At 36.9% G+C, this 228847-nt stretch overlaps 6 protein-coding genes and 1 long non-coding RNA gene across 14 annotated transcripts; 2 read left to right on the plus strand and 5 right to left on the minus strand.

The window, feature by feature from the left end:
* Nucleotides 1–10063: 10063 nt before the first annotated feature.
* LOC109046355 lies at nt 10064–12988 on the minus strand. The gene is made up of 4 exons (XR_006160689.1): nt 12932–12988; nt 12580–12664; nt 12358–12472; nt 10064–10520 (listed from the first exon to the last, which is right to left on the minus strand). It is a non-coding gene; the product is annotated as an uncharacterized LOC109046355 (long non-coding RNA).
* A 12675-nt stretch (nt 12989–25663) lies between these two features.
* LOC109046356 (beta-microseminoprotein-like) lies at nt 25664–27454 on the minus strand. Its single transcript, XM_019064120.2, has 4 exons — nt 27363–27454; nt 27171–27252; nt 26864–26981; nt 25664–25927 (listed from the first exon to the last, which is right to left on the minus strand). Exons 1-4 carry the CDS (start codon nt 27408–27410, stop codon nt 25801–25803), a joined length of 375 nt encoding a protein of 124 aa, XP_018919665.1. The 5' UTR covers nt 27411–27454; the 3' UTR covers nt 25664–25800.
* A 423-nt stretch (nt 27455–27877) lies between these two features.
* Nucleotides 27878–78383, plus strand: LOC109045860 (anthrax toxin receptor 1-like). Its single transcript, XM_019063674.2, has 18 exons — nt 27878–28402; nt 34878–34949; nt 35268–35339; nt 36199–36280; nt 36571–36604; nt 37160–37239; nt 38276–38344; nt 38501–38581; nt 40946–41006; nt 41144–41242; nt 45630–45699; nt 45831–45909; nt 47871–47966; nt 55853–55894; nt 59054–59149; nt 60207–60374; nt 63977–64057; nt 77003–78383. The coding sequence occupies exons 1-18, from the start codon at nt 28260–28262 to the stop codon at nt 77417–77419; spliced, it is 1842 nt and encodes a 613-aa protein (XP_018919219.2). The 5' UTR covers nt 27878–28259; the 3' UTR covers nt 77420–78383.
* A 7714-nt stretch (nt 78384–86097) lies between these two features.
* On the minus strand, nt 86098–117749 carry LOC109070649 (glutamine--fructose-6-phosphate aminotransferase [isomerizing] 1-like). Of its 3 annotated transcripts, none has more exons than XM_042762804.1 (19): nt 117620–117749; nt 114368–114583; nt 114013–114138; nt 113850–113908; nt 113641–113775; nt 113497–113558; nt 111758–111837; nt 111180–111288; nt 110862–111025; nt 109232–109327; nt 105063–105160; nt 104092–104212; nt 103833–103990; nt 91440–91554; nt 89212–89339; nt 88293–88460; nt 87363–87524; nt 86183–86244; nt 86098–86134 (listed from the first exon to the last, which is right to left on the minus strand). In XM_042762804.1, exons 1-18 carry the CDS (start codon nt 117624–117626, stop codon nt 86200–86202), a joined length of 2049 nt encoding a protein of 682 aa, XP_042618738.1. In that variant the 5' UTR covers nt 117627–117749; the 3' UTR covers nt 86098–86134; nt 86183–86199. The 3 variants fall into 3 exon arrangements, with proteins under 3 accessions (XP_042618738.1, XP_042618737.1, XP_042618736.1); XM_042762803.1 differs by having other exon boundaries at nt 86098–86131; nt 86182–86244; XM_042762802.1 differs by having other exon boundaries at nt 86098–86244.
* Nucleotides 117750–121537: 3788 nt separating this feature from the next.
* LOC109057348 (N-alpha-acetyltransferase 35, NatC auxiliary subunit-like) lies at nt 121538–141232 on the minus strand. Its single transcript, XM_042762810.1, has 23 exons — nt 141142–141232; nt 140473–140604; nt 139844–139877; nt 139649–139763; nt 139433–139507; nt 134728–134895; nt 134463–134529; nt 133889–133932; nt 133759–133809; nt 133572–133655; nt 133363–133477; nt 132546–132724; nt 132413–132472; nt 132076–132182; nt 131487–131553; nt 131300–131398; nt 128828–129006; nt 126324–126460; nt 126169–126236; nt 125256–125396; nt 125040–125162; nt 122398–122478; nt 121538–122150 (listed from the first exon to the last, which is right to left on the minus strand). Exons 2-23 carry the CDS (start codon nt 140594–140596, stop codon nt 122091–122093), a joined length of 2178 nt encoding a protein of 725 aa, XP_042618744.1. The 5' UTR covers nt 140597–140604; nt 141142–141232; the 3' UTR covers nt 121538–122090.
* LOC109057341 (cytosolic carboxypeptidase 1-like) lies at nt 140614–171106 on the plus strand. 5 transcript variants are annotated; one of them, XM_042762806.1, is made up of 27 exons: nt 140614–140861; nt 142571–142643; nt 144265–144328; nt 144495–144616; nt 149821–149888; nt 149973–150036; nt 152095–152241; nt 152368–152526; nt 152633–152726; nt 152909–152946; nt 154018–154226; nt 154314–154491; nt 154802–154902; nt 155093–155212; nt 155374–155864; nt 157048–157131; nt 157828–157914; nt 158045–158193; nt 158496–158583; nt 158716–158860; nt 159252–159402; nt 160593–160773; nt 161026–161155; nt 161237–161368; nt 163227–163403; nt 167203–167372; nt 169158–171106. In XM_042762806.1, exons 3-27 carry the CDS (start codon nt 144297–144299, stop codon nt 169351–169353), a joined length of 3513 nt encoding a protein of 1170 aa, XP_042618740.1. In that variant the 5' UTR covers nt 140614–140861; nt 142571–142643; nt 144265–144296; the 3' UTR covers nt 169354–171106. The 5 variants fall into 5 exon arrangements, with proteins under 5 accessions (XP_042618740.1, XP_042618739.1, XP_042618741.1 ...); XM_042762805.1 differs by lacking the exon at nt 140614–140861 and having other exon boundaries at nt 142640–142776; XM_042762807.1 differs by lacking the exon at nt 140614–140861 and having other exon boundaries at nt 142640–142776; nt 152395–152526.
* Nucleotides 171107–180404: 9298 nt separating this feature from the next.
* Nucleotides 180405–227387, minus strand: LOC109105133 (BDNF/NT-3 growth factors receptor-like). Of its 2 annotated transcripts, XM_042762811.1 has the most exons (18): nt 226616–227386; nt 226041–226115; nt 225884–225955; nt 225555–225623; nt 224963–225105; nt 220791–220927; nt 218386–218524; nt 216547–216846; nt 216406–216432; nt 216081–216092; nt 215957–215994; nt 214675–214774; nt 194498–194686; nt 189776–189906; nt 189513–189685; nt 188955–189195; nt 186038–186196; nt 180405–183598 (listed from the first exon to the last, which is right to left on the minus strand). In XM_042762811.1, the coding sequence occupies exons 1-18, from the start codon at nt 227185–227187 to the stop codon at nt 183413–183415; spliced, it is 2763 nt and encodes a 920-aa protein (XP_042618745.1). In that variant the 5' UTR covers nt 227188–227386; the 3' UTR covers nt 180405–183412. The 2 variants fall into 2 exon arrangements, with proteins under 2 accessions (XP_042618745.1, XP_042618747.1); XM_042762813.1 differs by lacking the exon at nt 216081–216092 and having other exon boundaries at nt 226616–227387.
* Between the last annotated feature and the right edge of the window lie 1460 nt (nt 227388–228847).

The following is a 228847-nucleotide window of genomic DNA, read 5'->3' on the forward strand; positions in this document are numbered from 1 at the left end:
GAGATGCCGTTTACATCTTTATTATTTCTGCTTTAACGTTTATTTCATACATTATATTAAAATATGTTATGTAGGCAATAACTCAGTTTAATATTTTACTAATTTAATAAAGTGGCATTGTTGTTAACTTACAAAAATGATGATAATTTGGTGGATCATTTAAAAATGTTCGTAGCGTGTTCATTCTGATGTCAAATAAAGGTCGCCTAAGGGCGCTCTACAACCATCTTATCTGAGCTCAAAACGCTGCTTGAGCAAGTGTGAAGATACTAAAAATAATAAATACATAAAATTATGAATGTGTTAATGTGTGTTTATTTTGTTCTCAGTATTTTAATAGCACAAAGCTGACGCGGAGGTATGTATAATTGCAATATAAAGTCATTTTGAGTATTATTGCTATTAATATTATTTTCTAAAATAAGGTACATGTAATATAAAACTACATATGGCAATGTTTTTGCAACAGCTCAAGAAATAGTGAACTCAACTGGCATACACTATGCAGGGATTAGTGAATGAGTGAACGAGTGAGCGATTTCGGATACAGCATAGGCCTATCTCGCTTTACCTGTTGCCACTTTTGTCTGTCCTCTTGAAAATAAGTTTGTAAGCCAGTCAATGATACTGGGAGGACTATATGATATACTCGCCAGGCGAGAGCTCCGACGGACAGAAGCATTGCTTTCGTCTTGAATGGCTTCTGCTTCTTGACTTATTTGTTGCTGGGACTCTTCGATGGATTCAATTTGCCATTGGTCTTCATCATTTGCGGCGGTGGTAGACATGGTCAGCAGTTGGGTGAGTACAGCAAAATATAAGGGTAATCTCATCTTATCTTATCTTATGCAAAAAGCTGCGCTCTTGCAAGCAATGCAGTGGAAGCAGCCAAGCAGCAGACTGAGAATGCATTTAAATAGGGCACCTTGTTTGAAAGGGACCAATTGAGTGCTTAGCAATCAGATCAGCTGTTAGGTCTGGGTATTAGCTGATAGCGGAGCTTGACTACGCGGCCTGCCTGAACTGATGCTGAACGCTATATTTCTTGTCATATTTTATTACCATCTTCTAAACTATAGAGAAAAAACTGTAATAATGTGAAATGTTGAAGGTGTCTGAATAAATTTAGTTTTGACTTGGTTTGGATCTATTTAATAAATGAAGTCAACCAGCTAACATTATGCATACTCTTTTGGTTTCTGTACCCAATATTCTTGGTTTGGATCTATTTAATAAATGAAGTCAACCAGCGGTACTAAATGAAGTCAACCAGCTAACATTATGCATACTCTTTTGGTTTCTGTACCCAATATGTACGTATCGGTTGTTTAGTTATCTTTATTCATAAACAAATGTATTATACATAATAGTCAAAGAACATTCGATGCAAAAAAGTTGCATCTATCTTATAATCTCTTGAATATGTAAACACAACAAATCCATTTCTCTTAAAGTGGTGGAACATAACAGAACAAAGTGTAGCCATTAAGTTGCCCCAATAGGGTACTGTGTATCAAAAAGATTAATGAAAATAAATAAATTAAAATAAATGAACTTCAACAGATTTCCCCTGCTCAGGGAGTAGCAATGAAAACTGTGCTCACTTCTAATGAGCTGATTATCTGAATTAGGTGTGTTAACAAAGAGAGACATGCAAAATATGCAGAGCTGGGGGGCGCAAGGACTGGAATTGAGAACTCCTGGTGTAGAGTAGTGCTTGTTGTTTGTGGTTTCTCCGATCACAAATGCAGACATGGTTTTATGTTTATGCGGCACATAAAAACACAGTATAAGTCATTATAATCTGTAATTATGTCCCCATTAGATGCAACAAATGGCTCGTTTGTAATGGGTTTTATTGTTTTTGTCTTGTCTCGCCGGTGTTCTGACCAGGACACACCTCACAGTATGACAAGAGGCGTAACATTTCTGTCACACGCTTGAGGCATTCGGCCTCAGCTTTGTAAAAAATGATGCGTTTCTGAAAGGCGGGGCACAGAGGAGAAACAATAATGTACAGTATGTGGAAAATAATGTGTTTTTTAACCTTAAACTGCATAAACACATTTCATTACACCAAATACACCAAATAATGTTCTTTTTAGCAACATATGACCCCTTTAAAATACACTGAACAAAAATATAAACGCAACACTTGTTACACGTGGTCTGCAGTTGTGAGGCCGGTTGGATGTACTGCCAAATTCTCTGAAACAGCTTTGGAGAAAGCTTATGGTAGAGAAATGGACATTCAATTCACGGGCAACAGCTCTGGTGGACATTCCTGCAGTCAGCATGCCACTTGCACGCTCCCTCAAAACTTGCGACATCTGTGACATTGTGGTTTGTGATAAAACTGCACATTTTAGAGCGGCTTTTTATTGTGGCCAGCCTAAGGCACACCTGTGCAATAATCATACTGTCTAATCAGCATCTTGATATGCTACACCTGTGAGGTGGATAGATTATCTCGGCAAAGGAGAAGTGCTCACTAACACAGATTTAGACAGATTGTTAACAATATTTGAGAGAAATAGGCCTTTTGTGTACATAGAAAAATCTATATAATAAAAGTTCAGCTCATAAAATGGGGACAAAAAGAAAAAATTGCGTTGCATTTGTTAGTGTATATGATTTCATAAATAATTGTACATGTGTAACACCCATGATTATTTGTTTCTGAATTTCAACTTATAATGAAAGATGTGGGTATTTTCGTAATAAGAAAGAATTAGGGTATAAATGAATAAATGAAAATGATGAATTAGAAAGCGCTACATTATATGATAAAAGATTGTGTACATGAAAGAAAAATTTTACATTTTTTGTGGGTGGTTTCATATAATAATGTAAACCTAAAATCATTATTGTTCTGAATTCCACCTGGGTGATGGAACGGCAGCCACTAGTAATAAACGGCACCAGTGTTCTCACCATGACACCAGATGCAGGTGATTAGAGGCTTTATTGTGTATTGTACACCCAGAGCACTTTACAATCATGTGTATTGTGTATTGTACACCCAGAGCACTTTGATGACAAGGCCGGGGGCCATTTGGACACGACACCGGGGTTACTCACCACTCTTTACCAGACAGGTGAAGAGGAGATTTTCATATGAGCTAAGAGAGTCAGGACCTTCGGATTTTGGAACATCTCAAATAGGTCATGACTGACAAAGGCCAGGGGGCAAAAGACAGTGCTTTTTGACAGTATAGTGTCCCCATCACTACACTGGGTCCTTGACCAATTAGAATGAAACACATCCAAACTGGATAAAGGGGTCTCAATATTTGCCCTTTACAAGATATAATGCCATAAAGGGGGGTGGGGGGTAAATTGCTGTATATAATAATATACAGTAATTAATCCTATGTGTTAGATCTTTATCTTTCCATTCGTCCTTTTGTGTAACTGACTTAAGTTTGTAAATTGCTGCTGTCACTTGAAAACTGGAAATTCCCATCCCCCATGGCAAAACCAGACACAGAAGTGGGGCAGTAGAGCTGTGGAAAGGTTGCTCTCTCATCTCCTCCTTTTGACAGATTTACTCCCTATCAAATTAAGGTCTACTATGCAGTAAAGATGTCAATTAAAGGGTTAAGTTATGTTTTAGGTGGGATATTATGAAAGCAAAAAGCACTAAACAAGACAAATAACCTTGAGTTATTAACCTATTAACACAGTATACCCCATTTCCCCATGATATGTATTTACAAGTCATTTTACTTTTTATTAAGTATAAATATAGATATAGTTTTAGTTTTGTTTTTTTTTTGTTTGTTATATATGTTTATTTTAATTAATTATTACTTATTAGTAACAGGAAAATTTAATTTCTTTGGAAGTGTTTGCCTTTGCCATGCTTCCTGGAAGTATGGATAGGTACTTGACAACCTCATGTGACAGGAAAGAAATCCTTGAAATTCTTGAAATCCTTTATTTGGTTGTTTGCTTGCTTGTCATTGAGAAATAAAACATGGATAACATCTAGAAAAATACTTACAAAAATAAAATGACAACAATAAACTGCGGCAACTATAGCTGCTGATGGGCTTAAATGGGTTAATCCCATATACTGTAGGCTGCCTACACTGGCCCAAGGTAATACCCACATAAGCAACTTCTATATGGGTTCTGAATGGGGAAACACAAAAGAGGCCCTCTTGGCCAAACCATACTGGCTTGACATTGGCAAACACAACCAGTCTCATATAGGCTGCCTACACTGGCCCAAGGTAGTACCCACATGGGGTAGTGAAGGGTCATTTATGAATGATCTGTTCATTGCGTCTGTCACCTGAAAATGAATGAAAGACTCTGAAGGTAAAGTAATTATTTATGTTCCTATAAAGTATCTTTGGCTACATTATTAAGATTTCCTAATTAAAAATATTATCAGGATAGCGTAGGTGGATGTGTTCGGAGAATTTGGCTGGTAAAAGTATAACATTTAATTCCACTTAAATGATTGAAATAAACCTTGAAAAACTGAATAAAGATTTGTCAATTCTGATGAACGAGATCAAAGGAGAGAGTCAGTAAAATGATCCGAACTTCTCATCACTAATATGGGGCCCTCTTGGGTAAGACATAAGCATTCTGGGTAAGACATGAGCAAACATTATCTGTCTGTCTAAGTAATTTAGCTGGTAAATTGGTTTTATGTATTGTACAGTTAATGAAAGTTATCGTGAATAATGTAATGTTTATAGCAAATGTCTTAACAAATGTCAGTAGACCAGGAAGATTTTAAAATGAGCGTTTCATTTATATATCTGTCAGATCACAGAAGACAGCAGAAGCAGCACTAAAAAAGGGTGGGCTACATAAGGTGAATAGGCCACTGGTTCTCAACTCCAGTCCTGGAGAGCCGGTGTAGGCCTAAAGCAGACTTTAATTTCAAGACTAATTAAACACACCTGTCTCTTATTCACAAATAATTGTGAACGCTGTGATTAGCTTGTTTGGTGTGTTTGGTTTGAGATAGAACACTACTCAACAGTACATTTAGGACTGTTATATAATTTAGGACTGTTATATAATATTTATTTTCACTCTTCCCCCACTCACCATCATGAACAGCACTGTGGCTTCAGTATTCATTTAGGTTCCTGGGCACCACCATCTTTCAGGACCTGAAGTGGGACAGTCACATTGAGTCCATTGTTAAAAAGGCCCAGCAGAGGTTGTACTTCCTTCACCAGCTGAGGAAGTTCAACCTGCCACAGGAGCTGCTGAAAAAGTTTTACTCCGCCATCATCAAATCTTTCCTCTGCACTTCTATAACTGTCTAGTTCAGCTCAGCTATTAAATCTGACCTCAGAAGACTACGTCAGATAGTCCGGACTAATGAGCGAATCACTGGTACAACCCTCCCTTCTCTCCAAGAGCTGTACTCATCCAGAGTGAGCAAAAGGGCTAGCAAAATCACTCTGGACCCCTCACATCCAGCACACTTCCTCTTTGAACTGTTGCTGTCTGGTCGATGCTACAGAGCACTGAGCACCAGAATGACCAGACACAGGAACAGTTTCTTCGCTCAGGCAATCCATCTCATGAACACTTAGAAATAATCTTATAAACACTAATAAACACTATATACATTATCTATTTAACACACATTCTTATTTACATTTCAAGTTTGCACATATCACTGTACATACATAATTGTCTATTATATTTTATTATCTGTGTCCTGTCTTGGCTGTGTCCTGTATATAGTGTTGTGTGTACAGGAATTGTAGATGGGGGGAGTGAATGTACAGTGCTCTCTCCACCCTGAATACCACGACTGAGGTGCCCTTGAGCAAGGCACCGAACCCCCAACTGCTCCCCGGGCACCTCGGCATAAATGGCTGCCCACTGCTCCCACTGCTGTGTTCACTGCTGTGTATTTGCACTTTGGATGGGTTAAATGGAGAGCACAAATTCTGAGTATGGGTCACCAAACTTGGCTGTATGTCACTTTCACTTTTTCACTTTCACTTTTGTAACTGTCATTCGGTTGCACTATGGAGCTTCTGTCACTAAAACAAATTCCTTGAATGTATAAATATACCTGGCAATATTAGTGCTTTCTTAAAATACACTACAGTGATCACTTTTTATAGTTTAGAAATGATTTCAGTGCTTTTTCTTTTTCCTGGAAAGCCTGACATATAAAACAATAGTCCTCTAATAGTCCAATGATATCATTTTTGGAAATTGAATAGTTTACAGTATGGAGTCGAGGAAAAAATACCTCAGTTTTATTCAGAGGCCCAAACTGAGCAAAAAAGATTTATATTTATAAGATAACATTTTGATAGCTTGAAATGCAAATCAATTAGATGTTATTTATAACAGACTATTTACATACAATGATATAAATATCAGCTGTCGCTCTGTATCACCCAATAATAGGTCTTAGTAATATGATATTTAAATGCTTAGTTTTATGAGCCCTTGGGTTTCAAAACATATAATGCAATGCATTGTATTATATAATAATGATTGAGAGATAAACAAATAAACGTTCTACCAAAGCCTGATGATCATATTTGATACTCCCATTTTAACATGATTAATAATGATAATAATGATTGTTTTTATATATTATTATTATTGTTGATAATTATTATTATTATTATTATAATTTTATTATTATAATTATATTAAATAAGTATGAACTATATATCAGAAGACAGAAGACATGTAGATCTTTTGTAGATAATACTGATAATTTAGAGTCCCTAGAGATTTAGAGAATCAGAATCAGAAAGAGCTATGCTTGCAAAGAGCTTGCGCATACAAGGACTTTGTTTTAGTGACATAAGCTTCCAGTACACAGAGACAACACACAGACACACATAGGTAAAATATAAATAGACAAATATTGAAAAACAAATCGAAAAAATAAATAAATTGTATGTACAGTTGTGCCATAGATGAAAGAATGGAATAGAATAGAATGAAATGCAGGTATGTACTAGATGGAGGTGGTAACAAATAAATATAAGGTTATTGCACATTTTATTGCATAAAGTGGGGAACATTTAACTGTTCATGAGGTAGATTGCCTGGGGGAAGAAACTGTTCTTGTGCCTGGCTGTCCTAGTATTTTTGCGGCTCTGAAGCGCTGGCCAGATGGCAAAAGTTCAAACAGGGGATAACTTGAATATGAGGGAGTCAGAGTGATTTTCTGAGCCCTTTTGCTCACTCTGGATGTATACAGTTCTTGAAGGGTGGGCAGAGTAGTACCAATAAACCTTTCATCAGTCCGAACCGTTCTCTGAAGTCTTCTGATGTCTGATTTTGTAGCCAAACCAAACCAGACGGTTATTGAAGTGCACAGGACAGACTCAATGATGGCTGATTAGAACTGTTTCAGCAGCTCCTGTGGCAGGTTAAACTTCCTCAGCTGGCGAAGGAAGTACAACTTTTGTTGGGCCTTTTTAACAATGGAGTCAATGTTATTGTCCCACTTCAGGTCCTAAGAGATGGTGGTTCCCAAGAATCTGAATAACTCCAGCCACAGTGCTGTCTATGATGGTGGGTGGGTGGAGTGCAGGGCGGGTTCTCCTGAAGTCCAATTTCATCTCCACTGTTTTGAGCGTGTTCAGTTCCAGGTTGTTAAGACTGCACCAGACAGCCAGCTGCTCAACCTCTGGTCTGTAAGCAGACTCCTCACTGTCCTTGATGAGACCAATGAGTATAGTGTCATCTGTGAACTTCAGGAGCTTGACAGAGGGGTCTTTAGAGGTGCAGTCGTTGGTGTACAGCGAGAAGAGCAGTGGGGAGAGAACACATCCCTGCGGTGCACCAGTGAACATGAATTTCCCCAGTCTCACTAGCTGTTGCCTATCTGTCAAAAAGCTGGTGATCCATTAACAGATAGAGATAAGGACAGAAAGCTGGGTTAGTTTGATCTGGAGGGCTGTTGGAATGATGGTGTTGAAGGCCGAACTAAATTCCACAAACATGATCCTCACAATAGTCCTTGTTTTGTCTAGAAGTTGCAGGATGAAGTGCAGTCCCATGTTGACCGCATCATCCACGGAACTGTTTGCTTTGTGAGCAAACTGCAGGGGGTCTAGTAAGGGTCTAGTGATCTCCTTCAGATAAACCAGAACCAGTTTTTCGAACAACTTCATGATGACAGACGTTAGAGCCACAGGTCTGTAGTTGTTTTTATACATCACTGTTTTAATACATTAAACATCCGGCAACACTAAAAGAGCATATTTTCTGAGCAAATTTCCAGTGTGCGTTGCCACAATTGTCGCACAGCGAGTGTGGCTCATGCAGGGAACCCTTGCACAAGGCAGATGGGCAGTGCCCACACAGAGGCTGGGTTCACTGAATGCTCATGTTCTCACTGCGATGTCATGAGTCTTTCCTGTCTCCGCTCGTCTCGCCGGTGTGTTTTACACAGGATGACCAATGCCCCTCCTTGGCTGCGAGTGGCTTGGTTTCCTTCGGCGCATCCGGGGAAGAGATTGCCTTCGTCAACTCGAAGTCTTTGACGACATCGAACACAGAGGAATGAGTTTTTTTCAGCGAAGAGCCCGAAGCCCTTCCTCGCTCACAATCATCATGGCCGAAACTGGACAGGGAGCTGACACTTTCTTTCCAAGGCTGTGGAGGACCTCGTCTTAGAGTGGCCGCTCCTGATGAGCCCGTCCATGGCCTCTTGGATGACTGGTTCCTTGCCAGTCACCAATGGCCCACCCTGTTCTTGCCTGCAGTTCATGAACAGCTCACTAAGATGTGACAAGCCCCTACTCGGCCCGGATTAGTTCCTCTACTTCAGAGGCTCTCACCACCGTTGACGGCACTGAAGAGAAAGGCTATAGCAAGTTCCCCCCTTTGGGGGAGGCAGTCGCTGCTCTCTTGTGTCTGACGTCTGCCCTGGGGTTGAAGGCCCATGCAGCGCATCTGTCGAAACCCTGCAGGACCACCTCGGCCTTGGCCAACAGGGCTTATGCACCGGCCAGCCAGGCTGGATCAGCCCTGAATATAATGTAGGCTACATTAATAAGGTAAACTGGAACTGGAAACACTTCCCATAATACCCAATGTATTTGTTACATCATAAGACGAATGACATCTACGCTAATATTAGTCTTTTTCATTCTTATTCCGAGGTCACTGCAGCCACACAGATTCAGTTTGTATCCAGATCAGATAGTCACTGCAGTCACCCAGATCTGTCCAGATGGTGGATCAGCACCTAGAGATGACCTCTACAGCCCTGGATGTCAGCGGAGACCATGTCAACTAGAAGAGAACCAGATCCCCTGCGAAGACCTCATCAACTAGATGGCCATCGGGACAAGAACACAAGAACCAGATGAGTCCTCTGCTCAGTCTGACTTGTGTTGCAGCCTGGATTCAAACCACGCCATGCTGGGACTGAGCCTGGTTTCTCCCAAGGTTTTTTTTTCTCCATTTCTGTCACAGGTGGAGTTTTGGTTCCTTGCCACTGTTGCCTATGGCTTGCTTAGTTGGGGACACTTAATTTCTGGCAGTATTGTTGACATGTTATGCACAGACACTATTTGAACTGAACTGAGCTGGAAGATGACATCACTGAATCAATAATGAACTAACTTTAACTGAAAAACTGAGTGTTTACTTTTTTCCTCTTGCATTATTGACACTATTTTCCTGGTTAATACTGTAAAACTGCTTTAACACAATCTGTACTGTATAAAGCACTACATAAATTAAGGTGACTTGATTTGACTTTACTTGACATACTGTACATTGACAGGCAGTAGGACAGCCTATGGTAGCCTTTGGACCGAGAGATATGATTGGACAAATATTTTATGGTGCTACATCTTTCACAGACAATATGAATACAAATAAATACATTTAGACCACTTTACTTAATGATTGCAGGATGAGAAGAAACTTTCAGCCAGCATTACAAAAAAATGTTTTTGAACCAAATCACCTACCCTGCCTTTCAGACATGACAGACATGCATCTGGAGTTAAAGAAGTGTCAAGATAGGGTCTGTGCTGATGAAAAGAAAAAAAAAGCCAACAAACTGTATTAATTCTGTTTTAATTATATAAACACAACTGTACAATTTAAATTAAATAAAACTTTTAATTAGAATTTACATCAGTTTATATTATTCAATTTATATGATTTATGATTTAAATCTATGTATCTGTAAATTAAATTACAGGGGGAACATATCCCCTGCAATGTCTATGGTGGTTACAGCCCTAAAATGCAATTAACAACATTGCCCAAATGCCTGTCCAATTCACACTGACCAACATTTTGTGTTCATTTTGACATGATCCCATGTATATTGTTATTCAAATTAAACACAGGTTACTATACTTTACATCAGCAGATAATACAAAGAAGATGGCTTTATTTTCTTTATTCATGGCTGTCATTTACCAAGAACACTGCCAGTGTAAGAACAGGGAACTTTCTCAAACACCTCAAATGTGCATGTAGTGTAATCATACTCCACTTGGCACTTGTCAGGATAATTAATAGGCATCTGCATTCTACATGAATAAAACAAAACAAAAGGAATTATTATGTGTTTTATCAGTCCGATATTCTGTCACAAAATATACAAAAAGCTCTGGAAAAATATAATGCCATGTCCACACGTACACGGGTATTTTATAAACAGAGTTTTTCCATCTTCCGTTTTAAAAAAAAAAATCTCCATCCACATGAAAACGCAAAAGCATGCTATGAAGCACTGTCAAGAGCATGCCAAGCCAGTGGGTGGTGATATAATCTCAACCATAAAGCCATGTTGGCCAATCAGAAACCTGAAAAAAGTTCCAGTAGGCTGAGATCACAGTGCATGCTCCGATCACAAGCCAAAATCTCCGGTTTTGCTGCCTACAAGATAACACTGCAACCGAAAATCTTCACCATGGCAGGAGTTTTCAAATTTGTTTGGTTTCAGTGACCTCCCAGACAGCAGCATAGTGTCGGCCCAGATTCAGCCCACATCTGGCCCATGTGAAATCCATGCGGGCCGGATGTGGGCCGGATCTGGGCAGACAATGCATGCTGTCTGGGTGGCGCTGCGTTTGCATGTGGACGAACGGCCAAACCTCATAGAAAAAGTTGCGGTTTTGAAAATACCCACATTCTTGTGGACAGGGCCACAAGAGACCACATTTCAGATTTTCCTGTAATCAGCATCTTTATGTGTACAGTATGGCAGCCATTCCATTGCTGGTCGGTTGAATTCCAACACAGGCATACCTCATTCTGCTTAATAAAGTACTGATTAGGGGATCACCTGAACCAAATCTTATTTAATGAGGACAAGTATAAAAACTAGTGCTGTTGTCAATATAGGACCAGCGATAGGACCAGCTGGATGGCAAAAACAGTGCTAGCAGTACTTCCAAGGTAATATGGAATCAAATAATAACCAATGACCATGCCAAAAGAGTTGAAAAGAAAAGTTTTGAGTGAGAAAAAGAATAACAAGAATGGCAAACGGCAGCTGGGGTGAAGTGCATGGTGACGACGGTTCGAAACAGGCTCCCAGGGCAGGGCAAAGCAAGAAAAAAAGCCCTTCATTAATGAGAAGCAAAGAAGAGCCAGGCTGAGATGAGATTTGAAAAAGACTATATCTTTTTGTTTTTTTGACCAGCTGACATATTCTGCAAATAAATGTCCTGAATGGCAATGTTTATTTTGAATTTTGGGAGAAATGTCATCAGCAGTTTATAGAATAAAACAAAAATTTTAATAACATACACATACCTATAAATAGTAAAACTAGAAAAACTGATAATTTTACAGTGGTCTAATTTTTTTTCCAGAGCTGTACATTAATTAAAACTAAACTTAAAAAGTTAACTTACATCCGTTGGCCTTTGATCTTAAAGCATTTTCGATTAAAGGTTTAGTTCACCCAAAAATGGGTTCTACTAGGTGTATATGACTTTCTTCTTTCAGATGAATGCAGTCAGAGTTATATTAAAAATTGTCTTTGATCTTTGATTCTTACAAATTTCACTTCTATTGGACTGATGGACTGCAACACCCACTGAGTGCCATTAAAGCGCTTGAAAGATCAAAGACAATTTTTAATATAACTCCGACTGGATTCGTCTAAAAGGAGAAAATCATATACACCTAGGATGACTTGAGGGTGAGTAATTTATGCGGTAATTTTCATTTTGGTGTGAACTAAACCTTTAAGTGCTTATTAATTTATTTATTTTTTTTAATATAAATTATGAACTTCACATTTCTTTTAAATGCTCCAAAAATTATTCCCACTTATTTCCATTGTAACACATTTGAGTTGTTTTGAATGTGGAAATCAATGGTGATGTCACTACAAAGTAAAAATGATGTACTTACGCATCACAGCAACTCATGGACTCAGAAGAACAATTACAGTCTAAACATTTACTGTTCCTCCAAACAGATCCAGTAGGATGCCATGTCTTATCTGTCGTGTCCTGGCAAAACTTATCTATTAAATATTAGAGAAATAATTCAGGAAAACAAAAAAAAAAAAAAAAACCTTGATAATGTGACATACTTTTTAGTAATGCAATAAAAGTTAAGGACAGTTCATACCTGTTGTTTTGCGTCCCACAGTGAAGCACGCAGCATTGATCATAGGAAGGACAGCACACAGAAACAAACCAAGTACAACTGACCTCTTCACAGTCAACAAACACATTGATCCAGTGTTAATAATCTATACATGTGCTAAGTGCTGCAGTTAATGTATTGTTTATTAATTAATATTAATTTATTTATTGTTTGTATGGCAAAATGTAGTTATCATTGAAGCTTAAAAAGTATAAAATATCACAAGCAAGTGACACACATTTAATTAATCCTGCAAGTAACTTTGAAAACGACCTATTAACGGTCCTAAAATCTAATACAATTAAACTAAACATAAACAATAAGAGAAGCTTACCATGTTTACGCTGACAGTGATTTGATTATATTAAACCAAAATCATGAAGCCTGTATTTAAATGAACGGAAGAGGGTGGAGCAAAATGTTAATGATCATTTGTAAAATGATTTTGAAAAACTTTATTATTATTAGTAGTACTTAACTAGTACTATAATTAGTACTTAACTAATTTCTTTTTGTGCTTTGGTAATGATTATTGCAACATTTTTAACTGGAGAATAAGATAAAAACAAGGTCACAAACATACCTCTCTTATTATAGTGCACTTAAATTAAAGGAACTTTAATAACATATAGCATATAGCTAAGTGTAGTGTTTTACTGAACAGATATGCTGCTCATTATTCATGCTCATGCTAAGTAGAAATGTACAACATCTTAGCAATGTGCTAAGTAAAGTGCTGTTTGGACTTTGATGTCGAAGCAAACAACAGCTCAGCAACATTCCAGTGCACCCAATGCACACTACCGTTCAAAAAATGTGTGGTCAGTATGTTTTTTGTTTTTTTAAGAAATTAAGACTTCTACTCTGCTAGGACATTTTAAATATACCAAAAGTGACGGTAAAGACATTTATGATGTTGCATTAAGATTTCTTTTGTAAGTGTTTCAGGATATGTGGGAAAGAAGTCATAAAAATACATCAAATAACCGCTGGGTTACCTCAGGGTTCAGTACCTGGCCGTCTTCTGTTTTCAGTGTACAAAGCATCACTGAGACATACATTAAGACACATTACATAAAGATTCGTTTTTTTTGTTTGTTTGTTTGTTTGTTTTTTTGTACGACTGCTATGTCAATGGCATGCAACTCTTGGCTTAACATTATCTACAGTATGGACACCTGTAATGCTCTTTAAATTGACTTTGGAGTTTTAATTGTGAATTAAGATTTAGTTCACAGAGATAAGGATTTTTTTTTTTTTTTTTTATAACTATTTAATATAACATTTAGAGTTGCAACATGTAAAGGATTTATTTATTTTTTGCATAATTGTAAGATGCTTTTGACTGGACTTTAGTATGGAAACAAACAACAGCTCTACACAAAGGCATGATGGGAATTTACCATGTTTGAGAAGACACCAATCTGATTATATCAAACCAATCAAATAAATCTTTTAAAGGGGTCATATGATGCGATTTAAATTTTTCCTTTCTCTTTGGAGTGTTACAAGATCTTGGTGCATAAAGAAGATCTGTAAAGTTGCAAAGACTAAAGCCTCAAATCCAAAGAGATATTCTTTATAAAAGCTAATACTTGTCCACACCCCACTAAAGTGGCTCGTTCTAACACGACCCCACATGTCTACGTCAGTATGTGGGAAGATTTGCATAACACTGCCCAGATGTTTATGCAAAGAAAGAAGGCATACCTTTTATTCTCATTGTAGTATTGTTGTTGCAGCCGCCGCAATGTTGTATAGACGCTGTCTGTGTTTCACTGTGTAAGCGAAACTTCTTTGTTTGGCCTTCCAAAAGAGGACGATATCCACTTTGTCATGCCTGGAGCTGATCCGTGCTGGTCGCTGAGGAAATACATCAACGTTGCACTGTGGATCACCAGATTGGCTTTCCAGCCCAGGGTCGTCACATGTGGTTGCCGCAAGCTCCTTTGTCGAATCCACCGGCTGGGCCGTTCTCAAGTCTGCCCCGCCTCTGCTTAATCAAGGCCTCCTGCCTCCGCTTACTCTAGGCCGCGGTGTGTGATGCTGTTTCATTGAGAAAGCGAAACTACTTTGTTTTTGCCTTCCAAAAGAGGACATGACTAGAAATCATGTTTTTATCACGTTTATAATGGTTTTTATGTTTATGTCTTGTCGATCCGGCCGAACAGGGCATCACAATATGATAAGGGGCGTAACATTTCTGTCACACGCTTGATGCATTCGGTCAATCACAATGCACTGGATAGCTGGCCAATCAGAGCACACCTCGCTTTTCAGAACAATGAGCTTTGTAAAAAATCGACACGTTTCAGAAGTTGGGGCATAGAGGAGACACAATAATGTACACAATAATGTTTTTTACCTTAAACTGCATAAACACATTTCATTACACCAAATACACAAAATAATGTCCTTTTTAAGCATCATATGACCCCTTTAACAAAGTTACATTTAGAAACAAATTTCATATATTTTCTTAATTAGATATTAGAGATTTCATTCTATTTAGTGTGATTGGACTCATTAGGTGGTAATGGTAAAGACGAAACCACCAGAACAACTGGGACCTTAATACCACATCCGCAAATAAATATACTTTTTTTTTTTCCTCCAATAAACCCAATACATGTTGACAGGTTTGAAGTCCCTTTGACCAGGCCTGAATTTGAAGGCTTAGGTAAATATTTTGTTTTTGCCAATATCAGCATATCACTATTTTAGATGTTAATGTTTTACATGAACTAACACAGCCTCGTGTTTTCTGTTGGTTAAGCATGTGCCTAAATAAAATAAAATAAAATAAAATAAAAAAATAAAAAAAAAATCACTCCAATTTACAGAGGGGAAAAAGGATTTGCATTTAGATTTTAGAAAGAAACTTTTGGTGCTCTACATTTTCAAAAAATCCTATTTTTAAGTTATTTTGAGTATTCCAGTTGATTTTGTACCTATAATTTTAAAATGTTCTTCAAACCTACCCTATTTTACCAAGGCTATTCTGTTGATATACATTAACAGTTTTTCAAAATGAATGCGTTTGTGCATTAAGTCAGTTGGTCTTAATGGTTTTTGTATGTGTTTAAAGTTTCAACTTCCAACTTGAGTATGTCACTTACATTTTCATTAATTACACATATTAGGGCTGTTAATCGATTAAATATTTAATTGTGATTAATTGCATGATTGTCATAAGTTAACTTAATTTTTATTTGTTCTAAATGTATCTTAAATTAATACTTTTCAAGTTTTTAATACTCTAATCAACATTGGCATGAACAAATATGGATGCTTTATGCAAATGTATTTTTATTATTGGTGAAACCATATTCAACATAGAGCATAAAGACTAGACATGTTTCAAAGGTCATATATGTTTTTCAGAGAACTTGTTCATGTCTATTAGACACATGAAAAAAGAACATAAAAATACCAGGTTCCCATTAATTATTTTTATTTGCACTGAGCAATTTAGTTACACAAGCCTGTTTACATTTTCGCATGGCAGGGTAGCTAACTTCTTCTGAACATGCAAAATGTACATTTATTATTACATTTGTTTGCTTCTCTGTGCCCACATACTGTATTTTGATGCAGCTAAATTCTCAATAAAACTGTTTTCATTGATATATTTTACTTTTTCTGCTGTCAGACAACAGAATGAAAATGAAATAGTGACTGAAACGCGACCCATTAAGACTTCATAAGCAGCTTTCCCTTCCAAGACGTTAATCTGCATAGAAATCCTGATAATCAAGCTGTCGTCTTATAAAATCAAATACACATAAGATAAAGACAATAGCTGTGCTGTGATTTCTTCTGGCTATACTTGCATGTAAAATTAGAGAAGCAACATGTTTTAGACAGAGAGAGAGAGAGACGTGTGCACGCGCTGGGAAAGCAAGACTATGGGAAGCCAAATACACCGAAAGTGGGACGAAACAACGCGGTATTGAAGTGTTCGCGCCGCGCTGACCTGTCATCGGTGCGGCTCAATGAATCGAGCTGCGCAACCGACTCGATAGCACAGAGAGGACGTGTTTACCAGTGCCACCGAACTGACAGCGCCGCGCAAACTAATCTCACCAGTGCAGCACTGATAAGTTACAACAGCACAGCGTAAACACCTACAGAAGTTCCTGTTTTTTTCCTGCACATAACATAATGAAGAACAGTATTATATTATTACATTTCTTTTGCTTATTATCTTTCATAGTACTACATGTTAATAGTAGTGTTGGCTACTTTGAAGCACTTATATATTTAGTAGTCAAGTTCACAGCAGAAACTTCCATTTTAGAATTAAAATGTTTTATGGTTTCATTCATAAAGACATTTTAAGTAAATTTGACATTTAAGGATATTTGTGTAACTGTAGCATATGATTATACTTGGAAAAAAAGAGTGAAATGTACTGGTACTTTTCTGTCAGGAAATTAATTTTCTCTTACATTAACAATGGTTTTACTAGTAAAAGTGCAGTAACCATGGATTGATTGTCATTTTTTTAAACCCACAGTTTAACTACAAATATATGGTTAAAAGGTTAGTGTAATAAAATCATGGTTAATTTTCATGTGTTTTCCGATAAACCTAAAACACAATGCAGTGCAAAATTAAGAATACATCATAATTGAATTTACATACTCTGCCCCCGATTTTTAAAGAGTTTTTTTAATTAATTAAATTGTATTTATTTATTTAATTTGGAGTGTAGAGAAAAGCCTAACAAAACATTGCTGATTTGTATGCCGAACTATCATCACATCATCTTCATCATCAGGAGTATCAGTAATGACCTCACAAGTAAGGGTAACAATAGGCGAATGAGCATTTAACTCATTTAAACCCACAGCGTTTTGTGATGACTCTCTAGCGCAATACACCTTTAGCATATTGACATAACATACACAAGACTTTTTTCTGCAATCAGGTGTTCGAATTACGTAGTCTGTATCACTCAATTTCTTCATCACTTTGTACGGACCTGAAAATCGTGCAGACAAAGTTGAACTAACAACAGGCAAAAAAATAAAAATAAAAATAAAAAAAGTAGCGCTTGGTCTCCTTCTTTAAAGTGACATAACACAGAATTATGATCAAAGTGATCTTTCACAGTTGCCTGCGCTTTTGATAATGATTCTTTCGCCATTGCACAAGCATGATGCAAACGTTCATGAAATTTGCTCACGTACTCCAGCACAGGCGTTTTAGCAGTAATCTCAGGAGATAACATGTCTTCTTTAAGCATCTTTAATGGACCCCTGACAGTATGTACAAACACTAGGTCAGCAGGACTAAACCCCAGGCCATCCTGTACTGCTACCCTAACAGCAAACAAAACTAAGGGTGTGCCCTCATCCCAATCCTTGCTAGTCTCCATACAGTATTTACGAAGCATATATTTCAGCGTCTGGTGAAATTGTTCTAATGCCCGTTGACTTTCTGGATGGTACACACTTGCGACTCTGAGAAATTTTCAAAGTCTTTAACACTTAAGCAAAAAGTTGACAGAAAATTTGTACCCCGATCAGTTTGTACAATTCTTGGTAACCCAAACACTGAAAAGAATTTCACGAGCGCACGAGTAATTACAGCAACCATTATTTTCCGCAGCGGGATCGCCTCCGGAAAACATGACGCCACACACATTATCGTTAACAAGTACTGGTTCCCAGCTCTGGTCTTAGGCAAAGGACCAACACCATCGACAATGACGTGCTCGAAAGGTTCCCCCATCACAGGTATAGGAGCAAATGGTGCATGCGGAATTATTTGGTTCGGCTTCCCTGAAAATTGGCACGTACAACAAGTTCTGCAATATTTCTTTACATCAGACTTTAATCTAAACGAAGTGCTTCAAAATTCGGTTATACGTTTTCTTAATGCCCAGGTGTCCAGACAAAGCATGATCATGGGCCAAAGAACTTGTCTGTAACACACCAGAACAACAATTTGATTAACAGTAGACCACTCAAAATCATCCAAGACATTTGTGCACCATCTACCCATTAGCAATCTGTTATACACATAGTAAGCAGCTTTTCTCTCACGTTCTGACTCCGAAGGTACAACAGAAGAGAAACATTTATGCAGGGTAACATTGGCTCCTTGAGCTGCAACAATATTATCACGAGTTACTGGTAACTTCACATCATTCAAAATGGAATCATTTTTTCCATCTGCCTCACCTTCATCAGCCATCAGAATACCATGCTCAAAAGTAGATGCCATAAAGGTTGTAGCCAAATCATCTGCATCAGCAAGTCACTGCTCGTGTCACTGCACAAACAGGAAAGACTTCATGGAATCTTTCAGACATTTCATCAAGACAATCAGACATATCAGGTTTGTCACAAACTTCTAAGAAAGGTGTAACCCTCCCACCAGCCACATCATTTCCAAGGATACATTTTATCCCACACACAGGCAAATTTTCACACACCCCGACCTTACACATTCCTGTATACAACTCGGATCGCAAATTAATCTGATGTAAAGGAACTCTGACAGTCTCCATTCCAATACTTCGTACTAAAACATAGCTACCACAAAAAGTTTAATCAGAAAAAAGAAACGCATCTTTAGCCACGATCGTCTGCATCGCACCTGTATCATGCAACATTGGCTATGTTAAACTTGCACACTTTTTGGTTTAATTGGCTGTGCTGTGCTGCTCATATTTATCACGCAAAAAAAAAGCCCCTCCCCGCGCCCAAAACAGGTTGCCTGTGGATGAGTATCCAAAACAAGGTTGTCCTACTTCACTTCACAGTTGCCAAGTGAAAGGAGAGTTTTATAATGACAGGACATGCATTCATACAACAATTTATTCAAAAGGAAGAGCCTCCCGTCTGCACGTCATATGTCATTACGTTATTTCTGTGTCATTGCACATGCGCACTTCTTTCAGTTTCGTGGTTCAATCTGATTGAGTGTTTACATGTACTGTCAATCGTATTAGAAGAGGAATAAACCATCCTCTTCAATCTGATCGAAATTTCATTCCAGTCGAGCTCAATCGGATCAATTAATGTGTTGATATGTACGTTTTTCAATCCGATTGAGCCGTTAATCTGATTACAAACTGATTATTTGGGTGGATGTAAACATAGCCATTGTCACCTAAACCTGATTTGTAGACTGAGTATCAGCAGAAACTAATCCTTCCATCAAAAAAGGTTAATAGCCCACATCTATTTTCTCATGATTTTCAATTTCATTCACGTCAATAGTCATTACAACGGCAACACTTTTAGGAGGATTATTTTGCTTCTTGCGTTTTAAAGCAAGGCAATAAGCAATCACATGGCCAGTTTTGTAACAATAAAAACACTCTCTCTTCCCTAACTTTTGTACTGGTAGACTTAAAACGTGACTGGTCCTTCAAAACAGGAGAAATAGAAGGAACTTTTTCAGTATGGGCAATACAAATAATTTTGTGAGTCAGTGCGAACTCATCAGCAACACGAACCAAATCATCCTTTCTACACTTATTCAGTTGCTTGATCGTCGGACTACTAACAAACCTATTCAGATCAAAATCAGCCATTCTAATTGCTTCATTAAACAATAAGCAAGCTCAAAGTCAACCGCCATTCAACCCCCCCCCCCAATAATCACCTGCTCCACGATCACAGGTTACTCCAGCAACAGTGTATCTAACCATTTTCATCCCCTAAAGTTATTAACTAATAAATGTTACGTGCTTGATAAACCATGCATGGAAAAGATCAGGAAACAGGCAATGACATTCAATATGAAATCAATTTATTTTGAGAGGTGCAGATTAGCAGTCACTAAAGAAAATGACTTAAGAAATTATGGGGAAGAAGGAGAAAACGGAGTGATGCCAAAACAAAGAAATAATCAAAAGCAAAAACAACCCCAATAACTTAACCCCAACCCAACTAAACTAACTATCAAACAGAAAATGTAGAAATAAAATGGCAAACTTCAGCGTATCTGACGCCCAACATAAACTACCCTAATTAATAACAAAAGTACATAGGTGGCAGTCACTCCCTAGCTAGAACTAACAAAAAAAGAACTAAATTTAAATAGAAAAACTTATCTACCTCCTTTTCCCGAAATTATTCTAACAGGACTCACATGACAAAAGCCACATTGGTTTATGTTAACTGATCTCTGGGGTAGTGTCAAACCAGCAGTTAAAGCTCCAATCATTCAGCAACAGGTTTTTCCAAGTTCTAACGATCAATGAGCCAGGTTTAGTAAACCTACCCACAGGACTAGAAAGTCTCAATAAACTAACAAATAAGTCAGTCAACTAAACAATTCAAAAATAACTAATAAACACAATACACAACTCAAACATCAAACAATCAGAGAAAAAATGAACATGGCTGGCAAAAATGGACAGTCACCCGCTGGCTGGAAAGCAGGATGGCTGACAGCATCATGGGAAGCCCGTCCCCCTTTTAAACCGGTAGGTCCATCCTGATTGGTCAACTGATGAACCGAACAGCCAGTCAACAAAACCTAAGAATTTAGAGCAGAAAAACAAAAGAGAGGAAAAAGCTGGGTGTGCTCCTCAAGAGGACTATGGTATTGTAAATAAATTAAAGTCTTATATATTTTATATGTGCAGTTCTTTAAAGTAGTAAAAACTGTTTACATGTAGTAGAAAGGTAAGCAAAAGAACTTAATACTGATCTTCATTATGTTATGTGCTGAAAAAAAAACACGAACTTCTGCGGAGAGTAGGCCTAATGTTCGCCCTGCACTGTTGCAACTGATCAGCGCCGGTGGTGCTGGTAAACACGTCCTCTCTGCGCTGTTAAGTCGATCGCGCAGCTCGGTCCGTTGAGCCATGCTGATGACAGGTCAGCGCGGCGCAAACACTTTAATACCGCACTGTTTCGTCCCACTTTTGGGTTGTTTGGCTTCCCATACAAGACCTTGTGCTCGCGCGACAGTACCAGCAAGTCTCAGAAACTAAATAGGACTAAGGTTTGGGCAAACCCAAAGATTTGTCGCTAGGCGCTTTTTTGAAGAATAAAAGAATATATATATATATATTGTACTGTTGTCAAATGTACAGTCATGGTCAGAATTATTGCCTCCCCTTGGTAAATATGAGCAACGTCTGTGAAAATATACATTCTTTATCCTTTTGATCTTTCTTTCCAAAACAACAACAACAACAACAACAAAAACAAAAACACAAAAATCTAATCTTGCATTGAAATACTGAAAATGGAAAATGGGAGGGAAAATAAATATGTAATAAATACTGTAATTAAATAAATGCTTTTATGAAATAAATGTTTTTTGTTTGTTTGTTTTTTTCCAATAGGCAGTGCCCACAATTATTGGCTCTATTTATTTAATACTTTTTGCAGTTAAGTTAACAGTTAAGAGTCTTTCCTGTAGTGCCTGATGTGGTTGGAGATCAGAGACCATTCTTCCATATAAAATCACTCCAGACCATTCTGATTCCCAGCTTCATTTTGATGCCTCACCTCTTCAGTTCACCCCACTCGTTTTCTATAGGGTTCAAGTCAGGGAACTGGAATGGCCATGGCAGAAACTTTGTTTTGTGCTCAGTGACCCATTTTTGTGTTGATTCTGATGTTTGTTTTGGATTATTGTTGTAAGGGAAACAGGTCAATTTAGCTCAAATGGAATCATTTAAGATTTAAAGGGAATTTGAACAGAATCACTGTTTCACGGCTGATCACTGAGACGGCCAGCGATTCGTTGAACGAGCCGTATAACATCAAATCTGCACTGGATATTAATATCCAAAGTATAGTGAAAACACTATTAACTAGCACAGTAACAAGATCGGCAGTTTAAGACATTAACTTGTAAGCACAAAACACAAGATACTTCTCTTTTCAATATGAATGAGCCTTTATTAGATAAATCTAAGACATATAAACTAATCTAACACATAAGCACACGCACTCACACATTCACACAAGTTGCAGGAGGATAGAGAGTTAGGAAAGAATGAGTTTAAGAGAATGAAAATGTGAAATCCCATGTTTAAAGTTGTAGGTGGATAGAGAGTTACATGAACAACCATCATTCACTTAATTAACCCTCGCATTTAGTTTCTTAATGAGGTTAAAATTATATTAGATAAACCAGTACAGATCAGAGTCTGGAGGTAAAGTTACTTGCATTGCCTGTGTAACGGGGTTTCCTTTGTTGTCGCTGAAAAGGGGATTTCCCGAGGTTGCTGATTGGCTGGAAGTTCAGTAGTCGTTGAAGTGACGTCTTGGGAAGCCCGTGGTTGGGCGTTGGTTGACGATGTGGAGTTGTGGGGTGGTTGAAGTTTCAGACGGGCACGCGAGGTCAGACTCGGAGACACGGCGTTACAAAACTTAACTCAGAACACGAAACTCTCAACGGAAAAGAAAAGAAACTAAAGTAAAAAAACAGAAGTAAAGTTTGAAGAAACTAGGTGGTTTTTCTTCTCATCGTGGCTAAGCAGCAGGTGTGCAGGCCGAAAGTTGTCTCAGAACACGAGAACGCTAAAAGTGGACACGGCGCTCGCAAAAGCTAAAACGCAAAAAAAAAGTGATGACAAAGCATGGACTAAAAGCAAAAGCAATTAGATATTGTCTTTGCTCAGGGTGTTGCCATTCATCATAAATCATATGTTATCTTATCACTCACGTGGTTCCGAATTTTTTCCCGCTCTTTCAGGGTATAATTTTGGACATGATTCCTATGATAAGAATATGATACATTTGACAAATAACTGATGGTCAGAAACGTTTCAAGCAAGAAGATTCAAACACAAACATTCTAAACATGAATATGAATACTTAAGCTATTCAATAGTTATTAAAAAGACATACACAATAAGTGATTAGAAACATTATAGTCAAATGTGTGGGTTACATGTATGATATGGAGTTAAGCAATGGACTGATATCCATTTAGAAGTCTTTTTTGAGTTCATTTTGGTGCATATATGCATTGGAAGGCATTCTCTGTGCCATTCTGTGGAGTAAGGATATGTCCTGTGAAGACCAGAGAGGTTAACAGGTCTCCTTAGGAATTTCAGTCTGGTTTCCTTCTAGGTGGGGGAAGTCAATCCAAAGAGCTTGTGATCATGATTACTATCAGGGGTTTACATTTGATGGTCATGCTGTGCATCTCTTTGACCATCAATCTGGATTACTTGCCCCAAATTTGACAATCTCTTCTCCGAATTGAAATTGTCAATAATTGTTCTAATGGTGTTAATGTTGAAAGCTGTTCTGTGAAAGAGTTGGTTGGTTATCTTGCTTCAGGCTCTGGTGCTAGGAGTTGATTTACAACATCCTGTTGCCTTTCTGAGGAATTCGGCTCCTCTTGTTTCAACCATGCTCCCGATCGAATCTTTAATTTGTCTGGTTCAGGCCTGATACGCTACATTGTATTGAAGGAAGATCCAACCACTGCCCATTATAAGATTTCTAGAAGGGACAGTCTGGTTTTGATTTCTTTTCATGATTTTTTCTCGAAACACTCTCACACAACATGTGGTGATGCAGGTGCTGTTTGATATTTTTTTTAGCCTTTCTGACCCCAAGACTCAGCTGTTTTCTGCATTTCTCTAGCTGTGATCCATGCTTATATCTTCGTAGAATAGAAATAAAACCGCAAACTTCAGCGTATCCGACGCCCGACGATCCATGGAGAGTCTGTTGCCACTCAAACTATCCTCCTCACCTTGCTTTAAGACAATATAGAGACACGTCCTCTTACAGGCAGATTCATAACATTTTAAGTTTATTTCATGTTCCTAGTCACCCTGGTAAGATAAAATGAAAGTAAACATGAATGGGAATATACTTCATATTTTATCCATAAGAACTTCTGGGGTGCTAATAATTGTGGGCAAGATTCATGTTTTAAAAAAATAAAGGATAAGGTAATTATAATGTAATTCATATGTAATGTAATAATTTTTCTATTAAAAGCATATACGTTCTTTGTAATTTTACAGACAAATATCTTCCAGCACATATTGTCCTCTGTACATGGACAAGTGCAAGCTATTTTTACAAATATAAGATGAAAAATTAAATATAAAAAAAGAAAGAAACAAAAATTCCTTTTAGCTTTACTATTTAAGGCTATTGTTGACAAAAAAACAGTTACACATTTTATTTATTTGTTAGAACTCTTATGTCATTTTGCTCGCTCTTTGATCTTACTTATATGATGCCATTACGTCATCATGATTTCGAGTAACAATATATCTGCCCTTTCCAGTGAACATGTCAACACGGAGTAATCTCAGACAACTCATTCCAGACATTTTAATTAAATATGCTAACTTGTTTGAAGATCCAAATTAGCTTCACTTATCAGGATTAAAAGATCTGGCATTTGTCAAATCATCTCAGATGTATTAAGCAAGGTACGTAAAACAGACCTCCTGGTTGGACATTTTAAGTTTTAAAGTTTACTGTGTAAAAACGCTATTGATTGCTATTCATTTTTATTTGCTGATGAAATGTTTTTAATGTAATTGAATTTGATAATTTAACACTGTTCAAAACACAATATACAGTGTTTTAAGTACTACAGGTATTATTCTAAATGAGTTAGGTATGTTGTAGGATTAAGGGATCTAAAATATGGTCATGCAGAATAATGCATTAATATGTGCTTTATACAGTAAGTACAAATAAACAGTCTATATGCTTGTAATATTCATGCTAATAAGCAACTAGTTATTAGTGAGAACTGGTCCCTAAACTAAAGTTTTAAAATAGTATTAATGATACTCTATATTTTGCTATGTTGGGCTGTTGTAACATTGTAAAGTGAATAAATGTTTTGTTCTGAGATGCCTGTTTACTGTTTCATTACACTATTGTAGAAAAAAATACAGATTGAATACATTTTGAAAATTAAAAAAATATGTAGCTTATAAGAAGAAACTGATAAAAATAACTTTTTAAGTTTGATAAATTTAAAACAATAGTTGGTAAATTGAAAAAAACTGAGTTACCATTGATTAAGAGTGCAAGTTTAAAACATGTAAAGTCTAATAGAACAAACAAAAATAAAATGAGTTCAAAATACTCAAAAAGCTGATGCAAGGAGTTGCCTTAATTTTATTGAGTAAAACGGGCACAATATGTTTTTTACAGTGTAGTCCAAGTTGGATCCAAAAACAGTTGATATTCATTTTAATCCAAAAAGGACACATTACTCAATAATTGGAAATTATTTTCCAACAGCGCCATAAGAACACTTAATGTTGGGGTTTGTTGGATTAAACACGTCAAATGTGCATTTGTTGTAATCATACTTCACAATGCAGTCTGGAGACAGGTTAGTCACTCGGCCCATCCTGTAACAAAAAACACATAATTTCAGATTGAAATATAAAACCCACAACATGCTGTTCATAATCACAGAAATAAAGTTCAACTCATCCTTCAGCTTGTAAACATGAATGTTTATGAAAAAGGTGTTAAAATACAGCACACGAACAGGCCAGCATGGGGTTTAAAAAAGATTTGTGAAGCTGTTTTCAAAGTTAATGAAGTTAACAATGAACAACCTTTGTGAAAAAGAAGTACGCTTTAGCATACATTTAAAAAGAGTACTTATTTGAGAAATAATATACTTTAAAATAATATACTTAAGTGTGAACCTAATGTAATGTTCTCAGATGAATTAAACATTATTTTCAATTAAATGAAAGTGTATTATAGTTTTACTTTATATTTAATGCAATCAGCTGAACTTAAGTGTGCTTTTTTCACCCACTTAAAGAGGACTTAAGTACATTTCATATGTAATTTAATTGCTTGCATTGTCTTTGAATTATGCTTATAGTGTGCTACATGTACTGGCAAGCATTTATTGTAAACTAAAACATACTTTCATTTCATTGCTATTGAAACTTAATATATTTGTAATTACACATTTGTAATGATGAAGTTGCAATTTAGTACATTTAAAATATATTAACTTCAAATGTAATATTGAATAACACATCATTTAAAGTTATAATAAAGTACATGCTTTAGTATGTTACTTGTGTGTGTTAAGAAACATAGTCATGAAAGTGTTCTTTTAAGCGCACTTTTATTTCAGTAATATTGTATTATCTGCAATATTGTATTATCTGCAATATTGTATTATGTGTATTAACTCAAATTGTTTTTGTTTATTTTGTTTTGAAAAACTGAAGGACAATATTAAATTAATAAAACAATTAAAGAACAATGTATTTGGTTTTCTAAAGTTTCAGCAGTAGTTAGGATGTTAAGTGTCTTACGCGTCACAGCACTCCATTTTCCCGGGGGAGCAGTTACATCTCATACAATCGCCATTTGTCCAAGTACTTCCCATTGGATGCCTGGAATTATCATAGCGATCGACACAATGTTTTGCCCCTATTTAAATTCAATGAAATTAATGTATTTATTAATTTTGATGTTTAAACCAAAAAAGTGATGATCAACTCATCATGCTCTGATGAAATGTGCACTATAAATTAAAAAAAGAGAGTGAATTTTGACTTTGTGTTAAATTTTAAAGAAAGAATTAAAAATATGGTTTTATGTGTTTGTGTTTTTATTTACCTGGCTTTAGAAGTGACATGGAGCAGGCAGAATCGCTTAAAGAGACAAAGGCACAAAATACCAAAACCAGAGCCAAAGATGTCTGTAAAGATAAAACTAGGAACTTATTACAGAAAAAAAAAAAAAAACAGTGCACAACAGTAAATGTTTACATATTAATTCTATATTGATCAGTAGCATTATGAAACTTACCATTGTTGCAAGTTTAGCACAGATGCTGGTCTGATGAAATGCAGTCATTGGCACTTTAGGTCCTTATAAAGAAAACAGAAGAGGGCATCTTTCTGGCCAAACATTTCAACACACATCTGCACTGATCATCAGCTTGTTTGATCACCAACTTTAACTACTCACTTGCACATTTAAGCCGAAAAATAATTTTGGGCTCTTAACAAATGGGCTCTTAACCCAGCTGTTTAATCTTAAGACGTATAAAAATATTATGATCAAAAAAAAAAAAAACACTTTTACTTTGTTATTATGTGATGCTGTCAGTGAACAAACAGTTTCACTAACATTTCTTACCACTAGATGGCAAAATAACAACCTTAATCACTCTTTGGGTTTATTTATTGCTTTAAAAAAAGAGGATGGAAAGTTGTTTTGGAGTCAAGGGGCTGAGAGAGACAATGACTGGCAAAGACACACACACACACACACACACACACACACACACACACACACACACACACACACACACATAAACACACACAACCACACTCCCTCCCACACTCCATCAATCTAGCAGCAACTGGGGCAGCGAGCAGAAGTGTGTCAGACTTTGGGGTGCATGTGCACATTTACATGTGTGCATTTGCCTTCTAGAAACTTCTTTATAACCAAGAATCTTTCTTCTAACCAAGACATTTTCATTTCTTTTCTTCTGTAAAGCATTCACTCTGCTGCCACAAGATAATAGAAGCAAAGACAAATCTAGTCTTTTGGAGAATGGTTTCTCCAAATTAACTCCACAGAACAGCTGCACGGATTACGGACTGTCAAGGACCCCGTGGAACCTTACTTTTCTCTCATGGTCGCTTTTGAATTTTTCCTGTAGTCCTGACTTTTACTTAAACAGTGCTTTACAACATGTGCAGACTTTGGAGGATAGCATTTTTGCTCTGTGTCAAATTGGTGGACACTGCAAATGGAAATACAGGACTCATGCCTGAAAGAGGGACAGCAGCTTCCTCCTGCTATGGGGGCTTTGACCTCTACTTTGTACTAGACAAGTAAGTTATCCTGTGATTTACCACTTTTTCTTATCAATACATGGTTACATGTATGATAATAATGCAATTGCTGTGTTGGCATCTGTAGACCATTCAAGACTCAGTATGACAGAGGTCTTTGGGGCAATGTTTTGTCAGATTGAAGAAGGCTAAGTTAAGTGATGCTTTTCATGTATTAATGCTTTATCCCATTTTTTGATGGAAACTGGCCTGAAGAGTTACATTTTGATACTCTGAAGGTCATTTTAAAATGAATTCCTGTGCCATTACATTAGATGCAAATTATCAAAGTGGCATCTGTAGCAAACTTTTCTGATAACTACAGTAATTACATTTTTCTTCATCTTTTTTTGCTAAATGACTTTTAATCCAAGTCAGTTCTCCACAAGGTAACAGGTTTTCTGTCAGGGTAACTACAGGTGTAGATCATCACATTAACTACATGATCCACTAACATTTAAAAACCACAAAATACCCAAATACATTTTTTTTCTACGTTATATATATTGTTCTGCACTGTTTTTAAATATTGTTTTACTTTAAGTATTTTGCTTGAGAAGAGTGCATATGCTATCTTTCTTTAAAATTAATTCCATTTAGGTTGATTGCAAGAGAGAGAAAGGGAGCAAATAACAATAAGGTTCCTCTGTAACATGTCTCATCTAACAACAATAATGCATGAGGTGGGAAAATTGCATGCTAGGGGTCAATGCGGACAAACTGGCTGGATGCAAGTACTGCCCCTTGAGGACAGTTTACAAACATGCAGCACTGAGTCAAAAAGGCTGCAAGATAATGATAGATTAAACAGCTGGGTTAAGAGCCCATTTGCCATAATAGTTCCACATAGGCAGTTTAATAGAAAAGTAATGTACACTGAGAAAAAAAAAGTGTTGGATTTACTTGGAAACCAGTTTTCACTCTGAAATTGCTAATTCAGAAATAATATAATATAAGATATTATATGTGAAAATTTGAAGTCGGGGAAAGACTGATGTATAGTATTAGTGCTTTCTTAAAATATACTCCAGTGATCACTTTTTATAGTTTAGAAATGATTTCAGTGCATTTTGACTACAAATTGAGGTTGTTTAAGTCTTGTTTGATAGTTTGCTTGGCAACTCACAAGCTACCTTGACCTAATTTTTGTATGCAGTGTTGCGAAAGCCTTATAAAAGCACACAGGAAATCAATTACACGGTTCTAAACTCAATCATCATACTGTGATGTTTACCGGTGCGCTGCTAGCTTTATTCATACAATACACACACTACTTGGCAACTTTTCCCCAGAGTGTTATGCCCATGTTCAACGAATGTGTTTTAAGTATGACAAACACAGCTGTGTTTCCTAATACATGTAAATCATTCCTCACAGGCAGCCTGTCAGTTCAGCTGTGAATGTGATGTTATTGTTGGACAGATTCATACTGTTATACAGTGACATACAGCTATATGTCAATTCGTTTCCCCGTTACTCCACTGCCTTGGATATTACAAATCAAAGTCTGTCAGATCAGGTTCATTTCTGTTTCATTCATTTTTTTGTTTTTGTTTTTTTCAGTAAGAACATTTCCTGAATATGGCAATGTTGATTGTTATTGTATATTAGTGCAAAGAACATTTATAATGTATATATATATGTGTGTATGTGCTTTCAGAGGAACCCCTTTCATCAGCTTTCATCATCTACAAGAGTTGTGAAGTAAAATATTATGGTTCTATTTGATACACAAAATTAATTCTAGAAATGCTGTGGGAGAATAAAGTTAATGAAAGCCCTGATGGCAGAACGTGGCAACAGAGCAAATAGCTGTAGTCCAAATGTCTGGGAATGATAGTGAAAGGTTCCTATTTTGCATTTGTACAATTTAATAGAAAAAATTCAATATTAAATTAAATTATTATTGTTATAAAAATCAATAATTAATTCTAAATTAACCAGCATAATAATTTGAGAAAAAGGCTAAAAAGTTAATATAAGTATTTCTTAGTATTTGGTAGCCTACTTTCATTTTCATATCACACACACACACACACACACACACACACACACACACACACACACACACACACACACATATATATGTATATATGTTTCAATGGGAATCAAGCTCATAATTGCTCATAATTAATTTAACATTGTAGCCTTTCTTATTTATTTACAATATATAATAAAAACTCCCCTTTTTATAGTATAAAACTTTGAATCCCTTTGTAGTACAGTCAAATCTGTCATTGGCAATCATCAAGTCAAGTCACCTTTATTTATATAGAGCTTTATACAATACAGATTTCAAAACCTGTTTATAGTTATAAACAAGAAACTAATGATTCAGTGATGCAAACAGAAATCAATTTTGCTGAAAAGCTGCTTTAGAAAGACAATAGTAAACAATCATTATAAAGTTGAATTTAATTCATTGTTGATTCAGTTCAGTTCAATAACTGTGTAAAGTCAATCAATTTAATTTTGTCTATAAAGCAGCTCTGGAGAAAACAGTGATGTCATCATCCAGCTCACCACTTCACTTCTCATCCAATAATGTCAGTGCATTTAAGTTATTAATATTGCCAATTAGTAAGTTTCCCTAACTAAGAAAGCCAAAAGGCAACAGTGGCAAGGAACCCAAACTCCATCGTGACAGAAATGGAGAAAAAACCTTGGGAGAAACCAGGCTCAGTCGGGGAGGCCAGTTTTCCTCTGGCCAGTAGTTGTCAGATTCATGTATTTTAAATGCTATAGCAGATACAAACACAACTGGTCATAATCTGTCATGCAGTGTAACAGTCTATTAAAAACCTTCAACTGACAAGAGATGTTATGGAATTAATTTAGCATCTAAAACATGAGCTTTCTAGCAATCATGGCACAATGCCCACCATTAAGTTCTGGTTGTGTTTAACATAGATTTGTTTATTAACACAAATCAATCAGCAATCACTTGGATGTGAGTTATGGGAAAGTCAGTGTTTGGTTGCTCTACTTATGGGCCATTTCTGTGGCTCCACTTTATTGCTGTGGGCTTGATAGTTTGGCTCCTGTACTCAGGAGGGTCTGTGAAGGCCATTTACTGTTCTCCTCCATTCATTCAGCTCAAGCGCTTTTGCAGACAGAGCAACAAGAGAACAGTTGAGAAACAGCGGTGGGAATGAAGACACATGTGTTATGAAACGAATAATATCACTCAACTCTAAAGACCAGGAGGGCCTGTTGTTGTCTCTGGAATAGTTCTGGAATACTTCATCTTCTGGTTGGTCAATCACATTCTGTGATCAGGAATAGTTCTGGAATACTTAAATTTTCAACATTCAACGTGTCAATTCTCTATTGTAACCAAAACGTTTTTATTGCCATTTCCATTATGTGTGACACCTCTAGAGACATTATCTTGTAAGTGTATCAAGTAAATGATCATTACTACGGTCATGAACTTATTCTACTAGTAGCAGTTTCTCTAGTAATGATATTATACTTTGACTTTCTCCTAAAAATTGCATTTTATAAAATTTCAACATACTTTATGTGTATGATGTCAGTATTGCTAAATTATTAGTTTATGACTGTATGAATACACAGACTCCAGCACTCAGCCAGGATGCTACTGTAAAAATAGGTTGTGCTATTATTAATAAAAAAAAAAAAAAATAATATAATAAATATATATATATGTATATGTGTGTGTGTGTGTGTGTGTGTGTGTGTGTGTGTGTGTGTGTGTGTATATATGTGTGTGTGTAACATAACATTTTAAAACATTAGAACATTTTAAGGTCAAATTAGCTTATGACAGTTATACTTTATACAACACTGTTATGCTTTTTGTGACTGGCTGACAATACATTATACATTGCTTAACTGTACAGTGAGGTCTTTAATACTCCTATTACAGTTTAGGACAAAGCATTCCTAATTTTATTATGGTTTTATTAGTCATCTGGCTCTGAACACCAAACTATTCCTGAGCAAAGGTTGAATATAACGTGATACATAACTTACCTAATGGCTGCTGGGCCAACTGCTATTGTTTTGAGACCAACCTTAAGTGAAATGCCCTCGTTGAACTGCTCTTGTTCTGAAATAAAAGCTGAGAGATGTGGTTGGGGGTGGGTTTTGTGCTCTCATCCATTCCCAAGGATTATCTAAGCCTTTGGGTCAGGGAGGAACTGAATAATTTGACAATCAAGTCCAATTTCAGTAACAATGAATTGGCAATCTTGGGCAGCTTTAGAAGGCTAGTTCATTTATAGTTATAGCTATATAAGTAAATCCTTTGCTTTTACACACTCGCACACACATACCAGTTGCCTCTTGTTAAACCATTACACCATCAGCTCCAGATGTTCCAAACCCTGCCCCTTTTGGCTGCTTTAGAGCCCTGGATCTCATAACAATGGAAAAACAGTGAGTGAGGGAGAAAGACAGGCATATGATGAGAGGAGGACTGAGGCAGTGCCTAAACAATTCAGATACTTTTACCACATTATCTCACATCATTTCATTGCAATTAAAAATTCTGAACATATAATGAGGTGGAACAGAACCTTTTATTGTTTCAGATAGTGGCCCCAAAGGGTATTTGGACACTCTTGTGTTTCTTCAACTACAGGAATTTTTATGTCCCAGTGGGAGGCTTTTATTCAAACTAACAGATCTTTATTTTATTTTGTTGTTGTTATAGAAAAGTGGCTTATGAAACTTTTTATTGACTGGCCCATCATCACTTATTTTTGTTACTTTTCAAATGCCTTTTTTAATATTATTATTATATTACCCTTATCTCAAAGCCATATTTTCTGATTTCAGTGACAAGTTGCTTATCAACGTGCAAATTACTAGCATATACTGGTTGTTTATTAGTACTTATAAAGCACATATTAATGCCTTATTCTGCATGCCCATATTTTAGATCCCTTAATCCAAACCTATACCTAAACTTAACAACTGCCTTACTAACTATATATAAGTTTATTGAGGCAGAAGTTGTAGATAACAGTTAGTTAATAGTGAGAATTGGTCCCCAAACTAAAGTGTGACTGGATTTTTCTATTGGCTTTTGGATTACTGCAGTGAAGTACGCACTGAATGTTTGAGTTGAATAGTTTGCAAGAGTGTGATTACAAACACAATGAGCTGTGAAAGCAAACTAGTCAGTATGAGTTTACTTGTTCAGTGTGATGAGGTTTAGGAAGACCTTATTTCAGGCATTTAACCAAAAACCCATTGATTAAAATGTGAACTTTGAGATAGGTTTGATGGCATTAAAAGGGCCTCGATTTTTAAACAGCAATACCATGCAAAAATTTGATCATCGGGATGCAATTTTTTTCCTGGGCATAGTTACATTATAACAAAAAGCATATAATTTTGAATGAATTAATGGTCGTAGCTCTGCACTAGACATGGCATCGTAGAAATAACATCTGGCACACTGACAATCGCACTAGAATGCCTTTATACAGTAATTACCCATACTTTATTGACAGCTATACAGCTGGGTATTGACTTTTATGAATCAATTTGATTTTAATTCAAATGTTCTTGATTTGATTACAAATATATATATAAAAGGTGCAGTAAAAAAAAAAAAAATCCACATTTGTTGAGTCCAAATTCAAATGCTGTTTATTTTTTATATAATCATAATGAACAATGGTTGTCCATTTTAGTTCTAATTACTGAAGTTCTATCATTAAACAATGCCTGATTGATTTTTTTTGTTTGTTTTTTTTTGTTTTGTTTTTTTGTTAAGTGTAATTGTTGCTTTCAAATAATATTAAATATGAATGTATCTACAAAATTGTTGCTGTGCCATTTTGTGAAGAAAAGCTTATGTGATTTGAAATGTGCCAAATCATACAAATATAATACAGCATACCTCGAGTACCTTATTGCTTTTATAAATGGGATACTACACAATACAAATATTCTCTCTTATATGTAGTATTGGAAAGTGCACAAGTTCATTCACAGGCAGATTTCACAGATATGACTTGCATGATTTTCTGTGACAGAAATAAATTCAATTTCTCCTGCACAGAATGCTGCATTAAGGTCAACCTTGTATAATGTGAATTGAAATATAGATAGATGGCGACAACTAATGAGAAATTATGCTTTTTCAAAGATACATTTTTAAGTCAGATTCCACTGTTTTCCATGCATTACTGTAATATAACATTACCAAAATTGTTGATTTTTAGCTTTAATAAAAAATAACTGGAATATTAACAGCTGGCATCACATTCATTCAGACAGACAGCTGTTCTGGAAGGATGCTGGATTCTCAAATGATTTCCCTCTAAAGACAATAAAACTGTGTCAATGTATTTTTTGAACAGCTGCTTTAAAAAAAAAAAAAAAAATTCACACAGCTGTAAATCTCAAACTTCAGCTATTCCTCTCAGCTTGTGAATCTTTATCATCCCCTTGATGCTCAGCTATAAGTGTCCAATATGTCTGTTTCTCCCTGCAGATCAGGAAGTGTGCAGCATCACTGGAATGAAATATATAACTTTGTGGAACATCTGGCCCATAAGTTCATAAGGTAGGCAAAGACAGAGTCTCACAAAACTCTGTGAGTGTGCATACATTTTTCTACTTTATGCGTATGAAAAATAATGACAAAATCCTATAAAATATGTTCAACTAAAATATTGCATCACTAGTTGCATCTCTAATTTTTATTTGGCTTAATTAAAGTTCTGTTATTTATTTATTTATTTATTTATTTTTATGAAGTAGGAATATGAATTTGTGGGATCACACTGAAAGACTTTTGTACAATAAAAAGATTCTTTTAAAATTATAATATGCCCTTTCAGTTTCAAAATAGTCTAATATACATGTTTGTTATTACATCTAGCCCTCAGTTGCGGATGTCCTTCATTGTATTCTCCGATCAGGGCAATATTTTGATGTGGCTTACAGAAGACAGGTGAGTGAATTAAAATTATCTTTATTATTTTCTGATTTAACTCAAGCAATTAGCACAAACACATTGTATCCACTTTTGCTGGGTTTTCACTATAGTATTGGCCCAAAAAATTATATCTTCTGTTACCAAAAAAAAAAAAAAAAAAAAAAAATGAAGGCCAAATTTTGAGAATCGGTTACATGACAGTTAATGACCCATAAAGAACAGCACATCTTCTGTAAGCATTCCCAGGTCTTGACGATTATCTCCAATCCTTTAAGGGATAGTTCACCTAAAAATGAAAACACTGTCATCATTTACTCCCTCTCTCAAGTTGTTCCAAACCTGTATGAGTTTCTTTCTTCCATTAAACATAAAAGAAGACATTTTGCAGAATGTTGGTAACCAAACAGTTGCCGGTAGCCATAGTAGGGGGAAAAAATACCATGGAAGTCAATGGCTACCATCAACTGTTTAGCTACCAACAAAAGGTACATGCCGTACATTATGACAGTTTTCATTTTTGGGTGAACCGTCCCTTTAAAACACCACTTCCATTACTTTTTTCTACACAATTGGCTCACAATTTCTACAGAAATGTCTTTTTTTATGCCAAATTCATTGTGACTAAGGTTTTTCAATGTTTACAGAGAAGTGTTAGTTGTCAGTGTCAGAGAATATTATTCATGGTGTAATTTGTCGGTTGTTGTTGAAAATTTACTCCATCCAGAATAAACTCACACTCCAGGTCTCCTGAATCCTTGTGTGAGTGTTACCAGTGTTACAGTTTGGTGGTTACAGTAAAACATTGCACAGAGGCAGCAAGGATCTATGTATTTTTGTGACCTTTTCTCTCTCTTTCATTGTGTGCATTTGTCAGGGACCAAATTCGGAAAGGTTTGGAGGAACTCCATAAAGTGCTGCCAGGTGGAGACACTTTTATGCATGAAGGTATTCAGCGGGTGAGTGAGCCAATAGGAACCATCTTGGCATCAGAACCGCCCACCCAGCAATGACAAATGATGCGAAATATCCTTCACGAAGGTTATGTTTGGCCACTACTTTAACTAATGGACCTACAGTTAAAAACATAAAACTGTTGAGTTTTTAAATAATCTTTCACAGATAGGTAAATTTATTCCTCATCTGTCAGTGAAATAACCAGTCATTGTGAATGTTGTTTGATCTGCATGAGATTACAATATTTCCTAAGGTTTTTTTTTTTTTTTTTTTTTTTTTTTTGTACTACTAGGCCAGCGAACAGATTTACCACGGTAACTCTGAGGGTATGTCCACTTCAAACACTATCTTGCTGAAAGAAGAAACAGTTTAGACTAGTTTAAGTAATCTTCAAGGTGGTCTTGAACGGCTTTAGATTATTGGCATGAAATGGATAAATTTGTTATATTTGCAGGTAGACCAGATTAAAGGGAAAGTTCACCCAGAAATTAAAATTGCCATCATTTACTCACCCTCACGTTGTTTCAAATCCATATGAATTTCTTTCTTCTGTTAAACGCAAAAGAAAATATTTTGAAAAATGTTGGTACTAAAGGGGTTGTTTGTAGAATAATGATTATTCTGTATTTTAAATGATTTTTAATAATAATACAATGCGAAAAGATGATCTTAACTGGTTGGTGACCACCTGAACCAGTTTAGCTGGTTTAAGCTGTTTCCAATCAGCATATTTACTGTTTATTTTCCTTATATTGTCTATTAAGAAATCTAAATTACTTTGTACCACTAGCTAGTTTCAACATGTTTCAACAGTTAAAAATGTGTAGCTTAAAATCTGGAATTAAGTTGCAAAGATGATAAAGCTTTGATTTTCTGTGAAGGATATCGCACAGCCAGTGTGATCATCGCCCTCACAGATGGAGAACTGCATGAAGATCTCTTCTATTATGCTGAGAGAGAGGTGAGAATGATGAAAGACAGAAGAAAAGAAAGAAAAAGAATGGAGGGCTTGACAGTCCCATGTGAAAAAAAGAAGCATGCTTTATCTTAATTTAAAAAAAAGAGTTTATTGTGGAAATAATACTTTTAAAGAATATACTTAAATACAAACTGAATGTAATGTTTTTTGACACTTGATTGCTTGTTGGTATAATTTTATAAATAAAAATATTATTGTACATTAAATTTGTATCAGTTGCAATAAGCTGAAACTATGCCCTATAATCAAGTACTTTACATGTGTATTAATCAAGTACTAAAACATAAATTGTACACTTTTAATTTGACATTATTACAAAGTGCAATTTTTAAAAGCGTACTTAAGTGTGTTATAAAAGTCATGAAAGTGCACGCTTTAAGTGCACTTAAGTGGCATTTTATTCCATTAATGTTATATTATCTGCAAGCTATTTTTAGGATTTGAAGTACACTATATTTGCACATTCAGTACAGTTGAGTGTATTTCCTTTTCACAAGGGGTGTTGTCACTGAAAGCAACAGTGCTCACTGTTTGGTGTTTTGCTTTGATGTTCACGAGTTGAAGACGGGGTCATCTGTGGCCCGTATTAATTAATTTGCATGCTGGGAATTAGATCACACATTTCTCTTTTCTTCTTCATATTAACACAGATGGTAACAATATTACAACAGTATCAACCAATAAGAATCATATCTTTGGTAAACAAATAAATAATAATGAACAGCAAATTTTATGAGCTATAATAAATAGTATAAATCATGAACATGTATTTTTTTATGTTATGACAGCCACTGTCACTGAAATAATACGTGTACTTATTCCCATGTTTTGACCCACTTTTGCTTTCAGCTTCAACCAACAAAGTCATTATTCAGCATGTAATGATCAGAATTACCCAGCATCCTCTTCATAGATGTTTAGCTTCGCCACCCACTGCCAAAAGCATGATCTGTGGATGAAGCAGTCCATGGCTAATAGTTTACAGGTGTCTGAAGTGTTTCTGCTCTGTGTCCCTCAGGCCGATCGCTCTCGTAGCCTGGGTGCCTCTGTGTACTGTGTAGGAGTAAAGGATTTCAATGAGACTCAGGTGTGTGTGCATGTTGTGTTTTTAAAACTAGATCTTGGCACTTATGCCAAAGTGTTACAAGGTTTCTAGAAATTATGCTTGGAGTGGTTGGAGAGGGGGGTGGTGGTATGTGTAATTTGCACTTGTAATACTTTTTTTGTTTTTCACTTCTCCTAGTTGGCCAAGATTGCTGACAGCAAAGATCACGTCTTTCCAGTAAATGACGGTTTTGAAGCTCTTCAAGGTGTCATTGGTTCGGTGAGTGTTTTTGTTGATGATTTAGTACAGTAATTTGCATTCTATATGAAAAATTTTGTTGTGAGAAAAATCACACTTTAATTATTATATTGTAACGATCAGCCTAACAGGCTGGGCTATAAAGTTTAAAATGGGGTCAGATTTTACTGTGTGAGAGGTTTGTATATGTTAAAAGAAAGACATAAAACAGAAACATGTTTTAGAAGAACGGTGTATTTACAAAGTACGCAGGACTTTAAAACAACACAATAAAACCAGGAAAACTCAGTCTGTTAAAAGCATACAGTTCTCTGCACCGTATCCTAAAAACAGTCCAAGAATCCTAGAGTGCTGAAAAAGTCCCAAAATGAGTCCACCAGTGTATATACAATCCAAAATGAGTGATAGTGCCAGTAAATCTGGAAATGTAAGTCCACAGAAAGGAAACTCCACAATCCAGGTGTGTTTGTTAGCTGTTAGTGGCCACTTTGTTTGGCATACTGCTCTCTTTATACAGTTCCTGCATCCAACCATACAATTTTTAAAGACATATACACACTAAAATGTTAAGAATAAAATGGACTTAAGAAAACATGCAAACTAGTTAAAACTCTATTGTACATAAAATCATTGCAATAAATAGAGTGGTAAAACATGTCTCTTATGTGACAGTGTCACAATATAAAACAATTATCATTATGATTGTTTCTATTAATTTAACTCAATTTTATTTTTATTTATTTTTTTTTATTTTTATTTTCAGCATAAATTCAATAGGAATGTAGTTGAAAAATTACAATGCATCACTGCGTGTATGTTGTAACATACATATATATATTGTTCCCTGTTCACAAGGATTTACCAGATTAGTGCACTCCTGGTTTATTTCAAAATAAATCAAATTAATAAAAAAAAATATTACTGGTTTATTTTTTCATATAATTCGTTTTCAAATGATTTATTTCTAATTCAGTAAATATTATGTAAAATAAATATACATTTAATTTCAGCAATTGTTATGCAATTGTTTTTACTATCTTTAAATTAAAGAGAGTGATATCATATATATCAGCTTTATATTGGCCATTGACCACCCTGCTGTCAGTAACCATCAACCAATAATTTGCATGGCCATCAGTGGAGAAAGATGCTTTCCAGACAGTATCTACCAGCAGGGGCAAACACAGACACGCCAGCAGGACAAAGCTTGACCTCCTGGGTAGAAATTACCCTAAGAAACAGCCTTTTAATGAAAAAACAACAAAAGATTTTAAGAAAAACACAGAAGTGAAGAACAACAAACAAGAATATTCATTCAGTCCCGTCTGAAGATGCTGGATTGTCTCCAGTATCAGAGAGACCTGCCATGCCCTGCCTGGTCCGCTTTGATCCCACGGTCCGCTGGAGTCTGTCTAAACACCATCAAAGCCTGTTCAACGTGTCCTTTCTTTTTGCAATGAAAGCTAATAATTTATATTTTTAAGCTCCGAAGCTGAGGTGGAAGAAGAGAGGAGATATTTGGGTAAAGACTTGTCTCGCCCATGCAGAGGTTGACTGTTTCATGAGCTGAGACTGGGGTCAGTCCAGCTGGCCTCCATCTGCTTTCAATTAGCGGCATGCTGAAAGCTCTTGGCCGAAGCTCAGGAGAAGAGTGTCATAAATCAGCAGGGACCTTGGGTTCTGAAAGCATACTTCCATAGATGACAGAGCAAGGCGGTAGACATGTAGATCAAAACAAGCTCGCCACACATAGATGCTGGTATGGCCAATGACGGCTGTTTCCAGGACGAGAGGAAAGACATGGAGAAAACAGATGTGCTGTTCAAAACAAAAACGCCACATGAGGATTGTCCTGTTGAGGCACATGCAGGAGAGGTGTTGCTATTATTGGCCGATTCTTAACTTGTTCTGCAAAAAATGTCAATGTAATGTCTTCTCCATTTGCCATTTCAATTTGTTTGAAGAATTTAAAGGGGTCGCTCACACCAAAATAACAATTCTGCCATGTTTTACTCACCTTAGAGTTGTTCCAAACATGTATGTTCTTCTACTGAACATAAAGAAAGATATTTTGAAGAATGTTGATAAGCAAACTCTTTCTGGTCCCCATTGGCTTCCACTGTATTTTTATTTTTATTATTTCCATATGGAAGTCAATGTCTGCCAGCAACTGTTTGCATTCTTCAAAATATCTTCTTTTGTGTTCAGCAGAAGAAAGAAACTCATACAGGTTTGGAATAATTTGAAGGTGAGTAAATGATGATAGAAGTGTAATTTTTGGGTGAAATGTCCCTTTAAGGATGTGGAATTAAGTGGTCATTTAGCTTTACTAGGTCAGCTGACCCAGTTGTTCACCTGCTGAATTTTACTCTTTGTACCCATCAGATCTTGAAGAAATCATGCATAGAAATCCTTGCTGCAGAACCTTCCAGTATCTGTGCTGGAGGTGAGTACAATTCTCACTAGATCAACCGATGTAAGATGTTTAGTTTTATTTATGGCTCTGATTTGTTTTAATGTAACTGTCTTTCAAAATTCGGTACACGATTTAACATTGTGATATGTAAACTTTCTGTTTTAAAGAGGCGTTCCAAGTCGTCGTGAGAGGAAATGGATTCCTTCATGCTAGAAATGTGGACAAGGTTCTTTGCAGCTTCAGAATAAATGACACCCTTACCAGAAGTAAGTACAATAAAAGAGATAGGGTACTTGGGCTTCACACAGACTGTTTTTGGACTGGACATTTTGGACTGGAATTTTTTTCTGATTACAGATGAATCCACATCATGTGTAATGTGAAAGATAAAAAAGGAACAACATAAAATTAAGATAAAAAGACATTAATAAATGTCTCCCTCTCAGACTCAATTGGAATCAACTCGACAAGGTGAACTTGGACCTACACTAAAACTAGTTCACCTAAATATGACAATTCTGGTATTATTTACTCACCCGTTTCAAACCTACAGTATATGTGGTTGTTTATTCCATGGAACATACAATTTATTTTTTAACAGTCATCATTTTCATACAAGTGCACCATGGACTGTCAAGCTACAAAAAGGCACTGAAGAAGCGTTACGAACATAGTTTACAGAATGAGACTTGTGCACTTAAATCCAAGTCTACGGCTGTGTCATGAACAGACCTGAAAGAGTCTCAGAGATTCTCAAATAAAATGTGGACATCAGGTTGCATTACAGTAATATCAAATGTCACTGAGGGTCTCATAACTTGTACCATATTTGATTTGAGAGCTGTCGGTGAAGGTTAATAGTGAATGATGATTTAAATTTCACTGTGTTCCTTACTCAATCCATTGTATAGCTTCAGAAGACTTCAAATATAGTGCTCAACTGATATGGACTATTTTTATGACATGTCTATGGTATTTATTTGTAATTTTGTCCTTTTAAGAGACCTTTATTAAATTTGAAAATATATTTTGAATTTCACAGAAAAATAGACAGTTATTGCAGGTATGGAATGACATGAGAGTTTTTATTTTTTGGGTGAGCTATGCCTTTAAACCAACCATTACATTGCATTACCAAGAACATGTATGTTGAACACATCACTGGTTCAATGAAGACTATTAAACAGGGTTAAATGTTATATGTGGGATGACATCAGTCTTATATAAGACATTTCTGTGACTTTCTTGCGTAATTACCATATGGTTGGAAGGATTCGAGGCAGAATCTATAAACCCTTCTGATAAGCTGATCATTTTTCCACCGAACGTCCCATAAGACTAGTTTTCATAGAAACCCTGGAACGGCAACCATGCCGTGTCAGTCCCATTTGTGTTTTGGCTAATATTAGTTTTTAAAGGCAACATTAGGAGTTTTATATGATAGATTCCTGCCAAATGAAGGAGATATAAGAAAGAAACGTTGCCACACAAAAGGCTGACAGCATTCACAAAGCCTGTCAGGCAAATGTCAGCTCTACCACTTGCAGTTTTTACACTCTCAGAAAAAAAGTTACAAAAGTTATCAAAGTGTACCTTTTGAAAAGGTACCGCCCCAGTGACAGCTTTTGTACCTTTTTTTCTGAGAGTGTACTGTAGGTCTCATGTTTAAACAGGATCTGTTTTAAAATAGCCACAAATGGCCATGAAATTGTGTTGGTGCCAACAGATTTGCAACGCATTTTAATGTCACCACTCAAAAACAAAGAGCTGTTTTCTGCTTCAGCGGCTAGCGACTAGCAAAACAGAGTGCCATGGTTCACATATGTCCCATGATGGCTCAAATTAATTACTAATTTTGGAAAAGATGTGCAAGCATTGAATATTTAACAAAATCTGCTGCTAATTTTTTGCCGACTTTCCTTTTGAAGTAAAGCTATTAAAATGCAAGTGATTCTATGCTGACATTTCATATGCATTGATACTGTAATTGTATTAAAGCTTCAGGGAGGGTCTCATTCTCTCCAAGCAATCATTAGTTCATTAAAAATGGTGCTGGTTGTAAGATCAAAGCCCATTCATCTGACTCCAATCCTATTTTACAGTATAGGTAATGGGTACCAGATTTGGTGCTTCGCATCTCCTACCATGTCTTTGCTCTGATTAAAGCCGAATATTTCAAACATGGCACCATGCTAATTGTTTGTGTCCGATAAAAACCAGAACATCCTGTTGATGAGTGTAACTGTGTCATGGAAGCAATTTGAAAAAAAAAAGTCTGTCCACCCATCAGCACACAGGTCCCACTTTCCCATCCTTAAGGCATATTCCCAGACCTAAACCAAATTTACTCCGACTTTGAGGGGGCCTGCTGTTTATTTGCTCTTGACCACTATAAACACTAGAGAGGATATCCTGGAAATGAATGATAATGTCCATCATGCACAAACCTGCTCCCCTTTCTTGGAACCCAAGGAAAAGAGCCATGTGTGTTTACTGCTCGTTAATCTTCTGACTTGCTTCTGATTACTCTGAAGATGTAGCTGTCGAAATTTGCACACTGTTTGTCTTAATAAGAACAGAAGATTGTATTAGTGCAACAAAATATTATAATATACAGGGGTTGAACAAAACAATGTGAATACACATTATTATAGGGGTTATAATCATTTGTGTAGGCTACAGTAAAAAACATGTTGTAATTATATTTTATTAATCTTTTCGTTGTCTGAATTCTCTAGTTTGTATATTAGTGTAGTGCAAGCTGTGTTTAGCAGTGTTTAGTACAAGCTGTGGGTGAAATGAGTGGCTTGTCAGACTTCCAAACAGGACAAATCATGGGAGCACATTTGGGAAAAGTGTCTGTAACCTTAACAGCCCAGTTGTCTGGTGTTTTAAGAACATCAGGCTTTATGATTATTACTGTGTACGCAAAACATAGCAAGACTTCAGAAGAATAGTGGCTAAAAAACTGAAAGTGAATTAGAAGGACTGTTAAACACTAAGAAGAATTGTGTCCAAACAACACAGAACTAGTGACACCAAACCTCAATATTCACCTTGAAGACCCTGTTTCCTCAAAAACCAACCACAGAAAACTTCACAAAGCAAAAACCCATGTAAGAGCTTAAACTAAAAGACACAAATAATAAAATGGGAAAAAAGATGGAGTCAAGATCATAAAATGTGGACAAAATAATGCGAACACCTTGGGAAATAGGCAGTATTTCTTTACTGATGTATTTTTCCAATGTTTGCCTTTAAGCTTCCAACCTTCTTACAATCGATCCTTACTTCTTTTGAATAGTCTCCAGTTAAATACTGTCTATCACTTCTCTCCTGCATCTCCAGTCGGAGCATAAAAATAAACTTCAACATCTTCGCTGGCCAGGATATTATCAAACCACTGTAGATAGTTTTGGAGAGAAGTGTGAGAAGCATACGGTTGGAAGCTGTATTAAAGGCAAACAGTGGAAAAATACCTCGCTAAAGAAATACTGCCTGTACTGTACTGTGTGTACACAATAAGGAGTTACAGGTCAGATGACTAAGCAGTCACTTGCCATTTCAAGTCAGTGCTGCTCATTCATCTTATACATCCATTTTTATGTATAGTATACATCTCTGAAAATCTTCCAGACATTGACCTTGCGAGCTTTGGCAAACCCAACAACTGCTTCTTCCTCAAAACACTCATAATTTGGGTAGTTTTTAGTGGTGTGCCGTATGCATCAGAAGGTCAGTGAATGGACTGGGTGCAGTTTGCGGATGTCTAGACTAGCTGTCTTTGACTTGCATTTCCTTTCTTTAACCTCAAGTAAATCCTTAAGAAATCAGATTGCGTAACAAACACACGAGCTGTTTTATTCATCCTTCAGGCTTCAGTCCAGTCAGGGCATTTCTCTCTCGAAAGGCTCAGAAGTAATTTGGTATCAGCAGTAATTCTTATTGATTTATCACGCAAGTCGAAACCATGTGCACATGTCTTTACTTAGTAGTAAAACATGAACTTCCCTCATGTGCTATGGGTAAACAGCCCAATAAAGCATGATGACAACTGGACCTTCTGCCAGAATTCTGATTCTTTGGGATTTCAGCCGACCTTCTACACCAACAATCAGAAAAAACAGTGAAGTGTTATATTTGTAAATTTTCTGCTGCGTTCTTGCTTTGGCTGCGTGAAGCACCGAGCGCCCTCCTGTCCATTTGATTTTTTGGAGTGTAGTAATTCAGAGTCGCAGTAAAATTGCAAATATGCAATTACAAGCGAAGCCTTACATCTGCAGTTTGTTGTTTTTGGGTGGTTTTAGGCCTCCACTGGCTTCTCAGTAAGGAGGCCCTTGACAAGTTTCAGAGCAATGGCCCCATTACTCCATTCTGAAATTCGTGGCCCACTTCTCTTTCCTTTTGGATACTTGAGGGCTACCAGGGGTTAAGTGCCTTGCATAAGAGTTGATTCTTATGCAACGAGATCAAATGTAGTTGAAATGTTTTGCAACAATGAAAAATTTTATGAAGTCTGTCCTCAACAACTGCATAAAATCATGAACTATTCTTATATGCAACAAGGAGCAGACAACAATATACATATATTTTATGCACTGTTTTCCAGATTTTAAGTTTGAAATGTGATTCTTCATTTATTGTTTTTATTAGTGGTGAAGCCATTGGTAGTGGAGGACACATATCTGCTCTGTCCAGCTCCTGTTCTTCGAGAGGAGGGAACGTAAGTGTTCCAGAGAAATATTTTTACTTTCTTTCTAGTGGCAGAAATGTTAACTGTGCCTCATTAAGGAATGCAATTTAGTGTTTTTAAAGGATTTAAGTTTTTTTTTCCTATCATTATGTTTATTGCAGGGCAGCCTCCCTTTACGTTAGCATGAACGAAGGCTTGAGCTTTATCTCTAGTTCTGTAACTATCACCACTGTAAGCTGTGTAAGTATTATTCTAAATCATATTTGTGCTTTATTACTTGTGTTTTGTGTTTTACAACCAGTATTGGTGAAGCTACTGTACAATACTGTTTAACAGTTTGGTGTCAGTAAGATTTTTTTTATTATTATTATTATTTTTACGTTTTTGAAGGAAGAGTCTTTGAACCAAGTTTGCATCAAAACCAGTAATATTGTGAAGTAATATTACAAATTAAAACTAGATGAGTAAAGTTTGTTGAGGTTGGCTAGAGAAAGCCTAACCTTAAGGTCTGAAGCAGTTGTGAATAGCATGACATGCTAGCATGATTGAGCACATTAGAATGTTGTTAGCATGTTATTTTATCATGATTAGCATGTTGTTAGCCTTTTCTAGCATGATTACCGTGATCATAGCATGTTGCTAGCATGAATATCATATTGCTAGCATGTTGCTAACATGATTAGTATATTGTTAGCATGTTTCTAGCATGATTACCGTGTGGTTGACATGTTTCTAACATGATTAACATGTTGTTAGCATGTTTAACATGTTGCTAATGTGTTTCTAGCATGATTACCATGTTACTAGCATATTGCTAACATGTTTTAGCATCCTGCTAGCAGGATATTGCACATTACTATCATGTTTTAACATGTAGCTAGCATGATTAGCATGTTAGCATGTTGTTTTAGGATAGTCATTAAGCTTTGCTGGTGATACACAGCTTAAACACTCGATTAATCTTATTGTAAAAAAGTTTTGACCCCCCTCAATGAAAGAAAAGAAAAGATAAAGCAACCTGAGTCAGACCAGTCTAAAGGCCTGACCTGAGTTTGGTGGTTGTAGCTTCACAACTCTAGGAGGAGATACAGACCAAATTTAGTCTCAGAAGAAGAAGAAGGTTTTAGATTTTAATATATTTTAAAAAGTAGTTTATTCCTGTAATCAAAGCTGAATTTCCAGCATCATTACTGCAGTCTTCAGTGTCACATGATCCTTCAGAAATCATTCTAATATGATGATTTGCTGCTCAAGAAACATTTTCCATAAATTATCAATGCTGTAAACAGTTGTGCTGCTTAATTGTGGAAAGTGTGAGTTTTTTTTTTTTTTTTTTAGGATTATTTAATGAGTGAATGTGTGAAGAACAGCATTTATTTGAAATAGACATTTTATGTACCATTCTAAAAATGGTCAGTGTCACTTTAGAATTTTTTTTTTTTTTTTTTTTTTTTTTTTTTGAACATGCTCTTGCTGATTAAAAGTTTTAGTATTTATTATTAGTTTTAGTATTTATTATAATATTTTTTATAGTTATGTAGCTGCACTATTTTAATTATAGTTTGATTACTTTCATGCTACTTAAAAAATATAATTACGTTACTCCCCAACACTGGTAATCACAAGGCTTGAAGCAGCAATATTACTTAAAATTATTCTCTGGATAACAGCCATTGCTGTAGTGTTTAAGCTTTTGAAAATGCAGCCAAATTACTGTGGAAAAAAAAAAAAAATGTGTTAAAGGAAAGTAAACAAAAGATTCTACAGGTTGGGAACTTTTGTGCAAACAAAGGAAAATAAAATTATGGTAAAAAATTTTCAATCTCCAGGATTGCTGGAGTGTCTGATGCCTGTAAAGTGGTGCCAGAAAAAGCTCTTTAGAAGAGCACAATACGTTTCCCACCAGACAAATCCAAAACCTTCCCACAAGCCAATGGGTTATGAGATCTCCCAGTGAGATCACTTGTAACTTAGTCCATCCCCTCATTTAATAACCATCCCTTTCAGCATGCATCATCTTTTATTTTTATGGCTAGCACCCTTTCATGGAAACATTGTTTGAACTGGAGACTGAACGACTGACATCATCTTATTGTTCCATTACATTTTACAAATGTTTTTCTGCATGTCATTTGGATCTGCTGTCATAACAAAAAAACAGTCCCACTCAGAGAAGTGTTAATATCTGTTTCTCCCTGCAGTCTGACGGTACGATCCTGGCCATAGCGCTACTGATAGTGATGCTACTGCTGATTCTGGCTCTCCTCTGGTGGTTTTGGCCTCTCTGCTGCACAGTGGTGAGTCCTGCATGGAAAATCTTGAGTTTACATAAATAGAATTCCTGCTACATATTAGGACTTATGCACACAAAATCTGCATCTGCAAAATTACACAGAAAACTCAATGTATCTCCTATCCTGGGGTGTGTTTCAAAAAAGCACCAACTATCGTCACAAGTTCCATCGTTACCAACACAGTTCAAAGAAACGGTGTTTCCTCAAACCATAGTTTCAACAAACATTCATGAAAACTTGTGTGGTCGGAACTACAGCTCTCATTGGAAGAATGGTTTTTGTTAGTATGACATTTGGACTTGATGAGTACGCATGCGCTCAAGTCTGCAGGGGAAACTTGAAGGACTATGACATAAGAGAGAACCCACGATGGAATCAAACATCTGGAAATAAAGCAAAACTATCGAGAAACCAAAATGACAAAGTAGTCCTCAGATGCCATGTTAATTAAATACAGGAATAATCAAAATTATTATTACTTCACCCAGAGCTGGGTGGATTACTAACAAACTGTAATCCATTACTGATTCCAAATACTGTAACATGACAAAAATTGTAGAAGTAATCCATTACATTACACATTTCAGGATATATAAACAAATAATGTGAATTTGTACTTTTTTAAATGTGTTTGAAAGACAAAAGCCTTCCAGTGACATTGTAATAGCTACCGAGTGATGATTTAAATAAACGTTGTGTAGTTGATGCAATGTTGAAACACTTCTTAAACCGGAAATGATTTTTGTAAATTCAGTGGTCAAATGCTGTGTAGCCACCCTGACTAGTGACTGGACTTGTGTGAATGTCCAAAAAACTGAAAGACTTTCTAAGTGTATATAAGTGGTAGGCTATTTTAAAATTGAATATTTAAAAGATGAAAAAGAGGAATTATGTATCATTTGTTGCTGTTGTGTGAATAATATGTAATCATGTAATCCATAATAAATAACTGTAATCTGATTATGAGCATTTTAACATATAATATACTCTAATTACAAGTACTTGATTTTTCAAATCTGATTTCATAATCCAGATTACATGTAATCAGTTACTACCAAGCACTAAACGTAGGTACGTTTAAGGGTTAGATTTAGGAAAAAATAATCTATTTACGTGTGTTTGTTTTTTGGTTAGTTTTTTAAAATTTTTATTAAAAAAAAAAAAAAAAAGTTGACTTTTTTACAGTATGTTTTTAATGTTTAATGTTTAAAAAAAAAACTTGTTTTCCCATTAGGTTGCAATTTCTGATAAATTCCAACTTATTATTAAACAATTCTAACCTATAAATTATTCACATTTATCACCCTTTATATGGCAATTTACTAAATATTTTGTCTAATTTGTTAATAATTAATAATAATCAGCTACCAGTAGGGAACCATTTACACAGAACGCATTTTTGTGATAAAAAAAAAATGTGAGATTGAATAAAAAAAATAAAAAAAGCAAGGTCTAAAAACCAAAGTAATTTTAACTCACTTTTTAGAATCTGCTTGTAGCTAGAAAAGACGGGATATGTGAGATCCATGGTCAAACACATTTCACACACAGAAAAACAATGGGAAAGCAGTGCAGTGGAATGTAAAAAATATGTGTAGGACTCTCAGCTGCACATTTTACCACGCTTATAACCATTTCTTTTATTCTATCAGTTTTCCCCCCACAATTACCGTGGTGGAAATGTGCAGATTCTGTGTGGTCTTATTTAATGGTTAGTAAACAATTCAAAAGATTTAAAATCTCATTATTTTGTACATAATTACACAGAATGGCCTGTAGCCATGATGTCATGGGGTTTCAGTGACTGAGAATGGACCAATAACAAATGAAGAGGATTTATTTGAAGATTTGGTCATTTCATTAAATGTGGGGAGGACTACTCCTCTTTCAGAAACATGAGCATATTTGAAGTTTTTACCAGTAAGATATATTATTTTTTTACTGCCTGTCTCCTAAACTGTATTTCTAAATGAATATCTATTAGGACGATGCATTACACATCAAGTTTTCCAGCCATACAAAATACTAAATGCTTGGAACATCTAACCACTACATGTGAGAATTACAGTTGGCAGATGATTTGTTTACTCTGGGCTAAAACTGCACTCCCCTGAAGCCTAGTATATAAGATTAGTGTGTTTAATTAGGATTCATATCTGACAAACCTGTTGGATTTCTATTTTACCAGTAATTATATAAATGCACAAGGACGACTTGAACCAAAATCCATTACCTACAGATACATTTTAGATGTGACATCCTATGCCTAGGGACACACTGACAAAAATATGTTTCCTTTAAAGGGTAGCTGTACCTTTGCACCTTTATTGTGGATGACCTTTTGTAGTTGAACTTTCTTCCAGGTTTGTTTGTTTTGGCCATGTAATGAGCCCTTCTGGTGCTACGCTAAATCCCAGTGGTGTCCAGGCAGTCTTTACAGGTTGTGTTGGGTTAGCTTTCAAGTCCTGTTTGTCCTGTAATTACTTGTTAAGCCCCGACTGAGTATATTAGACTCACACAGAGTCAAGGCCACCTGGGATTTGTGTACAAATTGGTTTAACACCTCTTTGATTTGACATCACCTTTGAACTGTCAAGGTCAAAAGTCAGAAGTGAGTTTCCTCATTGCTTTTCCAGGAGAGGTGCAGATGTGGAACCTTCTTTAACACAAAGAAAGTTTATGTATAAGAACTTAGAGATGATGGGGGGGTGTCATTGTTTGACAAAGGGATTGGTCAAGATCAGGGGTAGACAAGTTCGGTCCTAGAGAGCTGCTGTCCTGCAGAGTTCAGTTCCAGCTCTGAAAAAAACCTCACCTGCCTATAGCCTTAGTAATCCTGAAGAAATTGATTAGTTTGTTCAGGTGTGTTTGAATAGGGTTGCAACTAAACTGTGCAGGACAGCGGATCTCCAAGACTGAACTTGCCTACCCCTGGTCAAGATGGTTGATTATGTGGCTAGACATTCTACAAATGATTAGTAAGGTTGACTAGAATTATATATATTTTATTATTATTATTATTTATTCAGACCAGTCCAAGACATGTAGACCTCAACATATACACTTACTGGTGATTAGTATGTGTTATCATGAGAGTTCACTCTTGTAGGTCCTATTGAATTACAGTGTTGTAGCACTCAAGAAAGGACTCAATCTCAAGATGAAGAAAATCTAGTCTCGGACTTGGACTGATCATGGACATGGGAGCATATGGACTTGATATTGACTTGGACTTGATGCTCTTCTGGTCTCAGTCTTGATTCAAACAAACTCTAACCTCATCTGCTCTTTGTCTTGGCTGACTCAAATGAGCTGGTCCCGACTACAACACTGGTCAATGCTGCTTTTTTACTTGTGTAAATGGTCCTGCTGCACCACTATAAGTGGGATTCAAAGCAGCATCAACCAGCATGGGAGTTAGGTGCAGTCAGTAACTAGCACACCTCTTAAGGACAGGTGAGTGAAATTTACCTGCATAGCTCTTACCAGCTGGCCTTCATTACACCTAAAATAAACTCAAGCTCAATTCAGCGTTAAGTAGCTCTTCTGAAGACAGCAGTTTCATTATTCATCTTGAGTCAGTTCAATGTTGATTCAGTTCAATTCAATAACAGTGTCAGTGCTCCAAATGATGCATAAATTTGATTCAACTCTAAAGCAGAAGGCAATGGTGTCATTATTCAGCTCAATTTAGTTCATTTCAAGTTTTGTACTTGTTTTCACTTTCCCATTTGAAAATGCAGTAACCAATCTGCACCCAGACCTGGTTCTCTGGTCCAACTCCAGCCATCATAATAATCGAACAGACTTCCCCTTGGGAAGAGGCCATTAATGAGGCCTTTGAAAGGAAGAAGCTGCAATATGCCAACTTGGCAGCTGAGGCAGAGGAGCGGGGCTGGACAGTGAAAGTATTCCCGGTGGAAGTGGGCTGCAGGGGCTTTGTGGCTAGTTCCAGAGGGCTAGGCCAGTCTACAAGGCTGCTGAAGAAGTTGGGCATCAGAGGACAGGTCAAGCCACTGGCTGTTGCTGAAGCAGATGGACACAGTCTGGGCTGCCAAATGACCATGTAACAAAGTGACACACAGTGGGTCTGATCAGACCTTGGCTGAGGGTGTCTTGTGACAAAGGGCCGAAACAACCCAATGAGGCTGGGGTAAACAACTGATGATGTTTTGCATTGGTGGAAACACCATACAAGGTCATTGACAACATCACCTCAACAGAAGGCATCTTTCACCCAGGCTAAAGTTCTCACAGAAACTGGGATCTGTTGGACATCAGATAAAGTGTCTCACTGGCAACATCCATGAAAGATAAGTACACATAATGTACAGCATAACATTGTTCCCCAGTCACGCATAAAGCAATTGTAAATTCACGACTGAAGTTTGTGCACATTTCGCGACTGTAAAATGTGCAGCTGAGAGTCCTACACATATTTTTTACATTCCACTGCACTGCTTTCCCATTGTTTTCCTGTGTGTGAAATGTGTTTGACCATGGATCTCATGTATACCGTCTTTTCTAGCTACAAGCACATTCTAAAAAGTGAGTTAAAATTACTTTGATTATTGGGTATGGAGGCAAGGACAATGGACATGGGATTAGGCTATTACATTCTAATAAGTAAAATTGAGTTAGTATTATTTTTTTTTTTGGGTTTGTTGGCAATGGAAATTGGGAGTTTAGAACTCATCTGATAATATCAGTGCCAAATTGATGGTATTATTGAATATTTAGTGACTTTCAAAACCCAACTAAGCAAGCCAAAGGCAACAGTGGCAAGGAACCCAAACTCCATCTTCTCAAGGGCTCATCTCCTCAAGGTCTCCACTAACCGTGAAGGGGCTTATTTTGGAGGCAAGCAGACTAACAAAGGTGCTAAACAGCTTTACTTTTTGGTCTCTGTTACACACTAGTAAACGCACAAGCTGGTTAGGTGGTCATTGTTCCGGGTAGATTATCTTAACCAATGTAACCATGATGGTGACCAGCCACAACCCTAAAACCAGCATGAAAGTTCCCAAAACATAGCTCATACTGGTCAATAAGATGGTTTTGATAGATAATTTAATATAATTAACATCAGAACCTGTTATGGCCTTGGCCTGATGTGTCAAATCCTGCTCCTAGAGGGCCACCTTTATTTAGCTCCAACCCCAAATAAACACACCTGAGCCACAAAATCAAGCTCTTGGGATCACTATAAACTTCCAGACAAGTTCGCATTGGACATCCCCGGTCTTTCCTAGCAGTGAATTCTATAGATCAAGGTTGTCCAATCCTACTCCTTGAGTTTAGCTGCGACCCTAATTCGGCTCCAGTCAGCTAATCAAGGCCTCCAGAATTACCTGAAAAATAATTCTGGCAGGTGAAAGGCAGGTACATTGGAGCAGTGTCATGTTTAAACTCTGCAGTGCTGAGTTTGAAACCAGAGTAACTCAGGACTGAGTTTGTTTACCAGAGTAAGCATTTACCGCAGGGCATTGTGTCGGCTTACACTGCTTCAGACCCAAGCCTGGCCTTTCTCTTGATTTCTGAAGGACATATAATAATTCAAACTGTCAGTGAAGTTCAGCTGAGAAATATCAGAAGAAATAGATTTGTCTGGAAATTGTCTGGAAAGGCACAACAGGAAAAGAGAAGAAATGAGTCATTGCCATGTTAGAGGAGTGTTGAGCTGAAGTTCATGGAAGGTTGAACCAGCTAAACTGGCTAAAATCCCGCTCAGCCATGATCATTTCCATAGAGAACAGCTGGTGGCCAACATGGACTGAATTAGCATTGGCTTATTGCTATGTTCACATAGCTTGGCTTTATTTATTAACACAGGGTCGTTTAGACTTTAAATACCATGTGTGTTGGTCTAGTTCAAACCAGCTAGGCAAAAAAAATGTCTTTTTTCAAAACAGAACAAGACTTGTCTGTTTATGCAAGGTTATTCTGTCTGCCACTTGAAATCTCTCCGGGAACTTCAAGGGGGCACGTCTCTGTTTGGGAAAGTTATGCTGTGTTACCATGGAAAATGAAATTGTGATTTGACGTTTGAAATAACAAGGAAGAATTGTGGCTATTCTCAACTTTATTAAAAATTATTGATAGCCAAGTAGCGTAATGCTAACATTTCACTGAAGGTACAGAACCATATTTGCAGCACTGTGACATGACAAAACTGGAACGCTCCCCCTATAATGAATGAAGCTGTTTTCACTGTAGGATAGCCAGTATATGAAGCACTAGCTATATGCTAATTTTGTGTTCAAGACCTTTCTGGCAGTTTCTGCCTATAAATTTGGAAATCTTAATTACAACATGATGTGTAGTATAGTGATTTTGCATGGAATAAATTAGATGTGTTGGCCAATTTAGCCTGTTTTTTTTTTGTTTTTTTTTCATTTCTCAACCATAACAGGAAGATTTTAGCAGATTTTAGCACTGACGATCATGGGCAGTTTTATTGCATGAGTCTTAAACCAGCTAAATGAGCATTTTTTGAATCAGCTCTGTTGCTGATCTTCATCAACAGAACACCACATTTGTACAAACTAAATGGTACCATGAACATTCACAACTGCACGTTCAATAACAATTGGCTTCATCCATTAATTCTATAGTTGACAACTCGGAAAGCGAGAGCATAAAATGTTACTCACTGGTAATTGTGACTTTATGGTGTTGTTGAGATGATTTCACTAAATACAATCATTCCATCTTGACTAGAACACAGCAAGAGACCACAGAACTGTTTATGAAAACACTCAATTAATCAAATAATTTCCCCTTCAGTTCAAACGGAAAGCCAAAAAAACTTACAATGTTTTTCACATGATTCCCAGAATTCCAGATGAGATTCAAAACAATAACAATACGTGCTCTTTCACAATTGTTTTGCATGTGGATGAATAGTGGATTTCCTTTTTAATACTTTAGCAGTTTGAACAGTGACAAAAAGTTTTACTGCCTTCATCAAATTGTTTTTCTAAATGTCCTTTAAATTATATATTACGTCACATCATATAACCAGAGCTCTAAATGGTTTCAGTTTTCCAATTAGCTGTTAGCTTAGCAAACCTCCTGCTAGCCTTTCATACTACACAGAGTTTAGCAAAAGGATGAAAAGAAAAGTCATAATGTAACCAGTTATTTGATCATAATTTACAAACAGCTGCTCCTTGAGGTCTAAGGATAGAATTTGTGAAAAATTATGTTAGAATTTGTGAGATTATATGATGTATTAGTGAATAAATCAGTATAGCAGTACATGTTGAATTGAAAGAATATATTCAGTTATTATTTTTGTTTATTATTATCATTATTATAAAAATATGTATCATTATAAATTATAATGATCAGTGACGGAACATTGATTTGAGCTACAAAACAGCCATTTTCCCCCCACATGGTAAAGGTCAAGTGAATCTTGCATAATTATCGCTTCATCTATTCCTGTTGTCCTGTGCTATTTTGCTAATAACTGTAATCTACTGCATTGCTTAAATGGTATAGTATACAAGTGACTTCTGGACAAGTAAATAATCAGATTTACTTCTCTGAAAGACACATACCTGGAAAAGCTTAACGTTGAGCCCTGCATTTTGGGTTTTAGATCTGGCCCCCAGATATTTAGGTCATTTTAACTTGCTTGTAAACACACTGAAAATGGGGAAGGGAGGGATGCAATTCCTTAGCCATGTGTTTTTGTGTAACCTGATTTTCTGGCACATACTGGAAACATTACTTGGGTCCTTTGACAAGTCAGTGGAAGAAAAAAACTGTTTTTAGGGATGCAATTCCTTAGCCATGTGTTTTTGTGTAACTTCGGAGAGCATGTGTTTGTTTTTCTCTCTCTCTCTCTCTCTCTCTCTCTCTCTCTCTCTCTTTCTCTGCAGATTATCCATGAACCTCCACCACCAGTAATGGAAGATAGTTCGGTAAGAACTATTTTTTTTTAATGATCTGTACAATGTCTAATTAAGTGGTACTGCACTTGCATTTGTGTTGTTATCCCATAGGAAAAATTATTGCTCAGTGGTTGCTTTTCCTAAGCTCAGGAGACTTAGATGAGATTCTCATATATTTCTCATTTTAGTATCAACAGCATTTCAGATATTTCTCCTAAAATTCCTTAGGAGAAGTGGAAGTAGACACAAATGAGACACGAGAAATATTTGAGGAAAAAAAGAGTCAAAACAGAGAATGTGTTGGAAGATGTTGTTGAGATCTCTACTAAACTCTTGAGAAGACAAATGTGAGAGATCCAGAGTCTCTAGACTAGAAGAAAAATCTTTTCTATGGGATACTGTGATCTGGCCCTAGGAACAATACATTTCAGACAAAAACTGGCCAGTGGGTTCTTTTGTTTCTTACTCACCAGCGGAAATATTGTCAAAAGAAGCTGAAGCATCAAGCTTTGCCTGTCACGAAGCAGCACACAGACTGAAAGCTGGTCTGGAACAGCATATCAGTGGAGTGGAGCGCAGGATATTTCCCATTTCCGTTCAAAGCTTTCCATAATCACTCCGCTGCTCACATATTCTGGTCTGAAAAGCAATGAGCACGGACAAGCGGAGTGATGCGAACTGTGAAATCCTAGTGCTGTTATACTACACTTTATCGTGGCTTTCTGGAAAACTGGAGTCTGATTGGTCAACTGCAAAATTGAGCAGTCAAGTATTTTTGTAAAATGACTTCTAAACTGAATATTTCACTGTTGCTCATTGTAACATGCAACTTAGAATAGATAATTGGCATAATTAGCAACTAAAAATGGTTATTACAACTACCATGTCGTATGGCTTTGTTTTTTTTATATACTTTTTTAACTTTAATATACTATTTATGGAGAGCATAAATCTTGTAGATGGCTAGAAGATCAGAAGGTCCCAGTTAAAGCAAAAAATTATAATTTCGCACTGATGAACAAGAGTCCAGTAAGATGCTCTTACATTCTACTTGGACGTTTACATCCTCCGACTCAGAATGATCCATTTCTATGACAACACTATAAAGGCAAAATAAATCTGTGTAATATGAGTAATCAATAGATTAAAAAAAAAGTAACAGTCATTATGCAAATGTCTTATTAATGAACATTTTTAAGTTCACTTGGCTTATTAAGCTTGACTTCAGGCAGTAGTTTTCCAACTCTGTGCTAGGCATATTAAACTGTATTGAATGTGTTGTAACATGTTTTATTATTGTAAGAGTAATTTTACATTTTACTGCTGAAGCCGATTGCAGTTTGAGTGTTTCCGTAGGACGCAGTGGTCAGGCAGTAGAAGTTTACAAGATCAGTTACAAGTTCTGCAAAGACATGAAAGCTTTTTATTACCCCAAAATCTCAAAATTACGGTAATTCTGACATGGTGTGAATGCACCCAGAGACACAAAGAGAACTTATTGGAAGACAAGTAACTTGGACTGCAGATTACTAATAATACATAAATTATTACTGAGAAAATGTGCCAGTGTTCGTCTGGTTTCTATAGGAAGTTATCTACATTAAAATGGACTGATTTTATTGGCGAAAGATTTAAGGTAATCTGTAAGTAAGATAATAATATAAGATAAAATATCCTGGTAAGTAGTTGTGTAATATGTGGGATAGTGTATAGTTAGCTGGTCATTATCGCTTAAATAAACCCAGACATGACTGTGATGTTATGCAGAGGGGTTTTGTATCACCCTAAAGGGGTTTATTTAGGGATTATAAGCATATGACTGCACAGTATATCTGAAAACGTGTTGGTATTATACTCCAAGAGTTCACCAGATTACCCTGCAGCATTTATGGTGATTTTCTTCTTTAACTCTTGTTTATCTTGGATAAGACTTAATCCTTGTTTATTGAAACAATCATTGTCCAAACATGAATACAATTTAAAAAAAAAGTTTATTAAGATTTGGATGTTATTTTTTAATGATGTTATTCTGATTTGAAACTCTTTCTCAAGGTCAGAATGTTTCAACTATTTAACAGGAACTTTGGGACAGTCTTTGGATTCCATTAAACTCTCCAGATCTTTGTAGGCTGTTGTTTAACCACTCTGGCTCTGCTATGCTAAAATGAATTAGTTCAGTCTGGCCTTATTAAAGAGCTGTAATATGATAGCATATTTTTAGAAATCTTTCATCAGTGATGTCACTTTTGTAAATCCATAGGAATGTCATATGTGGAATGGCCATTGGTTTAGGAAATTTCCCTAAACGTTTCTTTGAGTTATGCTAAAGTTTCAGGATGTAAAGCATGCGATGGGAAATCAAGTGGGTGGTCAAATTGAAATATGAAGCATGGGGATGGCTGTTTTTAATTAAATATGGATGCATTGATAAAAGATGTCTTTTTAAATCTCGAGGAGTGATTGTTAAACAGAGTATAATTTCCTCAGAGTTGGAAAAATAAAGTCATAACTTGAGTGAGCCAATTTGGACTTATTTTATTGGATCAGGAAAAGCTAGGGAGGGCGTAAGCATGGCTCGTGCCTTTTTGAGAGGCAATAAATGAAAAAGTCATGTTTTAAAGGAGTGAGTCACACCTCATTTAGGAAAATGCTCCACCATTTGAATAAGACCCCAAAAAATATGTTCTTGGAACAAACAAAAAATCTTTAAAATAAGTGTTATTGTTTCATTCAAGAAGATGTGTATATCAGTTCACAACATAGAGACACAGATTTTACATTGGACATTTGGCAAGCCAACATAGTGCAAAATCCATAGCTTCTGCTTAATATGATCTGGGTCGCATTTTGTTTTAGCTTCACACTTCAAATTAAAGGCTCCATAAGGGGGTTTTCAGAGTGACGCCATAGACGAACCATATCCCTTTCAGTGATCAATTCTTAAAAGAACCATTTTTCTTAGTGTGAAGAACATTTGAAAAATCTAAGAACCTTTCTCCACTATAAAGAACCTTTTGTGGAATGGATGTTAGGTTCTTCATGGAACCATCAATGACGATAAAGAAACGTTATTTTTAAGAATGTTGTGTAGTTTTGTTCATGAACCAGAACAGATTTTTGGTCCAACAGTTAAGAACCATTGGGCTCTATTTCAGTCACAATTTCATTGTCTCTTTGTTTGCTGTATAAGATGAAGAAGAGGATGGAACTCCGAAGAAAAAGTGGCCCACAGTGGACGCGTCCTACTATGGAGGAAGAGGAGTTGGCGGCATTAAAAGAATGGAGGTAAACAACAGTTTTATCACTCGCTGGAGGGCACCAGCCACTAAATTAGCACACGCTCGGTCTCTTAACAGATGTTTTTCATCCAGAGGAAGAGGGCTGTATCTCTGGAGGAACACGGGGTTAAGTGTCTTTCTTAAGGGTGATGGACTCTGTAAGTAAATATCCAGTTGACAGTTTGCCCCTACTTGGAATGAAACCACTGTTGTTTACATTGCATGTCAAGAGACTTCAGCACATCATAATTGAAGTCAGCAATGTTGCCGAAAGCGACTAAAAATGGCACAATTGTGAAGAAAACAGGAAATACAGAAGGAAATGTAAAATGTTTGTCAAATGCATTGATTCGCAAAAGTATGCTTGAAATAAACAGTCTGCTATGCAAACACAAGACCTCATAAAAAAATGCCATGACAAAAACAAGGAAAGAAATGGTTTAAGCCAGCCTAAGGTCTTAGATGGTCTAGTTTGCTGGTTTTAAAATGGTTTTGGACACTGGAGCTCGCTGACTCCAGGCCAGCTTGACTAGGCCGGGGGAGACAACCTTTAGCAAACAACCTCTGGCATCATCAAACGGCTGCCAGTAAAGCACCAGAGTTTACAATCACAGCAAGACAGTGTTTACAATAGAGGAAAACAAGTGTGCGTACATTATACAGCTCATCTGCTGTTTGGAATCCTTCCTTCTGTCAAACATTCTGCCTCGATTACCAGCAGTGCAGTTCGCAATTTGATTTTCTCAGAAAATACCTGTCCATAAATATCTCTGTTTGAGAAAGCAACATAAAATACACATCTTTTTTGCCATTATTCACAGTTTTTATACTACTGAGTTCACTTTGAAAATCTTTTGATTTTGTTTTCCATTTGTAAATGGAAAGGATTCTGAAATGCTTATATGGTGAAAGGTTATGATGTACAAATGAAGAAATATTTTGGAGTAAAATTCATGTGCACTCTTTTATACAAAAGGTCAAATGCTCTTGCCTCCATTGAAGCTCTTTGGATCATTGTCAAGTCATGCTGGATAACATGATCATCACCATCTCTTTCATTTCAGGTTCGCTGGGGTGAGAAAGGTTCGACCGAGGAGGGTGCTAAACTGGAAAAGGCGAAGAACGCGAGGGTAAAGATGCCTGAGCAAGAGTTTGAAGATCCTCCTGCTCGCATCCTAAATAATGGCATGCGGAAACTTCCAGGCCCTCGTAAATGGTACTCGCCCATTAAGGTGAGAAGAACAATAGTGAACTCTCAGGGTACACACGCTAACTAAAACTCAAAAGGCTAACACTTTAATTTAGAGACCAGTTCTTACTTTCAACTAGTTGTTTATTAGCATGCATATTACTAGCATATTGGCTGTTTATTAGTACTTATAAAGCACATATTAATGCCTTATTCTATATGACCACATTTTAGAGCCATTAATCTTACCACATACCTAAACTTAACAACTAACTTAATATATATTAATAAGCAGCAAATTAGGAGTTTATTGAGGCAAAGTTGTAGTTAATAGTTAGTGAGAATTGGTCTCCAAACTAAAAAAAAAAAAAAAAAATTTTTTTGTAAACATTCACATGAATTTTAACCTTAAATGTTGTTGTTTATATATATATAAAAAAGAGTCAGTAGTCATGTTGTCTATGTGTGAAGGAGCTTTGTTATGATTGGCTGCTCTTTGTGTCCACCTGTAGCTCACACTGTTGTTAATTAGGAAGGGCCAAGTTTCTGGGCACAAAATAAGATATACAGTCGTGGCCAAAAGTTTTGAGAATTACATAAATATTAGTTTTCAAAAAGTTTGCTGCTAAACTGCTTTTAGATCTTTGTTTCAGTTGTTTCTGTGATGTACTGAAATATAATTACAAGCACTTCATACTTTTCAAAGGCTTTTATCGACAATTACATGACATTTATGCAAAGAGTCAGTATTTGCAGTGTTAGCCCTTCTTTTTCAGGACCTCTGCAATTCGACTGGGCATGCTCTCAATCAACTTCTGGGCCAAATCCTGACTGATAGCAACCCATTCTTTCATAATAACTTCTTGGAGTTTGTCGGAATTAGAGGGTTTTTGTTTGTCCACCCGCCTCTTGAGGATTGACCACAAGTTCTCAATGGGATTAAGATCAGGGGAGTTTCCGGGCCATGGACCCAAAATTTCAACATTCTGGTCCCCGAGCCACTTAGTTATCACTTTTGCCTTATGGCACGGTGCTCCATCGTGCTGGAAAATGCATTGTTCTTCACCAAACTGTTGTTGGATTGTTGGAAGAAGTTGCTGTTGGAGGGTGTTTTGGTACCATTCTTTATTCATGGCTGTGTTTTTGGGCAGAATTGTGAGTGAGCCCACTCCCTTGGATGAGAAGCAACCCCACACATGAATGGTGTCAGGATGCTTTACTGTTGGCATGACACAGGACTGATGGTAGCGCTCACCTTTTCTTCTCTGGACAAGCCTTTTTCCAGATGCCCCAAACAATCGGAAAGGGGCTTCATCTGAGAATATGACTTTGCCCCAGTCCTCAGCAGTCCATTCACTATAATTTCTGCAGAAGATCAATCTGTCCCTGATGTTTTTTTTGGAGAGAAGTGGCTTCTTTGCTGCCCTTCTTGACACCAGGCCATCTTTCAAAAGTCTTCGCCTCACTGTGCGTGCAGATGCGCTCACACCTGCCTGCTGCCATTCCTGAGCAAGCTCTGCACTGGTGGCACTCCGATCCCGCAGCTGAATCCTCTTTAGGAGACGATCCTGGCGCTTGCTGGACTTTCTTGGACGCCCTGAAGCCTTCTTTACAAGAATTGAACCTCTTTCCTTGAAGTTCTTGATGAACCTATAAATTGTTGATTTGGGTGCAATCTTAGTAGCCACAATATCCTTGCCTGTGAAGCCATTTTTATGCAACGCAATGATGGCTGCACGCGTTTCTTTGCAGGTCACCATGGTTAACAATGGAAGAACAATGATTTCAAGCATCACCCTCCTTTTAACATGTCAAGTCTGCCATTCTAAGCCAATCAGCCTGACATAATGATCTCCAGCCTTGTGCTCGTCAACATTCTCACCTGAGTTAACAAGATGATTACTGAAATGATCTCAGCAGGTCCTTTAATGACAGCAATGAAATGCAGTGGAAAGGTTTTTTTGGGATTAAGTTAATTTTCATGGCAAAGAAGGACTATGCAATTCATCTGATCACTCTTCATAACATTCTGAAGTATATGCAAATTGCTATTATAAAAACTTAAGCAGCAACTTTTCCAATTTCCAATATTTATGTAATTCTCAAAACTTTTGGCCATGACTGTACATAAATGTGTACTGCAGATACAGTACATCTACTGTAGCTATACATGTTTGAATTTTGCATGCATTCTGTGTTAAAATGCAATTCATGCCGTTCTGCCATTGACAAGTTGCAGTAATGTTTGTAGTGGATTTTTTTTTTTTTTTTTATGATATTTGACACATAGCCTTTCTAAATATGGTCACACTGATCCATTTATGTATAATAATTGTTTTGTTAGATATTCAAATAAGCTGAAACCCAATACTTAGATTTAAAAGTGTAACCAGCATGCCCTCTCAAAAAATAAAACAGAATAAAAGTGAAGGAGCCTTCACACTGGGCCAGCCTTAGTCATGCTGCTGTAATGCATTGAGTCTTGGAATTGTACCTTTGAAGGATGCAGCCTCTGAACTGTGAGACAGCTAAGACTAAAGAAGAGACTAATTCTGTTGACAGTTATACATGAGCAGCCCCCCACCATGCAGTCCTCCTGCTGAATTAATGCGTAAAAACATGGCTTAAGATGTCAGTGCTTATAATCAAGCATCTATGAATCAGCTTAGGGATTCGTAATATAGACCAGAAACTGTGGTGACCTGCAAGAAACAGTGACTGTGGAGTCAGCACTTTAATACACTCAAAACCAGGTTTCCCTCATTTTACCTCTCTCCACTCACTCACTCTCATAGATCTCACTGTCCAAGAGCTCAGAGCATTGCCAAAACTTTTTTCCCCGTTGTTCATTCTTTTAGTCTGTGTATCTTTACTGAGAATTTTTTATTCCCTCCTTTATTTGTTCATCTCTGTATGTAATGTGTCTCCCTGTTTTTGCTTATTATTATTATTATTTGGAGAGTGTGACATACGTGACCAAGTATGTGCCACTTTTTGTAACCCAACTTTACATTTAAATCTTCCGAGATGCCCTTCTGTTCTTTCTTTCACCTGTTCATGTTCTCTTCTTGACAAAGACAGCAGCTCTTGTGCAGTGAGGGTCAGCTGTCTTTATTAGGAAGTTGGGTCGAGGTTGAAGGACATCAGAATGCTGTTGTATATTCATAACCATGGAGAAGATAGCAAAGCATTGATTCATTCTAAACTGTGGCTTTGAGATTTATTCGTCTCATTTGATAGTGAGCCAGAGAGGCCACATATGGGGTGTTGAGTTCAGGAAATGTCTTTGTTAATATAACCCATTTGAGTTTAGTGACTGAAAAATGTGAAGAACAAGTCCAGTCACAAAACCCTCATGGACAGTGAAGACCCATGAAGACTTGAATCATACAGAAAACAGACAGTTTATACCAGGGGTGTCCAATCCCACTCATCAAGGGCCAACGTCCTGCAGACTTGAACTTTCTTGTGAGTCTGAAGAGCTTGATTAGCTGATTCAGGTGTGTTTAATTAGGGTTGGAGCTAAACTCTGCAGGACAGTAGACCTCCAGGAACAGATTTTATTTATAGACAAACACATATGCTTGCTTTGTTTTGTTCATCTTAATTTTTGTGTTTTTGGTGTTTGTTTGTGCGGATGCGCAGGGAAAACTGGATGCATTGTGGGTACTTCTGAAGAAAGGGTATGACAGAGTGTCCATCATGCGACCACAACCTGGAGACAAGGTAAGACGCTTTAGTCTTGATGTATAAAAAATGCATTATTTATATGTATAACTAAATTATTAAAAATAATAATAATAATAACATTGTATTGTTGATGATAATTATGATAAATGAGTTGTGTTTGTTAAATCAGAAAAAAAGTCAGATTTGTTTCCACCACAGAAATAAAAAGTAAAAATAGCAATTGTGAAAATAAGCTTCGATAAGGTTCCTCACAGGCCCAGTTTGATGGTTAAAATCAGTGGACTTGCAGATGAAATTCATTCTATTCATTGACAGTAGAGTCATTTTTGTCTACACAAATTAGTTTTTTAGTGTGGAAACATGTGAATAGATATGCATAGAATGATGTAAGGTTTAAGCACTATGAAGGAAAAACAGCTGTGATATGAAGATTTGGATAGATGGACATACAGTATTCTATACACTATATGAGTTGTTGGTAATATAAGCGAGTAGGATGAGGTTGTTGGGAATACGAGTGAAAAGTGGATGGGATTTGAGAGGTTCAGAGCTGAAGGGGGTTTCGGTTATGTGAAAATAGCTTGCAGGGGTTTTCATTTCCACTTTTAAAGATGACCATGTCTTTGATATGTTCACCAGCACAATGACTCTAAAGTTTATAAAAGATCTTAACTTACTCTTCTTGATCCATTTTCACAGCCCAACAGAGCAATCTGCTAAATCACTATTATAACTGTCAGTTAATTCAATATGACTTGGCTTTACTGAAGAGATGAAAAGCAGAAATGAAAAAACGAATACAGCACTATTCCACAGCTTGATAGGAAATGAAAACCAGCCTCACACTGATGGAGCTTTACACAGAATAGATAGACAACCAAGGCCTTTTGTTCAGTTCAGGTTTAAAGAGTTTTTTTTCTGAAGCTTGTTCTCACCATCCACTGTTGTTGTATGAGGAAAAAATTATTTTGTGTTCCACATAGAAATAATATCATATGGTCTGTAACAGCATTAGGGTTCAATAAATGATGATAATGTTTGAGTCAACTATAATTGTGCATGTTTAGTAATGTTTACTCAAAAAAAAAAAAAAAAAAAAAAAAAAAATCAACATTGCCAAAAAAAACTATCACGAACATTAATGACAAATGTTGCAGTTATACTTGGCCTCCTCTCTATAGCATGTATTGGCTTTCACTCGCTGCTTCTTTTAAACACTCTTTTATCCTTGCCTGAATGGAGAACAACAACAGACCAAGTGTAAAAGCCCATTTGTTGCATGCTGGGTCTCCTGGACTAAGCAAATAAACTGAGGAAATTCATATCAAATATCCCAAATGGCAATGAGATTTGCATGAAATGAAATACAAAGTTCTTTAGGGTGAACTCGCATGTTATTTCTTACTTATGCAAAGGATCATTTGACTATAAAGTTGATGGCAGGTCACATCCACTGAGAGAAAGGGCTCGTCTAAGGACAGAACGCAGTACTGAATGCTTTTCATGGTCTATTTGTCAGGGTTGGTTGCAGGATCAGCAAGGAAGAGTTGAGGCGAGGATCTCATAGTAGCAAATGTAATTCATTTACAAGACCAAATAATATACAAGAGACAAGAAAACTAGAAACACACAAACCTACATAATACTTGCCAAGAAAAGATTACGAATTAAACCAAACGGGGTATAAATACACAAAAACAAGTTACAAGACACAGGTGATATTCATAATTCATAGCTATGGAAACCAAATGAGGACATACAGAAGGTAAATTTACAAAACAACAACAACATTGTTCTAAAAAAGGGGAAAGTATTTTTTCTTTGCTTTTTTGAAAGGTTTAACGTACAGACGACAAATGAATAACTCAAAGTGATCCCCGTTTATATGGATCCGCAAAAACAACTAAAAACGCTGCATTATGTATGCCAGGCCAGTAGTTGGCGATGTCACTTTGTAAAGAAGTGTGCCTGCACACATTCCTATAGACTGAATACATAGTACGCATATGCATCACCGTTTTCACAAATTTGCATTTTTGTATTTCAAAATCTTGCACTATAAAACACGTTTTCAAAAGTTTGCGTTTTCAGGCCCCCAAAATGCTGTTGTTTTGTAAACAAACAGCCAAAACACATAAAAAGATTTCAGTTGTTAGTTGAAAACTGTCATGTAAACACAGGGCCGGTGCCACTACTATCAGACTATACGGTCAGACTATCCCGCCCCCTCACCCAAGACGAGTGTGAAAAAAGATTTTAATTATGAAATATATTGGTTTATTTAAAAATATATTTGCCAAATGAATAGGCTTTCTAGCATTAATATGATGCTACTATGGCAACAGTTTAGGACAGTCCGTTTCACAAAGTCACATTTTAATTGTTACTCTGACACAAATTCCCACACAAGCGGTGCAACTAAGAAAGCAGCACTACTGAGTAAGCTATGATAAAATATTTCTTCATGTTTAATAGAGGGCTAGATGATCGTAGTTTGTTAATTATTTTGCTGTATTGTTATTGTTTGTTGCTGTTCAAGTTGTTCTAACTTAAAATGATGCATCTGTTTAATTGGTTGCAATGAATGTATTATGTCAGGGAATCGGTCGTAATGAGCTTGTGTTTCATTGTAAAGCAGACACAATTAAGTATTTCTGGTGGTTGTGGTGGTATCACTTGTCTATATTTGTGGTAAAACTGCTGCTTGAAACTGCTCACATTTTTATTTCCTGGATGTCAAATTTTTTTATATGGTGGCTATGCAATTTTGTTTTATTCAATACGCTGCTTCTCAAATCTCAAAAATACTCAAATCTGTTTTTGCTAAGTAGCTTTTAATAGGTAAATTCACTCAGAACGCATTTTTCATTCCATTGCTGTACTTTTTTCATTGTATTTCAATGTAAACTTCCACTGACTTGCCTCGCGACCAAATCTCTATCTGTGTGAACCCTGTATTCTAATAATTGTAGTAAAATAGGTCTGACAAATACGTGAATGGGCCACAAAAGGTTTTTTTTTGTTTGTTTGTTGTTTTTTACTTTTACTCTGTGCTACTGTATGTCATTGCCCCCTATTGTCACCTCAGCCGCCCCCTCATCACTGCGGCGCTGGCTCCGGCTCTGTGTAAACACCCCCTGAGAAACTATGAAATCTAATGACATGAGGTCAAAACACAGGAATAGAACTAAAACACAGAAAATAGTACACTGGTACACTGGTAACTGATAGAATAATTTATGAAGGATCATGGATCACTGGAGTAATGATGCCGAAAATTCAGCTTTACATCACAATAATAAATTACATTTTAAGAAATATTCAAATAGAAAAGAGTTATTTGAAATTGTAATAATATTTCAGAATATTATTGTTTGCTGTAATTTTGATTAAAGAGCAGGTCATATGTGTTATCAAAAAATATATTTTTTGCAGTTACGTGTCTGCAAAGTTGTTAAAGGGGTCAAATGATGCGATTTAAATTTTTTCTTTTTCTTTGGTGTGTTACAAGCTTTTGGTGCATAAAGAAGATCTGTGAAGTTGCAAAGACTAAAGTCTCAAATAAAATTTAAGTCAACCACGCCCCCCTGAAACGCCTCATTCTAACACGCCCCCACATCTCTACGTCACTATGTGGAAATATTTGCATAACGATGCCCAAATGTTCACGCAAAGAAAGAAGGCGTACCTTTTATTCTCATTGTGGTATTGTTGTTGCCGTCGCCATGTCGTATAGACGCTGTGTGTTTCACTGTGAAAGCGAAACTACTTTGAATATCCACTTCGTCATGCCTGGAGCTGACCCGTGCTGGTTGCTGAGGAAATACATCAACTTTGCGCTGTGGATCACTGGATAGGCTTTCACCGTGGATGAAGCGGAGTCCAGCCCGGGGTCGTCACAAGTGGTTGCCGCGAGCCTGCCGGATGCTTCTTCGTAGAATCCGCCGGCCAAGCTGTTCTCAAGCCCGCCCGCCTCTGCTCACTCAAGCCGGCCGCGGCTCACTCTAGGCCTCTGGCCTTCTCTCACTCAAGGCCGCGGTGTGTGATGCTGTTTTGTTGAGAAAGCAAGTAAATAATAATAATGACTAGGGATGCACCAATGTATCGGCTTTGTTTCGCCTTCCAAAAGAGGACACGACTAGAAATCATGTTTATATCCCGTTTATAATGGGTTTTATTGTTTATATCTCGTCGCTCTGGCAAGACAGGGCATCACAATATGTTAAGGGGCGTAACATTTCCGTCACACACTTGAGGTATTCGGCCAATCACAACGCACTGGATAGCTGACCAATCACAGCACACCTCGCTTTTCAGGCCAATGAGTCTTGTAAAAATCGCTGCAATTCAGAACATTGTTGTTCTGAACATATTGAACATATTGAACATATTGTTCGTACTCATGTTCACACTGTACAATAATGTACAGTATGTGGAAAATAATGTGTTTTTTAACTTAATCCACATAAACACATTTCATTACACCAATTACAAAAATAATGTTCTTTTTAGCAGCATCATATGACCCCTTTAATCAAAAAAGTGCATGATAAATAAAGATATTGTCTCTCAATAGAAAGAGTTGACTCTACACACGTCTATGTCACAAGGTAACACATTTACATAATCCCCACCTGCCCATGAAATATGAACACTTTGATGTTTTCAGCCTCATTCTAACACAGTTCCCACATGTGCACATCAAGTAAATAATAATAATGACTAGAGATGCACCGATGTATCGACCGCCGATATTTATTGGCTGATTTTTCTTCAATTTGGTTTATTAATTAACTGCGTGAAGGCACTGAGCTGTATTATGTCTGTTGCATAATCCTAGCATAATCCAAATAACAAAAGACAAAAGATCGCACACTATTCTTGACTAAATAACTTTTGTAATTTTGTGAAAGTGTAGCAGACAAAACTTTACCGATGTTTTATTAAGTTTATTGCATCCTTTTTCACTCCTAAATAAAAATCACCATAACAGCTAAACAAAACATCACGAGAAGTGCACATTAAACTCTCTCTCTCAGTTGCATTATCATTAACATACAGCGAATTACACAAAACACTTATTACAAAAACAGTAAACAAATATATACAGATATCAACAAACTTTAGATCCGAAGAACTGCGTGATCAAGTCCTGATCAAGTTGAGCTTGCAATGGAGTTTCCGGTTAAACGACTGCATTTGTATCATGCTTGGACTCTGGCTCGTATTGTCAAGGTAATATCAATGCCATTTTTGTAACCTTATAGCATCTTTGTTTACAAGTAACCCTCCAGAGTAAAAAATAAAATAAAATTATTATGGTAATGGCCGTTTCATTTCCAACACGCATTGTATACGGAAAGATGAATCACAACAGACATGGTCAGCTGACCAATCAGAGCAGATTAGTCTTATGGAAGGGAGGGGTTTACAGACCTTAAGCTCAGAACTGCTTTGAACGAATTGTTTCGAAATCATTGAAAAATTATTCTAATATTAAATGTATATTCTGAGAAAATTACACTGTTTTCTGAACTTTGATGCATTTAAACCTGTTGTAGGGGACTCCAAGACAATAACAGGACACTTTAAAATATCATATGACCTCCTCTTTAAATAAATGCCGCATTGGCAGACAAACTTTTTAAATAAACATTAAAAAAAAAAAAAAATCTTATTTACCTTAGTGCTTAAAAACACTCAGAACACCAGAATACCACATAGCAACAGTCTACCATCAACATTTGCAAATGCAAGCATCACTTACATTTTCTTCAGAAAGTTAGAAACTCTAATTGCATCAAATCTAGATTGTACAATGTGATTCATCTTGTTCTTACAGTGCACTGCCAATAAGTTGATTTCTCCTGCTTGTTCTAAGAGCAGCTAAGATAGGTGGTCATTTTTTTTTCCACTTCGAAATGTGCAGCTTTATTTTACCAAAATAAATAGATAATGTCCAATGTCAACAGATCCATTTGGACGTAACACCATGTGCAGAGGGTGGTGTCATTTATAACTGAAGCACACAGCAAAACTCAACACCCACACCCTCATTTTCTCTAAGGAGCTTGCTTAGTAGCGCTAAATGTCAAATCCCGCTGTACATTTGGAGGGTCAAACTGTGAGTCACATTTGGGTTCAACTTTGGACTTACTCCTCTTAAAGAGAGGCTTTACAGATTGCACATCACCACCTTGCAGTATCCTGCAGCCCCATGTATCTGCAGGTAAGATGGAGTTGATCAGATATTTGCTGGGTGATGTCAAAAAAATAGCACTTGTATCATAGAATGGCATGCACATTTATACTTAACACAACTGACAAGCAAACAGACTCGGGAAAGAAGCTTAAAGGAAACCTGGGCCTAAAAGATCCAAAGAAAGCAGACCAATGGGCAGAAACAGTCTAGACTTGCCTGTCAGGAAGATGATACAATTACTTTACAAGGGAACAACCAAACATAGTATAGTAATTAACAGCATCGGGGAGGTGACACTCTCAGCGATTAGAGAGTCGATGACATCACACTATGAGGTTATTACCATTTCACCGCAACACATGAAGCCACTTGGAACCATGCCAAAACTTAAAACACATCCAGATGCTCCAAGATAAATAATGAAAGACATTCAGTGACCTGGATGACTGTGTGGTCAAAGCCCTTATGAACAAATAAAGTGGCAGTCAAGTCAAGCCAAATCAAGTCACCTTTATTTCTATACACAAGAGTTTGTTTCAAAGCAGCTTCACAGTAGATATGAAAATAACACAATCAGTGATGCAAACTTCATCAAATATGAGACAAATCCAAATTCTGCTGTAAAGGCTAAGCATGTTAAAAAAGGACAACACTGTCATTATTATTGTCACAAACTGCATGGTGACACAAAGGTAGAGGATCCAAATGCAGTAGTTTATTGAAGGGGTAATCCAAAAACATAATCCAAAGGCAGGCCGAGGTCATCCACAATAAACAAATGAGAGCAAAAAGAAGTTTGAAATGGCAAAGCGGGGTTGTAAACATGTCTCATGCCACCCGCGTGTACACCCTAAACACAACAACGATGGTGGCTGTGAGAAAAGAACAGTTTTGGTAAACATCTGGCAGTAGCATTGATCTATGAAAAAGGAAAACAAGAACGTAGATGGTATGTGCATCCATTTAACAAAAACAGAAAGAATTATGGTGAGTTTGCACTTTCTATTCAGCAAATGCAGAGCACAGTCGAGGAACTATAAATAGGGAGGAAAGCACACAAGGAACAGGTGAGCACAATTAGACCAACAAGGATAGACAAGGGCTAACAAGAGGGTGTGGTAGAGGGGAAACAAGGAGGAGGGACTAGAAGGACACATGCCTAACAAAAACAAATCCATGTGCTGAAACACAAGACATAGACACGAAAAACAAAAAGACAAGACAAGGGCAGAACTCTGACAGAATCATGTCCAAAAACTATATATCATGTAGCTCAAATCTCTAAAAAAGACAAAACGTTCCAAAATGTTGTTAGAGTTCCTTTGCAAATGATATTTTCTAGGTTTGTGCTTTTTGGTGCAGTTGGTGGTAATTAACGTGATGATAAAAGTGCATATGCAGCACATTAAACTGGACAAACAGCTGTGAGCCGTAAAGCAAACACAGACAGCTGCCGGATAGGGATGTTGTTGTCTGGCAAACCCATCAGAAGATTCCAGTAACTGATGCCAGCTTTAAAATATTTTGCTTATATAATGTGGCACAGGATGTAGAGGGAGTCTGAGTTAACCGTTCAAAGGGTTTTGCAAACATTTTGTTGAATGCTATTGTAATTTTTCATGTAGGAAGTATTCAATTCTCTCACCTTACCAAAACACTCCCATGTGTGGACTGACTGCTCTGAAAACTGTATGCATATCCAATGTTACATTAACAAAATTACTGACAAAAATGTTTGTTTACAAACATTAAGGAAGCCAAACCAAACAATATGCATCATGAAGCAAAGAGCAAAATAACGTAGAATTTCACTTAATTGATAGTGACGTTTATTGCATGCACTGTTTGCATTGTTTAGCAAACAATTATTAACATGCAAATCAGGGTGACACAAACGCACACAACAAAATCTGTACCGAACACAATTTGTGTGGCGTAATTTCCCATCTTGCAATGCTAGGTTATGAATGACTACTGCAATCTGACATAATTTACTGGCACTTTGTAGCATTCCTCTTTCACTGAGAAGCATGATTCGATTATGTCGAAATAGTAAAGATATTTATGCATAAATATGTACAACATGCTGTATGCAAAAGTTTGCACAACAGTTTAGTGATTTTTCCCCCATGTAAAAACACTGGCTATACCATAAAATGATGCTGCAATTAGTTAAAACAACTTAAAATTTGAAATAACCTAAATATCTTACCTAACTAGGTTAACTAAATGTATAATTTTAAGTCAAGCATAAACACCTTTTTTTTAAGTTGAAACACATTACTTATTCTAATGTTGAAATTTAAGTTGTATTAACTAATTGCATCAATCTTTTTTACTTTAACCCATTTTGAACAGTAAATGTTACAGTAAGTCACATTACTTAACATTAGCTAATGCATTAACTAACAATGAGAAATACATTTATTACGGTATTTTTAATCTTCGTTGACATTAGTAAAAATACAGCTCTTCATGTTAACTCAGGTCCATTAAATATTATTATTTTGTACTGGTAACTATCAATAAAAGTTGAAATAAACATTAAATAAGATTACTAAATGTTTTAGAAGTATTTTTAATTGTTAGTTAACAACTAAAGTTTAAGTGTTACCCAGTAAATTTAGTCCCTTACCAAAAACTGCACAGTCTGCACTCTGGTGAATGTGTGTCAGTCGATTGGAATTTCTATCATTGGTGGGTCTGACCCAGTTTCTTAGTGTGACGTGAGTTCGGTGGTTGTGTCTTCTGGTTTACATAGCAACTGTGTAAATGTCTGTCGAGCTTTGAGTGGTTCAAGACATCTTTTCTTCAAGACAAATCTTCATTTTCAAAAAAGAAAACAAAAATTAACTAGCTTTAGTGCAAGTTGCTGCCAAATGCTTCTGTCCAACTAGTCAGTGTGGTCAAGCTGATGCTACATATATACAAAAATCATGGATCTGTTGCTAATTACAAGCAGATGATATTTTACTGAGCTGTACAGTGATGCATGATAACTTCCAGACTTAAACTGGCCATTTGCATTGTAGACCAGTATGTCCATGTCAGGGTAATCATCTTTTTTTTTCTTATTTAATTAATTTATTTATTTATCTTCAATATTAGTTTAAATTGTGTTGGTTAATAGTTCATTTGTGACACCTTTGCACTGCAAAGATGCATTATTACAGTGGCTACAGTGTGCATAAATCATATCTAGTTGTGTAGTTGTGTGTCTAACATGTGCACTGATAAAATAACATCAATACTTCCTTTTCAACAGGAAGGTATAATTAGGTTTTTGATTTGTCATTTTTCTGCGAACTCTGAAGTTGAGTAAGTGGTGACAATAAGACAGTTTGAGTTGAGCAGAAGACAAAAGTCTGGGAATGAAGACCAGACATTTAACAGAGGAAGAGGACTTTTGATTTAAGCAGTTACAGAAGGCGGTATGAGTTGGAGGCATGTTCTTATTAAAACTGTGGGGTCTGGTGACTAAAATTAAAAAGAAACTAGAGTTGGCTGCTGTCCCGACTACTTCTGAGAGAGACAGTGTGGAGACAGAGAGAAGTTTGTTTGCATGCGTCTGCTAGATTAGATGAACCTTCTGAAATCAAGGCACAACCAAAGCAACAGTATTCAGAAAAATACGACAAAATGAAACTATGACTAAATTTGTACACCATACTTTGCAGTGTTTCCCATGATAAGACTGCTGTGACTCGAACTATAATGAAAACTAATGAAAAATATTTGTTGATGACCTTCTTTTCCATGACTAAGATGAGATGAAGATGAGACAACACCGGCTAAGTGCTTTTTTTTTTACTGAGGCTTTTTTTTGTGTGTGTGCTTATAGGTGAAGACAGACTAAATTAAATAAAAAAAAAAAAAAACAGACATACTGTAAAGCTAATTCAGATGAAGGAAGAGATGGAGTAGGCTGGTTCTCAGTTGGTTTTGCTTCAGGCCATAGATTTCATAGTGCACCCTACATACAATTGTTTATCAAACAAATGTAATCAATAATGTCCCTAAAATGAAACACTACAATTTATTAAAACCATAATAAACTGAAAAAGGAAAAAATGTATATGTAAAATTAGCAGCATAATAAAAACAATATCTTAAATTTCAATTGTCTGTCTCTCTGCAGACAATAATTCAACACACAAAACAATTTTAACAAATAAAATGTCTCAGCAGAACCTGTATTTAAAATATTTGAAGCATTTTCTAATTTTTTTTTTAAAGTTGACAGTTTGCCTTTTTTTTATAATTATGCACAATTATATTGTGTTAATAAGTGTACTTAAAGAAGTTTTTTTTTAAGTCCTAAGTCCCTTTGAAGTTGGCATAAGATGAAAATTCACCTCATCTACTGAAACACTGACATCTCTGTAACTTTATGTCAAGAGTATGTATTAATATGTCAAATTACAAATCAAATATGGCATCAAAGAAGGTTATTTAGCCTAAATAACTGCATATTCCTGACAGGACTAACTATCATTCATGCACATTCCAAGGCAACCAAACATGTGATTGGCTCTTTTAACTAAAACTAAACTATAAAGCTGGTCTTCTGTTTCTCCACATTTGCGGTTGTGATTTCTTCCATTTGTTTTTCTATGAGTAGTTGGTCTCTGTAACCTTATTTTTGTCTTATAGAGCTATACATACCAAATCCTTTCAGCCTTTGATGTTCTTAATTACAGTACATATTGTAAGCTCTTAACTGCATGAACTCTTACAGTGTGTGTGTGTGTGTGTGTGTGTGTGTGTGTGTGTGTGTGTGTGTGTGTGTGTGTGTGTGTGTGTCTTTCCTGGGGCCAGTGAGGGAGTTCTTCATTAGCTGACAGGAAATCGGGACAGAGAGTTCTCTAATTTTCCATAAGTGTTTCTAGTAAACAACCAACAACTAGCCTTTCCTCTGTGTATCATTAAAACTTGTCTGGCATTTATAGCTTCCTTCAACTACAGCAGAGAGAAAGACCAGCATGCCTCTCAGCACTGCAGTCTGCCTCTGAGTGTATGTTTGTCATGTTATTTATTGACGGTAAAATCCATCATGGTTGCTGCCCATTTCCCAAGCACATGCATTTGGAAATTTAAGACTAATATTCTGGGCTTATTCACTTCATCATAACTGGAGTCAATTACACACATTTATCATCTGCCACGTTGTCCTACACGATGGCAACAAAACAAGCAAACTCTCTCCAGTATTGTGAATTTGGTCTGTAGTACCCATTTCAACCACTAACAGTCAATATTATATACTGCACCTTTAAATATAAATGACTTGATTTACTAATTTCCAACTATTTTTATTTTTATTAATTTTTTATTTATTTTTATTTTTTTATTTTTGAGAAGTTTGATTCACTTTTCTTGTTTACATCAGTGGTTTTACATACATAATCAATCTGAAATCCAAGTAATTTTCTATTTTTCTTATATTATTTATTTTAATAATTAATTAATTTATTTATTTATTTATTGGACAGAATCTCTTTGGCATTGTGCTGATGCTTACATTGTTGCTATAGCAACCAGTGCATCTCATCTTGACAACACTGTTCTAATTTCACCACTTTAAAAATAACAGTGCAGACAGTCAGTCTTTAAAAATGAATCTATAATTGAATTTGTGTGCAGTGTGAACAAAGACATAAAGACTCAGAACCTCATAGCAACCCCTGACAACCACCCAGAGCCCCCTAGATACTACATGGCAAAATGCTAAACATAACTCAGAACATGTTATGAACTACATAGCAATGCCTTAGAACAGAACACCTTAGCAACTGCAACATGTTAGCCAGTGTATACTGTATATAGCAGCACTCTGAGAACAAGCCATAACACCTTAAGCAAATGCATAGCAACCTGCAAAAACTCATAAAGAACACAATAACACTGCCTAGCAACACCCTGGCAACCACCCATAACACTGTAGCAAAGGCATTGCTAAACGATGTTAGAACATGTTAGTCACTGCATACTAACACATTGACAACTACCAGAACACCCTAACAGCTTAATGGCAACATGCTAGAACACTCAGAACATGTTAATCAATGTATAGAAACACTTTGGCTGGCGCCGATAGTCTGTGGGCAGCGCGCCAACATATAGGGCCATTGCGCTTCAGGCGCCCCAGGTTCGACCCCTGGCTCACAGACCTTTCCCGATCACATTCCCCTCTCTCTCCCAATAAGGACAAAAATGACAAAAGATAAATCTAAAATAAAAAAAGAATGAAACACCCTGGCAACCACCCACAGCAGCCTAACAACTGCATGGCAACATGCTAAAAACCATTAAGAAAATGTTCTGCATAGCAACACCATGGCAACCACCCTAGCAACTGTATGCCAACATGCTAGAAACAATTCTGAAAAATGTTATCCACCGTATAGCAACATCATGACAGCCCCCCATATCAAACCAACTTTATGGTAACACGTTAAAAAAAAAAAAAAAAAAAAAAGTTAGCCACAACATAGCAACACCTTGGCAACCACCCAACCTGCTAAAAACCCCATAACATGTTGGTCACTGTATAGCAACACCCTGACAACCACCCACAGCAGCTTAACAACAGCTACAACATAGCAACAACTTGCCAAAAATGCCAAAATGCCCTAGCAAATTCATGACAACAGGATAAAAAAACCTCAAAACTTGTCAGTTGCCACATGGCAACACCTTGACAACAGGTAATCACCACACCACATTTTCTTTGAAAAAAAATGTGAAATAATTTGTTTTGTCTTCTCTTTCTCTCTCAGGGTCGCTGTATGAACTTCACACGCATTAAGTCTAGTCCCCCTCCACGCTATCCGTCCTACAACCACCATTCTTCACCCATCTACACCCCTCCATGCAACCTTAGCCCACCCCCTCCTCAGGGCCAGCTGCCCCCTCCTCCGCATAGTCCACCCACCTCCCTGTCCTCCGGCTTTCCTTCGGCACCATCTACGCCCCCACCTCACGCCATCAACCTGTCTCCACCCATCACTCCTCCTCCATCCTATTCTCCACCCCCTATCTGGTCTTCATCTCCTAACACTCTCTACTTTACTCCGCCCACATCTCTGCCCTCTCTTCCACCATCTCCTCCTGCCTCCCTGCCCCCGCCCCCTCAATCCCCGCCTCCAGGAAGAGCTCCTCCTCCAGATCGCCCACCTCCACGGCCTTGTGTGTAATGTGACACATTTGAGTGGACTACTACAAGGACTGGAAGTAAACAGGAAATATAAATTTTCCATATCCTCCTCAAGATTCCGTTGCTGTGTGGCCTAATGCAATAAAACTTAATACAAAGATCACCTGTGGCATCAAGGGCATTCGCTCCTGTGAAAGAGCAATGAAATGGAATACAAGCCACCATCAAACTCTATAGGGAGCAACAATCAGAATCACACACCAGGCATTGCAAAGAAATGGAAAATTCACCTACAAGTTTCTCAGCAGATGTTTAACCAAGCTTTGAGAATGGAAGTGGCTGGTTCCATTAATGGATTCATGGATGTTTCACAGTTGCATGCACATGGGACCATTTCATGAAAGAGATTTCCACAATAGAGGAAAGATAAAACATTTGGGGGGCTTTCTCATTCAGAGCAATTGAGAAAATATATGCACATTTTTGGCTTCACCATATACAGGTCTTCTTCATTAAATGGCAGAACTAAACATTGTGTCTCATTTACAAAAAAAAATCCATGGGTTACACTTATATGCACAGGAAACAATTCTGCCAGATTAAAAACTATGCACATAAATTGGTTTTTAACTTTCTTATGTTGAAAGACTGCATACCCTTATTTACTAATTTGCATAAACACACCCGTCTCTACATAAGGGTTTTATGTACAATATAACGCAACAAACAATCCCTATGGGAAAAAATACTTCCGGAACCAGAGCTGCTGAAAAAGTGGGCGGGCACAAATGCACTCTATAGAAGCGTACATGTGGTTTCAGTTGGTTCTAAATTTTACAGTAAATTTTGAATTTTTTATGAGAACATGCTGATGAATCACGATTTCTGCATGAAAATGTTTGAACACTAATTTTACGCACAAATAGGCAGTACTTGCAGTTAGTAAATGAGACCCAATTGTGTTTGAATCATTCTTGATGAAAAGGTTTTATTTCAAAAATAATTGTATTGTTATTGTTTGAAAGGTTTTTTTTCGAAAATAATTGTATTTGGGGGGCATAGGTAGCATTGACAGGGGGTCTTGCCATAGGAAAGCATACGGCTTGTGCAATAGTGATTTTAGTGGCTTTGATCGGGATGGGGGGCATGTTGCTTTTTGGTCTTTAAATTTATTCACAAAGTACCAGACCATAATGAATTAAAGGAGTAGTTCATGCAAAAACAGAAATTGTGTTATTATTCTATGATGATGAACTTATAGTGTTTCATTTTTGGGCTGTTTCTTAAGGATGATGTATGTTGAAGAGACTAAGGTGTTTATGTGCACGGACTTGAAACATCAGAGAAAAATCTGAAATGTTTGTAAACTAAGCAACATCACCTTACTTTGCACATGTCACAGTTTTAATGGTGTATGGGTGCATTATTAAAAGATTTAGTACAAATTATCATGCATTACACATGCTGTATGTATAAATCTATGTATCCCAGTGTTTTTTTTATATAAGGTTTTCCTTTTTGTGTGGGTGTTTTTTATATTGTTGATTGAGATTTTGAATAATGCAGCAAGAATTCTACTTCTGCTTTTTATAAATAACCACAGCAGAAGATTACAAATAGCCTTTCGCATTGGAAATGATTTTTGCCAAAGAAGCTATTTACAATCCAGAATCCAACACATTTGATATATGAGTTTGTTTTTGTTCATAATTACATGTTGTATATAACGTTGTCATAATACATCACAGTGTCAATTTCAACAATCCTTTGCTTCTAAAGAACTCTTGTCGTTTTCTGTCGAGTCTAAGCTATTGCAGTGCCAATGCAATGCCTATGATGCCAATGTTGTGATGCCAAAACCCTGTTTTGATGAAGGTTTTATGGGTAATTTACAGCAGAGAAATCATATATGTCCACGTGAAATCATATGCTTTTCAAAGGAATCATGTAAATGAATCATTCTCTTAATGACTTGGATCATGACTACATTGTTTTTTTTACTTTAACTATGTTCTTTTGTTTTGAAATAAAATGTTGTAATAAAAGTCATACTGGATCTCCTTATTTGTTACCACATGGTTCAAACAGAAGTAATATTCTCTAACAGTCTTTATTACTTTCTAAATAAAATGTCGAGTTCAACTTCATTTACAGGTAGTAACTGATTGCATGTGATCTGGATTACAATTTGTTATATTATGTTTCAGTCTGTTTTGTACAAAATAGTTTTGAGTTTGTACAGTCAAAGGTAGACACTGATTTTTTTTTTTTATAACCTAAAATATGTAAAATAGATTTTGTCATTGACTACATTTTTCATGATGTAATCTGTAATCGGTAACAGACTACAATTAATAAGTAATCTACCCAGCTCTGGACATTTATTAGACAATCTTGTGCTGATTTTCAACTCTGTAACATTCAACCCCAAAACGTTTCAATGTACAATCACAGGGGTGGCAACATTTTGATCCTTTTTGGAAAGAGAAATGTCATAGGTTATTTGGATTTCTGCGTAATTTGGTTATACATTTTTTTATCTAAACTTCATCTGATCTTAAGTCTGCTCAAAGAAATAAAAAATAGATGATTTCTTCCTTGGCCTGTGTTGTTCTTGACAGACATCTCTGGCAGCTCAGCCATCTCTCCTTAACTGATCCCCTTTAGACCAGGTGTAATTTAGTCCAGACAGCCGCTCTGTCAACATGTGTACAGAAAGCTGAGACGGAGACTATAAACCACTCTCGCCATCATAGATGTGTCCAATTTCAAAAGAAGTTTTCAAAAGGCAAGTTTTCAAGGTTTGGCATGAAATGTTTCAAGCACAGCCAAAGATAAGCAAATTAAACTCTGCTGGAAATCTAAATTGGGATTAGTATGCATTTTCTCCAGCGGAGCCCACGAGACCTACGAAACCTGAATGTGATGTTTTGTAAAGCTGGTAAAGTTAGTTCAACTCTCTCTCTCACTCTTTGACCCTGATAGTGATTGTGAAATGAAAATGATGAATGTACACCTAGATTAAACTGATACTACACACATTCCTATAAAGAAAGTACTTTTTAATGGTCGCAAATTAAGTATTTATTCAAACAAGCAAACCTAGTCAGAGATTATGTGATTTTAAATGCAACTATAGACTACATACTGTACACAGACAGCTACACATGTCAGGGAAGGGAGAAACGTAAGACCTGGAGAGGCATTGGAGTGGAGTGATCACTGAATGACGGTCCCTGCTCCACTCCATTTGAATCCAATGATGCAAACCTGCCTTCAGTCGATGTGCTGCTTAATGCTGCTTAAATGATGCTTTGTCTTGTTTTGGAACTTTTGGCAGAGAAAATGCAAACTAACTGGCTGAATATGGTCTGAAATGCAAGTTATTAACGTCTTGTTTGTAGAACTGTTGTATAAAGTATCACAATGGAAATCACGTTATGAACATCAGCACAACGGCAGTCTGTCTTGTGATAATACACAGCCTTGTTGTTACCACAGAAACATGACTGAACACAATTTCTGAAACATTTCGATAGGTCAAACTTTTTCTCACAGGAAAACTTTTCCATTATTATCTTCTCACTGCTGATTTTAATGAATTATAACTATTACTACTATTATTATGTTGGCATCCAGGCCAATATAATAGTTAAATTTATGTTCCTGGCAGACATTGTGGCTGAAGAAAGAGTGGATTTACCCACCCAAGGGAGTTAAAGTGAGCTCAGAGACCACATATGAAGCGGATGGCATGCCAGTGATGAGTTGCTGTGAGTGACAGGCCATTGTTAGTTAGCTTTCTTTCTTTAAACATTCGGTGGAGTGTGTTAAGCATCATACTCCCTGACCCACTTTCCACTCTAGCCAATAAAGCAATCCAGTCATCAACAACCATGACGCAGGCAGCTCCACTCCATCCACACGGCCAAGATCAGAGCTTAAATGTTTTCCTGCTCAGGAAGAACAACATTTTAGAAAGACATACAGCTCAAATCATCAAAACTGTGGTTACTATTTGGCATCAACAGAGGGGAAAATCATGTTAGTCTATGGCTTCAGTGGAGTGGGAGATCTCCATGTTTGTGTGAATGGCATAATGAGAACACCAGTGGGATTGCAATGCACAAAAGCTACTTTATTGTGGAAAAAAAAAATACAAAATAAATCTTTAAGACACTGGCCCATCAGTGGGCCCACTTGTTTTTACGTATATAACAGTAAGTTATCTTGACAAGCTATGTACAGTGGCCTCCACTAATATCATTACCCTTGGTAAAAATGAGAAAAGGTGGCTGTGGAAAAATGTCTTAATTGTTTAACCCATTGATCTTATATTATATATGTATATATATATATATATATATAACTTCTGTCATTGAAAACAATCAATTGTAATCACAGGAGTTTAAAAAAAAAATGTCTTTGTTAAATATATGTGTGCCACAATTATTGGCACCCTTTTAGTCAATACTTTGTGCTGCCGCCCTTTGCCAAGATAACAGCACTTAGTTTTCTCCCAAAATGGCTGATGAGGTAAACCATTTTTGCGTTGATTTTGATGTATGTTTTGATCATCATCCTGCTGGAAGATCCAGCCACGGCCCGTTTTAAGGTGTCTGACAAAGGCAATCAGGTTTTCATTTAATATCTGTTGATATTTGGTAGACTCCACGATGCCCTCTGGCAGAAAAACAGTCCCAAAACATTAAAGACCTACCACAATATTTAACTGTGGGCATGAGGTACTTTTCCATTTCACCTCTGGTGTTTATTGCTTTCATATGACCATAGAACCGGATCCCTTTCGAAGCTCCAGTAGTCTGGCAAACTGAAGACACTTGAGTTTGTTTTTGGATGCGAATAGAGGCTTTTTTCTTTGAACCCTTTGAAACAATTTATGGTAACATAGGTGATGTCGGTTTGTAGTTTTGGAGACTTTCTGATCCCAAGACCCAACTAACTTTAGCAATTCTCCAGCTGTGATTCTTGGAGATTTTTTGGCCACTAGCTCGAACTATCCTCCCTAACACTGCCAGCTGACTGGAATTTCTTAATTATTGCCCTGATGGTGGAAACCAGTGTTTCAGTGTTTTTGCTATTTTCTTATAGTCACTACCAATTCTGTGAAGCTCAACAACTTCTTGCCGCACATCACAGCAATGTTCTTTGGTCTTCCCTGTTTTGATGAATAACAATGGCTGCATTCCACTCCACTTTTAGACACGCACTCGCACAGATCGCATTTAATTTATCCCCAGCCCAAGCAACTCTGTATTATATCAATTATTATTATTATTTTTTTTAACATTTATACATCTGTAAGGGGAAAAATATAAACAATAAACCAACTCCATAGCGGATTCTAAGTAATCAAGGGCTTAGGAAGTTTCAGTTCAGCCCAGTGCAAGGCTTCTGCCAGTAGTGGGCACTCATGCAATGTAATCAATAACTTACATCTGAGTAAACGAGACGGAGGGAAGTTACCGAGTGAAAGGCCAAAGCCACTAGAAGACAAGCCTGCAACCTTTAGCCAAAAAAGCGTAACGGCTAACGCTAACACTTCCGGTTTGGAAGTACGTGGAAAAGGAGACCAGAGGCTGTTTTTTTTATTTATTTTTTTATATATATGTCAATAGAGGAGAGGCAGCACTAGACTGAATAAAAAGCTTCTTAGAGGCTCGACAGCCCATCGGCTAATTTTCAACATGTTTTACACCAAACAATACTTTTGGATTGAACTATTTTTAGAGTTTACACAGAAAAGTCACTGACTTTTTGCGTTAGGTGGGATACAGCTTACGGCCCTTCTCTTTTAGTCATATGGTATTCGTAATCGGCGATTGAGTATTGAGGGTCACTCTTTTTTTAAACCCTTTGTTAAACAATCCACTAAATACTCACTTCCTCATTACAGAGAAAAACATTTGAATAAATATATCAGCTATGAAATTAAACTAGCTTACTGTATAATTTGGCAGCAAAAACAAAATCGTGAAAAAAAAATATTATTCTGTTAACTATTTGTATTCTTACAAAATACATTCATTAAAATAAGATAGAAATCATGAGAAAAACAAAAGCTTCTAATAATCTTTCTGTGTGCAAACCTTTAATAATGTGAAATGCTTAAAACAGAGCAGCACAAAGCTCTTACGCACATCCAGAATGCAGAATGGAGCACTTGAAGCAACATGGAGTTGCAGCACTTACGCACATCTAGGGTGCAGAATGATGTGCTTGAAGCAACAAAAGTCACAGCGCGCTGCTCTCCACATGGTACAAACAAAGAGAAGAGAAATGAGAGAGCAATCAACTCCAGCAAGATGTTATTTTATGCAAATCCCCAGACCTTTATCTACACATCAAGTATTATAATGGGAATATATCATCTTGGAGAGAGAGTTTTACCGTGCTGACTGTCATAACTTGAACGTGACATGCTGTTTGAATGCTGAGCGGAAAATAACTGACAGCTGCAACAGAAGGAAGATCAATTTCTGTAAACTTAAATTTAACAATGTAAATATAATTCTGTCCCTCACATTGATGATATAGGCTATACTGTGCATGGAAACCAAACTGGTGCTCTTCTGTTTCCTTTGGTGTATGACTCCCCCTTGTGCTGTATAAAAAGCACAATAATCACGGTTGTCTGAAACAACTGCGCTTAGATCAAATAATCGCGATTAGACGGTTATTTAATTATTGCGACAGGCCCACCTTCAGAGCTATTGCCTTATATGACAATTCTTCAACCTTTGGTTACATGCCATTGATTGTAGATATTTTTGGTTCATGCCCATCTGGTGCTTTGAACAAAAGATTCAGTTGATATAAATCTTTATTCGTCTTGATTTTATGCACAACAAAATGTAATGAAGAAATAAAAAATAAAAAAAAAAAATCACAATATTTGGATCAAATGAAGTACAAAAGTACTTTAAATGCAAATAAAGTAGTACATAAAATATAACCCTTCTATACCCAATAAAAACAAAACATAAGAGAAAGACAAAATGGTCCCGTGGAAACAATCATAACTGATGGTGGCGTTGTATGGGGCGCGCGCTATGTAACAGCACACTTCATGTTCAGGGTTTTTCCTCTGCATCCGTTGGCAGTACTCATGTAAACCAGAGACACTCACGGCCTCCTCTGTAACAAGGCCTCTGAATATTCCACAAGAAAGGAATCAAAGAATGGAGGCCAAAAAGTTCATACATATATTTCAAGTACACAATAAAAGTGTACCTTCAGATTAATCTCAGTAACTGATTATTATAAATATGATACTTATACAGTAACTACAGGTACACTACTCACTACTATCACTACTTTAGGTTCAATGGGTTCAAAACATCTATGTGAACTGACTTTCTGTGAGAAGCAAATATTCAAACTTCCCGTTCTCTTTATCAAACCATGTAAGCATTTAATTTCATTTCAACATGGTTTTTAACATATCAGTAGATATTCATCAACCCATTCATGACTATTTCTATGACCCAGTTTGGCAAAAGCACATAGAAAGTTCACTAAATTTGCTAAAATTACTATATTTGACCTTTCATGTAGACAACAGGGTATCGTAGTCATTTAATCTAACTGTAACTTGAATATTTTACCTTGTTTTCTGACAGGTTTTTATTCATTTCATTGCAACAAGAATGAAAGAATCCTCTAAAGATAATAAACAATATGTACTTTAGGGTAACCTTTTGCATAAAGTATTTTTAATCATTAGTTATTGCATTTATTAATGCATTTATGAATCTAGGTTAATTTTAATTAAATTTAAATTTAAAAAATTCAATTTAATTTTAATTTATAAATATATTACTGTCCATTGTTTATTCATGTTGGTTTATTCATCTTGAAATGTTAAAAATGTATTAGTATATGTAGAAATTAACCAAGATTAACAAATGCTAATAAAAGTACTGAGTCATATTGTAAAGTATTAGCCAACCAACTTCATAAACCATAAAAGTTATGTTTTAAAGTCTCAAAGCAATGGATCGAGAAGACAGGATCTCTAGACCAAACTCTAGGGACATCTGTATCGGTTCAATGAATACCAATTCAGAAAAATAAAAGCGTAATTGTATCAAACCTCCTACAGGCCACTGTGTGCTCTGAGAACAGAAGGTTAACTATGGAAATCCCCACAGATATGAAATTCCAGATGATGAGAGGTCAACCCGGGAAAAATATGCTCATCAGTAACATCCCCTTAAATAGCAGCAACCTGAATAAACAAAATATTGTGCAAACTACCACGAAACACTGATTCACAGTTTTGTTTTAACTCCACATCTCACTAGAATTGTAATGAGGCTCTTGTGTTACTTATCTTTGCTTCACAAATGCTTATGTGTATTTGATGAGGAGCATTTTGAAGTGTTTCTGGGTCAAACTAATTTTATGAATAGAGCAAATGAACAATAAAAAGTCATAAGAGAAATGTGTTATAGGCCACACCAAGTGCCACTGAGTTACGAGTGCAGCTCTTATATCGCACCCCATACCACGCCACCCCAAAAAAAAAAAAAAAAATCACATTCCAGTCAGCAATGATATGAAGATTATATGATAATTCTTTGATAATGGTTTTATGTGTGATGAGGTTATATGCAGGTTCTTTAGGTTCATTATATGAACCTGGCATGTATTAAACCCTCTCTTCAATTGTATTCATGTCTTTGATAGTCTGTACTTGTGTGTGTGTGTGTGTGTGTGTGTGTGTGTGTGTGTGTGTGTGTGTGTGTGTGTGTGTGTGTGTGTGTGTGTGTGTGTGTGGCATCGAACAGGAAGCATTTACTCAACAGTCACAGACTTGGCCAGGTTCCTTGGGCAATCAACCTGTGTAGAGCAAGAAAAGAAGAATTAATAAAAACTAGGTAAGTAAAGTTTGTGAACAAACTTTGAAGTTGGCTTGAGAAAGCTTAGTCTGAAAGTTTGAAGCAGATGTAAAAGCTTCAAGTTTAAAAGTTTAGATAGATTAGATAGATGTTATCCATATAGTCATTAAGTAGCTTTGCTGGTGATACACAGCTTAAACACTCTATAAGTCTTGCTGTACAAATGTTTTGACCCCCTCAATGAAAGTCTGTGGGACTTTTGCATAGTTTTGACCATCCGTTTAACGAAAATCGTAAGTCTTATCAATTAGAAAGGATATAGCAACGTGAGTCAGGACAGCCTGAAGCTCTGACCCCGAGATTGGTGACTGAAGCTTAAAAAAAAAAAAACTCTAAGACAGGTGACCAAACTCGGTCCTGGAGGTCCAGTGTCCTGCAGAGTTCAACTCCAACCCTAATTAAACTCCTGAACCAGCTAATTAAGGTCTTCCTAGGCATTCTAGAAACTTCCAAGCAGGTGTGTTGAGGCAAGCTGGAGCTAAACTCAGCAGGACCAAGTCCAAGTGGTGATACAGTGGAAGATACAGTCCAAATTTTGTCTCAGTCGAACAAGAAGAAGAGGAAGAAGAAGAAATAGCATTTCAGTAAGTTGGCTTTCTCAAGCCAACTTAACACACACTATGGCCTGGTTTCACAGACAGGGCTTAGGTTAAGCCAGGATTAGGCCATGGTTCAATTAGGACATTTAAGTAGCTTTTATGTCCCTTAGATAAAAACACTATTGATGTGCGGGGGGTAAGAGTAATATGTAATATGATATAATATGTACTGAACATGAACCAATATTTTGCATTTTCTTTTGATCACTTAATTGTTCAGTTAAAAATGTGTTATTTAAGCCATAAAGTTGTCAAATCTTTAGCGGTGGGCCAACTGTTTTAGATTGCGGTTTAGGTTGTCTACTGCAAACGCAAATCTTTTGGGTGGATCTTGCTTTATGTAAACAGTATTTTACAGGGCTCAACAATAAGTATTTTTTGGTTTGAGCCAGTATTACAGATACAAAATACACATCAGGGAGGTCAGGAAGTGATGGAAGCGAGCGTGTAAGAGACTCACGTCGAATCCGCGGAGCACAGCGAGGTGGAAGGAGAGCAGCTGTAGAGGGATGACACTGAGGATTCCCTGAAGACAGTCCACACAGTGAGGCACTTTGATGGTGCGGCTGGAGTTGTTGATGGTCTCATTGTCCTCCTTATCACAGATCACAATCGGACGGCCCTACAACAGCAACATAATCACATCTACTTAAACAGAGGAAACACTGCAGAGACAGCTAGGGCTGTACAACATAGCAAGCTTTTAATTTAATCTATTCTTATGTGTTTTGTATACTGAATTGTGATTGATCTGCAACTTGATTTACAGCATATTTAATCATTTTACCATTAAAGGTAGGTTAGGCGGTTTCGGAGATTTTAGAGATGGTAGGATTAGTATGCTAAGTATGAGATCCCAGACTCCCTGCAAATCACTCTCCAAAGCCCCGCCTCCTCCAAAACACATGACCAGAGGCTAACCAAGCGACACGATGAGAGACGGTGTTAGTGGAGGATTGAATGCAGCGCTGTCAGATTATGTCTCATTCACCAGCGAGAAAACATTACAGTACAAACTGCATAATATTACAATAATAACGCCTTCCATTCTCGCTCAGTCTGCAATAGTGTAATGGAACTCTCTGATGATAACGGATCATGTGTGAAAGAGGTTTGCAAATACATGTTGACAGGCAGGTAAGACAGCCTATTGGACCTATGGTTCTACACCTTCTACAGACAACATACATTTATTTAGAAATGCATTTAGACCACTTAACTTAGTGATTGCTCTCAGGTGCGAAGAGACTTTCAACAAGAAATATTTTTGAACCAAATCACCTACCCTGCCTTTAAATTTGAAACTATTTTATATCTTGCAAGCAGTGGCATTACCTTCAGGACATGCAAATCTAGTAATGGTAAATGTGGACATTTGAATGACTCTTACCTGTCTAGCCACAACCTGCTGCAGTGCGTTCTGGCACTTGGTGTATGTGTGGTCTCTCGTGATGATCATTATGACAGGCATGAGTTTGTCCACTAGAGCCAGGGGCCCGTGCTTCAGCTCCCCAGCCAAAATCCCCTCTGAATGCATGTATGTGATCTCCTTGATTTTCTAAATGACACCCAAACACAAGCTTTAACATGCTACCTGGGAAGACTGAGTAGATGGGAACAAAATACAAAACAAAGCAAAAAGAAAACAGGCAAAATAAAGGGGGTTTACAAAGCAAGGCAAGGCAAACAAAGCAAAACAAAAAGTAAAAGCAAAAAAAAAAAAAAAAAAAAATGAAGCAAATACAAAAGAACAACTGTTGCATAACCTCAATTAGAGGGAAAAAAATATCTCAAGAACATCTCAAGTACATAGGTACATATGCACATTTTTGTGGTCAGAGCTGGCTAATTCCTCAATGACAGTTTCACCATCCTCTCTTCCAGTGAATGCAGGGTTTTTTCTTAGCTAACACAGTCAAACTGCTTCCTCTGTTTATCTGTGGTTAGACTAAATGAGGCCAGACTTCTGGAAAATTCTGAAGTCTATCAGTTAAGATTCTTATTTTCTTCCTTGTTCTTCCCTTTTTCTGTAGGACTTGGATGTACAGGTCTTAAATGTGAAACAGACATTTCAATCAGTGTAAATTAACCAAAAATCAGAACTAGAGGGCTGCCTGGGAGACTTAATTAAAAAGGAAAGCTCATCCAAAAATGAAAAATGTCTTTTAATCATCACCATATCATCGCAGACCTGTATGACTTACTTTATTTTGCTTAACAAAATAGATATTTTGAAGAATGTTGGTAAACTGTTTTGGTCACCACTGACTATTGTATGAAGGAAAAGGGAAGAGGGCATGTAATCTAACCAAAGCACCCTCCAGGCAGGTGGCGTAGTGGTAGCCTCGGCCCATGATGAGAACACTCTTCTGCTGATACAGCTCAGCTGCCAACTTCTGAATCTCCTCGTCCAGGCTCAACACCTCCTTGATGAGATCTAGAGGAAGACACGGCTAAAGGTCAACATTGTGGAATTTGTACATGTACAAAATTATTCAACCCTCAAAAAACAAATTTGGTGCAGAATCTTTTATTCTTAAGCTCCAATAAATGCTGCTGATAAGTGCTTAGAAACTTCTACTGCAATCTTGGCCCATTCCTCACATAAAAAAGCTTCCAGATCACTGATAATGTTTGGTTTTCACATTGCCACTGCTTTAGTCAAATTCAACCAAATATTTTCAATGAGGTTTAAATCTGAAGACTGACCCCTGAACCAAGCATAAGTAGATTTGGATGAATACTTTGGGACAGCTGTCCTGCTGGAAAGTCCAGGGATCATCAAGCTTCAGTCTATGCACTGAAGCATCACAATCTTTGCCAAAATGGCCTGATACTTCAATTAATCCATGATGTTTTTCATACAGTCAAGATTTCCACTCCAGCAACAGCAAAGCAGGACTGCTCTACCTCCGTTTTGGACCATGAGATGGTGTTCTTCTGCTTATAAGCAATGCCGTTTTACACCAGACATACAGCAGATCCAGTGGGTCCAAAAAGTTCAAGATTGGTCACTTCACTCCATAAAATATTCTTCCAGAACTCCACAGGTCTATCTAAATGAATTTTAGAATCTTCAAGTCAGCATTTTATGTTCTTTTTGGTGAAGAGTGGCATTCGGCAAGATACTCCATCATGAAGGCCATACTTGTCTAGTGTTTTCTTATACTCTGTATTTTTCCTCCTTTCATCGGTTCATCATGCAACATTTCATGATACTGTGAAAGCTAAGGAATGAGGCTGCCAGCTGTGTCTCTAGGAACTTTTAGTGACTTGGAAAGACTTTCTAATGTAATAAAACTATTTCTTCTCTAGAGCTTTTGAGAGAGCTCTGTTGACTTTACCAGATTTGATGCTCACGTCAGCACATGCATGGGCTAAATTTATGTGCGTGTAACAGCACAAGCTAATCCTGCTTTCTAATAGAGCTGCTAAAGGCTTAATTGTGTTTTAAGACAACATTGTTCCCTACTATAAAAATAAGTGACTTAAAAACAGCAATGCTGAATAGGGGTTGAATAATCATGAAATAGCTGTGTTATAAAAAAGAAAAAAACTATAACTCAAAAATATTTAATTATATATGGACATTATCACTTTTAATATGCCAGTAAACTGTTATAGATTCATTTTTTTAATATAAAATTCTAGATCTTCAAAAAAGCTTGCATTTGTAAAGTGCTCAAGTATTTGTTTGTGTTTGTATAATATTGCATTTGTAAAGTGCTCAAGTCTCTGATTGCGGCTGTATACTAATTTATTTAACTTATTTTATTTTTCTAATTTATTTTAATTTCATGTATTTTTTAAAGACCCACTCAATTGAAACCTTTAACAGACCAAAAGGGGGCGAATTACCTTGTGTGTATGTGTGTAGTATAAAACTAGATGCTAAAACATATCAAACTTGCTCAGCAAGAATCTTTCTAAATTGCTGCTCCATCATGACAGTAGTTGAACTTTAAAGAAACAACAGAGGCCTGCTGTAGCACCCCTTGTGGTAAGACCGAGAATGACACAATGACATTTAATCTATTGCATACATACGTTTTGAACCAAAGACTGCAAATACAGTATACAAAACATGCTAGCATTAATGACAGAATCAGCAGTTCTCCAAAATGAATAGTGTGCTGGAGTGCAGGGGGAACTTCATTAACCGGCTGCCAATACATTCCTGACCTTATTGGCTTGGAAGCAGAATGAAAACTCCACAGAGGGGGAAAGCAAGAAGCGGAGAAAGATGGGGGAAGGGGGGCACCCCAGCAGACACTTGCGGTCCAATAAAGGCTTCCAACAATGGCGGAGAGAGCTGGCTAAAGCCATCTGCTCCTCTCTGCACACCAACCCCTGAGCGCATGCACTTACACGCACATGGAGCTCTATGACGTCAGCGTCTCACCATCATAAATGTACACAAAAAGCACATGTGCACAAAAACAGAAGTTTTGAATGCATTTATTAAATTTACTATTGTGACTGATGACTGGGATCAATTCTAAAACTTTCACACACACAGAGCTGTATTCGTGTTTACCTGGCAACACTTTGAGGCCTTGTATGATTTCTCGTCTGCGTGGCTGCACTGAGATTCTGTCATCGCACATCAGCAGGGCAAACATGATGAGAGCCACAAATTGACTTGTGTATGCCTGCAATAAACAAAAACACACAGCACAAAACAGTTCACATGAGCTCAAAATGCAATTTGTATTAATTGTTACAAATGTGGGTTAATCCTACAGTGTAATCTAGCCCACAGTGGCCCCACAAAGTAATTATACATTGAAGCTAGGTTAAAATAAGTATTATTATCATGGTGTTATTTGATTGATTATTATAAAAAGAGGGGTATATTATACTTTTGTTTTTTTTTTTATGGGAGTTTTAGAATACACTAAAAATCACTGCCACATCAATTCAAATCATTGCAAAAATGTCTTCAAAAAGTTAGTACATATATGTCACTTGCTTTAATATTTTGCATTCAAGGCAGAGACATTCAGACATTTTTAAAACTGGCTGAAGTATCCAGACACATATTGGGGCCACCAAGATGTCTGACAGATGTTCTCTGTGCACCAATTTAATAAAAAACAGCAATTCCCAAGATGCATATTTGATCTGCAGAGTCTCATTCTATTAGGAAAAAAGCACATTCTACACCAGGTCAAATGACAAAGCGGGAGAACTTGGGTTGCCAAAAACACTGTATTGTATTTCAGTCAGGTGTTATAAAAAAAAAAAAAAAAAAGAAAACTAAAAATGTTTTGGTTGAATGATTTGCCATATAAAACCAGGGAAACGAGTAAAAAAAAGGTGCTTCCTATTTTTCTCTCCATGTCCATCTCTCACAAGCGCCTTTGATGCCAAAGCCTCTGTGGCTTGTAAATCGATTTAACGGCATTCCTCAACACATACGTTGTAACATTACATGTCTGAATGTAATCTGGTGCTATGCCATTATCTTTCAGACCATATTAAAGCCACTCTAAGTAAAATATGAAGCACATTTAGGAAGCATTCAGGACGTCTGACAACATGCTCTGGCTTACTTGCAGATCTTTGAATTCATGCAAGAGGAGTAGAGGTAGAGGAGCCCTGGACCAGACACCCACCCTCGCAAATCACTACCACATGAGCACTGATCCATGGATGCTTTTCATCTGTGACAGTTCACTACCTGCAGGGATAGAGTTCTTGTACCATCTGAGGTTAAGTAGTTTGGTCAAAGTTGTGTTGGCGACTGGGAATGACAGATTATGATCTTGGTGATCCATTAGATTCCATTAAACAGCATACGTTTTAACCAATTTACCAGAGTTCCAATGAACAGTAATCCAAAACTTCTGCATGGTTTTAAAAGACAACAAGTTTCTCAAATTTTAACAGAAACCCAAACCTTGTGCAAACCTGAAGTTATACAAAAATAGACAAATAAATAATAATAATAATAATAATAATAAATAAATAGATGCAAACTCAACTCTAAACCAGTAATAAATAAATAGATGCAAACTCAACTCTAAACCAGTCAATTTGTTTTGTTCCATTGGACTCAGGTCAAGTTTCAGACCTCTGCTTCGCAGTGTCATGCAAGGTCCTGAAATGCTTTGTTTTCTGCAAGGCTTTAATATTATTCTAGAATTCATTGATGAATTCATGGGTTGATGGAAATGATTTTAGACATTATTTTAATAGATTGAGTGTTTGTTTAATATTTTGTTTTCTCTAGTGCTGGCTATTATTTTAAAGTAGTCCAGAATGAAATGATACAAAAGGTTTACATGCATGCAAGTCAAGAAATGCTTTGTTTTCTATAAAATATGCATCTTTAAGATCACCTAGAATTTTCCATCTCTAATAGCCGAGGCTCGATTTGATTAAAAAGCAGTTCTAAGATTCATGTCCTCTCTAAAACCCGCCTTCCCATGAGCACTACTCTGCTCTGATTGGTCAGATGGCTTGTCACCATTTTGTCTGTTGTGATTGATTTACCTACACTGCCTCTTAAGATGTCCTCAGATGGCCCAGTCTGTTGTGATTGGTTTACCGTGTCGGAAATGATACGCCCATTGCCATAGTTCTGTATTGTGAATGCTCAATATAAAATATAATATCTATTATTTATCATACTTACAGGTTGTGACTCAGTAGAGCCAGCTGGTCTGAATAAACTGGGTACTGAGCCGTCTTTCAAGAGCAAGCATTCTGTGAATCCCACATTGAACTTCCCGAGATTAGAGAAGCAGTCGTCAGTAAAATAGCGGAAACACTAAAAAAGATGGGTTGTACTGCTGTGGTACAGTGGAAAAAAATTATTTTAACCGCTGATTCTTTGCAGCCTCATCTTTCAGAAATGAAAATAAAACAAATTTACTTTCACAGCGTAGGACACAGCGGCTTCTCAAAATGATGTTTACCACACAAACAAAATACAGTGTTTGAGGGCGGGTCAAGTTGTCTGTAGAACATGCGGCCGTCACATGTCACCTGTGATGGCTGTGTGGGAATTCAAATTACTGACAACTCATTTAGGCCGTTGCATATCTGTTCCCCTTTTTTCATTTCAGTAGGAGCTGAACAGGAGATGGATCCAGCGAGGGTCAAGCAGAGCCACAAAAGACTTGAGTGACTTATAGCCACTGGAAAGAAAAAAAAAAAATCCGTCCACTACAGAGGTGTCAATGGGCAGCATGACATAATTAAGACTTTGAAAACAGTGATGAATAAAGAACCCCTAGGGAAGCACTGAAAGTTTTAAGCATGGAATCATGAAGGAATCAAAGCTTGCCACAGCAGGAATATTCTAAAAGACCAGTGGCCTCATGGGAGAGGGAGGACTGCAATCACAGCAGAATCAGGCAAACCAAGCAATGTGTCACATCTACATCAAATACAGCAGCTCACAAGATGGGCTGGGCATAAGCGAACTGACTGCAAGCTGTGCTGCAACTGGTGTAATTTGGCAAAGTGGAAGGAACAGTTGGAGGGTGTCTGTTGCCTGGAAAATTGCTGACTGCAAAGATGTTTGATTGGCAGCAGTCTCGCACAGCCAGACCTTCAGACTGATGGCTAAGTTCCATCCAAAAGGCCATATGACTGACAGGTAAAGCAACCAATCATGTTTAGTTTTGTGCCGCATCATATTTAGGGGCGTGGAAATCCCACGATAACAGACCTGTGTGTAAAACTCTTGGACTTATTTAAAAGAGTCCAAGCTGCGAACTTTACATATGTCACATACTTTTGAAAATCCAGCATTTAGCTGATCCTGATAAGCACTCATTGTCACAGTTGTAAATACGACAGCTTTCTTCTTCCATGAGGGGGTTTGGCGTCATGACATCTGTTTCCAGGTGGAACATTAAAATGACACACACGTCTCCTGGGAATTCTATAGATGCAGTGATCGTCGTCAGATGACGACTTTGAAACTCCTGAAGTGTTTCCAAATTTGTGTGCCATATGCATCAGACGTTCAGCCAATGGTCCATGGGCGTGACGTCTGAGACTGAGACTAGATTGGCAGATATTTGGATTTGGTTTGAATGTTTGACCTTACCATCTAGTGGCCACAATGCTAAAATGTGATTGCCACCACAAATCCAGCTAATAAATTTATCAGTCTAATGTATCCAAGCCTCGGGCCCATGTACATCCCTTAAACATAGGATGTTTTGAAAACATGTGGTTGAAAGAGTGAAAAAAAATTAACTGGCGTCTGCATGACGCTCTCATTTCTCAGTCAGCAGAGAGTTCCAGTTTTGCAGTTGCAATCCAAATTATTACAGCTGCAATCTGGAAACCCAGGAGCGCAAAACACTCCAAGTAGTTGTGGGTGTGGGTTTAGAGGTTCCCCCGAGGGACTGCTCTGGTGCTGTGCAGACATGGGTGGATAAAGAGCAACAGCCTGCATCTGTGGAGCAATCCAGCGATTCTCAAAAATTCTGATATTTTAAAAATGTGGTTTAAGGGAATTTATACAGCAGGCAAGAAGACAAGATAACCTTAAATTGAGGGTGCATGATCTTACCTGTTTATTCATTCTAAAAACACCCAAAAAACAAAGTGCTGTGAGGACACTTATTGCCCGATCTGGAAAAACAAGAGTTGGGAACTAAAAAGTGGGAGGATAAAAGAAGAAAGGATTGATGATTTTCTGCTTTTATTGATGGATAGATGAGAAAGTCAGAGTGTCATTCTCTTTGTGATGAGAGTTCCAGTTGGAGAAACAGCTTTCAGAATGACCATCCCTCCAAAGGGTATTCATCTGACACTCTTGAGAAATCATTATGATCACAATGCACCACAGGAAACAGGCCACCATTTTATAGTGCCAAATTCATGTTCATGAATTTTGAAAAACAAGTTAATAGAGTAATGCAACAATCTTAATTCATCGCCACACAACCAGGGCCACTGGAATCAATGGCATCATAAAAAACAGTGAGAACCTGGGTGCCTTACTCAAGGACACAAAGGCGAAGGCTCATGGCTCACTTTGGGAGGTCCTGAATCATCAACCTTCTGATTACTAGGTTTTAACCATAACAGTGCTTGAATTTCGGCACGGGATTGCGCATAATTCTGCTGATTCCCACAGTTTCCATGCTTGTAACGTGGGAAATTTCCACAAATATTTCAACAAAAAAGATGCTGGCGACAAATGATGGAATGTATAATTTGCACGTTCTTTTGAGTCTTACAATTTTAAACATTCAAGTGCTCTGTGACTGTGAGATCCTTTCTGTGAGCCATCTCACACCCAAAGCGCGCGCACATAGAGACGCATCTGAGAGAGTGTCAAAGTGACCGTCTTGATGAGTATTCATGTAAACAGTTGACACTACAACATTGTCAGTATACAAGTTAATGTAAACAGTTGACAAACTAAACTTATGTGTAACACTTAGATCTGTGCATGAGGTCTTAAAGAGACAGCAACTTAGGGGTGTGCCGGTACGAGTATCGGTACCAAACGGTTCACGGGGCAAATTCCAAATGGAAGTGAGCATTCCTATCCCCTTGGAGCGGGGACTTTTGAGTAAGCAGGGCACCTGCGTGCCATAATGCAGTCATTTGGAATGCACTGGGCAAAAGAAGCAACTAATTTTCTCATTATCTTCAGCTGCCATGTTCCCGTGACAACGCAGCAAGGTGTTCATCAGCAGATTCACTGATGGACAACGGCATAAGAAATATATATATTTTAAAAAGTTTTATATATATATATTAGTTTTTATATATTATATAGCATATTTTAAAAACTTTTACGACTTTTCACTATTCTTTGGACTCGAGTCCGACTCGAGACTCCATTCTCTGGACTCGTGACTTGACTTGGACTCGCGGACTGATGACTCGTACTTGGACTCGGACTCGAGGATATATAAAATCGGACTTGAGCATTCATCACATTGTTTTTGACTAAATATGTTATACAAAAAATGATATAAGGTGTTACACTTTTCCTGTTTCGTGCCCAAGACCGGCCGGGATCTATTTTTTCCCCTCACAGACACTGCTACCGCTCGCTCTCTTTGCTTGACAACACACTCACTGACGTCACTCACTTTACGCTCGTGCATGTCAGATCAGATTACATGATCTTTTTTGCCTGTTGCGATAGTCACTGTGTCAGATGGATGACGCAATTTTGACTCCTAAAATCCTGTGGTGTCGTGAACAAGAAACATGTCAGACTAACGTTACACGTTGCTTTCTGACCAGTCGCGTGCCGTCACACACACACACACACACACACACACACATTCACTTGAACACATACAAATGCACTCACGCTAAATCACTTGGTCACTCACACACAAACGCTCTCTCTCTCTCACACTCTCTCTCTCTCTCTCTTGGCATATCGTATTGATTTTTACGTTTTAAGTATCTTTAAAATACAGTGTCCTATAAAATGCACGTTTCTTTTTTTCGCTGAGTGTATTTCTGTAATACAGTGTTAAAGGATTAGTTCACACAAAAATGAAAATTTCCTAATCATTTACTCATCCCAATGCCATCCAGGATATCCATGGCTTTTTTTCTTCAGTGGAAAATAAATTATGTTTTTTAAGGAAAACATTTCAGGATGTTTTCTTCATATAATGGACTTCAATGCCTACCAACTCAATACATTTTATCAGTTCTTTGAAGGTCCCAGAGTGGAGACATGTAGGCACTGGGAGCTCGAGACTCGACTCGGACTCGAACACTGGTAATGGTGACTCGACTTGGACTCGACTCGGACTCTTCTTTGGTGACTCGGACTTGGACTCGGACTCGAACACTGGGACTCGAGACTCGACTCGGACTCGACAGTTGGTGACTCGACTACAACACTGCTAACAACAATAAAAAGACATTTATGACAGTAAAACAGCGATATCTGCTGATGGACACTGTGCTGCGTTATCACAGGATCATGCCAGCTAAAGATAATTCCACCCCATTCTCCAAAACTAAATTCAGGCACTGCCGTAATCAGGTGACTGTATGTTTGTCACATCAACAGGAATTCAAACTGTAATATGATGTACATTTTGTGACTAGGGATGCAACGATTCACTCAACTCGCAATGTGATATGATTCACCAAATTGAGATCACTATAAAATTTTCTCATGATTTTTTTAACAAAATGAGAACTGGAATGATCCTTTTATTATTTATCAGACAAAATGCTGCAGATTTCTTTGCGAAATTTAAATTTATCACAAAATTAAATAAAGGAAATCTCTTCATATTAACAAACGAAGGTCCTCTTTCCATTCAAAATTAGAGGAAACCACTGCATTTTTATCATGATCCAAACAAAGATGCTGCATAAATGTAGCATGAACAGTTTTGATTTAAATTAGAATTACAAACTAAACAAAATCAGCAAACGGGCTGCATGAGAAAGCAAATCCCCTCTCTGACAGCAGGTGGCGCTCATGGAACAGCAGCGATACAGCATTTCCTTGGTTACCGCTGTAAACAAATCAACTCTGCACTTATAATCACTACTTTAATGCATTATACAGAGGCAATATATAAAGAAAATACAAATCAAAAGTTTTCTGAAGACAGTCAGTTCCCTTCAGAGATACATTCCTATAAACCCCCACCCCAATTGTATCATGATTCATTTTAACATCTCAACCAACTTGAATCGTCACACAATTTTTACATTTTCAATTGGCTGTGCATTGTTACATCCTTATATGTGTCACATTGGGAACTGCTTAGACTGATCATTCATCCAGGGTTTTCACTGCCTTGGCCTGAGATGCTGGGATCGGCTCCAGCATTCACCTACACCCATATAGGAGAAGCGGTTTTGAGGATGGAAAATAATGGATGGACAGAATTGTTTGGATCTTCAAAAGTGGGCAATCATGCCAGAATGGAGCCAGACCTGAATGAGATTTTGCAGTTGACTGTGGAGGATGACGAAATACTACCATTTTCTTTCAGGGTTTTTCCTACATTGAAAATTTTTTGGCGGCCGCCAAAACGATTTTTTGTGTCCCGCCAAAGCCTTATTTGATGTGTAATTGTGTTTTGTGAGTGAAGCAGTCTACAGACGGAGTGACGGAGAGAACGAGCACAGCGCTCCTCCCCCGCGCGCGCAGTGTACGTCTTCAGTTCTGTCTTTACTCTCTCACTCGCGTCAAAATCAACTGATCCTAAAGGTCGGAAGACCGAATCCATGTTTCACGTGGTGCATTCGGAGAATATTTTTGCTGAATTACCGCTGGGTGTGAATTGCAGTCAAAAAAAAAGTTGCTTTATCTTCTCTTACAACTTGTGACAAGCATTCCGCACATGCAGCTGACATAACTTTAAATAAACGCAAAAAAGTGTTTTGTGTGTGTGTGTGTGTGTGTGTGTGTGTGTTTGTTGACAAATCTTTCGCGATGTCCTAACAGCCAGGATTCCCACACAACACGTCCGCTAAAGTCCGATTCGCGACCTAATGACTCCTTTGAGCGATTCATTATAATGAATGGTTAAAGCAGTTGGTCTGCCCGTCAGTGTCTGAATCGATGTATAACAAATCATTACTTCTTAGAAGAACATACACATCTGAAATGAGAAAGTAAGTGTGCTTACCCCATTTAGCAAGAGTGTTTAGTAAAATTTAGCTTTAATAATCCACAGTATGTATAGGCCTATGACAATGTGTAGTAAATTACCTATAAAATCATTTAAAGTTAGACTGGAGTGAGATGAAACTAGATCAAAGCACAAAGCAAGCTGTTGCTAGCAAGCTGCTAATTGTATTAAGTTTTATATGGTAAAAAATTACACTATTACACCTTTTAACGCTACGTTTTTAATGCTACTTTTAATTAATATGATTATACTAAAATAATTATCAGGTCTATCAAAAAAGGATTTTATCTTTCAAAACTATGAAAGCCAGTCTTGGAAAAATCACAGCTTTTTTTGCAAAGATGGCAAGAAAGGATGACAGTGAGAGTGACAGGTAATATCTGTGTCTGATAATTGCATAATTGTAAATAGATAAATTGTGATATCTTTGACATTTAAAATATACTTTGGTATTGATGATGTTTACATGTAAAATAAGTTGGAATCGCTTTCTTTTACTATCTTGCCTGACAGTGATAATTTTTTCATGAATAAATAGGATAAGAAAAGAATCACTAACTGTTTCTTTGTATTTATTTTAAATGTAACATTTATTGTCAGTATTGGGCTTGCGGATCATGTGGGTACTAGGGTACTCTTTGCTGTGTGTGGATGACCATGTCGGTCAGCCACCACCGAAGACCAATTTTGACCCAGGAAAAACCCTTTCTTTGGAGTAATATCAAAAGTATAAAGGGTCAATTTTGTTTTCATATAGACTTGAACATGACCTAAATAACAATCCGCTATATCATCTCAGCATAAATTCACTACTTTGTGACTTTAAATACAATATTTTATGGCCCTAACCTTTGCAGTACTAACTATGGTAGAGGGTTTCATTTACAATTATGAACATGGCCATTAACAACCTTTGGGAGTTTATTCAATCACAACTGCGTCATAATTATTCTTGAATACAGGACCAAATAAACCACCGATCTAATGAGTGTCTGATTCTCAACTGTAGAGTCCGGCATCTCATCTGAAACCTGGAAGACATCCGAGGGAGACTGTCATTTATCATTTAAACTCACTGAAAATGGCCTGCCCAATTGCTTCAAGAGCTAAAGAAATTGGGACTAAAATACCAGTGCAGAATTTTGGCAGATATCCTGGCACCTCACTGTAATCTGATATTTATGTCGGCAATTACATCACCTCAGTCAGCCTGCAGGAATCCATGTTTCTATCGTAATAAAGCCCTGTCAGAAATCAACTGGAGCTCTCATGTCTTTTTTGCATGACACGTTAACAGTGAGAAATGCCATTTTTCCACTTAAGACGGGTGAAAAAGTAGGGCTTAGAGAAAGGCTGGACCAGCAAGAGTATGAAAAGTGCAATCTACTTTGTGGTAATTTTTCTTCTCTCAGCATTAACATCTTTCATCCAGCCAAATCCAGCTGCTCCTTAAACTCACGATTCCAAGAACTGTTTTTTCTTTGCACATTTTTGTTATGACTTCATTAAACTTGTATGTGGTGTTCAAATCTGGAACAGTGGTTGAAACCCATGCTCCAGACCTTCTGAGCTGTGGTGCTCATGTGGGAGATACAAGTTTGAATCTGGCACATGGCTTGCCATGGAACAGTGTAGAGCCCTGCATGGGACTGTTTTCCTAATCCCGCTCCCGCTGAATTTCTGATCATTACCGTGCCGCTCACGCAACGTGTGTGTTCTGCTCCTGCCAGCTCCAGCATAATCTTGTCAGTTATCTCTCCTTACTCTCGACACACAGTCTGACTCCAACAGCTCATGTTGGATGCAGGCTTACAAGTCAGCCTTTTTTCCATAGAATTGGGCCACATTTATAATGTTACCGTGGCTTGATTTACCCCATGGGTTAAAGGTTTGAAATACTGCATAAGTTACATTTGACTAAAATGCTTGTACTGAAATATAAAAACTGTGCTAAATGTTAAGTTTGGTGAAGGAGGTCCACAGGTAGGACACCTTAGCTGTGTTTATGATCAATGTGCATAACAGTGGCTGTGAAATATGTGTTTTAGGTTATTTTGTTTATTTTGATATTTGGAATATGGTCATTGCTGGGCTTTGGGCTGTTTTTGAGTGGCCATTGGGCTAGTTTTATCATGCAGACACTGCAACACTGGCTGCATGGAACAGAGCAGAAGCTTTCAGTTTAGAATTGTAGACCAAACACTGTGTAACACCGACTACCGTAGCAAGCCTAGTGTTTATGCATCTCCATCATTCTTGTTATGTGCCAAATTGCGGTATGGCGGGACCTGTGCTATATTTTTTTGACCACCCACTCCCGCCCACAGTAAAGGTAAAACCGCCTGCTCCCCCAAAATTTGCGTTGGGTTCTGTGGGACCCCAATCCCAATACAGCCCTCTAGAACAGTGGTTCAAGATGGTATGGGACACGTCTCAATCAGGCCTGTTGCAATAATCAATATAACAACTTGTCGCACAATATATGTACATGACCTCAATCATATTTTGGTGGTGCAATATATTGCCCATTATATTTAAATAAAAATTAATGTCACCATGTTTTTTGCATTCCACTAGGCCCTGTGTCTTTTGCAGCTTCTCGTACATAACGTGGTGTAATTGGTGCTAGTTCAAAAAATGCTTCTACAAAAAAAGCTTCATCTGCAGATATGGCCTTGTTTAGGGATCTGTGCCTTTGTCATGTGAGTGTACACCACTCAGAGGACACATCACCAAACTGTTTTAATATGTAAAGCATTTTAACTAATGAAAGAAAAAAAAAATTTTTTTTGATCATTTATTCACTTAGTAGTATAATGGACAACCAAGCTCCCATGTCTGGTTGCTCTAGTACAACTTTAGCATATTGAACATGTTTTTAAGTGGGTAGATTAATGATGGATATCTCTTGAAAAGGGCCCCTGGCTCTGGGATTGCTGTGGGTTATAGGCCAATTCAAAGCACATAATAAGGGCTACCAAGTGGGCCATTCACTTGGAAATACACAGTAAATGGTGAAAAGAATCTTTTGTACTGAGCATTGGTGGAAATGAGTTGAAGAATGGTGCGAATTACAAGGGGGTTTGCAGGGGGGTCTGACACCTAATTAAGGCTTGAACTTCCCAATGTCAAGCGTCTTAAATTGTACGTTAACAGTTTTAACTGTGTAACCAAAAAAAAGGTAGATTACAAGTAAGTCCGAGAGTGTAATTATTTTAGAACAGACTAGTCATTCGCCTTCAGTAGTAACCATAGCAACTGTGGGCTGCTTGAGCATTAGTATCAATATCAGACCAAAACTAGAACTGTCATTATTTATAACTATAATTTAAATTTACTAATGCTGCGTTCACACCAAACGCGAATAGAGCATCAAATTCGCGTCTACCGCGTCTAGTTTGCCGCTTGAACACTTTGAATGCATTCGCGCGTAGAAAGCAAGAGTTTGAAGTGAAATTGACGCGCGTCCTAGGCGAAATCCACTTCTTGTGGGGGGGTAAGTGCTAGGCGGTTGTCTGTTTGCAAGATGGCTGATGTTGATCGAGCATTCGAGGCTTTTCCACTTTTTCCTGCACACGTCCTCTGAATAAACACATTATCTTGTTTGCGAAAAGTAGCTATATTAGGGGGAAAATAGTTGTAAAAAACGGCGGGAAGGCCGCGGGTCGATAAACATGTACGTAACTCAAAAGTTAAATGTGTATTTACAACACACTCTTCCAAGCGAGGTCCTTTTTATTCCTGTCTCTATAGAAATATGAACTTGTGTCATATAGCTCCGGGTGACTGCTCACTGACTATATCAATCGTTCCTCCATGTTGAATGAGTGACTCCTGAGCAGGCTCCTGATTGGTTAACGCGGCGCGAATTGATGCCAAAGTTCAAAATTTTCAACTCGTGCGTCAGACGCAAATTCGCGTCAAACGCATAAATGCACAAAAAGCACATTCGTGCGTAATGTGCGTATCGCGCCAGACGCTGAATTCGCGTCATTTGCGCGAACTAGACGTCTACCGCGCCGTGAGACCTCCAGACGCACGTAAACGCGTCTTTACATTGACTTAACATTGAAATCATTCGCGCCAGACGCTCTATTCGCGTCTGGTGTTAACAGCATAAGGCTGTAAAATTGGTTAAAATCAGATCAATATGCATAATATGCAGATTTTTTTTGTTTTTAATTACACTAAATGAACAATTTGACCGTTTTTATACTTAAAATGTTTTAAGACGGTTGCTGTTTTTGGCCCCCTTTTTTGCCTCAGCTGATGGCAATAAAATAATTTGATAAATTAAGAAACAAACAAAAAACCAAACCCACCTTGGTGCTAGCCACACCAATCTCTGGGCCGGCATTGATGTGAACGCCACAGTCTGTTTCTCTGGAGATGGAGCTGCCCACAGTGTTGGTGATGCCCACCGTTAGGGCACCTCTCTCCTTACAGTAGCGCAGAGCCAACAGGCTGTCTGCTGTCTCTCCTGAACACACACACACACACACACACACACACACGAGTTCAGACAACTGTCCTCTCTCAAAAAACATATTATATAACACACACACAGGCACACAAGCCAACCTGACTGGCTGATGAAAAAGCACACGTCATCTCGGAAGACAGGAGTGTTTCGATCCAGGAAATCACTCGCCAGCTCCACCATGACAGGAAGTTCAGTCAGTTCTTCCAGTACTTGACGAGTCTAAGCGAGTCACAGAACCAGCATGAATAAGACAAGATGCAATAACATATGATAAAGTGATAAAGACATTATTACTGTTGTAATTTTTTTTTTAAGTTTTAAGCTCTGAAATTTACAGTACGTTTTCACAACACAGTAAACTCCAGTATCAAAAGATCGAGGAAAAAAACAGATTTTCCTTACATGACCCCTTAAATGCTGAATTTAAACTTGTACACGTCTGTGGCCCCCTTCACACCTGACATTAACATGCTTTCATATCCAGACAATCTTCAGCTGTATTGCATTTACACCTTGGATTCCAAGTCTCCAATGTACTCATTTTCAAAATGCTGTCTGTCATATGACAGATAATAAATAAGATATCTAGTCTATTGCATTTCCCTACTCGGAAATTGCCTTATGTGAGACATGAGTGAAGATTCAACACAAGACTGACTGCATCGCACAGAAAATACTTGTTTTTGTGGGGCTTGTGGAATTAAATATTTATCAGATATTTCCACTTTGCCTGTCTATTACTAGTAACAGAAAGGTAAACACTATCAATATGTTTTCATTAACTGTTTACTTTTAATTTAACGCTGCATTTTTACTTTGACAAATTATTTATTAGCCAAAAATGTTAAACAGAAATCTACTGAGAACGGAGAATGGGAGCTCCGATGCATCTGTGGAAAAACTCTGATACTTAAGAAATAAATAATAATATATTGATATATCGGCCTTGGTTATATATTGGCCAACCACTAATTACTTTGAGAACTAAATTTTCAAATCTAATACTATATGCCATACTAATGCCAGGTGTGAGGTGGGCCTATGTGGGTTTGTTTAATGATGTACATACTGCAACCCCAGCATGGTAACTGGTCCCACAGGCAATCAAGATGAGCCTCCGACATCTCTGGATCTCTTTAATGTGGTCTTTCAATCCTCCCAAGATCACTGCAAACACACACGTGTTAAGAAAGTTAAGAATATCCAGTATACAAGTAGAAGATCAGATATTCCCAGTAAGTTCTGTTTCACAATTCACTATAAAATTGTAAAGGGAGCAGATTATCCAGGAACTTGCTACAGGGATCGACAATAAGGACTGCCCGATGGCTGCTGCATCGCCATGAATGTTTATCATTTGCATGTGTTTTTTTTAAGGGTCATGAAACCCCAGACTACTTTTTCTGAGATTTTAGCAGAGGTGTTTGTGTTGCACATCATAGAAGACAATGTTAGCATTCAATAGTTCTAACTGTTGGAGAAAACTGGTTAATTTTAAGCTTTTTTGCACTATTTTCATCTTCCGGGTTTAAAATCTACATCGTGTTGATGTCACAATTTGTGACGTGGCAATGGACTATAGTACATCAATGACTCGTCGGTGACTATATAATTATTCATGAGACTGTGTGTTCTTATCCAATGAGAAGATGCTTCGTTTAATTATTCACAACAGCATGTGTTGATTTGTTATGACAGACGCTTCAGACTGCGAGGCCGCGTACATTAACTGAGAGAAACGTTCATGGATGAAAGGAGAGAGTTTGTTTTTGTTTTGTAATAAGAGTTCCGCACAAACGTTTCAATCACTTGGTGAGTGTTACCGTTTTTACAGCTCTGTGACACAACCCGCCAAAAGGCTGCAGAATAAGCCTAAAGTTATCAGAGGTGTAACAGCGCGTTCATATATATATGTCTTTGATGCAGAGTGCAAATGGCTGTGAATTTAGGCCATGTCCACACTAATACGTTAATCTTTTTCTCTCCGTTTTGGTTCCGTTCAGTCTGAGCTGAGGCGTTTTTTTTTTAGGAAAAGTTGGAAAACTGAGTTTTGAAAATGCTCTCCAAAGTGGCTAAATTTTAAACGCCGTTTTCGCGTTGTAGTGTGGACTGTGAAAACGGAGGCTTTTGATAACGATGATGCAAGTTTAGTCATGTGACGCATATTATACCAATAGATATCCGTGTTTATACTGGTATTGTGCACGTTATGTGCTATGCACTTTCACACTATTGCTATAGATGTGTTACTTTGTACACTCTCTTTATATCACAGTCCTGCAAAGATGAAAGCAAATTTACTCGCGATCACAAGTTGTGTTATAGAATCATGAGTGTGCGCGACCTGGACGTGTCAATGAATGTTGATTTATTTTCGTAAATAAAATATATAAAATTTCCTGTCAGAAATACTGCATGAAAACGTTTCATGTCTGTTCCATGTGTATAATCTGCAGTGAACTTTTTTGAGCATGTGCAGAAAGCGAATTTAACTTTTTGTGATGTTTCTGTGTGGATAAGACACTTTTGGAAAACGCTTGAGAACGCTAGTGTGGACGGAGAGTGTTTTAAAACGAAAACGCCATTTTCAAATGTATCCGGATTAATGTAGATGTAGTCTTATTTGCGTTTTTAACTCGATGGTAGCGAAATGAAACCATCTGAACGCAAAGCTGTCTGTGTTGTCTTACCCCCCTCTTCCCCCTCTGCTCCCCTGTGCACCACGCCTATTTTTTAAATCTGTGGTGAGAGCTAACCAGTGCTGAAACAGGGGGTTTCGTGACTCTTTAAGCCAGGGGTCGGCAACCTTTTCGGTATGACGTGCCATTTTTTATTTTCAAAAGTTTCTTGAATAACAGATATACAGTGTGACCGTACTGAACACCACTGTAACCGTTCAGTTTAATCACCATTCTATATTAATGTTCTACTTTAATTGATGTGCGTGCACACACACACACACACAGACACACACACACACACACACACACACACACACACACACACACACACTAGCAATTAGAGATCTGAAATTGTGCTTTGCAAAAAGTTACATTCAGAAGCTCATAAACTTGCTGTCAGCGCTGCCACATGACTTATTAATCGATACTGAATCGCTACATATTTCTCAGCTACGAGGGGTGTAAATTCACTGTTTTTTTTGAGTAACTAAACTCAGCTTCATTGTTTGTAGAGAGAGACACAGACAGACAATTTACACCTCTCTCTCTCTCTCTCTCTCTCTCTCTCTTTCTCAAAATGGCCATACAGTAGTTTGCATCACTGGACATGGCTGTCAGTTATTTAATGTTAAACTGACGCTTCGCGCTCTGCTTCTGTCAACAGTAAGCCACGCCCACTTTGATTTGATTGGCCATCTGAGTCATTTTGACATTGACGAGAGCTGTTAGACCGCTGAGGCTTTGATCTGAAGTGCCTAGTATGTGCAGCGGTCACGCGCGCATCCGTAGACTAGCACAACTTAGTTATCACTATTGGATTCACACTATAGGTAATTATAGGCTGTGTGACTATGAGAAGTTATTACCTCAAAACGTACGTCAGTATGCAGTTTTCCCTATTGCCCGTGTGCTAGCGATTATCCTTCTGCGTGCCACTGTTGGCACGCATGCCGTAGGTTGCTGACCCCTGCTTTAAGCCTTGCTAATTAAAAAAATTCAAGCAATTTTAAATATTTCAAGCAAGACGTGAAAGACAACTCCATTCAGTACTCATGCGCACTCACTCCTGTGCTTGTGAACAGACAAATATGTCAAAATACTCATCTTGGTGAGTAACTGTAGCTTTAACAATTATTAATCAATAATTCATTTATACTAATTAATCTATACTATATTAATCGATATTTAATTGTGTGTCATTTTTTGTTTTATTTCATCTGATCTCCATTCCGGGCTTGCACACAAACTGCATTGCAATCATTTTCCAAAATGTCATTTGTGTGGAAATATAACAAAGTCTGTAAACGGCCGTTAGCAGAGGCCAGAAAGACTGATGACGAAAACAAAGAGGAGAAAATACTGCAGCAGGCAGAGCAAACTCACTGTTCACGATGTGTGAAATATAAGAAGGAAATCCTATTGAATTGGTGGCAGGGGTTTATAGGAATGCATTTCTGAGGGGAACTGGCTGTCTTCAGGAAAGTTTACAAAGCACTTTCTTTTCATCTTGCATCTGTAATGCATATTGAAGTAGCATTTAGAAGCACAGCACTACTGTGTTTTCAGCGGTAACCAAGGAAACGCTGTATCGCTGCTGTTCCAGAAGCGCCACCTGCTGTCAGAGAGTGAATCTGCATCTCATTCAGTCCATCTGATGTTTCCATTTCATTCAGATGTTTTATATTGAATCATTTCACAAAGCTAAAGTCAGACCATTCTGTTTTTGCTTCAGAGTTTCAAATTATACAAATTAATTTGAATCAAAAACAGTACGTTACATGTGTATAGCATCCGTGCCTAAAATACAGTGGTTGCCTGTAATTTCAAAAGGCTACAGATATTTTAATTCTTTATTGTTTCTAGTTAAAAGTAAATAAATAAATAAATACATATATATAAAAAAAAAAACAATCAGGCAATTTGCTTTACAAAAAAAAAAAAAAAGCAATCGAATCAGCCATAAAAAAAATCAAGTTCGGTGCATCACAGAGTGAAGAACATTCAGTGTTATTTTACATGTGATTATGCAGTTTCTGTACCCGAACACCTACAAACACGGTTTAATTTGTATCTTTGTTCTATATATTTATTTGTATCATTGTTTGTAATTGCTTCATTTGTTCTTATTTACTGACTATTCACTTGTCTTTATGTTTAAACTTTATATTTGTTAGGCTGGTAGTTTTTGCTGTGGTATCAAAATTGGAATCTAGAATTGTAAAATTTAATTGCTATCTAAAATATTGGTGTCATTTAAGCTTATTTATAAGAATAAAAGACATTGCAAGCATTGCTAAGGATTCTCCTGAAATCTGATACATAGCTAATGAGTACAGTTTTACGGACAATGATGCAGTTGATGGACCATTCAGTTCTACCGAAGTCAACACTTACAGTAAGTGTAAGGATCAGTTAGTACATGTTTGCAAAGACACATACTGTTCCCATTAATCCCATTAAACCAGTGTAACAACATGTCTAAATTCACAAGAATGTTGAATTCCCCAGAAGCTTTACTTGTGTCTGATCTGGAAATGACTCACAGATCTGGCCTCACCTGTGTTGTTCTCAAAGTTCACTCTTCCTCGCATGGTGTTGACCACAGACTCAGGCTGCTCAAAGATCTCCTTCTGCATGAAGGAGCTGAAGTTTCCTGATTTTAAAGAAGAACAAGAGTGAAGTCAGTAAATGCTAAAATACATTAGAAATTTGTGGTGAAGCACGAAAGGGAGCTTTTAGGTGATAAGCATCACAAAAGCACTGCATTCTGTTGAGTTGAGCAAATTATAATGTCATATTTTTGAGGAAATGTCATCTGGAAGTGCTCTTGTCTTAAAGGGCATCTGGGAGGTGTCATAAGCTATGACTGAAAAAATATTATCATAAATAGCTGATTACAGACGGTCTGATGGGATTAAGAGATTTCAGCCACTGAGATACACAGCAGGAATGTGAGGATAACTGAGGGAATGCTAAACCCCGAAATTGGGTCATGAGAACTGTATTTTATTTATTTTTTTTCACAATAGGTCAGATGAAATGTAGGGGGCGAGGAGAGATGAGAAAAGGAGTGGATGAAGAGATGGAGGAGGAGCAAAAAAGGAGGAGAAATATAAAGCGGTGTACATCTGAAGCGATGTACTGCTCTCTGGTGGCCAGAAAGCCAGCACACATTTGCCCTCTGACAAAAGTCAGCTCCTCAAGTTCAACAGTACTAGTGACTGCTGGTAGTCTCAGCCATTCACAAAGTGTGTGATTCACACACAGACCCGGAAAGCTCCAATCAGAATGCTTGACTGGAATGCAAGAGATGAAGGTCTCTTCGAACATGCAATATCTCCTTTAAAAAGGACACAGAACAAAAAGCTCCTCCTACAGTTCCTCTACCACTGAAAAGTTACCATCCTGGAAAGGGAGATAAAACAGACCCTCAAAATGGCAGAGAGTAACTAAAATTCCTGATCACACATCAGTTTCACTATTAACTAACTATAAACTATGACTTTTGCCTGAATAAACTCCTTAATAGTTAGGAATGTAGTTGTTGAGTTTAGGTGTGGGGTTGGATTAAGGCATCTAAAATATAGTCTTGCAGAATAAGGCATTAATACCTGCTTTATAAGCACTAATAAACAGCCAATATGCTACTAATATGCATGCTAATAAGCAACTAGTTAGTAGTGAGAACTGATCCCTAAAATAAAGCGTTACCAAATACCTTATGCATAAAAAACGACAAAATGAAATGAGGATTAGTTCATAAATTTTGAAATGTTCATATATTATATATATATTAATGAATTATTAAATGCATGCATTTAATTCGTTGTTAAAAACAACAAATGCACACTGGATATTTGTAGTCCAGCATGTGTATGTTGTATTAATCCCAATTAAATGATTAAATCATTAAAACTATCACCTTTTTTCCGGAGAAGTGATATGAACCTTGCAAACAATGTTTAATCTAAGGACTAACACTAGTCCTTAGATTAAACATTGTTTGCAAGGTTCATATCACTTCTCATAGCAGAGGTTCATCCTCTGAAAGTTCCTCCCTTGAAACTTTGTGTCCAGCCCACTGATAAAAACCAGTATAAACTGCACAGAAGCCAGTCAGTCAGATTGGAACTGGTGATTTCAATCAGCTCTTGCTATTTTTGTGTATGATGTGCATCTGTCCTTACCCTTCATGATCTGCTGCAGCTCCATCTGAAGGGTCTGGATGGCGCGGGCCGGGTGGTCTCCCGCGGTGCGCTTGATCCGGTGGATGGAGAGACACCCGTCACGCACTGCCGCGATATCATCATCCTCGAGGAAGATGACCCGATTGGTGTGCTCGATGACAGCACTGCAGTGACATCAAATAAAGCCATTTATGCACCCATTCTGTTTAAATCCACTCCATTCTTTTTGGGCTTTGCAGCTAACAAATCTGCTGCACGATTTAAAGATAAAACCAACAAAGAAAGCGAATGGATGAGGCGAAACACAAAGGAATAGACCTGGCATCAGATGCAAAGTAGTACTCCACGGCTTTCTGGTCCACAGGAAATAGACACGTGTCCTCGTCCATTCTGGGCAGAGTATTGCAGCTCTTTTTATCTTTACCAGCTATATAAAAGCACAAATAACATTATTAATCATTACAGACCAAATCAGGGTAAATTAACAAAAACTTGCAGTACTTCTTGGTAACTCTAAAGAGAATATATACAAGAATGATATTTATGATGTTAGTAAAAGCCAAAAGGATCATTTGCTATCAGAAGGAGGATGCTGCAAGTAAACTACTTGTATGCATGACAACATTTTTGCCACTACATGAATGCTTATTAATTAACTGGCTATCAATTTTTACTATATTTATGGACTTCTACCTACTTATTTATCAGATTAATTTGAAAGTAGATTAGCTCTACTGTACAGAGATGGGCCAGTGGAGTCTGAGCATGTTGCAGGACAGACTTGAACATGTTTGAGCATTACACTCAATGACTTCACAGCATATTTACAAACATAAACTGCGCTTCATGCAGTGAGAGGTCAGTGTGTGTTATGAAGGAAGTGTGTGTGAACTCACAGGAGCGATACAGGATGGGGATGTGATCTGTGGAAAGCTTGTGGTCACTTCTAACTCCAATCAGTAATGGACCTCCTCTCCTGGATGGATGCAAAGAAATACCCATTTGAGATGTTCACATAAGGCTGATTTGGCGAATCCTTTCAGTTGTACTGTAATACAAATAGTTCAATACAGTGCATTTCAAGGTAATTATTGTCTTAGTTAACACACATTCAGTTCATATGTATATAAAAGATACAGCTGGCTTATGAGAGCTACAGAGAATAAGCACCTGTAATCTAAGTTAAATGTGTTTAAAAGTGATTCAATGACAGCACACTTGGCATTGCCAGAGGATCTTGCTGCATGTTCTCTCAGGCCAGAGGGCAACAAGTGTGTTGTATGTTTGCTGAGGGTGAAGAAAGGCTGTGCAGAAATGCTTAAATGGAAATGGTTTGGGCGTTTTTTCATCCAAAATATCTTAAATTGTGTTCCGAAGACGAAAGGAGCTTTACGGGTTTGGAACGACATGGGGGTAAGTGAATAATGACAACATTTTCATTTTGAGGTGGAGTATCCCTTTAAGAAAGAATTTGTGTGCTTATACATGTATGTTTCATTTAAAAAAAATAATAAATTGAACAATGATGCAATTATTAGTAAATCAGACTTCATTTGCACAAAAAAAAACAAACAAAAAAAAAACAGATCCTATATTTCTCCAACTGCAACAAAACACAGGGAGGAAAACTATTAACCCTCAAGAGGTGTTTACATCACATTTTCCGTGAAATATTCCCATGCATTTTACTTGCTGTGCTTTGAGAATTACATTTTGGTAACATTTACAATTTCAGTTAACATTAGTAAATGTGTAGTAACTAACAATGAGCAATTCATTTGTCACAGTATTTACTTATTAATCTTTCTTAAGATTAGTAGTTCATTATAAGCTCATGTCAGCTCAGGTCCTTTAAATAACAAACAGGCTCTGGCTTCTTTTAAACAGTGGACTAGAGATATGTTCTGGAAAATATAAAACCAAATATAAGATGTTTCAGCTCTAAGTTTGATGTTATGTGGTAACCTTTCATCAGCCTTTAAAGTTATCTTTAAAAAATATAATATTGGTAACACTTTACAATAAGGTTCCTTTAGTTAATGTTAATGTATGAACTAACATGAACAAACAGTGAACAATACATTTATTACAGTATTTATTAATCTTTGTTAAGGAAAATACAGTTATTCATTGTTAGTTCATGTTAATTCACAACTAATCTTAACAAGCACAACTTTTGATTTTAATAATGCATTAGTAAATGTTGAAATTAACATTAAGATTCATAAATGCTGTAGAAGTATTGTTTATTTTTGGTTCATTCATGTTATCTAAAGTAGTTAACTAATGTTAACTAATGAACCTTACTGTAAAGTGTTACCCTAAAGTTTATAAATGGAACAAGCGTCACCTAAATTTTCAAAAATCATAGTATGACTGCAAATGACTTGCTTTTGTTAAACAACCCATCTGGTTTCGTTTATAACGGTCCATAGAGAGCGACTTTAACCTTTTCCGTTCTCCTGGTATCAGGACCTCCTCTAGGGACTTGTGTTTGTGTGTATGACTGCTCGGAAGGTGATGATCGGTTTTCAGAAATCACACCAAACAGAATGAAACTGCTGAACTAAATGAATGCATTAACGCATTTAATTGAGCACATATGTTAACGCTAACGACATAAAGTAGAAGTTACCTGCTGCCCACTGCCTCTCCTGGATAGTGCAAACTTTTGAAGACCAAGACAAAAGCTCCTTCCTAAAGTAGAGAACACGTTTATTGCCACATCATTCGTGACCTTTAGAGTGCCCATCGTCAAGGTGACAGAAAAAGTGTTTACTAGTTGCTGGGTGACTTGTTCCACTAGGGTGGTGAAGGTGATGTCATCGCTCTCCCGGTTATCATACATGTACTTCGCTAGCTTAGCGATGGTCTCCGTGTCTGTCTCAGACTCAAACTCATAGCCTTTACTCTCCTGTGCACATGCAAACAGAAACGGTCAACATATAGACACACGTCTGCTGGATGGATGGGTGATGTTTTACTTGCCAGAAATTTCTTCAGGTCTTTGTAGTTGGTGATGATTCCATTATGGATGACAATAAACTCTGCAAACAAATAAATTGGAATACTTCTATCCAAAATATTCTTTTACGGACAAGAAAATTTGTGCAACTAAATGCGAGTTATGAAAAGCAGGCTGCTAACAGACCGTTGTTCTTGTCAGATCTCTGCGGGTGGCTGTTGACAGGACTGGGGGCGCCATGAGTGGCCCATCGAGTGTGAGCGATCCCCAGATGCACATCAAACTCCACATCAAGATCAACATCCTGCTGCCCTGTGGAACAGATGTTTAAACTGCTAATACCATCACACTTAGAAATACAAATGGAAATACACTTTACACAAGTGCACAAATGCATTTAGCCAAACTATTTCAAGTGTGTGATGTGTCAACTAGTTGCGTTTTGAAGCACATTACTGTGAAGTGAAGTCTAGATTTTATTGCAAGAAGTGTTCTCATACTGGCTTATAGTGTGACCTGTGAAATCACCACCATTACTTACTATGGATTTCCTCATCCAGGGCTTTGACTTTTCCTGTTTGTTTGATCAGCTGGATGCTCTTGGAGTTGGTTTCCCATTCCTTACTGTTCCCTCCATCAATGCCCACACCAGCGGAGTCATAGCCACGGTACTCCAGGCGGTGCAGACCTTTGATAAGGACCTCAAGGATCTCACGCCGAGTGCGGGGCACGTGATAATTCAGATATGCAAAGATTCCTTCCGAGAGAAAAAGAAAGTGTGTTTGTTATTATGGACAGTGCCGTGAAAACTGGTTTATTTGCAAATTCAGCAATTAATTCAAAGACTATGGCTGAATTCCAATTCACACACTATCAGTGCTGTACAAAATACGACATCAGATATAAAATGCCTCAAGGACCTTAAGGTGAGGAACTAATCTAGATAGTGCAAGTAAAGTGGTTTTTGTATCCAAATGCAGTCATGTACAGGTTGAGTAATATGAGTTTTTAAATGGCTGAATGGCTGATACGATAAGACCTATTAAAAAAAAAAAAAAAGGTGACTGATGAACGATGACTCACAGTAGATGTGTCATTTGAAAAAAAAAAAATTGGTAAAAAAAACAAATTATAAATTATCCTAATATTAACCTATGAAACCCAAAAAAGACTGACTTTACTTAAACTACATGCATTTAGGAACTATTTTCTAAATGCATGTTTGTTATCTTATTGCAAATGATTTAACGCATATTCGATTTTTTGACCTTGTAATCTTCATTTGAAATAGAACTCAAAACAACAGATTTCTCTCTTATGATCCACTACAAAATTGCATTCAGATCAACAATTTGGAAAAAAAGTTAGACTTGGATGTATGTCACAATATGTAAGAAAAGATCTGATGCTGCTTCCATTTCTCTAAACGTTCTGAGACTTTGGACAACGAACAAACTCAAGTCAGAGAAACTGGAGCTGAAATTGACATAAAATGTGTTTTACATCAGTATTATTAAAAATATCCAAGTCTAAGTCTCCATCAAGGTTTGATACAAATACAAAACATCAGCATGTACACCTATTCCTTGGAAAACTGCAGCATCTGTAAAAACAGCACAGCAAACAAACGAAAGCTTCACCCTGACGAAGTAGCAGCCAACAAAAGCAAAGAGTGATGTCAGTTCTGATAAGCAAGCGGTCTGCTAAGGCAGACACAACCGGTTTGACATCCTTAAGCAACCACCGAGGTAGGATACGCACTAGAAAGATGCCACTCTACACACACGTTGCAAGAAAGTGGTACTATGGATGCCATTAATAAAATTAAAAAGCCTAATGGAAAGAAACATCCATCTGTGTGGATATACACACAGAGCAGTCAGAACAAAACCAATGAAAGGGAGGAAATCAACTCAGCAAAAACTGTGTGAACAGTGAGATAAGGAAAGTCTAAATAAAGAAAGACTGGTTTAGATGTCTGTATCTTCACAAGAGATAAATGAACTCCAAGTACAGCACTATGGAAGGATAGAAACGTCACAGAGCCGCCATTCAGTGTTCTGGCTGTGGGCACATAGTCGTGTGTGTGTGTGTGTGTGTGTGTGTGTGTGTGTGTGTGTGTGTGTGTGTGTGTGTGTGTTTGTGTGTGTGTGTGTTAGGTAGTCAAACAAGGCTCTGCTTTATTAGGCAGATGACTCTTTAAAATGAAGGAAAGACGGATTCCATCAAAAAAAGACGTCCTTGTACACTACCGTTCAGCAGTTTGGGAGTGGTTTTATTTATTCATGACAGAATTAAGTCTTATGCTCACCAAGACTGAATCTGACAGTAGTGAAAACAGCAATATTAAATAGCTGTTTTCTGGTTTTGATGCATTTTAAAATGTCATTAATTGCTGTGATCAAAGCTGTATTTTCAGCATCATTACTCCAGTCTTCAGTGTCACGCGATCTTCAGAAATCAGTCTGATATGATGATTCGATGCTTAAGAAACATTTCTCATTCTGTTGCAGGTTAACATCTTTCTAGAAACTGTGATTTTGTTTAATAATCTTTGAGGAATAGAAAGGACAAAAGAATATTTATTTGAACTAGAATTTTGTCACATTATAAATTACGGTCACTTTTTTTATAAAGTGACGTGTGGCCAAGTACGGTGACCCATACTCAGAATTTTAACCCGTCCAAGCGCACACATAGTCTTTCCTCTTTTTCTCAGACTCACATAATTAAATAGGATTTTTTCGCTGTACCTTTATTACTTCCACATTCAAAGCATCCACCAAGTATGCAAATCATATATGCATGACCTTTAGCATATGATATGAACTTTTCTTTCCCCAAAAAGAGCAAGGAAACTCAGTTTTCTATTTCTGACCCTGTTAGATCAAATCTAATCCAAAACTCTAGTCTACAGGCCGAAAAGAACAAGCCCTGCCTTTCGTCAAGGTTGTCTGCAAACTCCTGGATGTCTTTTTTATCTTAAGAAGAGGTCATGCAGATTTAGCTTATCAGAAGAAAAGAAGAAAAAATACTTTGGGAAAAGAGCTTCCAGCTGGTCACTCTCTCTCTCTCTCTCTCTCTCTCTCTCTCTCTCTACCACTCACTCTCTCTCACCTCTACCAGTGACAATGGACATCTGAGCCCTTCTCCAGAGTTTTTAAAAGCACAAAGTATCAATCTGAAACTTAAACTGTTGTGTGTTTCTCTTTGACATTTACCACCAAACCAAACCTGAATTCGAGGTGTGGTCATTTGTTAATAAACTTCTGTGACCTGTTCCACTGGAAAAAGTGGTCTGATAATTTTCAGATAATGCAGTGTTTGAGGTTTAATAATTAAACAATGTGGTGACCAATATTTATCTTGTCTGACAAGACGACTCAGTGCGCTTTAATTAAGAAGCATCAAGATTTCGAGCGATGCGTAATCTGTATGGTCTGAATAAAGAATAAAACTAACAAGAACCGCAACGTTAGACCTTTAACTATATATATATAAAAAAGGTCATAACTATCTAGAAGACGTTTTTAGCATCTCAACCGCGGTCGCTGATTCAACTTGACGCCCAGATATCTGTTTATGTTACCCAGAGGCAGGAGACGCACTCCTCTGGTTTAGGACAGTCTCTGTCAGATGCTAAATGCTAGTGGATTTTCTCTCCAACGGCTTTTCTGTCTTAACGTTTCAGTCCGCGTGCCTTTATTCTATGCCGCGTGTAATTTAAACAGACGACACGTATATTATCAGTGTAAATATGAAATAAAATCGTAGTTTTGATGGCCATACTCACCACACATGTCTCCGGTAGTGCTGCCAACAGCGGTTTAGTTCCCCGTTCTGAATCGCTGTCATTTGAAACCCGCCCACAACGCGTGTTATTGGGCGAGACAACAGCCCGCGCCTTGCTCTAGACCACGCTGATTGGCTGAGACGGCTGTCAGTCATTTCGTTACCTGCCAACGGAGTCCGCTCAGACCAGGGGGCAAGGAAGTCGACCGGAAGTTGAAGTCGGCCGCGTGCCGCCATCTTGTAGCAGAACTTCACCTGCTGTTAGCATTCCATTGACTCCCATTCATTTTTGCGTCACTTTGCGAATAACTTTAACATCTGAGGCGTTTAAAGACTCCATTTGTCCATTATTTATTTCTAAAGATACACGACAATGTATAAAGGGCTCCATTACCTTCTATGTTACATTATGGCCCCGTAGAAACAGTTTTTGTAAAAATAGGCTAACGATTGCGTCATAACCACTCGAAACAGTAGAGAATTACCTACAGACTCGCAGGCAATCGGGAGGAGACGTCAAGAGTTTTTTACATTTTAAAATAAATCTACAAATAATTAAAACAGAATACTTACCTCCTGCTCACTTACGCCAAAGAACTCCCCGCTCAAGCTCGCGTCTCTGCAAGATTAACGATGGCAGTTTGCACGCACAGCTACTAGAAGATTTACATCTGTCAGACAGGTTGCTGACGTCAATCAAGCTTAGTTTTTTGAGTCTGCGCGTCAGAAACGGAAGTTCTAAAAATCGCTAAAAACGGCTTTCACTTGTCTCAATTGAGTTCCAATGGGGTCGCTGTGTCCATTTCTTTTACTGTCTATGGCTCAGACGTGGCAGCAGGATGCGAGTCCCCGTGTCGCGGCCGAGTGATGTCAATTGCGTTTTTGTTTATTTATTTATTTTTTGGTGATTTGCTTTTAACAAAACTTAATGAAACATTTCCTGCTCGGGCACTAATGTTTTTACGTTGTGTAAATATATACATTTATTTACTCGCGGAGCTCTGAAGGACAATATTAACGTGAAGGACAGTTCCTGGTTACCGATTTTTATTATTAATGAGATTTTTATTATAATTTTCATATTTGATATGTTAAGTAATTTCATGGTCATATATTTTATGAAAATGATCTCAATATTTTATTGTAATTCACCCTTTTTTTAGCAAGCTTCTAAAAACGCCCCCTGCACGTGTCTTTTGGCTTTTTTTTTTTTTTTTTTTTTTTTTTTTTTTTTAAATAAAGTATGCTAAACATAATAATAACTTTTATGTTGTTGGTAGTATTTTAAAATGAACACTTGCTGGACTGAAGCAACTTGATTATCCATACATAATTTTCTTTCTTTCTTTCTCTTTCTTTCTTTCTTTTAGAAAATTATGCATCAAATATAAAGTGCAAGAAAGGGTATCTACAACAAATTATATTTTCAAACAAATATGCTTTGATATGCTTTGTTCAGCTCTCATTTGACCATGGTTTCTAACTTGTTTTAAAATCTAAATATTAGTGTGGTTGGTTAAATATATATTTGTTGATATGCAGCAAATTAAAAAAGAAATGGTAAAAAATACAATTATAAAAAAAATTGTTATATATATATATATATATATATATATATATATATAAAGGCTGTTAACCAAACATTTCCCTTTATTCATTTACACTGTTATCAAAATGAGGAACCAAGCTGATACTGCGTATGATAACACATATTCTGCAAGATGTCTATGAAAGATCACTTTATCTGAAAAGCATCTGCTGTGTACAAAAATCTGATAGACATCTTTAAGATGTCGGATTTACATGCATTTTAAATCATAAACATCGTAAAGACATCTTCTAAACGTCTATTTGACATCTGATAGACGCATTGCAGATGAGCAAACACTAATAATATGTCTTGCAGATGTAAATGCTTTCAAATGTGTACGTGTGCTATATCAGGGTATTTGTTTCTGAGAGCTCGTTCTGTATCTGCACATGTCCAACAAGCATTCGATTCAAATGAAAAGAGTCGCAGCTTTATTATGATGCAACAGAACAACTGCTGCAAAACATCGAAGGAAACTGCATAGTCAAACTAACTAGCAGTTAATCAAGTGATTATCAGTCTTATTTTTCAGTTCCCAGTTTTTCTGTAACTGACTTTAAAGTTATGGCCAGTCTTGCAGAAAAAAATAAAATAAAATAAAAATAGAGTTTAAGTCTGATTCTGAGTTTGATCTGCAGGCTGTGATCCAGGAGAAAGACGCAATCAGAGGTTAGGAAAAGCTTTAAAGCTTTTACATACTTAACAACCATCCATCTTTCCTAGTGTACATTAAAGTTTTAGTTGGCACAATATAAATTGTATTATTATCTCTTCACATGTAGAGAGCAGAGCTCCACTTCCAGCACTGAGGAAACCTCCTCATCCACAGTTTTTACATTGGTGAACAGATGTCAAATATGTGGAAAGACGGAGACATGCAAAACATTAAGATTATAGGCTGCTTCTGTCTTTGTTTTCCCACTTTCAGTCCATACTCAAACCCAAATGCAGGACATAATACTCTAGTATTTCAGGCAGGGTAGACTGAGTACAGTTGAAACACCTTAAATAACTTGTGAGCACAGGAACCCTGAGGCGTGATTTTTGCTTCACATATTATGTGTGAAATTTGAAAAGTGTGCATCTTTCCACTCTGAAAATATTGGCAATTTTTATTTTTTTTCAATGTAAGATTTTCATTTCACAATGAATAGCTTATTATCCTTTTATGATTGTTAACCTTAACGTATATCATTGAAAACGTCTGTGCTCTGCAGATAGACATATTTTATGACAATGTGCCATGCAAGGTGTCTGCATAATCTAGAGAAGCATGCGAGAATGTCACGCAGTGTATCATCTGTACCCGGATTGGTGTCCTATTACTTCACATGCTGTTTAGTTGTTCGGTGTTATAATAACACGTTAAAAGGCACATTTACACACATGCTACACAAATTATGTTTAAAAAATGAGTGTGTGTGTACTGGTATTAACTACATTATGGGGACCAAATGTCCCCACAAGTATAGGCTAAACCAGTAAAGTCTAACCTTATGGGAACATTTTTTAGGTCTTCATGAGGAAACAAGCTTATAAATCATACAGAATGACGGAAATGTAAAAATACCTAAAGTTTCAAGTGATGGGTAGGTTTAGGGGTATAGGGTTAGAGAATAAACTGGTATGTAGGGGGATTAAATGTAGGGGGAGTGTGTGTGTGTGTGTGCACGCACTGGTTTGGGTGGTTTATGAGGACACAAATTAGTATAATTACTATGAGGTTACTATGATGTTTCTTATGAACAAAGGATGTTCTTTAGATAATAGGGCTGCTGGACCGGTATGAGACACCAGATGATTTTTTTTTTTTTTTTTTTTTTTTTTTGAGGAAGTGTTTCTGTTGACACTTTGTTCCTTGTCAGACTGGTCACTGTATTAAATAAATACATTGTTGTTATTTTCTATGCGTGTGCTGAAATATGCAGATCTCGCAGCTTTCAGGGCCCATCTGTAGCTACAAGCACTATCCTTCCATGCCCCATGAAACACCTCTAAATTTGTACTCTTCCACCTGCGCTCTTTTTCTTCAAATGAGGGGTGCAACACTATTTAGAGTGTTAGAGAAGACTGTATTAATATTTTCTATCCTAACATGAAATACTTACAGAGCACACAGAACATTTGTGATTGCTTTAATATTTTTAGCTATCTGTAGCGGTTGAAAGAATAGTTTGGCAACGTTGTGCAGGCTGGGTTTGTTGTTCCCGAGTAGCCTTTTTCTCTGGGTTCCAGCACACATAGGAGTACAGGGGAATATAGAAGCTGATGAGAAGGAATTAGATCTGGAAGTACTGTATATGCAGCAAGTAACAGCAAAGTCAGAGGCAGGGAAACAAAGGCGGGGTTTATTTTTCATCACAGCTGATGACAGAAGTCATCATCACTTCCTCTCCTGATTTCACGCCCTCATCTGTGAACCCCTCAGGCTGACAGAAGACTGTAGTTTTGGGATCAGACAAAGCACTGATTTTGGATATCAGACAAAACTCCACTGACAGTTTTCGAATATCTCGGGATCTGATAAGGGACTGGATCCAGTATTCCTGGTGTGGAGATTCAATGTAACACTTTTGCACAGCATGATCAAACACCCTGAGTACACTTTGTATGCATCTTGTCAAGCCTGAACCTGGTGAGTGAAGTGAGGGTTCATTTTGAAGCCACTGGAAACAAAATATACCAGAAAGGGCTTTTTTCATTTAATACAATATTATCAAGAAAACAGAAGAACATGATTTATGAACTGTTCAAACTGAAACACTGTGAGTGTGTCTGTGTGTTCAACTGTACAATTACACTTATGGCTGTTAACTTATTTGGCAACTGTGATGACAGTTCGTGTCATTGTGATGAGTTCATCCTGGAAACATGGTCCGTCTCAAATGATCTTGACGATGGGGAAGTATTTGTGCGCAGAGAAATCAAATTCAGGAAGGGCCTACAAAGAAAATAGGCAAGGATTCAATGAATTTCATAATATCTCACTTCATCAATATTAATGTCTATGGGGCAAAACATTTACATTTATGCATTTAGCAGACGCTTTCTAGTTTCTAGTGAATTACTGTAAACACAATATTATATTTTTTACACACTGAAAGTTTAAAATGTTTTCTATGGTAACAGAGACAGGCCATAATGTACTGTTGTACTGAACCCAGAAAATCCATTTAAACATATCGTACCTTGGTCTCCTTCTTGTGTCCTCCAGCCAGCAGCTTCATTACAACAATATTGGGTTTGGCCACTTTTAGGATGCGATTCACCTACAACAACAATCAGCATATCAGTCACTTCCTTTCACAATATATAATTAAAGGGTTACTGATTCACCTACAACAATACCCCCATGTCGTTCCAAACCCGTAAAAGCTTTTTGTCTTTGGAACACAATTTAAGATATTTTGAATGAAAACCGGGAGGCTTGTGACTGTCCCATAGACTGCCAAATAAATAACAGTGTCAAGGTCCAGAAAAGTATGAAAATCTTCGTCAGAAATAGTCCATCTGCCATCAGTGATTCAAACCGTAACGTTATGAAACGAGAATACTTTTTTGTACAGGAAGAAAACAAAAATAACGACTTTAAATTCCTCTCCGGGAGGTCGTGGCCTAACCTTTAGAGAGTCGGACTCCCAATCGAAGGGTTGGGAGTTCGAGTCTCGGGCCGGCAATAATTGTAGGTGGGGGGAGTGCATGTACAGTTCTCTCTCCACCTTCAAAAATACATGACTTAAGTGCCCTTGAAGCAAGGCATCGAACCCAGAATACTCCCCGAGGGCGCCGCAGCATAAAATCCAGGCTGCCCACTGCAACCGGGTGTGTGTTCACAGTGTGTGAAGTGTGTTCACTGCTCTGTGTTGTGCACTTCGGATGGGTTAAATGCAGAGCACGAAATTTCTGAGTATGGGTCACTTTTTACTTGGCTGAATGTCACGTCACTTTCCCTCTCCTCTGTGTCTCTCCACATCAGCGTAGCGCCATTTTGGCAGCCTCCTGGTTTTCATCCAAAATATCTTAAATTGTGTTCCGAAGACGAATGAAGCTTTTATGGGTTTGGAACGACATGGGGGTAAGCGATTAATGACAAAATTTTCCTTTCGCGGTGGAGTAACCCTTTAACAATGTGAGCACTTAACAATCATTAGTTAAGAATAATCTGATATATTTGTTGACATGCAGCAAATTCAAAAAAAAAAAAAAAAAATTGTAAAAAAAAATTGTAAATATATATATACAGTACAGGTCAAAAGTTTGGAAACATTACTATTTTTAATGTTTTTGGAAGAAGTTTCTTCTGCTCATCAAGCCTGCATTTATTTGATCAAAAATACATAAAAAACAGTAATATTGTGAAATATTATTACAACTTAAAATAATAGTTTTCTATTTGAATATACTTCAAAAAAAATAATTTATTCCTGTGATGCAAAGCTGAATTTTCAGCATCATTACTCCAGCCTTCAGTGTCACATGTAACATCCAGTCTATCACATGATCATTTAGAAATCATTCTAATATTCTGATTTATTATGAGTGTTGGAAACAGTTCTGCTGTCTAATATATTTGATGAATAAAAGGTTAAAAAAGAACTGCATTTATTCAAAATAAAAAATAAAAATTCTAATAATATATGTTCTAATAATATATTTTCTTTACTATCACTTTTTATCAATTTAACACACCCTTGCTGATTAAAAGTATTGATTTTTTTAAAAAAAAAAGAAAGAAAAAAAAATACTGACTCCAAATTACTGACCAGTAGTGTATATTGTTATTACAAAATATTAAAAAAAGAAAAACATAGCTTCTTTTTTTTTTTTTTTTTTTTACTTTTTATTCATCAAAGTATCCTAAAAAAGTATCACATGTTCTGAAAAAATATTAAGCAGCAGAACTGTTTCCAAGTTTGATAATGAATCATCATATTAGAATGATTTCTAAAGGATCATGTGATAATGATCCTAAAAATTCAGCTTTGCATCACAGAAATAAATGATAATTTAAAGTTTAATAAATTTAAAAACAATTATTTTAAATTGTAATAATATATCACAATATTACATTTTTTCTGTATTTTTGATCAAATAAATGCAGGCTTGATGAGCAGAAGAAACTTCTTTCAAAAACATATAAAATAGTAATGTTTTCCAAACTTTTGACCTGTATATATATATATATAGATATATATATATAATATATATATATATATATATATATATATATCATATATACTTGAATTGCGAATTAAAAAAAAAAAAAAGTCAATTAAATCTTGTTAAAAATAGGCTATACCACTATATAAGTTTGTTATATTCAAAACATTTTAAGGCTAAATTTGCTCCTCAACAATATGATATATACATTGTGATACAGATACAGAACTACCATTCAAAAATTTGGGGTCAGCTAATTTTTGTGTTTTTCAACAAATTAATAATTTTATTCAGCAAAGATTACTTTAACTGATTAAAAATGTCAGTAGACATTTATAATGTTACAAAAGTTTGCTATAATTTTTTTTTTTCACAGTTTCCACAAAAATATGAAGCAGCACAACTGTTTTCAACTCTGATAATAATCAGAAATGTTTCTTGAACAGCAAATCCGCATATTAGAATGATTTCTGAAGGATCATGTGACACTGAAGACTGGAGGAATGATGCTGAAAATACAGCTTTACACCACAGGAATAAATGACAGTTTATAATATATTATCATAGAATAATATTTCATGTATATTACTATTTTTACTCTATTTTACTATTTTAATTAGATTGTTAAATTAGTATACATAGATATTAGCAGTGTAAAGACAGTTTGTACCTCTGCATCGGGGCTGGTGATGTTTTCAAGTATGAGTTTGGCCTGCTGGAAATGTTTACTGGCTGCCATATAGAGATCAGCTGAGCGAGGAGGAGGATTGTACTTCTTCAGATCTGACATCTCCTACATCCACACATACAAACACACTCCGTTCACTGTGATCTTTCCACAGAATAGTTGCGGTAAACAGTAAACGTCATCTCAAAGCAGTAGTACCTTAAACTGGATGTAGTGCACTGGCGGCGGTGTGACGACGCTGTTGAAAGGGGCGAAACGATGCTCGTAGCGAACCTGCTCGCTGTCCAGCTCAAACTGAGGTTTGCGCACCTTTCTGTCCATATCCAATGCTATCATAGTCTGCAGAAAGAAAGACAGAAGAGTCAGCACCACAGTCAAAAGGCATGACACTCATTTTTTTTCATCTATTTGTTGATTCAAACATACTTCTATGATGAGTATGCTTTTGATTCTGGCAGTAAAATTCATTTTTATTTGGAGCATAAAGTCAAAATTACAATACAACGGCAAGAAAAAAAAAAAAAGAAACAAGACTGCTTAACTGCCTATTAATTTGAAGAAACCAAGAAACAAAACATAAAATATAAATTATATCATACAGAGAAGAGCCTTACAAATCTGTGCCTCTTTAAATAATGATAATATTTAATATTTTTCATTACAAGACAAGCTTAATTCAGGTTGTAAAATGTCCTGTGGTGCGACTCCCCAAAAACTTTATGATATTTATGATTGAATGCTTAAAAATACCTGTAAAAATATTTAAAAATCATTCTTAAAAAAAAGAAAAGAAAAATCATACATGCAGTTGTCTTTAAGGTTTAAGTAAAAAAAAAATAAAAAAATAAAAAATAATAATAATAAAATTGTTTTTGCTTGACGGTTACACAACATTTTTAAAATCATCTTTTGGCATGTTTTAAACTAGATTTTTCCTCTAACCACTGTCCCACCAGTCAAATCCTGATGATCATGATTTATTTACAATATTTCCATCTGAATAATCTCTGTCATTCCAAAACATGTCACATTACAAAACAATATACTGGTATGTAGGGGGATTAAATGTAGGGTGTGTGTGTGTGTGTGTGTGTGTGTCAGGAGGTGTTACCTTGTACATGCCGGCACACATGTTCTGGTAAGCTTGGCTCATGGTGATCTCTTTACTCAGAGGACGAGCTGACGAGACAATGGAAACACAATGAGTCAGACTGAAACATCACAATCCTACAGAGAGAACGGAGATTCTTGAATGACTGTGAAAACCTTTCTTCTTCTTCTTGCTCTTCTTGCTGCTTCGTACTTTCAGCTGCTCCTCCAGGATTCTCTCCTCTGCCATCTGAGAGCTGTCGGCTCGACTCAGCGTGGACATGAGCCACGCATACAGGAACTCCGACAGATACCTGTACACACACGGAGAGAAAGACATGTCAACCAGACTCGATTAATTAAACATTTCTGCTACTGTCCCTTGAAGACTAGATGCAAATGACCTCTAACTAATTCATATGTGTAATGCTAATTCCCACATTAATGTGCACTTTGGACTTCATTTAGGGCACCTTTCAGAGATGCACCAATACTGAAACTGTGGCCGATACCAATAAGCTGATAATTATAGAAAATATATAAAATATATAATTATAACATTAACATATTATATTCAAATATATTTTTACTAATTACTAAATATTTTATTATGTTATAATAACACCACTTCTATGACGAGCACATTTTTTTCGGCATTAAAATTAATTTTCATTTGGAGATTAAAAAGTCAAAAAGATTGTGAGAAAGAATTATAATTTATAATGTTATTAAATCTTTGACACAATTTGTTGCTATCCCCTTAAATTATTATTTAGCTATGATCTATGATGATAATTAAGCTATGATCTAAATCCTAAAATAGGTGGAAATAATTAAATATCAAATATCATCCAATAGATATCCAACAATGGTCCAATAAATTGAAAATGATATCATCAATATACTGCGCATCGCTAATATGTTTTATTTTTGTTCCTGTGCAATCTGGTTTGCTTAGCTGTGGCATAATTGGTTATCTCTTTAAACTAGTTGTAGATGATGATCTAAACCTTAAAACAGGTGAAATACCAGTTGATTCTGATAAATTAGGGCTACATGATTATGACAAAAATCATAATTGTCGATTATTCCCTTGAAATTGTAATGGCGATTATTAATTATGATTATCACAGTATACATTGAATGATCACTGTTTGAAGCAAATGCATTCTATATTTGTATATGAATATAAACAAGCTGAAAACCTTTTATTGCTTTTCTATAGTATTAAGCCTCAAAGGTCAACTATACATTGGATTGGTTTCTTCTTTAAATAAAATAAAAGTACAAATATGGATGGTATTATAATGTTATACTAAAACTAAAAAAAAAATTCTGCAGAAAGAAAAAAACACATTTTAAGGACGCAAAATAACATACAGTACAGGTCAAAAGTTTGGAAACATTACTATTTTTTATGTTTTTGAAAGAAGTTTCTTCTGCTCATCAAGCCTGCATTTATTTGATCAAAAATACAGAAAAAAATTTAATATTGTGATATATTATTACAATTTAAAATAATTGTTTTGAAATTTATTATACTTTAAATTATCATTTATTTCTGTGATGCTAAGCTGAATTTTTAGGATCATTATCACATGATCCTTTAGAAATTCTAATATGATGATTCATTATCAAAGTTGGAAACAGTTCTGCTGCTTAATATTTTTTCAGAACATGTGATACTTTTTTAGGATACTTGATGAATAAAACGTAAAAAAAAAAATGAAGCTATGTTTTTAAAATATAAATATTTTGTAATAACAATATGCACTACTGGTCAGTAATTTGGGGTCAGTAATATTTTTTTTCTTTCTTTTTTTTAAATAAAATCAATACTTTTATTCAGCAAGGATGTGTTAAATTGATAAACAGTGATAGTAAAGAAAATATATTATTAGAATATATATTATTAGAATTTTATTTTTATTTTTTTTGAAAAAATGCAGTTCTTTTTAACCTTTTATTCATCAAATATATTAGACAGCAGAACTGTTTCCAACACTCATAATAAATCAGAATATTAGAATGATTTCTAAATGATCATGTGATAGACTGGATGTTACATGTGACACTGAAGGCTGGAGTAATGATGCTGAAAATTCAGCTTTGCATCACAGGAATAAATTATTTTTTTTAAAGTATATTCAAATAGAAAACTATTATTTTAAGTTGCCATGATATTTCACAATATTACTGTTTTTTCTGTATTTTTGATCAAATAAATGCAGGCTTGATGAGCAGAAGAGACTTCTTTCAAAAACATTAAAAATAGTAATGTTTCCAAACTTTTGACCTGTACTGTAAGTGGACTTTGAATGATTAATTGCTAGTTTGAACGATTACGTAACTGCGGCATCCGTAATTATAATCGCTATCAGAAATTTGATTAATTGTGCAGCCCTATGATAAATAAAAAAAAAAAAAAAAACTAATATCTAATATACTGCAGATGTGTTGTGCTGATCTGATCTGTATATAGCATTAAAACTGTGTTTGTTTAGCTTTGGTGTAATTGGTCACTATCCCTTTAAATTTGTGTTAGATTATGATCTAAATTTTAAGATAGGTGGAAACAATTAAATCAAATGCTGAGCAATAAATATATGATGTGTGTTATTTTGTGCCTATGCATTCTGCTCTGTCTACAGCAGTAAACCACGAGTGTTTAGTTGTCGTACCAGTAGATGTAATAATACTCGTGCATGCTGTAGAGCTCCAGCTCAAAGCCGCTGAGCAGGTACTGGATCATGATGCGCAGGTTGTGATAGAGGATCCAGGTGCCCAGACAGGCTAAATGCTGCCTCTGAGGCTCCAGCTTCATCAGCAGACCGTGAAGAGCAGCGTCCACCTTCTCAGCCTAAACAACAACCCACATGCTCAACGATGCTTTATTACTGACGTCACAACAACAGATTGATCATTTACATGCCCAAAGTTTAAAGGAATAGATCACCCACTCAAGTAGTTTAAACCAGTGTATTTTAAAGTACGGTGGCCCAGTAGTGCACAACACAACAAAATCGCAGCAACACAACAGAAATTGGCACAACACAAAGGAAATGCTCCTGCTCCATTTCTTGGCCACTACAGAAGATGCGTAAGCATTGTTAACCTGGTCGGGAGAAAGAGCATTATGAAATGAATTCAACAGTAGGCTAATAATATGTGCAAGTTCAAGAGCCCATAAAAACATGGTATGATATTTGTATAGTAAATTGTTCAAAACAACCAGACATTTGTGACCATATTTAGTGTAAAAAGCCTATATGTCAAAAAGGCTGGTTATTTGCTCCATCCCAAAATGAAAATTGTGTCATTAATCACTTACCCCCATGTCGTTCCAAACCCGTAAAAGCTTCGTTTGTCTTCGGAACACAATTTAAGATATTTTGGATAAAAACCGGGAGGCTTGTGACTGTCCCATAGACTGCCAAATAAATAACAGTGTCAAGATCCAGAAAAGTATGAAAACATAGTCAGAATACTCCATCTGCCATCAGTGATTCAACTGTAACATTATGAAGCGACGAGAATACTTTTTGTACATGAAGAAAACTAAAATAATGACTTTATTCAACAATTCCTCTCCTCTGTGTCTCTCCAAATCAGCGTAGCGCCATTTTGACAAATCTGACTAGTACGCATGCGGCATACACTCTTCTGTATCAGCCGCGCCACAAGGATACATTTTTTACGTGTATTTATGCTTTGGTTTGAAAGCAAACAGCGCCTCGGCGCACCGCTGCTGACACAGAAGAGCGTACGTCATCTGCGTACTAGTCAGATTTGTCAAAATGGCGCCATGCTGATTTAGAGAGACACTGAGAAGAGGAATTGTTGAATAAAGTCGTTATTTTTGTTTTCTTCACGTACAGAAAGTATTGTCGTCGCTTCATAACCATTACGGTTGAATCACTGATGGCAGATGGACTATACTGACAATGCTTTTCATACTTTTCTGGACCTTGACACTGTTATTTATTTGGCAGTCTATGGGACAGTCACAAGCCTCCCGGTTTTCATCCAAAATATCTTAAATTGTGTTCCGAAGACGAACAGAGCTTTTACAGGTTTCGAACGACATGGGGGTAAGTGATTAATGACAAAATTATCATCTTGCGGTGGAGTTCATTCCTTAAATGGCACTGTGATATGGGGTGATATATAATGTACTGTCCCATAGAAACTTTAAGGGTTTGTGAAAATATATTGGATATCAAAATTTGGATTTCGTTAGATCATTAGACCCTGCATTAAACTTATTTAACAGCACTTAAAAATAAGATGATGTATTTATTAAAGAGGAGCTCACGCGTTCAAAAGTAGCAAATATATGTTTGTGTGTATAGGACCATTTGAGTTGTGTTGCTGCTTTTTTCCGTTGTGTTTTGTTAATTTCATTGTGTTGCTGCGATTTTGTTGTGTTGTGGAGCTTTCACTATGTTGCGCACTACTGGGCCACCATACTAAAGTGATTACATTCTATGATGTACAGACATTTCTTAAAAACGTGGCATTCATCCCAGACACTGCAAAAAATCCGAGACGCGAGTGCAATGGTCATACACGTCTGTCTAACGCGTTTACATAGAAAAACAATATGTTAACGCCCCTAACAGTTAGCTTGTGTCAGAGTGGCTGGTACACCTACATTGTAGCATTTATTGTTGGTGGGACTTTAATTCATCTTGCTGACTTACATCTTTTGAAGATTAAATATTAGTTTACTGATTTGTTTAGTGACAGGTTACATTGTTACGGCAGTAGATGCAGCAAACATTGTGTCTTATAAGGGAGTCGTTGAATCATTCACCCAACCCAGTCCTTTCATTTGTGTACGGACACACTGAAAATTATCTGGTTGTAAATGAGACTGACTTACATGCTGAACTAGTTCATTCAGTTTGTTCATGAGTCTTGTTCATACTCAAAACACTAACTAGCTCAGTGAAGACGGCACATTTGTTCTGTAAGTCCAACCAACGAAACCCTTATCCTGTCTATTGCAAACATATCACATATGTCATGTCAGTTTTTTTTTTCTACTTGCATTTCAGATATATTTACTAAGATTCTACCTGCTAAACTATAGTGAGGACATACATCAGTGTACGGGTTGTAAGACGGAAAAATAAAAGCTATCTACGCACCTCATCCTGAAGGGTGGCGAACTCCTCCAGTATGTGACCCAGTTTGTCTCTCTGGCGTGCTCGGTTGTGCCCGTGAAACTGGATGAGGCTGCAGAACGGCTGTGACACATAATAACACTCTTATTTCATCACATTAAACCAAAAACAGTATTTCATAATAACATGTTCAAAAAAATGAATCACAAACCCGTGTGCAGTGTGTTACAAACGAGTCAATGTAATCTTTAGCCTGGTGGTTATTATTCAAACTGCATCTGTGAACAAACAAAACAGCGTTAAAACAAGGTAGGAATATAGTGTGATCTCAAAGGCATCGTGACTTGATAATTTAATAAGTCGATAAGGACAGGCAGGAGAAAAAAATTAAAACGGGACCACTGGAATAAAAATACCATTAATCTTGGCAGCTGTGATAGTGGAGACATGGTAAAGGTTTTAAAAAGAGTTACACATGTAATGCTTATTTAATATGCAACAGTGTTACCCAATCACATCAGTGGGGGTTTACTAAGTCTTAAAGGAGACACGCCCCTTAAAGAGGAGAAGCTAAAATTAGGTTAGAATTTTTTTTTTTTTTTTTATTTCTAAATCATAATTTTACATGTTTATTTTTTTTTTTAATGTAAAAATCCTACCAATAATATAAGTACACTTTAGGGAACATTATAAAATCTAATTAAATCAAAAAATATATACTATTCACTTCCTCTTATATTAATACTATACTATAATTAATAAACAAATATTACAATTTCTACAAAAAAAAAATCACTCACTTTGGAGAGAGGACAGGTGGACTGACAAAATAACGCAGCGCATCTTTAATCATGTCCTGCATCAGATGAGTCCCAAACACCTTCTTATTGTCAATCAGAAACGTGGTCTGCATCAGACAGACAGACAGACAGACAGCATTCAGTGAGTGTGAAGACTACCTACATGCCAAAGACCAACCATCATATCATACATTTCCTGATCAATCTGTCTCTATGCGTGACATAATGTATCCAAGACCTGTTTTATTTGTGACAGAGTTGTGTTTAATGTGTTATTCGTTGATAATAAAGCATTAAAAATACATTTCCTGACCACAGAAGAGATTCATAATGTCACCTGCAGCAGAGACCTCGACAGCACACATGGAGACTGTTCACTGAATTCACAGAAGAAATCCTGAAACACATGCAGCAGCATTAGTTAGATTTATCTTTAAAACAACCATGGAAAGCATGTATTTATTACTTACCAAGATGCTGTGCAGGTTGATTATGTTGATGACCTCACAGACCGTTTTAATGCGCTCAATGAGTTTGCTGAAGTAGCTGACCATCTCTTCTCTCTTGATGATCTTGGCATATCGTGGGAAAGTGGGCGGGAGCAAGCGCTGGTTAACCAGTGGCTCGAAACCCATCATGATTGGGTGATCTGCAAAAGCCACGGTGTGAACATTTGTGGAATTACACATGGCCGAAAAACAATTTCTCTGACAAAATGGATTAAAAATTAAATTAAACATTAAAGTAATTAAATTAAATTAAAATGAAAAATATATATATATTTTTAACAATTATATTAAATGTATTATATTAAAATTACATTATTAAATTCAAAATAAATTCAAAATGTTATATAAAATAAAAAAGCAATTTCTCTGACAAAAATTAAAAATTAAAGGAAAAATGTTAAAATAATTTAGAAATAAAACAAATAATATGGGGTTAAATTCAAACTAAAAATGAATTACTTTAATTAGTTAGTGATAATTAAATTGAAAAATAAAATAAAAAAATTAATTAGTTTTTTAATTTAAAGTTAAAATGTATTTATTTAATTTGTTAGTGATATGATTGATTTTTATTTAATAAAATTAAAAATAAAATTACAAATTTTAAGTTAAAAATTATTAAGTTCAATTTAAAAAATAAAAAAATAATATTAAAATTGCATTTTTAATTTAAACAAAAAATACTATAATAAATTCTAGCTGATAGAAAGTTTAAAAGTGTGACGTTTATTGTGAGTGTTCTATTGATTAACGATGTTTGGCGTGTGAAGACTGTTACCTCCTTTGGTTGTGTCATTCTGTGACTGTATGCCGTACTGTACGGTGGAGTGAATCGCTGGCAGTAAGTCAGCAGCCTGAGTCATCAGCTTCTGTGCTTCACTGACAGCACTCGTCTGAAATGTTGAATCAACCAATCAAAGATCAGGAAATTAACGCATGAATCATTTCATGAGGCAATATGCTCGGGTGAATTTAATAATGTCATACCTCTTTTTTAGTGAAGGAGATGAGAGCACTGAGCAGCAGGCGAGTGAATTTAACACGACTGAACAGAGCCAAGCACTGCTGATGCTGAGGGCAAAGGAGAAAGAAAGTCAACAACAACAACCCAAACCATCCATCCATCTCTTCATCTGAATCTAACATTGCGCAAAATGGTTATATATCATCTTACATCTAACTCAACCTCAGGATCCCGTTGTTCACCCTGTCGACTGCGTGTACTCTGTAAGAAAGAGACGCATATTTAACAAGAGAAAAATCTGAGGAGAATCATGAAAAGTCTTAAGACGGAGTCACCATACCTTCACTTTCCTCTGAAGTTCATCCTCAACATCTTTTAGCATTCCTACATTACAATTTAAATGGTGAAATGAAAAGAGAAAAAAAACATCTTTTAGCATATATATATATATATATATACAAAAATATATCCAAGTCGTATTTCACTAATTTACATTTTGCTTAAGGAAATGCATCAAAACATTATTTCCATGACCATTAAGAATATTTACCCTTGAAATTCTCTTTAATTCTTTTTTTTTATTATTCTCTACAAATTCTACTTTTTAAATTTTCAGCATCATTACTCCAGTCTTCAGAGTCACATGATCTTCAGAAATCACTCTAATATGAGCATCAAATCAGCAAGAAATATTTCTTCCAATTTGAACCAATATAAAGTTCAAAATAAAAGAATTATTATCATTAGAAAGCTTTGGTGACATTACAAATGTCTTTACTGTCACTTTTGATAAATTTAAATGTTTTTATTTTTTCAATTACAGTATTGAGAACCGGATGAGAAAAAGGCAAAAATAGCCTTCATTTTATTTAAGCAAAATATAAATCACAATAAAGATCAGTCTTTACACTCACCTGTCACTCTCAGATCTGTTACGTTGTTTGCCATTTTAAAGCCGTAAGTCATGGCCTGGAAATCTTCCTGTGATTGGAAAACAGATAAATCGACATTCACTGAAGAAAACAACAGCAAAATGTAACACTGAAGATTAAATGGACTTAAGTTTTGGTTGTGTCTCTGTTCGTACGTGTACGTTATGTCATCAGTAATCACACCAGACACTGTAATAATAATGTAATAAAACAACTACTGGGTCTACAAATAAAAACCGTGTCTTGCCTCCTCAAACACAGCGGCTTTGTTGACTTTCTCGCGGGCGATGTCGCAGATCTTGAGGACGCCCAGAGCGAAGGCTTTGAGTGCAGGGTCTTGAATCAGATCCGGATTATGAACGTACAGACACGTAAACACAGTCTGAGCCAGAGAATGCCCCTCCAGCCACGTGATCTGAGACAACAGTGAGACAATATCAATACAGCACAAACACGGATGTTCAATACACTCAACCAGACACTGCTTTGTTTAATATACTACTATACTAATAAAAAGTTTGCTGTCTGTAAGATTCTTCTTAAATGGGTGCCGGTAATTTTTTTTTAGTCTCTTACGCTCACCAACGCTATATATATATAGCCAGTAAAGTACTTAACGAGCTGTTTTGGAAGCGCTTGTCAGAAGAAACAGTCGAGCAACAGATAAGTCATTTATCGTCCCCCAGGTCAATTGGGAAACTTCTTGGAGGAGTTGGACGTGCTTCTATCAAACTTTCCTGAGGATGGTACTCCTCTGGTACTGCTTGGTGTCTTCAACATCCACCTAGATAAACCCCAGGCTGCTGACTTCAACACTCTGCTTGCCTCATTTGATCTTAAGCAAGCGTCTACTACAGCGACTCACAAATCAGGCAACCAACTGGACCTCATCTACACGCGCTGTTGCTCTATGGACAACCCTTTAGTTGCTCCACTGCACACCTCAGACCACTTCCTCATTACTGATAACCTAGCACTTACTCCTGAAGCGGCACACGCTCCAACGCAGGTCACCTTTCGACGGAACCTATGCTCACTCTCTCGATCTTGCCTTTCCTCTGTGGTTTCATCCTCACTTCCTTCACTCCCTCAGTTTTCAGCTCTGGACACAAACAGTGCTATGGACACTTTTTGCAACACTCTAACCTCTTGCTTGGACAACTTTTGCCCACTGTCGTCTAGACCAGCACGCACCACCCCATCTGCCCCCTGGCTGTCCGATGTTCTCCGTGACCATCGCTCTAAACTCAGGGCTGCAGAGAGGAAATGGCATAAATCAAGAAACTCTACCGACCTCAGTGTGTATCAGTCTCTCCTCTCTTCCTTCTCTGCAAATGTCTTCACTGCTAAAACATCATACTACCACGACAAAATGAACAACTGTTGTGACGCTCGGACACTCTTCAAAACCTTCTCTTCTCTTCTTAATCCGCCTCCTCCTCCATCGACTCTTACAGCTGGTGACTTTGCAGTTTTCTTCACAAATAAGACAAGAACCATCAGTGACCAATTCTCCACACCGGAGACTGAGGATTACTTCACAACGACTAATACTTACTCTTTCTCCTCCTTCTCTCCACTCTCAGAGACGGACATTTCCAAACTTATCCTTTCCAATCATCCTACTACTTGCCCACTGGATCCGATCCCCACTCACCTCCTTCAAGCGATTTCTTCTTCAGTCATACCTTCACTTACTCACATTATCAACTCAGCACATTTCCCTCAGCATTTAAGCAGGCTCGGGTAAGCCCACTGCTGAAGAAACCATCTCTAAATCCAGCACTTCTAGAAAACTACAGACCGGTATCCCTTCTTCCATTCATTGCAAAGACACTTGATCGAGCTGTGTTCAACCAGCTCTCTATGTTTCTTGTACATAACAACCTCCTGGACAGCAACCAATCTGGCTTCAAAAGGGGCCACTCAACTGAGACTGCCCTGCTCTCGGTTTACTGAAGCCCTGCGACTGGCAAGAGCAGCTTCAAAATCCTCAGTACTCATTTTGCTGGACCTGTCTGCTGCTTTTGACACCGTTAATCACCAGATTCTCCTGTCCACCCTCAGAAAGATGGGCATCTCTGGAACTGCACTCCATTGGCTTAACTCCTACCTTTCTGAGAGATCCTTCATGGTGTCTTGGAGGGGTGAAGTTTCTAAGTCTCAACAACTTGCTACTGGGGTTCCTCAAGGCTCAGTACTTGGACCACTTCTCTTCTCCATCTACATGACGTCATTAGGATCTGTCATTCAGAAGCATGGCTTTTCCTATCACTGCTACGCTGATGACACTCACCTCTACTTCTCATTCCAACCAGATAATCCGATGGTAGTTGCTCGCATTTCAGCCTGTCTGAGTGACATTTCTAGCTGGATGAATGACCATCACCTTCATCTCAACCTTACTAAGACTGAACTGCTGGTGGTTCCAGTTAACCCATCGTTACATCACAACTACTCCATACAGCTGGGTTCGTCAATCATAACTCCTTCCAGGTCAGCCAGAAAAATAGGAGTTGTGATGGATCATCAGTTAAGCTTCACAGACCATATTGCTACAATGACCCGGTCCTGCAGATTTGGCTTATACAACATTAGGAAGATTAGACCCTTCCTGTCAGAGCAAGCCACCCAACTTCTTGTCCAAGCTCTTGTTCTCTCCAGACTGGACTATTATAATTCTCTCCTGGCGGCCCTTCCTGCAAGTACTATCAAGCCTCTGCAACTGATCCAGAATGCAGCAGTGAGGGTTGTCTTCAATGAGCCAAAAACAGCTCATGTTACTCCTCTCCTCATCAGGTTACACTGGCTACCAGTAGCCGCTCGCATCAAATTCAAGGTATTGATGCTTGCCTACAAAACGACCACTGGCACGGCGCCAACATACCTAAGCTCATTAGTTCATTTGAAAAGCTACCAACAAGAGCTTACAGGAAAAAAAAAGCCAAGGTAATAATTGCCATCCCAAAGAGGTTCAAAATCACTCTCGCAGACTTTTTCCTGGAGTGCTCCCAGCTGGTGGAATGACCTCCCGATCTCAATTCGAACGGCTGAGTCTTTACTCATTTTCAAAAAACATCTAAAGACTCATCTTTTTTTCCGCCTGCACTTAACCAACTAATACTAGTACTTACCTTTTCTTTTTCTTGTCTATCATAGTCTTAAAAAAAAAAAAAAAACCCTGGCAACGTGTTCTGTACTAGACTAACTGAGACTTGTCATGGCACTTGTATATCGTTGTTGTTCTCATTTGTAAGTCGCTTTGGATAAAAGCGTCTGCTAAAAGATTAAATGTAAATTTCTATATATATATATATATATATATATATATATATATATATATATATATATATATATATATATATGAGTATATATATATATATATATATATATATATATATATAATATTGTTATTACAATTTAAAAGAATTCTGTTGTCTATTTTAATATATTTTAAAATGTAATTTATTCCTGTGATGCAAAGCTGTATTTTCAGCATCATTACTCCAGTCTTCAGTGTCACATGATCTTCAGAAATCAGTCTAATATGATGATTTGCTGCTTAAGAAACATTTCTGATTATTATTAGTGTTGAAAACAGTTGTGCTGCTTCATATTTCTGTGGATTTTTACACAAAAGGACAACTAGGAAGTTCAAGAGAACAGCATTTCTAATATTTTATAAATGTCTTTACTGTCACTTATAATCAATTTAACGCATCCTACTATGGAAGCCCGTTTCCACCACTAAATAAAAAATAAAACAAGGTAATTGCGACTTTTTATCTCACAATTCTGACTTTTTTTCTTGCAATTGCGAGTTTATAACTCGCAATTCTGACTTTATATCGCTATATCTTTATATCTATATATATTTATATCTTATATCTGACTTTATTTCTCAGTATTGCGAGTTATAAAATCAGAATTCCTAGATATAAAGTTGCAATTCTGAGTTTTTTTTCCTCGCAATTGCGAGTTTATATCTCACAATTCTGAGAAAAAAAGAATTCAAGTCAAGTCTGCTTTATTGTCAATTCTTCCACATGTACAGTACATACATACAGAGAATCGAAATTGCGTTACTCTCAGACCCCCGGTGCATACAGATAACACTAACAGTAGAGCCTAAAGATCTAGATCAAATATAAAATATAAGATACAACTATACAATAGGGAATGTAAAAAAGACATAATAAAAAATAAAAATAAAGTTAAATAAAGCAGCGCAAGGCACGTGGCAGGAGTGCAAACCAGTGAACAAACAGTGCAGATAAAAAGTGCAAAAAAGTTTATTCAGTCTGATGAAAGTGACAAAGGGGCTCAAGAGCAGTTATTTTATTTAAACTGACTGAAGAGGTGGTAGAATGACGTAAGTTCTATGCTGAATGAGTTAGTGAGCAGACCAATGCTGCACAAAGTGACTGGTGCATGTCATCGTATGTTAGTGGGGCGGGGGGGGGGGGGAGGGGGGGTTCTGGGGGGTGGTTCAGTGGTGCCTGGGGCAGAAGAGGGACGGGGGGAATTGCGAAAGTCAGAATTGTGAGAAAAAAAACTCAGAATTGTGACTTTATATCTCTATATATATTTATATCTTAATATCTTATATCTGACTTTATTTCTCACAATTGCATTTTATAAAGCAAGATATGGACTCACAATTCTGACAAAAAAAGACCGAATTGTGAGATAAAAACTTGTTTTATTTTTTATTCAGTGGCGGAAACAGGCTTCCATATCCTACAGCATTAATTTCTAAAAACAAAAATCCCCCAACTTCCCACAAAACTATTAAATAGTACTGTATGATTATTGAATGCTTGTACTTGTTGAATACTTATTTTACTCTATTGTATATTGTTATTACTATCATTTATTACCACTACAGGCATTATTTATTTCTTTTTTTACTTTCATGAGACACAATAGAGTGATGGTAATATCATACTGACCAGACAGCAGAAACATGTGTCCATGATCCCGATGAGCTCAGGAATACTCAGATCCTTCACCCGTACGGCCTCATCTTCAGAAAGACAGAGAGACAGAGGGAATAAGAAACAGGACAGAAAAATGAAACAGAGACAGACAAAAAGTCACTTTCAGTACAGTATACAGTATTCATTCTTAAACTCACTATATTCAGGTTCATTATTACTATGTGTTACCTTAACGGCCTGTTCAAAGTTGAGGACTTTACGGTTGACCTGGTTCCCGATCATCCCAGCATCCATCTTCGGATCCATCATCTCAATGGCAGACATGGCCTCGAACAGGCCGAACCTACAGGAACACGAGCATTACGTCCGCTCAACTCATGCACCAACCGTTGAACTGTGTGTAAATCAGTAAAACACGCTTACAGTTTGTCATGTAGCAACTCGCCAAGATTGAGCTCTGCAACAGAGAAACACATCCATTCAGCAAACAGAGCCTCTGCACAGCATTCTCTGTAAGATCATACAGGACAGATTCATCTACACGTGGCCCTGATAAAAACATGACTGATGACATCAGGACGGTCCAGTGCTGGAGTTGATTCATGACGCGGGTCAAGCTCGTATGGGAAAGGAAGTTACTTCTAGATCTCTTAGTGACCATAAATGGCAAAACCGACCACATCAGGAAAAGATATTCCTGCAGCCTTGCCTCACTTCCAGAGAATGAACCCTCCATGCAATCAACATTTCTCCAGAGCATTTAAAATGTAAGATGCCATATCATAAATCACTGATCTAAAGCATGGGCTGTCATGTGACGAAGCTCGCATCCCGTTTAGGAAACACTTTTTTACCTCCATAAATACGCCACATGGATTTTCTGCTTGTTTTTGGAACAGTCTAGTTTGAACATTAATGTGACATGAACACGGCACATTTTTCTCAGGGCTTTGTGGGAAATGGCTATTCTGAGGTCGTGCGCGCTCGGATGACAGTGACGTCCGCTGCAGAGTTCAGCCAGTGATAATAAGCCACTGATGATGCATACACACCTCTACAGGCTCCTTTGAATTCCTGGGTGACGTCCACCCAGTTGGCGTTGTTTCTCGTCTTCTCCGGGACCCCGAGGCCCCATCCTCCCTCCTCCTCCTCCTCTGCTGATGACTTCATCACCATGGAGACGGCTGTGAACACCAAATACACATGGGTCGAAGACGGGACGTCCCATTTTGGAGTCGACGTCAAAATAAAGTTACATGTAAAGCATGTTAAAGTCTAGCTAGGCAGCTCGCTAGGTTTTAAAACGCAGACCAGTGTGTCCAAATTTGGTATCTGGAGTCAAGCGTGACAGACCCCAGGCTCAGACAATCAAACACAGTCCAGTGTAGCTCTGCTAGTTTAACTGAACTCATCTCAAGCTACTGTCGACGGAGGATTTCAGGTGAGCGCGTATCTTATGCATATAATTGGATATTTATTATATTTGATATGTTTGATTTGGTCAGATGATTTAAATAAAGAATCATAATCGATGTGACAAACTGTACGTTACATAAACAACAAATAGCCAGATAGATGACATTAGCTGGAGTGATTTTTGCTAAGCTGTCTAACCCTAAAATACATCATTACTACTAAATGTATACTTCATTCCAGTTTACAATAATTTACATACATATTTAGCAACAAAAATACCTTCAGGTGATAAATACATACAATACCTTTTGATTGGCAGTCCGCGCTGTTGCTAATATTCAGCGCTGTCGCAGCGGACGCCAGTCAATGACGTCACTGCGACTTGCATTCTGGGATATGTAGTTCTGTGAGTTGACGCTAAAAAATATGGAATAAAAATATTATGAGTTGTGTTCTGGGATATGTAGTTCTGTGAGTTGAAGCTAAAAAATATGGAATAAAAATATTATAAATATTATAAAATAAAATGTGTGTGTGTGTGTGTGTGTGTGTGTGTGTGTGTTTGCATTGTTTACTCTATAAATGTTTTATATATATATATATATATATATATATATATATATATATATATATATATATATATATATATATATATATATACTTTATTATATATATACATACATACATTTAAAAACTTTAATTTTTATACTTTCAGTTTGAATTCTGTTTTTAGTTTAAATTTTGTACATTTTTGAATGTGATTTTGTCATTTTTATTAGTTATATTTATATATAGTTATATATATATATATAGTTATATATATATATATATATATATATATATATATATATATATAACTATATATATATATATAATAACTATATATATATATATAGTTATGATATATATATATATATATATATCTATATAGTTATATATTATATATATATATAACTATATATATATATAATTTTATTTTTAATAATATTGGATGACTTCTGGTCGGTCAAAGTCCCTGGTCCGAATGATAAATTGAAAAATGCACTGAAGTTTTTTGTTTTGTTCATAAAAATATAATTTGGTGTAAAATTATGGGAAATGCCCCATTTTCTTGCACTTCTTTATTATACTTTAGAAAGAGCTGTGTAAAAATCATTCATTAAAAAAAATTGATTACATACAAAGTAAAACAAATAAAATCATTTATTCGAATAAAAATTGAAATAACTGAATTAGACAAAAACTATAACAATAAATGATAATCAAATCTCTCTCTCTCTCTCTCTCTCTCTCTCTCACACACACACACACACACACACACACACACACACAAAGTAAAGAGTATCTACATTTGGGAGCTTTTCAATAAAATAATTTATGAAAAAAAAGGGAGCTTTTAAATTTAATAATTTGTGTATTTTTTTTAATTTTTTTAGTAGTAGTATTGTTGATATTAGTGTTATTTATTTGGACAAACAAAAAATAAATATAACAAACATGTCAGGGGTATACAAAAGAAAGAAAAAAAATACAAATTTAAATTTTTCAAAGTTTTTACTTTAAAAGATATTGTTTCCAAATAAATGTCAGTCTTAAGTTGTTCAATCATAGGCAAACAAACAAACAAATAAACAAACAAAAACAAAATATCCTCGTCAGCTGACGTTACGTTACGTCGGCGTTGCGTCATGGTCTAGAAGGCGGAAGCTGATCTGTAAATCATCTGTGTTTCAGACGGATGCGGCAGATAACGTGCAGATCATGGATTCTGCGCCAGCGCTGTGACTGGACGCGCCCTCACTTCCGGGTGTGTGTGTGTGTGTGTGTGCTGGGGGTTAGAGTAAATAATAACACCATCAGGGGGCTCGTGTGTGTGTGTGTGTTGCCAAGAGAACGCGCTGTAAGGAGTTCAGATGGCGCAGGGCTCGCGTGCTTTAAAGGTTGGTAGACGCATGTATTTTAATCTCTGCTCTGGTGTTTGTCTCTTGCTCTGGCAGTGACAGAGATCAGCTGTCCCGTTAGCGGATCCGTGCTAACAGTGGAGCTGTCTCTGGATGTGACACGATCATGACTCGACTTCTTACAGCAGGGGTTTATCAGATTAATATCTGACAAGGACACTGAAATTAATTATTCATTATAAGAACTGCATCTTACTGTAAACAGTGTCATTCACCATTCACCAACTTCCTTTGAAAACCTAATGTGAATACAGTATATTTGGTATATACTTGCACACAGGCCGTGTCTCAAAACCAAATAGACTCCCTACATAGACAGCTTGTTTGCCGGCCTATAATGCTCTAAATTGGCTGTCTATGTAGGCAGCTTAGTAGGTTTTCATGTCCAAAAATGCTGTCAGTGTGGGCAGGTAGGCTAAAACACGCAGAAATATTTGGCAGCTCCCTGGGGGTTGATGCTTAAAAATGCAGTAAGTGCTATAATGCCCAGTAATGCTGTCTAGGTGGTAAGCTCAGTGGATTGTGATGCCCAAAAATCCTATATAAGCTTCGATTCCCTAAATGATGCATACATTATATAGCAAGCTCTCTATGGTTTTTTATTGCCCAAAAATGCATTCTTTATAATAGACTTTGATAACCTAAATGTTGTATATACTGGAAGCTCTCTATGGTTTGATGCCTAAAAATGCAGTCTATATAGGCAGAATGGCCATAAAGCCCAAAGATGTGTTCTAGGTAGGGAGTACAGTAGGTTTTGATGCCCCAAAAATGGTGTCTGACAGGCGTTTATACTCTAAATGCTGTATATGTTAATAGTCTTCTAGGGTTTGATGGCCAAAAATGCATTTTTTGTGCATTCTTTATGCAAATTTATACATAAAGGCTATGTTGACAGTTTTAAATTGTTCGATCAAAGGCAAATACAATAATTAAATAAATAAATAAATACCATATTTTTATCACCATGCACTGAGAAACACCAGCTTCTCCTTTCACATCAAAATAACTGACTAATGGTTTCAGTCTAGCTGGTTTTTCTCCACATCAGCTGACAAAATATGATCTTAGTAGATTGCTCAGTTGATTTTGATGCCCAAAAATGGTCCAGTATACTACAGTACCCTAAATGTTATATATACTGTAAGCTTTCTAGGGTTTGGTGCCCAAAAATGCTGTCTGTGTTGACTGATAGACAATGACACCCAACAGTGTTGTCTAGTTTGGCAGCCCAGTAGGCTCTGCTAGGTGGGTAGCTGTATAAATAGGTTTTGAGACACAGTCCTTGCTGCTTTGTTCCATCTTTGACTAGGTAGGATGCTTATGTTTCAAGTAGCCTTGCATAGTGTTGCTGGATGAGCTCATGCTGTTGTTGTTTAAAGCATTAGTGTGACTTGATACTCTTGATAAATTAAATTCGATTTTCTACATAAACGCATTTCTAAAATTTTCCTTCCCCTTTGGCAGTCAGTCTGACGTCTTATTGAATGTGACAAGAAATGAATAAACCCAAAATGGCGGCAGAAAAAAGGTTAGATTTCCCGCTCTTACACACACACACACACATATTCATTAGCAGCTCTGTGAAGTTTGATGACTGTCTGATGTTGCCTAAAGAGGTGCGAGACATCTTTCCTGTGTAGTAAGCTTTGGTGATGGCATCCTTGGCCTGTTGTGATGGTTTCTTGTATTCCCAGTGCTTCCCGGGTGCTGATGTTGCTGAGTCAGCTGGAAAGACTGAACGAGGACCATAAAGTCTCCAATAATGACGCCATCCGGCAGATCACAGGCAAAATCCTGCACCTCCTCCAGACTCAAGGTGACCTGACACACCAAACATGTGGGATCATCACCTTCACACATGCACAAGAAAACCAAGATTTAGTCCAAATCAAATTATTACAAGTTTCTAATCTTCTTGTGCAAAATTCAGAAAATAGAAATGTTGTCTTGATGATATATAAAGTTACTTAACTAATGCTAACCAGTAGCCAAATAAGCATTAAGTCATTAGACTTTACTGTTGAATGGAATTCATATTGACTTTTGCTGATAATATAGTAATCGACTGCTGGTTAAAGCGAACATAACACACACGGTTTCTGACAATCTCATGTTAATCTTGAGTACCTTTAGAGCTACTTCATGTTGATTGAAGACTTTGTAGCATAATGGTAAACTAAGTGTTTATGGACCATAAAATGAAAATAATTAAATGTAATAAATGTGTAATAAAATATATGTACATTACATTAGTTCACTTTCCAAAAAAAAACAAAGCTTGTACGAGTTCGCAAGCAATTTATTTTCCCCCATCAGGAAAGTTCTCTTATTGTTTCTGCTGGAATAGCTGTGGTGTTCTCTGTTCAGGCCCACTTCCAGAATCAGATCACTGAGGGTGCTTCTGAAATTAGGGTGCTCTAACCTTAATGCATATCTATTTTGACAATATATTTTTGTACTGGTCCATTGCTATGGCGCAAAGAGCGCTATAAACACTAAAAAGCTGTCACTCATCGTATTTCTCAGTTATAAGCAATGAATATCTCTACACTGTGTGATAAATCTCTCTTGCACTTTGTGAAAATGAGAAGATTCGGGAGGGTGCAGAACTCAACACTGGACAAAACCCCGGCGTTTCAAGTCAAATCAAGAAATCATATACTGTATATCTGAAACAGATATGTCTCAATGTTGCAAACATGTATCGTAAAGAGAAGCCAGAGCAGAACGCAAACGCAAACGTTTGCCAGATCTGTTATAATATGCTATTATTACAGCTTCAGCTGACGGTGCTCTTGATTTAGTTTGAGCACCCCATAGGACCGGGCCTGTCTCTGCTATTTACCAAATCATTTGCACAGTTCGTCTTTTTATTTTCTTTCTTTTTCTATCCGAAGCTATAGCTGTGTTTAGCACAAAAGCTCATGCAGTCTCCGTAGTTCACTGACAAGCTACGCAATATCGCGTTCTTTATCGCCGATGTATCGATAATGAATGCGATATTGCGCGGCTTGTCAGTGAACTACGGCTCGGTGTAGTAAATGCCGCTCTATTTGAAAGCAGATTAACGACTAATTACAGAACCGGCTTTACTTACTAGGGATGCACAATAAATATCGGATGGTATTTAATGCACATCTCGTCAGTAAAGCTGGTTCTGTAATCAGCGGTAAATCTCTATACGTGCGTGCTTTCATGGGGCCCAGCATTTACTACACAGAGCCTTTGTTCACTGACAAGCTGCGCAAAACATGTGCAAAATATGACCGTGGTTTTGCACAGCTTGTCAGTAATCGCAGTTGATTGTTTGCACAGCCCTACGTTAAATGCAGGTGGAAACAGGCCCTGAGATTCAGAGGAGATCAGCTGTGAAATGAGACAGCTCTGGGACATCCAGCATTGGTTTGTTCTTCCCCCTGACCCCTGCTGCCCGTAACCATACACCGCATATGTGTAATATCTACACTGTCTGCACAGTGACCCCCACGCGATTCCGTCAGCAAGTGTTCCCATGTCTCCCAGTGGTCACCTCTCTCTCTCTCTCTCTCTCTCTCTCTCTCTCTCTCTCTCTCTCTCTCTCTCTTTAACCGTTCAGTCCCCCCTCACATTCTTGGCCATATCCTCTCAGGCTCATGACTGTCATTGATCTGCTGTGGGCTTTGAAGGCGTGTGTTTTGACTGACAGCACCTGGGCAGTGGGAGGGCTCTGCTTCTGTGTGAAATATGAGTACACCGGTGTAGAATTTTTTCCAGTGTTATGGAAGAAGCGCTGGAGTGCATACAAGTTATGAGAAGAAGCATAAGAGTGGGTTGGGTATGTGTTGGGAATAAAGATGGACTACAGAAGCCATGCCAGAAGGAAGACAGGAGGTTTGTGTCGGCGCCCGTGCAGCCCCGGTAAGATTAGAGCGGGACACGCTCACACATTCATTATGTTTAGCTGCTTCTTACAGCTGCTACTCAAGTGAAACGTTTCCAAACAATGCTTATGATACATGAAGGTTAGTTATTAAAAAAAGAAAAAGGTTCACGCTTAACTAAGTGTTGCAGCCCCTATGATAAATCAGATTTTAAAATGTCAGTTTTATTTTATACTGTGTAGCAAATCTCAACGTCTTGATTATTTATATCATCATCATATGTAAACTACTCTAAAATTAAAATGAGACATTTTAGTATCTTAATCATTAACATCATGATTTCGTCTGTAATGTGTGTTGTAAAAATGAATTTTATAGTAATTTTAATTTCAACTTTAGTCAGTTGCAGTTTTATCAGTAAAGTTTGAACGTTTAGTATTAATGAAACGGATGAACTGCAACAAATCTTTATTAAATGCATTTCAACTTTATCATGTAATACATCATTTAAATTAATAAATATGTTGAGTTTCAGTGTAATAGTAATAATTAAAAGTTTCATTTTAGCTCATTTTTTAATGATAAATTATCAGTAAAATTCAACCAGTAGTGTTGCTATGAATGAACAAACTAGCATTCTATTAAACAAAAGACTAACCACTTAAATAAATAGGATTATTTAATGCATTGTTCTATTATCTATTTAATAGTGGAAGTTCTTTTTTTTTAATGGTTTTTTTTTTTTTTTTGTTATTAATAAAATTTAAATGAGTAACATTTATTTTTTTCAGTACAATTCTGAAGCAGGTAAAGAAATCGAAACAGTACTTCAGGTTGCATAAATGTTTACATTTAAAATAAGGGCAATTAAATGCATTAAAGATAAAAATATATAAAAGTTTAGTTTGAAATTTCTTAGCATGTTCTTACCATTTGGTTTGTGCTGATCTTGTTAGTCTATACTTGGCTCGGTTTTGAAATGCCTTCAGGTTTTTTCTGATCCCTGCGGTTACTCTGTGTCCACTGGAGAGTTGAGATTGCGTCAGCCTGACGTGTGTGCTGTCCAGCCTTCTGCCGTGTCACCACTTTCTGATTTGCACAGCACTTTTTATCTAAGTGTGTGTAAGTGTGTGTGTGTGTGTGTGTGTGTGTGTGTACATCCATGCTGGGATATGTAACAAGTTCTTTTGCTGTTAATGGTAGATGGAGCGGCTGTGTCTCTCGCTGTGTCTCTCTGTCATTTAAGAGGGATCTTGGCATGCATGACTCAAGCACACTCAATGATATTTAACGCCAACCAAACTTACTCTTCACAAGGTGTTGATTATAGAAGTTCTTGACTGCTTTATTTCTTGTGATGTTGCTCAAGTTTTTTTTAACGTGACCGTGTGGTCTTTAGTCTGTCACATGTTGAGTTTACAGATGCTTCTATTGTACTTTGTGCTGTATTTTTGGACCTGTCAACATACAGTACGTCAATATTTTTGCCAAAGGTTTAGCCTAGAGGTCTCTCTCTCTCTCTCTCTCTCCCTCTCTCTCTCTCTCTCTCTCTCTCTCTCTCTCTCTCTCTCTCTTAAAGAGATTTTCATTGCGGTTTTCAAGCATCAGAACAATACAGCTTTATTTTTTTCGTACATTAATGACTATTGACTAATGACTATTTTTACCATGATTTGCAGAAAAAAATGTAATTCAGTGTAACAATAGTTTATATTCCAAAAAATCTTGTCAGGCATATTTAGAAAAAAAAATCATTAATGACTCTATTTAAGGATCACAGTGCAGCGCCCCAAAAACTAATGAATTGTCATTCTACCAGTCTTTCCAATATCTTTCAAACCAGGTTTTACCCTTTTGACAACAAGAAGTTTTAATAATTTAAAATATAATATAATTTACAATGAGCACTTTTTCTTTTGTATATTTTAGTAAGTACAGGTCAGAATAAGTTACGCTGAATGAATATGGAGCATTATTTCACCCATATTTTGACATTTTATTTTCACAAAATTTATTTGAAAATTAAAAACAGACACTTTAGTTGCATTTAATGTGCTTTCTATGTATATAAAATCACTTATGTAAATTCAATTTGATGCAAACACCAAAATGGGGTGTTTCGCCTTTTAAAAAATAAAATAAAAAATACAGTAAAAATAGTAATATTGTGAAATATTATTACAATTTAAAATAACAGTTTTCAATTTTAATAAGTTTTAAAATGTAATTTATTTCTAATCCTTCAGAAATCATTATAATATGCTAATTGCTGCTATTTTGCTACTATTTATTACTATATATAATAAATATATGCTGCTATTTATTATTAGTAGTAGTATAAGTATTAATGTTGAAAACAGTTGTTCTGCTTCATATTTATATGAAAACTGCTTTAAAAAAAGATAAATGTCTTAACCGTCACTTTTTATTAATTTAATGACCCCCCCATAATTAATATATTAATTTTGTTCAGGAGATCTAAGCATAAAATTATTTTTTATATGTTATTTAGGCCTCCTTATAGTCTGAATTAGGCTACTTATAGGCTACCGATAATGCAAAATTATGATTCAGCTGTTACTGAGGCAGTTCCTCTCACACACACACACACTCACACACACTCACACACACACACACACACACACACACACACACACACACACACACACCTCTCTGTTGGCCGAATGCCATTCTAAACCATTTCAGTTATTCAAGGCCTGTGTCATGAAAGGCTCTTTACTGCTTATGTTCCCAGCTCTCTGCCAAGGAGACATTTCTTGAGTGCTACATGCCTGCTGGATTTTAAATGTGTCAGATGTTTCAGAAAAAAATAAAAACACATAATGCTGAACTTCTCACTGAATTGAACTTAAAATGCAAGTCCTACTGTATGGTGCTAGTTTAGTGTTCTAGTCATCTGAAGGTCACCAGTTGAAATGAATAAACTGAGCAGGGTTAATTAAGTTCACATGACTTGTTCCTATACTTTGATGTATAGGGGCCCAGTTGTGATACTCAACAATAATATGAGAAATCAGTAAAGCCATCAAAAATATGGATAAACTATAGTCATCAGTGATTAGCCCCTATATTGTTGGAATGTGTTTCTGATTATTTTAATTGAAATACAGCAGTTGAATTATGTTTGGTGGTGTTTCAGAGAAGACCCGTAAGGAGGTGACGTCTAAAGGCTCTGGCGGGATGGAGGTCATTCTGTCGTCTCTGGAGGTACTGATGACTTTAATCACATCCCTTTCATCGCAGCTCAACTTGAAGTGCTTTTCAGCTGCTAATCCGCTTGTTTTTCTCCAGAATACGCAGGATTTGCAGACCACTCTCAATATCCTCGCTATCCTGAATGAACTGTTGACTGTGGGTGAGTTTCAGTGTTATTGTTATCTAAAACTAAAACTATTAAAATTTGAATTTTTTCATTGAAATAAAGCTGAAAATAAAATAGAATTAAATCAAATATCGGTCACACTATATTTTGAGGTCCAATTCTCGCTCTTAACAAACCATTAACTATGCATTTTGCTTCAATCAACTCCTAATTAATGTGCTTTAAGTACTAATAAAAAGCCACGCTAATAAGCAACTAGTTAATAGTGAGAACTGGTCCCTGTACTAAAGTGTTAATATTAATATTATATGCCTAACTTAACTCTGTAAAGCATCCTGTATCAGCTGATACCCAAATTTCTAAGGCCTCTTACAATCATAATCAAATAACCTTAACCTGTTGTACACAATTTACACCATTAACTTTTATATTGGTAGTAATATTTCAAAATAAACACTTAACTGTACTGAAGCATCTTAGATTTACTTGATTATACATATTCATCAGTTTTTTTTTTATATATATAGTTTTAAATATTATTATCAGTCTACTGAGGGTCGTTTATTTGTTTTATTTCTCAAACATCATATTTTGCCCCCACAATAAAAACTACAGAGCTTTGATCATAAAACATCATATTATTTGGAGACGTTAAAATAGTACTGTCAGGATTTACTAATGTCACGCAGTGAAGAATTAGCGCTGAAAAGGTGTGGAAAGTAATTTTTGCGCATGACCTTATAGAATGTAGAGTTCTCCTTTCAGATCAGAATTTATGGATTAGGAGAGTATTAAAATTAATCACGCAATGCGATTTACTAAGGTTTGTGCTCGTCAAATTACTGGTATTTGCACAATTTTTTAACGCTACAAATTAACGCTATTTTTTACTCTCACGCCAATTTGCCCCGTTTACTAAGGCTACGTTTATATGACAACGATGTAGCCAAAAATGGAAAAGTTTTCTCTTGTATCTTTTAAAAGTTTCACGTATACACTACAATGTTTTCAAATTTATTCGCATTTACACATATCCACGAAAATGGCCAAAAAAGCTGTATTACGTATGCCAGGCCAGTAGTGGGCACTTTCAAAGATTCCTGTATTAGATGTTTACACAGAAACTACAACTTAAAAACTTGCATTTTGAAACACGTTTTCAAAAATATGCATTTTCAGTCCCCCAAACGCAGTTGTCATGTAAACGAACAGGCAAAACGCATAAAAAGGTTTCTCGTTTTTGGCTGAAAACGTTGTCATGTAAATGGCCCCTAAATCTGGCCCAACTGATAGTTATGCATGTGTGTACAGTAAATAGTTTGCTATACTTTTATAAAGATCTCATTAATTTACATTACAAGCTATCAGAATTTCCAACTTTTTGTTCATGTAAATATAAACATCTGCACCAAACTGTATAGTTTGCTCAGTGTGGGCCTCTGAATAAAACAGAGTTATTTTATTTTTTTTTATTTTTTTTTTACCACCTCAAGTCTGAGCTCTATATTTTTACTGTATTATACTATATGATCCATAAACGCCTGATGTATTAAATACGATACTCATCAATAACACATTTATTTGTTTATTTGTTTTTTTGCTTGTTTTTTTGTATTTTGTCTAAAGGTTCAAAACACTCTTCCATTTCAAAAAATCTGATTTGTATTAGATTATTTCATATGTCAAAATTAAAAATAACAAAAAATGAAATATATAAATAAATTGAAGCTAAATAGAAATATAAAAAAATAAAAACTGCATAAAATACAAAAACTTTAAATAAAATTCAAATTCAAATGAAATTTGAAAATATGAAAGTGAAATTTCAGCCTGCATCAGTGTGACATTCAGCCAAGTATGGTGACCCATACTCAGAATTCGTGCTCTGCATTTAACCCATCCAAAGTGCATGCATACACACAGAGCAGTGAACACACACACTGTGTGTGAACACACACGGGGAGGTGTGGGGAGATTTTTTTGTTGTGGGGCGTGTGGGGAGGTTTTGGGTTTTATGTGTTTCTCAAGGGCACCTAAGTCATGGTATTGAAATATAAAAGCAGGCGTAATTTAGCATCTGTGTTTGTTTAGGTGGAGGCCGCAGGACCGGCGTGTTTGTGTCTAAAGGAGGAACAGCCATTCTGCTGCAGATGCTGGTGAGCTCCAGCAAAAACCCTCCGGCCAATGAGGAGCTAATGCTACACATTCATACTCTACTGGTCAAAGTCGGCCCCAAAGGTACGAGGACACCAGAACTACACTTGATTTAGCTTTGCCAAACACTAGATTTGGTACAATCCAAACATTGTCTTGTGAATACAGATTTATCTTTTTATCTGTTTGTATCTGTGGACAAATGAGCAGTTCCCAGTGACATCACTTCCTCTTCAGACAGGAAGTTTGGCGTAAAATCGCGTCTGAACGGGGCTCTGAATGTGACTTTGAATCTAGTGAAGCATAATCTGCAGAACCACAAGCTGTTGCTGCCGTGCCTTCAGGTGCTTCGGGTCTACTCAAGCAACTGTACGTTCACTCACTTCATGTGCTCTGTAGTACATTTACGATGAGGATTACGTTTCTTTAGTGCATCACTACAGTGAGGCATTAATGCAATTGTCTTTTCTTGTAGTGGTAAATGCCGTGTCGCTGGGAAAGAGTGGCGCTTTGGAGATCATGTTCGAAATCATCGGACCCTTCAGCAAAAAGAGCACCACTCTGATGAAGTATGTCGTGTGTTCATGTTTACTAGATCTGAAAAACATATAACGCACTTATAATGCACTAACAGTTACTAGAATGCTACTGATCACCAAATATGTGGTGACAACTAAAAATGTGATTCACTTGTTTTTTTTTTTCTTTATTTGTTTGATTGATTCGATTAATTTGGTCTTTTCCGAAACAGGGTGACCTTGGACACATTGGCGGCTTTACTGAAGTCTGGTAAGATGCCTGCTTGGATGAACTCATATAAACTCATATAACTCATATAAACTCTGAGTTATTTAAATTGTAATGGTGATTAAATCAGGGTAGTTTCTTGTACTATTAATTTAGGCATTGTTATATTTATTCACATTATTGTTATTACAGTAATAAGAATAATTGGAATATCACACACACACACACAAACGTACAAAAAAAACAAATCAATCAATCATAAAGATACATTATTGCAATAAAAATATACATGGAAATAGTGCTTAATTAGAATGAAAATAGTGTTTTAATGTCCATACAAATAAAATGTAATATTGTTTTGCTATTGATTTTTGGAAATATTATTCCAATTATTATATTATTGGGCATATTATTACCCCTCTATCGTCCTTATTTATTTGTAAATAATTAAGAATTAATTACCTTTTTTGTACAAACTCCATGAGTTATATATTATATTATATTTATTTATATTATTATTTATTTATATTAAATATTACTGTTATATATTCTGTATAATTTTGGGGTCAGTATTTAATATTTTTATTCAGCAAGAATACATTAAATTGTATAAAACTGACTTATATATATATATGTGTGTGTGTGTGTGTATATATATGTGTGTGTGTATATATAGATTTTTTTTTTTTTTTTTTTTTATGTGTGTGTGTGTGTGTATATATGTGTGTGTGTGTGTGTGTGTGTGTGTGTGTATAAATATATATATATATTATATATATATATATGTGTGTGTGTGTGGGTGTGTGTTGTGTCGTATATGTGGTGTGTGTGTGTGTGTGTGTGTGTGTGTGTGTGTGTGTGTGTGTGTGTGTGTGTGTGTGTATATGTGTGTATATGTATATATATATATGTGTGTGTGTGTGTGTGTGTGTGTGTGTGTGTATGTATATATATATATATATATATATATATATATATATATATATATATATATATATATATATATATATATATATATATATATATATATATATATATATATGAGTACAATACATGATGTTGCAGCTGGGTTAGTGACGTCTATCACAGCTGTCTTGTGCGTGTGCTCTTCAGGAATGAATGCCCGGCGTGCAGTGGACAGAGGATACCTTCCCACACTACTCTCAATCTACCAAGATTGGCACCGCCATGATACACGCCACCGCCATGTGGTCATCCGCAAGAGCATTCTGGCATGCATCAAAAACCTCACTAACATTAAGCTTGGCAGGAAGGCTTTCATAGACGCCAATGGGATGAGGATCCTTTATAACACATCCACTGTATGAAAGTGTTGGATTAAATTGTCTTTCATTTTTACTCTCATGGAAGTATACAGTATGAAGATATATAACTGTGATGTGCTTCAGGAGTGCCTGGCTGTCCGGACGCTGGATCCACTGGTCAATACCTCCAGCCTAATTATGAGGAAGTGCTTTCCAAAGAACCGCCTACCACTGCCTACTATTAAAAGTGTCTTTCACCACCAGCTACCACACATAGCAGCTGGTGGCCCTGTGGCGCAGCTGTACAACCAGCCGCCTGGAGGTAAAACACACTCACAGCCGCCGGAACGGTATCATTGTTATTGGTCTTGTTGCATGATAATTCTCAATCTCACCTTAAAGTCAAAATGCACTGTATTTACTGTATGTTCCTGGTATTATTAGGTATTATATAATTTATTAATCAATTACCAGGATAAAAATAAGTCCCATCCATTATTTTTTTTTATATTCTACTTTCTTTTCAAAACTGTGTACTTCTTTAGTTATAAACTGGTACTGAATGTTGGTTGTGAGTGATGTTTGACGTGAGTGGTGTCAGTGGTAACGGATCTCTGTGTCTTCGGTGTTAGTGGATGATGTAGTTGATGAGAGCGATGAGAATGAAGCCACGGAGGTCGACACAGAAAATGAAACGGAATATGAGGATGATGAAACCGGTCACAAAACACAGGTATCATGATCAGTTTTTAGTAAAGTTTAGTACTTCCAAGCCGGTAACCTTTATTCTATCATGCAGTGTTTACACAATCCTATACAGTGATCTGCTGTTTCTACTCATAGGCCTAAATGTGGGTCAGATTATTCGTAAAAGAGCAATCAAAAAAGCTGATTTTATAATTGATGTTTGTTATGCATTGCAGAATGATGATGACATAGAGACAGATATCAAGAAACTGCGGCCCATACAGGTGAATACACGTCCGTTCGATGAGCTCAGAGCCTACGAGTATTTCTGTCGGGAATTCAGCGAGATTTTTGAGGTGAGGACACTTCTGATTAAATGATAATAAGGCAATAAAAATGCCATTGATTGCAAAATAGCAGACACAAAAATACTTGTCCTATGTAACAGCTTGACTTTTGTAACATGAGTGTCCATCTCTTAATCATCAAGGATGATCACTTTCTGTTTTGTTCTCAGGATAATGACTTTGAAAGCCCCAGATCTATCATCCCTCCATCAAGTGATAACTCAGAGCTTCATCGTCCCATCATCATTCCCACCACGCCGAGCTCCTTGGGGCCTCAAAACAGACGTCCACTGCGAGAGGACCTTGTGACGCCCAGGCCAGATGAATCACCTCTGGAGCTGGACAGCATTTCCATATCAAAAAGGCCAGAGGGCACAGCGGACCATGATCTGGTCTGTAGTTTGGGCCGTCTGGTTGTAGATGGTGGGGTGAATGGAGGCTCTGTGGATGGGCTTCAGGACGAGGGCGGGGAGCAAGCCGTGCTGGAGGTGCCAGACACCGCAGCACTGCTGCCGCTGCACGACCCTGACCTTTACTTGGAGATGGTGAAGAGCACCCGCTCAGTACCCGCCTACACAGAAGTGGCTTACCCAGATTACTTTGGGCATGTGGCACTCAACCTCCGCGAGCCCATTCTAGAGAGGGTTTATGGTGTGCAGAGGTACTACACAAATGGTTTACTAACTTTTTGCTGTGAAATACTGTAATTGAAATGTTAAAGGAATAGTTCACATAAAAATAACAATTAGCTGAAAATCAACTCACCCTCAAGACATCCAAGATGTAGATGAGTTTGTTTCTTTTCATCAGATTTGGAGAAATGTAGCATCACATCACTTGCTCAGCAGTGGATCGTCTGCAGTGAATGGGTGCCGTCAGAAGGAGAGTCCAAACAGCTGATAAAAACATCACAATAATCCACACCACTCCAGTCCATTAATGTCTTGTGAAGTGAAAAGCTGTGTGTTTTTGACTTCAGACCCTTACTTCTGGCTAAAATATGAGTCTTATCCATAATATTGATGAAGTAGTCTTATCTGAATCAGGAGAGAAATATGCTCAGATCAAGCACTGTTTACAAGCCAGAACAGTTCTGAACAAATATGTCTGTGGATTTTAATGTGAGAGGACAACAGAGGATAGACTTTTTCACTGGTGGAAGCGTGATTATGGATTAATAATTATTAAATATTTTGGCTAGCAGTGACAGTTTAAAGTTTAAAAAGTTTTCTTACAAAACATGCAGCTTTTTGCTTCACAAGATGTTAACTGATGGACTGGAGTGGTGTGGATTACTTGTGATGTTTTTATCAGCTGTTTGGACTCTCATTCTGACGGCACCCATTCACTACAGAGGATATATTGATGAGAAAGTGATGTGATGCTATGTTTCTCAAAATCTGTTCCCATGAAGAAACAAACTCTTCTAATGTACATCTTGAATGGTCTCAGAGTAAATTTTCATCTAATTCTTGTTTTTGTGTGAACTATTTAGTCTTATTTAATAAAGTCTAATTTAAAGCAGTTCTGTGCCATATTCCAAACCTGTGTCTGATGTTGAGCAGAATGTTCACACTGCTTTTTTTCTATACAACAAAAGCCAGGGGTTGTCAAGCTTAAAAAAACAACATAAAAGCATCAAAGTTGTCCACCTCACTATATTCTCAATCTTCTGAAGTGTTTTGTGTGACAGTCAGACCAAAATAAGCAACTTATAGACAGCTCCCAGTCACTCTATGCTTTATATGGAAAAGAAAGTTTATCAGAACATCTAATTTTGTGCTCCATGGCTGAAAGTAAGTTGACAAAATGAATTATTCACTTAAGACATTCTTTTTCAACAGAATGAAGATTTTCCAGGACATTGAGAGGCTCATTCATTCCAGTGACATCCTCGATAAAGTCGTATATGACTTAGACAATCAGAGGTCAGTGTGCACAAGAGGACACTGAAACAGTCTTGCTAGGAAGAGCTAAACAAATTCAAGTGGGCTTAGACATAACTAGCAAATATTTAAATAAAAAAATTCAATTAAATTTTTTTTTTTTTTTCGGATTTTTTAAAAATATATAATTTTGTAACAACAACAACACATTTACATTACAACACTACACATTTTTTGTTATGGAAAACTGATTCAAAAATCAATGTTAATCAAATAAAAATAATGCAAGGTACTTTTATGAAATATAGGTAAGATTATTTTTTAATGTAAGAATTTTAGATTTATAGTCATGACAAAATTATATAAAAAATACAATAATAATAATAATAATTGTTGTAGATTTTATTATTTTTATAAAAATGTTAGTTTTTTTTTACATTTATTTATTTTATACTGTTTATTTACTTTTTTGTTTGGAATGAACACCCATGTGCTATCATGGAGCTGCATTTTGCACAATGTGAATCAATACTAATTAATCATATCCTCTGGTATATATCGGCCAAACACTAACTGTTGACAGTAATGCCACTTTTCTGTATCTTTTTTTTTTTTTTGGATAGGAATAGAACAATAAATGACATATATTTATAGTTTCCGACACACCCAGGCTCTTGTCTTTTGTATTTCTGAGTTATTCAAAACGCATGAATCTTCAATATAAAAATGTTCTTTCAGTTGTCCAGTCACTGACAACGGGGAGTCTCTGAAGTTCAACTCTAAGTTTGAGTCTGGAAACCTACGGAAAGCAATACAAGTCAGAAAGTATGTGTAAAATTAAAATATGAGCCTTTTTTGTTGTATACTGTAAATGTGATTTTCATAAAATGAAGAAGCCGTTTTTTGTTGTTGTTGTTGTTTTTCATTTCCTTGTGTTGCCTGTTTCTATCGGCAGGTTTGAGTATGACTTGATCTTGAACTCAGATATCAATAGTAATCACTATCACCAGTGGTTCTATTTCGAGGTGAGCAATATGCGTCCTGGAGTTCGTTATCGATTCAACATAATCAACTGTGAGAAGTCCAACAGCCAATTCAATTATGGTGGGTCATTTCAAGCATTCGTTCAGAAACAAACTCTACTCAAGTGCACAAACACATATACAGTAGTTACTTTCAAATGTCTGTGCCATTAACCTGGATTATTAAGTAACCTCGTACTAAAGTACTAAGTTATGAATAGTGCTAGAACTAAAAGCCATTGTGTGCACATATTTACATAAAGTGTGTTTAGGTGTTGTAGCATATTCCACTATTTGCATATTCTTGGTCAGCCCATCTCTAACCAACTTCAACTTCAGAGAATATGTCTGTCAGATTTCTGATTTCTGTTTATGGTGTGACAGGTATGCAAGTGCTCATGTACTCTGTACAGGACGCCATCAACGGCAGCCCCCATTGGGTTAGAACAGGATCGGACATCTGTTACTACAAGTAAGAACCATCATTTCCATGTTGTCTGATTACCCATTGCTATTATATTTTTAGTCTTTGAAAATAAATTGATTTGTGGGTTATCATGCACTGGAAATACAGTTAAGTTGACCTCTATCCCTATCTATCCAGGAATCATTTCTCACGAAGCTCCATTGCAGCCGGGGGTCAGAAGGGCAAATCGTACTTCACTTTGACCTTCACTGTGACCTTTCAGCATAAAGATGATGTTTGCTACTTTGCCTACCACTACCCATACACCTACTCAATGCTGAAGGTACTATACAAATGTACCCTTCCTAAATTGATGCATCTGATGTGCAGTAATACCTGAATGTGTCTTAACTAGAAGCCCATTAATATAACAGTTTGGGTGCATATAGTTGTGTCCTTTATAGACTGTTTATTGTATACTATGATGTACTGTAGCCAATTTTTACCTTAATATTTAGTATTACTGTTGAAGCTATGGACTAGTAATTTAGTGCACAGCTTGTTTAGAATGGCAATGTTAGCCCAGTAAGCATGCTTCAAAAAAATGGATACCATCAGAGTGCATATGCCATTTTATTTTAATATACCATGATATTATCATCATCCTAATCTTGCACGCTGTATAGTGGGATGCAAAGTAGGATTCCGTTTCATTTTGTTCCTCGATCGTTTAGATGCATCTGCAGAAGTTGAGTGCTTTGCGTACTGCTCAGATCTACTACAGACAGGATGATCTGTGTGAAACGCTGGGAGGAAACAGCTGTCCCCTGCTCACCATCACAGCCATGCCAGAATCCTCCAGCAATGACCACATCAGCCAGTTCAGTATGTATCACGCACACAAGAACATCTCTGATAAACTTACAGCCATAGCTGGAAAGCTTATCAGTTCATTTGGCAAGAAACAGCATGCCCTCTTAATCACACTCACACTCATACGTATATTCTCATGTAAGTGCAAACACTCACTTGAATGCTCTCACATGCGTCCTCATGCAGGCTCTCATGCACCCAGTTTCTTGAACATTAACATGTCATGCATTCACATGCATCCACTTTCATGAACACTTACACGTGTCCTCATTCATGCTCACATGCACTCACGCTCATTAACAATTTTCATGCATCCACATGCACACTCACATAAACACTCACATGCATCCTCATGCACACACTCACATAAACACTCACATGCATCCTCATGCACACTCACGGGAACTTTCAGATGCATCCTCATGCTTACACATTCACACTCACATGCTGTCTGCTCTCATGCACTCACCGAAGAACACTCCCATACATTCTGATACCCTTTCACACGCACACTTAAATCACTCTCTCTAATGAACACTCTTGCATTCACACTCCCATGCACTCTGAATGAACACCTACATATGTTCTCATGCCCTTTCGCAGACATGCTCGAGTGCATTTTCTAAAGTCCACTCTCCTATCCACTCTTGCATGCATACTTCCAAGCACACACTTTCTCATGTACACTGTTATGTACTTTTGCATGGACTGTCACATGCACATTCTCAGGCATGCTGCCATGCACTCTAAAGTGCACTTTTTCATGAAAACTCACATGCCTCTTTATGCACTCTCACATGCATGAGTTCTTACATGCTCCTTTACATATTCTTTCATCCACAGGGTTCCTAGTGCTATTGTCACTTCAGCCTCTCATACACTCAAGAGTGTATTCTAGCGTTCACCCTACCATGAATTCATTTACATGCATTCACATACACTGTTCTTTAATGGCCTGCATATACCCTATTGCATTCTTGCATGCACCTGCGCATTCGCTCATTCAAGCACTCTCTTATGTATTCTTGTGTGCACCTGTGCATGCTCTCACTGAGGTACTCTCCTATGGATTCTTGCATGTGCTCACTCAGGTACTCTCCCATCCATTCTTTCATGCAAACTGTCAATAATGAGATTGTCATTTTCAGCCTCTGTGAACAGGTGTGGCACGCTTATCTATGGTGTAATGTATATGTTTGTAGGAAGCCGTCCAGTGGTGTTTCTGTCTGCACGGGTGCATCCTGGAGAGACTAACTCTAGCTGGGTGATGAAGGGCACTCTAGAGTTTCTCATGAGCTGCAGTCCTCAAGCCCAAAGTCTACGAGAGAGCTACATCTTCAAAATCATCCCCATGCTCAACCCTGATGGCGTCATCAATGGAAAGTATGTCAACAAACAAAACAAATCACCTCCGTCTTCTATGTTGGTTCTAACAATTCTAATTGTTGTGTAAATGCATTCATGCCACCTCTGAACTGTGTGTGTAAATATGCCTAAATGCAGCTTCTAAAAACAATGTTATGGCCACGTTGTAGCCTTGAAAGCTTATGTGTAACAAAATTGAATCATCAATCATTCTTCACACACTTTATCTGTAATCGCATGTTTCCACTCTTCTTTGTTTTCACTCTTCAGTCATCGTTGTTCTCTGAGTGGGGAGGATCTGAACAGGCAGTGGCAGAGCCCCAATGCCGAGCTGCACCCCACCATCTACCACGCCAAGAGTCTCCTGCAGTACCTCAGAGCTACAGGAAGAACTCCGCTGGTGAGAGAGCATCACACTGGATATGAGAGAATGGTTTAATGACATCAGCAGTTCGTTAGTCTCTTAACTTTGTGTGTTTAGGTGTTTTGTGACTATCATGGGCATTCACGGAAGAAAAACGTTTTCATGTACGGCTGTAGTATTAAGGAGACGGTGTGGCAGACCAATGCCAACACCAGCACCTGTGACCTGCAGGAGGACCTTGGATACAGGGTAACACGCTTTCATATGCTAACCATTCTAAATCTTTTATTGGCATCTTTTTGGCAGGTTTTAATGTATTACGTAGACATATTCTTACATTTACAATATACAAAGATTCTCCTCAGTCCATCCAGATGATTTATGAAAACAAACCTTCAAAAATGGCTTTTATAAATAACTATTCAAATTTACATATTAAAGGAACTAGTTACCAAATAATGCTAATTTGTGAACGGAAATGCTTGTGTAACACAAAACCCAAATAAAGATATTTGATGAATTTTTCAGTTGTTTTAGAATGGAATAAATGCATGATATCCTTTATACCTGCTCGCAGGTTTAGTAGCAGCAAATAGTCCAAATGACTGTGTAAAAGAAACCAGACTGGCTGTATTTGACTTTTATTTGAGCAGAATATCTCAGTAGTGATGACTAAACTCCAGCTGTCATGTTTGCTGGTGTTTTCAGCTCATCAGTGCATTTTTCTGTAATGCAGAGAGAGCTAGTGTGCATGGTTGCCAGTTTGGGAAGATTAAAGTGCCTCTATTATGGATAAATGAAAATGAGCTTTCATGCAGTGTGTAACACAGCTCTAAGTGAATGAAAACATCCTGCGAAGTTTTAAATCTGAAAGTACACCGTGTATAAAGTTATTGTCTTTCAAAAGAAAGAGTCGACTCTGAATCATTGAAACGAATCGTTTTTAAAACGAATCCCAAGCCCTTTCATGTTGACGTCAACATGAAAAATTAGCATATTACCCACCCACTTGTTGGTCTTTTAGCTTTGGTCTGAATGAAAATGCAAATTTATTCTTTGCCACTAGGTGCCGCTTTTGGAATAAAAATAGCGGTTTCCCCGGTAACGGCTGTAAACAAAGCAGCACTGTGCTCACAAACACTGCATTATCAGGCATTACAGTCATGATGAAATGAAAATGAGACCATCAATCACAGCAGATTAGCGTCACGCAAAGGAGGGGTTTGTAAAAATGAATCAATGAGTGAATCGTTTGGAAGACGTTGAACAAGTAAAGTAAAAATAAATGCATATTATAAGACAATGAAAGTGTTTTTTGACCGTGCATGCATGTCAACCTGTTGTAAGGGACTCCCAAAACCAAAATATGAACCTTTCATTACCCATAATAGGGGCACTTTAAGCAAACCACTGGGTGGAAAATGTATTGATTTAAGAAAAATCAAGGATTTTAAACTCTTGACATCTGGCATCTGCAACCATGAAAGCTTGTGGAGGCTTGTTACTAATGCAAGATTAAAATGACACGTTTTCAGAATAAATAACCAAATATCGCAAATATAAGGCAAATATCGCAGGCGATTATATTTAATAAATGGAGAGGAGCAGAAATTGTGATCACGATTGAAATATGATTAATCAACACTGACTTGAGATAAATCATGACACTATTGTCTTTAAGAGCTGCTTTTCAGCAGAATCTGAACTGTCTCCATAATTGAGTTTCCATAATTGATTCTGCTTTTTTCCTGTTTATTTTTGTGAAGCTGCTTTGACATCATTTGTATTGTATAAAGCGCTATAGAAATAAAGGTGACGTAATTTTTGAAGCTTAAAATTTTTGACTCACATCATATTGACAAAAACAGCTAAAGCATTACTCAAGTAACTTATTTTCACAGACTAAAGTCAGTCATAAGATTTTGGAATGACATGAGGACGAGTAAATGACAGAATTTTCAGTTGTAAAAATTCTAAGACTCAAAGATATAGTAGAAAACGATTGTGTAAAGTTTACACTGTTTATCAGTGTTGATCTTGCCAAGTAAATTAGCTTTCTGAAATATATTTGAAGCTGAAGCTGCTCACTGTGCATCATGTGTTTCAGACTCTGCCTAAGCTGCTGTCTCAGATGGCTCCAGTGTTCAGTCTGTCCAGCTGCAGTTTTGTAGTGGAACGCTCCAAAGAGGCCACGGCGCGTGTGGTGGTGTGGAGAGAGATCGGAGTGCAGCGCAGCTACACCATGGAGAGCACGCTGTGCGGCTGCGACCAGGGCAAATACAAGGTGAGGGGGGGCTCTCTTCAGAGACGCACTAACATGTTTTTGTTGTTATTGTGAATTCTGTTGATTTAAATATGTAACTATGGTAATGTTACCTTCTTGGCCAACTTAGGAGTTTTGTTGAAGTTTTGAGAGTGAATTTTGGTAGTCTTGGAGGCATCAGTTAGAACGAGTTGGAAAAATTATGAATGGGAAAAAAATTACCAAAATTCTGTTATCAAGCATTTTATTTTATTCTTTATGCTATTTATTAATCTTAATGGAAATACATTTTTTACAGGGTGCGGGAACACTAAACAAAGAGACAAACATTCAAAATAGAACACATTGTAACCCTATGCAGATGGTGTGGAAACACACCCACACACTTAAACATGAAAATTGTTAACACCGGATCAGTTTTAACCGTATGCAGGGTGCAGATAAACGTTATCCAGTGTGACATCAAGGTTCCTGGCTCTCTGTGTGGGTGAGATGGTTAAGTTATCTAATGATATGACAAGGTCTTGGCTGGAACAACAGCTTGGTTAGTGATAAAATTCAGCCATCTGAGATAAGTGTTCATCCAGACAGAGACGCCACACTTTACGCTGTGTTAGCAATACACGCTGTGTTCATCTGGCACTGTAATTCAGATCTGACGCACAGTTAAAACAGTGCTTAGCTGATTTCACCAGTTAAGTGCCGTTAAGCCTGTGTTAACATCTTTTTAAAGATGTAATGTGAAAAGCATGTTTTTCTTTTCACCAGTTGTTGTTTTGTTCTGGAGCAATTGCTGTAAGCCTTTCTGCAATCCTTCAAGTAAAAACAACGTCTTCCCTGGACTTCATAAAGTAAAAAGAATTACTCACAAAGCCTGTCCAAAATCATCTTGGCGTCCCTATGCCAGTGAAATTATGAAACAGCAAAGCCGTGAAACTCTGAAATAACACGCATGGAATTATTTAGTGACCAAAACATTTAACATTTTGAGCATATTTTTGTCTTGATTCAGCTCTGCGCACTCTGGGCTCTCCATCATCTTACATCAAAGACCATGTTATTTTTGCATCCATTAATTTTTCCTTTTTTAAACCTGAAATGAAATATGGAAGAAGTTCCTCTTTAATCCAGTAGTTCAAACACTGATGAATAAATAAGCAAATACAATCTTATTTTCTTTATTCAAATCTCTTATTTTATTGAAAATCATGACAATTATATACACCTTCTTTATATGCGTGTGTGTGTGTGTGTGTGTGTGTGTGTGTGTGTGTGTGTGTGTGTGTGTGTGTGTGTGTGTGTGTGTGTGTGTGTGTATATATATATATGTATATATATATATATATATATATATACATATACATTTTATTTATAATTAGCATAATTTTTTTCTTTTAGTTTGAGGTTTTAATGTTGATTAATATTCTTTAATTTAGCATGATTTAGTGTCACTTTACACTAAAAGCTCCCTCTAGCATCTATTTACAGATATAGATGGTAACCGATTGCTTTTGAATTTCAACAAAAAAAGCATAAATGTTTTATGACCTTGAAGGTTCAAAATATCTTAATATGTGCATGCCTAAAAACATGTATGAAATACTGATGACATATAAATGACATTGCATTTAATCAGCTGTTCCCATATCTTGAAAAGTAGGTGAAATTATATTATTTAATTTTTTAATAAGTTGTACTCTGAGTGACCCAAGTTGGAGTAGGTTATGTGCATAAAATTATCTGTATGTAACCTTGTGTGGCTTTTTTTTTTTTTTAATTCAAAAAAAATCAATATATATTTTTATGATGAAAAAAATTCCCATAGTTTAAAATGTTTAATAAAGGTGTGAAAAGTCTGAAACAAACTTTTATTTTGTATGCAGTGCACAAAAATAATTGTGCGTACAGTTCTAAATTTAATGTAACATTTAGAAATGCAACAACAGTTTATTTGTTTGTTTTTTGTTTTTTTCCTTATCATGGTTAAAAAGGAAAAAGGAATGGATGCAAAAGTGCATGGAGTGATTTTAATAAATAGAATAATATGTTTAATTGAGCCTTTCAAATATTTTTAAAGGAAGCATTAGCCTTTTGTAAGGGAATGTGACAATGTCATTCAGTCTAGCTGCATGTTTGATATTTTGCAAAGCAGTAACCTAAAAAACACCAACAGAATCCACTGACTCGCAAGAGCTGAACAGATGTTTTCCAGTTTCCTGACTAATTAATATGATCAAAAGTGATGACCACTGCTTGTTTCTCTAACTAAATGCTGAAATGAGGGTTTCCTAATGAGTGTGAGCAGTAGATGGCGCTACAGGCCATGTGTGAGAGATGCAGTGGGCTCAGGTCTGTAATAGTTACTCAGTCTTCTGTCTGTAGGACACATAATGGCGCCTCTGTGAGTTCAAGGAACATGGCTGAAGCTTCTTTCTCTCCAGTATGTGAATATAATAGTAACAAAATGAAACTTTACAATAACTAGATTAGTGCTGTGCTAATGCACTGTCCCATTAAAAACAGTACTCTATAGTTCTATAACAATGTGTGCGTACCTGGAGTCATTAAATATTTGCTCACGTTGCTACTACAAGCTTGCAACCTTTTCGGTCTTCTCATTATTTACAGTCTGTTGGTGCTAAAATTGTACATGTTCGTTTTTACTTTCTTCCCCTTTTAAAATGTTTAATTATTTTTAATTTAAGTTTAAGTTTTTAGTCTAATCCTAAAATTGCAAGAGACCATCTGACTGACATGTCAAGCATTTATGTCATAGCAGCGGGTTAAGCTAATAAACGGATAAAACAATAATAAACTCCAGTTCAGCAGTCTCTGTGAAAAGCTGTACAGAGAATTGTGGAAAATGTGATCAGCACAATAGCAATCCAGTAAGTGCTGTTTACTTCACAGACAGAAAACAAATCAGCTCGTGGGTGTCTGGTTTACTTGCTACTAAGCACCTCAAGCAAAACTCTAAGGATCTTCCAAAGGTTTCATTTCATTAATAACAAACTTTTGGCAAATCCGGTGATTAGTGTTTTCAGTGAATGGACCCAGTGCGTTGTAAACACGACTTTGCTTCCAAGGAGACTGATAAAAACCACCTGTGTGCCATTGCTTGAGGAAGTTGTGTACAGCCTGCCAATCACAGATTTCTCTAGACTGAGAACGCACTTTCCAGTTCGGTGTGCAGTATGCATCAGAGATCCGCCGAGTTACGCACAGACTGTTTTAGTTAGTTTCACGGACTGATCAGATTAGTCCAATATGTGAAGATAGCTTCTTGCCTACAGAAATGATTATTTATTTTGGCTGTTTATTTTTGGTTAAGTAATGTTTTTAGTTTATTAAATTAACAGTATTAGTGTAAGTTTTAGTTTAGTGTATGATAACCCTAATGACCATATATACAAGGGTTTGTGTAAAAAGTACTAAGTCATGTTTTGCTTGGGGATCACATACTTATTTCACTCACTGAAATGCAAATCAATTTCTAACCTTTATTAATGTTTTTTTTTTTTTTTTTTTTCTGGATTTTTTGGTTGGTATTCTGTCTCTATACGTTAAAATAACCCTACCATAAAAATTACAGACACTACATTTCTTTGTAAGTGGGCAAACTTACAAAATCAGCAGGGGATCAAATAAATATTTCCTCCACTGTGTGTGTATATATATATATATATATATATATATATATATATATATATGATCAGGATGTGAAATCACAGACGTCCTCTGTTAAAATGTAACTCGGATGTCATTTTGCAAACAGATCCTTTACAAATAGTGCTTGTAACAGGTCTGTGTGTGTTTGCAGGGGCTCCAGATCGGTACAAGTGAGCTGGAGGAAATGGGTGCTCAGTTTTGTTTGGCTCTGCTCCGGCTAAGACGCTACACGTCCCCCTTAGAGCTCCAGAACCACAACTCCCATCTCCTGGACACGGAGAACGACCTGATAGACACACGCGGCATCCCCAACATCACCAGGTACACGCTCACGCACCAGTACAGTGACCGTATCCAGCTCAGGACGTCCTGTTATCTAGAACCGGCACAACAGCTGCCATAGTGAATTTCAATACAACATTAAACAGCTCAGAACCTGTAATGTCCAGAACAATAGCAGCTATGATGTCCATGATGTCTAGAAGCTTCTTGGGAATGTACTTCGGCCCCTCCCGGCTTGTGTATTATTGTAATGGATAACAACACACACACACACACACACACTATCTTGCAGGCCTCTTCTAATGGCCGGCACCACTTGAGGAGATGTCGGTCACATGGGGCTCAGCGCACTTCAGTGAAGAGAGAAGCACTCTGCTCATTATAGTCATCTAATCACCTGATCAAAACGCCCGCTAATCCACTTTGAGTCTGCCCCCCCTCCTCCTCGGCCTGTCTCGCTCGGATCCAGTTTCTTCCCCTCACACCATTAAAACCATTAAAAACCCACTAAAACCAGCCAAACCACCAGACCACACATTAAACCATTTAACTGCTTAACAAGAGAGCCATAAAACCATCATCACTCTTCGTAAGGTTATTGCGTTAGGAGAGAGAGACACCGAGAGAGAGGCATGCAGAGAAATGCGTCCTCTGCCGCCACATGAGATTTACCACCGCTAACCTGCAGGAGTCGTTTGTCGGTTTTGGTGTATTGACCAGTCATTTATTATAGCCCCGAAGTCAGGTTAGAGATCTGAACAGCCCTGAGATCTGAGCATGAATGATGAGAGGTCCTGAGTTGAATGGGGGTCCTGGGTTATTTCTAGAGGAAAGAATATCATAGAGACTTGGCTTTGTTTACAATCTTAGCAAACAATCATGTATTAAAAGTTCTTCAGTCAAGAGCAGTGAGTGATTTTTCTCTTTGTGTTTTGTTGTTTTATTAACGTTTAAAGGGATAGTTCAGCCAAAAATGAAAATTCTGCTGTTTAAACCTTGAAAGAGTTTCCAGTAATGACCAAATTTTCATTTTTGGGTGAACTATCCCTTTAATGTCAAGATGCAGCATGTTTAGTACTATTAGTCTGCTGTCACTTTAAGACCTGCACGTATCTAATATACAGGCATGCGTCCGTGTTTTTCTTAATGGTTTACTTTCACTTTAGACATTGTGTTAATATATGTACTGTAGTGCAGTTGCGTTTCGGGACTCGAGGACCCTTCCCGATCCCATCCCCCTCTCTCCACCATTTCACTTCCTGTCTGTTTATATCGCAATATGTCAATATTAATGTTAATATATTAGTGTTAATATTACAATAAAGTAAAAAACGCCAATTCACACTGCCAATTTCACTTTTAATATCTTCTCATTCAAGCAAAGCTTAGGGCATGTTTACACTTGGCAGGTTTGGTTCATTTAAAACTAATGCTGGTGTGATTGCTCTGTTAGTGCAGATGGAAGTTCATTATTCTAAAGGTGTGAGAGCAATGCGACTGGGAAAAAAAAAAAAACACCTAGCAATTTGCCTTATTAACAGTAACACCCAACATTAAGGCATTGAGTTTTTCCTTCCAAACATCACTTGCAGAACAGATCAAAATCTCACGCGAGTGAGTATTAAAATGTTGTTAATTCAAAGGAGGTAGGTTGTTTTTAACTGTTCTGTTATGTGTTTCTATCAGAAAATATGATCTCACTTCTCATATACTTAGCTGACATATAATAACTGACAGCCGTGTGTGTGTGTGTGTGTGTGTGTGTGTGTGTGTGTGTGTGTGTGTGTGTGTGTGTGTGTGTGTGTGTGTGTGTGTTTCCTGCAGTACCACCACTTACGTGTTGGAAGAGGATGAGGCAGCGTTCCTGGAGGAAGTCGACTACAGCGCAGAAAGCAATGACGAGAATGATCCCGATCTTGAACCTGATCTCCAGGATAACCTTGCCCTCCTGGACCCCAGTTCTGATTCTGAGTTCAGCGCCAAGACTCAGTTAACTGAAACTGAACCGGGCTCACTTTAGTGTAAGGCTTCAGCGTTCGCCTGTGTACTTCACCACCTATGTTTGCCTACATTATAGAAACTCATTTGTTCACAAAATTGACCTAAATTAGAAGAACCTAACTTCAAGATTGGCTTTCTAACAACAAACATAACACAATAATGCAGAAGATCCTTTTGAGACCATAATGGTTATAGAGGCTTTACAAGTTACAGCATTATTAGTAATGTTAGAAATCAGTCTGGAACATGTCATTATTAAACAGAGGAAAAGTTTGGCCTTTATTTACTCATCCTCATGTCATCCCAAACCTGTTTAACTCTTAAAATTCTGTGGAACACAAAAGTAGATGTTCACACTTAGAAAACATCGTTTTTTAAGCTATAGTCCACCCAAGAGGGAAAATTTGCTGTTAATTCCTCAGCATGATGTCATCAAGATGTAGTGACTCTTTTTTTTTCTTCTTCAGTAAAACAGTAAAGATGATTCATGATTGGTGATTCATAAAATGCAAGTCACATTAAGAGTCAAAAAAGCATATACAGGCAATACAGAATTAATACTTGCAGCTCCTGACTATATATTAAGGTCTTATGAAGTGAAACAGTTGGTCTGTGCAAGAAACTGAATAATATTTACCACATTATCTACAATCCATAGCCTCAGTGAGCATGTTCACATAATGTTTCATTTCTTGCACAGACCGATTGTTTCACTTCATAAGACCTCAATATATCGCCAGGAGACACAGGTTTTACTTTTGTGTTATCTGTATATGCTTTTTTACACTGAGAACCACGGTTTCAGATAAAAATCTTCTTTACTGACCTACTGAATAAAAAAGTTGCCTACATCTACAACTGAGGGTGAGTAAATGAACAGCACGTTTTCATTTTTGAGTGAACTATTGTTTTGTTGTGTTGTATGTTCCACAGAAGAGAAAGTCATAGAGATTTGGAAGGACGTGAGGTTGAGTAAATGACAGAAAACCCTTAAAACTGTGACAGTCCTTACAATAAGAAATTGGATGAAATGATTAATTATACAAAAATTAAATGTTATGTGGTAAACAGTCTCAAATTTGAACATTCTGGTGATATATTATAAAAGGCCATGACCATTTCATAAATACTGGTGTTTCCTTGACTCACATTTCATTAGGAACAGATGGTAATCCTGACGCAACATGACGTATGGTCATCTAACAAACCACAGTGTCGCATAACTTCAACATGAGGATAGAATCAAATCTGCACGCTCATAACAACCTCACAGTACAGCAATGCAGTCTAATGAATGCAGCGTCACTCTTGTTCTCACGAGAAGCACTCACCTGCGTCCTGATAGGGTCACCACGAGGTCACAGCGCTAGATCATTATTGGTCGTGTGAGTGCGTGTTCACGGCACATTTTGTGGCTGTATTGGCTTTGTAATTGGGAGAGCTTCTGTATTTTACTTCAGATGTTAATATTTATTTGTTGCATTTGTATAATTAGTGCATGGTTTTTGGAAGTTGCCTTTTTAATTTATTTTATTAGTTTTATTTGTTTATTGGGAGAAAAGAAAGGTAAAACGTGATTTTGACGCTGCCAGTGCAGAGTGTGTGAGTGTGCTTGTTTGTACTTGTGTTTGTTTGATGTCAGCAGTTGGCCAAAGTACTAAATGTGTGTGTGGGGTAGAGAAAAATGTATAAGTAAGTACTGTACGGTTGCGTTTGATTGTTTGTCAATCTTTGATCGAAAGTATGGGTAATAAACAACAAAGTTAGACTGATCTTGTTTATGTCTCATTTGCACTTTTTACTCATTTGCACTTGTATTTAAATTACTTTTTTTTTTTAAGAAATTAATACTCACATTCAGAAAGCACTAATGTCCTTGATGACATTTATTTCAAATAAATGCTGATCTTAAACTTCCAGTTCATCGAAAAATCCTGAAAAAAAAAAAAAAAAAAAAAAATGTATCACAGTTTCCACAAAAATACTAAGCAGCACAACTGTTTTCAACATTGCAAATCAGCATATTATTAGAATGATTTCTGAAGGATCATGTGACACTGAAGACTGGAGTAATGATGCTGAAAATACAGCTTTGCATTACAGGAATAATTTACATTTTCACATTTAAACATTAAAATCTGTGAGTGACTGATGCTACACATTTGATGTTTTCAGATATTTTCATGAATTTTTAGTAAATTCTGAATAAAATTCGTAACTTTAACTATAATTAAATTATCATATCAGCTGACCAGCTAGTTAAAATACACACCTTCCAAATGTTATCACAAAATGTAAACATTTTACATGCTAAAATGGAATTACGCTAACGGTGATAAAATCTATTAAATAAAACAGAATGTACTGTAGCACAGCCTCTCGTACCTTAACTAACTAGACTTTACATAGCAAAAAACCACAGCCATGACATTTTCAACATGCAACAGAGGTTCATCTTCCACTGCTAAAAGAATGACTGAGACAACTTTACAGCTCAAATAAAATGAATGAATAAATGTAAGCACATGAACAAAATTACAAGCTTTACATTTAGTTTTTTAAACCCTCCTAAATGCTTTGTCCATAGGCTCATTTTGTACATGCATTACTGCCAATGCTGTTTTGCTTGTTTTTACAAATTGTGGAACTACAGCATGCTGTATATAAAGCTTAACTTGTGTTGAACCCGGAACACTGTGCACAAGTGGTCTGTCAGACAGGAAAGAGTAAAATGAGAAGTGGAAGCGGGAGAGATGTGGCTTAAGCAGGGGAAGAATGCTAATCCACAGACAGCATGCCAAAAGAAAGCTCCCGTCTTTTCAACTTCCTCATCACTTCCTCTTTCTTTTCAGCATCCCTTCATTTTCCGCAGCACAGAAGACTCAATCCCAGCTGGCCCGAAAAGACAGCTGCATTCACATCAGACCCCTAATTAAGCACACCAATACATTTGACACGCATACTGTATGTCAACACAATCTGACGCTCCCCTGACTATTAATTTAAAACCCATTCATTGGCTTTCATGTAACTCCATTCATTGTGCAGATCTTTATCAGTGTTTTTCATGAGAATGAGGTTGTAAAAGGTTTTTCTTTCCCTTTTTTTTCTCACTCTTCATTGTTTGCATATAGTTATAGGTCCTTCTCAAAAAATTAGCATATTGTGAAAAAGTTCATTATTTTCCATAATGTAATGATAAAAATTAAACTTTCATATATTTTAGATTAATTGCACACCAACTGAAATATTTCAGGTCTTTTTATTGTTTTAATACTGATGATTTTGGCATACAGCTCATGAAAACCCAAAATTCCTATCTCAAAAAATTAGCATATCATGAAAAGGTTCTCTAAACGAGCTATTAACCTAATCATCTGAATCAACTAATTAACTCTAAACACCTGCAAAAGATTCCTGAGGCTTTTTTAAAAACTCCCAGCCTGGTTCATTACTCAAAACCGCAATCATGGGTAAGACTGCCGACCTGACTGCTGTCCAGAAGGCCATCATTGACACCCTCAAGCGAGAGGGTAAGACACAGAAAGAAATTTCTGAACAAATAGGCTGTTCCCAGAGTGCTTTATCAAGTCACCTCAGTGGGAAGTCTGTGGGAAGGAAAAAGTGTGGCAAAAAACGCTGCCCAACGAGAAGAGGTGACCGGACCCTGAGGAAGATTGTGGAGAAGGACCGATTCCAGACCTTGGGGGACCTGCGGAAGCAGTGGACTGAGTCTGGAGTAGAAACATCCAGAGAAACCGTGCACAGGCGTGTGCTTTTGAACCAGAAATAGCGGCAGAAGCGCCTGACCTGGGCTACAGAGAAGCAGCACTGGACTGTTGCTCAGTGGTCCAAAGTACTTTTTTCGGATGAAAGCAAATTTTGCATGTCATTCGGAAATCAAGGTGCCAGAGTCTGGAGGAAGACTGGGGAGTGTCAGTGTCCAGTGTCAAGTACCCACAGTCAGTGATGGTCTGGGGTACCATGTCAGCTGCTGGTGTTGGTCCACTGTGTTTTATCAAGGGCAGGTTCAATGCAGCTAGCTATCAGGAGATTTTGGAGCACTTCATGCTTCCATCTGCTGAAGGAACGACTGGGAGGGGTGGAGGTACTGCTCTCCTTATATCGAAAGATTGGAAATTTGATCTTCAACCACCACCTATAGGTCACGGTTCATTTGAATCACATGCTGTTACTGTAACCCACCCTGTTCAAATCCACTTTGTGGTCATTTATCGTCCCCCAGGTCAATTGGGAAACTTCTTGGAGGAGTTGGACGTGCTGCTATCAAATTATCCTGAAGATGGTACTCCTCTGGTACCTGCTTGGTGACATCAACATCCAACTAGATAAACCCCAGGCTGCTGACTTCAACACTCTGCTCGCCTCATTAGATCTTAAGCGAGTCTCTACTACAGCGACTCACAAATCGGGCAACCAACTGGACCTCATCTACACGCGCTGTTGCTCAGTGGACAACACTTTAGTTACTCCACTGCACACCTCAGACCACTTCCTCATTACTGCTAATCTAGCACTTTACTCCTGAAGCAGCACACGCTCCAACGCTGGTCACCTTTCGACGGAACCTACGCTCACTCTCTCCATCTCGCCTATCCTCTGTGGTTGCATCCTCACTTCCTTCACTCTCGCAGTTTTTCAGCTCTGGACACGAACAGTGCTACGGACACTTTTTTGTTCCACCCTGACCTCTTGCTTGGACAACTTTTGCCCACTGTCGTCTAGACCAGCACGCACCACCCCATCTGCCCCCTGGCTGTCCGATGTACTCCGTGAACATCGCTCTAAACTCAGGGCTGCAGAGAGGAAATGGCTTAAATCAAGAAACTCTACCGACCTCAGTGTGTATGAGTCTCTCCTCTCTTCCTTCTCTGCAAACGTCTTCACTGCTAAAACATCATATTACCACGACAAGATTAACAACTGTTGTGCCGCTTGGACACTCTTCAAACCTTCTCTTCTCTTCTTAATCCGCCTCCACCTCCTCCTCAATCGACTCTTACAGCTGATGACTTTGCAGTTTTCTTCACAAATAAGACAAGAACCATCAGTGACTAATTCTCCACACCGCAGACTGAGGATAACTTCACAACGACTAATGCTCACTCGTTCTCCTCCTTCTCTCCACTCTCAGAGACGGACGTTTCCAAACTTATCCTCTCCAGTCATCCTACTACTTGCCCACTGGATCCGATCCCCACTCACCTCCTTCAAGCGATTTCTTCTTCAGTCATACCTTCACTTACTCACATTATCAACTCCTCTCTTCACTCTGGAACATTTCCCTCAGCATTTAAGCAGGCTCGGGTAAGCCCACTGCTGAAGAAACCATCTCTAAATCCAGCACTTCTAGAAAACCACAGACCGGTATCCCTCTTTCCATTCATTGCAAAGACACTCGAACGAGCTGTGTTCAACCAGCTCTCTATGTTTCTTGTACAGAACAACCTCCTGGACCGCAACCAATCTGGCTTCAAAAGTGGCCACTCAACTGAGACTGCCCTGCTCTCGGTTACTGAAGCCCTGCGACTGGCAAGAGCAGCTTCAAAATCCTCAGTGCTCATTTTGCTGGACCTGTCTGCTGCTTTTTGACACTGTTAATCACCAGATTCTCCTGTCCCCCCTCAGAAAGATGGGCATCTCTGGAACTGCACTCCAGTGGCTTAACTCCTACCTGTCTGATAGATCCTTCATGGTGTCTTGGAGGGGTGAAGTTTCTAAGTCACAACAACTTGCTACTGGGGTTCCTCAAGGCTCAGTACTTGGACCGCTTCTCTTCTCCATCTACATGACGTCATTAGGATCTGTTATTCAGAAGCATGGCTTTTCCTATCACTGCTACGCTGATGACACTCAACTCTACTTCTAATTCCAACCAGATGACCCGACGGTAGTTTGCTCGCATTTCAGCCTGTCTGAGTGACATTTCTAGCTGGATGAATGACCATCACCTTCAGCTCAACCTTACTAAGACTGAACTGCTGGTGGTTCCAGCTAACCCATCGTTTCATCACAACTTCTCTATACAGGTGGGTTCGTCAACCATAACTCCTTCCAGGACAGCCAGAAACCTAGGAGTTGTGATGGATCATCAGTTAAGCTTCACAGACCATATTGCTACACGACCCGGTCCTGTAGATTTGCCTTATTCAACATTAGGAAGGATTAGACCCTTCCTGTCAGAGCAATCCACCCAACTTCTTGTCCAAGCTCTTGTTCTCTCCAGACTGGACTATTGCAATGCTCTCCTGGCGGGCCTTCCTGCATGTACTATCAAGCCTCTACAACTGATCCAGAATGCAGCAGCGAGGGTTGTCTTCAATGAGCCGAAAACAGCCCATGTTACTCCTCTCCTCATCAGGTTACACTGGCTACCAGTAGCCGCTCGCATCAAATTCAAGGTACTGATGCTTGCCTACAAAATGACCACTGGCACGGCGCAAACATACCTAAACTCACTAGTTCAATCTTATGCACCCTCCAGAAGTTTGCGCTCTGCAAGTGAACGACGCCTTGTGTTTGCCCATCCCAAAGAGGTTCAAAATCACTCTCACGGACTTTTTCCTGGACTGCGCCCAGCTGGTGGAATGACCTTCTCCCGATCTCAATTCGAACAGCTGAGTCTTTACTCATTTTCAAAAAACATCTAAAGACTCATCCTTTTTCGCCTGCACTTAACCAACTAATACTAGTACTTACCTTTTTTTTATTTTTCTTTTCTATCATATTCCAAAAAAAAAAAAAAAAAAAAAAAAAAAAACCCTAGCTACGTGTTCGGTACTAGACTAACTGAGACTTGTCATAGCACTTGTATACCGTTGTTGTTTTCTCGTTGATCTGATTGTTTCTACTGTTCTCATTTGTAGGTCGCTTTGGATAAAAGCGTCTGCTAAATGATTAAATGTAAATGTAAATGTAAAGCTTTATGGAGATGAAGATTTCGTTTTTTAGCACGACCTGGCACCTGCTCACAGTGCCAAAACCACTGGTAAATGGTTTACTGACCATGGTATTACTGTGCTCAATTGGCCTGCCAACTCTCCTGACCTGAACCCCATAGAGAATCTGTGGGATATTGTGAAGAGAAAGTTGAGAGACGCAAGACCCAACACTCTGGATGAGCTTAAGGCCGCTATCGAAGCATCCTGGGCCTCCATAACACCTCAGCAGTGCCACAGGCTGATTGTCTCCATGCCACGCAGCATTGAAGCAGTCCTTTCTGCAAAAGGATTCCCGACCAAGTATTGAGTGCATAACTGAACATAATTATTTGAAGGTTGACTTTTTTTGTATTAAAAAACACTTTTCTTTTATTGGTCGGATGAAAATATGCTAATTTTTTGAGATAGGAATTTTGGGGTTTTCATGAGCTGTATGCCAAAATCATCAGTATTAAAACAATAAAAGACCTGAAATATTTCAGTTTGGTGTGCAATGAATCTAAAATATATGAAAGTTTAATTTTTATCATTACATTATGGAAAATAATTAACTTTTTCACAATATGCAAATTTTTTGAGAAGGACCTGTACATGACCTGTTGATTACATTGTCCAAAGCCATAAACTGTTTAAACAGAGAGTTAAAGCTAAGCCGTCTGTGCCAAAAGACACTATTATCATACAAAGAAAAAGCATACACATGGCTATAAGTATTTGCAGAACAGAATTTATATATTGATTAATGTTGACTGTTACTCCTTACTTCACTACATAAATAAAACCAGAGGACAAAAGAAACCTAATAACAAATTACTACAGCATTAAGAAGATCTGAAGAACTTAACTCCTATCCGAGTCAAACACACCTGGATAAGCTTGTTCAGGTGTGTTTGATTAGGGTTGGAGCTAAACTCTGCAGGAGAGTCGATCTCGCAGACTAGAGTTGCCCAACCCTGACCATATCCAGTTAACCCCACTAGATGCAGCACTGTTGATATGTTCGTGGCAGAAATAGAGAAGAACAATGCAAACAGAGCTTGGTTACACCAAAGCATCTAGGGGGCTGTTTGCACAGAATGTGGTTTGGCATTCCATCACACTGCTTTTCCATTTTCCAAAGACCATGGGTGCCAAATCCTATTCCTGGGTCTCTACCTTCCTGCAAAGTTCAGCTCTATCAAACACTGTGCCTTTACAGACAGGTGTGTTGGAGCAGAGTTTAAAAAAAATGAACTTTGCAAGTAAGTAGCTTTTTAGAAACAGGACTGAGTATCCCTGCACTAGACAGTTGTATTTGACCATAACACTTGCGTCAACAAACAAGTTAAAAGCAGTTAATCCTAAATTAAGACCATATTTGGTTTATACTGTATTTGGTCACTGTACTATACTGTATATTGTATTTACTGTATTTTTTGTGAAAATTATATACTTCTGGGTGCATGAGATTGTGGATTCAAATCCTGGATGAGCCCCTAATTTACTGTTAAATTAGTGAATTGGTTAATGCTAGATGACTTTAAAGTAATTATACAATATAATATAACAATATATCAAACCAAGCTGCATATGCAAATTATTTCCAACCTTTTCTCAGAACAAACTATTCTAAGCCATTGCAGATGTTTATAATAGGATATGTTGTATTCATAGCTTCATAAAGACATGCATACATACATAGATAGAGCTGCCATAACAAATGAAACCTGTCTCACACACACACATACTCACATAAATGCAGATGTGGATAAGTGAATTATTTAGTTGTGTATGAAAGAACGTTATTGACTGATTATCTGTGTTCTGAATTATTCATTTGTGAAGATGCCGGTCGGCGGTGGGGGTGGGGGTGTAGTTTATACATTGCGAGTGTGTGTGTGTGGAACAGAGAGAGAGAGAGAGTATCTTGTAAAAATGAGAAATGTGGTGAGCATTATATGGAGGTAAAGACGAGAAGATGGGTAGAGGTCAAGCACAGGAAGTGAAACCTGGTACTCAACCAAGACCTACAGAAAAACGGTGACATTGCATCCTTTACATTCAGACCAATATTGAACATGGACATTGGATACACGAGGGGATGTGCAGGCCGATCTCAAGCTATAAGATCCCATTCTGTGCTGTTGGTTTTCATCAGAAAAAATAAATAAATAAATAGCATATAGACAGACAGGCTTTTAGTTAATCAGATGTAAAATAGAAATAGGCTCTTTTTAATTTACATTTTAATACTTAAATTTCCAAACAATACAAAGTCAAAATAAAACACAGAAAATTCTGGGTGGCTTCAAGTATGTTACTAAGCAGCTTCTGCAGGATTTGAGGTATCATTCGAGGTTCATTTGAGCCATAGTCTTAGCAAACACCACTAATTAGCTGTTGACAGCTGATTAACGGAGTTCAAGGAATGCTAATGATGAAACTGCACCACAGTAGTACACATGAAGCCATGATAACATCTTGACCCTAATTGTGAACTCATGGAAAACTCCTCAGTTTGAATCAATAAGTCAACAGGAACTGCCAAATGACTCTACATCAGCCAGTCCTCCTCCTGGATCATGTCTGACTTTACTGGCACAACATTCATCAGCATTAGCACTTGCCCTCTTTGTTCTGTTCATCTAAGCAGTTCATGGCGATTAATTCTGGAGCATGTATGCCTATAGTCTGCTCTAACAAGAAGTACTGTGACACCACCATTTTTTTTTTTTTTGTTGTTTTTTTTGGATCTTTTTTGTGAGCAGATTTTGTATTGTGTTGTAAACATTTTGACAAAGAGTGTTGCAGCGACTGTTTTCTCTCACACTTTGACACTAAGCAGCCATTAATGTGGTCAATCTGATGAATAGACAGCACGTGCTAATATCCCAAATGATCTTCCCTGCTTTCCCTGCTTTCCAAGCTGAGATGAATCTGTGTTTACTATTTAAACAGACAAACACAAAACCTCACAGTTGTCCACATAATGTATTTGAGTGGCATTTAAAAGTTAATGTCTCTGAGGATGCAAGGTGGCAAAAATCCATGTAAAAAGTCATAAAAATTTTCTTTTTTTCCTCTCTTTCAGCCTTACAAAACATGGGTAATTATCCTATTACTCAGTCAACCGAATTACTCAGTCAACCGATATATATATATATATATATATATATATATATATATATATATATATCTATATATATTCTGTATAACTAAGCATTATTGAGTGCTATATATGATTATATGATTTTTACATTTTCAAAAAAAAAAATGTAGTACATTTTTTTTTTATTGCACGTCAGAGTATTATAGGCCAAAATATTAGTCTGATCGCTCCACAATAAGCCATACTATTTGAGGTCTCAGCCCTGTTTGTAATGGTGATTGACATGCTATAGTTCAATACTGTAATAATGACAACTCTACAAACATATGTATATAAAACTGCAAAAACTGGTTTAAAATGATGACATCAGAGGATCTTTGTTTGTTTAGAGCTGTGGTTATTTGCAGACTCACATGCACTCAGTCCTTCGAGAATTCTGCTGTACGCTTTGAAAAATCCAAGTGCTTGCACTGAGCGCCATGGATGTGTTTTTAAGAGCATTTAGCCCTCTGGCAATTAGTTAGGTCTTAATGTACAATGTCAAAACAAGCCATCGATCCGCCGATTGATCAGTCCTCCCGTTCTTTCCCCCTCTGCCTACATCAGTGAAATGGGAATTGGAACAAGTTCTTGTTTTATTCTGTCGAAGCTTCAGATCAACTATAGCAACACTAATGCTACATAAACATTATAGATTGTGCCGTTTCATCATAAATTGCTTTTAACTTACTCTGGTCTCCATCATATTACTGTATGAAGTAAATATTCAGGCTGGCAGCCAAGAAGACATAAAAAAACATGGCTGTCAATAAAGCATTTTAGTGCCTGTAGGTCAATACATTTGGCCCATGTTGTCAAAGCACTCTGTACGAACCTCTATTGACCAACCTATAAACATGAACATATATGCATAACTCACTGTCACAATGACACACACACACACACACACAGCATACCATGCAGTACACAACACACACACACACACACACACACACACACACACACACACTCATTATGAGGTAAGACATTACACTTTTATTAAATACAATGGCGGACAACTTGACTGGTCCATATACAGTATCTCATACAGATGAGGACATTTGATTGTACTTTTGTAGATGAACTTATAACTCTATAATTCCATAAATGAAATAATCACACTACTTGTGACACTCTGCAGAAATCTTCTTTCCAGGTGTCAACAGGCCTGTTAAAAAGTATTAAGAAAAAGGAGTAAGTATCCCAATTTTGTACTTAAAGTCAGCATGAAACAGCCTTTGAAAGCCATTTTACTTCTGTAAATTGATGATTAGTGATATCAACAGAAAAGGCAAGTTGTTTTAGAGTTACACAATGACTTTTGTCTGTGTAATAATGTGCACAATAAGAAACAGGAAAGTGTAAGAAAGTGAAGAGGGTCGGTTTTGCTTTCATGTTGACTTTAACACGTGTTTAATTGTGGTTAGCTTATAGACATTCTGAAACATCAGGAGAAGTTCTGAACATGTAGAAGAAGGTGTCTGATATGCAGTCACAGTTTTTTGTTCTGTCGCAGGACGCTTTGGAGATTTTTGCGTAAGGCAAGACTAATCTGAGCCACTGAAACTCATTCATATTTGTATCTCAAAAAACATTTTCCCTCTGTTTCATGATGAAAACATTGAAAAACAAAGGAATCGCATTGAGGGATTATTTTCATGACTATTAAGCACATTTTACCCCATTGCCATATATATCATAAAAAAAATAATAAATAAATAAATAAAAATCATAGCCATCACTGTAATGAGAAAAATTTATGACATTTCAAAGTGTAAAATACTGATACTCCATGATAGTTTGTTATACTGTCTTGAAATTATGTGAATTTAAATTAAAAACATTGTTCTACAGTAAAAATTACTGTATTACTGTAATGAGAATTGCAATTTAGAATAATGGAAATAAAAAAAACAGTAAAATGCAAATGTCAGTGAGAATTTGTGGAGAAAATGATCTTAATGGTAATGCAAAATGGTCAAAATCCAAAATTAGGCTTCTTTTGTGTAAATGTAACTTGAACGTTTAACCTAAAGATTTCTCTTTGTTCATCCAAAATATGTACTCTTTCTGTCTTTTTACATTAATACATTCCATTCCATGACATTTGAACCCAGAAACCACCTCTATATTCATTCTCAACCAAATATGAATAATAATAATAATAATATAAACAATTATTTACAGGCAAAGTCAAAAGCAAAAGTGCTTCACATTAAGTACAAAATAAATATTAAATTAAAAGTTACATATCTTAAAGATTACAATTCTTATTCCAAAAAATAAATACATTTTCACTCAAAAACTGAATTGATTGGAAGATTTTTGTTCACAAATTCATGCCATTGAGTCCAGTGTGCAAAGTCTCCCACAGGAGAGGGGATTGACGGTGCAATAATGAACTCAAACAAAAAGGATGCTGGGATAGGATCTCTATGGTGATAAATAGATATAATCATTTATGTACGATATAAGGAAGAAGAAATGTGGGTTTTAGTGAGGTGACTCATGTTTATCTCTGTTTAACATTATTTTCCTCCCCTCGTCTCATTCTCTCCATCCTGTCCCCTCCTGTCTCTCCTCTTTCCCCCACTGATAGCGTATATGAGTCTAGAGGGAGTTGCTGCTAATAGTAGACATTTGTCCTGTAATGAAATATATATTACACTATAGCAGTTGCACAACCCGAAGCTTGAGTACTACATTAGTGCTTCCACTCAGTAGTAAAACATGGCGATCGAGAATGAGAGAAAGCAAAGGTCATAATTTAGCCCGCATAACCGTCATAATCGGCCACTTTGCGTAATTAAGCTCCTGTAAGAAATGCAAGCTGACGGTACTGAGGCACAGCCTCATCTCAAATGACTCCATCTTGCCCTCCATAGCTCATGTAGTGTACAAACCTGAAGATATGGCGTTAATTTTGAACTGGGCATGGGGCAGAAAACAGACATGCTGGTTGTGACATCACAAAATGGTGAAGGCTTAGCTTATGAACATGAATAAGGTTAATAATGATCTTATAAATATGAAGCATTGATCCAGAAATCAGGGTTGTAGTAGAGCATGTGCTCAAGTCAAAAGTAAAATGTGACATTACTTATAGAAATGTCCAAAAATTATAGATCATAACTAATTCCATCATCAGATCGCTACTAACAAAATTAAAACCTTTGCTCGACAACTGGAGACACGTCCACTGCACTCATCAAAACCCTAAGCTATTTCATAAAGTGGTGGGACAAAATTGGTGGAAATGGAGGGACAAAACTGGCCCTGGCAAAAGTGGTGGGGACCTGTCTCACTATAAATAATGCCTCTGTTCTAGACACATTTTAGTGGCTTAGTTCTCCATTTCAGATGAGTTTGGCAGCAACAACATCCTGTCAGCGTCCAGAAGCTTTTAGTTAGAGTCGCTCAACTGTGAAACTACATTGGTAGCGTCCAGTTCCATAAACAGACATGTATACATATAGATATAGTCATAGTTTGTCACTGTTGCTCCATGCTCATTTCAGGTTCTGTGCTTTGTATCGGATTAAGGATGTCACAGGTGGGAGCCGACAGGACAAGTTGTTTATTTCTCCTCACATTTGTGTTTGTTCATTGTTTATGGAGCTGCTGTTTCCTCTTTGTTATTAAGAAGGACCCCCTTCCTCAAGTCCCGAATGCATTTTTCCCAAAATGGAATTTATAGGTGTGAACTTGCTCCAGTAGTTGAGGATGGCTGAAAATTTTATTCTTGGTAACTAAACTATAGTCACTTCAATGCGACTCTTTCCATTTAGTCCGTTTTTGTTCAGAAATACATCATTCGTAGTCATTGTATGTGGACAAGATCCCATTTTATATTGAGAAGAGGTGCAGTTGACGAGGAGGTGGACAAGGAAGGAGACGTTCAAGCTGTAGAAGAAAGAGATTTTGGGTGGGATAGAGGAGGGGGCAGTTTCAGGAATCCACTTGCAGTCCCACACGTGGCATGTGCTCTCTTATCCCAGGATGTCCAGATACACCGGTGATGCCTTGGCCAGGTTGAGGAGCAGGTTATGGATCTCTTTAATGTTGAGTCGGGTGTGCGGTTCTCTCAGCCAGCATCCCAGCATCAAGTCATACACCTCCTTCGGACAGGTCCGGGGTCGCTGCAGTACACGACCTTGGGTGATACACTCAATCACCTACAAAAGAGCAATGAGCGAAAGGTCAAGCAAAATAAATGTCCAGAAATGTGTGACGCAAACTGCTATAAAAGTAGAAAAAGGATTGTTTATTAAAGGGGACATTTGAGTGCAAAAATCACTTTTACATGGTGTTTGCGTATAAATGTGCCATAGCAGTATGTGGACACAACCATCCTACAATGATAAAAATCCATTCACTCCTTTTTTTAATTGCCCAAAAAACCTAAACAGTGTCAATTATAAAGCCGTTTTGAATTGCCCCGCCCACAACCACTGATGGACCTTATAAGCATATTTCCACCCTCAGCCAGTTGTATGCTGCCCACCATCTTCTCCGCTCAAGCAGTGAGGACGCAGTGAATTAGATTTGTTTTTGATGGTAAAGGCCCCGATATACTTAAAGTGAAATCGAAGAACATACTGATGTGACGTAATTTCGAACAAAATCTGGCAAAAACAAAGTTCGTTTTGAGTTGGAAACGGCTTGCTAAAGCAAACTTTCTAGAAAAGTTCATTCCGGCAGCAAAACAACTTCGTACTACCATTGGTCCATGACGATTACATCATAAGAGTTATGCGCTGAGGCTCCGCCTTTGTTCACACAGAACTCTTCTCTGTGTTCATTTCATCTGTCGAGTCCTTGGAGGTGAGATGTCCGCGGGTAAAAACATGAACGCAGTGGAGGGCCGGTTTTTCACAAATTAGGCTGCGCTTCTGATAAAATGAAACACATTGTTTTTCATGTTTAATACTGCTGATTACTTTTAAGCAATATATTGAAAAAAGTGCAATGTAAATAAACGTGATGTGGCTTCACGGGAGTGCTAATTTGCAAAGCTTGAGCAAAAATACCTATGTTGCCATGACCAGAGTTTTATTTAAAAAATTCTTGTTGTTTTCTCCATCTTTGTTGTGTCTATTTGCTACTGAGAGGAAAGCGTGCAGCACATATAATCGCATTAACGTTGCTTTCATCAGAGTGGGCAGCATCAGGATGCTTGATAATAGTATACCGCTGCTCACGTATTTCGAACTTCACTTTACCCCTAAACGTAGAACAAAAATTAACTTTGTTTTGAGTATATCGGGGCCTTAACCCACCACCAAATACACGCAAAAAATTAAAAAATGGAAGAGAGGGGTGGAGTGAGCAGTAGCTCGTAATCATTTAAAGATACATGCACTGAAACGGGTTGCTGTGAACAGCGCTGTTTTTGACAAAGTAAAAAGTCTGTTGTTTTAAATGACCGTTGAGGATTTTTACCAAAATATGTTAAAGACATTTCATGAAGACCTTAAAAAAATGATACCAGCTTGTGAAGAATGGGCATCCAGTTTCACCTTTAAGATAAACTGACAGGCAAGGTGTGACAATTTACATTTCCAACAGATTTTAAGTTTTTATAGTGTAGCTTTTTGTCAGAGGTGTCCATGCAGGGCCACTGTCTTGCAGAGTTTAGCTCCAACCATAATTAAACACACCTGAACCAGCTAATCAAGGTCATCAGATTCACTAGTTACTTCCAGGCAAGGGAGTTGGAGCTGGAAGGAACTCAAATCTGCAAGACGTTGGTCCTCCAAGATCAGGACTGAACACTCCTGCCTTATGTGTTTGAATAATTCAAAGAGAAATCTGAGATTTGAATGAATGCTAAATGGTTGCTTAGGTGTTCTAAATGGTTTCTAAGGTTCATCTGGTTGGTTATGGGTCTGGGTGAATCTGGGTGATTCCAAGGGCAAGGGTGTAGAGTCCCATAGAGTTTAGCTCCAACTTGCTCCAATACATCTGTCAGGAAGTGTCTAGTAATCCTGAAGACCTCCGTTAGCTGGTTCAGGTGTGTTTAATTGGAGGTGGAGCTAAACTCCAGGATAGTGGTCCTCTAGGAGTATGACTAGACACCTCTGTTCTGACTGCTAATGTGTTCTATGTGGCTGCTACATTCTCAGAAACATTTTCAAAAGACTTTTGTACATTTAAGGAACTAATATGTACACGTTATGTACTAATATGTGAATTTAAAGTACTAATATGCACCCTTTTGGTGTACCTTTTGAAAAAAGATACTGCCCAGTGAAAGCACACAGCTTTCTAACCCTGTTCCTGGGGGCACATTTATAGAATAATATTGTCATTTATATGAGCTAAATGACAACTCAAGACAACTAGCAGACCTTTCTGCAGACTTCAGTTTTAACCTGCTCCATCACACTTGCCTACTACTTTCAAGTGATCCTGGTGACCTTGATTAGCTGGTTCAGGTGTGTTTGATTAGTGTTAAAGCTGAACTCTGCAGGATGAATCAAATTTGGTAGTTGGATCAAATTGGTTGGCTCATGAATTAAAAAAAATAATAATTAAATGTGCTGGAGAGGCCTCCCAAAAAAGGCATTTTGTGGAGATGGCACTGGTGTGTAGATGTCTTAATGTGTCAATACCTCATTATTTGACAGTTGGTACCAGGGCTGTTTCCCATAGGTAAAGATCTCCCACAGCACTACTCCCAGACTCCAGACGTCACTCTCCGTGGTGAACTTCCTGTACATGATACTTTCTGGTGGCATCCAGCGGATTGGCAGCATGGTATGACCTCCAACCTACACATATAAAACATTGAACATTGAGTCATGCAACATATGGATGCTGATGTAAAATCATTAAAGTGGTAATGGCCAAACAATGTTATTTATTATGAAAAAGAATACTAAATATTGCATAATTGCGGTTTGACATTAAGATGTCCTGGTGTGCTCAAATCATCAAAACAGAGAAAACCATCAAAACTCTCTGCATCTGACAGGTGCTAATGGATAAGATCCATACAGACTTTTAGAGCAAGAGCAGGCAGTCGACAATTTGTTGTATTTGGAGCATTGTTCAGTCCAAAAAGCTCTCAGACAAATGCTGACAGTATTTCCAGTTCAGGACCTCAGATGGTGCCGTAAGTTGCGCCTCTCAGGATTTGGATGCTGTAAGCTTGGGGAGTTGTTCTGTTCTTGAGCTCAACCCCAAAACCAATCATTTCATTTATTAGCTTTCTCCATAATGCGCTGCCTCTGAAATATTAATTATGAGATTGTGGTCCAGTATGTGGATTAGTCTCAGATTAATTGGTTTAACATACTGGACTCATCAAATATTAAGGTCAAAAGCTTTTATGCTTTTCACTGGTCCCATAGTGGAGCTACAGATTGGAAGGGTCACTTAAAAAGTGGTCTACAACACAAGCGCTATTAGAAACCTTTTCCCCCTGCAATCGAACACACACAAACACACACACACACACACACACACACACATTCTCACATGCTCATCCACACAACAACATCCTGCTAAAAAGCTTAGACCAGTTTGCACCAGTTTAAATTTCTTTTAACTGGTTTAGGTGGACAGTTACTGGCAAAGCCCATTATTGTTGCATTATTGTATTAAGGTTGTAGCGTATCAGTTAGTAAAGCATGTGCATTATTAAGTATGTACAAAAAAAAAAAAACACACCTGTGTTGTAATTTTCAAGTAACCCTGAATTTGAATTTGAGATAGGAGAACAGAACTGAATGACAATGATAATATTACACTTTTACAAATCAACATGTAAGGCTGTTTGCACATTACTTTCATAATTTAGAAAAAATGTGGATATTCAGTTATGAAAAAGGTAGGACAACTACATCCATCAAGAACTGAGAATTGGTAAAACTTTAGTTTAGGGACCAATTCTCACCATTAACTAGTTGCTTATTAGCATGCATATAACTAGCATATTGGCAGTTTATTAATACTTATAAAGCACATATTAATACCTTATTCTGTATGATCATATTTTAGTTAACCCTAACCCATACATAAACTTAACAACTACCTTACTAACTATTAATAAGCAGCAAATTAGGAGTTTACTGAAGCAAAAGTTGTAGTTAATAGTAAGAAATGGTCCCCAAACTAAAGTGTGACTACAGAGTTATATGGAGACAAAGATGGATGACATACTGTAGTGTAGGTGGAAAAAACTTTATGAGGATCATCAACCATGTTTATGAAGCTTCTGAATATGGGTTATAATGCACTAATGTGGCTTCATAAGAAGTTATGTGGTTACACAACATGCTTTCACAACATAACTCCAACCATCAGCCTCTGCCTGACCAGCTGTTTCTATGGAAACTGATGTTCTATAGGCCTAATCAATGGTGTACACATTGCGCACACACACACACACACACACACACACACACACAAATCCACTGACCTGCATTTGAATCTTAATGGAGGCTCATATAATGGAGATGTGTCATGATATTCATCAGTATTCAGAGATAAATGAACTCAAATGAACTTGGCACAGTTGTCGGTGAAGAGAGTTATCTAATAGCACAACTCTGCATTTATAAACATCATTCAACTCATATTCAATCACTGGATAAATGATTCATGCTGAATACATGAATGGAACACAACAGAAGAACATCATGCTATTTAAAGAATAAATCAAGTTGTCAGTCTCTCTTCGAATGCATTATATTCTAAAGTGTAAGGTTTGGTTTCTTGATTTTCGTCTCTCTAGCCGTTATATTTCTGTATCTTTCAGTTTGTTTTTACCCTAACTTTTTATCCCTAACTTAGGCCCCTCTCCATCTCGGTAGGCCCTCATGCTGAATATGGGGGTGAATACTAATGAGAGATCTTTAATGACTTTTTCAGGTTCTGTCTGACAGCGCAAGCGCTCTATTCCTTTTCTTTGCTGTTGCCATAGCAACCCCTCTTTCCTGTTCCCATGCCACTTTCCTCCCTGACTCCTAATCTGGGAGAGACTTACTGACGGTAGTAAATCAGGACACACACACACACACACAGAGTGAAATTCTGCTGACATCATACAGGAAGAGAGCTAGTAGGGTCAAAGTGTTCTAATAGCTGGTATTCAGTGATCAGTAGACAGTGTATAGCAAAGAACATGAGAAGCATATTGATTTATACATATACTGGGAAAAGGACTTAAATACCGCCTTTAGGTGTCCTTGTGAAGTCAGCATTAATTTCCAAGTTATTAAATTGACAAATAAATCTAAATCTGTGGGCAGCGAAAGTCTTCCTAATTCTGATATAATATGGTCTATATATATATATACATATATATAGATAGATAGATAGATAGATAGATAGATTTTTATTTTTAATAAATATGTAATAATAATATAACTATAATATAATTATGTAAACAAATCAAATTTGAATTTATATTTATATATTTTTTAAATATAATTTTCTATGTAATTCTATAAAATTAAGTATAATTTAAGAATCCCAAAACATTTTGGGGTCAAAAACACAGTCAAAGTAGAAAGCAAATCTTACCCGATAGTAATCCGTACTGTAGACATCTCGAGACATCCCAAAGTCTCCAATCTTCACCAGGAGATTCTCCCCGACTAGGCAGTTTCGTGTGGCCAGGTCTCTGTGAACAAAGTGCTGGGAAGCCAGATACACCATGCCTGCGGCGATCTGCTGTGCAATATGCAGCATCTGAGACTGAGTGAGCTCTGCCTGCTGCTGCACCTGTCCCTCAGCCATCAGGACTGCATCAGGACCATGAGCCCTGCGGGTGGACAGACAAAGTAATGACCTCAACTAGACCACAATTCACAAACATTCATCTTAGAGTCAGAGACTGGCCATGGCAGATCATTTGGATTTCAGAGAGAATGTGTTTACCAATTACAAGTTCAAACTTGCTAGCAGGAATGACATTCCTATGCTCTGACTGACTGATTTGCTTTTTATTAGATTTTTAATACATGAAAAATGATGTGTAATTATTGGCTTACATGGACAAAGCAATTATAGATAAGATGTGACTAAGCACTATTGGATTCCAATACAAACACACATGCAGACATGTTCAGGCAGCTGTACCTAAGGAACTTGTTGAGGTCGCCGTGTTTCATGTACTCAAACACCATAATAAGTGGATCGCTCTCCACACACATGCCGTAGAATGTGACGATGTGTTCGTGCTGCAGATTGGTCAACAACTCGGCCTCACGGTGGAAGTCCTTCCTGGCGTTCTCGCTGGCCTCTTTCAAAGTCTACAAACACAAAATGTGTTCAAATACACTGACTACACTGACAACTTAACGTTCAGTATACCAACATCAACACTAAATTCAACAGCCAACCTTGACAGCCACTAAGATCTTCTCCTGATCTGTGGACAGGTTATAGCATTCGGCCAGAAACACTTTCCCAAACGCTCCTTCTCCAAGTTCCCTCTTCAGCACAATGTTGTACCTCTTAATGTGCTGAACAACTGTTAAAAGAACACAACACAATCACGCATTTATGTTACATTTGTGTTCTTATCAAAATGATTCACAAGAAAGAACATATGTTGTCATATATTGATCATTATCTGGTATTGTGTGCCATATACTGATACTGTACTTAGTCACGTCATTTGATGGATTTGACTTTAGATTTGGCAGAATTTGTCCCTCAATTCTCTAATGGTTTGATCTTACTGAGAAATTTGAGTGAGCATTTTTAACAGAGACCAGCTAGTATGAGCTGCTCAGGTAAACCTCACTCCCTGCCCCTAAAGAGGCACTCGAGGAACTGACAGTAGAAGCTGCGGTCTTTAGAGTCCTTATTAGCATGCCTGCCTCCCATGCTGATTGACAATGGCTTGAATTCCATTTGGAGTGGTGCGAGTAGGACTAGTAACATTAGTGCTGTGACCCAGAATGGTGCCGTGACCCGGGCTGGTGCCGTGACCCAGGTGGGAGTGAGTGTTACGGGGCCAGCTAGCAAGAGCTCCACAGGTAAACCTCACACCTATGTCCTCAAGAGGCATGAATTGCTCAGAGTAGTGTAAGTAGGACCAGTTGTCAAACAAAACAATTGACTACACTCTAAAAAACAATCCAAACAAGAGTTGAGACTGTTGGGTAGAGAATGTGTTTTCTCTCAAACCAAAATCACTTTAGGGGTGAGCCGTAAAAAAATGACTAAAATGCTTTAAACAGAGAGGGTTAAAAGGGATTTTTATAGTTTTTAATTCTTTTTTTTTTTTTTTTCATTGGCGGAAGAAAAAATGAATGAAACTTGGTCTATAAGTTATAACATTTTTCTTCAACAAAGTTTAATGTAATGTTTAAAAAGCAATTTCATGTATGAGCTGTATAACTGTTGATTTGTCATTCTTCTTTGCACGCTTTCTCATTCACATACACACGTACACATTGTTTTTACTTTTGCCTATATCTTGTTAATTTCTGGGTGTTCTTGCTTATTTATACATTTTCATTCCTATGTTGCTACTGTAATCATTCTTTGTGTGTTAAAGTGATTATAATTTCCAACCCAATTTAGGTTTGTTTTAGTCCAGCAGTATAATACATTTTAAACAAAAGATGAGTTAAAAATAGCAACGACAACAGCCTAGCGTGCTGGGTCAAACATTTAACCCAGCGCTGGGTTTGTCCCTTTTTGACTGATTGCTGGCTTGCCAAAATGACCCAAATTTGGTTTTTAACCCAGCATTTTTAGAGTGCACTTGGTTTGACAGATAAAATAAGAGCTTACACATCTGGAACAACATGGGAGTGGGTAAATAATGACAAAAATGTGGAATGAACTATTCCTTTAAGGTCATTTTGCACTGCCCTTGAACTTTGTAACCTTCAATCTCAAAATATTGTAATGGGATTGGAGCCAAACATGGTGGGTCTGGGTTGTGACTGTGGGGCTTGAAATTGTGGCTCACAGGCTGGAGACTCAAAACTTGAAGACTTGAAGCTAGAGACTCAATAGGGCATCTCAGTTCAGAGGACTCGCTGTTTCATAAAAACATGATTAATCCAAACTGGATATGACCTGCCCGGCAGAGTTCAGAAAAAAATAGCTGTTCGATCCACAGCTTAAAGGATGTTCTGTAATGTAAGTCTCAGAGAACAAAGGTTGAAAGACCTACAGTACGCGCCTCCTTATTCACAGAAGTCAACAAAGATCTGAAGATTGAGAACAAGTAACTCAAGAAACTCAATAAACCAGGACTTACTAAGCATAGCATACGGACATGGACACCAATTAAAAAATATATAGATAGATAAGTTAATAAATAAATAAGAAACATGACATGAATCCAAAAATTCAAGCATACTTGAAACAAACAAAACCAATGAGACTGAACCACAACATGTAATAAATATTAAAACATAGTAATAATAGGACTAGCCCCATTATGTCAACCCAATATTCTGCGGATGCTTGGGTACACTTGAGTTAGTAAGGTACTGGTATGTGTGAAAAGTGTAGGGAATACTTGTTGGGATACTTGGACTCGCATTCGGACTGCAATTATGAATAAACTCAGATCCAGACAGACTTGGACTTCACACTAACTCTGGAAATTATTCCTAGTAGATGAATCCACATTATGTGTACCATGAAAGATAAAAATAAAAAAATAAAAAAAAGTAACAACATAAAATTATGGTGAAAAGGCATTAATAAAAGTCTCTCACTCATACTTAATGGACCTACAGACTAACACTCCTGAAGCTAATCAACACTAAGGTCAAGTAATCACAGAAGCTGAGTCTTTTGTTTGGAATCTAGACAGTGTGAGGATGTCGAATTGGTGTTGCCAGCATTACAGCAATAAGAGATGCTATGCAACTGGACAGCTAAATACAGACACCCTGATAGATGTCAGTGCTTCAGTCAAGGTAAGTTGAGTGACCAGTTGTTAAGCCTGATGGTTAGGGATTAAATAGGCTGTTCTTGTGAGAACCCAATGCAAAATGATATTGTTTAGAGCAGGGGTCTCCAACCCTGATCCTGGAGAGCTATGACGGTAGCTCTTCGGGAGCAGGGATGGAAATCCCTGGTTTAGAGCTTGTGCTTTCAAAGCATGGGAGATATTACTGAGTTAATCAGTGGTTTCCAATCATGGTCCTAGAGAAACCCAACAGTGCACGCCTCTCTTATCTGACACACACACAAGGTCTTGGAGTCTTCACTAATGAGCTGATGAGTTTAATCAGTAGTGTTTGTTTAGGAAGACATCTAAAATGTGCAAAGTTGGAGGTTCTCCAGGATCAAGCTGGTTAGTAGAGGCTCATGATCAAACTCTTGTATATAAAGCTCAAATCAAATATAGCGACATTTCAATTACATCAAATCTCGATGTTTCACCGTATTTGATTTAAAGGTGATACACTTCCAAACTGCTGGATATGGTTGCTTTTACACTACTTTTAGGACCTTTTTTCTGGTTGAAACTTTTGGACCCCATTGACTTTCATTGTATGGACAGCTGAAACATTCCCCTATATATCTTGTTTTGTGTTCTATAGACATCACAATGTTTTGATTTGATTTTTTTTTTTTAATAGTCAGTGTAAAACTGATGTGTTTGGTTTTTTTTTAATTTTTGTTAGGTTTTTTTTTGTTGTTGATTTTTTTCCCCATTGACTTTCATTGTATGGACAGCTGCAACATTCTCCTGTATATCTTGTTTTGTGTTCTACAGACATCACAATGTTTTGATTTATTTATTTTTTTACTACACAATGTGTGTCTGCGAGCTTCATTTAAGAGATACATGAGACACGTGTATAATTCCGGAAACTGGACACAATTTAATAAAAGGTGTATTAGAGATGATTTCAGATATGGTGGAAAAGAGATGTTTCTCATCCTAGGCGTCCCTTAAGAGAGTGAGGACAGTACAGAGATAAGACGAGATTAATCAGGCGTTAAGTGTGCTGGAGGAGAGAGAGATAAAGAAAGAGAGAGAAGATTTTGAACAGACACTGCACTCTTAGAGATTTTTCCTTAATGTGATTAAGAAATGCTTTTGAAGAAAAACTAGCCAGTCAGCTGATTACATTAGCGAGAGCTAGATGATGAGGCTGCATCGATCTACAGTAACTCACTGTACACCATAACCCTATATTAAAAGTAACCAGAGTGGGGAGGAAAGCACATAGTGAACGAAAAACAAGAGGCTAGTGAAGAGGGCTATAAAATACATATTTAAGATGCTGTGCGTTTGAATATGCAGATGTGTTCTTAAATGAATAAACCTGTCAAATAAATATCTGAATTTGACTCCCAATTTAAAATAAATAAATGAGAAAGTATTTTTGCTGAAAGAAAATTATGCATACTGTAGGAGCGTTAAGACAATCAAGCACATTTTCTATCCATATTCCCATTACAAGAATGTGGAGACGAAAAAAAAATCTCATGCTCATTACTATAATGTGAAAAAAAAATATGTATGTAATTTTAATTGTAAATTATTTATTGCCTTTAAAGCCTTTATGCTGTTTTTAATTGTATTACAGGAAATTTCTCATATTATGTTACGTTTACATACATAAAAAGACATAAAAGCACCAAAAAGCTGGGTTTTTTTTTTATCACAGGAATATATATATATATATATATATAATATATATATATATATATATATATATATATATATATTATATATATATATATATATATATATATATTTTTTTTTTTTTTTTTTTTTTACATTAACACTATGGTTCAAAATTTGGAATAATTTACATGTTTTTTATGTTTTTGAAAGCAGTCTCTAATTCTCACCAAAGCTGCATTTATTTGATTAAAAATACAGTAAAAACTGCAATAATTAACCTGCTAATTATTCCAAACATTTGACTGCAATATATATATATATATATATATATATATATATATATAATATATATATATATATATATATATATATATATACTAATTTATACTAATTTATTATTTACTGGAACATATACTAGACAGATTTCTTAATCTTTTTGTATTCATTGGGTAACATTGTTCCATAAGACACACAAGTAGAGACAGAGAGAGACAGACAGACTCACATGTATGAGATTTGAGCAGATTGCTGGTGCTGCGGAAGTACTGCGGGTTCTCTATGACGGGAATCTTGGTCATGCCAATGATGACGGCGTCCGCGTTCATGTCAGAGGACGAGGGTGTGTTAGAGCCGTTGGACACATGATGAAGAGGACTGGCAGAGTCATCGTCATTACTGATGACTGAGGAAGGACCTGTGTCAAAGACAAAGACTTGCACTCAGAACCACTATATTTAAAGGCAGTTTATGAAACATTTAATCTCAGGCAAGGGCTATTAAAATGTCATTTGTATTTAAATCAGGGTTTTTTTTTTTTATACTGTCGCCATCTTTTGCAAGGAAAGTGTTTGAATGCTCGAATACTGCTGTCATTAAAGTAACATAACATAACATAACATAACATAACATAACATAACATAACATAACATAACATAAATTCTGCTGTAATTAAAGTAAAATTAAAATAACATAACATATAATATAACATATAATATCTAATAGTATAATAGATTATATAGTAGAGTAATTGATTATGAAGAAAAGTGTTTAGGAATGCAGAATCAATCAAACCTTCAAATCAGATTTCTGTTGTAACTGGAATAATACACAGGGAACCAGCTAAAAGAAATGAGTAGTGCAAATGTTAAGATCTATAAGTGCCAAAGAAAAGTTGAAGAGGTTCAACAGAATTGCCGTTGAGGGTGTAGTTCCATTTACATGAAGTTCGGAAAGTTTACATCTATCATGAATTATTTCCAGGAAAATAAACTTGAGGGGGGAAAAGGGGGCATTTTTAGCTGGCCATACAGTATTACATAAATGCATTTTAAGTTTTAGATTAAAATGTAATTTAATTGAGACTATACAATCATTTTCTTCCAAACCTGTCAATATATTAAAATATTGTACATTAGTGTTGTGTATATTGATTGATTGACTGATTGATTCAACAAATATATGTATTATAATTGAAATATACAAATAGACAAAATGTATAAAATAAACACTTAAATGTGTATTTTGTAAGTTTTTTTTAGTCTAAAAGAAAAGAAGAGACAAGTTTTGGAAATAAACCGAAAATCTCAAAATTGAACAGTGCCTAAAAAACAATGCTTTGGCTTGTAGTGTCTTGCCTTAAGTTCAGTGGTTTGGCCGTCTTTGTACACAAACAGGACATCTACCAATCATTACCCCATCCATAAAATCAGTGCACATGACTGGTTTATGGGAATGCGGTTCCAGGAACAACACAGGATGTTGATTTTGGAACATCTACTTGTAAATGTTAAGCTGCACGACTGTAACCCGAGTTAAGCAAGCAGATATGCTGGAACAAAACTCTGATCAAACTATCATACCCTAACCCTGTGTACCTCATGTGTTAGATGTCATATTTATTCTGAAGCTAATAGGAACAGACTTACAGAAGGGTTGTACTGTCCTAAAAGGATAGTTCATCAAAAATTCTGTCATCATTAATTCACCCTCATGATGATCCAAGAAAAAAGATACGAAGGCTCAAAGCTGTCACCTTTTTAAAAGATACACCTTTGTACCGGACAGGTCCATATTGGTACCTTAAAGGTACAAAAGTGTACATTTTGAAAAGGTACCGCTTCAGTAGTATAGCTTTCACACTTTTTTTTCTTCTGAGAGTGTACGATAAAAGTCAGTGTTGATTCTGGCCTCATGCAAAGACTCTTATTGTATGGGCAAAAATAGTTCTTCAAATATCTTCTTCGGTGTTCCTGAGAAGAAAGGAACAGCTTGAATGATTGGAGAGATCGATTTTTTATGCATCTCAGACCACCTCCTGAGTTTGATTACTAGTCATGTCGAATGCATTTTGCTTGCCGTGTACACTTGTTCTTTGCATGAACGGGTGGCTATTTCCTAAGCAAAAACACATGACCAAGTATATCCATCCTTAATCCTCATTACAATTGAGCCCTTAAATCAGAGAAATACTGACTGGTTGATACAAATATTGTTGAAGCCCCTAATTCCAGCCCAAAGCCTAAATTGTGATTGCTTGTCTTACTTGGGTAAATCACATTAACCTTGAAATTATCTTTATTCTTTACTCTTAGATTGCCTACTGTACTTCTTCAACTGCTTTATTAATCAGCAAGTAAAAGATGGAGGTTGTCAGGACGCAGAACATTTGGTTGAAACAGCCAGCGGCATGTTGAATGACATAATGGCAGTAGGTACATTAGCTTCATTGATATCTGAGAGAATAAACCAGGAAATTGGAGATCGGCCATATTGCGATGACCCCTCTGATGGCACCCGACAGATTAAACCATTTACTAGAAAACCCAAGCATTTTCTGTTTAAGTTACTGGCAAAAGTGTCTGTGAAAATAATGATCAAGGACGTCAGCACCATTTTTACAGCCATTATGACATCATCTGCGCTGGACAAGATACTGATAGCTGTAGTAATGGGGCAAATGATCTGCTCTGCTCCTCAAATTTGATTGGCTGAGAGGCATTTCAACAGTGCTATACAATCCAACAGCAATGGGACTTTTCTTTATATACATATCTTTGCTTGTCTGTCTTAGCAGATATACAAATATACACACTATAGTTCAAAAGTTTGGGGTTGGTAAGAATTTTAATGTCTTTTATGCTGCATTTATGTTATCAAATACAGTAAAAACAGTAATATTGCAGAATATTATTACAATTTAAAATAACTGTTTTCCATTTGAATGTTTTCAAATGTAATTTATTTCTGTGACATAAAGGTGGATTTTCAGCATCATTACTCCAGTCTTCAGTGTCACATGATCCTTCAGAAATTACTCTAATATGCTGATTTGCTGCTCAAGAAACATTATTAAACATATTATTCAACATATTATTTCAAAATTCATATTATTATTGAAAGGAGTATTAATCATGATCCTTTGCTGCAGTTTAAAATAACAGTATACTTGTACAATTATTCAACATATTATTTCAAAATTCATATTATTATTGAAAGGAGTATTAACAGCACTGGAATTGAACAGTACACAGAGGGAGAACTGGCCCCCCAGTGTGTCTTTTTTTCTATTATATGATGGGTTTTGGTTATATGCTTAGTTGGGGACATATATATATAGCGATATATATTGCACTAGATATAAACTATATGCAAACATCACCATTGAAATTGTCATTTTGTGTGTGAAATGACTCTCACCATTAAAGTTGCTGAACTAAAGCGCTATAAAGCCCATTGAAAATCTGTGAAATGACTCTCACCATCAAATTTAACTGAACTTGAGCAAAGAAGAGTGGGCAAATTTGTTATTTTTTGTAATTGTTTTGTGTGTGTGTGTGTGTGTGTGTGTGTGTGTGTGTGTGTGTGTGTGTGTGTGTGTGTGTGTGTGTGTGTGTGTGTGTGTGTGTGTGTGTGTGGACACACAATTATATAATTTTAATAATTTTAATGTCTATATTTATATATTTTTATGGACACAGAGGCATTACATGTGTTTGATTGATTGACCTTTGGTTTTAAGTACTTGTTTCATTGCAAAAATCATTGCAAATGGGGTTAAGCAGCAGGGTCAGTCTGCAGTCTAGTAAGGGTGAAGAGGGCAAAATATTGAGAGAGAGGCAGCAGATGAAAGAGGAGACAATCAGGAGTGACCAAGTGACCGGGGTCCTGACATTACAGCGCATGAGCCCGAGGCCGGACGACTCTCAGGCCGTGCTATTGATTCTCACTGCTGCTCAAGGAGTAATTGAATGTTGAAGGTCTCTTGAGATACATGACACTCAGTGATTTACATGATGCTGTCTTTGTATCTAAACTCACAATTGTCCTATTCTAACATGATAATACATCTAACACAATTACACTGGGCTGAAGCAATCAGCTTTGTAACACTGCTTTGGTTCCTGCATGGGCTTATATAAAATATGCTCTCACATTAGACCCCATAAAAAGACAAGACAAACACAGTTTTCTTTACTGAGATGCTTTATTGAAACAGGACCTTGGGACAAGACTTATTGCAGGGGTTGTCTCTTTTTTTAAAAAATTGAATAGCCTTTAGCATAAATTATACTTCAGATTGTATGCACATGCTACAGTATAGAGTGTACTAATCCCCGCTCACTTTTTCAGCAGTGCTAGCTCTGGAATAATTTTTTCTGTTCATTTTTCGCATAGGGATTTTGAAAAAGTCTTTGTTAAAACATTGTAACCCATGAACCAAACCAACCAAATACGAATCACACTACTAACTTTTATTTGAAGCCAAATGTATTTGAAAATCAAACAAAAAGACAAATGTACAAGACTGTGTCCTTAATCGCTTTAGTGAGGGAAAGTACTACAGTCCCATGAAGCATTGCAAATTAATCAAATTAAAACACCTGCCGAACACATCACCAACTTGGCTGTCTGAAGGAGACATGAAAACAGGCACGCCCTAGGCGGGGAACCATGATTAAATGCGTAACCTGAGGCGTTCCCCTTCTAGGGAACTCACGCTGTGTCCTCTAACAGACACTTTGGGAGCAGCCCACCCCTACTCCCTGACCAAGCTTAAGGAATAAGTGAAGTAGACCATCTATTTAAAACCTTAACAGGGGATATAGGCTAGAAAGAGGCTCAGGGGGCTTAGTACTTGAAAAACCCTTATGGGGAGGGGGGCAGCTTAGCCACACAGTACTTGAAAAAAGCGGAGAGACATCACAACGGAGAGACCGCACCTTCAGTCAATGGTTCGCCAAGAAGTGAAACACATAAGAAGAACATTAGTCCAGCCTCAGAGCCCGATTTAAGCATTTCCTCTTTTTGCTCGCCTGCCTCTGCTTCTAGAGATAGGAGGGACGCAAGTGGCCATGCTACTCTTCTGATGCTGCCTATGATCCTCAGATTGAAATGGACTAGCCCTCTCAAAGGTTTTAGAGGAAGGCTTAGGGCGGTCCAGTAAGGCAGCAGACCATGACTTCTCCTCCCTGAATTTCTCATCCACTGCCTCAGCGAAGGTGCCGAAAAGCCTGGAAGGCGACAGTGGAGCATCAGGATGAAAGGCTTTCACCTCTCTCCCAACATCTGCAAAATTAACCACAAATGCACCTCCGTAACCACCGTTGCTTAGCGGCTTGATGAGCTATGTCTGTGGTTCAAGTTCCTCGACTGCCCCAAGAGACAAACCCCACCCTCATCTAGGTCTCTGAGCAAGTCAGCTTGCTAAGCTTATAACACAACCATTGTATGCAGAGCTCAGATGCGCACTAAAGAGGTCTGGATGGCAGAGCAGGAGTCTTTAAAGAAGACAACTTACCCTGGGAGAGAATGCTCGCAAGTGTCCTCTCTTCACAGGTGGGAATCTTTGTGTATCCATGCTCAGCCACACCCTCAACATCAGTGTATTTCGCATGCTGAAAAAGATGTGGAGGTCAGGAAGTAAGGGGAGACTCCTGGGGAGGGGAGTTCATGACCGGGCAGAAAGCACTCATCTAATCTGCCAAGGGCAGGGATCTGCCTTTCGCGTGACCAGCCTAAATCAAGCCTCTTAATAGCTTGCGTCCAACATTCCCTGTATGCAGGACTGGAGCTAGGTTCACACTCTCATCTCCATCACCAACCACTTTCACCAGATGAGCCCAATGTAGTGCTATCCACGGGATCAGATGACCCAAGAGAAAGAGTATCTGGATCCCACTGAGCGCCTCGAGAGCCGGACATGCGGACTGTCCCTTGGGAGAGGACAGACTGAAAGGAACTCCTGAAAGGGAAAGCACTTCCCGTTAGATTCCTTCCATGCCCCACCTACAATCCCCATGATCGGTCTGCCAAGCTGCCTTAGCAGCTGTGGGGCCTGAACCACGGGTGGTCGGCACTCAATTCTCATTCCTCAAAAGAGAATCAAGCATACAAGGAATTTCTCAGCATACAAGGCATTTCTTTAGCTCCACCGAAAGCCAAACTATGCTGTGTTCAAACACTAGATTCCCTCAAGAATCAGGGGAGAACAGAAACTGCCGCTAACTAATTGCATTGAGTCTGTATGACTAACTTGAGAGGTGAGCATGCTTATGCAAATGCTGTCAACAATCCTGAATAGAAGGCAAAGTTTACCTCTTTTCTCAGTAGCCCCACAAACGCATCACCATGAATACATCCTGCTGTTTCGTGAGTTGAACACACAATCACGCTTATCCACGCCCTTCTCAAACCTCTCTGCAGCGAACCCCACACAGTGCCTCAGCAGCAGCGGGACCCGAACTTCGAGACGCAGACACGCAGATATTTCATTATAAATCAACCCATGGTGAATAAGTCTTTCAGGTTTTGTCCCTGCCGCACTCTTTTGTGGACGAAAGCAATGAAGACACTTTCATGCTAGGAATGTAGAAGATGGATAATAGCATATAGATGACCTCAAAACTAATAAACGCACAAAAATGTTAATGTTATTCTTTTCAATAGGATACAATGATGCCTATGAGCCTGTGGTACAAGGCCTTTACATTTTGTTTTCTCCCAAAATACGAGCCTTCAAAACATCTTTTTTCACTTTTGTTCAATGAGGCTAAACCTGCAGATTGTCAGTCACTGTGGAATAAGCGAAAGGAAAGTATTTGGGATACAAAGCCTTTATGTTGTTGAAGAGACTGACTGTGGTCCAATAAAGCCACCTACTTAACATAAGTGACTGGGGATTAATTTCTCGCAAAGGATGAGCTAAATCTGTCTACACTTATAGCTTCGGTCATAGCGGAGATGTATTGTTTGCTTAAAGGTGCAGTAACCTTTACCGTGGCTAGAGAAAAACTCTGATTTCAATAAATCATCAGAAACATTTCAAGATTTTTTATGTGAATTTGCCACATAAACCAATAGAATGATGTTCAATTCGATCAGTAGTGGATTTTAACAAAGTATTTTTACTTTATTACTTATTTTTCCAAGTAAGGGAGACCGGGGGCTATTGTAATTTTTTATTTTTTCTTCATAACTAACAGATAACTTGAAATAGACTAGTCATCTTTTGTTAAAAGGAACAAATATAGGTGCACTAATAATAATACAATTGATTTATTATCACTAATAAGGACAAGACTATAATATTAAATTAAATGCAATAAATCAGAGTGTTACAATTGCCCCTTGGTAAAGAATATGGTGCAACAGATCACAAAATTCACGGTTCGGATTTAATGATCCAGTCTAACTGAGCAAACTTGAATTATCATTTAAACTGATATTTTAGTATATTAAAGTTTAAAGTTTTGATAATGTGTAATAAATTTGATACATATTAAGGGTTTTTCCTTTGCATTTTTGAAAAGTTTTGTGTATAGACGTGATGCTGTATTATCCATGCCAGGCCAGTAGTTGGTGATGTCACTTTGTAAAGAAACGCTACGTGCCTAAGCACATACATGTAATGTAATATGTATGCGCAGGACATCGCCGTTTACACAAATTAACATTTTTGTAGTTCACACAGAGGCAATAACAGTATCGGTCTATAAACTTGCACTTTAAAGCACGTTTCCCAAAGTTTACATTTTCAGAGCCCCAAAACACTGTTGAAGCATAAATGACCACCAAAACAATTTGTGTGTGTGTGTGTGTGTAAACACCTCTTAAAAGTCAGCTGTCACTAATCTTTCTTATTAACCTTTTCTTTTCTTTTTTTTTTTTTTTGCCTGCAAAAGTTTGCAAACATTTTGTTAATGTGACCGGCCCTTAAGTGTTTGATAATTTTTTAATATTTGACATTAATATTAACTATTTAATATCTGCATTATACATTAAAAATATAAATACTGTACATAAAAATATTTTTCTAATCATAGATGTAATTTGACTGTGTTGTTAGATGTTGTTGTGTGTGTTGTTGTTTGTTTTTATGTTTAATGGATTTTGGGTAATACACACAGATCCTCTCAGACTGAACGAGAGCCCTTGCATGCATTTGTGCATGTGTGCGTGTGTCCAGTAAGGAAACCCGGCCACTGCACACACTTAAACTCTTACTTTCTTCTTGCTAACGGAGAGGAAGTGATCTATCGATTACAGGACTTAATGAGAAGAGATAGATAGACGGATGGATGGATGAATGGAATGATGGATGGGGGGAAGGAAAGAGCGTTGAGAGAGGACAGCAGCGGATGGATTGTTTTCAGGATTGGATTTCGGTTACACAGCAGTCGTGACTGGGACCCCAGCGTCGAACGCTCTCAGAGACACATTCAAGCCAGAACATGGAGAAAAATATCATATTCCCAAAAATAACAGAGATTGATTGTTTTCTCACTTTTAATGCCTGCTGCTATTTTTAAAGACCGAAAACGCTCTCACCCTCTCGTGTGACAGTAAAACTCCAGCCCCTCTTCCTTCTGAAGACCCCAAGGTCACAGGAAGTTCAAGACACATTGGAAAACACTCTCTCTTTCTTTCTCGTGTGCTGCATTCACATTTTTCACTGGTCTGAGAAAAAAATCTATCCTAAATCCCCATACAACTAAATTAAGAATGTTAGATCTTACTCATACTTAATGCTGAAACCAGGGCTGTGTTCACAATGAAATATTAGCACCCTACATACAGCACAGTATATACCTAATTTTTCTAAAAAAAAAATAAAAAAAAATTAATAATAATAATAATAATAATAATAATAAGTTGCATTATACAGTATATGTTGTCACTTGACCTTGTCACATTTTATGGTTAATACAACAATTGTAAAAATCTCTGATATTGTTAAGTTGCTGATATTACGTCTGGTTATTTTGTTACACTGGAAATGGATGATCAAATCAGATGAATTGCATTGTGGGATGCACATGGAAATGTACACTACCATTCAAAAATTTGGGGTGCGTATGCCTTTTAAATGTTTTAATGTCTCTTATGCGCACCAAGGCTGAGAAAAATACAGTAAAATCAGTAAAATTGTGAAATATTTTAACAATTTAAAATAGCTGTTTTATATTGTAATATATGTTAAAATGTAATTTATTCCTGTGATGCAAAGCTGAATTTTCAGCATCATTACTCCAGGCTTCAGTGTCACATGATCCTTCAGAAATCAGTCTAGTATGCTGATTTGCTGATCAAGAAACATTTCTTATTATTATTAATGTTGAAAACAGTTGAACAGTTGAAAACAGAAAAATATGAAACAGTGCTGCCATTTTTTTTTCTCCAGGATTCTTTGATGACTATAAAGCTTAAAAGAACAACAGTTTAACAGATCCTTGCTGAATAAAAGAATTAATATCTTTCCAAAAAATAAAAATAAATAAATAAAAATCACACTGACCCCAAACCTTTGAAGTCTCCCATACTATAAGCAGTATGCATAGTGGAGAGTAAATAGCAAGGAACGTTTGGTAGTACTTTTCAAAACATAACCCAGCATTCGCTACGAATTTTAGAGTAAATAGCAAGGAACGTTTGGTAGTACTTTTCAAAACATAACCCAGCATTCGCTAATGTCCAAATAAAAACACAGATGGTTAGATAGTCCAGCAGGGTGAATCTGAAAGAAAACTTTGCTAGAAAGAATCATCACAGGGGTCGTGGAGGGATCGCTTCTGAATGGAAACAGAAAAATAAGAGAGAATGTTACAGTTGAACAGAAGGGAGGACGGCAAGCCCAAGGGGGGGGCTTTTTAAGCAGGACATCAGGGTACTAATGATTGCCTTTTACACATATACAACACTTTATGTTTCGTCGGAATTGAGGGGTTGATTTAAACTTCCTTAAAGCACACCTCACTCACCGTCTGTCACCGCTCGAAGGTAACCTCATCAGTGTGAAGCTGCTAAAACTACACTAAAACAAGCATTTTTCTTACTTGACATACAATAAACACGAACTGAAATCTTCTTTATAGGAAACTTAAATAAGAGAACTGTTGTCTTACTGCTAACACTGTAAATAACTATACAACGGGATATATATTTTAGATATTTTCAGGCTGACCAAAAGTTTTGGAAACAATATTTGTCATAGAAAGAGTTTCTTGTTTTCATCAAGCCTGCATTCATTGGATCAAAAATGCAGGCTTTCAGGAATAGGAAAGAGAAATTGTTTTTCATATTGAGAAAATCATTTATTTCTGAACATGAAGGGATTTTAGGACATTATGACCATCCTAAATATTCTAAACTGATGCCATTAGCAGGACATCAGGGATTGGCTAATGATTTTTTCAGAACGTGGTCTTTTTAGGTTTGATTAACAAAGTAAAACAACAAAAAAAACGAACGACTGTTTTTAAATCGGAATAACATATACACTACTGGAGATTGGATTAAAAGATAATACTTTTATTCAGCAAACATTAACCTCAAAAACCTGATGTCACAATTAGAATATAGTTATTGCTCTTCATTTTGAATGAAGCTGCTTCTAAATTCATCACACTAAAACAGCAGCACTTTTTTCTTATCAGAATATTAGAATGACTAAATACATGTGATAGAATACATGTGACACGAAGGCTGTAAATCTGAAAATTCACAATATATAGAAAATTATTTTTTTAAAGTTAAATAGAAAATATTATTTTAACTGTTCAGGCTGTACTGATTCAAATAAAATCACTGAAGAAAAAAAACATTAAAAATATATACTTTTTGGTCCTGTACTGTATATATATATATATATGTAAATCTAGCCTATATATTATCCAGTATATATTAGCAGTAATCCAGTGATTAGCAGTTAATGAAAACATTTAAACACCAAATAGAAAAAAACAAAACAAAATTGTGGTTATTAAATAAATGTATCAGGTGCCTGTTTCAGCAGCTCATGATCCGCTGTTTTCAGTATCTCCATCTGCATCTGATCTGAGTTTGGGTCACTTATAACGTCCATTTAGGAAACACAATGTGCGCAAACCACCTTCTCAAACTTGTAATGAGAAGAACTTAATAACCTGATGTCAAAAAATAAAGAAATAAATAAAAAAAGAAGAAGCTTTACGTGTTCTCTGCAGCTCACCGTCAAAGTGAAAGCCTTTGAATATGAAGAAATTAAGACAGCAATGAATATTAGCATTGTAATTGTAAAGCTGAACTGTAAAATAATAATAATTATTATTATTATTTTCCTTAATACTTTATTTTATTTTACAATGAAACAGAATTATTTTAATAGTAATATTTTTTATTTTTTATAATAATCTATCATCATCATCATATTGATATATATGTACAGTATATGATCATAATTATTTGACCAAACTGTTGTTGTTATTATTATTACCTTGAATATTCACTTTACAATGACATATATTACAACTGTCCCATTTCTTAATTTGTTTTTTATTGTTATTAACAGAAATAATACTGATATCATTTTTTTTATTTTTATGTATTATCGTTTATTTTTATTAATTTATTTATCCTAATTGTGCGGTCCTACAAACAAGCAAATAACACATGAAACTCTTCGAAACAAACAAATACTGCATTTTAAATGGCAATCACAATTTTATTTTATTTTATTTTTCTCGATAAATTGCCTTAAGAATTTTTCCCCAAATCATGCAGCCCTAATTAGTGGTGTAGCATTTGTTTAGTTGGTCATTCGACTGTTCATTACTATGTTTTATTAAGTCTAAACATGACACTTTAAATTTGATTGTTCACTTGTTTTTGTACCGGATCCAAGCAAATAAAGGTCTGAATACATTATAAGCTGTATCAATGCTATTTAATAGTAAAGATAGTACCCTTAAGTCACATAAGTGTAGTTTTGTAAGTATTAAACCTACAGTTTTAAAGTAGTTTTCCCAACACTGCTTAGTATCTGGTCAAAAGAGCAATAACTTCCCTTTCCTCCAACATAAATACGGCTTTGAGCCACCAAGTAACTGCCCTGCTGTGGTTGAGTTATTGTCAAGCCTTGTACTAGTTACCGCTCACAATGAGCTGAATGGGGACAAAAAGCTCATTTCAATAGAGCTTTTCGCTTTTCCGAGCTGCACCCGGGGAGCTTGAACATTCAAACACACCTAAAGGTCTTTGCAGAAACGCTGCCAACTTTACCTTCCAGTTTCACTGCTTCTGTGCTCAGATGTCTGCCATATCACGCTGCACTTCTCCTCTCATTCTTCACATCTGTGTTTGTGTGTGAGAGACACACACGGAGAGAGCAAGAGTGTAGGAGAGGGGGCAAAAGAGGAAATTCTTCCACCTCACTTTGGGACAGTGTTGAACAGCGTTTCTGTCTGCCGACTGAAGCCACGCTAACAGCAGCAGCAGTGTGTTATCTAAAATAACACATTTTATTAAACGCAGCACCATCTCTTGTTTGTTTTCATGAGGTCCTGATAAATCAGACACTTTAAATGTGATTTGCAATCTCTTTCTGAAGAAATAACAATACACCGTATTTTACACTCCTGATGAACTTGGAGTTGTTATATCTATAATCTTAAGAAAATCAGAACTCAACAAATCGATATACACAACACAGTAAATCAAACGAAGACAAATATAAAATCATTTCAGGAATAAAACTATGACTACATCAAAGCAGCTGTGCATGTCCAGTTATAAAGAACTACATTTTACACTTATGTTAGTGAGTCTAAACTTTTTTTTTTTTTTTTGTACTGATAAACAATACATTTTTTATGTACAATTTTTACAAAATGCAATGATGAAACAATTATGGAAAATCCAAATACAGTTTTTTTTGTGTGTGTTTTATTTTTTTCATTTAAAGTTAACATGAAACATTATTTGTCCCCATTTTACTTCCATAAAGTGATGTATTTCTGTATGAAACAAGCTTTTATACAAGATTTGTTTGTGACAAAGTTCCCATATGAAATAAAAGGATTTAGTGATAGTCGTCTTTTTTTCTTGACCGATGAATCATTTGCAGTAAGACAAACCGCTTAAAATGTCCTCACCCTCAGGCCATCCAAGATGTAGATGAGTTTCTTCATCAGAACAGATTTGGAGAAATGTAGCCTTAAATCACTTGCTCAGCAATGGATGCTCTGCAGTGAATGGGTGCCGTCAGAATGAGAGTCCAAACAGCTGATAAAAACATCACAATAATTCACACCACTCCAGTCCATCAGTTAATGACTTGTGAAGTGAAAAGTTGCATGTTTGTAAGAATTCAATTAATCATTAAGATTTTTTTTTAACTTCAAACCATGCTTCTGTCCAAAATATGAGTCCTTATTCCATAATAATGTTTCCTACAGTGAAAAAAGTCCATCCTCTGTTGTCTTTTCACATCAAAATCAATCCACATATTTGTTTAGAGCTGTTTTCAAATGTTTTCGATTGTAAACGGTGCTTGATCTGCATGAGCATATTTCTCTCCTGATTCAGACAAGATGACTTTTTCACTGAAGACAGCAGTATCATGGATACAGCACTCATTTGTAGTTTAAAAACGTCTTGATGTATTTGTTTCTTACAAACATGCTTTTCACTTCATATTTGTGGATTATTATGATGTTTTTATCAGCTGTTTGGACTCTCATTCTGACGGCACCCATTCACTGCAGAGCATCCATTGCTGAGCAAGTGATGTGATGCTACATTTCTCCAAATCTGATGAAGAAACAAACTCATCTACATCTTGGATGGCCTGAGGGTGAGTACATTTTAAGCAAATTCTATTTTGGGTGAACTATTCCTTTAAGAATAGTTTCCTACCTCCAATGAAATGAACAGCCTGAGTGTCAGCCGATATTATTTTAGTAATAGTGTTTATACTAACAGGCCAACAAATATGCACACTCAAAAAATATATTAAAAGTGTTTCATCCCTTATTTTATTCATACACAACTCTGAAAGGTAGAAGAAGACACTGTGTCCCGTGCATGACAGTGTTTTGTTAAAATGAGCACACTGTCTCTTTTCGCACATATGTGTGTGTGTTTTCAGTGCACGCGAATCTTTACGGTTCAGCTGTCATTTTGCTATCTGGTCATTAAATGTGTGAACAGGGTGAAAAAAGGCCCATCTGGCATGATTCATTTATGAGCGACTCCATTTGGGTGCGATCTGTGCTACTGTCTTAAAGCACTGAAGGGTTCATTTGCCCACTGACACAGATTCTAGCAGCTTATAAACCCACTGATGGACTCAGCTATCCCACACAGCAAAAGCACGAGACCAGGTCACACCGTTCCCCCGCTGCAGAACGGGTTACATAGAGAACCATTCTTCTGCAACAACCAATAAGAATCTGCCCTGTCTAAAATGAGCTATCGTATGATTGGCTAGATGGCTTGGCAGGCTGCAGGTGGGGTCGGCCTCAAATTCTTGGTCCAGTTCAGTCTGGTGTGACCAGAGTCATTCTTATCTCGCCACAACCCCGACAGGAACATTGTGAAATAAAACAAAACCTAAAAAGAAGCCAAAACACAACAAAACATAAAAAACACAACACAACATTAACATAATGAACCCAACAAATAAGACAGAACTACACAATGCAACAGATGAAAAGAAACAAGAAAATATATAAAACATCGACTGAAATATCTACTAACAAACGAATCAATAAAAAGAGAAGCGAAAACGTTAAAAAAAAGGAATGCATCATAATAATAATCAAACTACAAGAATGTTATTAGCATACAGAGGTTAAAGGCAGAAGCAGCGTGGCAGACGTATGAATGAGGGATATAGTTATTAGTCCTAGTGCTTTAGCATGAAAGAATGAAGTCAGGAGCCGAAACGTGGTTCTACAAGATTCCATAATCAAAATCAATGACACTTTTCATAAATTTTTCTTACAATTTCACCAAATACGTTTCTCCTCATAGCACAAAACAGCAACCAACCTTAACAACAGCTATAAAGAAACAGCCAGTCTTCATTTATTATTATTATTATTATGGTGTTTATTATTTTGAACTAGTATTTTTTATTCGTTTTTCTTATTTTATTTATTTATTTATTTCTGTTGTTTTATATTTCTACTTTAATTTATTTGAATTCAGTTTTCACTTTAGTCATTTTAGTGCTTCAACAAAAGGAGCCTTATTGTAAAGTGTTACCATTTTAGTTAACAAAACTTGGAAATACAGTTGATTGGGATATATAATCTTAAAACTGTGTGTTGGGGAGGAACACATGAATATTTATTACCTCACATAACATTTATGACATTTAAGTGGCAACTAGCTAGAGCTCACAGGCATAATTGAGTTATAATGGTCAAAATTTTATGGAGCAAACACTCAACATTAAGGTTAAAACCAGAAACCCTAACACACTGATCTGTACTGAAAGGTACATCTTTTCCAAGCCAGTTCTCATATTTTACCTTATGTATCAACTTCTTAAAAAACAATGATATGCTTTATTGATATATTTTTGGTTGTACTACACCAATGATCTCTAATCAGAGAGAAGACAGCATAGAATCTCTCAGTGATTAAGACATAATGAAGCTCACAAGAGTTAACAGAAAAAATCGGGCCTGTGATACTAGACAGAGTTGAATGTTTAATTGGTTATGATATGAAGCTCAGACTGGCATGTTCACATTCATAGTGCTGTATTTTCACCAAACAGCCTTTTTAGGCACGTACGTAAGTGAATATGTGTTACGTGTGAATGTGTGTGTGTGTGTGTGTGTGTGTGTGTGTGTGTGTGAGAATGATTCATCGTTGGAACAGAGTAACTATGACGCTTGTAACTATGGCAACAGTGCATGTGGTGGGACGGCAGGTCCGCCCCCAAGCTTTTAACACACACACACACACACACACACTTCAAGAGCCAATGCACTCTGAATGACAGACGGAAGTTGGCGTTCAGTAATGACAGTTTTTATATCGCTCAATCAGGGCTTATTCTGCTCATCTTAAAGAATTCAACAAAATGAGCCCTTTAACCCTTTCCTGACAAACACACCACTATAGCAAAATAATCACATTCAAACCGATTTTATGTGAAATGTATAAAAAAAGAATGAAAAATGGCATGTCTTTATATTACAGTGCCCATTTTACACATAATATATGCAGTTAACACAGTAATTATTCAAATCTGTAATTACAAGCAGACCTACAAAAGTAACTTTAGTTATATGTTGTTATAGCTTAGTAATTATAATGTAATACCACAGTAATGTGAACTCTACAAGAATGTTTTCATCATGTAGCATGTAGAAGAATAATTACAAGCAAATTAAATACAAGTTATAATCAATCGACGGCATTTGTGGCATAATCTTGATCACTCAAAAATAATTACTCGTCTCTTGTTTTCTTAAAAATAATGAAATAAATGGTTATGTTGTGGTGAGGCACTTTGACTTCAGTGTTGTTATTGTTAACTATTTTTATTTATTTATAAAACAAAATATAAATATTAGATGAAAATTTTAAACCTAAAATTTTAAATGAACAATGGCAATTAACTGAAATGAGCTTAAGTATTAAATGTAAGTTAAACACAAATATTAAAACAAAAACTAGTGAAAATGGCAAAATCACACACAAGAAAACTTATGCTACAATAAATTAAAGGAAAGCTAACAATATAAAAACAAAAGGAAATTCAAAATATTAAATAATATATTTCATATATTAAATAGAGTATATAAATTATACTAAAAATAACATTGCTTTTAATATTTATAGTCATTTTGTAAATTGGATAGAACTTTACAAAGAAATTTTACAATTAAATTTTTTCACACTTAAATCATGTTAACATCTATATTGTTTACATGCTTTCATGTTGCTGTTGAAACGTAAAAAATTTTACATCGATAAATTGGCAGCATTTACTTTCATTGTAAATGTCTCATTATGACCTAGACTCTTTTTTCACAAAAAAAGAAAGGAAAAGTCAAAAATAATTTTTTGTGTCAATCATCACTTGGTCAATTTATATCAGCAGTTGTACATCTCTGTTTCTTCCAAAGTCTTCCAATTACCTTTTTTCAGGGAACTTGGGTCAATATTTGTGTACAATAAATGTTTTTTATTTTTTTAAACAATCGTACATCTCATTTATCATCATTAAATTGTGTTGTTCACCTTGCTCTCTAGACATCCCATAATGGTAAAGCCCTTGAATGCCTGAATGCACTTGAATATTGAATGTTTTCTTCTTCAGTGAGCTCAGAAACACTGTAATGTGACCTTGACCTGCCGGCTGGATTTTTACTGTAGTACTGCACTCGATAAATCCAACATCCACTGCAGTCATGCATCATATAGATCAGTGACACTGGTTGTGATTTAATGCCTGTTTAAAATAACGTGAGCAAAACATGAGTTGAAACCTAATATTATTAGATTAGTTAAAAAAAAACATATTTTGTGTGTCTTAAAGGAATGTTCTGCATTCAGAAGAAGGTAAGCTCTGTCTGCAGCATCTCTGGCATGTTGTCGATTATCACAGAAAGTCATTTTGACTCATCCTTCAGTTTGTAAAAACAAGAAAAAAATTGCTTTTACAGTAATACTCTGACAATGTAAGTCTATAGGGCAAGTGTATCATGCTTTAAAAGCAGAAATGCTGCTGTGTTTTTTTTTTTTTTTTTTTTTAAATTAATTCTTCAGTATAAAAATGTGTCAGTTTATATATACTTTTTTTACTGAAAGTATGCATACTTTATAAGCATGTTATTATCACATTATGTATTGTAACATGTTCTTGATTTGAGGGGCGGTCAAAGTATTCAGATGTTGCTTTAAAGGAACCGCCAGGAACGATCCCATAAAAAGCTTCACATCTGATGGTGGAGAGAGGAGATAGTGAGATAGTGGTTGAGGTGCATCTTTAGTTTGTTAACCAAAGGCCACGAGTCCAGGACTGATGATACTTCTGACCTTGACAAGCATTATCGATTTTTTTGATTCATCCAAACCAGAGAGAAAAGATAGATGCCTGCTGAATGATTGATTGGTAGGAGGTTGGTTGCTGTCTCTCTCTCTCTGTCAGCCACACTTCCTGAACCTGAGGCTACAATTTCACCTCCTTCCATTCCCACTCCACCTCCTCTCCTCTCTCCATGGTGCAAGGTCTGCTTTTCTACACACTGCAGTGAGATACAGCGTTTGTGTGTGTATCTACAGTGGGCTCTGAAAGTTTGGGAGCACACTGGAAATCTGGGATCAAAAATCTAGAACGTTTTCATTCAAACTCTGATTTTTATGATATAATTTGTGATGTTGAAAAAATTCAAAACAGGAGCATTGAAAGCACGATTAGAACCAAAATAATATAGAAATTGTGCACGGAACTTTCACATAGGTAAGTAATCATGTATTTTGACAACCAAGGAGGCACTAACGCACACACTCAAGACCACTGTGTGAAAATAAGCCCCTCAGGACGTCTAACTCAACACTTCCTCTCAGAGAAACCACAAAAACAATCACACACTCTCACTCAAACCAACTGACTATCAAGCTGTCAGGAGCCAAGACAATCACAAAGGCCAGTTGGCTTAATGTTCAAGCATCAAACTGAAAATCTGCTGCAGAGGTTAATTAGAATATTACAGAGAATGTGCTGAGATTATTTGCTAAAGCAAGCAGCACTATTACTACTGCTCAGGGTCAGGGATTTGAACAAATCCCTTAAGATGTGGCGACTCCAAAAATCGACTCATATGTGGAAATAGCTTATTATGACCTATACTTACTGTCATAAAAATAACAAAAGTGTCATGTTGTGTGTGTCGTCACGAAATGACGTGTGACTGTCATTACCAATCAAAATGTGTCTTTGCTGTGTGGACTTCTTACACGACCCTTTAACCACATTTTTTACATTTATGCATTTGGCAGATGTTTTGGAAAGCGATTTGTAGTGCATTCAAGGTATACATTTTATCAGCATGTGTGTTCTGTGACACAATGGTCTACCAGTCGAACAACACAAATCCTAACACAGATAAAGAGCACAATGCATTAATACAAACATTTCTGTAGCATTTCTTGCTGTCGGTTGGGGCAGTAATTTAGGGACCACTCCTATGGGTCGTACTTCAGGGAAGTGACGAATGACCCATACAGTTGTATGGGTTGGAGGACATGTTGTAAAATCCAGTCATTTCAATGAGAATCCATGCAATCCTTTTGTGTGAGCGGTGCCTCATACATCGCTACAATATTGACCATAGACAATGAAATTTCATGTGACTGCACCTAACAATTAGTATTAAACATTGGTGTATATTACTTTTCAAGTGCAATTACTGTAAGCGATTAAACTTACAATTTCTGCCCAATGGACGATGAAATGTGTGAAAAAAATCTTACAGATTTCCATTAATGGAGGGACCCAAGCCATATCTAGTGACCAGAATATCACAGAGACTTGTAATTGAGTTGTTTTGACTTGGGCCAGTAAGAAACACCCTAGCAACCACATAGAATTGTGATTTTGTTGTTTTTACTTGCACCTTAGCATAATGAAGTTGAATACTTTAGCATTGAGCTTAGGAAATTAATTTTAGTTTTGCGACAACAACTACACTTTCATTAAACACCCTAGCAACCACATAGCTTCATGAAATTGAAACTGCTCCAAGCACCTTAAGCTCCTTTGGCAACAACCCAAGCATTGCGACAACAACTACACTTTCATTAAACACCCTAGCAACTACCCAAAAAACCCCTAGCAACCACATAGCATAATGAAATCAAAACTGATCCAAGCACCTTAAGCACTTTTGGCAACAACCCTACCATTACGACAACAACTACACTTTCATTATTTTCTTAAGAACATACATTAAGAACATACTTAACGAAACAGAGTCAACTACTCCATAACACAATTTCAATTTCAAAAGCTTTTTGTTTATCCCAAAGGGGATAGAAAAATGTCTTTAGACAATCCACATGTTTATTCCCTATCAGAAGTCATCTAGTCAAGATGCATGGTACAAACCACTGGCAGAGAAAGAAAACACTTGAAAGAAAGATGAAAGAAAACACTTTAGTAGTCATCTATAGTCAATAAGGATTATTCAATGTTAGTGTGCACTTCAATAATCTCTATGAGAAACACGGTACAGCAGATTAGGTGTGCATTAGTAATTAGTAGAGCTCATTAGTCGAAGCACAGTCTTCCTTTAGCATTCCTCCTTTTCACAAAAAAAAAAAAACCTTATTCCACCCAGAACAATACGTCTTTCCTGAGCTACAGTCCGTAATGAAGCTTTGGCAGAGCTGAGAGGTGCTTACCTTTGATTCCAAACTTTGAGTTGCGTCCAAACTTCAGAATGACAAGCATCAGGATGAAGCCTGTGAATGTGACCGCCGCAATTCCCACGACCACGTACACCTACGAGCAGAACGAAGAGCCTTCAGCGAGCGTTCAAAGCTTCAAGCACGGCTGGGTGAAAAACATGCTCTCTGCAGGGAGGAAAAGGTTTTCCTCGAGGATTTTGACCATTTTCTCAAAACCCAAGTTTGTGGGTTTTCAGATTTTATTGTACTAAAAACTGATTGGGCATCTAGAGATCACAAATGTGGCATAAAAAAAGAGCTTTTTTCCAGTTTACCAAATGTTTTGATTCTAAAATACTGAGAAATTTAATTTTCTACATAAAACCCCATTTCAAACTGACCCAACTATTCAGTTTCTGAACAAAGAATTTCATACTGCTGAAATGTTTAGGGTTTCTGAGTTCCCAGAATGCATTGCAGTATGAATAAATTACTGTATGTTATAAATCGCTTTGCGCGATTTATGGGAGTAACTGTAAACAACCAGCAAAAGGTTCGCTCAATGAAAGCAACTATTAGCTTTTTCAAAAATCGCGATTTATGGCAGTAACTGTAAACAACCAGCAAACAAGCATCCAACATTACGTGTAAAAGCATTAACAAATGAAAGCAACATTTAGCTTTTTCAAAAAACTGTGTTGCGCAGAAATATTACTGACATAATAAATATCATTGTAGTAACATACAATATATACGTGATAAATATCATTGTAGTAACATACAATAATTTACAAAAAAAAAGGCTCTGTTGACGTTTTGACAAATTTATCCGCTATATTAGGCATTTTGTGAACGAACAAATTCAGATTTACTAAACAAAGTAGTGTTACTTAGTATAATTATTAAGACAACTACTGATGCCCTGATACTGTGATGTAGTGAAATATATTAAAAAGATCCTGATTGTATGAAACACATTTGAAGCTGTTGTAAAATGATGATAAACGTACAGCAGTGAATGCACATTCTGCAGCCTAATGGACTTGAATCCAATTATTAATATCAATAAAAGTAACTATTTAAACACATCAGCATCATTCAGCATATTTCTGTCATTTTAAAAGGGGAATATGCTGCTTGAGGGTGTGTGTATCAATGCCTGTTTAGGGGTTTGAGGCACTCCACTTGTGCGCACTATGTGTAAAATCATACAACATACATTCGCAACAGACATGTATTTTGATTTTGACGCAGCAAAACTCAACAGAAACTACACAAATAATTGGATTTCACTCACAGCAACTTTGTCCTCAGGCGGTCCAAGAGGAGTGTCATCTGTGTAAAAGAGAGGAAACACTTAGCTACATGTGCTTTTAGACTACAGATCTATAATGTGCATGCTCATGTGTCTTTTTTCTTACCTGTAGTGGGATCTCACACGCAAGAAGACAAATAGAAGAAGAAGAAACTTTTTTTTTAATAACTTAAACTTGTAATAAAGACTTAATGACATTATAATATTACATGCATTACTGTCTAAACAGGGAAGGTTCCCCCCAGAATGAACATTTTGTCAATAATACCTGTGTAACTTGATTAAAACCCATATGACTTTTTTGTGTGGTACATTAGAAATAAGTCTCGAGTGTGAATAAATTATGTCAAAATCGACATTTGTGGTAACTATGACTATGATAATCATTCATATTATTGTGTAATTTGATTATGAAGTCTTATGAGACTCACCATAATACAGCGGATCAGTAACTGATTCTGATGGATAAACATGGAGAGAAAAACAAACAAGGCAACTTTTCAGACACCGTCTGGTCCAGCCACATTTACTGTGATTAGTTTTGATTTGGTTGCATGCAAATTTCAGCTCACCGTTCCACGGCTCATGCATGAAATGCGCGAATACTTCCTCGCGGGCCTCTCCGTATACATTTCTGGCCAGCAGCGTGTATTTTCCATTGTTGATGTGTGTGGGACTGTCCAGGTGTAAGCAGCCGTGGTACTCGCCCTCTGAGTAATCGTAGATCATGGTGCGGATAAAGGGGCCCTCCTCCATGGGATTGTCGTTTAATAACCAGCGTAGTTTAGGCTCTGGGTTGCCCGACACGCTGAAGGGAATGCACCAGTGGTGGTCCGAGATCGCATCCATCAGCTTGCTGATTACAGGAGGAACTGGCATCCCAAATAAATGGCACAGATAAACACAGCATAAATGACCGATACAAACATAAATGTAACTTGAATACTTAAAGATTTATGGTCTTATTGAAATGCATTACTGGCTGATTAAAGAAATGTAGATATCTTTTAAAGAATTAAAGATATCTAAATTAACTTCTCGTTGCTGATGAATAGATTAAAAGAATGTCACAGAAAACAGGATTTTGGGCTCTTTTAAAGCAATATAAACACATTAAAAATAAATTAAATTTAAATATTTTAACATTCACAACACAACTTTCTCTCCCCAGTCAACTCAGAACATTTACTGAAAATAAACTGCAAAAAAAAAAAAAAAAAAATAAATTATATAATATAATATATATATATATCATATATATATATATATATATATATATATATATATATATATATAATATATATATATAATATATATATATATATATATATATATATATATATATTAGGGCTGTCAAATGATTAATCACGATTAATCACATCCAAAATAAAAGTTTTGTTTTCATAATATATGTGTTTATACTGTGTATATTTATTATGGTATATATAAATGCGCACACATGCATGTATATATTTAAGAAGAATATGTTATGTTTATATATTAAATATATTTATATATAATATAAAATATAAGAATATAAATATATAAATGTATATACATGTAAATATTTTCTAAATATATAAGTTATGTGTGTGTATTTATATATACATAATAAATATACCCTGTACACATACATATATTATGTAAACAAAACTTTTATTTTGGATGTGATTAATCGTGATTAATCATTTGACAGCCCTAATATATATATATAATAAAATAAAACAGCACAATTTTACATATCATCACATAAAAAGTATTCAGCAACCTAATAAACAACAGTCTTAAAGGTACAAAAAATTGTCATGAACTAATTTATGACATTTTGGTTAAAGAAACCTTGGAATCATGTGGACTTACATTGCTGTTCAAAATTCGTAAAAGAATAGATTTATTTAAAAGAAATTAATACTTCTCAAGGATGCATTCAGTTGATCAAAAGTGACAGTAAAGACATTTATAATGCTGGAAAAATGTTCAGTTTCAAATAAGTGCTGTTTTTTAATCTTTCTATTCATCAAAGAATCCTGTAAAAATGTATCATGGTTTCCACAAAAATATTAAACTGTTTTCTACTTTGATAATAATCATGTTTCTTGAGCAGCAGATCAGAATATTAGAATGATTTCTAAAGGATCACGTGACACTGAAGACTGGAGTAATGATGCTGAAAATTCAGCTTTGATCACAGAAATAAATTACATTTTAAAATCAGTTCAACTAGAAAACAGTTACTTTAAATTGTAATAATATTTCACATATTACTGTTTTTATTGTATTTTTAATCAAATAAATGCAGCCATGGTAAACATAACAGACTTCTTTCAAAAAACCTTAAAACCTTGGTAGTATAAAAAATATGCAATTAATATGCAAAAGAGAATAATGCAATCACTCTCTTGGTAACTTACACAGTATGTCCAGATCCACAGAGGCCTCGGCCTCTCCCACCATGTTTTCAGACCTGCAGGTGATTTTGCATCCGTTGTCCAGGGAAGAGACATTCACGAGTCTGAGCTCTGACCTCTGACCTGAGTGCTCGTGCTGCAGCTGTGAGTTACAGCAATGTCAATGTCATTTCTATTTAAAGTCTACATGCAACCCAACTCCTCCCCATTTACAGATCATTATAGCCTTATTGTGCACAATTCATCGTTGCATGTTATTCCAAAGGAGCAAAAAAATGTCTTTAATCAAAATGTAATCACTTGCTACTCCTCTGAACTGACTTTCTTTTTCCACTGGTGGACGACCATTTGGATAATGTTAACCAATAGCCATTCGGGCATTGTTGTTTTTGTGAATGTCCTGTTACGCCACATTGAGAAAATGATTTGCAAATGGCACTTTATATTATCTCAACATAAATCAAAGCCTTAAAGTCTGTTAAAATCAACAAATATTCCATATTTGGCATATTATAAATGCGATAAAATAATTACAAGCAATCATCTCAGTAAAACTCTAAAGCAAATGTCACATAATAAGAAAGGCATTAACAATGCATAACTTTCATAATGAATAATATACTCCGAAACCTTGTCAAAGGGCTCATTACATGTACAGTTTGTTTACTCGCAAAACACATTTTTAAAATCTGGCAAGACATAGCAAACTTATTTCTGCTACATTCAGTTGTTGTAGTGAAAATAAATAGTATGGCCAAAGTCCCTTTAAGACAAGTCATGTCACTCGGCGGCCGTCTTTGAAACGCCTCTCGGGCATCCAAGAGAAACTCTTATCTCTTTGAATGTTGAAACATCAAATTCTCCAAAACTGTTCACTAGGCTTGCGATTAAATTTCATATTTGAAATCACCAAAGACATCTGATAACAACTGTGTCATAAATGTTGTTTCTTTTGCTCAAATAACGTTATAAAAAGTGTATTATTCAGACTAGATCAGCCAGTGTGCATGCACAGTCCTGAGCGCGCGTCTCAGACCGCTGACTGTTTCTATAGCAACCGGGACACTTCTAACAGCAGCTGCAGTGACGCGCTGACTTTACCGATTAGTGATTGGCACTTTCATTCAGAAGGCGGGGCTTCCTGTGATTGAGCGACCATATTGAGCGTTGCATTTTTCCCCATTCAAAACTAAACGAGTGACATGTCTTGGGTATCTATAGTCTTAGGTATGGCTACCCATCCCCCCACAGTCTGTATGGAGGCTTCGTTTTGACATGGGACAAACAAATTAAAAAAAAAGGTAACTGCAACTTTTTATCTCACAATTCTGAAATTTCTCACAATTCCAAGTTTAAATCTCATTTAAAATTATTTTTTGGTTTGCTTCCGCCACAGAATAAAAAATAAAAAACAACAGTTTTTATCTAACAATTGTTAGTTTAGGGGCCCTTTTTTAATGATTTAAGCACATGGTCTAAAGTGCACGGCGCAGGTGCACTCAGGGCGTGTCCAAATCTACTTTTGCTAGTTTAACGACGGGAGCGAGCGCCCGGCGCATGGTCTAAATGGGTTGTTCCTATTCTCTTAATGAGTAATGGGTGTTTTTGGGTGTAATGTGCAATAAACCAATCAGAGTCTCATCTCCCATCCCCTTTAAAAGCCAGTTGTGCTCGCACCATGGCGGGTTTGCTCTTTACATGGTGGAATGTAATTTTTCATTTTTAAAAATGTTTGTGTGCTTCTGCGCGTCCCTGTGTGTGTAATAAGCAAAGTGTACGCGCGTTGTGTACCCGCCTATAGGTGCATTACTAACGTGCTCTTTAAATAACAAAGAAAAATTATTGCGCCAGACTTTAGACCAGGTTTAAGGTTTAAGGTTTAACACACCTCTTTTTTAGACCAGCATGCCCAAATTGTGGGAGAAGCATTTTGTGTTTAAAAATGGTGGCGAATGATTTTGATATTTGAACTGCGTCGGGCTGAAACTAGCAAAAACACTTTCGCCGCGCCACATTGTGCCAGGTGTAAGATAGAGATAGATTTTCTCAGAACTGGGAGAAATTCTAAAAAGTAGGCACTACTAGAAAAAAGGCAGAATTGTGAGATACAAATTCAGAATTACAAGAACTTTGCAATTGCATGTTTATATCTCACAACTCAGATTTTTCTCTTCAGAATTGCGAGTTCATAAGTTTTTTTTCTTAGTTTTTGTCTAGTTGATTCTTTGATTTGTGGGTTTATATTTACATTTTTCTTTGATTTGAGGAAAAAGTTGTATTTTATCCAGTGGCAGAAACAAGCTTCCATAGTCTGTCCTCTGTGGCATCCACATCAAAGGAAACTGCAAGAGCCACTCACACTTACAACTGAATCAACTTTGTAAATTCGAGATGAAGGTTAGAATTACCTCGTACGCTGAATTCAATTTGCAGGTGCTCCAGTTCAGATTAGGTGTGGGCATTCCTGAGGTGTTGCACACCAGCGTCACATTTAACCCTTTCCGCATGGTCACTTTAGTGGGTTTGAGAGTCACAGTGGGGAGAACTAGACAGAAAACACACCACAAACCAATTCATACACAGATTAACAATCAACTATTACAGTTCCAAAAACTAACATTCTTAATCCGAATCAGTCTCGTCGGTTTTAGTAAAAAAACACATTTTCCTCATACTGTGACATTCACTATGCACTCCATACTTTCCGGTTTTCATTCCTTTGTTTCAGTACTGACAGATACTCAATTGTTGTATCTCTTTGGATCACGCTTTCTATTACATCATTACTACAGCAAACAATGTACATCCACCGGATATTGTCTGAACAAACAGATCTGATTATATCACTTTCAAAATGACAGTGCGAATAATCAAAACGGTCAGTTTTGTGTGCAGCGTGAAGAAGTCTATAGGAACTTATAATAAAGCAATAAGCTCCAAGAAGTCGTGGTTTACAGTGAATTTATAACAGCTAAGGGGCGTTGTTATGCACGACGTGAATAAATTCACTGTAAATCACGGCCTTACAGGGCTTACTGCTTTTATAAAATGGTTATTCCATATACATAGGAAGGTTTCACAGAATAAAACAAATAAAGAGCAAATAAAGTGTAATGATGTAAATAAAAACAGTATTCTTCCACTTATTAATGTAGAATGTAGTTAATGGTTGTGGTTTATGGTTGGTGGTTGTTGGTGGACAAAAAGAAGTGAAGAAAGGTGTATGTTTGTAGAGTAATTTACAACAGCTTCGATCGCGGCTCAACCAATCAGAATCAAGGACCGGACCGATGCGCTTTATAAGAGTAAATTCAATTTAACATTTTACATTTTTAAATTTTACAAACTCTTAAAAAAAATCATTTTTGTGATCTATATATATTCAGAATCCATCTATATCTATATTATATTTCATTAAATTATCTCTCATTTTATTTCTTATTTTCAGGGTATATTTAACCTAAAGTGACCCTGACATTGACATTTGACATTTAGTTCAGAAATGGCATCACTTTTAAAGACATTTAATGAAGGTAAATTAATGTCAACATTAAAACATAAAAAAAAAAAAAAAAATTGGAATACATACAAACTGCTAAAAAAAACAAAAACAAACAAAAAACATTTTTGTGATGTACATTCAGAATCAATATACATTATTATATTATATTATATTATATTATATTATATTATATTATATTATATTATATTATATTACTAAAGTAAAACATTTTTAAATTCTGTTCTAATTTGATTTCTTATTTTCTAACAGTCATTTTCAGGATACATTTAAAGTGGCACAGAAGTGTACAATATATTTCTTATTTCATCTCAGAAATCAGATCTCTTGTGCTTCTCCGTCTGCGTCACAGGAATGCGCTCCGACTAAACCCAAGGCCAAAGAGTGCAGACAGCTCTGACCGGCTCTGTCATGAACAGACAGCCAAATCAGATCTCTATCTCTATCTGCTCTCAGGCAGCGGCAATTGACATCCTTATCACCGCGTCCCATGACATCGCTTGCTTCTGCAGGAAACTGCAGCTCACGCAACTTTGATCATTTCATAAGAATCATGTATGCTTTTTTTGAGTGATGTTTTAACATCCACCACACACAGCACATTCCTTCAGCCTGCTCAGACCGGACAAACAGTTTCCCCTCATCACCTCTTTTTCTTCTAAGAATAGTTCACCCAAAACATTTGCAGAAAATGTACGCTGAAAAAAAGTTTGGTTGTGAAACATTTTTTACTTGTTCAGCAATGGATCCTCTGCAGTGAATGGGTGCCGAGTCCAAACAGCTGATAAAAGCATCACAATAATTCACACCACTCCAGTCCATCAGTTAATGACTTGTGAAACCAAAAGCTGTGAGTTTGTAAAAAAATTAAAAAATTCCCTCACTAATATGTTTTAATGTTAGGTGTCTTAACAGCCCATTATCCATAATTATGTGTCCTCCAGTGAAGTCCATCTCCTATTGTCCCCAAACATCATAATCCTCTATATTTGTTTAAAACTGTTTTGGGTTGTTTTTGCTTGAAAGCAGAGCTTGACCTCTATTTCTCTCTTGATTTAGTCGAGAGACTTTCTAACTGGAGACAGCAGTATTATGGATTAAGGATTTGAATATTAGCTGCAGGCACCAGTTTTAAGTTAAAACCCCTTAATGATGGATTTGTTTCTGACAAACACACAGCTTTTGGCTTCACAAGTCATTAGCTGATGGTCTGGAGCTGTGTGGATTATTTGTGATGTTTTTATCTGCTGTTTGGACTTTCTGACGGCACCCATTCACTGCAGAGGATCCACTGCTGAGCAAGTGATGCAATGCTACATTTCTCTAAATCTGATGAAGAAACTCATCTACATCTTGGATGACCTTAGGGGGACTACATTTGCAGCACATTTTCATTTTAAAAATGAAAAAATGAAAATTCATCATTTACTCATGCTCACATCATTCCAAACCTGTGACATTCTGAGGAACACAAAAGAAGATATTTGGGGTCTAAAACATCACTGTTAGCCCCTGATTTTCACTATATATATATATATATATATATGTATATATATATATATATATGAGATTTGAGATTAAATGTCAACAAGTCCAAACTTTCCATTTCTAATTTAAACTGCACTGGCAAAAAATCTCTCATGTACATTTGGCCCTCGATGTTCCAAAAATGGTAAGTTGAAACAATCACTGGAGCAGCCCATTTTCTTTCATGGCACAAAAAAAAAAAAAAAAAAAAAAAAAAAATTGGAAAAGAAAGGCAGCATTTTGGCCACAGGCCAGCAGACGCATGTCTCAGTGTTTTTGCATTCTGGGGATCCCCCCGTCTGTCTCTATTTTTCCCTTTTCCTCCCTCGCTCTCTTGTCTTCTCTTCCTCCCTCGAGGGCCTTCTGCTGTGGTATTGTTTAAAATAGGCCTGGCTGGAGGCTGATCTTTGGATCAATAATTATCTGCGTCTCAAGCCGCAGTCATAAAACTACAGCCTGGACAAATCACATCTTACCAAACAAACAAACCTACATTTCAATATTAAATATTAGATTACGCTTGCTCGGAGTAAAACTATAACAAGTTTCATTTAAAATATGCAGATTTTTAGCTATCCAGGCCATAGAAGATTGTTTTAGTTAATTCTTTCTAGTAAGTTGCTTCATCACAGAAATGCATCTTGACAATTAGTTTTGACAGATTCAATTTATGGCAGCTCGTAATGAAGAACAGTGCTGGTATTATTAACTAAAACTAAAACTTCTTAACTAAAACTAATATAAAAAAATATGTTTGCAGTAACTGAAATAAAGCTGGAAAAAAAAATTATATTAGATTAAAAAAAAATCTAGCTGAAAAAAGCTAATAAATAAGTAAATATATAAAAAAAAATACAAAAATGCCTAAGCATATACATACTACTAATAAATACAATATTATATAATTAAAATAAAATTAAAATAACTTATAAACACATATGAAACCAATATTATATAATTAAAATAAAATTAAAATAACTTATAAACACATATGAAACCCTCATATATATATTGAAATTATACATAAATATGTTTTTTATTATTATTATTATTTTATGTACATTTATATACATAATATATATCTCTCATAGGTCTATATATTATGAAATTCATAAATTTTTTTTTTATTATTTTTTTTCTTCAAGGTGATTTTTGGTAGTTTTAAGGTTTTTTTTTGTTTTTTTTTCTTGTTTGGTAGTTTTTCACCAAAACAGACACAACCTAATTTTTCCCGTCTATTTTTGTGACCATGTAAATGTGTTATGTTAATGCACTTGACTGTGAAACAGGATACGGCACTGTGCTGCACTTGTCTACAAGCTGTTGGTTAATCCTGGTTCCAGTCATGTTGGTTACAGTATCTACAGAACTTTGTAAAAGGTTCACAAAGCAATCTGTGGAGCAATTTGCTGTAAACACTGTTAAGTGAAACTGAAACTAAAATTCAGGATCCTTGAGAACTTGAGAATTTTTCTTTATATTACTCCTTCATCATTAGTCAATGGACTTTTATCATTATCATCTAATTCTTACCACAGTTCGTCATTTTGAGGGTAGACAGCGCTATCCGCATTCCTCCCTCCTCCACACACAGCAGGTCCTCGGCCTCCTCTCCTCTCCACTGCTTCAGCCACACGTTTTCACATATGCACTGCAAAGGATTGCCTGCCAGCAACCTGCAACAAACAGAGACACACACGTTTAGCATGACAGCACCCTGAAACATTCAATGCAAAAAATATTGACCAAAAACACAAATAACTCTACGTGAAACCTGATAGGACTACTTTACATATCATTACGGTGCACATGAATGTATTTGCGATTCCGGTTATCGGACAATATTTCTGAGAATATTGCACTGTTTGGCTGATTCCAAACATTCCCAAATTTACCAACAACCCTGCAAATGCAATCAAATATTTTTTTTTAATAAATGCTACTTTTGAATGGATTTTAAATATATTATGTAAAATATGTTATGTTTAATAGTTTTATATTGTGTGCATGCATGGTTTGCTGCATTCATTGTTTTTTCTATTAGCAAAAACAAAAATAAATAAATAAATAAATAAAAAATAACCACAAACTGTAATATATCTTTAATAAAAGGTCTGAGACTCACAGATATGAAATGTTTAAATGACGAAACGTCCTCCAGGATAGACTGGACAGATTGTTTTCTTTGAGATTCCTGTAGACCGAAACAATGACCAGCACTGACTAAATGTATTATATATTTATAATATAAATATATAATATAAATCATAAAAATATCACAGTATTTATATAATAAAAAAATACTAATTTGATTTAACAGTCATATTTTTAAACAATGTAGTTAACATTTCAGAATTAATATTTAAAATTATTTTTTTACATAACACAAAACTTTCTAAACAACCAAAACATGCTAAACTGAACCTCCAGCTTCTACATAACCAAAACACTCACAGATATTGTAGTTTCGGGTTGCTCGCAAAAGCCTGCCTCGAAATATATGCGAGCCTCGTGTTTGTTATGGTTCTGCAGGACAACACAAACACGGATGTCATAAATTTCCATCTCACAGCATGAAGAACCTAAAAGCTGTTCCACATTTTATACTCACAAGTTTCTGAGGTTGCGGTACGAGTCTAGATCTTTTTCATTAATGGATTTGAAGCTGCTTTGATTTGCAATGTATCTGTAAACGGCAACAACAACAAGATCTCACTAAAAGAGTCATGCAGCGTTGATCCCAATAATAATAATAATAATAATTTATCTGTAAACGGCAACAACAACAAGATCTCACTAAAAGAGTCATGCAGCGTTGATCCCAATAATAAAAATATTTTTTAAAGATTAAAAAAATCACATGCAGCTGGCCTAAATTCAAACAAATGCACTTCTAGTGTGATTTAAACAGCAACTAATTTCAAAATACTACTTAACCTAATTAAAGTAAATCAAACTGACAGTGATTCATATTATTTATTTTTTGTAAACGTTTGTGTTAAACAGTCAACATGAAGTAGCAATGCAGCAGATATAACTGAGTAATAATACAGTGTTCTCATAAAATTACTTTGGCACAATGATTCAAGTACAATAAAAACTGGATAAATCATTGAAATCAAACAGCAGTTCACTGAATGACACAACGTGCATCTGATCTTCTGTGGCCTCTTCTTTATAACTTACATGTCTGTGATATTCTCCATCTCTGCCTCGGACTGCAGCATGGGGAAAGCCACAATGCTGCGCTCCGCATCCACGCACGAGATCCGCGCGCCCGTGCACGTGCAGAGCTCCGGACAAGCGGCACCGGGCCTCCAGAGCGCGAGCAGCATCAGAACCCAACCGGACCCCCAGCCCGCCATGCCGAAGCCCCCCGACAGCAGGCTCATCCCCGGGTCCCCACCTCCAGATCTAAGACCCCTTGTTTCCAACGCGTGGAGAGCGCGCTGAACACCCGCGTCTGGAGCGTCCGAGCGCGACACGCAGAACGGCTCGTCACGCTCCGTCGACCTTGTCTCGCGCGTCTGTCTGCGTGAAGCGTCCGTGGTGCTCCTCTTGCCTCCGTATGCCTCGCTCTGTCTGGACTGAAGGACCGAGACGCTGGCGTTAAAGGACGCGGCCGGTGAGCTCACATAAGATAAGGACAGAAGACGCGCTCTTGAGAGACGCGAGAGCTGAAGTGAGGGCGCGCGGGCGCTGGATGATGCGCAGCGCATCTGAGGGGAGGAGACGAGGAGCTCATTCAGACACTTCATTGATTATTATTGACAGAGTGTAGCATCCTTACACCGATCAAGACTTAAGACCCTGAGGCGTATGAATTACGCACAGAAGTCAGCGTATGTTTCATCTCAGATCATGGTGATGATGACAGCAGAGCTGGACAGATGTAGTTCACACACAGCAGTTTTTTGTGCATGAATCTTTAAATGCACGAATTGTTCTCGTGTCTTCTGTGCACTGACTCACAGTCCTCGACTCTCTCTCAGCGCGAGTCCTTCAGTCGGACTCACACCAAGGAAATAAACAGAGAGGGGGTGGAAAAATTAAGTGCAAAAATATCGACCATATACACAATTAAAATGACGCAAGAGTATATTATTGGAAATCATCGTGGATTTTATCTTGGCTACTAACTGTATTAGTGTTATTATTAATATAAGTCACATTCAAAATTGATAAGCAACGCATGCTCCTCTTTTTGCAGATAGGTCTATAGATATCTGACATTTAAAACATATTGCTCGTCACGTGACAAAGCATCGATTTGCCTACAATGTTGGGCCTTGTCAGCAATAAAGGCTCTTCACACCAAGAACGAAAACTATAAAGATGACTAAAATGATCTGATCTGGTGTCTGCCGTTTTAAATACTCCAGATCTTTAAAGCAGGATGACGTCTGATTTAAATACATAAATACATACATGTGTTTATTCTTCTTAAAGGGATAGTTCACCCAAAAATTTAATATGTTGTCATCAGTTACTCATCCTTGTTGTTCCAAACAGTTGCTGGTTGCCATTGACTTCCATATAAGTATGAAAAAAACAAACAAACAACAACAACAACAACAACAAAACGCTATGGAAGTGAGTGGCTACCGGCAGCTGCTTGGTTACACACATTCTTCAAAATATCTTCTTTTGTTTTCAGGATTAGAAACAACATGATGGCAAGTACGTTAGGCTAAAAATTATGACTTAATTTTCAAATTTGGGTGATCTATCCATTTAATTGTTGGCGAGCGGAAAATCGGGGCTAGCTGATTTGTAGACCAGCACATATTAATAAAGGATCTTACGATTTGTTTCAGTCACACCTAATGAATCGAATGATGAGTTGCTCATAACACAAAAGGCCACTCACTTGTCGCCACCTGCGTTGAGTGAACGACTCGTTGCATTAAACCGATTCGAGACGATTAAACGAGTCGCTACATAGCAGCTCTCGCAGCCCCTTACCGGGGTCACGCATCGTTCTACTGACGTCAGGATTGACGCACGACGTGGGACTAGAAATCAAATTAAATGAGCGTGCGCGCACAGTGGGAGTCTCTGAAGGGGCCATTTATGGTGCACTCAGTTAATGACACTCAGGTGTTTTTAGGCCAGGACCATGAAGATCGAGCTATAGGATCTCTATGATTAAGGCCAAGTCTACTGTACGCTTTAATTGAACTGATGGAGCGTGAAATTACATGAGACAAGAGTTACGTCATTATGGAAGCCCTTTGCATTCTGGTCTTGAACTGTGCAGACTCTTTTTTTGTACCTTTATGTAAACCACAGGAAGAACAGCCCACCTCAGAATTAACTGGCTCATTAAACTCTGTTTGGCATGTGCTTGGCTCACAATTAATGTTTGTATTTTACACTGCAATTACACTCCACTGCTGCCATCTACTGGTGGCCGTT

The sequence above is a fragment of the Cyprinus carpio genome, chromosome A8, assembly GCF_018340385.1.
Source record: "Cyprinus carpio isolate SPL01 chromosome A8, ASM1834038v1, whole genome shotgun sequence".
Taxonomy (NCBI): Eukaryota; Metazoa; Chordata; class Actinopteri; order Cypriniformes; family Cyprinidae; genus Cyprinus; species Cyprinus carpio.

What these genes read in the sequence shown, in the direction of transcription:
- LOC109057348 (XM_042762810.1), bottom strand. Translation starts at nt 140,596, where the DNA reads ATGGTGATGAAGTCATCAGCAGAGGAGGAGGAGGAGGGAGGATGGGGC. An exon ending in ATCCTGAGGTTGAGTTAGAT is followed by an intron (nt 133,656 to 133,758) that starts GTAAGATGATAT and finishes CTTTGCCCTCAG; the next exon opens with CATCAGCAGTGCTTGGCTCT. An exon ending in GAGTATTATTACATCTACTG is followed by an intron (nt 126,461 to 128,827) that starts GTACGACAACTA and finishes GTGTGTGTACAG; the next exon opens with GTATCTGTCGGAGTTCCTGT.
- LOC109057341 (XM_042762806.1), top strand. Translation starts at nt 144,297, where the DNA reads ATGAATAAACCCAAAATGGCGGCAGAAAAAAG. An exon ending in GATGGCGTCATCAATGGAAA is followed by an intron (nt 160,774 to 161,025) that starts GTATGTCAACAA and finishes TTCACTCTTCAG; the next exon opens with TCATCGTTGTTCTCTGAGTG. An exon ending in AGGAGGACCTTGGATACAGG is followed by an intron (nt 161,369 to 163,226) that starts GTAACACGCTTT and finishes CATGTGTTTCAG; the next exon opens with ACTCTGCCTAAGCTGCTGTC.
- LOC109046356 (XM_019064120.2), bottom strand. Translation starts at nt 27,410, where the DNA reads ATGACTGCATTTCATCAGACCAGCATCTGTGCTAAACTTGCAACAATG. An exon ending in GTGCTAAACTTGCAACAATG is followed by an intron (nt 27,253 to 27,362) that starts GTAAGTTTCATA and finishes TTATCTTTACAG; the next exon opens with ACATCTTTGGCTCTGGTTTT. An exon ending in AAAATGGAGTGCTGTGACGC is followed by an intron (nt 25,928 to 26,863) that starts GTAAGACACTTA and finishes TTTTTGTTACAG; the next exon opens with GATGGGCCGAGTGACTAACC.
- LOC109105133 (XM_042762811.1), bottom strand. Translation starts at nt 227,187, where the DNA reads ATGAAGTGTCTGAATGAGCTCCTCGTCTCCTCCCCTCAGATGCGCTGC. An exon ending in CTCAAAGTTTGGAATCAAAG is followed by an intron (nt 194,687 to 214,674) that starts GTAAGCACCTCT and finishes TCTTTGACACAG; the next exon opens with GTCCTTCCTCAGTCATCAGT. An exon ending in ACAGTACGGATTACTATCGG is followed by an intron (nt 186,197 to 188,954) that starts GTAAGATTTGCT and finishes TTATATGTGTAG; the next exon opens with GTTGGAGGTCATACCATGCT.
- LOC109070649 (XM_042762804.1), bottom strand. An exon ending in GGAGAGGCAGTGGGCAGCAG is followed by an intron (nt 111,838 to 113,496) that starts GTAACTTCTACT and finishes GCATCCATCCAG; the next exon opens with GAGAGGAGGTCCATTACTGA. An exon ending in CCTGCCTGGAGGGTGCTTTG is followed by an intron (nt 88,461 to 89,211) that starts GTTAGATTACAT and finishes GGTGTCATTTAG; the next exon opens with AAAATCAAGGAGATCACATA.
- LOC109045860 (XM_019063674.2), top strand. Translation starts at nt 28,260, where the DNA reads ATGTGCAGACTTTGGAGGATAGCATTTTTGCTCTGTGTCAAATTGGTG. An exon ending in CAGTAATGGAAGATAGTTCG is followed by an intron (nt 55,895 to 59,053) that starts GTAAGAACTATT and finishes TTTGCTGTATAA; the next exon opens with GATGAAGAAGAGGATGGAAC. An exon ending in AATGGTACTCGCCCATTAAG is followed by an intron (nt 60,375 to 63,976) that starts GTGAGAAGAACA and finishes GCGGATGCGCAG; the next exon opens with GGAAAACTGGATGCATTGTG.